Source organism: Pieris brassicae, chromosome 10, assembly GCF_905147105.1.
Source record: "Pieris brassicae chromosome 10, ilPieBrab1.1, whole genome shotgun sequence".
Lineage (NCBI taxonomy): Eukaryota > Metazoa > Arthropoda > Insecta > Lepidoptera > Pieridae > Pieris > Pieris brassicae.
The window spans coordinates 15,280,474-15,568,831 of record NC_059674.1 but is presented as its reverse complement, the minus strand read 5'-3'; the positions used below and the strand labels follow the sequence as shown (position 1 = coordinate 15,568,831).

General features: G+C 32.7%; 25 protein-coding genes across 43 annotated transcripts; 10 read left to right on the top strand and 15 right to left on the bottom strand.

Annotated features, from left to right (window-relative positions):
• Window positions 1-8,160: 8,160 nt before the first annotated feature.
• Window positions 8,161-11,471, top strand: LOC123715393 (ankyrin repeat domain-containing protein 27-like). Its single transcript, XM_045670384.1, has one exon. It carries the CDS (start codon window positions 8,668-8,670, stop codon window positions 11,437-11,439), a length of 2,772 nt encoding a protein of 923 aa, XP_045526340.1. The 5' UTR covers window positions 8,161-8,667; the 3' UTR covers window positions 11,440-11,471.
• A 359-nt stretch (window positions 11,472-11,830) lies between these two features.
• Window positions 11,831-31,453, bottom strand: LOC123715138 (serine/threonine-protein kinase/endoribonuclease IRE1). The gene is made up of 14 exons (XM_045669995.1): window positions 31,102-31,453; window positions 30,908-31,025; window positions 27,995-28,246; window positions 27,147-27,341; window positions 23,836-24,076; window positions 22,482-23,025; window positions 19,688-19,869; window positions 18,840-18,989; window positions 18,024-18,163; window positions 16,797-16,987; window positions 15,928-16,061; window positions 15,580-15,727; window positions 15,119-15,304; window positions 11,831-14,199 (listed from the first exon to the last, which is right to left on the bottom strand). The coding sequence occupies exons 1-14, from the start codon at window positions 31,174-31,176 to the stop codon at window positions 13,756-13,758; spliced, it is 3,000 nt and encodes a 999-aa protein (XP_045525951.1). The 5' UTR covers window positions 31,177-31,453; the 3' UTR covers window positions 11,831-13,755.
• A 147-nt stretch (window positions 31,454-31,600) lies between these two features.
• Window positions 31,601-52,661, top strand: LOC123715013 (testis-expressed protein 2). 2 transcript variants are annotated; one of them, XM_045669782.1, is made up of 21 exons: window positions 31,601-31,852; window positions 32,171-32,608; window positions 32,700-32,806; window positions 32,972-33,110; window positions 33,349-33,866; window positions 34,202-34,289; window positions 36,290-36,443; window positions 39,393-39,596; window positions 39,721-39,788; window positions 39,999-40,162; window positions 41,724-41,845; window positions 42,611-42,767; window positions 43,163-43,282; window positions 43,890-43,988; window positions 44,484-44,642; window positions 45,152-45,341; window positions 45,713-45,813; window positions 46,321-46,445; window positions 47,594-47,681; window positions 48,329-48,468; window positions 49,910-52,661. In XM_045669782.1, the coding sequence occupies exons 1-21, from the start codon at window positions 31,834-31,836 to the stop codon at window positions 50,097-50,099; spliced, it is 3,390 nt and encodes a 1,129-aa protein (XP_045525738.1). In that variant the 5' UTR covers window positions 31,601-31,833; the 3' UTR covers window positions 50,100-52,661. The 2 variants fall into 2 exon arrangements, with proteins under 2 accessions (XP_045525738.1, XP_045525739.1); XM_045669783.1 differs by lacking the exon at window positions 43,890-43,988 and having other exon boundaries at window positions 31,602-31,852.
• Window positions 52,662-54,144: 1,483 nt separating this feature from the next.
• Window positions 54,145-85,694, bottom strand: LOC123715624 (meteorin-like protein). The gene is made up of 5 exons (XM_045670802.1): window positions 85,454-85,694; window positions 59,214-59,425; window positions 58,738-59,028; window positions 56,050-56,185; window positions 54,145-55,690 (listed from the first exon to the last, which is right to left on the bottom strand). The coding sequence occupies exons 1-5, from the start codon at window positions 85,546-85,548 to the stop codon at window positions 55,453-55,455; spliced, it is 972 nt and encodes a 323-aa protein (XP_045526758.1). The 5' UTR covers window positions 85,549-85,694; the 3' UTR covers window positions 54,145-55,452.
• A 2,772-nt stretch (window positions 85,695-88,466) lies between these two features.
• On the top strand, window positions 88,467-90,747 carry LOC123715006 (transmembrane protein 70 homolog, mitochondrial). The gene is made up of 3 exons (XM_045669764.1): window positions 88,467-88,581; window positions 89,120-90,171; window positions 90,303-90,747. Exons 2-3 carry the CDS (start codon window positions 89,728-89,730, stop codon window positions 90,495-90,497), a joined length of 639 nt encoding a protein of 212 aa, XP_045525720.1. The 5' UTR covers window positions 88,467-88,581; window positions 89,120-89,727; the 3' UTR covers window positions 90,498-90,747.
• Window positions 90,748-91,322: 575 nt separating this feature from the next.
• Window positions 91,323-106,350, bottom strand: LOC123715004 (UNC93-like protein MFSD11). The gene is made up of 8 exons (XM_045669763.1): window positions 105,937-106,350; window positions 100,333-100,502; window positions 95,428-95,604; window positions 94,691-94,862; window positions 93,374-93,482; window positions 92,935-93,060; window positions 92,169-92,473; window positions 91,323-91,803 (listed from the first exon to the last, which is right to left on the bottom strand). The coding sequence occupies exons 1-8, from the start codon at window positions 106,021-106,023 to the stop codon at window positions 91,588-91,590; spliced, it is 1,362 nt and encodes a 453-aa protein (XP_045525719.1). The 5' UTR covers window positions 106,024-106,350; the 3' UTR covers window positions 91,323-91,587.
• A 297-nt stretch (window positions 106,351-106,647) lies between these two features.
• Window positions 106,648-113,564, top strand: LOC123714951 (rho GTPase-activating protein 44-like). The gene is made up of 6 exons (XM_045669652.1): window positions 106,648-106,995; window positions 107,211-107,461; window positions 107,547-107,722; window positions 109,650-109,893; window positions 110,789-110,938; window positions 111,087-113,564. Exons 1-6 carry the CDS (start codon window positions 106,943-106,945, stop codon window positions 112,823-112,825), a joined length of 2,613 nt encoding a protein of 870 aa, XP_045525608.1. The 5' UTR covers window positions 106,648-106,942; the 3' UTR covers window positions 112,826-113,564.
• Window position 113,565: 1 nt separating this feature from the next.
• LOC123714952 (tyrosine--tRNA ligase, mitochondrial) lies at window positions 113,566-116,798 on the bottom strand. Of its 2 annotated transcripts, none has more exons than XM_045669654.1 (8): window positions 116,547-116,798; window positions 116,326-116,473; window positions 116,075-116,250; window positions 115,777-115,993; window positions 115,614-115,692; window positions 114,513-114,788; window positions 114,049-114,237; window positions 113,566-113,745 (listed from the first exon to the last, which is right to left on the bottom strand). In XM_045669654.1, exons 1-8 carry the CDS (start codon window positions 116,678-116,680, stop codon window positions 113,582-113,584), a joined length of 1,383 nt encoding a protein of 460 aa, XP_045525610.1. In that variant the 5' UTR covers window positions 116,681-116,798; the 3' UTR covers window positions 113,566-113,581. The 2 variants fall into 2 exon arrangements, with proteins under 2 accessions (XP_045525610.1, XP_045525611.1); XM_045669655.1 differs by lacking the exon at window positions 113,566-113,745 and adding an exon at window positions 113,826-113,899.
• A 1,785-nt stretch (window positions 116,799-118,583) lies between these two features.
• Window positions 118,584-122,203, bottom strand: LOC123715472 (phosphoribosyl pyrophosphate synthase-associated protein 2). The gene is made up of 7 exons (XM_045670487.1): window positions 121,900-122,203; window positions 121,678-121,782; window positions 121,486-121,605; window positions 120,707-120,995; window positions 120,078-120,247; window positions 119,894-119,999; window positions 118,584-119,716 (listed from the first exon to the last, which is right to left on the bottom strand). Exons 1-7 carry the CDS (start codon window positions 121,917-121,919, stop codon window positions 119,411-119,413), a joined length of 1,116 nt encoding a protein of 371 aa, XP_045526443.1. The 5' UTR covers window positions 121,920-122,203; the 3' UTR covers window positions 118,584-119,410.
• A 663-nt stretch (window positions 122,204-122,866) lies between these two features.
• On the top strand, window positions 122,867-133,815 carry LOC123715014 (lysophospholipid acyltransferase 6). The gene is made up of 10 exons (XM_045669784.1): window positions 122,867-123,287; window positions 123,506-123,645; window positions 124,414-124,491; window positions 124,805-124,896; window positions 125,717-125,958; window positions 126,681-126,813; window positions 128,330-128,550; window positions 130,112-130,312; window positions 130,957-131,108; window positions 131,799-133,815. Exons 1-10 carry the CDS (start codon window positions 123,204-123,206, stop codon window positions 131,950-131,952), a joined length of 1,497 nt encoding a protein of 498 aa, XP_045525740.1. The 5' UTR covers window positions 122,867-123,203; the 3' UTR covers window positions 131,953-133,815.
• A 34-nt stretch (window positions 133,816-133,849) lies between these two features.
• On the bottom strand, window positions 133,850-134,971 carry LOC123715015. Its single transcript, XM_045669785.1, has 3 exons — window positions 134,539-134,971; window positions 134,217-134,432; window positions 133,850-134,073 (listed from the first exon to the last, which is right to left on the bottom strand). The coding sequence occupies exons 1-3, from the start codon at window positions 134,813-134,815 to the stop codon at window positions 133,943-133,945; spliced, it is 624 nt and encodes a 207-aa protein (XP_045525741.1). The 5' UTR covers window positions 134,816-134,971; the 3' UTR covers window positions 133,850-133,942.
• Window positions 134,972-135,408: 437 nt separating this feature from the next.
• On the top strand, window positions 135,409-137,587 carry LOC123714818 (DCN1-like protein 3). Of its 2 annotated transcripts, none has more exons than XM_045669372.1 (3): window positions 135,409-135,613; window positions 135,713-135,931; window positions 136,070-137,587. In XM_045669372.1, the coding sequence occupies exons 2-3, from the start codon at window positions 135,859-135,861 to the stop codon at window positions 136,984-136,986; spliced, it is 990 nt and encodes a 329-aa protein (XP_045525328.1). In that variant the 5' UTR covers window positions 135,409-135,613; window positions 135,713-135,858; the 3' UTR covers window positions 136,987-137,587. The 2 variants fall into 2 exon arrangements, with proteins under 2 accessions (XP_045525328.1, XP_045525329.1); XM_045669373.1 differs by having other exon boundaries at window positions 135,698-135,931.
• Window positions 137,588-137,630: 43 nt separating this feature from the next.
• LOC123714817 (eukaryotic peptide chain release factor GTP-binding subunit ERF3A) lies at window positions 137,631-146,904 on the bottom strand. Of its 2 annotated transcripts, none has more exons than XM_045669370.1 (12): window positions 146,549-146,904; window positions 145,369-145,586; window positions 144,487-144,592; window positions 144,014-144,160; window positions 143,642-143,787; window positions 142,699-142,853; window positions 142,309-142,426; window positions 141,772-141,975; window positions 141,256-141,414; window positions 140,570-140,674; window positions 139,954-140,122; window positions 137,631-139,682 (listed from the first exon to the last, which is right to left on the bottom strand). In XM_045669370.1, exons 1-12 carry the CDS (start codon window positions 146,778-146,780, stop codon window positions 139,639-139,641), a joined length of 1,803 nt encoding a protein of 600 aa, XP_045525326.1. In that variant the 5' UTR covers window positions 146,781-146,904; the 3' UTR covers window positions 137,631-139,638. The 2 variants fall into 2 exon arrangements, with proteins under 2 accessions (XP_045525326.1, XP_045525327.1); XM_045669371.1 differs by having other exon boundaries at window positions 146,720-146,903.
• A 470-nt stretch (window positions 146,905-147,374) lies between these two features.
• LOC123714941 (E3 ubiquitin-protein ligase RBBP6) lies at window positions 147,375-171,378 on the top strand. 3 transcript variants are annotated; one of them, XM_045669635.1, is made up of 18 exons: window positions 147,375-147,863; window positions 147,939-148,170; window positions 148,527-148,638; window positions 148,740-148,867; window positions 149,001-149,167; window positions 149,757-149,847; window positions 151,082-151,179; window positions 151,497-151,541; window positions 152,455-152,592; window positions 154,652-154,689; window positions 154,962-155,033; window positions 156,052-156,104; window positions 156,279-156,386; window positions 156,835-157,194; window positions 157,389-157,478; window positions 162,239-162,421; window positions 163,650-163,715; window positions 168,579-171,378. In XM_045669635.1, exons 1-18 carry the CDS (start codon window positions 147,698-147,700, stop codon window positions 171,211-171,213), a joined length of 4,782 nt encoding a protein of 1,593 aa, XP_045525591.1. In that variant the 5' UTR covers window positions 147,375-147,697; the 3' UTR covers window positions 171,214-171,378. The 3 variants fall into 3 exon arrangements, with proteins under 3 accessions (XP_045525591.1, XP_045525592.1, XP_045525593.1); XM_045669636.1 differs by lacking the exon at window positions 152,455-152,592; XM_045669637.1 differs by lacking the exon at window positions 156,835-157,194.
• A 167-nt stretch (window positions 171,379-171,545) lies between these two features.
• Window positions 171,546-180,940, bottom strand: LOC123715111 (sodium-dependent nutrient amino acid transporter 1-like). Its single transcript, XM_045669940.1, has 13 exons — window positions 180,648-180,940; window positions 176,258-176,522; window positions 175,842-176,058; window positions 174,859-174,902; window positions 174,624-174,771; window positions 174,446-174,524; window positions 174,121-174,224; window positions 173,703-173,895; window positions 173,341-173,517; window positions 173,025-173,124; window positions 172,546-172,725; window positions 172,244-172,338; window positions 171,546-171,783 (listed from the first exon to the last, which is right to left on the bottom strand). The coding sequence occupies exons 1-13, from the start codon at window positions 180,759-180,761 to the stop codon at window positions 171,616-171,618; spliced, it is 1,884 nt and encodes a 627-aa protein (XP_045525896.1). The 5' UTR covers window positions 180,762-180,940; the 3' UTR covers window positions 171,546-171,615.
• Window positions 180,941-194,164: 13,224 nt separating this feature from the next.
• Window positions 194,165-206,540, bottom strand: LOC123715447 (sodium-dependent nutrient amino acid transporter 1-like). 2 transcript variants are annotated; one of them, XM_045670454.1, is made up of 14 exons: window positions 206,407-206,540; window positions 204,179-204,259; window positions 202,694-202,964; window positions 202,243-202,456; window positions 201,680-201,723; window positions 200,903-201,050; window positions 200,409-200,487; window positions 198,713-198,816; window positions 198,226-198,412; window positions 197,908-198,084; window positions 196,989-197,088; window positions 196,255-196,434; window positions 195,901-195,995; window positions 194,165-194,672 (listed from the first exon to the last, which is right to left on the bottom strand). In XM_045670454.1, the coding sequence occupies exons 1-14, from the start codon at window positions 206,407-206,409 to the stop codon at window positions 194,502-194,504; spliced, it is 1,854 nt and encodes a 617-aa protein (XP_045526410.1). In that variant the 5' UTR covers window positions 206,410-206,540; the 3' UTR covers window positions 194,165-194,501. The 2 variants fall into 2 exon arrangements, with proteins under 2 accessions (XP_045526410.1, XP_045526411.1); XM_045670455.1 differs by lacking the exon at window positions 206,407-206,540 and adding an exon at window positions 206,303-206,322.
• A 1,552-nt stretch (window positions 206,541-208,092) lies between these two features.
• On the bottom strand, window positions 208,093-215,492 carry LOC123715789. 2 transcript variants are annotated; one of them, XM_045671091.1, is made up of 12 exons: window positions 215,362-215,492; window positions 214,957-215,283; window positions 214,685-214,890; window positions 213,956-214,606; window positions 213,653-213,821; window positions 212,857-213,020; window positions 212,316-212,469; window positions 211,753-211,904; window positions 211,403-211,459; window positions 210,576-210,660; window positions 210,044-210,159; window positions 208,093-209,295 (listed from the first exon to the last, which is right to left on the bottom strand). In XM_045671091.1, exons 1-12 carry the CDS (start codon window positions 215,471-215,473, stop codon window positions 209,122-209,124), a joined length of 2,367 nt encoding a protein of 788 aa, XP_045527047.1. In that variant the 5' UTR covers window positions 215,474-215,492; the 3' UTR covers window positions 208,093-209,121. The 2 variants fall into 2 exon arrangements, with proteins under 2 accessions (XP_045527047.1, XP_045527048.1); XM_045671092.1 differs by having other exon boundaries at window positions 211,753-211,901.
• A 452-nt stretch (window positions 215,493-215,944) lies between these two features.
• Window positions 215,945-221,764, top strand: LOC123715344 (carboxypeptidase B-like). 2 transcript variants are annotated; one of them, XM_045670314.1, is made up of 8 exons: window positions 215,945-216,097; window positions 216,362-216,591; window positions 216,725-216,830; window positions 217,363-217,571; window positions 219,941-220,098; window positions 220,371-220,490; window positions 221,130-221,268; window positions 221,622-221,764. In XM_045670314.1, exons 1-8 carry the CDS (start codon window positions 215,961-215,963, stop codon window positions 221,729-221,731), a joined length of 1,209 nt encoding a protein of 402 aa, XP_045526270.1. In that variant the 5' UTR covers window positions 215,945-215,960; the 3' UTR covers window positions 221,732-221,764. The 2 variants fall into 2 exon arrangements, with proteins under 2 accessions (XP_045526270.1, XP_045526272.1); XM_045670316.1 differs by lacking the exon at window positions 221,130-221,268 and having other exon boundaries at window positions 221,622-221,724.
• Window positions 221,765-222,024: 260 nt separating this feature from the next.
• Window positions 222,025-230,739, bottom strand: LOC123715249 (thioredoxin domain-containing protein 11). Of its 3 annotated transcripts, none has more exons than XM_045670188.1 (13): window positions 230,593-230,739; window positions 230,257-230,510; window positions 229,741-229,948; window positions 228,898-229,021; window positions 228,597-228,703; window positions 228,040-228,237; window positions 227,168-227,374; window positions 226,031-226,452; window positions 224,815-225,112; window positions 223,980-224,207; window positions 223,621-223,811; window positions 223,322-223,454; window positions 222,025-222,411 (listed from the first exon to the last, which is right to left on the bottom strand). In XM_045670188.1, exons 2-13 carry the CDS (start codon window positions 230,460-230,462, stop codon window positions 222,106-222,108), a joined length of 2,628 nt encoding a protein of 875 aa, XP_045526144.1. In that variant the 5' UTR covers window positions 230,463-230,510; window positions 230,593-230,739; the 3' UTR covers window positions 222,025-222,105. The 3 variants fall into 3 exon arrangements, with proteins under 3 accessions (XP_045526144.1, XP_045526146.1, XP_045526145.1); XM_045670190.1 differs by having other exon boundaries at window positions 230,598-230,718; XM_045670189.1 differs by lacking the exon at window positions 230,593-230,739 and having other exon boundaries at window positions 230,257-230,586.
• Window positions 230,740-231,231: 492 nt separating this feature from the next.
• On the top strand, window positions 231,232-236,378 carry LOC123715372 (nuclear distribution protein nudE homolog 1). 2 transcript variants are annotated; one of them, XM_045670357.1, is made up of 7 exons: window positions 231,232-231,532; window positions 231,616-231,769; window positions 232,038-232,174; window positions 232,408-232,544; window positions 232,908-233,051; window positions 233,279-233,361; window positions 234,381-236,378. In XM_045670357.1, exons 1-7 carry the CDS (start codon window positions 231,459-231,461, stop codon window positions 234,690-234,692), a joined length of 1,041 nt encoding a protein of 346 aa, XP_045526313.1. In that variant the 5' UTR covers window positions 231,232-231,458; the 3' UTR covers window positions 234,693-236,378. The 2 variants fall into 2 exon arrangements, with proteins under 2 accessions (XP_045526313.1, XP_045526314.1); XM_045670358.1 differs by having other exon boundaries at window positions 231,236-231,532; window positions 235,014-236,377.
• A 762-nt stretch (window positions 236,379-237,140) lies between these two features.
• Window positions 237,141-242,527, bottom strand: LOC123715726 (phosphatidylinositol N-acetylglucosaminyltransferase subunit Q). 2 transcript variants are annotated; one of them, XM_045670973.1, is made up of 7 exons: window positions 241,513-242,527; window positions 241,136-241,261; window positions 240,700-240,835; window positions 239,755-239,899; window positions 239,014-239,206; window positions 237,762-237,876; window positions 237,141-237,429 (listed from the first exon to the last, which is right to left on the bottom strand). In XM_045670973.1, the coding sequence occupies exons 1-7, from the start codon at window positions 242,062-242,064 to the stop codon at window positions 237,251-237,253; spliced, it is 1,446 nt and encodes a 481-aa protein (XP_045526929.1). In that variant the 5' UTR covers window positions 242,065-242,527; the 3' UTR covers window positions 237,141-237,250. The 2 variants fall into 2 exon arrangements, with proteins under 2 accessions (XP_045526929.1, XP_045526930.1); XM_045670974.1 differs by having other exon boundaries at window positions 237,143-237,429; window positions 241,782-242,526.
• Window positions 242,528-243,339: 812 nt separating this feature from the next.
• Window positions 243,340-249,384, top strand: LOC123715392 (putative RNA-binding protein Luc7-like 2). Of its 3 annotated transcripts, none has more exons than XM_045670381.1 (8): window positions 243,558-243,589; window positions 243,854-243,948; window positions 244,267-244,348; window positions 245,343-245,441; window positions 245,809-246,027; window positions 246,676-246,888; window positions 247,297-247,514; window positions 248,022-249,384. In XM_045670381.1, the coding sequence occupies exons 3-8, from the start codon at window positions 244,316-244,318 to the stop codon at window positions 248,140-248,142; spliced, it is 903 nt and encodes a 300-aa protein (XP_045526337.1). In that variant the 5' UTR covers window positions 243,558-243,589; window positions 243,854-243,948; window positions 244,267-244,315; the 3' UTR covers window positions 248,143-249,384. The 3 variants fall into 3 exon arrangements, with proteins under 3 accessions (XP_045526336.1, XP_045526337.1, XP_045526338.1); XM_045670382.1 differs by having other exon boundaries at window positions 243,559-243,589; window positions 244,267-244,362; XM_045670380.1 differs by lacking the exon at window positions 244,267-244,348 and having other exon boundaries at window positions 243,340-243,589.
• Window positions 249,385-251,347: 1,963 nt separating this feature from the next.
• On the bottom strand, window positions 251,348-261,960 carry LOC123715194 (protein PHTF2). 2 transcript variants are annotated; one of them, XM_045670102.1, is made up of 15 exons: window positions 261,713-261,960; window positions 261,425-261,571; window positions 261,064-261,209; window positions 260,478-260,686; window positions 259,938-260,077; window positions 259,515-259,661; window positions 258,632-259,202; window positions 257,840-257,954; window positions 257,276-257,392; window positions 256,866-257,041; window positions 256,090-256,226; window positions 255,567-255,795; window positions 254,446-254,541; window positions 253,362-253,604; window positions 251,348-252,075 (listed from the first exon to the last, which is right to left on the bottom strand). In XM_045670102.1, exons 2-15 carry the CDS (start codon window positions 261,442-261,444, stop codon window positions 251,926-251,928), a joined length of 2,496 nt encoding a protein of 831 aa, XP_045526058.1. In that variant the 5' UTR covers window positions 261,445-261,571; window positions 261,713-261,960; the 3' UTR covers window positions 251,348-251,925. The 2 variants fall into 2 exon arrangements, with proteins under 2 accessions (XP_045526058.1, XP_045526059.1); XM_045670103.1 differs by having other exon boundaries at window positions 261,496-261,571.
• Window positions 261,961-263,120: 1,160 nt separating this feature from the next.
• Window positions 263,121-278,471, bottom strand: LOC123715629. 3 transcript variants are annotated; one of them, XM_045670814.1, is made up of 7 exons: window positions 278,336-278,471; window positions 271,795-271,915; window positions 268,461-268,636; window positions 266,533-266,700; window positions 264,853-264,950; window positions 264,622-264,723; window positions 263,121-264,009 (listed from the first exon to the last, which is right to left on the bottom strand). In XM_045670814.1, exons 2-7 carry the CDS (start codon window positions 271,889-271,891, stop codon window positions 263,664-263,666), a joined length of 987 nt encoding a protein of 328 aa, XP_045526770.1. In that variant the 5' UTR covers window positions 271,892-271,915; window positions 278,336-278,471; the 3' UTR covers window positions 263,121-263,663. The 3 variants fall into 3 exon arrangements, with proteins under 3 accessions (XP_045526770.1, XP_045526771.1, XP_045526772.1); XM_045670815.1 differs by lacking the exon at window positions 278,336-278,471 and adding an exon at window positions 274,864-274,983; XM_045670816.1 differs by lacking the exon at window positions 278,336-278,471 and adding an exon at window positions 273,398-273,479.
• LOC123715628 (dynein intermediate chain 3, ciliary-like) lies at window positions 275,733-277,531 on the bottom strand. Its single transcript, XM_045670812.1, has one exon. The coding sequence runs from the start codon at window positions 277,509-277,511 to the stop codon at window positions 275,796-275,798; it is 1,716 nt and encodes a 571-aa protein (XP_045526768.1). The 5' UTR covers window positions 277,512-277,531; the 3' UTR covers window positions 275,733-275,795.
• Window positions 278,472-288,358: the final 9,887 nt, after the last annotated feature.

Below are 288,358 nucleotides of genomic sequence, written 5' to 3'. Positions count from 1 at the left end.
AAATCAAGGGCGTAGAACGGACGAGAACATCTGGTAATAAACTGGTCGCAAGTTGTATTACACAACGTTTGTAAGGAGCTAAAGCCATTACACCATGTTCTACATGACATCTTAAGTAATAAAAATTAATAAAATAAATTAAAAACAAAGATTTGTCTCAGATAGTCACAGATCCTCTATCAGCAGGATGCCTGGTGAAAGAGTAGCACGCACTTACATTATCGTGGGAACAACACGCAAAGTACCTATTGAAGTTACACAAGCCTATTTAGTAAGTTAGGCTGCTGACTTCTTTTGTAGCGGCCTATCAAAAAACTTGCTTTTCGCCTGCACTTCTACCGTTTCGACCAGCTGATGATAACGCCTTTTGTTTTTTATAAGCCATTTGTATGAGGCATAAAAGTTTATATTTTAGAAGGAGAAAAATAATGGGATAACTTCTATTGATACGATTTGCTCTCGTCAACGATAACGTCTAAAGTACAAGTTCAGATAACACTCGGAGTACAAGTTGTCTAAAAGGATACCAGAACAAAATCTTTGCAATATTTTATTTTAACATCAGTACAAATTCAGATCATTATTCAGTACAAATTATCCGCTTAATGCAAAAAGCATTTAATTCACAGTTCATTATAGGAGGAGTGGAATTATATTATTACGGTACAATAATTCGGTCACAATAACTCGTTACGAATGAACAATAATTATCTTATGCAAATATAATATACATTTAACAATATACAAATATGTATTTCCTGAAATCATCAGTTGATTGTTACTACCAATTAGCGAAATGATGAAGGTATAAAGGAATTGCGTAATGCTTAAACTACATATAAAAGCATATTATTTATCCGTTTCAATAAGTGTTAGTTAGCTTTCTGTGCCGACTAACCCGACACAATTTTGTTTAGCCGCGAAACGAGCTTAGAATCTCTGGGTGTATTAATATAATATACTAAGATAGTCTCTAAGAGTACAACCTAATAGTTGACTTTATTCAACTATAACAAGTAAGTACATGGCTATTTAGTAGGTTTTTGACAATATCTAACATAACTATTTCTAATACACAAATATACAAAAAAAACAATGGCGCTACAACATTTTTAGGTCTGAGACTCAGATTTCTGTATCTGTTTCATGATCATTTGTTAATCTAATAGGCAATATCAGCCTTCTGTGCGTTCACCGTTCGAGCGAATGTTAAATGCGTACTTAGAAAGAAAGCCCAATGGTGCACAGCCGGGGATCGAACCGACGACCTCAGGGATGAAAGTCGCATGCTGAATTCACTAAGCCAACACAGCTTTTACACACAACTCTCACACAAATAAACAGTATTTACAATATTCTCACTTGTTCTAACCTACATATTAAGAATAATAATAATTAAACATTTATAAAAAGAAAATTAAAAGAAATTTGAAAAGTTTGGTCCCTGAGGCAGAGTACCTTTAACGTTGGCAACATTTGCTCGCTGACTTGCGATACGTATTCGTTTTATTTGAGCGTTACTATTTGTTGATAGATATGAAGAAGTCAATTTTGAAACAATGTATTGTCACATGCAAATAAGCAGTCGGAAATTAAGAAGCGTTATGGCCCGCATATCTTAGTAGTTATTTCAAACATATATAGCGTAAAATCTATCCCACCCGCCATAAATTCCGAGATGTGTAGACGTAAGTGCTTTGGGAATTTGCACCGCACTGATACAGCGTCTAAATACCACCTTATCGAGCGACAAATTCCGAATTTATGCGCCATTTCTGTAAGAACGTTTTCTTCGTACAATTTATACAAATACCATTGTTTAGATATACCAAAGGAAAGCACTTTTTTGTATTGTTCAATGTGGTATATTTTTGCGTATGTTTTATTAATAAATGGTATGGTGATAATTCAACATTGTAAATATTATCTGTTTCTTTTAAAGGTGTGGATTAAGAAACTGTATTCTTTATATTAATCTGCTTACTTATATTTTCTGTCATATATTTTGTTTATCAATTGTTTTTGGTTTTGGCTTTGTATATTGTCTATGTGGTTTGTTTTATAATATGTACGTTAGTTGTCAGATTACTAATAAATAAATCAATAATTTTTTAACAAAAAAAATTGAGAAAATTGAATGAATTGTTCTGTTTAGTTACGCACATGGAAAGATAAGTCCTGTATCGTTCCGAGTTCATATAATAGACCTTAGGCTAGAGTTTAAAAGAATATTTTTTTGTATGTTAAATACACGATAAAATATATTTACAATTTAACCGATAATCGTTGCGTTGCCTAGATTACATTAATTTGTTAAGCAAAGCAAATGAGTAATCTAAATCGTATTCGTTACGCACCAGGTTTCAACTTGCACTGAGTAATAATGTGACGTAGGGTACACTTACACAAAACAAAACAAATGCTTAAATTAACACCCTAACCTCGTTACTGGGATTCAACACGTCGCTGAAACAAAGTTCTCATCTATTTCATAGACAGCAATTAATGTTTTATCACTTCCGTCAGATCTACGGTATAAATTCAACGGTTGGATTAAAAACCAATCAATTTGAAACCAGACGTAGATCTCGAAGAAATACTTTATATATTATTACTTGGCTTACTGGTTAAAACGTGTAACTCAGCAAAGGAGACGTACGTTCAAATCCCGAGTACCGATACATTTTTCGTTTTTTAAGCACAAATCTTGCTCGTACGGTATAAAACAACGTGAGGAAACCAGCGGGTCTTAGACCCAATAATGGACGAACCCAACAACGACAATAAGACGTACACTTGTACGACAAAAATATAGCAATCATACGGAGACAGAGCCAGAACCCAAAGATCACTGCTAATTCTAAGTTTTATATATAAATGTTATTGGACTTTATGACTGGAATGATAATACCAACAACTCTGAACGTGAAGTGAAAAACTTTACAACGACACGAATACGCTTTTAAGGCATCTGACTCAGTACGCTAAGAGGAATTTAAAACTATTTACTGCAGCTTAAACAACACTGTTTATTTACGGTAGGGAATAGAAATACAGTGCAGCTTCATGAGTGGGTAGATAGACATAAATAAATTATCTGTGCTTTATGCACCACAGGCAAGTGGTGTATTTCAGAAATATACCACTAAAAAACTCCCTTTCGGCTACTCCTGTCTTTGAAGATACTCTCCTTAAAGACATAGCCAGAATCGGAATACCGGGTGTTAATTTAAAGAACGACGTTCAGTTCCGCGGTCATTTAGGAAGGAAAAGCTTAACGACAAGAAGTTTGGCGTACCTACTCACCAAGACTAGGCGAAACTCCACATCGGCCCTCACTTGCAACTGTATAAAGTTCAAATTCGGCTCCACATGGAGTACTGTTCTCAACTATGGGCGGGAGCTCCCCAGTACCAGATGGGAGCTTCTTCAAATTGATCGTATTCAACGAAGAGCGGTTGGAATCGTAGACGAACGACCACTTTCCGAGCTGCTTGATCCCTTGGTGTTGTGTAAAGAAGTGTGGTATCTCTGCTATTCTGAAGCATTTCCTATGGAGAATGTTCAGAGGAATTGTTCAGATTTTGATCTGCAGCTGAGGACTTCGAGGCGGAATACGAAATACCACAAGTACTCCGATGTCCGTAATTCTACAACTCAGCGTTATATACGGCAGTTTTTACTGCGCACCACCGCTATCTAGAACCAGCTGGCAAAGCACTTGCGGTCCCTCGGGCATTGAGAGTGTCCATCATTGGGGTATAACTTAACATTAGGTGAGCCTTGTATAGGTTCTTCTATAAAAAAAATTACCACCGATACCAATAAACTTTCGTCCTTTTAAGTTTAACTCCTAAAATCTACCAGGCGTGACGTCTCTAACACCTATTTGGCTATAAAACATAATATGTTGACTGTTGATCATTTATATTTTCCCGATTTAGTTTCACTTATTAAATAATTTGCTCCATAATTCAATAAAGAGCAAATCTCCATTCAATCGAAATCCCTTCTAAACATCTAATATTTGAAAATCGTCAATCTAATATAAATGTGGAACATTATTTCCAGTGACGAGCACCGTGGGGCGCCGTTCTCCTAATAGCATCCATTCAGACTCGAGTGTCATTCAGGAAAAATCCTACATTGTTGCGAGATGATGCCTAAATATTTACTGTACAATGCCACCCTCTAGAACCACTTAAAATGACAGAATCCATTTGCATTTATGACGCATAGTGTGATGAGGGATGGTGTCGTAATTGCAGCCCCTTAAATCTTCAACTGTTAATAAATTCTAAGGAGCTGATATTACTTTTTAATATAATTGATTGACTTTTCGTTTTAAAGAAGGTTCTAGGGGAAGAAATAGGTAAAAAAGGTGGTCTGGCTCTCGTTATGCATACATTCATTCTCTTAATTTATTCGCTTTTTATAGAACAGGGGGCAAACGGGCAGGAGGCTCACCAGAAGTGATACTGCCGCCCATAGACACTATCAATGCCAGATATGTCTTGCGAGTGCGTTGCCGGACTTTTGGCCTCTTCTGCTGGTTATAAAAAAGATACAAATCTTTTTGTTTATGCTCGGTTGAAGAAATATATTCAAATCCCGTAATCCAGCTCATTTTCTCACCTGGATACCTGTAAATATTTTCCACCAGAACACTTTAAAAGGCCTGTATTATAAAGACGTATGTAACGGAAAAATAAGTGATACTATATAAACTCCCAAACGAATTTAAACAAATATTTTAATGAATATCGTTTCATAAGTTTAAGCGTCCCTCAATTAAATAGAATAAGAATAGATTCAAAAAGGGAACCGTTTAATAAAAACATTTGTAAACACAGGAAACAATGACTCGAACTATAGCAGATAGATAAAAAAAAATATTGTTCAAGTTATAAGTAGATGTGTTTTAAATTATATAGTCATTATACTTATATGTAAATTGCGTGGCGGGTGTAGAAAATTATCGTAACAAAATCTTTAGAAGAATTCCGGTGTCGAATCAAGCTTTTACATTATTTAAATAATTCTTTTTCGCTGTGTAGTCGACGTTTATTAATGGTAACCTGGATTTGATTAGTTTTTACCGAAGGACGGAAAGAACAAAGTATTCGCGAGACTTGTGACATTGTAAATATTCATGAGAGGCGTTGTGACATAACATCAGGTTAGCTCCAGCCTTTAGCCCGTGTTTAAATTTCTCATCTACCGTTTTCATAATAAGTAAGAATAGACGAGAATAAAAAATTAAAACGGCAGACTCCGTAAGAAAAATGTGATTTGAAAGAAATGCAACCCTTTCGTGGCTTGCCTGGGGTACTCGCAAACAATTCCCTTTGGAAATTGTTAATGAACGAAATCATTAGCACTGCTTCATAAAATTCTCTTTAGTTAAAAAATGTATACGATTACAAGCTAGAATTAAATTTAACAGGTGGAAAAATAGTAAGTTTTATAAGGACTCGTTCTCCTTTATGCGAATATAAATCGATTTAATAGTACACTAGTAGACCACACTTTACAGGCATACATAGGCTTATACAGGCTGACATAAAAAATAAAAACAAATACGATTGTATGCAATTTCAATGTAGTTTTCTCAAGATGTCTGATGTCGCAATTTGGGGTGTTACAGTGACGAACTCTGTTAGTGCAATGTTCCTCACCGACATTTTCTGCATTTAGCTATTTAGTACCTACACATCACGTAAATGTTGATATCAGGCTATATGGTGTGTGCTCACCATTTAAATGGTGTGGAAAAATTGGTTTCAGACTTTATAGATATGAATTATTGTCGCTGAAGGCCCCTCGAACTCGTATATTTAGGTAAATGAATGAGACAATCACTAGGAAATGTGCCTAATTACTATAAATCAGCGCTAAGTTTGACTTATTTATCTGTTTATACAAAACTGGACAGACGTTTGGCCACAATCCCACCCGGTGTGGCCTATTGGAGATTCCTGTTCAACTGTCGCTTGAATGAAATTATATCATACCGTCTAAGGAAGAGGACAAGGGTCCAATCCTTTGCTGTATTTATTAAGGGCCTTTGATAAAAAGTGCCAATGCTAGAAAACTATTAAGTCAGTAGTTAAAATAATTATTGGATTGAGGTTACAGAGCAGCGGGGCTTTCGGCATTGTGTTACTGAGTATTGATTAAGGAAGCCTTTGTCAACAGAAAGCTGACACTCAATTTAACTTTTTTAAGTCACAGCGTAGACTATAGAAGGCTATAGAGTTTACACTATAGAAGGCATGAACTACAGTCAAAACCGTTTATGACGACATCGTTTAGAACATACCAGTTAATATAACAATTATGGTTATGTTAACCGGTATGTTGATCTAAACCACAATTAAAGGTCCCGGCGGATAAAAGTATTAGGTTCTTAATAATAACGTCATCGGCTGTTACGACTATCGGTTTTAACGACCAAATATGAGTAGTCCCATCGATGTCGTATAATAGATTTTGATTGTATAGTATTGTTTGGGCAAATCCAGCTAAGAAATAAACTTTAAACCTTTTTTGAGTAGCTTTAACTAGTTTTAGGAAGCTGAAGTTTTTTTTTATTTGAACAACATTTAAGACAATCATTTCACAGAAAAAAAGACTGCAACATACCTACAACAAAAACACAAAAAACTCGAACACTACCAAAAATCGCGGAACATACATGACGTATTTTCATACACCCCCAGGTGTGAGAAATCTAAAAAAAATTATTGTCAAAAACTCGTGAACATTTAGTATTTGAGTTTTTAGTTTTTCGAAAATTTTCAATATCGACGCTTGACGCGTAAAATATAAAGTTCTTTTTACGCCATTAATCAAACCTTTACAAATAATTAAGTACTTAACAATAAAATCATTTTAATTCAATTATATATATCTATCAAAGAAAACTAAAGCTAAAATAAACTAGTTGACTTGACTTGACTTGGGTGAAGTTTTTTGATGTCCTTAAGATAAATCCAAAAAATTTATAAGCTTTGTGAACAATGAGTATAAAATAGAAGTTTGCTATCGTGTAAACACCAAGATCTTTAATTACGTTGACATTTTTTTAATACACAGTTTCTTCGTTTATAGGCTTGTATAAATTTTTAATGTTTTCTTGAGTATGTCAAGAAAAAACAGTTATAGACAATAGGCTATTATTGTCACAATAATAAACTTATATCTATTTAAGTCATCTTGCAGGTCAAATGCGTCTTGTTCAATACAGATATGTTTTAAGATTTTCATATTATTTGCGTACAATAATATTTTGGAGTGTAAATATTATCCTTAGCGGTCGGAATAACTCAATCGGAAAGTCAGTGGTTTGGCTGGTAGAGGATCCTTCCTTTAGCGTGGAGGAACAGTACAACTTCCTTCCTCCACAAGTATTTATATAAGGAACCAGCGAACTCTGTAGCGCTTAACAATCAATTAATGCCGTATTACACATAAGCTGAACTTTATTTATAAAAAGCACACTACTTTATTAATATAATAATGACAATATATATTATCTACCTTCCAATCCTTTTCAGTTACAGACATTATTCTAAATTTTAACAATCTTGTCGATTCGGAATCTTTATTTAAATACGTTCTATAATTTAAGGAGAGTTGGTATGTTGATTGATTGAATGTTATTTACTTGGTACTTTATTTGTGTAAAAGTCTGCGTAAGATTAAACTAAAGTACAGTTTACTACTTCTTTAAGCAGTGGTGCCAACTTGGGCGATTTCCCCCGTAATTTAAGGGGAAGCAAGATTCAGGGAGTGTTTAGTGGGTAGATGTTGGTTGTTGATGATGGTTGTTTAGGGGGGTTTTTAGGAGACACTTTTTACAAGGACTATTAAAAAACGTATGTTTCCACATAATTTATATAAATCCTCGAATCTAACCAACAAACTAAACCAAATGCAAACTTTTTATAAGTTAAACCCCAAGATCGAAATAACAGCTGAACGTTTAGAAAAGTACAAAATAATTTGGAAAGCGGTAAAAAATACATGCCAAGAAAAGTTAAATAACTAAACTTAAAGAAAGAAAAGAAGAAATATTATCATTAATACGTATTATTATGTTATTAATTTAATATATGTATAAAATTGTATATGTGTACAACAGCTATTTTATACTTACCACTTGAATGTATAAATTTTAATTTATTTATCAAAGCAAGTGTACAATAAATTTTTTAGGTGTATTCGAAGTTGGTCATAGGGTGAATATTTTGTAAGAGTTGGCATCACTGTCGTTAAGTCCTATTAACTAAAACCGTACATTAAAGTTAAGTATAAGTAACAAGTAGTAAATTTTTCACCGAGGAGTATATTATATAAAATACATGTTGTTAACTGTGAACTGTGGCCAACTTCACTTCGAAGTCGTCGTATTTTAATCAAAATAATTATTATTAAACATAAGATTGTCGAGAGTAAGCGAACTTTAGAAGTAAAAACAAAATCATTCGACCTAAACACTTGCATAATATTAATTCATAATTGTAATGACAAAATAATGGTTGCTATATTAAACTGGTTTTCTTGCATTTAAATTAATATAATTAGTGTCACACGTTGATAATATCCAATATACAACTCGGATAAAAATTATTCGTAAAAAAAAGTTTAAAGAATATTTGTGAAATGGAAGGTGGATATGATGAAATTATATCAGACAACCCATTTTTTGTGGCTTTTAAAACGGAATATTTGGAGCTATTTCAACATTGCATCACTGAATCATGGATAGTTTGTGTGCCCCGCGTAGGAAGCCTAAATACTCGTGCGTTTACCATTGAGGACTACTGTGCCCATGTCTTAGTGCCTAGTGATGAATTACCAGAAACACACTATACCACCCTTACTGAAAAACAGGTAACTATTGCTAATAAAGTAATCACACTTGACATTACCAAAGGACTACCTCTTCAAAGTCATATCCTGTTTGAAGAAACATTCTATACAGAAGATTTTATAAAATATAAAGTGTGGTGTATAGAAGCCCCATTGGAACCAACTTCTAATGTTGGAGATAATGATGTCACAAAAGAAAATCTGTGCTCTATTAATGACTGCATTGATTTACTATGGACGCAAGCCGCTGGCCGTCAGGTATTGGACCAAATAGATTTAACTGTCCAAATATTTATTAAAAAACACCCTACACTTCCTGTTGCTATAGGTAATTTAAAGGATGCTGTTAGTGAGCTTTATACACAATGTCTTCAAGTTGCATTGCAGAATAAGCGTTTAAGAGATAAATCTAAAACATCTAAACATATACTGGAGAACATTAAGTTAGCTGTTGAGTGTTACATGCAACAACTATTATTTGATTACATTTTCAAGCCTATATGTACCAGTTGCTCATATGAAGATTCACATCTTAATAAAAAAATAAGGAATATGTGTGACATACAGCTGAGAGATCTTGATATCAAAAAAGAACTATATCATGCTGTACCTAAAGCAAAGCAAATTCTTTCTAAAATTGACTCATATAATACAGTGTTGGAGAAAGTTCTATGTTTAAAACAAGCATTGAATGCCATTAATAAAGGTGATTGTAGCACCGATGCAACCTTATTAACTGCTGATGACTTATTACCAGTTTTTGTATTTCTTTTAATTAAATCTGGTTTACCTAACTGGTACAGTCAACTGACCTACATGAAGGACTTTAGATTTAGTGGTATTGGCAAAGGTGATGGTGACGAAAGTATATTTCTCATAACTACTCTAGAAGCTGTCATAGAACACATACAATCAGGAGCATTAGCAGGTCCTCCTGATCCCGAATCATATTATTATGAAAGCAATCCCTCTGAAGACAGTATGAGCTCTTGTAATCAAAGACGAAGCAGCATGACAGAATCTACCTCAACCTGTGAAACAACTAGCCGTGAAGAAACTTTGGAGTATGTGTTTGATTTAATCAAAGCTAATCACACGGAACAGGTACAGTCATTGTTAGAAAAAAATAGAATACATTTAAATAATATGCATGATAATGAAAAGAGTGCCTTCAAGTTACCATTATACGAAAATGAAGTTGATGATGATGATGATGACAGTGATGTTGAAATATTCCAAAAATTATGTCATCCACTTTGTAATTGTAAAAAATGTTGCCAAAAGTTATCTAAAAATCTTTTAAAAACATCTCCCACTATAAATTCCAGAGACAGCCATGGTCTTACTCCATTACATGTAGCCTCTATTCATGGTAAAGCAGCAATTGTTGAAAGTTTAATTGATATGGGAGCTGAGCTAAATGCTACAGACCTAAATGAATGTTCACCATTGCATTATTCGGCTTCAAGAGGTCATCAAAATGCACTGTTGCTCCTTTTACATTCTGGTGCTGATATCAACAAGGCTAATATTGATAAGAATAGCCCACTGCATGTAGCAGTTAACAATGGCCATTTAAATTGTGTCAAAGCTCTTATCTACTTTGCAGAACATGGAAGAAAGCAGATAAATATAAATTGTTGTAATGTAAATGGAAATACTCCATTACATTTGGCTGCAAAATGGGGTTATGAAGGCATTGCTAAGTTACTAATAGAAAATGGTGCAGAACCATCATTGCAAAATCGCAATGGGAAATCTGCATTTGACTTGGCTCATAATTTAAAAATTTTGCAGCTTCTAAAATCCAGTACTCCTAATTTATATGAATATATCCATATTACGAGTTTGGATATTAAGAAGCTGAATTTAAAGTATGTTAATGCTGTTTCACAAAAGTTACAAAGTTTAAAACTAAAAAGTAATGACCGCAACAATGCGTCTAAAACAGTTGACAATCTTAAACGCATTGAAAGAATTCTGCAGGCCATTTCATATGGTGATATTAAGTTGGCATGTTTTTACATGAATATTAATTATGAAAACTTTATAAATATTACAAGTGAAATTAAAGAATCTCTTTGTCACCCTTTATGTGAATGCCCTAATTGTAAGGGAATAATCCAGTCAAGTTTATCTGATTTTGATGTAAACTTTTGTGATTCAAATGGTTACACACCTTTACATTTTGCAGCCCGGTATGGCCTTGATGAATTATGTAAAATTCTTATCTTAAATAGGGCAAATATCAACATCAAAAACAAGAAAGGGCAGACACCCTTACATTTAGCTGCTATACATAATAAAACTGTGGCACTTCATTATCTGTTGGACAATGGTGCAAATATAAATGTGTTTGATCTCTCTGGTAATACTGCACTGCATGATGCCTGTGCGATGGGAAATATAGGAGCCACAAAGACATTGCTAAGCTTCCAACCTGACTTAACAATGACCAATGCCTCGGAGAAGACACCATTAGATGTTGCAAAACAAAAAGTCCACTTAACCATTATAGATTTAATTGAAAAGTATCTAAATAAAACATCAATTTATAAATAATCAAAAGCATTTCTTATTGTTATAAAAAACTATTATTATTTTTTTTAATAATTTAAATTTTTGCATTCCAGCGTGTTTAAAATTTAGTGTTTGTTACTTTAGAAGTGGGCATGGTTTTTATATAATCAATGTAATGATATTATTGCGTATTGTAATGTATAAAGCAATATAATTTAAGTAAGCACCAAAGTTTATTTATGAATCTTGTTTTGTTACTTATATATTTGCACAAAAGTTGATTTTCTGCAATGTGCCATACGGGACCAAGTTTAAATTTTTGAGACTGATTGTACTTTTTAATTTACTACTTGACAAAATTCTTGCCTTGCAATATTTTTTATAACTGCATTAAATAAAATAATTTTTAAATAATATAATATTTTATTGACATTAAACCTTTCTGTAAGTTCTTGTGATGATACAATATAAAACTTATTATAAATGTATATAATACGACATTAGGCAATAGGTGTGTTACGTTTTTTTAATTTGCTTTTTTAAATAAAGAAAACCTATTTAAAGACTACCACATACAGAAATGTACTTAGAAGTGATAAATAAATAGATTTAGTTTCAAAAATATTTATCTTTTTTATGAACTCTAGATTTACAGTACTACCATAATACTTGAATCGAGTTGAATAGCACATTAGTTAATTAAAAACACGTTCGTGTTTACCAATTGCGATTGTTAAATCATTCCGCATTCATGTCAATGTTAAAGAAAGCGGCAAATTTTTCATATATTACTTTCGCGTGATTTAGAATTATGAATTGAAATTCTTTTTTATGCGTACAATAATGATGCAATCTATTTAACGAAAATACATTTGTCTGTTGAGCAATTTGTTTGCATGTAAATGTCCTTAAATGTTACATACTGCTATAATGCTCCTCTTTACACTTAAACCTAATATAAAACTTGTTAGAGAAACTTTTTTACCTAAAAAACTTTCAGTCACTTCACACAACATCATATATAACAAACATTTTCAACATAATAAAATATAATTTGTGTACTCTTCACTTAGCTAAAATATATTACGATTTCATTTAATAATAATCTTATATATAGGAATAATAAATATTTTAAAAATCCTAAAATGCATACAATAAAAATAGTCAATTGCACGAAAAAGCGTTACCTTCGAGAATATGGTTATATGAGCGCATTAGTATTAAATTGACTAGCTGTTCACTGTCAAATGTCACTGGTATAATGTTATATAAATACATCTTAAAGCAAGCTAAATTAATTTTGAAAATTAACACCAGTATATTAAAAACTATTAATTTAGTAAAGCTTACTTTTACATGTGATTAAAATATTCATCCGGCTCGAAGGACCATAAAAATTCAGTTTCTGAAGATTTGCCAGGAGTAATCTCACTTTTAATTAAAGTAATAGTTGCTTCTTCGTATCAAATTTACCTATATTATGATGAACAACTATTTTATGAATAAGGGAGTGCAGCAAATGTGAGCGTATAACGTTAAGGCAATAAAGTGCATATATTCGATTGTGAATTGATTCGAAATTGCGATTTTGGTAAAACTTATGTTAATTAAAAAAATTTAAATTTTGCTAGCGTTGCTATGTTTACTAAGAATTCTTAACAAATGGCTTATGTCAAGTTTCATAATTGTCTTAATTATGATACCAGTAATTGGTCCCATTATCCAAAGTTATCAATTTCATTAGAAATCTATACTATCAAAGTACGTTAAAAATTTACATATCATACATATGTTTAAGTTTCGCTACGATATGGGCGTACACCACTTCTATTTGTTCATAAATTAATAATGAAACAAAATGGTTACAAGAACACTATTACTTTTGTGTGAAAATCTAATGTTTTAGTTCAATATAACTTTTCCACTTCGCATTCAATCAAAATATATATTTTGTCTTTTATATGCTATAAGAATATTACGTGCCTAAAATTTTTGTTCACAAATTTTTAAATTATAGTAGTTTTTTAGAATTCGAAACAGGTTATTTAATCTTAGACTAAATGTACCGTAAAAATCGGCATTACATTTTCCCTTGACTAATTACTTTTCATTTTACGTAAGTACTAATTACATATTTTTATTCATCACGTTCTGACTAATGCCCGGACTCCAATACTAGTTGTCATAGACTTTATAAACAATAAAATGTATAGAAAATCCACGGCTTAACCCGGGCAAACCTTAGTAATGATTTGGTACCTTATAATCGAAAACTTATAATTAGCTTTGTTAATCAATTATTTAGTTTTTTTTTGTAAAATCTAATACCAACATTGCGCATATTTAAAATATTTAACACTAACTTTGTGGTGGCAAGCTCCACACGGGCATATCATGTTTCTTCTCTTTCTTTCTATAATGCCTATCTCTTAATCTCACATCGTCCTGTCTCGCTCTATCCTCACTTCTCCAGTCCACTCTCCTTTTAGGTGATTCTCTTTTGAATCTTCTCTCTGGGTCGTTCTCTTCGTAGTATACTTTGCTTTTAACAAATAGGTCATTTTGGGCGTGATCAGAGAATTCTTCCGTCGCGTCAATAAGTTCTGTGACGTCATCTCTGTTGAATGTGAAGGTTTGTGTGAAGTAGCCGAGCATTATGTCTTCGTGACGGTATTGCTGCATTTGAAGAAATACGTGAGGTAGGAGAAGTGGAAACCTTTGCAACCAGTAAGTTACAAAACCGTCCGGTACCTTGCCAAGGCTGTTCCGAACGTCGGGTTCCAGCTCTCGGTAGTGGTGTTTCTGAGAAAGAAAGTTGAAGTTAGGTTGTATTTGAGGAATTAATTTTATTGAACTAGAAAAGCTGCAGTAAAGATACAGGCTGATAAGACGCGTTTGACTTTTAAATTGTCTTCTTGTGAAATTATATGAAAGGATATTTTTGTAACTTTTGTAAGAGAGAATTTTTTTTTTTTTGTTTTTTTAATGAGTCGCCCTTAAATAAGTTGGATCATCTATATCGCAATAGAAAAACAATTGGTTATTTTTACCACATATTTTTTTTTAGGGAGAAAAAGATCCTACGGGACGCCCAAAAAGGGCAATCGTGCTTTTGAGGGAGGAGTAAATGTTTGGTAGTTATAATCCAAAATATCCTGACACCCACCATCTTTTATAATTTTTGATGTTAAGATTTTTTTTTTCAGTTATATTATTGTTTAAGATTTGTTTGTTCAGGTTTTTGTAAATATCCTTTACACATTTATTGTATTTTATATAAGCAATGGAATTTTTTTTCATGATATTTAGGTTCATATATTTAAACGGGCAGAAGGCTCACCTACTGTTAAGTGATACCGCCACCCATGGACACTCACATTGCCAGAAGGCTCGCAAGTACGTTGCCGGCCTTTCAAGAATTGGTACGCTTTTCTCTCGACCCTAAGTCCAATCGGTTCGGAAATACTTCATAGGGCAGCTGGTTCCACAGTGGTGGTGCGTGGCAAAAACTGCCTTAGAAAACGCTCAGTTGTGGAATGGACATCGAGGTGATACGGATGGTATGTTGCCTTGACGTCCGATAATGAAACTCAGCTGCAGGTGTTAATCCGAACAACTCTGTACACTCTTTATGGTAAATGCGGTAGAAGATGCAGAGAGACCCCAAATCTTTGTGACTGGTCGTCGTCGTTGAATACGGTCAAGGGTAAGGAGCTGGTACCTTATTCCGTATAGCCCTAAGTAGATGTGCGACACGGTCGCCCCGATAAGTCCGTCTCGCTCTCAGGTCATTAGCAACGATCGAGCATACATGTCCACGCCAGTCGCCTCTCAGCACTCTTCGACTGCCCAACTCTAATGGGTGATCTGCGCCTGAATTGCAGCTTTCTACATGGTCGCTTACGTCCTGAAACATATCAATGGTTCAATGAATCGTTAACTATTAAACACTGTTTAACAGAAATGTCAACAGACAGTCACAGATTGCTGTGTTGTTAATCTTAGTTTGTTTAATAAAATAACAATAATATTAGGATTTTAGATGTAAAAAAACATTTTTAGTTATTCACAAAATTATCAGATTTTTATGAATCATTTTGGAGAATTTCATGCAAATACATTTGAAGATACGTCTGTATATATATCAGTCTTTATTTATGGTCCTTCGAACCGGAATATTACCTGTAAAAAGTTAAGTATACTCTGCTTGCCCCAAAATATGGGATACTTAAGCACAGTTTCACATGGAGGCCGCGCGGCTGCCTTAGCCGATATCATTGCTCGAATCAATATTTTTGTTAACACTACTTCTTCTTCAGGTAATAGTTTACTGCAAAAAAAAACTTATTGTTTATGCCTCAACTTTGAGTTGTGTTCATAATTAACTACTTCGTGCCGATTTTGTAAATGTATAATTCTAAGTTATAATTTTTTGAATAAATAATTTAATAAGGTAATTATCAATTTTTAAGTCGAATATTCAAGTTTTAAAAAATTCCAAAAATAACTGATAAAAATCAATAAACTTACTCTAAAGTATCTAAATTATAATCTCCAGTCAGTATGTTCGCCTGTCTTCTCAAGACATCGCCAAATGGATGCTGTCCCTTTGATAACACGTAATAAAACACACAACCCAGTGAAAACATATCTACCGAAGTTGTCTGAAACCATAAACATATTTTAATTTTAAAGTCGTGTTGATAATATGTGACATAGAACTTATAGCTACTACTAGTCTAGACACATTAGACATGTTGCACTCACTCATTTACGCACATGCATACACACACTTATACATTAGGGTAAGAATTTGTTACAAACAGTAAAACAAAGTCAAAATAGTAATTAAAAAAAAAGAATTTATTACTTATTAAAGTATATATAACTTTCCTATGGAAGTTCCTTTCCTTTTCCTATTTTCAGGAAAAAAATACCCTTAACACAGGATTTTTTTAAATGAAAATGGCTTTCAAATGATACTTCTAATGAATAAACACATTTTTATTTAAAATCTTCGTAAAATATATATATATTGTAAAATTATAATAATTATAATCGCAGAAAGGAATAATCTTGACGTTCGTTTACATGTTTACAAGCATGGTACGTCATCGCCGCCATCTTGTCCAGTAAAACGTATGGAGAGGCTCATTAAAATTATGAATTTATGGAGCATAACAGAACTAAAACTTACAATTTGTGTAGGTTCTATAATCAATAATAAATAGTCTGAAATGTTTTTTTTAAATCATGTCAATTAGCATATAATGCATAAAATTTAATAAGCTAGCGCGTATTAAATTATTTGTTGGTGTTTGCAAATAAAAACAAGTTTTTTTTAATTAAGCTACATTTTGATAACCGCCATATTTGTTTTTAAAGTATTTTAAACATACCGTTCTTTCGCCATTAATCATTTCCGGGGCGATCCATCCATCCGTACCTGTTACTCCAGAACGCCTTGAGAAACTCACGCGACCAATATTTAGTTTTTTAGATAAACCAAAATCGGATATCATGGCTCTAACTTCGCCAGATCCAGTCGGCATCGAGAGTAATACGTTGTGTGGTTTAATATCTCTGTGAACTGTAAACACGAATTAGTCAATATCAATTTGACACTATTTGACAGCTGTCAGACGATGACAAGACTAATTACGTTATACGGAGCGTCATTTTCAAAAATATTCCGACGTAACTATGGTAAACCTTTAATTAGGCACCGGAATCGGAAAGAAATAAAAAGAGAAACAAAAGTTTTGACGAGGGATCAAAAATCTTGGAGCAGTTCTGTTGTTAATATGTCCACCATAAATCAATCGGTATACTTAGTCTTTCACAAGCAGTTTCAATTAAATCTTAATTGAAACTGCTCTCTCATCGGCCATTTATTTAGCTTTTAGAATATATTATTTATATATATATATATATTAAACCGAATTTCTATTAAACAAGCAATATAGTAGGGTCCTCATATACTGTTAGTGGTGGACACACACTGTCAGTAGACTTCATAGTGGTATAGTTTATATATATATTAGGTTCTTACATATGAAATTGGCGTTTTGTCGTACTGGCCACTTTGACCTCAAATACCTCCTCTTTGGTTAGGAATTCCAAATTCAAATTTGTACAGCTATTTACTCATGTATTTGTGCTTCGATGACCGTCATTCATTTGTTTTTTTCTGTTTGCGTCACTCATTTTACAAAATGGAAAACTTAAAGTATCGCATTATTTGCGAGTACGAGGGAAAAAATTTAACTCTGATGGGGCAGTCCAAATCGCCTTCACAGATTTTATTGATTCCCGTCCGACTGTTTTTTTTAGTAAAGGGATCAATGAACTACCTATAAGATGGCAAAAGTGCATAGAAAACAATGGTTCATACTTTGATTAATTAAATATATTATATTTAAAAATGTTCGACTTTTTGTTCCTCCCATACAAAACGCCAATTTCATATGTAAAGACCTAATATATATATATATATATATATAGTATAAGTATTGGTAGGCTCTTTTCTAGAGGGAAGTATAGTATTGGTTACAAAATATCATAGCAACTGGATGTTTATTGTATTTTTTTACTAGAATAACACGTTTTTTTAATTCATGTATTACCTATATCCATGGAATGTAAATGAGACAGGCCCAATGCTGCTTGCCTCAATACTTCAACAGCGTCAATTTTACAATCAAAACTCAGTTTATTCTCAACGTAGTCCTGTAAAGTGGCCGAGCACAGCTCCAAAGCTATATATCTGAAATAAAATAATGACTAACATTGAGGCCCGTATTCTAGAAGAAAATAAATCTAGTTTCAAGATTCTATCGATTCCACATAGTGGTACTGGTTAGGTTCCACATAGCGGTGGGGTGCGGAAAAACTAAAAAAATCTGTTGTAAAAAAAATATGTTTTCCTTTACGGTTAAAACTGATTTGCGTAAAAAGACAAAGTGAATTCGTGTTCAAACGCACTTTTTCACAGTCGAGTCTCAAAACTCGTGATTACTCCAGAATAAAGAACTTTTAAACAGTTCAATTTTGTGTGTTAAACTATTTGAATAAAGCCCAATGTTTGTGTACGATTTTAATTTTCGTTTTCGGACCATATCTACAAAACTAATAGCGCTACAACCTTTTTAGGTCTGGACCTCAGATTTCTGTATATATTTAATGACCATTTATCAATCTAATAGGCAAGTAGTTGAACAGCCTTCTGTGCCTGACCCACACCCCCTGATTTCCTCACGATGTTTTCCTTCACTGTTCAAACGAATCTTGCATGCGCACATTGAAATTACAGTACATTGGTGCACAGGCGGGGATCGAACCAACGACTGGGGCTGAAAGTCGCACGTTGAAGTGACTAGGCCAACACTGCTGATACAAATATGAAGAACCTTAACCAATTTGCGTGAATATAAAAAAAATACCTGAATTGTTTATCCCGTTCCGTACAATAATAGCGTACAACGTGCGCGTGCGCATCGGATTCTCTCAAAAGTGCCACCTCGCGATCGGCAAACGTAAAACATTCCGGGAGAAGCCTTTTCACCGCAACAGCACGTTTGTCGAACGTGCCTCTGCAATTTAACAAACAATATTTATAAACACTTTTTTGCATTAGAACTAAATAATAATACTAATAATAAAAAAGGAGATGTTAAGGACATCACTAGAAAACTGGACGAATGTTGCTCAAGGCAAAGAGAAATCAAAAGGAGGCTTTTACCCTAAAACGGGCCATACAAAAACTAGAACACTAACAAAACTAACACTAACCCAACTAATACTGAAGAATAAGAAGTGTAAACTAATCAATTATTGTATGTAATAATTAATAACGGTGTAATAATAATAACTAACAATAAACTTTTAATAAAATCACAGTGAAACGTGCTTCAATGGCATGAATTCATTATCAAAATAAGTCGTCAATTTATTAAATATCAAATGTCAATTGTCAATCTAATAGGCAAGTAGGTGATCAGACTTCTGTGCTTGACACACACCGTCGACTTGTTTAGCTCTAAGGCAAGCCGGTTTCCTCACGTTGATTTCCTTCACCCTTCGAGCGAATGTTAAAAGCGCACATATACAGAGCTTACTGGTGCATCGGGGGGGATCGAACCTAAGACGTCAGGGATGAGATACGCACGCTGAAGCTACTAAGACACTGTCCTATATAAAAAATTGTTTATTTTTTTACAAACTACATATAAATATTAAATATCATAGATAAAATTTAGTACAATAAATTAATTTCTGTTGAATCCCTTACCTGTAAACAAAAGTGCCTTCACAACCTTTACCCAAAACCTGATCCGTATAGAAACAAATTTTCCCGATTTGTACGAGTCCATCACCTAACTCCAACAACTGACCAGTCACTTCGCCTTGGGATGACGTAGATGTGTTAGAACTACGTGATCCACCTTGGGATAACTGTTGAAATTCTCGGGCCTAAAAAAATTTGTTAGTAAATTCAAATGGCCTAGAACATTTCAAATAACCTAGGGGTGATCGACTATCAATGGCTCTGATCAGTGCCGAATAACTTTTGAAAAAATTGAGATTTTGATCCACGCGATCCCAAGCGACATTATTTTATTTCATTTTACTTATTAAGAAGATTTACAGATTATAACTAAACTATTTAATTGTGCATCTGTACTAATAAAACATCTTCACATACAAACAAAAAATTGTGGATGTGTACAAACAAAATCATTTGAATCCAGGCTAACTGTTACAAATAAAATAATAAAAAAGAAAAAAATAGTTTCTCTAAAACCTTTTAAGATCTGGGCCTTAGATTTATGTATCTGTTTCAAAATAATTTGTAAATCTAATAGGCAAGTAGGTAATCACGCGCCGTCGACTTTTTGGTCTAAGGCGCTTGCCTGCCTTAAAGGAAACCCAAGCGGGTGTTTGTGTTTTTCCCTGCACCGTTCGAGCGAATGTTAAATGTGTACATAGAAAAAAGTCTAATTGCGCACAGCCGAGGCTCGAACCTACGACCTCAGAGATGAGAGTCGCAAGCTGAAGGCACTAGCCTAACACTGCTCTCAAATCAAACATTAAACATATGATACAATATTTATTTCACTAAAGAATTGAAAGAGCAGAGATTTCCTTGCTTGCGACACTTGAATCCATTACACTAACTACGTATATTCAAAGAACTATATCGGATAATTTAGTGATATACATAAGTTACCGCAGATACAGACAAGCCGAGGATATAAGATTCTGATAATTATCGGTAAAAACATTTCAAGACAAACGCGAATTTATTTATAATATCACTTTTTCCAATCTTCTATCAATCCTAAGAAATACCTCCAATATTCAGCATTTGTCAAAGTCAAAATCATTTATTCATAGGTAACACAATGTACACTTATGAACGTCAAAAAATATATAATGCTTCTAATTTTACATTGGCTGGCAGTTCTCAAATCAAGGGCGTAGAACGGAAGAGAAGAACTGTCAATAAACTCTCCGCCACTCTTTTTAATCGCCAAGTTTTTTATTTTACACAACGTTTGTAAGGTGCTACAACCATTAAACCATGTTACACATGACATCTTAAGTAACAAATAACACTAAAATAAATTAGAAACAAAGATTTGTCTCAGATTGTCAAAGATCCTCTATCAGCAGGATGCTTGGTGAAAGAGTAGCACGCACTTAGATTATCGTGGGAACAACACGCAAATACGTAGTCGAAATAACTAACATCACCGCATACACGAATTCAAATCCGACCAGTCACCCCACAAGTTGCACCCGTTCACGAGTATGACGCATGGCCATCGGCCCTCTCGCCATATTTTAGAGAGAGAGAGAGAGACAACCCGATGGCTCCGCCACAAGCCGCCACATGCCGTCACATGATCCTTGAAATGTGAACTCGGCTCCATAAGAAAATTTACACATACATTTGTGGAACTACGGTCATAGGAATGAAAGACAGTACGATACTGGGTTTTGCTTGTTTGTGATTGGTCAAACGGATTGATCGTTTTGTGCCTGATATTGGATTATTAATGAAGCTTTGCAACACAAATACCTATGGGGTTATAAATTCATAATAAAGGCGATGTGACATAACAACTACGTACTGGGCATAAAACAACGTTGTATTCATTTTATTATATAACAGACAAGCGGGCAGGCCGCCGCCCATGCAAACTCTTAATTCCAGAGGGCTAGACTAAGTCGAATTAGGTCATAAAAAATCATACGATAGGTATGTGAAACTAAATAGATTCGATTGTAGATCTTATTATAAACTACAAGTTCAAGGGCACCGCGTCAATAACAAGGTTGACAATTGCCGATAATTTAATAAAAGTTTATTTACCTCAGTGTATTTTATTTGCTCAAATAATTTAGTATTCAACACGGGCTAGGAACACAAAATCTTTGCTAGTAGTAAAAAAGGTGTGACGTCACACGAGGCAACTCAATCCAGAGCTTACGAAACACGGCTTTGCACCAGTGGACTTTTTAAGAGAACTAGTATGTCCAAAAAGTAAATAGACAGAAAATTGTATGCCCCGTAAGTGGATAGCTGGACATCGAACATGATCAAAATGTTTTAATAGTTAATTAGCATACACACACATTAGCCACATTATATACAGACTGTGTAATCAACATTAAACAAACGTACACGACCTACAGCTTTTTAAAATACCATACTGATAAAAATGTGCTTGTTTTTAGTCAGCGTGTTCATAAAAATGTTACGTGTTTGACATATAAACCTTACCGTTATTGTACATTTACGATAAACATTACATAAATGGTATAAATAGTAAGAGAAAATTTATAACAGCTTCTGTAAAATTCCAAAGCCAAAGGAAAAAATTGCCTCGAACTGCTAAACGTAGCAGAAAAAATCTGCTCACCGATACCAATACATGAATATAGTATTAAAAATATAATCGTGAGGCCTAGATTTCTAGTTAAAAAAATATCTGTGACCACAGAGCACCTTAATCCAGATATATTTTTTTAATTTATACGAGCCACTTAATCTATATGCCAAAAACAAAAGAACGTACCTGCAGCCTCAAATACCAAAACATCGTAACCACCAATCCCATAAGCACAATCAACGCCACCTTCAAAGCCTTATTCTCCTGCTGATTCACCCAAATATACACTTGCTTATACCATAAATCCGGTCTCAGGCTAAACTCCGTAAACAATTCCTCCGTTTGCACCGACACAGATATCGAATTCGATTTTAAATTCGTCTCATTTTCGTCTTGTTCCCTTTGAACCTGGCCATTTATAAGCTTCATACCATTGGATTCTTGTTTCAAATTTGAATTTGGAAGCTGTGGCAGCCACGATGTTGTCAACTCCGGCACTTTATAGTGTCCTAGTAACAAGTAGGGCGGGGTTACGTGTAGATTTATGTCATTAAGTTGGTAGTGCACGTTTTTGTAGGGCTCATACGCATGTTCTGTAGATTGTATTGCCGTCGGGCCTTCGAGTAATAAGGGTCGAGAGTGTCCGGTTGATATTGTTACTGTGTTTTTGTCTACTAGTGATGAAAGGGCGTATAAGCCGTGGTTGTGTTCGCCTATGTAGAGAGTGGGGCTGGAAAGAATTAAACCTTAATAAGAATTCCACATGAGTTTGCATAAATTAAATGTTCTAAGGAGATATATTAGCGCTATTAGGCAAGAGGTTTTTCTTTCTTTACATTCTTTGCCTGACACACGATCGACTTTTTTGGATCTAAGGCTTCTTTACTCACAATTTTTTCCTTTACCGTACGTGCATCGTGCGTGCCGAGGTTTGAACCCACGACCTCATCAGCGATCCCATAAATAATTTCAACTAAGTTTTAAATCGTATAACATATATAGACGCGACTTTATTACATTATTTACATAACTGGACGTTCGAAAATTTATTTTCATTAAAAACCGATCTATTATAATGTGTAGAACCATTATGTATGTGTGTGTGTGTCCCGTAAACGAAACACAATTATAATTAATTTTAAGAACATTAAAAACAATATAACGATTACATGACAAGTAATTAATACCTCACAGGCTCACATAAAAAAAATAATTTACATGAAATTAAATTGGTTCTATGTAAAAACTTATATACCATGTTACGGTAAGCGATAGAAAATATAGAATACAACGGAAACAATTACATACAAGGTTACATAGAAAATATATGATATACTGCCCGTATTATATAACATAGATTGATACCAATAAACGAAATGAAACAATTTTATTTAGGGGCAGCACCCATTCCACCAGTGACCACTAGGTTAAAACTTAAAACCCACCATATAAGTTGAAAATTATAGCCTATATAAAACTATATGAAACCTCCTTTAAACTAATGTAAATTCTACATTTAGAAGGGAATAAATCAACTTACTACAATTCGATATTCGAATTCTTAATTCCCTGCCCATTTCTCAAAGTTGTCGCATCTTCCATTATATGATCCAGAGTGTCATCACCAATCGAGTTGAAAGGCACAGAAATAAGTCCATCTCTGTCTAACAAGTACGCAGCGACCACGGGCGTCTCGAAATTGTGAGACCACACAAGATCGCCAGATTTACGCGCGAACGACATTATACGACCATTTGATGTGGATGTAAAATGAATTATACCTGGAAGTAATCGTTTGATATATTAAAAAATCTATAATATAAGTATAGTCAAGACAAGTGGATCGTTAAAAAAGAAGATAGAGGTGTCATATATTAATCAAGCCAAGGAATAATTTTAAACAATAATAGTAATGCCTTATATGTAATAATTGTACACAAAACGACCTTCGCCTTTAATCGAAAGTTAAAAGACCAAATATATAAAAAGAAAAATGTAATTAACATTAAAACACAGCCAATAGCCGATTATATATTATAATATATAAGCAGATATGAACTCCTACATTATGTACGAACGGGTTCACCATATGTATCATGAACGATGTCAGAAAACGTTTATATATTTCGTGTAACAAGGGTCAAACGGGCAGGCGGCTCATCTGATGTTAAGCTATACCAGCACACCCACGGACACTCGCATTGCCTGAAGTGCTCGCAAGTGCGTTGCCGTCCCTTTAAGATCAGTACGCTGTTTTCTTGACTTGAAGTCTAATTGGTTCAAAAATACTTTATTTATAGTATTAACCTAGATTAGGTTGTTATTTAGACTAATAATAAATCAATACAACAGTTAAATTATAGCCGTGCACACTTGGGACCGAGTACAGCTGACGTTGTAATCGATATTGATAAATACCTGTGGTTGCTAATTCCTGTTTACCGTCATATGCAACCATTTACTCATGAATACTTATTTTTGATTCCTCTTTATTATATTTATTGAAGAACGAAGATAACTGTTTGATCCACATAGCTAGTTAGTATAAAACCGAGCTTCGCTGTATCAGATATTATTTAACGAAAAATGCGAACGTAATATTAAGACTACATATAAATTGTCTTTTGAGAATGGAAAACCATATTTTATCTATAGTACCAATTTGATAGATCACATTTTAATAGATAAATTTGACAATTGACTACATTGTAACGAATTCTGGAACAAAAATTGGTGCATTATGTTTATAATCAGTAAAAGTAAATCATAAATTTACCTTCTATTGTCATTATTAAAATATGAAATTAAATTTTTTAAAATTAATAAATTTTGCAGATCTATCTTCAGAAAAATAAATAACATACATACCCGCCCTTACAGGATTAAGTCATTGGTGAGGTGTCAACCTAAATCATACGAACTACAAGGTTGGGCCTACTACAGCTCCTTTTACACTCCGAAGAGTTTCCAAATATATCCTCAAGCACGCGCTTGAGTGGCAAACTTGCAGTCGTACAGTTGCAGAACAAAGAGAGCCTGAAAGACTTGGATAAAAGACCGAACGCGATGGACTTTGGTCCACCTCTACCTTGCCTAGGGACACTAAGTAGGACACCGTGGCTTATTTAGGTACGTAATCAAAACATTGGCCTAATGGTGTTGAGTTTTGTGATTAAATAATATTTTAATGTTATTAACATTCTACAAGAAAGTTTGTCTAAAAACTGATCAGTTTTGGAGTTTCCACAGTTACCAAAAACATGAAAACCCAGCCTGATATCAGTAGTCCATATTTATTAAGAACATGTGGAATCCCGCGTGATAAGCCCATATTAACTCGCCATATCACTTAGCGATAAGCCGGTACGTAAATTCAATACATTCCAACAAAACAAAATAATGAATATGAACTCCAATCCAAAAAGTGGATATACGGTCTTAAAATGTATTCAATTTTACTTTAACCACATGAGATTATCTTCAGTATGGAAGTATAATGCGATACGCTTGTTAAGGTAGATACAATACAATACATATGTAAACGTTTAATACCTACCTACTCCTTATCAATAACAATTCCTATACTAATTAGTTAAATGCCTTACATTACACTAAATTTTAAAAACAATGTCGAGTGCTATTTTTCACATCCACGCCACAATCCTATGTAGATTGCGTTTTAATTATTGCGAATTTGCAGGCATAAGATAATGCCATAATAATTTAACAGTATTTTAAATAAGCGAAATTAGCAGCAAAACCTTCAGGCAGCTATTACACGAAACTCTTCTAAACAGATCTCTATCTGCAGTAAACAACGCTTTGAGGACATTTAATTTTTCTATAATTAATAAGGGCCTTTACAGCTTAGCCCGGTCTGTCTCCTGCGGGACTCGGACCTCGGGTCGGCCCGTAGCAGTGTGGTCAATCGCCTAAAGGGCAGGACGGAAGCCCACTGGAGTGAGCGAAGTACGAAGGAACCGTGAGCCTTTCACGTCTTCCCCGTGAAGGCGGTCTTTTAGCCGAATCTGTTTTTGACCAATATTAATTGCCTCTCGGGTGGCCTTTAATTTATTGTTAGCTAAGGTGATTGGATCGATTGCAAAGATATATATTAAATTTTTAAATTGCATATTTGATTTTATATTTGTACATCTTAATCCAGTATATTGTCGTTTATTTTTATTGTATTTTGTTGTGCACACTTGTCATGTATGCATGTATTGTGTAATATTTTGTTACAGGACGCACTCGACCGGTACAAAGAACCTGATCGAAAATTCGTACGAAATTGTTCACATTAATTTTAGATCGACAAGACTTTGTTTACTAACAATAAGATATTTTTACATCAAGAATTAAATTCACCATAATTAGCACAATATTTACATTACGTGCCTAACTATAGCTTAGAGGGATTTGTAGCTTTTTTCGAAACGTGACTATAGGACCAACTTAATTGGTATACACCTCGCCAAAATTCATTGACGTAACCTAGTATTGGCATAATATATAATTCATTTTCTACAATTCGATATTATTTCTGAAGATGGAACTGCACAATTGTTTTTTTTTTAAATTCCGATTACATCTTTATTTAATGACAATAGACGGTAAATTTGATTTACTTTTAATTCTAACCATAATAATCTAAAAATTCTATTCTAGAGTTCGTTACAATGTTGTCAATTGTCAAATTCATCTATCAAAATGTGATCTTTCAAATTGGCCGTACTATACTAATTTTGTTTTCCATTCTCAAAAGAAAATTTATAAGCATTCCTGATATTGCATCGCGCTATAAAGCATACTTGACACATGAAAAATGCGTTTGATATAATAAATACTTACCATAATCGTTGAGCATCTCTTTGGCCATATCATGCGAAGTGTAATCGAAAAATGTGACATTCCACTTGTGATTTTCATTCTTGGAATCATGCATCAGTATGTTATACTCCGTACGAGCAACGTAAACACCTTTTTTCTTATCCAATTGGCAGGTATTGTCTTCATCGCTTTTGAATATTTTCGTGTTCTCGAAACCTATGGTTTTTACGTCATTTTTCATTTTATTACTTTATGAACGTTTTATCCGTTAATATTTTGACAAGTTCTTTTGTTTCTAGTTGTTTTTATCGGTTGAAAATATATAAAAGGAGTAATCTAATTAGACAGTTATATGAATATGTTAAAATTAAATTTTAATTAACTATAGTGATCATAGTGATTCAGACCAATCTCAAAACAGTGATAGGGACAATTACAGGCCATTGTCTCCTCAATAAACATCTCTTTGTCCTAGGCGCGACAGACAGCCCCTTGTGTAGAGGCTGTTTCAGCGCAGTAGTCCTGGCATGCGAGGCTGTGGCTAAATAACGTACAAAAATCCTCGGAATAGTGAGGTCGCTCCGTGAAGCCTGTGAAGTGCCCAAGAGACTTTTGTGCTTCTGGAAGGAGCTACGGTGGCTAAGATAGCTAGGACTTAACGCACAAATGACCAATTATGAGTTTAAATGCGGGAAATACCATAGGGTTCAGAAACTTAGCGCCGAGTCCAACTCCTGTACGTCAAAAATGTATTCGATTTTGACCTAAGGTATTCATAGTTTGCAAGTCTAGGGTTACATATATATTATATACGTATATTACCGCCACCGTCCTCAGTTAAAAATTACTATGAAAAATATCGTTCTTACCCGAAATATGCTCTCTGGACCCAGTCAAAGGATCAAGCATAAACCAGGTATCGCTCTTTTTGCCTGTGTACAAAATCCCATCGGTAGAACGACACGGCGCATTGGCTACCAGCTCTGGTATGGTGAAGGGCAACTTTTTTAACATCTGCTTGTCCCCCGTTGGCCCATACATATATAAGGAACCATGACGAGGATCAGGCAGAAATTGGGGCATCAAATTAGCATGTTGATTAGGCACTTTCACCACAGGTTCTGTAAAAAATAAGGTCACCTAGTTTAATGTGTCGCTAAAAAACGATAAAAGAACATCGTTAATAATGGAGTTTTTTGACGGATTTCTTTTATATCTAGATAAGGTAACAATAATATTGTTCTGCGTACTAATGATATAGTGAAATTATTTACTTCAGTTAGTATAACATTTTTTATTTACACTTCGTTACCTTACATATTATGTACATATAAAAACATGTTACATAAATTATTATTAAACGGTCTACGGGCGGCCTTATCTCAAAATACAATTTCTTCTGGACAACCCTAAAAAAAATAAGAAACAGCGAGTGAGTGTTAAGCACAAGAAGTATACACTGTATATGTGATTATTATATTTTTTTTAGATTTTAGTTAAGTTTTAGTTTGTATTTCTAACGTCCCATGTAATTTTCTTTGTTAATTTTGACGCACTTCTTGTAATTTACGGTCATTTGTTGGTTTCTTCTTTTAGGGTTGCCTGGAAGAAATAGCTGTTAGCGATAAGACGGCCTGTTGCCTAATGAATAACTTATGTAACCTGTTTTTATATGTATATGTAAGGTAAGGAAGTGTTAATAAATAAATATGTTGTACTAAGTGAAGTAAGGAATTTCACCATATCAGCTGCTTTAGATCGTATATACGTATGCTTGCCTATGCACAAAGTGCCCTTCCAACATAATTTATCTATTTCGTTATATTTACCATATCCAAAACCGTTAATTTTTTTGAATATAATGTTCGTGTCAATGTTTAATTTTGTTGCTACAATGTGCACATATAAAGTTACTTTTATCATCAAATAATGAGATTCAGACCTTATCGTAACAAATAACTGTAGTTAAAACAACTATATTGACGTATACAATAATTATTCCGAGCCATCAATTACATGACATTCACGCCGTGTTACATTTCACTTATTTTTTTTTACATGACCTTTTCCATTAGTATACCATCTAGCGATATTAATTATCGAACTCTTTTACATAATTCTAGTAATACTTCTTTTGTTTTTAAAACCGTATAAAAATAAAAAGGACAAAATAATAAATCAAACTACGTTAACAGGGCGCATCGAAATCTGTCTTCAAATCATAGAAAAACCCGACACTTAATAGAAATAAGAATTCAATCGAAACTTTTATCGAAACATGTATTATTTGTATTGTAAAGTCCATTTATTTAGAAAAAGGGGCACGAGATTCACCTGATGTTAAGTGATACCACCGCTCATGGACACTCACACAGCCAGAAGGCTCGTAACTGCGTTGCCGGCCTTTTAGGAATTGGTACGCCCTATCTTGAGTCTAATAACCTACGTGGCATATATCTAGTTACATAATTATTGATTAATTAAATAATAATTATTTTAGATATTAAAAAAATATTTAAAGTTGGCCCTGAGGTTCGAATTAGTGCTATGGACCAATGGATTTGGCTTTTTAAGTACCGAATTAACTTACATCTATGGTAAATACGGTAAATCGTGAAAAAAAAAACACATGCAATCTAAGGCCAATAGATGGTTGTACCGCCACTGGATGATTATAACAAAGATGTTTGCTGCCACGTTTCTTTGGCCAATTTACTAAACATTTATTAAACGCAACGTGTCGGTTATTATTTATCTTTGAAAGCACATGTTTCCAAAGCATTGAGATATTTCCAAACTAGTAATTATACCGAAGCAATCCATACGCCTATAACCAAATGGCCGATGCGTTGATAACAGGCGTCGCAATCAACTTTTTTAGATATGCATATTTTTAATGTTCTTATGATCAACATTGTATGTTATGTTTGCGATTCTATATTAAATTATTAATACATGTAATCTTTAACTGATAAACAAAATATATATGATTTTATATATTAAATAGACTATTTATTATTAATTATAAATTACACCCAGTGTAATAAGTGGCAAGAGGTATATATTTATTAATTGTTTACAAGCTCAAACATTCTCTAAATTTTATTAAATAATGGCAACCTCGGAGTAAAGATAAATTCATACACAAAAGAAAACATGTAAAAAAAGCAATAGGAATAAAATTAAATTAACGCTTTACTCAATTCAAGGCTAGTTTAGAGAGTAGTACACCAAATGCGTAGTTATAAATTTTAATATTGTCCATTTTTTTTGTTTATCATCTGTACTCATGAATCATAAATAGCTCATTCATTTATAAGCAATATGAGAACTTCATGTAGTATTAAATAATTCAGATAATATTATATACTAATTATCTTTCATAAGTGTGTGCCTTCTAAAATTAGGCCATAAATAATCCTTAATTTATAAGATTAACAATTATCATATAAATAGTATCTACCTGATTAGGCATAATAATTTTTTTATCAATTCCTTTTCTAGAAGTGGACTCATTCATGAAAGACATATAATGATTAACAAAATTATTTTTAATTTATAGTAAATTACATATAACCTAAATTTTCAAAATATGATATATTCTAACTGATTGGAATTTTTTTAGACTAAAACTGAGCTAATTATTGATACTTTTTAATGTTTTATTAAATATTTGGTAAAAGTCAACAAAAATTAGACTTTAAATATTAATGTAATATTATAAATATCAATTTAACTCGTAAAGCATTGCTGCAGCAAGCTGATTACTAAAATAGACATACCATCTTTCAGTTTCCATATAACATTCCCGGAGACTGGCTCCACTGCTACCATTCCACCCCCAAGTGTAGCAAACAACAGGGGCCGGTCATCCAAAGTCCTTGATAACTCAGTACTTTCCTAAGAAATAATATGATTGTTAATCACCTTGCACTTTACACAATATTATTATTATTTACACTACTATGTATCTCACCTTATTATCACTGCTTACAATACCATCTTGTCCATAACAACCACATAAAAACAATAATATCAGTAATAACTTCATACTTGCATACAATTTTTCTCATTTCTTCATTACTATCATACGTTATTTATACCGAATGTAAACAAAGGCCATTCGAATTCATCAAACGCAGCAATTTTAATGTTAAAAGAATAATCGCGAAAACGTTTCGACCAAAATATTGAAGGTGATCGGTGATGGCGTGCGACAGCCGACAACTGCGACTTGCTTACAACCTACGGATTACAATTTACCTTACGAGATTAAATTAGACAATAGACATTGACAACACCTTTTGATATTTTCATTTATTTTATGGAACCTTGAATTAATTGTAAACTTATTATGCTCTTACTCTTTGACTTAATTACATATTTATTTAAAATAGTAAAAGTTAAAACTATAATATATATATGGTCGATGATTCATACCTTCTTTAGTGACAGTGACTATTATTCGGCTGACAACTACCATACATTTTTTAGAACTTGACACGACTGTGAAATGTGAATTTTCAGTTTTCACTAATATTTAGTGTGATATTGTGTTTGTAATCTGATGAATAACGATGCTCGCGTTCGTTTGATAAATGGTGGAATTTATCCGTTGAAGTAAAAGTAAATTAAATCACTCGATTAATTTTCTATTATTCTTTACAAATACTATTCGTCTTATCTTTTCTAAAATGCAGTTTTAAATATGGACTTTTCTGGCCCAGGTGAGTACTCAATTAGTTTAAATTGTATACTTATTTATCATTGAAAAACATTTTTTGCGCCTGTTTAAGCCTATGCTAAAATACATATTTTTATCTCATATTTATATTTAATAGTTCGTCTAACTAATATACTAAAATAAAGATTGCTAACGTCCAGCACAAGTACGATTTAATATTTTTATTAATTGGCCTTCTTAAATTTCAGGATTCCTTTGTCTTTCAAATATTTTTTGACTTGACTCTTTGTTTTCAACTTGTATAATTGTAATGTTATATTTTCAACCAGCTGCCGCTTTTAAGAATATATATTTATTGTAGGTAAATCCCCGAATTCTGCGTTATCGTTCAGATATAATGCAAACAATGAAGAGCTTGAAGAATTGTATCAAGCTTGTGAATCCGAAAATGCATTACCACAAGGAGATCAACCATCAAAAAGTGAAACTGCAAGCCCTAAGAAAACAGAAAAGTCGTCATCTATTATAGATAAATATTTTAAATCTATTAGATCTGAGAAATCCAATGAAAAAGTTGAAGATGTTAAGTCTGACCCAAAACCAACTGAAGAGAGCAAAAGTTCTACTCCTAAAGAAATTACTTCCTCACCTATGAAAGAATATTTAAATCGTCTTGGTAAAAGAAGCACCTCTGAGAGTTCAGATATAAAAGAACCTAATGAAACATGGAAGATATTCCATGATTTTAAATTTAAGATTGCTCAAGCTGTAGAGGATATGAAAACCAAATCTGTGGAAGGTATGTTTACACTTTTTTAAGAGTAATCTTAAACACATACTCAATACTTTTAATGGGATACTTTACATAATTTCTATTAATATTATTTTAGAGACAAAAGAAAAGTCTTTACCAAGGGACAATTCTACATCAGATTCTGAGGAAAATTCTACTACCAAAGACTTAGACCAACAAAGTATTGGGGATACTGATAATCAGGTAATTAACATTTTAAAAGTTTATGATAGAAATAAAAACATAACAAACACTTAAATGTTTGTTTAATTAAATTAGGAAAATTGTTAAATTGATTAAGAGATTCTTAGAAATATACAAATTTAAAATTTATCAACATGAAAGCAAAATATTTAATACCATTAACAGGTGTCCTCACTTGATAGCAGTATACAGAATTTGTCCGAGATGACTCAACCAATCACCGCCAAAGTTATTGAGCAAGAAAATCGTGAAAATAACACTAAGAACCATTCAGACTCTAGTGATGACACACAAAAGAATCTAAGTATGTATAATCTAATAACAATATTTATCGAAAAGTGTTAATTAGATACACTGTTTTTGTCTTTTGCACTAACATGAAAGGTATTGCAAATAAATTAGGTCTGTAATAGTACAACCTATCTGCTTTCGATTCTTGACTATATAGCATAGTGAAGAATTTGGTAAGAACCAAATGTTCCTGATATAACATAAACTACATAGAACCTTGTACATGTTTCATCAAAACCACATACTTTCAGGGTTAAGTGAAACAGATGTAACTAAGGATATTTTGAATGATAACAGCATTGAAGTTGAATCTGGTATAGAGGCTCTTGAGGATACAATAGACGCATTTGGCGATGTTAACACTGTTGATAGTCCATTGAGTAGACCTGTTGACATGAAAATTAACCCAGCAACGCCAATTTCCACTCCAGCCAATTTTGGCCTGCCGCCAAGTAAAAGCAACTTATCAAAACCGGAATCACACAAAACGTCTAAGAGCTACATTTTTAATTTCACAATGTATTTTTTAACTATTTTAGTAGTTATTAATTATTTATTGTTTCCTAATTGTAATGTGTGGAATGGATTTTTATTGGGGCTGTGGTTTTTCTGTTTTGTGAGTAATGTCAAACAGTGGGTGCTAGATACATACTTTAGTGATTGGGAGCCGAGTAGTAGAAACTTTTTCCAATTGAAGAGAAGCAGTACCATACCAATAGCCTACACTATTCCGTCTGTGAAAGAGCATACACCGTTGAAAAAGTATGAGGTACGTTCATTTAGTTTATGATGTGGTAATTTACTAGGCTATTTGTTTTACAATAAAAAGATCCCATTTTCCTTGCTATCAATGAATGTTGTACATGGCTGGTTTTTATTGCTTAATTTTTTAAAATTTGTATTTTGTACTAATAATGCCTCAAAGTACTAATAATTATTTCATGATTTTAAACACACATTTACATAGAAAATTACGTAGATAAAATGTTAGTTTTAATGACCTAAGTGTGTGACTCATTAAAATTCATCAAACAAATAACGCATTTATTTCTATAACATAAAGTTTATAATTGTATTCATTACCAATTAATTACTTGTCCACAGGGCTGGATAAATCACTATAGATTTCCTGATTACGACCCCTTTACCTACCACATAAATAAAACAACAACTGCCTTTGTGAAACTCGAGGGTAAGTTCTTAAAAATGTTATATATTACATTAAAAAAAAAAACAAAAACAAATGAAGGCGATCTGAAAAGAAAAATAAAAGTAGGCTATGGTAGTATTATGTTATGTGGGTCACGGGACGAAGAATACAAGCTAGTAAGAATTAAATTCAATCACTACTTTTTAATGTGTTATGTGTAATTAATCGTGTGTAAATAATTTAATAGACATTTTATACATGATCAGCTGACCCGACAGACGTTCTGTCTTAACTATGCTGCTATTAATTGGTTCATAACAATAATATTAAAAAACTTGTCTCGATTTCAACTTTATTTGTCGATCGACAGATATGTAAAATTAATATTGTCGTTAAGATTTCTTACTAAATACTGAACAGAGCAAAACGAAGTAGAGAAATTGTTCCATTCACGCGCGATGCCATGACCAAGGGAAATAGAGATTATTTCTTATAAATATTTCAACGAGTAATACTTTCCATAAAAAATATATATTTTCTGCTTGGATTAATTCGTCCCCGTGCGTATTATAGTTCAGCTTCACTATGTAATTAGATATTGTTTTTACTAATTACATTAAAACTAAGAAATGCGTTAAGCTCTACATATGTGCTGTTCGTTAATGCGGCAGTGTCTATTGATTTTAAAAAACGTATTTTATAGGCATTAATATTACCTTGATGGATTAATATTATGTTAAGTGGATTATCTTAAAATTATAACTTCCATATAAAATGTATTCCCGGTTATTCATAAAAACTAAATCTGTAATTGCATTTCTAAGAAGCCCTTACGTCTCTGTCAAATTGTACTTACGCTGTGATGAAAAGATACAAATTAGTACTTTTAGTTATTTTTTTATGAAAAAGGGAAATGTTCAAGAAATTAATAATAGTGATATTATTTAGGTAAATGTGTATTTTTTTTATTTGTTCAGTCGCTTTATTAATAATATCGATTCTCTTTAAGATACATGGAACCACTAAACTAGTTCTTATGTCCACTTGAATTTGTTTGACCTTGCGTAATGGGCAAACTATTGAGATTGTGTGGAACCACACCTCGCTTTGGACGATTCGCGCACCTAGCGCATTTATCTAATATTATCACACCTGTTGAAGATAAAAATAATTTTCAATATGTCTACAGACTTGCCTGTTATCTACAAATATAGCCTCTCCCTGGTAAATATAATAAACCAGAAGCGCCCCAATAGACTTTGCATATCATTGATAAGTTTTAGCCTCTAATACCTATTAAATAGAATATATAATGATTTTACAAAAGTTACTTAATTATCGAGATGCTTTTGAAATAGGCTGAAATTTAAATAGGTTATAGCTTTGTATATATATCTGATTTAATGACTTATGCATATGCAAGACGAAAACTAGTTTCGAACTTAGACCTGTTTTTTATACGATCATTTGCGAGCTGTTATTAGTATAACAATTTCATGATAGAAGTAGTTTCCATCATGGAATTGGAAGATTGGAAGGGCTAATGACATTCGCCCTAATTTATGTATAATTTAACAGATTAAATATATATACATATATAGAATGATTGATAAATCAAGCAGCACGCTTATTCGGAATTATTGTTTTCTACAATTGCAATTTTAGAATCGATTTCTTAACATGAATTATCTAATGGATCAAGTTGTTATAACTATTCATTTACTGCGATTCGGGTCGATTTAACGGCGGACCTACTGGTCTCCGACTACTAGCCTGCCTCTGGTAAGCTTCCCCTTCCCGCCTTTACCGCCAGGTCTACGCCCATGCACTCACCCATGTCGATGGGACTATAATGTTGGGTTGGGCTACCAATTTCGGAAATCAGACTCTCCATTAACCCTCCTTGTCAGTTTTAGGATTTTACGTGTTACGTTAATTATTTTAGCAAATAATTCACGAAAATTTATCCTTTGCTCTCGTTTCCAAAACCGTAAAGGTTCCTTTCAATAATTTCATCGAATAATATGTAGTGTAAATTTCAGGATGCAACCTAAGAATATCGTATACGCGTACAAAAATTGCGAAGAGAGCACTGTGGGATGAGAAAATCGACAAAGTTAATTTCTATCAGCACAGACTATATAACCTTACCGGTGCTCGAGTCATTCTCTTACCAAATGGACTTGTTAAACGGCGGTAAGTAGATTACATTATTATTTACTTTGACTATTGGTTCAATTACGATACGAAATTAACACTAAACAATAAATCATACCATTGTACAATTTTTACACTCGATAGAAAATAATTTTATTATAATACATGTAAATATGCTGGTCATTATCACAATAGTCTTAAGTGTGCGCAATGCAATCTTCGTGGAAGTTCGAGCCGGTGGCATGGTCGAAGTTTCAAATGGCATGTATATTTAAATCTCATTACTACTAAACAAAATAATTGAAAACATTGTTATTTAATATTTGTTTGTAAATTTCTTAATATAAATCTGTAATAATAAATAATGGCAGACAGTTATTAAAATATATAGTGGACATTGATCACTCAAGTTCTTGATAATGATTAAAATAATTTGTTATTAATTGCTTTACGTCATATCTTTTATACGCAGATGTTAATCTTAGTCTTTTTATAAAATTTAATTATCTATGTTTATTAAGCTCCCAATTGAGGTACGGGGGAAACATGAAGTTTCGACCCGGATTTTATTATTTTTTCACCGGAAATCCACATAGAGTGGCAATAGCTATGGTGACGACAAACGTAAAAAATATTTTGCGGCCTTTTTTGGTTACCTTAGTTATGAGTTTAACGTCGTCATAGACTTAATGACAGACATATATCGAATTTAATTTAATCTGCTTAATTATTTTTTATATTAATGTATACGTTCATAACCAAATACAAAACTAATTAACAATAGCAGTATTCAGGTTAATTAACTCCATTTTAACTAGCGTTATGAATAGGTTAATTATTAAATATGAACATTTAAGTTTTTATCAATTTATATAAATAGTAAAATTTTCAACAACTTTTCGAGGTTCCAGTATTTGTAATCCGTTTACTTCCATACTAAATAAAACAAAATTGTTTAGGTGAAATATTTAATTATTTAGGTAGTAATAGTACTCGTAAGTATATAATAGCACAAATTACAATTATATATAATAAACAAAAAACCCTATTTATCGAGTTATAATATATATTTATGTATTTCTATATAATATAAACTTTAATTATAATATCAATAATGCTTGTCATATTTATGATGACTAAAAGTAATAAAAATTTCAGTCTTATTTGCGCGACACATTTTATATTTGCTATAAAGAACGCAAAACGTCAGTTTTAATTCCAAAATATCATTGTTATAGCACAGTACACATTTAAACTGTGCAGTTCAAGTTAAAACACTTGAGAAAGCTTTGTCAAAACTCGGTCGGTGACCTTCGCTCAAAGGTAAACGAGAACAATTCGTGCAATGACCCAACGGTTCACGTTTCATAGGGAAATACATAGTAAATTATTTGTCCTTCCCACGACATATAATAATTAATAAAATCAGTCTAACCGGCATTTTGTACACCATACCAAATATAATTCCGGTCTCAAAGTACTTTAATGTTAATGAAGACTTACCTTTTATAAATGTTTCAAGACACTTTGAAACGCGCTTGATTAGGTTATGAAATATTGACTAGAACATTGTTGCCAGTTCTTTTCGTCCGTTCTACGCCCTCGTTTTGGATTGATTTTTTATTGACAAATTACCGACACGACTTAAATATCAGTTAATTACTGTTGATATTTTTTACCAAATAATTTGGAAGTCGTTTTTTTCTATATTATGTCATTATTCGTATAAGGCGTTGAAAATGGCGCCTTAATTCAACGACATAAAGACGTAAGTCTAATCTCAAAATAAAATTGATCCCCGTGATAATTTAGTATTTTGATTATATTTACGTTATCACAACTTGATATCAAGTTATTGGCTAATTTGAAGGATATACGGAAGTCTATTTAATAAGTGTGTGAAATTAATTAAATAAAGATTCCCACAAATCGCGACTTTATTAACACATATAAAGTAGAAAATTTTATCCTAAAACGTTCTACAAAATATATACATTATATTAAACAAATTATACAAGGTAAAACCCGAAATATATGCATTATATTAAACAAATTATACAAGGTAAAACCCGATCGAATTTGAAGAATAATATGGTTTTATTTAAATATATAAATTCGTTTATGTTAAAATTATAATCATGTTTTCATAATGAACGCGCTAGAATTACAAATATTGTAGGACTAAGAAGCACTTAATTGAAACATGGCACTTGTATGGTACCTTGGTCAACGGGATCCTTCAAATAATAGAGGCTATTATTTTAAATCTATATTTTATCATCTAATTAATTAAATGTTAAATGCTAATGTGCTTATGAGAGAGTGCCTACATCTGGCTATACTCTCGGGACGTAACTAATTGCAAAGCTTATATAACTAAGAAAACATGGTCTTCCATCCGTATAACACTCGAAACAGAACTAATATAAGCGTACGACCAACCAGGCTCAAGAAGATAAACCACTTCTTATATGGAAATTGTATTCATTTTTACAACAAACTCCCAAGCGGAATTAGAGAATTTACTGATAAAATTCAAAGCCCTCGTTAAACGTAAATTAATCAATAAAGCTTTTTATAAATTTGACGAATATTTAAACGTCCACGTGAATGAATCAAATCAATCCCAATGATTTGCCCTATTTCAAACAACTTGTATGACTCAAAATTTAACGGTTACAGAGAGTGGCAGAGTTTCTTGCCCGCTCTACGCACTTGACTTGCGAACTGCGTAGTAAATGTAAATTTTGAGACTATTTAACATCTTTTCTGTTGAGGCTCTTAAGTGTATTTGTTTATCTATATGAATAATGTTATTTTGAGTTTGAAAGCCTCAGCAAACTGTACGGCCTTTGTTCGTACAAAGCTTTGAAAAAAAAATGATCCATTACATTAATAATTACTAGTAAATTACTAGAAATATCTATGAGAACTTTAATCTTTTAAATGTCTATGTATACGTAGCTCAGTTTTGTGTATCATTTAAAGGCAATGGAGCAAAAAATACCCCATATGTATAATACTGAACGAGAAAGAAAAAATTCAAGTGTTGGAGAAAGAGAATTCAATAGAGAAGAAAGTAGCTGATATGGACAAGAAGAGTAAAGAAGCGACGTTAGAGACTGAAAGTGCAGAGACAAATACAAGCCCGGAGAGGAAGAAAAAGTTTGTTTGGAGGAGAAGAGAAAAGAGGTAAGTTCTGGTACATTCAATTTAGTTTGATTATATGTACTTGGTTTTCGATGTAAATCTAACTGATCAAGTCAAGGAAGTTAAAAAGAATTTTGTTCAATGATTAATTGTTTATATTTCACAGTATTTCGCACGAAAGCGAACCAGGACGGGAAGGTCTCAGGCATAGATTAGTCCGGAAAATGCATAGAGGTAAATTGTATACAATATTTGTTCTGTTAAATAGTGATATATATCTGTTTAGAATGCTTATCACAGCAACAGACGCAAACATTGATCTTATTGGCGGCTATGGGCTCTTTTGTTCTTCAGCTAGAAAAAGCAAATATCCATTTTAGGTGACGCACTTGCATTAATTAGTGCGTGTTTCGGGTATGTTTAGAATGTTTTTCTTTTCTTTAGATAAAAAGACGGATAGCGTATCAACCATAACAGATCCAGAGACAAGTGAAAAGCTGGACGATGGTGAAGAACAAACGACTAAATCCATCGCCAGTACAAGGGAGGATGATGATGAAATAGATGATAACGAATTGTCCAAAATCAAGGACTTACTTGAAGAAACGGTAAATAAATGCATTCATTTTTATATCAACATAAAAGTATATCTCTTTATAAAAAGCGATGGAAGAGCAGAAGTACTTGACAAGGAATGACATTGTAAGGGTTTTTAGCGTCGACAAAATACTCCTTGCTGCAAAAGTTACATACTGTATATACCTAGTCTAGCCATAAGTTCTGTTACAAATGAAAATGCCTTTTTTTAATGAAGTAATGTTATATAATTAAAACTTCCATATTTATTAAAGTCTCACAAAAAAACATTCTATTCGAAATGGCCACGATTAGCTTTTATACAAGCCATTTATCTGTTTGGCCACGAATCTATAGATTTACGCACTGTTTCTAAGGGAAATTTCGCCTTGAAAAGATTCTTTAAGAGACTCAATGTTTCCGTGTCCATTAAAGCATGCCCATGCATGGCATTTTAGATGCCTAGATGAGGGCCACTCTTCATCTCGTATAAAGTCCGGAACGTTTGTTTCAAGCCAGGCTTGGTTAATTTGTGCCTTGTGACCAGGTTCAGAATCCTGCTGTATACTTTTAACAAGTGTATTGCTGAGAGGTTTCACAACATGATCCAAGACCTTGATACACTTTGGCTGAAGTTTTCACTCTTTTTTCACAAGTATGTAGTTTTGTGACTCCTTGATAAGACACGCTTCAGCAAACCATCACTAAGGCAGGATGATTACCACGTTCCCGATTACCATCTTCCCGACCACTTGTGCAGCTTCTTTAGAACTGTAAGCGTACACTCTATCATTTTGCTTAGTGTTCAATCGTAAAAAATGTTTTCATCGTTTAAGAGGATATTTCTGCACTTTTCACCGTATCGCGACAATAAGCGTTTTGATTGATCCACACTATTTAATTGTAAAGATTGATTTAGGGCAAGTCCTGGGCTTGGTATAATACGCGACAGAGTCCTAGCGGGAATCTTAATTTCTCGCAATAAGTGTCTGGAATATGACCGACGGCTCCATACCCACTTTGTGCAAGGCGATCACTACAATCCTATTTTCTTTTCCCATTCCTTATTATAAGCACGAAAAAATATGTGGAATGGCGGAAAATGGATAGTACTGTTTATATAACAGTATTTATGGCCAGACTAGTTATATATAACAAATTCTTTGATCATTTACAATTTTAATTAAAAAAAAAAAATATTTTATTATAAATTATAAAAGTAGATTACATTGAAACTTGATTGTATGTTTCTTCTCCTAGAAATAAACTTCCTCTTTCTCTTCGGGCTTGTATTTATCTCCGCATCTTCAGTCTCTAACGTCTCTTTTTTACTGTTCTTCTCCAATTATGCTCTTTTCTTCTCTATTGAATTCTCTTTCTCCAACACATGTATTTTTTTTTTGAGTATTATGCATGTGGGGTATATTTTGCTCCATTGCCTTTAAATTAGATACATGCTTAAACTACATATTCAACGGTATTTTAAAGATAAAAGTGCTTATAGATTCCTTGTATTGTGCTGCATAATATTAGTAATAATTCCATTTCCATGCCAAGGCATTTATTCTCTCAGATTTTCGTTATTTTTCACAGGAGTCGGATCCCGTAGCGGAAGGTACAACGGAAGGAGAATGGAGTGTGCACGTGAAACAATCGAAGGACAAACATTCACATCTCTATCTTTTTGCTAGGACGGGTCGAGACAAACATGAGTGGTGAGAATAATTTCCTATTAAAAAATCCATAAACTACTAGGCATATTCTATATTCTTGCGTTAATTCCTGGACTTTCATAGAAAATTATAGAGCAGTTTTGACCTATTGACTTCAGCGTGCGACCCTCTCACTGAGGTTGGTGTCAAGCACATGAGGCTGATCACCTAATTGCCTATTAGATTGATCACGAAACAGATATTGAAATTTGAGGTTCAGACCTAAAAAGGTTGTAGCGATACTGATTATTTTTTAATTATACAAAATTCCAATTGAGCTGCGAATTTACTTTGTTAAATTAAAAGTTGATTCGGACCTCTTCAAAAGAATTTCACGACCAACAATGTCGTGTCATAATTTTGTAGTTAATCGTGTACCAACCATAAAAAAAACACATTTTGTTAGATATACATATCGGAAATAAGTGAATTTTGTTCTGTTATCTTTGGAATGCCATAAGCAATAGACACAAAATTCTAACAGGGATTAACTGATTTACAAAGCTTGTCTAAGCCCCTGTACTTTCCTGGGTGTACCTATGTCTATTGTATTATACAAGAGATAGGGGAGGGAGGGAGTTGCGTACCCGTAGGTACCCGCATTACAAATATTTTCAAAGATTATATTTGTTAGTAGATTTACAGATACGATCCAAATCGGTAATTTTACTAGTACGGTGTATACAAACCTGTGTAGATGATCTTATTAAAAAAAAATTACCGTCGAGAACTTAATATATATGTGGTCTAACTAAAACTGTGTTTCAGGTATCGCCGTTTCATGATATCGATAAGCGAAGCGAGCGCGTCAGCGGATACGTCATCCAACGAAGACAAATCTACGAGTGAGCCCCAAGAAGGAAAAGAGGGGATTGAATTAGCGGTTTATAAGCTTAGCGAAAAAGATACCGTTGCGTTTGGCAAGGTATTATTTTTCAATAAAGTATTTGAATAAAACATTTTTAACATAATTTCAATGTGAAATAATCTTAATGTTTTGCAAAATTCGGAGGATTTTTTGATAATACAAAGAAAATTCTGTGTGTCGCTACGCTTTCTATAATACCTAACTTCTAAATCTACTATAAAATATCACTCAATGTTGTGTACATTACACACGATTTGAAATGAAACTATTCTTCAAACAAAAATTCTTCCTCCGTATTCATACCATCCATTTCGTTTATAAATAAAATTAAAAAATCTTTAAAAATTCCACTGAAAGTTTTAGAAAAAGAAATATTGCTGTTGGAGCAAACAATGCTATATTTTATTTGCCTAAATATTATATATAATATTATAATTATAATTTTATTACAGACTAAAACGAACGACTCTACATCAGATGTAATAAATATAACATCAGCCATACATCCTTTACCCGTCAGCTTAGATTCATATGAGAAGACATTTTGGCCATATATTATAAAAATTATGCAGGTGAGATTGGAGTCATTTTTTTAGCTTATATTCAATAACATCTGAAAGGATTTCAGGATTTTTTTTTAATATCTTTTTTAGCTTAAAAGTTATAATTATTTTTAATCAATTAATTAATCTACTTACGTATATTTCACTGATAAGAGGAGAAACAGAGAAGCGTCTAAATGTGATCAGACAGAGATGTTGTTTTGCTGGTAATATTTTTTCTGCTTAACAAAAAAAAACTGCTATTTTATTGTATTTTTATTTTACATATTTTTTTTTAACATTTACGTTTATCAAATTGTCATGCATTTTAGTTGAAATAATTTGTAACATAGACCATAGATTATGCATGATGTGGTAAACTTTAACTTTCACTAAGCATATAAGGTTGATTTGAGCTCTCTTAAAAACTTCTCAATATTGCGACACCCGTTGTTGTTTAAAGACCTTCAAAGCCTCATACCTGACATTTCAGTGTCTAATTGATCTTGCGAGGTGATCAGTAGTGCTTAAATAATTTTACTATAATTCGAACTTAGAGCTTATGTTATACGCAACATCAAAAATAGGTTCTATGACGTAATATATACACACTCTATTAACTAATTTATTATCATAGACGCATGAAGTTATCACGAAACAAACCTCAGATGTCGGCGTCATGTGTCAATTAGAGCCTTCGCCCCACGAGCGGAATAAAAAAAAGAAGAGAAAGGATGTTAGCGGTTTTATTTTGTTTTAGTTCTGTGACGTACGCTTTTGTTTACGTGTGGGACGTGTACGTTTGGGTTGTACGCAAAAATCTCATTTGATAATTAATATGTAACACCAACTAATTCAAATAATATTGAAATTTAATTGTATTCATCCATTTTCGCTTATTGTATATATCAAATATCGAGTGTGGGTGTCTCTTTTTTGGACTTTGATATTTTCTTTACCAAGACTTTGACAAACTAATTAACGATTTACTTGAAAAATATTTTATCAATTTAATCGGGTTAATTGAGATTTAGAGTTTATGTGTTGGGCATATTTATGTTGCTTTTACAAGTTTTTAAAGCTTTATTCTTTATACTGTATTTAATGTAGTTTTAATGTTTAAATATTATATAGTAGTTCAATCTTTAGATGTATGAATAACAGTACTTTAAACGATCTTAACAATATTATTATCCGCTGTAATATTAAAAACCTATTTTTACTTTTTCAGTCCCAGCAGTCAACATCTGATTGCGAGTGCCGAACGCTTCCTGCGGAAGTGACATGGGTGAACACGGTGCTTGCTCGCATCATGTACGATATGATGCGAGATCCCGTACTCATTGCGAGGCTGCAGAACAAGATACAAAGGAAGTTGAATACGCTTAAGGTAGGTTTTACAAGGATGTGTAATATGAGCTAGGTCCGTTAGTCTTTAACTGGAATGTTATTAAGAAAACAGTTTTTAAACGGATTGAAGCTATGTATTAATATTGTAAACTTATAATTATTTACATAATTTTAAATTTAAATTTTTCCGACGTTTCGCAGTGTGCGTGGTCACGGTGGCTTCAATCCGTTTAAAAAGTGTTTTCTTAATGTGTAAAAGCTATGTTAATAAAAGACGATACTATGGAATGGTATTTTTATAATTTAAATTAATACATTTTTTATTATATTCTTGTATAAATACGATTAGGATAGCTTACGGAAATTAAATTAATTTAAAACTCAATGTGAAATTTTGAACTCTCCTGCATTTAAAAGTTTTTTTTTTATATTTAAGATGTTATGTATTGTGTAATTTTAATAGTTGTGGCGATAGTAAAAATGACATACATACATATTTTTTGCTGCAAATATAGAAGCATCATTTCATGTACGTCATTTCTTTTCCAGTTGCCATCATTCATGTCACCGCTCCTAGTGACAAAATTGTCTCTGTCGGGCGCGTGTCCGTTAGTCTGTGGCGTCCAACCGCCCTCTTGTGACGCACGTGGCGTGTGGCTCGACGCACACTTGCGGTACGATGGCGGTGCGTACATCGCCATACTTACGCAAATCAACCTTATGAAGCTGAAAGAGAAAAGTGAGTGTTGCATCGTATTGTGAAGATATTGTTCTGGGTTTTGGAGTGTGTGAGTGGGACGGCATGTAGTATACCTTTTTCGCTCTTGTGTGCCTTTTAACGACTGAAGATAATTTATACGTAAAAACATTTGAGGAGTTTTCGGCATGTATAAATACGGATTTTTTTAAAATATTATGTAAGTTAACATAATATAAGTTAACATAAAAAAACTACTACTACTACTAATGCGCTGTCTCTACGTCCCAAAAAGTGTCTTGGCCTCAAAAAACGAGGAACTACCAGAATTCTCTGTCCTATGCCATCAGAATTGAGAAACAACCTCCTATTTGTTTTAATAAAACTTAATGTTAAAAGTATTCATTTTTCAGATATGACATTAGAAGAGCAATTGATGGAAACTCAAGAGGCGGTTGTCGAAAGAGAGCTGAGTGCGTCACCCACTCTACGTGCTACTAGCCCTGAGCTACGGGTAAATTCATTTATTCAAACTAACTTGTAACAGCAAATGTTCCTCTGAAGAAAATTTTTATCAGTTTTAACTATACAAATGATAAATATTAAGCGTCTGTTTCACACCAAATAGCTATGCAACACATACATTATTTGGAAGATAAAAGATAACTCATAACTTTTGATGGACTTTGTGACGAATAGCGCTATTCGACAGTCTTAAAACGCAACAAGTATTTATCCTACCAATAAGTAATAAATAGCTTGTTTAGAACTTATCCGTACATTGTGAAACAGACCCAAAAAGTTTTACTTTAAATAAATATGCTCATATTGTATTGTCTTTGGTTAACATAGCTTTGTCACATTCAATGCTTGTATATGTGTGTCAAAGGGATGGCAAGTTCTTTCTCTTTTAATACCGAAGCTACATGTCTGGAAGAGATAAATCTGCCAAACATCGAACTTAGTTGGTTTCAGATAGTACCTAGGACTATATTAATGTTAAACCTAGTGTCATTTACAGAAACGAAAACCAGCGATTTACGATTCGGAAGTGGAGGACTCGGCCGAGTCTTCGAGTGACGACGAAACCCCACCCGTACAGCCAGTCGACAGTGCTGAAAATATCGTCTTGACAGATACGGCACCGTAAGTAAATTAAAATAAAAATCCTTCCTTCGGTATTGTTCCCTTGGAGCTTTGGTCCGTTAGTTTCGAGTGGAGTAATAAAAGACTAGTTGGCGCTTGATTTTAACTGGTACTCCCTATTGTTCGAAGAATGTTTTTTTTTTATTGTTGCTATCTTTTATAATATCACTAGCTGACCCGGCAGACTTCGTACTGCCTCAATCGATAGATAAAAGACCTAAACTTTTGTATAAACATTGACTCTAGACAGCGTTTGTATGGGAAATAGAAAAGGGCTGTTTTTAGGGTTTTCCCGGAAATTATTCGATTTTTCTCGAGTTTTAAAGCTTCCCTAGACCTCCACGAACATTTCAAGACTAAGATAAGATAAATCCGTTCAGCCATTCTCGAGTTTTAGTAAGGCTAACGAACAGCAATTAATATATATATATATATATATATATATATATATATATGTATGTATGTATATATAGATAATAATCTAAGAGTATCAGAATACCAAAAAGTCACTAAGGGGGTTTAACCTTGGTGCTTAAAGGGCTATAACACTACAATTTCCTTTACGTATAAACAAATCTATAGAGTTAAAAGAAAACAAATATCGCAATACAGCAGAGAAATGTTGCCAGCATTAGAGGTACACTGGTACCAAATTTGTGCATTTACAATAATTTGTGTATTTTTTTTAATTATTTTAAAGCCACAAATATTTCCATATGGGGTTGAAATTTTGGTATTTTGTACATAGTACCCTAAATTAGAAGGTAATTTCTTACTCGACTGTATCTGTAATGCAAGTCGTAGAACAATAAAAACTTCTTGTAGCTTTTCTAATGTGATGCACCTACTTGCTGTATTTATCAATTTCTTCCCAATGGTAACTGACATAAAAAAATACCTGAGTTCCTGAGATCGATCCCCAGCTGTGCACCAATGTACTTTTCATGTGCGCATTTATCATTCGTAAGAACGTGCCTGTCGTGAACGAGTCGACGGCCTGAGTCAGGCACAGGAGGCTGACCACCTACTTGCCTATTAGATTAACAAATGATCATGAAACAGTTACAGAAATCTGAGGCCCAGGCCTAAAAAAGGTTATAGCGGCATTGATTTTTCTTTACTTTATCGACATAATTTTTGATTTTCAGAACTGTTTATGCAACAGAAGGAGGTTCGTCAAAAAAGAAATTCCTCAGAATAGTTGACAAAATAGCTACAAACAAATATTTCCAACAGGTAAGTTTTTTTTAATATCTTATTAATACTGTATATACTTAATCTCAAATCGGAGTTCATTAGTTTTTAATTTAGTTCATTAACTGAATACAACAAAAACCGAAGTAGGGAGCTATCTTTTAACATGTAATTTTTGAAATGAAACATTTTTATCGGCGTTGGAAAAAAACGTCACATTTTTCGGTTACGCGTTACGCGCCATATTTTTCTTGTCACTACCACGGTTGATTCAAAGCCATTAATAACAAAAATATATAATAACGATAACAATGGTAGTAATAATTCTATTACAATTAATGAAATTCTGTAATAATCTTAGTAATTATAAGGTAAAATGAAATAATTGTATTATATGTATTCATGTGTATGACAATATAAGCCTTTTGTTCAACTTTATCAAATTTAACTTTTTTTAATCAATTTCTGTAAAATTGCATATAGTAGATCATTTTTCGAAAAATAAGGTCATAAATAAGTTTCACTTCTTACGTGTGTACACTAGTACACTTTTTTTTAATATTTCCAGTTTAATTTATATGTAATGACGTCACATTAATGTCCAATGAAGATTATTCTTTGTCCATAAATAAATGTTTCACTATAATAAAGTACGTGAACCTCAAGTAATACAAGATTTTTATTTTCAGGTAACTGACTACAAGTACGTGAAGCGAGCTATGGAAGGTCTATCGAACACTGACATAAAGCTTCAGCTGGAAGTGAGCGGGCTCGAAGGTCGTTTGGCTGTGAACCTTCCACCACCACCGCACGATCGGATATGGATCGGGTATTTTTTATTATAATTAAAAATATATATATAAATAACTCCGTGACCCAAATTAGTTTTATAAAATTCTTTGGTTAGCATAGCTTTTACACATTGAAAGAAAACAATTTTTTAACCGGATTAAAGCTATTTGTATTATTATAAACTTATAATGTAAGTAAATAATTTAGTTAGTAGTTTTTCATGAATTCAAAATTCAATTTTTTTTTAAATACATTACCCACATATTGTCTTTGCTGGAAAACGAAATGCATTTTCAAGGATTCCTACAAAAGAAATATACGTTTATATACTATTATTTTTGAGAGCTTTACTTACTTTTGCTGACAAGAGGAGGGGGGGGGGGGGGAAAAATTGCAGTAAATCTTTTGTAATACTTGAATGGCCCCTAATCTAAATATTAATCATTTGCCTCAAACTAAATGTTCGAGCAGTTAAAAAAAAATATTTATAATTTCGATATAATTAGAAGTATTTGTTCGTTACAACAATTGGTATTAAAAATTCTACCATATTTATAGTTTAAGAATGCTACCTACGAACCATGACTGATTTTTGGTATTTTATAGACTGAAATACCTTATTGCTTGTACTTTCTCTATTTTAATTTGTTTTAATTATCGCCAGTGTATGTATATATTACTAGCTGACCTGACAAACGTCATTTTGCCATGTATATTATTTTCACGAAACATTTTTATTTTTTTTATTTTAATAAAAATAACTATCTGCTACAATAAAAAACAGAGGTTAATCGTAGTGGGGTGACAATTAAGGGTTGTATGTCATTTTGTATGCTGTATCAAAAAAAAATGCAACAAATAATTACACACGAGAAACAAACATTGTGACATGAGAATTTTATATATACAGAGATATTATACTGGGTTTCAGTAATAAAGGCTTAATAATAATAAAAACTAACATATTTCACGTGTTGAGGTAGAACCAACTCTAAAGACCTCTGCAAAGGCTGAAGTGTTCAGTGAGCGCTATTACGATTTGAGTATCGAAATGTCATACCAACTTCTGCAACAAATTTCTGACAGTTCTCAAATCAAGGGTTTTTTTAATCGTCAAGATTTTTGTTTTACAAAATGTTTGTAAGGAGCTGCAACCATTACACATGACATCTTAAGTAATTAATAATAAAAAAACAAAGATTTGTCCTCTGTCAGCAGTAGGCATGGTCAAATAGGATAAACTCACATTATCGTGGGAACGACACGCAAATAATTCAAACCCGACCAGTCACCACAAGTAGCACCCGTTCACGAGTATGACGCATGGCCAGTCATCGGCCCACTGTTTTGCCTATCGTTAAACTTTTAGTTAACATTAACTAAAGCTAGATTAATTACTATTTGTGAATATTTATGAGTTTCCGAACCTGTATGTTGCTGTGGATTTAATTTAAATAAAAATTTTCATTCGCTTTCAGGTTCCGTACAAATCCCCAACTGGTATTAAAGGCCCGACCAGCGTTCGGCGCTAGATCACTTCGGTTTACTCACATAACTAACTGGATTGAACAAAAACTAACTAAGGAGTTCGAGAAAGTACTAGTTCTACCCAATATGGAGGATTTTATTATAGACGTCATGACGCCAACGCCTGTTGACTTCGAATGAGGTCGATAGTTTTTGCTATTTGGTAGAGATTATTTTAAATTTTTTGAAGTTTTGTGTGTCATGCTCAACCACAATTTTATTGGTTTGTAGTTATAGCTATAATAAAATAATCTAGGCTTTTACACGACGTTATTGTTACGAGTCGTAAATATTATAGAACCGGGGCTATATACGTTTAGTGTGTCGTGTTACAAAATATATAATATATGTTTTATTTACGAGAGTATGTATTGATTTAGTTGTTGTCTATGGTGTATCAAAACGTTTTTCTTAATGCATTTGCGCAACTGTATTTGATATTTATTTAATTGTATATAGTATTAGATATGTCACTGTAAAATTGTAAATAATGTCACATAATTCGTGTGATTCTTACAACTTATTTTTCGATAGTTTCATGTTGTTTAAAAAAATCTCTTAAAGCCAATAAGAATGTGTTTTCGATCGCAATTGTTTTCAAATATCGCTAGGTATTTATAGTTGTATAGTGACAGATGCATGTAAAGAACCATATCTACATAGAGATTATATTTATTATATTCGACTAGAGATATAGATTAAAATTCATATTTATGGGAAAACGAAAGTATAACTCACTCATTATCAAAAGTATATGACCCGATTCGAGCTTCTCCATTTTATCGACAATAATTCCAAATTTATATCTATATAATAAAATGTCAAAAAACTTTTCTAGAAATTCAAGGAGATAAAATTTTTAATGAACTTCAAGTTATTATTCAAACATTTTTAAGTAGAAATATTCTAAATTTTACAGAATCTAAAGATACTTACATTTATCAATGGACTAATCATTTTTTATTAGTTGTAGTAAGAGACTAAATCGAGAACATTACGTTATTTTCACCTAATAAACAGCTGATAATTCTAGTTATGAGTTCAATGACCTTTTGAGGTGAATGACCCCAACTTTGCATTAATTTTTAAAAAGATTGTACACTATTTCTGTAGCAAGTTATAAAAGGGCCTATAAACGGGCTACACTTTTAATCAAATATGTGGCTACATTATTGTCGACTATGTCCCGAATATACAAAAACATTTCTGTAACAGTATATGGCTCTTTATTTTTTGTTTGCACGGTCTACATACATGGCATAGTACCTATGCGTTTTAAAATCAAATTCAAAACAAAAATTACTGAGAAAGATATGGATTGGACCTTATTTCAATAGGCGTGATGCAATAGGTATTTTAAGTCTCGAAATAAGACTCGCTGAACAATTATTTAACACGCATTTCAAACAATGACCAAATGAATATTGACCATGATACATAGAATGGGTACTAAGATGAGAAAAGCTATAAAAGAGTAGCATGAAAAAGGGACGCAATTAGCTCGTAAAGCGAGACAGCAATAATATGGCTCAGAAATATTGCAGTATTTTCGATTGCAAAGCGATTGTTCCGGCCATACGGCTGAGATACTAAACATTCCGGACATAAATAAAATATTTGTCAATATGTATATCCCGCCATACTAAAAATATTGCCTTATATTGCATAGTCTAGCCGTAAACGCTGGCTGTTGCTACCAGGCACACCCTTGCAGCTATACATTTTCGAGAAAAAATGGCCCGTCTAGAAGCCCTTATAGTAGAACATTTGTCGTGCAATTGGTGTTTGATATTTTTGAATTTTAAATTCAAATATTTTAATTAAGCAGTATTGTTTTAAAAAAACATAATTATTCATTCAATTTCTGGTCGCACAATAAAGTATTTTCGGCCAAAATTTACTTTTTTTTAAACATAACTAATGAAAAAAATTCTAACGTATATACTTGTGCGAAATTGTTATTGAAAGGCTGACTGATTGTTGCTTATAAGCTGTCACATCGAATTTATAAGTTTTTGTTAATGCGGCATGAATACCAATTAATCAACACCTTATCTACAGAGCACGTAGAAACTAAGGTGCAAGTTTCCTTTGCCACGAAATAGTTGATTTAATTACGTAAATTTTATAAGGCACATACTTATAAATATAGTTAACGGCTCAGCTAATGCCACCTGGTTTGTGAGGATCAAATTACACTTGCACACGCCGAAAAAATGGGCCTAATTGGTTCCTTAGTCGTTTTTAGTTGTCTTTCGCATTTGATGCCGAGCCCTTAACTCTAGACCTACGCGCCTTGATATTTGTAATTTAACGATGTTATACGCCCATTATAATTGTTCAAATTTGCCTAAATTTTGTTTTATATACACTATATTTGTTCGTATCGCCCGATTTTTGTACTAACTGCAATACATTTGTAATGTTAAATCTATAAATTTGTTTTCAAACGAGCCAAAATATTCCGATCCATTGTAATTTATGAGTGACGTTTTGTAAGAATATTTTGGAACTCGAAAGATGATTTTACGTTTTTTTATGCTGTGAAGTTATCTATTTCGTAGTTATAACTATAATGAAATTTTTATGTAAATATTTGAAATTATAAGTGTTTATGTGATATTATGTATAGTTAAGAGTTAAACCGTGCCGAATAGTTTTTCTATGTGGTATCAGTTGTGATTATTTTCAATAAATAAAAAGCTATATTGAAATTGTTTATTATTGTTCCTTTAAATATAACGTAACTGTCATTGTACAAAAAAACCGAAACGATTGCAAAAGCAAATTAATTACGAGAAAATAAATAAAATATGGTCTTTGTACTATTTGGACAGAAACTCTTCAACGTATAACTGTAAGGGGCTGTTTCACAATGTACGGATAAGTTCCAAATAAGCTAAATAGCAATAAATATTGTTACGAAGACGGGTCGTTTTCAGGAAGCTGAAACCTTTTTTCAGTCGGTTTCAGAACATGTGTAGTCGAGTGGTGCAGTTTTCAGGAGACCCGTTTTCAGGCCTAGGTATTCCCCTTTGATGAAGGAATATTCTAGACTAAACTTTCTAGGTGTGAGACAAGGACGAAATGATACGAGAGAGAGAGAGAAGATCAGAACTTTCTCGAAACTAGACGAGCACTCTAGAACGCCGTACGACAAGGACGGAGCAACGTGCGAAAGAGACAAAGAGTGCGGACGTTCTAGAATTGTGCAATCGCTACTCAGTAGCAAGCCCGCCTAGAAAGTTCTCGAATATTGTTTAGAATTATTCCCAGGGATATATAAGCGAGCCGAAACGCGACTAGTCGCCTTTAGTTTTGAATGCGATAACAAGAGCGAAACACCGAAGCGATAAAGTGCGAATAAAGTGAATACAAGTGATAAAGTACAGTGTGAAGAGTGCATAAGTGAAGTAATTAGTGATTGTTTTGTGTGTGTAATTAGTGCATCTCTGCAATCAATTTGTGCTCATAAATTCCTCATTGATTTTTCAAGAAATAAACCCTTGAAGAAATCTACGGCATTTTCTATCCGATCCCCTAGCTCGTAACAATATTGCTTATTGGTAGGATAAACACTTGTTGCGTTTCACGACTGTCGAATAGCGCTATTCGTCACATAAAGTCCATCATAAGTTATGAGTGTACAGCTTGCTGACTAGTGGACTGTGAAATGTGTGTTTAATCTTTATACGTATTAAATGTCAGGAGTATCTGTATTGTATATGTAATGTATGTATGAGCAAGCTGCACTAGATAACTAAATATATGAAAGTGTGAGGTGTAAGAACCTAACAACCCTCCAGATCCCCAAGCCCTACATATGTATCCACACATAAATAGTGAATATATAAATAAGTACGGGATGTCTGCACCAAGAGACCTAAGGTAACAGACGGAGCCCTACGAGTAGGATCAAAGGTTCGAGGTGGTGGGATTATCTCAAAGCAATCGGGCAGGCTCCACGATAATTAAGGGCTTGAAGTAGTCCTTACCACTTTGAGAGGAAGCGAGAAATGAACACGACAGAGCAATATTCAAATCTGATTTATTGTTCAAAGACAATATCTTAAATACTACTTACACCTATTGATATTGATCAATATTCGAATAGAATATAACAAAATTACTCTTCAGCTAATAATATTTATAACACCCGTGAGCCATGTCAGCAGATGGTCAATGTTCAAATGATAGCTGAACAATGAGTTATCTTTTATCTTCCAAATAGTTTATGTGTTGCACAGCTATTTGGTACATTGTGAAACAGACCCTTACTATATTTATTTATAGCCGCGCCACACTACTAAAAACAGAAAAGAAGGATGTTACAAGTTATAAAGTATATAAGTGATTTATTTTTCTAACCTTTGAAATGAAACAATAAAATATGTTTACTTTTTATTTTTAACGTCTCGTACTATGATAATTATATTAAATGTACAACATCGTATTTACAATAGGCACTTGGAAATATACATCTATATCACATCAAAATTATGTAACTAACACATTTTTATAAAACATATAGGTACAAATATATTATATAATATATAAGATTCTAAATATTTATATTTTATAAGTTCTGCTTGGAAGCACAAAATTTACATTCAGTATACGAGTTTCGCATACATTTCGTGACCCTATAAATGCTTCTGTTTTTAAAATTTACTACATTTCATAAATATAACTCTGTAATGTAATATTAAAATACGCAGATATACTTTTGTCTATTTTCCACCACGCTGTTCCGAATAGATTATGGAGCAACCTTCGCAGTCATACTTTTAGTAGACAAACGTAATAGAATATAGAAACGATATCTTTTGTATGGAAATCTAGAATAGCGTTTACTGGTGTACGTATCTAACGACTTGTATTTTTATTTTTCTTTAACAATACAACTATAGGAAGATATTTCAAACGTTGGGTTTACAATTAATATAAAAATACATGTACAATATATACATATTGAGATCAATCTTAAAAATAAATCTTACATTTGGCACTGTGGACCACATTTCTTTACAAATATTTACAATTGCATTTTACAAGCTAGTTTATGGCAAGCGGGTACTAATATAGTGTTGATTAACTCTGAGATAAATTTTTCCCACTTATCTAACAAAATACATTTTCAATATTGCAACGATCCAATCAAATGTAACACAGTTGGTCGCACATTGCATAAGATTTTTCAGACGTATAAAAACTCAGTCAACGAAATTATGGTTGAAGATAAGAGTTTTTTAAATTCTATTACTAACATTTAGATCGAGTTGGTTATATTACGTATGAAACATTCCTCTTAGGTTACCGTAGTATCTTGGACTTGAAAATTCAACATTTGTCCATTAACTCAAGCATTTAAGGTCAAAAATTTCGTATTGGAAGCTCTTAGACGTCTGTATTATGTATGTAGCGATACATTAATATTTTGAAACCTTTAACATGGCAACCCCACGGTGTTACCATCCTAAAACTGTACCAAAACCTAATGCTGCAACAAACAGTGCGCGGTACCTTCTGCGTTTCGTCTCTTCGCCAATTCTTTCCATTCGTGTGCTCTCGGCGCGCAGACCAAATGATATCTCCCGAGAGCTCTTCTAGCCATTATAAGGAATTCTCCAGAACCGGCGCCGGCTTCGCAACGTGAAGCGATGTGAACGTGTGCGTGAAGGCTTCGGGGGTGTCGCCTACGACCGGTGCCTATTGTATTGTCGATTTCATATCTGAAAAAAAATAAAAAAAATTTAAGCTAAGGTAATAAAAAAGGCCGGTACAAAATTTTATGGAAATTGGTTATGGAGTCAATCGTTCGAAATACGAAATGTAATTTTTTTAATATATAAATACATATTGTTATAGTTTCCTAGTTCATTTTTGAATTATTGCTATTAGATATTCTAAATAAACGTACTATCGTCTGAACCAACAGGTTCAAATAATTTGTAAAATCGTCTTATCGGTGTTTATATGTTTATTTAATTGGTAATTTAAAAAATAATAGTTATATTAAACAACGTACGTAGAGTTAATATTTTAATGCACATTTTCTTCTTCCTTTCATGCAATATAGTAAAGCTCTTACCTGAAGTACTGATTCTCCTCTTCGCTAGGATCAGTTGCAGCAGCCGTAGCACGAATCAAGTTGGTCAATCGCAGAGTCAGTTGTGTCGTATCCAAATCTTCACGCTGCTCACTACCAACTATTATACCTTTCGACACTGTGGACAAAAATATCTAAACTTAATGAAGTTCCAAAATCCGAGGCGTGAGGAGTGACAAATCCGTGGATTCATTGATACATATTTCGCCAGGATCGAACCTTTTGGTGACCCTCCTTTGAGTAACAAAATGACGCAACGAAGGCATTAGTTTATTTAGTCCATACAAGTAGATTTGTATTCCGGAAACAGATTCCTGTATATGAATCAAATCTAAAGATCATATAAACCAGAAAAATTATAAACCAGAGCCGCAAGATTTCACTTTTATCTGTAACACAAACAACTCATGTTCAACTTTACCATTATTAATAAAGATACATACATTTAATTCATTATTCTATTTTTCTATTTGGTTTTAGCTTATATCCTAACTTTTCTTAGCAAACTTGTATATCTCGTATATATCGCCCTGCGCAAGATTGTTGTTATATAACATATACCGTTAGACATTTTAATCTCGCTTAAGTGCCATTTACATATATGGTAAATATTTATTTGGAGCACGGCTTTTTTACATTAATCTACATCTAAGTATAGATAATTACATAATGGAATTCGCAAATGTTATGTCACATGACACCTCAATAATGAAACAACAAATCTAAAATCTAAACCGTTTTTTACTATATATAAAATCTGCCTCCATAGAAGTATGGAAGGACCTTAAAAAAGAAAATGGAGTAAGGGAAGCAGTACATTTTAAAATATTGTAATATACAGAAAACTAATTAATTCGTTATAATAGATAAATAAATAAAAACGTAAAACTCTTCCAAAATAAATGCCTGATTAAGCATCAAAGACAAGTATTTCTCCTTGGCTGACATCGATAAAGTTAATTACAGTAAGAGCGGACTTTTTGTTATTAGATTCTTGTCAATTATAGAGAACCTCCTTAAATCTCTTGATAAAAACTGTACAATGGAGCATATACCGAGCAATTAATTAAAAGCTATGTAACCGCACTTTCTACTATTTTCACTTATGAAGATTAATAGTACTGTATTTAAAGTAATTAGTCGATGTGTAAATGAAAAGAGAATGTAGACATGTAATCTTATTGCCGATTAACAAATATTTGAATTCAATTATAGCAAATAATGGACTGGTCCATAAGGAAAGAGAAACAAGGGCAGCCCAAAAAGGCGATGCGCCGACGCAATCGAAAGCGTAAAATTTTTATGACGATGATAAAAAATAAAATAGGGTGGAAAAAGTTGGAGAAGATCTTCTCCCGAACAGGGACTTCATCTTATAGTAGTAAACATTTTATTTATATCTATTTTTGTTATAATGATCACGTGCCTGTCCCAGCGAGACAGTAATCTATATTTCTAATTTGCGTTGAAACTTGGAACCCTATCACAATAAATTACGCTTCGCTAAGAATGTTCGCTGGATATGAGTAGTATACTAACACGCACTTTGAAAACACTCACAGCTACTTAACATCAACGTATTTCCAATTACTGGACCACGCTTCACTAATCTTGAAATATGATTGTCACCACGCTGACGTCATCCGAATTCCAGACCCACAAAAACTAAAACCACTTTATTGAGAGCCATTGTTCTTTTTTGTGTATGAATAAGCAACTTCTAGCTTTGCAACACTTTTGTTTGAAGATAAGTGTACCTGGAGGCGGTCGATAATTACGGGAGAGGCTTTTAGCCTAACTAGACACGTTATCTTTATATCTCAACAGCATTGTATCAAACATTCGTAACAAAAAAAGAGTAATGAAAATAACTCATGATACTTTAAAAACTTTAAAACATTATTAATTATCAAATGTATATGTCAACTAATCCTCTAATTAACGTCTCTTGATTTTAAAATTCGAATCAACGAAATCGTTGTTCTGATGTCGTGCTGTTAGATCAATAATTATTACGTAGGATGACATAGAGAAATTTCTGTGATCCATGCTAGAGGCGGCTAATAACGACCGTTGGCCGCCCACGGCTCGACACGACACCATTATATTCTATCACAAAAGAAATAAAAAATCTCCCCACTGCGTCACGTGCCTTTCTACTCGTTTCTCCGGTACCGAGGTAAAATGTGGACGAGCTTCCGTAGCGCCTTCAGGGGCTTGTATAACCGTTAAAGCAGAAATAATACCTTTATATGATACGTAAGTAGATGCTATTATGGTACGCGAATTGAAAATAATGATGGGTCTACTTCTTATACGCAAAATAAGCGCGGACATTTAACAGTCCAAAGGTATTTTTAAATAACACAATATGAAGTGAAATTCTTTTAAAAGTTGATAAAAGGCGGTAGGAATTTTGATTATGGCGACAAATTGCGGGGCAAAAGGCTCGTTACAAGGTTATTACATTGTGGAACCGCTACTGGTTTGTCATTACAGGGTGACTTTTATTTTTAAGGGCGTAACTGAGAAACTAAATCCGTTATAACACCGCAGAAATAGTGACACCACCATAATTTGTAGTAAATGTATAATTTTCTAAACTTTACACTTGATTGGTTTGCACGTTATAATGTAAATTGTACTTTTTTTTATAAAAAGTAAACTTACCGAGATCACTAGTGCAGAATGCGAGCTCTAATTCTGACTCCGAGCAAGGTCTGCATTCAGCCGTTGCAGGGTCATAGTGTCTTCTCACTAACGACCTGGCTTCATACTTGAACATGGCCAGTCTCCTCTTAGTACCCTCCTCAGGTTCTGCTTCTACGTACAAAGCAGCGCGACCTCGCCTGCTTCGGAAGCATCGAAGTTCGCGAGGGTCGCCGTCATCAGGTGCGTAAAGAGGTATAAGTCGCTTTGCACCTTCCACGAAAATGCGAGCCGGAAACCGCTCTGCAACATCTGAATTTTTTTATTTAAAATTAGTCTGTGACATGAATTGTCGAAGGTCTTGACAGATTTGTTTCTAAATCTACTCAAACTAGACAGACAAAAAAATTCATACCGTAAAAATTACTTTAAATTATGACAACTCTTCGGGGCATTGTTCAACGCGAATTCGTCATTTTCGTTAATGTGATATTTACCGGTATCATTAAGCTGCAATGAATGAAATAAGTCCGGAGGGTCCGGTCGCCTTATGACTCTTATGCAGACCCTGAAGTCCTTTTCATCAGCTGGTAGAGGAGGGCGGAACAGTAACCGCAGAGCTCCTCGAGGGTATAGCCAAGATACTGTGCCTTCTCGACACCTCAGGTAGACAGGAGTCACACCCCTCTCGGCAGTAACACTCAACCCGCTGGAACAAGAGAGAATAAATTATTCATATATTTATTAGTATTTATACAATTTACACTATAAAACTAATGTTCCGCGTGCTTTCAAAAGCACATAATCAGTAATGCGTTGATAAGTTTTTGTTCAAGACTCATGCACAACAAAGAATCTAATGACTGTGGATATTACCTACGTAATCTCGAAATACAATCCTTCTTCGAAAGTCATACAAAAACTAAAAACACATTAGCGTTAAACAACAAACATGATCCCGACATAGCGAAGTTTTTGTCTCATAATAAATGATTCGATGAATAATAATTGATGATATAACTGACAACATTCATTTATCACAATACCTAAATCGAATTTAAAATCACGACCTAGTCGAGTTTAATTAATGTAATGCATGTACAACACTGTAATGAACGGCTATTTCATATAAAATTACATTATCTAGATGGAAAGTGTGTGGTCGAGGTTGCGGCACGCGATCGAAGTGTCATTTCTGGTCACTATCTCGAGAAATGCCCCCATAAACAAGCCTGGAGCCAATTGTAAGCGTATCTTGCATCTGCGGCACGTGGGCTGAATTTCTGGAGTAGCACCTACGCGCAACCCACGACTTTAAATTATAAAACCAAGATATATGGTTATACATACGATTTATACCGCGACAGTAATAAAAAGACGACTTATGTAAAACTCATTGTTGTGGCCGAGTTCGAACTTTATTAGCGGGTTATGTTCCCTTGTCCGCTACGAAACGATTTATTTTGTATTGTCAGAGTTTTATTGCGTCCAAAACGAAAGTGGCTCTAAATCTTTTTAAAACTCCGAGATGGATTTATTCAATGTTAAAGCTAGCAAATATGAGTAATGTTATCTTAAGGGAACGTTCACAAGAACCCATAAACGACGTTCATGACGACTCAATAAGCCTTTGACAAATGACGATCACACTTATAAAAACTCCAAGTTACTCAATATAAAATTTAGAGCATCATAACATGTTTGAAAAACATTTCAAAGTACCAATAGTATATGTGTTACTTTGGTTTTAGCTATCGTAGCTTAATACGAAGCTTTTAGTCAAATCCTTTAATATGTAGAGTTATTTATAAAACGTCACATCCTTAAACCTCGATGTCATCGCGGGGCTTCCTTAATCCACCCTAATGGGCCGTATGGCTAATACAAAAACCGGTTGGAGACGGTCTCAGTGAGGCCCTGGTTCCGTATTATCTTGCACGAGATAAGATAAAAGCATGGATGATTCGTCACAGATTTTATGAACGTAAAAAATACTTTTGTGTCTGTATTAATTTAACTAAAGCATATCTCGCAGAACTTATGAGCGTGCAAAATGGAAAATGTAATATGTATTAAGTATATTTTAAAATGAAAATAATGAATCTTAGTTCAAAATAGTATTGTCAAAGATTACCTACAGCGATACTATTCAAATATATACAAAAATGTTCTAAATATGTCTACGTATATACACAAATGAAATTTATTTCATAATTTCTAGTACCATAACTGTCATTTCAATTTCTCCTAACATAAATCTACCTCACCCTCGAGTTATAAGATATTGCACGTAAAAATAATATTCTGGTTGAAAAGAATAGTCAAGTGGTTTTGTGTGGGCAGGTTGGTGCACACGTGTAGGATTGACAGGGGTGAACAACCCCTTAGATTGAAAAATAAAGAACGTTTATATTTAAATACCTCATCAATTGAGAGTTGATGGCTGATACGCTTTGACCCATTATTATAACGAATATTTATGTTTTAGATTGACGTCGCCATTTTTAAAACTTGAGTCATTTGTCCAGCATATTCCTGGTAGCACCTACTTTAAGATATTAACTTCTCACCCAAAAAACAATTTAATTGAATTCTCATTGTCCGAGATAGCACGCATTTTTCTTAACGTATTGGATCCGCGTGCTTTAATAGAATTGAAAAAAAATATAGTAATTAAATTGCTCATTCGATGACGTACGCCTATTGACGTCCGAATTAACTAAAATTATTCGCATTCTTAAATTTACGTAAGCAAATGTTTCTCGTAAAAGTTTTTTGGGTTGGCCGTGCCTGTTTGTCGCGCCTAAACGTTATCGGCGCGCGCTAAAACAAATATACAAAAAACAAATGTTAAAACCACAGTTTTTCTACGCTTTCAATATAAAAAATATCAAGGGTGGCGTGGCTTGTTGCACGTTTGGAACGCGTTGTCCCGCAAATCAATGTTATAAGATTAGTAATCGTTGTGTATAATACGTATTTATTTTGTTTATACGTGAAGTGTTATGGTTTCTTATATAAGGAATTTCTAGTGAACGTTTTTATGTGGTGTTATTAAAATAAAAGTATTTGAGGTTAAAGATCTTTTGATTGGTCTCTAAGACAAAAGTTAACTTGTTAATCATCAGGGTTTTTATTCAATTAAAAGTTTCCTAAAAGACGACAACCGCGTGAACTAAAAGTTTATAACTAGGTTTAACATCTCATCTATTATCTTCAATAAAAAAGCAAACCTAAATACAATATATGATGATAAAATATGAAAAGACAAAATCTTATCTCAATAATGTTAAAACCTGTATCGAGGTCATTGAACAACAATAGCCTGGCATCAAATATTTCCAATTTATAAACATTAGTCGAGAAAAAAATAAATAATTTGTGGCCATTACGCACAAATGGTGGCGCTCCGATATTCGACTAAAAGGTACTAATGCTGTCTTAATGTATCACGGAGTGTTGGTCAATAAAACCGTAAATATCTTAACGATAATTTATTACGATTTATATTTGATGTTTTTAGAAAACATTTTCTAATTAGAAGTCGTTTTAAAAAGTTATTTTTCTGCTAAGCAGTTGGCTACATAGTTCTGTCACATATTCGTATAAGTCAATAGTACATGAGGATAGAAGTTGAGTTCTAAAGTTGTTTATGTAAAAAATATGTTTGCTAATGAAAAATTCGATTTAATTTCGACGCACGCGTTTATACGACTGTTAAAGATAAGCTTCTGAGAATTGTCATGTGTGTGATAATTAACAACTTTACCACATTTTAGCTCAAAGGCAACAAAAACTTTTAACGCTTCATTGTATAGGTGTTTTAGAGTTATACAGTTTTATAAGCAATTATTTTTAATAGCTTATTTGAAATTAAAAATTTGAAATGAAGACCGGGTGATGCCATATGGAAAGTGGTAATTTAAAATGTGTTTAATATATAAAGGTTTTATTTATTTATTTTTAAACTCTGTACATACTTAATTTATGTACATTATAATAGTCACTTTATAATTCCACTTTTAGTTTATTTTAGTCAAAAACCCATTATGCAAATGGAGGTCATGTCTAACTTAATCACAATAAATATCCTTTTGTATTTTTGATATTTGCATAAAGAATCAATTTGTGTTGCGTCCGTTTATAAATTCAAGACAAATTTTGTTTAAATGTCAAAATATAACGGTTTTTCTCGGGTGATTCTAGATTCTGAGATTAGACACATACTATATTAGTTTGATCACACATCAAACAATCAGTCTGTCAAAGACAACTAAACCACAAGTATGTCACAGAGTAAATGCAATTAGACAGAAAGAATCAAAGACTAGACTAGTATTAATCATAAATTATGACAAAAATCGCGGTCTTTTATAGTTCAAAATATAATTAGAATTAGAATTATTTTGACAAGGTACTTCCGTATTTTGGTACATGAAGCAAAATATATTATTGCTTTTTTATCATGTAATTGGCAGGTATTTATATCATACGATGTTTCCTATAAAATTGTATAAATCATAAGTTGAACTGTCCACTTTACAATAAAAAAACAGTAAATCCATTGTTTTCGTCATTATACGAAATTCAAGATGCTATCACTGTATATAGCGTAGTTAAGAAAGTTCGTTAAAACACATAGCCTTATCATACGTAACAAGACAATAAAATAAATCTGTATCTTTTCTACGAAGACTTTTATTTATTCTTGTCCAAAAACTGGAGAGATAACAATGACGAGTGCATTCAACCTTATATCACAGTTAGGGTTGTGTTAATAATATCATAGTTACATACACGGACACAATCCGTTATTAAATCTACATTTTTATGCATCAAATTCCTGAAACCCCAAAGTTTAATGATTTATTTGTTGTCTTTAATTAGATTTTTTGATTGTCTTTAATTGTATCTGTGGGACAACCGATGCCTATGCCCGCTATAACGCGAAACACGTGGACAAAAAATAATTAAAATAATTAATATTTTTCATAGTACAGTTTTTTAAATGGTCAGCCCTAGTTTGAAGTGACACAAGCATTGTTGCAACCCACGTCTTCTATTCTGGACCAGAAGCAATAAACATAATGTACGCCTATATAAAATCAGCTTACAAACCAAGAATTGAGAATAAAAATACTCGATACCACGGTGGTCGCTTTTTATATGGTAATTTGATAAATAAATTCAGTTGCCACACAAGTTTCTATTTTAATACTGTATTAATATAGTTCACCTAGGACCGGACTGAGTGGGTTACGTACGGCTCCAAGATAAAATGTATAAGCTATGTACAGGATAAAATCTATCGCAATAATGCAATACCAGTTTCAACACCAAAGGATTTATTCTCTATCAAGCAAAACCTACACTTATTTTTGTGGGCTGTGAGCGTGAGCCTTGAGAGATGCAACCAAAAAATAAGCAGACAATAAATGCGATTACAACAAAATTAAGAGTAAAATAACTAGTGACATTTGCTTTTTTAGTTGGGTAAAACTTGATTCAGCGATGTGTACATTTATATTATAAAGAGGAAATGTTAAATTGTTTGTTTACATTTCCAAGTACAGGACTGATTTGAAAAAAGTATTTGAAGAATTATATTATACGTTATCCCTCATGAACAAAGGCTATGGAATATTTTCAAAAAACTTAGGGTATGAAATTACGAAAGTGTAACCTAAGGTGTGAAAAAGTCTAATGAAAATTACTAAATAGCGTACGCTGCGGACACCATTGACAGTAGAGGAAAGTGATATTCTACACTTTTATAAAAGACATAAATACCTAAAAAAACGAAAAGTCTATTTACCGAGAAAAGCTTTAAGCTATTCGACCGAATTAAAACGGGTGGAACCGCAAAGCATAGCTAGTTATTTATAAAGAAGTTCAATTTATACTAAGTGTCAACGCATGTACAAGGATTTCCTCAAACAATGGTTGTAATGTTAAGACAATGGGCGCTATGCGCACGTGCGTGCTATTGTATGCGCATATATGGCGTTTATAAGGTCATGTATCATTTGTAGAACCAACTTAATTAATATTAAAGTAAATTTTGAGTACAATTTAAGTGGAATGTGGAAATAACCACTTGGTAAAACGCATGCCATATTTAAAATTTTGGATAATGTACTATTGTGGATAACATACTATTTCTATTTGCATTTAATTACAATCTTGTTCTAGTCCAATCTAGATAGGTATCATATATATGTGTATTTAAGTAAAACAGCACATTGCCTATAGTAATACTAGTCAAGTAAATAAATAGCATCAATATTTTACGTCTCACTATTTCTCGTTTCAATAAACTCACATAAAATTTATCGGACGTATAAAGTAACCGAGAGAACGGGGCTTTAGTTACTAGAGAATTATTTACACTGAATTTGAGGACATTATTATGCAGAATGTAAATAATAAAACCTGAAGATAAGTGACAATTAATTCAGTCCAAGTAACTAATATAATTATCGCAAAATGCAAAATGCATTATTATAAATATCTAGTGATACCTAGGTAATATATGTTTTATTGGAGTGCACAGTGGTACTATAACGTGTTTCGAGCGATTCTTGATTGTATAATGGCTTTAACTCGTGCCCAGATTGCGTGGGCGACCCTCTGTCATCGTCTTGAACGAGCTTATATTGTTCAAATCACGGCTATCATTGGAGACACTTAGCGGGTTTTTATAATAAACGATAAGTAAACTCAGCAGCTATCACTTAGCTTAATAAACTGTTTTGCCGGGAATCATAGGCCGAATCAGCCGTAGTTGTATAAATGTAAGTAGTATCACATAGTTACATTATCTATATTATGAAATAATTTACGTAAATAAAGTAATCCTACAACATATATTAACATAATAAAAGCCATTACTAACCTTAAAATATACTAAAATATATTACAAAATAAAATATATTCGTAAAAATATATTATAAAATGTTTTCCTATTTTTCTCAAGTTCTGAAATAAATAATTTCAGTTCAGAATATAAATATAAATACCTGTAACGAACGTGACTAATAAAATGTAATTGACTTAATAGCGACTACCGCAGGATTATAATGGTTTGCACCTGCCATGAGGCATAGACTTCCGCCTCTGTTAAGATACCTAACTACCTTTTTGGTTCAAAATTAATTGTAATCATTAGGAATTGAATATTAGGTGGTTAGGTTAGTCATAGGGCTTTGTATTAGCTCAACATTATAAGCGACTACAAACCCCATTACACTACACTACATTGGCTGGAGCACCTTTAGCGCATGCGTCAAAATCCGGTGGTCAAGGAGACTTAGCTAGTGGTAGGAGACCAGTAGGCTGGTCTAGGTTCCACTGGAGCAACAGTGGAGAAGCACCTGCTGCAACTGAAAGCCAGCAATTGGCGGGAGCCTCCCAACAAAAGCGCTGTAATATTTTCATTTTGGGGGCCTTTTTGGGTCACAGCGCCAGCAGAGTATGTAAGAAATGGGTGGGTGGTTGATATATAACCTACGAGAGGTTCCCCACAGATCTTCATCCAAGCATAAAATAATTCTCCATTTATCACTTCGTCACACCAGTTAGTGATGATAGTTGAGTAAATCCTTTTTTGAGGGTAGAACCGAGGTTCAATGAGATTAAGATGAGATTAATAAGGTTAACGTCCTCTTTGTGTCCTTATCTCCATTAAAAGGAGTTACATCACGCTTAAAATCAAGTGCGTCAATGAAAGTCCCATCATAAATATAAAAAGTCGTAAAATATTTTTTCACACCCGTAATAAGATTGAGCACATGCGCAGACGTCACTGACGGCGCCAGTTAGCATGTGGTGACCATGGAGCCGTCAAACAAAGTATTAAATGATATTTTGTTTAAACTTAGGAGCGTCTTATAAGGTATTTATTGATATTCAAATTACATAGGACTTGAATCCGTCAGCCGACTCAGAAAGCCGTCAGAATTACTAATTAGAAAAATCTAAGGAATTTCTAACATGCTCTTCTTAGGAACTAGAGTCGTATTTTTCTTTCTTATCCTACCTGTAGTTATATAATAGGTATAGTATCATAAGTTTCAGTAGCTTACTGGGCTTCATCAAAATATCCAAACATGTGTGGTAGGAAAACAGTTGACTGAATACATATGTATGTAATATCTCCCAAATTACAGAAGGTCCTCGACGCTTTTCTATGTAACTTCAGCGTGACTTTATATAGAATGTAAAGCATTACACGAAAAGAAGTACAGAAATTGCAACAAAATGGTGGAATTATTCTTGAAAGCTGCTAGTTACCGTAAGGCAGCAATTTAAGAATATTTGAGTAATTAGGAGTGTCGCATAATGCACTTTCATAATTACACAACCTCGGTGATAAAACGTCTTACATGCTCAACTAATAACACATTCTTCTGCACAAAGCTAGTTAACTCATACCTAAAATGCCTTTTATTAAGAATATTTGTGCGCATATTAAAAATGTACTTTTTTACTCAAATTACAGCGCTTTAAAAACCACATAATAACACGCATTTTTTTTTTGCAACAGACTATGAATAACAGTCCGTCTTAACTACTAAATAGTTCTCATTACATTTAGTGCTTAATTCCAAATTGCAATGTACCTTCGTGCAGACGTACCTATAAACAAAAATTAAAATTGTATAAGTTCTTTAACTCGTGGTTAGAGTTACGTAGATTGTTTATATATTGTTTCAGTTCAATATTAGATAAGATGTGTTTTACATTTTCTATATAAATATTTTAATTTAAAGCTTGCGAAAACATTTCACCAATAACATAGGAAAGTTTGGTACGATAAAGTTATTTGCGCAGACATTTGGCAAAATAAGACGTCTAATGAGCCTGGGAAATTGGAATGATAACAAAAAAAAACATGATAGGAGATAGCGATGATGCTTTCACGATATCACGCAACGTGGGAATGTGGATAAATTTATAGGAGCCCGAAGGCCATAAATTTTTTGATAAATTTTTTCGCACGAACGTTATGCAAATATATTTAATAAACGTAATACCGTGAGATTCTAGTATAAACCTACGTCAGCACGCTTAATTTAAATAGTTCAACAAACAACGTTAATATGAACTAATAGATCACATAGCCTTCGTTTTAATTATACTAATATTATCCAACAAGGATACATTTAGCACTTAAATTTAGTTCTAAGTTCTTTACTAACTCAAAACCTTCCCGATTTATTTTTGTCAACGAGAGGTTTATTTTTATTTTCCTTATAGTCAAAGATAGAGATAAATACAGAATGTTTGTAAATATGTGAACCTATTCAGTTTATGATATGACCTGACAGTATTCACAATATTTAACATGTCAATATTCCGTCAATATGTCAAACATCTCACCTTATACCTGATAAGATTGCGTGTGAATTGACACACTAAAACTTTATTAAAAAAAACCTTACTCTGAGGAACTAAAGGGAAATTTACAGCTATGGTACTGCTAAAAATGTTTCCAAAAATATTTATTCCAATAATTAATTTACACGATACTAATCATAATGTTTGAAGGTTTACGATTGGGCTATAGGATACAAGACGTGAAAAACTAAGTTTTAAGTCCTTTGCATAATCTGTTACACAATGTTTAAATTAAGGATACGGTTTTATATAATGAAATCTCATCAACATATAAAAATATTATAAACTCTGTAAGTGTATTACGTTAATAAAAAAAAGTATTTAAATATCAATGCATATTCAGTACCAACCTTGTTTAAGACCAGTGTAACATAAATTAGATTTGCTTTGAATATAGTTCACCTTGTATAAACAACTTTCATTACGATAACGAATATAAACAGTCGTATTAGTTTATGCAGTAGATATTATCAAACATAGGTATTAAATAACGCTTAATATACAGTATGCATATTTATACAACTATACTTGTTATGACGGAAGTTTATATTAAGAAATTTGTTAGGCTAAATAAAGTCTATGCTAGGCTAAAAAAACCAAGATTTATTCTATAAAATTCAGTTATAATTAGTTTACATGCGACTTCAATGGAACCTTTAATAATTTTGTTTAAATAGACTATGAAAAAAAACTCTATTGAAGTTAAACACAAAAGAGCACCACACAACAACCCCAAGTCTTCATTAACCGCTGCCTTCGTCAAATCCTTGAAATATTCTGGCCCGAGAGAATCTCCAATCATCAGCTATGGGAGCTATGCAATGAGGCGCCAATTGACAGGTCTATAACGCTGTAAGTATCATGGGTGGGCGAAACGTGGGTCAAACGCTTCGGAGAGATCCAAGTTACATTGCCAAGCAAGCCCTCGACTGGAATCCTCAAGGCAAAAGGAAACGTGGCCGTCCAAAACAAACCTGGCAACAAAGCATCATTGGAGAGGCGAAGGAAGCTGGAATGACGTGGAGTGAAGTTAAGAAAGCTGCCCAGGAGGAGCTGCTGGTTTTATACGCTGGATGCCCCTTGGACCACTTGGGGGAGATAGGACTTTAAGTCAAGTAATCAAAGTAAAAAACAACTTGCTATAATTTATAATATAAAAACTCAAAGAATGAAGTTACATAATGAATAACTCCCTAACCAAATCGAAGGTAATTAATATTGTTTATCGAACCCAGATTTTTGTATAACAAAACGGCAGTATAAATAAACAAAAGTTTACAACTGAATCCCGCATGTTCACACGACTTACGCATGCGTGAGAAAGAATAGTGCGGTTTGTGAACTGAATATTAACTATTTCACTTGTAATTTCATTGGCCTACATTTGTATATTCTCAGGCCAGGGTTTGGAACATATGACATTATGTAGATAGAACCTATACCTTTTTTGTATTTTATTTTATCCTGTAGTAGAAGAAAGACAATGTAATAGACTGGCAATCTTCACATAAATATTAATATACCGAAAATTCGAGTTGTGATGGCGACACTGACAAGCAGAAATTAATATCATTTAATCTAAGGAAAAATTCATTCATTTCAATCTAGAGTAAATAAGATTTTATAAATATCATATGTCGGATCCAAATCATGAAATCTTTAATAGGTATCGGTAGATAGTATTCAAACAAATCAGTATTTATAGTGTTCAGCCATAATCAATATCACACACTACTTGCTACTAGATTTTCAGCAACAAATTCTTGATGAAAGAGTAGGGGAAAGGAGAGGCATAACTACACAACAAAAACACGACAAAAAATGGTATTTTTTATAAACTTTACAAAGACAAAAACTTGTGTCTATTGAATTTCCTATTAAAGTTCTCCTTGTCCTTAATAGCAAGTAACCAGGTATGTGATGCACAAGTTCGGACATGAACCTGTGCATCGCATTGTTCATGTCAACTTGTTTCCATATTGTTTGCATTTATGGGTCTAAAAAATTTGCATTCAAATACACACATATTTCTTGTCAACTAATTACTATAGATATATGCAATGTGAAATCTAAAAATAAAGCAAATTTCAAAACCAATGAACGAAATACTGAAACTATCTGAATTAATTCCATAAATAAAGTGTTCGGTATACCATCAGCACATATTGTATAGTTGAAATATAATTAATACGTTTTCGCTTATAAAAGACATCAACGCAACTCACTATTTATAAGTTATAACATTGCTAACAAGTTTTTAATCCGTTGAAACAACGGTTCATATTGTAGGTGGATTATACTTAATTAAATTTAATGCGGCTTTAGTGAAACGGTCATAACTCACGGCCTTTCTAATCTCAACAAAAACTGTCACGTTTAAAGGTTGAGTGAAATAACAAGAATTTTATTTTCTTTTTGCTTAATTAAAATAAATGTATTAGTTAAGGTGTAAACTAAGATATGCTTTCGACAGAAAATATTTAGTAATTAATTTTGCTATTATTGTGTTAAAAACTTAATTCTAATGCAATATAAATGTCCTTCATAAATAATTTAAAGCTCTTTATAAAATATATATTTGTACGCAATCTATAATTTTCCAGCATTTTAGTAATTCATACCATATATTCAGTTCACTTATACCTTGATTTAGTCTTGTTAGAAGCCGCGAGCAACTCTAATATAGACTATATCCAGGTTTAATGAACCAGAGCTTACAAAGCATTCACCATTGCCATGTCGAAGTAAAAGTTACCGGCCGCTACAACAATAGCTGTGTTGCCGGCGGACTTGGCCATTCTAACTACATATACATATAACAATCTAAATTGCGCAAATCGGCCCAAAGAAAGTTGATACTGGCTAAAACATTTTTAAAAGACAATTTCTTGATATTATCTTCGTTGGTAAAAAAACTGAATAATAAGTCTTTCATGGATTTGTCGAAAAAAAAACATAGTCTTCCATCAAAATTTATGCATGGGTATGATTAATATTTTTATTTATTTATGAATAAACTTCATGTCATTTTTTCTGGCAACCTTAATTTGCCGTATGTTTTCTTAAATTGCCCTTTATCAGTATCAACTTTCATTGGCCAGACTATACACGTTATATTTTCCGCATTGAGGTTGCGTGCCGCGTGCCCCGCGGCTACTGACAATTTATAGCGCACTGGAACCACGAGACACGAGTACTTATTTAACGGATCTCTGAAACCTGCGCCGGCGGCTATCGCGAATGCAGATAAAAAAACCTCGCCTTTATTGGACAAAATTGTCCTCAGTAATTATCGGAATATTTATTTTGCATTTGGAATGGGCTACGATTTAAATGTAACCAAATTCGTTATTTAAATGCTGTCTATATTGGGAGATTGTTTTTGCCGAGGTCGATTTGAATAGTATTATAGAGGTGTCCAGTGTCGAGCAATACCTTACATAGCACGTGCGGTTGTATCGAATGACCTGGCAATGCAATGACGAATACGTTGCTTAACGACTTCACATTAAGTTCCAGCTTATAAAAACTATTTTCTTGAGAGTATGTTGTTCCATACAAACATAACAACCAACAAAATAATGGTTTAGTATAAAACAAACAACTTGATTAAGGCTTAAATGTTTATTACTATCAAAACTTGATATTCAGCTCTCCCCCCCCCCCCCCTCCTCTTGTCTTCAAAAGAAAGCAAGGTTCTCTAAATTGTTTGTAAGTACGAATTCTCGAAAATGCATTTCGTTTTCAAGCATAGACAAAGTGTAGGTAATATGTGTAAAAAAGTAAATAATTACTGTTGACGTAATCACCAATTAAGAAAATCAAAGAACTCCCCCTAGAGAGCTTATGTAATACTTGAATATAGCCCCATAGGGAAAAAATGCAACGTCTGACTAAGTGTACGGGAATTTAGTGTGCACATAATCTATTTGATTAATTAAGCCCCTTTATAGTTACTGCGTTATTATATAGTCTGTGGTCTATACAAGGAGTACAAGTAGGCCGTACTCCAGGGCAGACTGCTTTGTGCTTCAGGTTACCGGCCTCGGCACGCGCCAAGTTACAATCTGATTTATGAACTACTTTGCTCACGACGACTGTTTAAAACATATTCTATCCATATTAAGCCTTAGTTCTAATTTACTACTCCTTATTAGAATACTAATCAATTTTTGAGTGAATATATTGCTTTTTTTAAAATAAAGTGAAGTTTTTTTTGTTTTTAAGTATATTTTTTAAATGTGAACATACATTCTACATACTTGTGTTCTACTTATCATCCACCTGTCGTTACTATATACATTGTACTTATTATGAATCGCAGTTTTGGAAATAGATGTTGCATTATATGTTATCAAACAACTTACGAATAAAAATAACGTTTAATGAATTTAATAATTTTAAAAGAAATATTTGAACAAACACTTTAAATTGATATCTCGCTGTTAGTAATAATTCAGACATGTAATGGCCATGCCTACAATCTTAGAAGACAATTGATCTTTCTGACCTCCATCCACAATATATGATTGTCTTCACGATGATGGCTGCGTCAACACTTGTCTAAAATTGTCTTAGAAAAATACATTACTAAAAACTAAAACGATACCTAAATTGTACATTAAAATCATTCTTCTATGTGATTTGTGAAGCTTTCAAATTGTTATCTGACTCACTTGGTATCTAAAAAGTCAAATGTTGATGAATGTTAAACGATTCTCCGTGATAGCAAAAGAAATCTTTCTTAGAATTGAATGCAAAATCGTCCTATTTTTCTTGAGCTTTATTCGCGCTCGATATGGAAAAGACACCAATTAGAGTTTTGCGAATACCGAAGCTCTTAAATCAAAGATGACGTTTGATCATCGAATATGGTACGAAAAAACATTCATTCGAAGTCACCGGTGTGTCATATAATAGCGGCTCATTAGTGAATATTCTTTGAAATTTAAAGTGGTCACTAATGTATAGATTGGGAGAGCTATTTAAGAAATATATATATATATATATATATATATATTTATTATTATAATTTACATAATTACATCGAGAAAGAGACTGAAACAAATTACAATTTACTTTTATTCTATTTATAATTGCACTCTGCTTAATTAATAATACAATGAAAGAAAACAATTTTTTTACCGGATTAAAGCTATTTGTATTATTATAAACTTATAATTATATTATTAACTTATGTAATACAATATTAGGATTTTTGGTCGTAAGTTGTCAGATATTTTTTTATGAATATTTTTCGATTATTAGAACATTTTTCGCAATAATATTGTATCTACAAAAAGTAACTATTTATATGGAATATAAATACGATTCTTAAAACGTAAAATCCCAGCACTCAGGATGATTATAATTGTAGAAATAAAGACCCGAATGGAACACACGAAAGCTATAATTTTTTATTGCATCTAAAATATTACCATATCATTTCTCATTTGTAAATGTCAATATTGAAATACAATAGCGTCATATAATATAATTTATATACAATAATATATCTGGTTTATGAATATATTTTCCATTATTGCTCTGGCAATTTAAAATTTATGACTCGTCGTCAAAACCCGTCACGAATTGGCTAGTTTGAAAGTATTGATATGTTCGAAATTCGAATTGGTGTTACACTGTGCATGTCCTTGTGACATTTGAAGAATGTGTATTATATTTCAGTGGAACGGTAATGACCGCAGCCTAACCAGTATAAATATTTATTATTGCTTTCTATTACATCGAAGATAACCTTTGGTTCTTCAATAAAGTCTTTATGTTAAATTGCTAAAACGAAAATATCGTGTCGCAAAAGTTTTGGTACTTTTTACAAAATACTTATCCATCATTAACATAAGTTCTATAGAATAAAACCATTATTTTTTGCGAAACAAATTTTACCGATTACATTTTGTAAATATATTACATTATATTATATAAATCAGCTGAACATAACAATATTAAAATTCACAGTGAATGTAAAAATGAATTGACATTTCAACAACTTTTTAGATATGCACACTTAGTTTTCGTAAAGAAAAGCCTGTTAGAGCTTTCAAAAACGAAATGTAATTTGACCCGTTGTAGCAAAATTCTTGATACTATAATGTTTTTGTCTTGTTTAATGTATCTTTTGTTCGTATCACGTACTTGGCGATAAGTTATAAACCCAAACAGTCTTTTGTTTGCCTTCGCCGTATCAAATCTGCACCGTCCTATTCAAATATTTGGTTATAAGAAAATCGATACCGTATATATAAGTATCAAAAAGTCGCCACTCATAATATTTATTTAGTTATATTGTTATAGCTCCGAAATTTATGACAGTGATTTTTATCTTATCTCTGCTATGCTATTTTTAATCAGTATTATGAAGAGAAATTAATTTTATTAATGAGTTTTTATATAAGCGTTGTACCCACTTTAATAGTTTTTCGTGTACCAACATGAAACTAACACAAAAACTTAAACAACCTCATTGGACTCTTTTTACTAACTTTCCTTTGAAATTGTGTTTGTGCTGTTAGAATGAGAGATATTTCATCTCAGAAACATAAACACTGTGCTACCTAATTTACGAAAATTTTAATTTCAGAAAACATTTGAAATATTACGAAGACCAGACCAGACCTAATAATGGCCATATAGGTATGTAGATCAAGGTAGAAAGGTTACGTCTACGAGACAACTGTATGTCATATCCCTATAATTAAAGGCATACAGTGGGCTATTACCTGTTGACATTTCTAGCTACTTGGAATGTGTATTGTGTATTTAAGTGTGGCTTCGTGTCAAACATATTGGTGCGGGCAGTGATACTTAGATTTACCTGTTTACACTATTCATTAGCTCGTCCCGCCTACACGATACGTAAGAAATATATACATAACTAGCTGTGCTCCGTTCACCACTGATTCGGTCATAACACGATGTTCTATAGCATTTTCTCGGTAAATAAACTTTTAAATGCAAAAAGAATATTTTTTTGTTACACGTAACGTGTCGCGTTTTTTTTTGGAAATATTGATGTCTTCTATAAAACTGAAGGACATAACTTTGCTGTATTGAGAATAGTTTCACCCGTAGACGATATAGGAATCTTCATTAACCTTTTTCACACTTTACGTTACACTTTCGTAATTTCATACAGAACTGTGAATCAATTTTTCCTGTAATTTTAGAGCCTATTAAATGCAAACCAACCATAAAAAATTCCTCATTATCAGTATGAATAATTTCCGTTTTATTTGAATATGGCTAAAAGATTATTAAAATGTTGTTACTTCAAAGAATTTTTACTCGTCAGATGGGTATAAGCATTTCTTTGTTCGAACAATGATGGCGTACTATGTATGAGCGAATTCATTTTTTGCAAAGGATACGTGCCCAAACACTCGGGTAATGTAATTTTGACTTTAATTAAGACATTACACGCACCGTAATGACAAGTTATTTTTAATTGTAATTTTAACGATTGTCCAGTGTAGTGGCCAAGCGTGTCTCGTGACCACGCGTTCAATGCACCGGCACATTTTAAAATAACGTTTTTAACTGTAGCTTGTAAGACAAAAATCGACAACGTGTATAAAACTGATCACCCAAATCGATAAATATGTAAAAAATAAATATTCGAGCATTCGGGGCTTCATACGACAATCTTATTCACAATTATTTCGTGTATTACATATATAATTCCATGATTAACAAAAAACTGTCCTCGCAAGCAACACGCAACGCCAACTTTCTCTTGGAGAACTACAATCAAGTCACGTGGGACCCGTAATCGTCCAAAATCACCTAAGAGCCGGTCGTGAACAATATCCGTTCTTAATGACAGCTGTCATTAATCGACGATATTATTTATCTAGGATTTTACCCTATCGTACGATCGACACGTTGATATAAAAATATTATAGTTTTATAATTAGAGTTATAATTAAATCTTCAAGTTTAATGCTAGACCTTTTTGTTTATGAAGTCTGTTAACCTAATTGTTTATAAAGACAAATGAATACCCAAATATCTGCCCTATCAGCCATAGATTTACTTATTTATTTATTTACAAATAATTTATACCGTATATACATAAACAAAAAAATGATAGAATTGGCAAAAATGTGGTATATTGATGATCTAGTCACTAGGACAGAAAAAAGGAAGTAATAGTTTAATACACACCAAACCACGCCCGAGTAAAATGCACTCTTGAGGGCGCAGCTTTTCAAATATACACAAGAAATAACTTTACATATTATCTACCCGATATGTATCGAAGGTGCGAACTTTAGGGGTAAGTATACATGAGGCGTGAACGCTAAATCGCGGCTCAAATACGGAGGTGTGAAAAGCCTGTGATCGTTTTATTTTAAACTGACCGGTTCTTAAAAGCTACTAAATCTTAAGTGTGATTTATGCTTTATTACTATTATATCACAACTTTCCTTAATGCCACACTTTCGGCTTGCATCAGCTTTAAAATATTTAAAAATTTAAATTAAGAATAAACGTATAAACAACTTGTTGTACTTATGTTATCTTCTGGAATAAATATTACCTATTAATATTCAATACCATACTTTTCCGTGCATACAAATCTTGACAGTTAAGTAGCGTCTATTAACACTTAATGCAATGATAACTAAACGTATGCTCTGATATTATCTTAATAGAAATTTTTAAATGCTTCTTTAGTATTGCTATTATGTCATAAAATAAACTGTATAATCTTTAAATTTAATAAGAAAATTTTGCAGTAAACAAGATCGTTATAAACATTTATAATCCTTGATTGTTTATAGTAATAAAACTAATGTAAGAAGATGGTGGAGGGTATTAAAAATTTTACTCCGCAAGAACAAGATGATGCGAAAAATAAAATCAAGAAACTAATTATTATTTTTACCTTTGATATTTTCATATGGCAATTATTAAGTTTAAATATTACTATTAGTATCGGAACGTATCTGGGCGCAAAGAGGAAGCGCATGTCCAAATGGAAAACTTTCAAGAAAAGAGCGTACAAATTCTTAAAAGGCCGGCAACGCACTCCCGAGGCCTCTGGCATTGAGAGTGTCCATGGGCGGCGGTATCACTTAATATCAGGAGAGCCTACTACCCGTTTGCCTCCTGTTCTATAAAAAAAAAGAAATAAAACCCCCAAACAACGCTTGCGCATCTAACGAACCTTTCCAACTTACGTACACGGAACTACAGAAACTGTTCATAAACCATAAAAAAACTGATCATTAAACCATAACTAAAGAGATAATATAGATGGTATCTGTGTTCAGAAGCTATAACATCTTAATTTGGGGCAAGTTGCAAAATTATTAAGCAGTGAATCCTTCCAGAATATATCAAATATCAGCGTGTGTCGATATTTCATTACACGGCGGACACAACTGTGCCCACTCAATTTGGACCACAGGAAGAGATTAAAAGTTACTGGACTGGCTAAACATTGTCAGGAAGACATTATGAGACCATAATTATCCATTGTTTAGCAAAGGTCTAAAAATATTTCTTTTGTAAGATAGTAATAATGTTTTCCAATGAATTTTGCCTTATTGCCTTTGGTATTGGTTTCGCCCCGCGAATATTGGAGTTTTCGGGAATTTAGTGCATTCATTAAAAACTTTCTATTTTTGACTAATTAATTTTATTTAAATTCGATATCAGTTCTATTAAAAAAACGGATTAAGATAACGAAGCTGCTAAAAATTATCGTAGTTTTTTAGTTAATTGGCTCGTTATGCAAACTGTATGTTGTTTTATGTGGCTGTCTCAGATGGATCAACGCATTTATAATCTAAATTTATCGTTTAAAATCTTCAACGGTCAATATAACCTCGAAAACTTGTATCTGTTTACCTTTATGGCATTCTGTAGTCTTGATAACGCATGGAAATATGAACCTAAACCGGACATGGTGATCGTCATAACGCATATACCGCCATTTATACTGTACTCTTTATGAATGGATAATGACAATGTTCCGAGGAGTTGGTTTAATATCTGCAGTTAAGTTTTATCATCGGACATCCATCCTCTCGTGTCACAACTAAGCGTTATTTAAGGCACTGAAGTATATCCGAACCAATTCGAGTTGGGGTCTTTCAAGAAAACAGCGCACCAATTATTAAAAGGCCGGCAACGCACTCGCGAGCCCTCTGTTATTGAGAGTATCCTTGGGCGGTATAATGTGCGGCTGGTTTATTTAAAAAAAAATAATGGTATACTTAATACTACAGATTTAAGAATATAAATCAAAATTATTCAAAGACAAACTATGAGTATTAAAAAAAACAGTATTGAAGACTCGAATTAAAGAATCGGGAAAGTTTTGAAAGTGAGAGTCCCGACAAAAGGGATGAAGCTAAGGCGACGTAGACGAAAAAAGGTTATATGATACGCTTAGGTATTTCAAAGGGACGATTCGCTTTTTATACTCCTAATTTGAGCTTCGAACATCCATAGTACAAACACATAGAGAGTGAACCTCTGAAGAAATTGCATATTTTATTTTTTACTTGCCAAGATTGCGAGCCTTTAAATGGCTGAGCGGGCCCTCGGGCGAGTGCCATTTGCAATCGGTTATGGAACGACCCGCTCTTTTTGCATTATAATCGGTCGTCTCCAGACCACTAAGTCCTTTTTTAACATATCCCGATAAGCGATTGTGAAAGAGGTTTTATATTAAAAAATGTTGATCCAACGGTTCGTACTCAGAAACTAATAGTGTAAGTAATTATGGCGGTAATATAGCCGGAGTATATCGGGTCCTTTTGTTTGCTTATTGATCGCTTTTGCCTCTAGACGTATGATGGATGACAAGAAGGCAATCAAGCCGGCGGTTTGTGCATCGGACGATGCGCTGGCGCATCAAGTTACACTCATGCCTCATTAGTGATGCATATTAAGTAAATAATGTGAAGGAAAATATATAAGATTTATGTCTTACTAAGAAATGTATGATATAAATCAGCATATTTATGCCTTTTGAGCATTTTTTTTTACTTGATTCAAACAATAGACATTTTTAACTTATTAATTCACAGCATGGTTCCGGAAAGGGTTGGTGCCTACAAACTATTAATATAGATTTTGTTGAATTAATAACAGTGACGAACAGATTGAGGCGCATTAAAATGCAGCTCGTGCGACCGCCTGCGCCCGCGCATCTAATAACCGCTTAGACCTTATACATTATTCAACGAGTCCCCCTTATCTGGCATACCAAATTTTTCGCCGAAATCTCTATTTTAGAAAATTTCTACCTCTCTTATACACTTTGCTAATATTCATTTTTTTATTTCAAACTGAGCAGGTTATTTATTATAGGGACTTGCGTTGCGTTTACAAACACTAATATTATAAAGAGGAAAGATTGGTATTTATTGTATGTTTGTAACGAATAATCTCAAATTCTTTCGGACTAATTTCAAAAATACATTCACTGTTAGAAAACAATCTCTGAGTAACATATGGTATATCTATTTTCAATACAACACACTATACACTGAAATTATAAATTGCGTTATAAAATTTATAGTGAAGTCATAGAATGTAAGCATTAATTACGGGCCAGTGGCCCACCTCAATCCACTGTAATTAGCACCGATATAACGATAGCCGTCTCCGAGAACGAATTGAAAAAATAAACACCCAATACACAAAGAACGCCTTCATCTGACCTGCCGATACAATGCCGTCCTACATTTACTGTTAATTGCTGACGTTTCATTCAAAGAATCTTTAACTATTTCAACTTTCATATATTAAAATATACAACCTTTTTGGTTCTGGGCTTCAGATTTCTATATCTGTTTCATGATCATTTGTTAATCTAATAGGCAAGTCTGTGATCAGCCGTGTGTGTCTGAGGCACGCCGTCGACTTGGGTCTAAGGCAAGCCGGTTTCCTAACGATGATTGCTTTACCGTTGGAGCGAATGTTAAATGCGCACATAGAAAGAAAGTGCATTGGTGCACAGCCGGGGATCGAACCTACGACCTCATGGATGAGAGTCGCACCCTAAATTCAATAGACCAACACTGCTCCTTCATATATTAGGCTCATAAATTTAAGTCGTACAATTCAATAGCTTCTTATGTAATTACCGATAGAAATGTTTGTACGTGTTGCGACGGTAAATTGTCCAATGTTTTACTTTCAAAACTATTACAATATCGTGATCGATGCAAATAAAGCTCTTTCAATCCCCTTAATTAAGAAGTAGGTCAAAATCGTTACTATTAATCAACGACAAAAAAGTCATAAATTACATGTGTCGGGTTGGTACATATTACATTCTTGTTTTAAGTGAATCATGTGTTTATGTATTGAGTTACCCCTTTCTGTTGACTAGACATTTAATCTTTGATTACGCTTCAAGTACATAATAAAAATACTTGCAGTCATAAGATACGTACGGTAATAACTATTTCGAGTACCTTGGGAATATTTTCATGCATGGGAGACATATGAACTTAATTATACATATATGTACTAATATTATAAAGAGGATAGTATTTACTTTTTGTTTGTATTGAATAGGCTCCGGAACTACAGGACCGATTTGAAAAAATCTAGAATACAACCTGATGAACTAAATATAAAAGTTCTGAATAAATTAACGATATTCGTAGTAACAAGATGTGAAAAAGATCAATAAGTATCGCTGTATCGCGTACGCTGCGATAACTATTGACAATAGAGCGAAGTCATGTACTACAATTTTAAAGAAGCCATCAGTATTTAGAAAAAAAATCGTCTCTTTACCGAGAAAAGCTTTAGGCTTTAGAACTTACGACCGAATAATTGCGGGTGGAACCTTAGTGCACAGCTAGTATTTTATAAAAGGCATTCGTCGAACAACGCAAAAGGTGATCTATTTGAAGTTTTAAGTATGCACACACAATCCAATGTTTGATCTTAAAGACCAATTCTAAAGACTGCAGTATACATATAAGTATATTACGGCAGATTCAACAAGCTCAATAGACTGAGGCAAGCGTCTCAACGGAACACGTGTCGTTGATTGGCCCCAATTGGCGAACGAATAAAAACAATCGTTGCTTAAAAATAACCGTGATTTCATACAACATGTGATGAATGTTTTCAGTTAGAGGAACCGGAGCGTGGTGTTCCCAGGCTCATCCCATGTGAAATGTCCTGACGCCACGATCCCATCGCCGAATCGGTATGATGATAGTGAAAACATATGGTGAATGAGGAAATTCTTCCGGCAGATACTAGGTATAGAAAGAATTGTATATTATGAATATCCTAGTGATAATGACATCCTTATTTGCGGTTTTGTATGTAGGTCACTCTAAAATATTAATCGCAAAAAATTCTCATGGCATATTTTTATCTTTTAATTGCCGCATGACGTTATGCGTACACCACTTCCGTTGTAAGTTTCGATAAAGATGATAGTAAAAAATTAATTGCACACGCAAATTAACTTTAAATTTGGAAATAATAGCTTTGAATACGTTATCAAAACTATTGAGCTATTCATCAATCAAATTCTAATTTTAAACGCGGCACGAGAAGAAACGTTTTTATAACACAGGCGATTTATAAAAAAACATATCATTTATCAAATAAAAGGGCTAGTCATGATGTCAATTGTCAACATTCATCGCGTCGTCTATTATCTATTGGAGGCCATTGCATAGACCTATTGTTGAGTCGGGACTAATGCACTTTCTTATATCGGCGCCAAGAGATTTAATACTTTTCAAACAAATTCTCTTTACCATTTTTTCACACTGCGCATATCGCTTCGTCTTACGCATTTATAATGAGTAAAGCATTTACATGCAAATGTCACTTTATTTTAATGAAATATTCTATAACCAAATCAACTACTATAGGTATTACATTTTTTTATAGAAAGCGGTTCTAATAGTTGTTTTATATAGATATTCTGCGAGCCATAGAACTCAATTGGAAAGCGGAATAATATTTAGACAAATTATTCCGCTTTACGTGATATATTTTTTTATTTATAAATGTTCGAATATTAAAATTTAAGAACAATCGTATTTTGCGGTACGGTATCATTTGTTCTAGGAAACATTAACAAGAAATAACTGTTCCTGCTTAAGCAACATCCGTTTACATAATAAAACTAACTAGAAAAGTGCAAATGCTCGTATACTTATCCATCACTCCTTATTTAGGTGAGACCAGTTTGTATAAATATGTTAAGAGTCACCATTACTAAACAGATACGCAGAGCCATCCTTCTATGGAATCATTACGATAACGCATGACTATGCGCAGATTTACTAGCAGGAATGTATATGAGCCAAGGACCTTACAACACCGCTTTTTTAAATAAGAAAGCTTCATAAGCACAACGTTCATACATAAGTTTATTAACCCGAGGGCTTTATAAAAAAGCTATACTGAAGGCACTAAAACGCACAACGCGAACACTAAATATTTCTGGCACAGATTATGAATATTAGACTAACAGATTCTTGTCACGAGTACCATAAATAAATAGTTCCTTTATGTATAAAGTTTGTAATGAAATTGTTTCTTGACCTTATTGGTGCTCACACACCTCTGGGATTCCTATTATAACTGTTACGTGATTTGTGTGCCTACCGACCCTAAACAATTATTGTTTTGTAGGTAATCGAAGCCTGCATACGTATTTTTATTTAGTATTAAGAAACGATTTATTAGACGAACGACCTTCTACGGACTGGGTGATTGGCAGGAGAGGATAAAAGAAAAGAAGTCTGTGGACAATTTAGGCTTATCAATCAGTGAATGCATGTCGTGCGAACGCGTTATAATAGGAGGATATTATAATAAACAGCTCCCCTCCGTATCCCTCCCTAATAAATATTAATGTATGAACTTGAAGTCCCACAATGCATTGAGGATGATGCTGGTACATTGACACTCGATTTGTTTTTTTACCTCGATTTTATCTTTGAATATATTTCGTTAGCGATTTGCTTGAGTTCATCACAAAATCACAAGATGAAATTTTACTTTTACATATACATTAACTTTACCGCAAATAAAGTTTTAGTTTTTGTCTATTGTAAATAAAAAATATTTAGATCCACAAACGACTTAGCGGGAACTTTTACTTCCGTATGTCAAAAGCGAATACGTTTTTGACAAGCCTGAGAGTAACCAATAGTACTCGGAATCATATTTAAACTCACAAAGCTCAAACAATTGATACAATAAATATATGCTTTTGTGTATTATATAATTTGTGTAGTATATATGTATATTTTTTACCTCGATTTTATCTTTGAATATATTTCGTTAGCGATTTGCTTGAGTTCGTCACAAAATCACAACATTAAATTTAACTTTTACATATACAATAACTTTACCGCAAATAAAGTTTTAGTTTTTCTCTATCGTAGTTAAAAAATATTTAGATTCACAAACGACTTAGCGGGAACTATTACTTCCGTATGTCAAAAGCGTATACGTTTTTGACAAGCCTAAGAGTAACCAATAGTACTAGGAATCATAGTTAAACTCACAAAGCTCAAACAATTGATACAATAAATGTATTGAATTAAACAATGGTTGCACCCCAAAAAGGGTCATGTGAGGGTGGACGTAACATTTTTCCCACGGGTTTCCCTACCCCACTGGGAAATACTTGTTGATTTTGTTACGCATTCACCCCTATTTAACATTTCCGGAGAGTATTAGATAATTACTTTTATTATAATGACAAACATGACGTCATAAAGATGAGCTCGAAGACTGCAGAACTATTATAAGGAAAAGTTTTTTATATTTTCTCAATATATTATGAATGCAAATGTGTATAGGGAGTAGATTGAGCTAAAATAATAACACACATTTTAATACAACACACATACAAGTATAACGTATATAACAATAGTCGTTTTGAAAAGTATTGTTATGTTGTTATTGCGATTATTAATTTAGGCATTCGCTGATTAGAAATAGTTTTTTTGTAAAATGCCAATAATGTTATCTACTATATATAAAGCACGTTTACAGGCTGACAAGAGAACGAATGTTACTATTGAGACGATAAGTTCTACATCTAACAGATTCTAGGATTCATTTATTTCGAAATAAAATTGAAATCTAGTCTTAAACGTAGTAGCAATTTTTACCTATATCGTTGTAACTCAACTACATTGTACTAACTCATGCGTATATATCATGTCTCTTAATATTAGTAAATCTGTAGTAATATTATAAAGATGAAAGTTTGTAACGAAAACTCAAAACCTAGTAAATTTTGATTTTTTATTACAAGTTTACCATTACTCAGGGAGAGTAAAATCGGTTATAATCAAAAAGATTAAGAAAGTGTCGAGCCGCACGAAGCCATGAGGGCTTAATTATATAAAAACTGTCAGACGCAACATTGTTAAAACATCGACACGAACATTACTTTCATTCTGAATTCGATTAGCCCACTTTGTGCAAATTGAATATTCAGTCATAGAATGTCAATGAGGCAAAAAACTATTGGTGAAAATAAAACCACATCAATTTAATGCCAATTTTGATCACGCAGACAGGCATTAGCAAATTGCAGCGAGAATGACTTGTATCGCCTGAGGTCGGGATCGTAATGGAAATTCTTGAAATCATTTCGAATTTTACGGCGACTTTAAATATGGTAATCAAAAGTTTATTTTTGAAAACTTTAATTGGAATTCTACATTTAAATTATTAATTTTACAAAATTACCGGTCTGATCTTTTTTCTAGCTGCCAAATGAATAGGTATTTCTAATTGTTAAATACGGCACAAACATAAAATAGTCGTAGTCGAATAAAACAATAATAAATAATTCCTAAACTACGATTGTATTCTTAATATTATGTATTTTGTAACAAAACAATGTTACATGTGGTTATGCTAAAGACTCCAGGTAGTAAACAATTCTTAAAAGGGTTTAAATTTCTTTAGTCTATTAAGAAGGATTAACTCTTAAAATATTTAATAAAGCATAATTCGATAGCTTTAGCTTCCACCTTCAACAAACACAAGAACAATACAAAGCCGTCACCCAAAACCAGATTAATGTTTTTAATACTCTTGATTGAATGTTTAAAGTTCCTATAATCCTTTTTTATTTAGTTCAGAACAGCATAAGTAGGTCTTACCTTGATATTTTTTATTAAATAATCCGACTAGAATATTTTAGAAACAGGCCATCAACAATAAAAACAATACAACAATTTTTTATATGGCAAAATATTATTATATTTTATTAAACAAAGGCGATTCGTCAGTAAATAATTAGATAAAAAATAATTTAATTTTTTTTAAATGGATAAGAACTTACCTTCCACTCCAATCACACTGGTCACCAATACTTCCCGCCTCCGCAAATTTCGTAAGAACCAAAACAAGAGTCCAAAATATTGTTTGAATATCCATTTTGATAAATTTCGAAATCTAAATCCTAATTGCTTAAATCCCGCCCACGTAAATATCACATCACTATATTATTATTGTCAAAACATACAAAGTAAAAGTTTTTCTAATAGTGGCCGCGTCAAAAATTGAGCGAACGTCACACCAGCCACGATATATACGGAAAACTAACATAGAATGGACGAATCCTATAGTTTAAAGTAAAAAATGAAATAAACTATCTCAGTTTCGTAGGAGCGAAAGAGACAGATTGTATTCAAGAAGTGTAGAAAAAGTATAACACGACATTGCTTACTCTCTCTTATCAACCAATAGTAATTGTTCAAAAAGGACTTTTATTTCTTATTCAACAAGGTTAATTTTGCTTCAAATGCTTTTAAATTGTAATTTAAGCTTTACTAAATGGCGGGAAAGATTTGTAAAGCTCTTTCGTTTATAATATGGGCTGACTGTTAACGCGAGATAAAGCCAAAAGCTTTGCATTTTCAATATCTAAATCGAGTTTAATGAGCTATCAATAAGCTTTCATTATGTGCGCTTACCGGTAATTAGCATAATTTGAGGCTTCCAAATCTTTGGTTTTGCCAGTCAACGAGCACGTCTTTAAAAAGGCGATTGAAATAAAAATACAATTATTATTTCAGAGATAAAATTGTTAAGCATGATAGCCAAAAATAATTAAGCACCGACCCATACTTTTTTAACCGTGACTCCGCATTTTTTTTAACATCGCTAAATAGCTTACGACCTTTTGGTCAAAGCTTACGCTTCTTATGCTAGTAATTTTGTATAAATGATGGTATTTTTTGCAGTTTTCTTATAATGGCTTGTTTAATGCTGTATCATTATATTCCATTTATTTTTACAAAGGATAGTAATTAATTTAGGTGCTTAAGAATGTAGTAAATATGAATTATATTGTTAGAAAATTGCAGATTATAATAATCTATATTATAAAGTTTTCTTCTTCGAAGTTATCATTACTAAAGGTCATAGCAACTTACTACTTACTATGACTTGCTGCTATCACTGCTCTATCCTCCGCTTTATAAGGGATGCTGAGACCCATAATTCTCTTCTCTAAGTCTAGATATAATCTGTCAAAAGGGTAGGCGATCGGCCACAACTTCTCCTGCCTACCATTTCGCTTACTTGCTCGACTCTGGTAAACAGTTCCGCCGTTCTCGTTTCGTTTCGTTTCATACAACGTGCGATCTGCGAACTGAGGTTGCTGATTTTGTTTTTTCCATTCTTCTCTACAAATATAGTATTTTATTTATTGACTACAACATATTTTGTAAAATGTATAAGATACAAAATATAAGAGAAGTGCTAGCTTAGTGGCTTCAGCGTGCGACTATCATCCCTGAAGGCGTCGGTTCCTTCCCCGGCTGTGCACCAATGGAGTCTCTATTTATGTGCGCATTAGCGTGAAGAAACCGAGTTGCCTTAGATCCAAAATGGAGGACACAGGACACAGGAGGCTGATTACATGCTTGCGTATTAGATTGATAGACATCATGAAACAGATACAGTAATCTGAAGCCCAGGCCTAACAAGACTTTAGCGCCTCTGTTATGATATACCAAATAAATAAAGTTACTAGGTATAATAAGTATTTTATGTAGTACAAAGTTAAGACTAAGTTTAGACCTGTAGAATAATAAGAATAACATAATTTACGCCATTAGATATATGAAATTTTTAAGTATAAAGTCCTTTTGTAAGTGGATTCATCGTGCAATGCTTGCTCTGAGATAACTAAATCAATAGAGCATGTTTGTTCGCCGGATAGATAACCGCTTTGTCGCCGACTTTGCTTGTATAAGCCCTGATTCGCTCCTTATCTTTCATTTGACCCGTGTCTAAGAATTTCATTCTTGTACCGTACCCCTTTATATAATACTTATATATTTGCTACTTAACGCTAGTTTAACGAGGTAATCAAATAATTAAACGCGAACATAATCTACATAATTTGGCGTTGCAACTACAGCTAAAGATTTAGTCTATGTATTTCCATCTATCATAACATATTAATTAATACAATAATCAAAACAAACGGCGATCATATGACCCGATCCTGGTGGAGATTGTGGGGCACAAGTCGTACAGGAAATTAGAGGAGAGGCGTTTCAGAAGTGGAACTCGACGGGCTGGAGCAACGACAACCAAAAAACCAATCCCCTTTTTGGTTACCATCTCGAGAACCGAAAACATAGGACGGAAGTGATTAATAAAAATTCGGAAATACGGAAATCCATTTCCATACAGTTTTTATCCGTCGATATTAATTACTAGTTACAACATAGGTATAGGGAGATATCGAAAATATTATTGCTTAAGCTAAAGAAGAAATACGTAATTATTAAATTTTCTATCACTACGAACTTTTAAGTCACAGGCATGCGTGATATATTAATAGGTAATAGAAGGTCTGCTCCATTTTTAGGCCGTGTAGCGTAATTGTCTCTTCAGATTCAGAAGCGAAACTAAGCATTAAGACTGACTTCTGTACAAAAAAAACGTTTACATACGCGAGCCATAGTTCAAGCAGTCTTGTTTCTGAATTTACCCTTACAGCCTTCCTCCAGTGATTGAACTCGAAAAGTGTTATTTCACAAAAAAAATTTTTTTTATATTTATGTACTTCTAGGAAAAGGAAGTTTTTGTGTACTCTATACTCGTAATTTCAGTTTATTTAATAACCTTCATTTCAAGATGTGGCTTGATGGTGATATGTCATGTCTAAATAATTAAAGAAAGTGATCAGGGAAAGACGCAAAACAAAACACAACTTGTGTCCCCTTACGTCATTGTTTGACGTCGTACTATTCATCGGAAATGACAAAGCTATGTGTATGAAGAAAAAATGTAAACTATTGGAACAATGGTTAGAAGTATAAAAACGGGTAATGCGATAGTTTGGTATTATTCTAATGATGTCAACTTGGGCTGTGATGATGGTGACAATTAATATTATTTTGGCTTACGAGCCATCTTCTATATCAAAGTGTCTTTGGCACAATAATTCATGTGAGTATTTATATTTTTAAGGGCAAGAGATACGAATATTCTAAAATGTCCTCATAATTCCATTATAATACTAATATGTAATAATTAGCAAGCATTCCCCTCAAGGGTTCTAATAGAACATTTTTTTTTTAAATCAAACAGACATAACTTTCCGCTTTATAATATTAATACAGATGAAGATAAATTATGTTTACACTCTTAGTTTGCGCGATTATTCATTTCAGGGTATGAATAAGTTACTATTAGCTAGTATGACTTATTAATTACCTATAAAATAAATAAGTAACTGATCGAAACGTCACATTATAGTTGTGTATTCAGGGCATCGATCTGTCGAGTGTTTTCTATTTAACTGAAGTATGAAGAGCCCTCAGACAATATACCATTAAATCAATTTAAAAAATGCATTTGGTACCAAATGATTGCTGTTAGATGCTCAAGTCTTTTCTAGGTTTTTTTTCATTTAGAGTACCTGCCGCGACGCATCCAAAATAATATATAACGTCTAAACCAATTAACGTTCTTTTTCTCTTCCTAGGTGTTGAAAATTGCCCAGAACATATGATGAAAAGAGTAAGTAACTGCACTGAATCTTTCTGGCCCGCACAGAAAACATGTAAGGATCCCGAAGAAATTCTCGTTGGGACAATGTGCGGATTTTCAAGGTGCGACTGTCCAGAACCAATGGTACTCGATACAGAAACAGGATACTGCTATGACGTAGATAACTGCCCAACAAAACATGGATTGGAAAAATAAATGTTACATTGAATAATTATAAGTTTATAGCAAGTTTGTGATAATAAAATTATTTAGAAATAACTATCTACAAAAAGCCTACAACGTTGCTTTAATGACAAATCCGATCCCGGTCCGGCCGAGTTTCAGTACCACGACTTATTTCAATTAGCGTTCCAGATAATTAGGTTCATAGACAATAGCATTATTTTAAACTTTACTGTATCTATAGTTACGGGCTGGCACTTGGCAGTTGTCAAATGATTATATCCTCTACCAAGTGTCAATGTCTTGCAAGGGTTTTGAGTAAATATTAAAGATCAAAATAGTTTCATAACCTAATATCAGGCTAACTTATTAAAACTTCCTTTATGATCAAAATAATAAATTTATCATTCGTTTAAAAAAATGTTGCGTGTGTTTTCAAAAAGCATTATTTTACAAAACCAATGTCGCTTATCTCAAAGATTAATACGAGAATTGGATGTAATAAAATGTGTACCAGTTCAAAATTGTTTTTCAAGACATTTTGCTAGTAAAGTGCAGGAAGATGTAAAATTTGAACGGATTTATTACGGTACCTTGACGCCACAAATTCGAGCTGTAAAGGTTTTTTCATTGTGTTCAAGTATAGCTGGTCTTATTGCTCAACCCATTTTAATCAAGGAGGCTTCAACAATCGGAAGCACTTCGTTATTAGTAGCTTTATGTTCTGTAGTGGGTTTCTTCACATTTGTTACTCCAATATTACTTCACATCATTACAAAGAAGTATGTCACAGAAATCCATTATGACGCAGACAAATCTTTATATAAAGCTACAACATACAGTTTTTTTCTAGTACCAAAAAAGGTAAGTTTCTCTATCAACATCAAAATTGAATATGTATTAATAAAAAAAGCAGTTTATTTTTTGAAGCTGAATATATTTTTAATAAATATTAAATATTTTAATGCAAAAATTACTAGATAATTTGTTTTTAGGTGGATTTCACACCAGATGATGTAGTAGTACCGGACATCCCCGGAATGTTCACAACAATGTTTGCTAAGGGCAAACCTTTATTTATTGAAGCCCGGCATTTCAATGACCCCCTAGATTACGCTAAGATCATGGGCTATGATAAACCATTAGACTTTAAACTAGGAGAAATGGATGACAGTGAAACTAAAAAGTAGATAATCTATTAGATTTAGGTATTAGAATATATTTTTTGTTTTTGCTTTTACATCTATCAATAATATAAGGTATAAAAGAAAAGAAGCATTTTCGTTCTTAAACACTTAATATTAGACTTAAGACTAACAGGTAAATGACCATATATTCTTTTTAATTTTAATAAAAAAAATGATTTACTAAAACCCCATATCTAATAGAATTTTCAAATTAAAATGCTTAACTGTTGGGAATCCCAATTTATAATTTAAAAAATACACAAAATTGTTTAATTGTTTTTATTAATATAATTATTTTATATACTTAAATTTAATAGGACCTTTTATTCTTTTGTTTGCGTGTAGTTTGAAAAGAAGAGTGAAATTTTAAGTCAGTTGTGTTTAGGAAAATATAGCAAATAACTTGACTAGATAAATTAAATAATGTCCATTTTACTTTAAAAAATTAAACTGGAATGATCTGCCTATTTTAAATTTTTTTATCTATACATCACATTAAATTCTTATATTACATACAACACTTAAAACATTATGTAAAATTTTTAATCTATTATTTAAAATAAAGCTGTTAGTAATTTCTATGTTCTACATAGATTAATTACCATCAATTACCTTATTTACATTAAAATTAGATGTTAATAATATCAATTAAATAGCTAATTTTATAATACTTTCCAAAAATATTATTCTAGCCTTCTCTTATTAGTGCCATTGTTAATTCATATTATGGAGGATGTTGCAACATTACTTACAATTAAACAATAGCAAATACTATTCTAATTTCTTGCTCCTGAAAAGGTTTCAAATGATTTCCAATAAAGTGTAATGGTATTCCTACAACTATATTCATTGGAACAACTTCATTACTACAACTACATACATATAATACAGTACAAAATTTTAGTGTCATTTAAGTATCTTACAAAAATTTACAGTCAATATCACTAAAACAAATTTTACTAAAAAGCTCTTGATTTTTAATTAACATTTTTTTAATGCTTAAAATCATTATGGAAAGTCAATATTCCTAAAGGTAACACGATTCAACAATGGTGACTGGACACCTCACCTTACTTATCTGATCTTTTCAAATTCAGTCATAGTGCAACGCATTTTCAGCCAAAGAATGAGTGACAGGTGACAATTTGTCATCGACATTGTCAACGGCTAGACGACTTCTGGCTCTGTCAGACCATTCTACTCGGCAAAAGGCTGCAGTACCAATAGACGCTAAAACTGCTAGTACACCTAATTGGACGGAAAGCAGGGCCTTGGATGAGTAGAAGAAACAAGCTGCTGCAGCTAAGGACTGGAACATAATAATTTCGTGTTAGAATATACATATTAAAAATTACAATAATAAAAATCTATCAACGACATCAACACATGCTTATACGGTGGAAATATTATGAGGAAACCAGCAACTCTTCAATTTAAAAATGGTGTATCAGACACAGAAGGCTAATCGCATATTTGCATATAATAAAGTAAACAAAAAACGTGTGTAGATAAAATAAATTATTAATTTTATTAGAATTTTTTGTCTATTATTCCTATTTTTAAACACGAGTCAAGTCAACCTAGCATTTTTAAATATTTGACAGCTAAAATGCTCAAGTGAGGTTTAGTAATCAGTAGTTAAATCTCAAATTACGAAGTAAATAAATAATTTACCTGAGTGAACTTGAACAGCGCAAACGCTGAGGTACTATTGTCAGAGTATTTCCCGCCCAATATGGAATAAATCTGAGTATTGTAGCAGGCATCCCCGAAACCAAGAAGGAAACTGCACAACATGGCCAAGTATGACGAAGGTGTTATATAAGAGGTGTCCATTGTGTCACCGAATGGAGCTACATTGGGCAAATTGATGAATATGAGGAAGAAACTTGTCATGTGGATGAAATAACCCATGATCACGATTGGGTCCCGGCCCCAACGAGTTGTTTTGTTGCCTAGGATACCGAAGAGGGCGCCACCTGTAATCAAATTATTTTTGAAATAAGAATTAAATAGTTTTTAACCTGTCTGAAAGTTCTCATAGATATGAAATTCATTTTAAATCGATTGAGTTTTTAGTCTGAGTCTAGGTCGACAAATTTACATCCATGGCTTAGTTTCATGTAACCTTTAAAATAATGATTTTGAACTATGTGGTGTTTGAATCCCAAAAATAATTATTTCCCTTTATATATAGTCACAAACGTTTTTATCTAAAAAAAGTTTAAATTTGTATTTGAAAATGCTAGAAATGAAAAAAATATCAGTGAAACAAATACAAAAATGTATCTGCTAAATATAGGATAGTATTAAGAATCGTTTCCTAATAATAATAAAAAAAATAAGTTCAATCTTTAACTAGTTGAAGAATTTACTTCCTGACCAGAAATTTATTTAGGTGTTTTCCTATTATTCTTAAAATAGGTATTGTTATTCTTACCAAGAACTTCTCCCATTCCAATGAATACTCCAGAGAGACCCACGAGTTGCTTAACATTTTCGCCCATAGCCAATGTAAACCCAATACTAGGACTGTACACTCCACTGAAGAAGGATAACTCAACACCTGAAAATAAATGCCAAGAAATTTTTAAATAGTCAAAGACTAGAATTTAGCTAAACATGTAGTATGTTTTTTTATTAGGATTGAATAAAAGTTAGCAAACAAGCATGACCGCCCTGTGCTTTGCCACAGGAACACAAATAAAAACCATCTTTCAAAAAATCTGAATACTTTTATAGAATAATTCTTAATAGACACTATGTAACTATCAAAACTGACTAGATAAAAGGAGACTCCGTAACAAATTTCGGACTGGTAAAATAATACTTCCGTGCCATCCACAGATCAATAAAACTCCAGTTGATATTAAACCTACCGGTATAAATAAAAGCGGCACTCAAGAAAATCATATCACGCGTGCAGAACAACTTTATAGCGCCTTTGAAGGCATCCAAAGGACCTTCCGGCTCGGCCACGATTTCGCACTGCAACATAAAATACAATATTAATTGCCATATTAAACCGATGAGAACACCGTGTCACCCTTGACCGGTTTCGGCTTTTATGGTAACGCAACTAATAACTGAATTTCAATCAAAGATTACAATGGGTCACAGGATATTTCCATACATTTAAATCCGAAGCATGTTCTTATACGTCATGAAAAGGTTAATTTCTTTACATCGGTCATAAGGTCAACTACACAACAAATATTTAATAGCTATATTGATAAAATAAATAGTTCTCTCAGTTGATACAAGTTTATACTTCTCTACAATTTTGTCTATGCTTATTACGGTATAGGGTTTATTAAGCCCTATAGTTTTTACTAGTAATGTCACTTTTCAACCAAGCGTAAATACTATTTGACAAACAGAGACAAAAGAGTACCTACTTAATTTAAAAACGTGAAATTAGACTTGTTTAGTTATTATAAGGAGATGTCAAAAACGTATTACATTTGACAACCGCATTAAAACTTAGTACGCAATGCGTACTTAATGAAGTATCGACTCCTAACACCCTTACACCGAAATGTTAATAACTATATAAATTGAACTTATGCATACATAGAGAATTAATTTATACCCCGGACATAGTTAAAAGGCATAAACATCTATCACAGAAACAAATAAAACAATTTGTTTGCATTACCTACATCTTACTTAAAAGTAAATATATTCATTAAGATACAGAATAAATAAAGTCAACATAATTATTTTCCTTAAGGATGTTGGACACGATGTTTCCGGAAGTACTCGTGATATTTTCTTCATTTCCTTAAGTAATAAAAATATGATTTGTCAATTTGACCTGGCGTTTTAGAGAAAGTTTCGAAAGCCTTTTTATACATTTAACGTTAAATAAACGACTTGCATAACTTAGAGCGAGGATAATGTTAAGCTCAAGACCGGAGGCATTGGAGGCCTACTGTGGACACCCACTGCCGCATCCAGGGGTCATAGGACAAGTCAAGTATAAATACACGTAAGAAATCTATTCATTTCTGTATATAGAAACAGTTCTATTCCGTCGACTCATTTTTTCATAGATATTGTATGTAATTATTTATTTGTATAACGCCTAGTAACAGAATTCCGAAAACTGATCTATCAATTTTTAATAAAACATACTATAAATAAAGGTATAAATTGCAATATATGTTAAAAGATTTTGCAATTAAATTATTCACCTTGACATCGTCAATAGCCGGAGCCCGTCGTGTCGGCCTCAAAAGCAGCAGGAAAACAATACCGACAGCAGACACAGCTGTTAATGCACCAAACACCACGTTACGGGTCTCAAGATCTATATGAGTTTTCCCTTGGAACTTTATGAATACGAAGAGGTTACCAAAGAACAAACTGAAAAAAGAAAAATACAATTTTAAAAGAGGTCCTACTTTATATTACACCTATTTAGACTACGGTAATTCCAATGGACAGATGATATTAGACTAATTTATTTCCACAGGATCCCTCAAAGTGTGGGTAATTTATTTCAAGTTAGTAGTAAAACAATTAATGAAGTTATAAATAGCCACGCTCTTTATTTTTCATACAAAATAGGCTTATAATAGAACACGAAAGTGTCGAAATGTGTGGTTCTTTCTTAGAGCCGGTTTACACGGCATTGAGTTAAATGTTTCGAGACCGTAGGCCGTAGCCCTCTAGTTCCTGTTTCGAACTATGCAAAACCTTATCGATTTTTCAAGCTACATTAACAATGATCCAGTTTATAAACCACGAAGTATATATGTAGAATTGTATTTGCGAAGTAATGGCCAAATTATTTTTCCAAAATAAGTGAGTACGACAAAAAAAAGGTAAATCTTTCTGGGTCAGAGGAATGTTTAAGATTTTAAAAAATATTCAAACAGTTTTGATCATGGCCCTCCTGAAAATCTATAAATAACATGTTTGACTTTACCTGCATTGTAACATAGCCCAGAAAACCCCGGAATTTCTGGATATGGTGTCAGCATCACTGTTGAGTGTGAGGTAGTTACCCTGGCCGGTCCAAATGGCGGCTGCTCCTGCGCCGATTAAGACGCTCGCCACATAGAGTAACCATGTTCGAGGAAACAGGAATGTTATTATGAAGAATCTGTAATAAAGTTAATACAGTATTATTAATAAAAAAAATTGTTAACAGTAAATAAATTTTCAAAAAAAAATTATGAAAAACTGAAATTGAAATTCCAAATAAATTTTCGAATAGTCTAATTAACAATCATATTTTCCTGTGAAACAGTCCTGTAAATCGATAGACTAATAGCAGCTCTTATTAAAAAATTCTATTTCGTTTTATATAAAGTCAAATTTTTGTTTCATATTGTTATGTATTTCTCAAACAAACGAGTTATTTATGTTGCATTTAATATGATAATTAAGTTTAATTATTGTCTAAATAGACTATAATCATAAAATTCAGGTATGTAAAGTAAGTAGAGTTACAGAAGTTGTTGATACAAAGACGGAATGCAAAAAAAAAATCGTTTTAATATTTGCAAACTCGTAACTCCTAAAATCGAGACTGAAGATACTTCGAAACTTGACTATAGGTAAATACTGTTAATATTTTATTATTCTCTATAGTATATCTATAGTAAATGTAAAAAACAAAGACCTGAGGACATAGGTACACAAATAAAGCAACCCTCACGTATAGCATTCTATATTTATTTATTTGGTTACAAAACAGATAATAAATAAAATACAATAAATAAAAGTTAAGTTAAAACATAAAATAGACACATTGGATGTATCCACAAAAAGTTTCACTACTAAAAAATGTGATACAGAGCAAAGTAAAAAAAAACAAAATGTGACAGCACAAAATTTATAAAACCGGACAACGACAAACATACACAGACGATACAAGGTATATGACGTTAACAGTTGTTTTAAATTATTTTTAAATAAAGCAGTAGAGGAGTGCGAAAAAGGGTCAATGTTATTGACAGAATCTAAAGCAGAACACGTCCTGTGAAGAGGCTCTCGGAACCCAATGTTGGTTCTGGCACGGACATTGAATGTTGTGAGTTCAAGAAGATCTTAACAAGTTATTTCAAGTACGTATATTTCTCTTACAGTAACAAAATCTATCAAATTATGCCTAGTAGTAGGTAATAAAGATAGCAAACGTTTCATTAATTATTTCTAGTTTATAGACAAGTAAGCGATCAGACTTCTGCATAACACACACATAGAGTCGCACGCTGAAGTCACTAGGACATACCTTTTGTTTTCAATATTCAATAGGTACATATATGTTTCTTTAATGAAAGGGAATAAATACTATTGTTGAATCATAAGTTATAACCATTATCAGTTTCTATATTTAAAATACTAGTAGTAATTATTACGATACATTATTACTTGAAAAGTGAAACTTTGGTCATGGTAAGGTCTTTACACATTTCGTAGCAAATGCAACTGGTCTATAATTAATATCAAACTAGTAGGTACGAGCTATAATAACCTATAAAATGTTATAGTCACTTGCGTAACTCCGATACCTGTTGTACATGACTGCAATGCAGTAGACTTAAAATTTCATAGACTTATAAATAATGAGTGAACGAGCTAAGAAGTCGGGAATCTGATATTATTCTTAAATGAATACAAGTTTGCAAAAAAGGATCATTCATACATTGGTTTGTCGATGGTAAAAATTTTAAAAAAAATGTAATTTCCATAGACAAGAACACATTTTCTGTGTCATTTATAATTGACGGATATTACAAAGTTCACGACGGACAAAAACATTTAATTTGCCACAAAAATACCTTAAACTACTAAATGACGACTAAATACGGTCAAAATATTTAGCTTGCTTACACGTAGCTGCACCTATTAAACCAACAAAAAGTACAAATCCTTGATAGAGTGAATGTGAAACTGGAGCGTAATTGTTATTCTATGAGTTAATTTATTCGTTAATAAATAATTATTGATATGACATTCTAGACTGAGGGCGCCAACTTAACTTCTAATTTTAATACTTTACAATAAGCTTATATTTTAAACATTCTTTGGAACCAAAGGCTGTTGGTCTGATGATTCAACGTGCGACGGGGTCGTAGGTTCGATACCCGGCTTTCGAGCATCAATGTCTTTCGAGACTTTCTGCCTATGCGCGCATTAAAGACACGCTCGTACCGTGTAGGAAAACATCGTGAGAAAACTGACTTAAAACCAAAAAGTGTGGAGTGTGTCAGGCACAGAAGGTTGATCACCCACTTGCCTATTAGAAATGTTCAAAAGATAGAAAAACCTGAGGCCCTTGACCTAAAACGTTGTAGCACCATTGGTATATTGGATCCAAACGCGTCGCCAGAAGGAATCTTACTTGGGGATAATGAAGTAGGTAGTCTAATGGTGAATATTTGAATGTTATTTTAATTGTTTCGTGTCTAGTATGAACCCCTTTTGGGGAGAGACCTTAACTTTCTTTATGGATATGTCTTCAGCCCATCGCATTTATGGTCTTCCTTCATCGTTACATACAAATATTTCCCTTAATAATATTACTTGAATTGTATTCTTGACTTGATTTTCACAGAACTTACAGACTTAATTCGTGACACTTTCGTAATTTACACTTAGTCTTAATAACTGATACGGCACAAAATTGTTTTAAATTCTAGTGAAAAAAGCTATATATAATCACACGAAAAATATAAACAAAATTCCATAAATTTGGTTTAGTTAAGAAATTGTTTTATCTAATAAATATTATATAAGTTAAAAACAAATAGTGTATGTCTCAAGTAGAATGTAAATATATGCAACTATTATATAAATATGTCTATTATATAACTTTCTCATTCATTTTGTTTTTTAACAGCAGAAACTATTAACATGCATTTAATCACTTTTAAAACACGTTAAATTTTTTGCTGTAATCATAATTATTAATTAGTCAAGAAAAAAGATATTAATTTGTTTGTCACAAGAATACTTATGTTGAAATGTATTAATACATTGTTACGGCGCTTTATGGACTGTATCAACTAAAAAACGGGAGAAAAGTTTAGTTAAGCATAAATAATGTAAAATTGTGAAAGCTGAAAAAGTGTGCTGTATGTAATGTTAAGAACTCTGATGAATAAGACAATATTATAAAGAATCAGATTTACATTTGTGAATCTTATTGTTATGAGAATTTCACTAACCCGTAACCAATATGCTTATTCTGCAACCAGAACGTTTTGGTACCTTCAAATTTTATAGAAAATCTAATGTCAAACATTATGCCTAATATGACCCACTAAGATCGGGTACCACTTTTCAATAAACGTTATCCGTGACCACGTTATCGCTATTTTAAATGTCACTTAACTCAAGTGCCTAATGAATATGAAGTAGTTTCCAGAAACCAAAGGCCAACCATCTTCCAATGCCAAATTAGATGTTGTTGCCGTCAAACGGAAATGAAAATACTAAATGTGATTTACCGTCTCAAAGATTGTAAAAAGTAGCTCAAAAAATTTGATAATGTAAACGCTACGATAAACATTCTATGTTTACAGTTGCAAGTATAAAATCAAACTTCATTGATTATCAAATGCACAAACCGGTTTAAGACCAACAATACTCGACCAAAGCCTAACTTCCTAATTAAACTTACTAAGCAAATAAAGTTATTATAAATCCTTAATTCTTTGGTTGTTTCAGTCTCTCCTATTCGAATTTTTAATAGTTTATTTACCGTGTAACACCCTACTACTATATATATACTGCTATACTGTAAACAAAAGACTACGCTGCGACCGAATTAACAAGGGTGAACTGTGTAGTAGGTGTCAAAATTACAATATTATTAAAAAAAGGTTATTTCACAATGTAAAATATGTGATAAAAACAAAGCCTTGTTAAGAATTCAGAACAAAATCGATAGATTTATGCAGCGATTCGCCTTGGTTGCTCAACGGTAAACAGCCCACGTGTTTCGCGACGCAATGTTACTATACATCTACACGTATGTATATAATACAGAAATAATAGTATTAAGAAACGAAATTAAATTAATACTGTATACCTGAGAGATAAAAAGTGTTAACAGTTTTATAATTTTTATTCTGTAAAATAAAGATTGTTGAATTCTAACCCGGTAAGGTATCTATATATATATATATATATATATATAAATAATAGGTCAGGTGCTAATATTTTATATTTTCTCTAACTAATAATATTTTTGTATAGCGTACACTGTGGCTTGTCGCGTTCACTTGTTTTTGTTGTTGTTACGAGACACATGACCAGTAGTTACAATATTGCTAGTGAAAGTCTGCTATTGCAATGTGATAATTTTGAGCCTGTGCTTAAAAGTGTTTTGTGTTCCTTATATACACATTCTCTAACTTAATATTTTTTTGTAATAATAATATTATAAATACTAACTAATTGTAGTATTTAACAAGGATATTTATCTCTACGATATATTATTACGACACGTGTATAACTGTCAGCTTTATGTTCTATCGCTAACCGACGAAGGTCATGATAAACAGTTTATCAAATCCTAAGAGCGGTTATAATTTAAATTGCATATGATGATTTTAATGAAAGCTTTTATACAAAACTTTACTTAGGTTAAACGTACATGAAATTCATATCAAATTACTGCAAAAGCGGCAATGCTAAAAGTTTCCAACATCTATAATTACGAATAACGTAATCTATGTTTGTGACATATATTCTTATAATAACTATAAATGATTGCTCCTTACCCCCTAAAATTTTTCGTTCAGGAGGTCATCATAGATTTTTTAAGGAGGGGTCTGCCTAGTTTATTTGAATTCGCAAAACAGTTCGTCATACTTACAAATAAGTCACAGCTCCTATAAGCATTGCCCCTCTGGGCCCAGTTATTGTGATCACGGAAGGTGCCATCCAGTTACAAACAGCGAGGGTCGCGTAGATGATGGCCAAGGACGTGTATCCATCGGCTGTAAACGTGCTGTCATCTTGCCTTATGCTGTCCAGAATCGTTTTCTGAGAATAAATATACAAATGTAGTAAACATAGATACCATTACCTAGCCTAGACAAATATCTATTCTAATTTAATAACAAAAAAACGTTATCGTCTATTGAACTACGATCTTATAATCTGCTAGTGGACCCGACAGACGTTGACCTGCATGATATTTCAAGCGATTAGGATATTAAACAAAGTATGAAAGTACCGACTGCAGTGCTATCAACCCCATCCAGTGAGCCACCCAAACGCATGCAAAAATATCATTCAAATCGGTACAGCAGTTCAAGAGGAGTTCAGTGACATACTCACGTATGTAATTATACATAAAAAGGTTGTACTATAATATTAATTACTACATTTAGCATACATTACATTACATAGAAGTTTCCCTTTATGTATATTTATACTAATGTTTGTATGTATGCTTCTAAATATAGAACTAGTTTACGAAATATAGATAAGGGCAATCGATTTTAAATCGTCTTTTTATTGATCTAAACTAATGTAAAATGGTTCAGTTCACAACGTGCTCTACACGAGCTTTAATTGATAAAAATAAATGGAACGGCTTTCAATATATTTTTAGTATTTTATCGCAACACTATAAGCGAAAAAGATAATAAGAATCTTGACCGTGTGAAATGTCAATGTCTTGCTGTATCATAAAGTTTCGGACGTGACATCGATTAACTCCATTTAAAGTTATATTTCTGTTTTATATTATACTAAAACCCAATACGTAATAAATTATTTATATAAAAATCCAATGACACCAAAACCGTAATGGGCCTCGGTTTCAGATTTCTGCATTTGCCTTGATAATTTATAAGAAAACTATCAGCCATCTGTGTCTAACTCACGTTAATTTTGTGTCTATAATACATATGAATGTAGTAGGAACAAGTGTTTCACTGATGCAATGGTTGAAAAGCATAAAATGCTATAGTTCCCAATGTAACGAATGTAAGTTCCAAATTACTTTGTATTGTATTTATTTCTTTAAGAAATTTGTTGAAAAATAGGTTACGAATTCCAATTTAAAAAAAAGAATATCGTACACATCTAAAATATTTTTATTGATATACTTAATCATTGTGGGCGGGAATAAATTACATAAATGAATGACCGAAAAAGGGCAAAACTTTCATTTCGCATCAAGGCGATGGAATAACCAGAATTGCAAAACTTTCAAAAATAACACTTTAAATTATTTTGTATTAAATTTGTGTGTTCCAGATGTCCTGGCTTCAATTACCGGTGGAATAATATATTTTTTTAGTTGGAGTCGGGCTTCTACATCACATTCTACCTTTTCCAATACTATTTGTAATATGTCCTCATAGTGATTTTTTATTATTTAATGGAATATAAACCAACTTTTGTCTTGCTTAGGTCATGATAGGCTAGGGTTACCACTATCGTTTTAGATTCCCATTAAAGAGTAATTATTTAGAATTTTACTTACCCTGAAGGTACACCTAATTTATTAACAAAATCGGAATACAGACATGAACATTTTTTTAAACTTTCGCAACAGTTTGACAATGTTCATAAATATGCATTTGAAGTTATAAAATTATATTTGGTCATAATTAAATGTCGAAGTTTACGTTGTGACCTAAAAGCCCACCCACGAGGTACACTGAAATGACTGACTTACGACATAATACAATATTTTTACGACATTATTACAAATTAGCTAATAAATCCACTATAAATTTATTTATGGGTGTATAAATAATACAAACAGCAAAACATACAATAATCTCTATAGGTTAACAACGTCCGTCAGAGTTCTTCTGGCCGAGCATCGATTGGAGAACTAACTTGAAGTAAATATAACAGTTGAGCCCTTTTTTTATATCCTACATTAACTTGCATATCTTTCAATTACTACAAAAAATATACATTCCATTTAAATGCAATGGCAGTGTTTTCGAGACCTCATGAGTCAACCATGCAGCAGCACCTGCAGCAGCTAGCACAATGAGGTAAATAACTTAATGTTTATTTTTCTGTTTACAATGATTTATTATTTAAAAATAAGCTGTGATGGTTTGTATACCGCCGAAAGGAATGTACATTATTAGCGAGTTAAGGGCAGAACTGACTCCCAAAACACATGTGGCCAATGAATATTTTTATGTGGAGTCTATTATCAAATAGTATTAACATGAAAGGTTTTCAAAAGACATCCTAAAGTATGTCGTTAATATATTGTTACTGAAGACGAAGCAATCGATTTTCCTCTGTGGAAATACATTGCAATTTTCTCGTCAACACGTGATTGCATTTACTCACTCAAAGTGCATTATTTTCTAGGTATATAATTTCTTTGTGCATTTATTTGTTCATAGTAAATATTTATTTGTTCAACATAAATCATACCTAAAAATTGGCACCGTATTGAACTGTAACGAATATGTTAAACTTATGGTGGTATAAATATATGGTATAACAGTAAATCTTACGCAACTTTAAAATATATTAGAAGTTTTTATAATTCACAGGAGTTTAAGTTTTTAAATCACGATTATTAAACATTATTTTTAGGGATAACTTTATACACCAGTGTAGTTGGACGAATTAAGTTTTAATTAATTAAGTTAATAATAAACTTTAAATTAATTATCTATAAGATTAAGCCTCCTAGGTTCTAATTCTACTATTTCCAGTATGTGTATGCTAACAAATAAATTTGTCAATTGACCCTTTCCACTTTCCCACAGATTCGCAAAATATTTTTATAATTAGATGAGTTAAGTTTTCATGTATTTTGTTACTTAATATTAGTTCGAACAAATCATGCTGTGTTTGCCTCTTAAAAAATGTGGGTACTACTTATTAATTTTCTTTCTTTCTAGATGCGCGACTATTGTAAAGGCCTTATTATAAATAATACTAATTAGATAAATATACCAAAACAAAATTTAATTGCGAGTCAATTACTGCGCTGATAACAATGTCATCTTCATGACATGTTATTGAATAGCAGGCCCTGGGTGCTATCACGTCAATTAAATCAGCTTGACCTACATCCAGAATTGAGAATCCTTCATATTATCGAGTGAAATAACACGATAAGATCCAATGATTTCTATCACTTAAATTTTCCGATAACCCAAGGATTACATAAATGACTGTGTCTCAACAAGTACAGAAGACAACAACCCTAGGCAAGTAAAGAATTAACGATAAAACAAATAGAAAAAAGATAATGCGATATCTATATTGCTGAAGTTCATTAAACTTGAAACAGAAACACATTGTATTACAGTATGAATTATTTAAATAAATTGTATACAAAATATATCTTTGAAATATCACACTATTGTTACTTAAAAAATAATGCGTTTGTTGTTGCCAAGTCTAGGAAATACTAGTAACCGTTGATCTCAAATCATATTTAAAATTTCAAACGAATGTTTACAACTTATTACTAGTATGAAAACTAATTTTTATGTTAATCGTGAGATTAAGAATTCGATACGCTTTCCTATTCCTTTGTTCTCATGCAGAAAGATAAATTATGTAATTATTCAGTAAACGATGTGAATAGTAAGTAATATACAAGCAAAGACATTTAAATATATATAGAAATTGTACATGCATTTGTAATTAAGAAAGCAATATTGTATCTATTGCAGCAAAGTACACTGTAAGGCATTATTGATTGTATTTTCCTGATTATAACGGAAGATATTAGAATGCCGGAAACGATTTCTCTTTTATCTTTGCCATGGATTTTATTTGATAGCCATTTTCCTTCTACTAAAGTTTATTTATTTCATATATTCTTCGTTAATTAACCCACACTTCGTATGAGAAAAAGCTTCAACCAACGTTTAACGTAGTTGAATTGAAATCAGGCCGTATTTTAGTCAAATAATATGTATATGCGGGATAGAACAGATTTGAAACTCTTAGATAAACATATTTGATAGATCTAGCATACTATGTTAACCCTAAAACTGGCCCGAATAGGCCTTCACCTAAATACCAAGTAATGTCTCAATCATACCCCTTTATCGTATACAAAACCTTGAAAGTAATCTCAAGAATAAGACGCATATTGCTCTTATGTAAAAGTTCAAAAAACAAAATATGTATACTATTATATTTGGGTTATACAAGCGTGTCGATAATCTCAAATAAAGCTTACATAATAAGCACGGTACAAACCCGTTTTGATCAGACTTTCCTACCTATATATAATACATAATATTATTGGTCCACTAATCACTTTGGATTTCGCGATAATATTGCGCTTTCAATTGTAACAAAACATAACATTTATAATTACTCTTGAAGTCGTTTCTTTGGACTTCTAGTTGAATTGCGTGCGACGTAAAATGCGACTTTCCATATAATCGCGGCTCTTTCCCGTTGAGACTAGGTATAATTATTTGCTTAGTATATTAATATGATCCTAATAACGATTTTGTTAAGGGGAATATTACATATGTATATTGGTTAGAAAATACATATGACTGTACAGAAAAACGGTAGACAATTTAGAAAATTTTATACTAAACGGTTGCCACTTCAACTAGTATTTAGTAGTACTAGCTTTGAAAATAAGATAAATGAGGTAAAGCTTGTACAATCCCTTGAAAGAGAAGATTTCAATTGTTTATTCGCTGTATATACTCGAGAAGAAAAAGTTAATAAATTTGTAAATATACCAACAAATGCGGGCGGCGTCGTTGTGTATGTTACGCACGTCGCGTGGAGTACACACCTCCAAGTGACGGCCTTTGTGGAATGTCGACCTTTATTTTTTTACCTACGTAAACAGTATGGAAGGAGGCTTGTTTCTGGTTTATGGTTCGTTATTGTAAATTAGTTAATTATTGTTCTAGATTGTTTTGTAACTAGCCAACTATATGATTTAGGAACTTTAACTTAATCTGTTTCTGTAAAATGAAAAAAAATTCAAACTTAAATGCAAATGTATCTCTATCATTCATAGATCAAATATATATTTAATTTTATCCATAGATGTTAAGTACATAATCTAAAAATATATATGTTTATATGCAATACTGGGTAATATATATATATAGCATAGTAATATATATATATATATATATATATATATCTTACCCTTTACATAGGTATTAAAACAAATTATATGTTATGAATATTTTAAAGACTCAGTACTCTATAAATATATTAAGGCCAATTAATATACCCTACACTATATGTATGATACTATAATATTGCTTACTTACTGAAGGTTAATTGTGAAAGTATAAGTCAGTAAGTATATTGTAGTAATAGTTAAAAATTAATGTTTATTTGAATGTAGGACATCCTTATAGAAAATTGGTGAAAATAATTGGAGGGTATATGTTTAAGTAAAAACTTTGTACATATTTGAATATGTAAATTTGTAACTACAATAAAAGTTCTAAGACCTAAAGTACATAATATGTTTACATACCTCAATGTTTCCCATAGTTTGAAATGCAGTAAAAACGAACATAAATCCGAACCCAAGTAAAATAACATTCATAAATTTTCTCTCCATCGTGAAAGATTTTCAATTGGATTTAATATGTGAAAAATAAACACTGTCTTCTTTCTATTATATGCGTGAGTATTGAAGGTGATTAGTTTATAATGAAGAGAAAAAAAACAATAATAAAAGAACAAAAAGATATTACACTGTTGAACGAAACGCGTACGCTTTTATAATAAATAGTTTGGGTTGCATTCTCCAAAATACTAAACGAACTCCCTCCTCAAATCCACAACCAAAGTAAATAAAGATATTTGATTCGCCAAATTAGTATTATACTGGCTTTACATAAAAGCTATATTTGTTTGGATCAATGACAGTAACGTTAAATCATCACTTATTGGATGCCATTACTATTTTGTAAATATGATCTTACATCAAAGTCAAAGTGACATAGACAGCTGAAATCTACATTCGTAGCTACGAATCTAGCTAGATAAAGAAGTCACAGATTGCTAATGTAATTGTAAAAAAAACTAAATATGTCTTTTCTTATTATTGGGAGAAAATGTCGTAAACGGAAAGATATCTTTTAACCCAAATCCTTATAGAGATCATAAACAGATGTGGATCAAAATCATATAATGTAGTTTTTAAAACTTTTGACTCTGTCACATCTCTTTATGTCTGTGTCTGTGACATTTATTTTTCTGAATCATTTATAATTTACTGAATTCGGCAGTATTTGAACGATTTCTTATAAATTTTTGGTCTAAAAAGTGTTGTGATTTTAAATTTATGTGAATATTGAAATGTAGTGCCTTATTGGATAAACTAAAGTATGATAGCTGTGCTAAGAATGTGAAGATGATCTCATTGGCGTGCTGACATTAGTTACGTTCTTTTCGGCGATATCTTGATTTTATTGTGGTGATCTTAGTCCAATGACCTTCTAAAGTGGGAAGAAAACTGTATCAAATTTAAGAAAATGAAGAAACAGTTCTACAGAGTAAAACAGCTAGCCGACCAAACGTTTTCGAGGTATTTATCTTGTTTGATAAGATTTCCATTTCTTTACAGCTACGAAATTTGCATACAGTTATGTTGATGATATTTGTATATTAAAAAAGTATAGATGAAACGGTAAATATTGATAACGCAAAATGAAGATACATAAATCATAATTTAATATCTTTGTTTCCCTGTTTTATTGACTGTTCTGAAAAATATATGCAATATGTATATTATATCTTCAGATCAGGCAAAGGTGAGATCTTGCCAGATGAACTACAAACAGCAGACAGAAAAGTAGAGCACCTTAGAAATGCATTACAATTGCTTAGCAAGAGGTTGTCAACGGGAGCTGGAAATACTCAGGGTCAAGACCCTGCAGCTCGAGAAAAAAGGCTGAAAAAACTTCCAGAATACCTATTAGGCTTGTCAATGTGTGAAGCGAGCAACTATGATGATGACGATAGTATCCTTAAATATATTTTGTACGAATGTGGTAAGTGGTTTGTAATAGGATCAGCAAAGTTAATTGTTTCAAGTTTATTATGAGAATTTAAATAGAATATTTTCTAATTACACAGGAAAAACTGAGAAATTTCTTGCAAATGAAATTGCTGAGCATGAGTTAAAAGTTGAACAATTAGTATGTGCACCACTTACAACAATTAGTGAAACAGATTTGCCTGCTATCATGAAGGCAAAAAAGCAACTAAGCCGTCTTATGAATGAGAAAGAATCAGCAGCAAGCAGATATAATGTAAGTTTTATTAATTATGGCTATATATATTTCGAATAAGTTAATTTAGATATAAAAGATCACTAAATTATGTATTCTGACATAAATGAACATCACCAATCGTATATAATTAAATCCATGACTGTGGTATGATTGCAATGTCTGCAATATGCTCCGTAGTTATCTAAACTGCAACATCAAAACAACATAATTATTATTGTTAATTGTAACTTCATATTAATATCTATTAATTAAACTGATTATAGATATTGTTTATTAAATTAGACATTATTGAGATTGAACTAGAATTACAACTTTTCTACTAGTCATTCTTCACTAAGGGTGAACAGTTACATGTGGCATTTAGTAATGATTTGTATAAGTTTACTGTATATCCAAATGGCAGCATCAAACACTCTTTTGCTGCCCTATGCTTTCTAATCAGTAGATAACTAATTGGACCTTATATTTCATAGGAGGTTTTTACTAACTTTTAATACATTATATTCCTTGAAAAATAAATTAGTGTATTACTAAATATAGCTTGTATATATATCATATTTTTAAATATCAGTATGCTGCTAGATATAAAGATATCAAGGAAAAACCAAAGCCACTGCTAAGTGATTTTACTTATTATAAATATTTATTTTGGATAACAATTCTGTACACAAAGAAACTAGTCATATAATAACACATAATTAGTTTATTTGTCAAGTCCTTGTCATATTAATTGCCTTTGTTATAATAGTGAAAGAAATAAAAATATTTATTTGATGCTTCATATGTAATCTGTTCAAATATTATATAACACTATTATAGTACCTCTTATCTAATCCAATGACTTGCTGATAGTATATTCTTTATAAATAAAGTTAAAAATCAAAATGTTTATATATTTTAAGCCATTATTTTGGGTATACCTTATTAAAATAACTATATTAAATTATCAATTTAAACAAAAATTTACCTTAAAGTAATGTCAGATATGAGAAACATTGTTTATAATGCTCATTGAAGAATAAAAAATTCATTTAAATAAATTCTGTCTTGCTTGACACATAGATTATTTATTATACAAACAATTACTTGGTACTATTATCAGTATCATTATTATTAGTACAACCTGCTACAAACCTTTTTGCAAATTTTGTTGTATTAAGTCTTGACAGACAGAAATTAGAGACTGTCACACCACCATCACTCCTTAAAATTCACAATTATATAATATGTCAAAATCTAATACAGTTCTGACATACTGGACTCTCAATCTTCCTCAATACTAAGGATCTACTGTCTTAGTTGTAAATAATGCTAGATAATTGAAACATTTGAATTATTCAGACTAAAATTACATGCTACATCGGAATATTTACAAAAAATATGTATATATGTCACAGTCAACTAGCTTAATCAGCCATTCAATTAGCCGTTTATCTAGCGGCCTGAAAGATGTTCACGCAGTTGATCAAACAACTAGGCAAATGACTTGGATCAATGAAGTTTCATTACTTGTTAGTCCGTTGAATGTTAATTTAAATTTAATTCCACTTCCTGCCACTCTCAAATTCGAAACGAAACTCTTCAAACTGTCAACATGGCCTGGGAAAACCACAACCTTGATGGTGTTCTCCAACAAGTACAATGAAAGAGTGTAGTTACAATAATAATGTGAATTTGACTTAAGCAATTTAATTTTAAAAGAAATATATTTTGAGTCATATGTTTTATCTTTTATATTTCTGCCAAATAATGACTGTATCGAACGAATGGCCCAAGCATTAGCCAGCCAGTTTATTAAATGTTGTGACAAACGCTGAATATCTTTCAGGCCGTTAGTTAAAAGGCTAGGCTGTTCATTGAACGGCTAATTGGGCTAGTTAGCTGCGACATATATATATATATATATATATATATATATATCATATGATATGCTAAATATTTTTAGCACCTCGAGCGTCAAAAAGAAGAGAATCCAACTAAGTTAAGTGCCGCTAAAGAGGAATACGAAGATGCGGGTAACAAAGTGGAGGCAGCAAGGGATGCATTAGCTGCTGATATGTTTGCGCTGGTCGCGAAGGAAGCGCAGCTGGCGCACACTCTCCTTCAGTATGTGAAGTTACAGAGAGCTTACCATGAATCGGCGCTGCATTCATTGCAGGATACCGTCCCGGAACTTGAAAGATTTATAAGTAAGTAGGAAATAATATTTGCTTCTCGTTTTGACGTTACTTTATCCTCAATCAATAAAACTTAGTTGCATGATCCATACTAATGAAATAGACTGTGGTTTCTTACGTTTGATATTTAACATAGAAGTCTTTAGTCCTCAGAGTACAAAAAACTTCAAACTAAAAATAAATGTTAGTGTTTTATATTATTTAATGAAAGTTATTGAATACTACTCCAGTCATTTCAATTGTAAAAATATAATTTACGTAATGAAGTTGAGTGCAAGTAGTGATTAATACGAACACCTAAATTAATAAGAACGTTCTTGGTACCATTTAATTGAGCAAGTTAATCCTGCGTGAGACAATAAATCATTTACACGCACTTTAGGAAGTTTTATTGCTTGTGCCCATTTACAAGAGTTATTGCATTCAATTCTCAACCTTACAGTTGTAACTTTGAATGTTGTCTCTGGTTTTATTAGCCTATGAATGGATTTCATGTTATATGGTTGTACGGTTCCTGGATCAGTGGACATGTTTTAAATAATAAACAAATTATTATGTACACTATTTATTATTAACCCGCGTTAGGATATAATTTTTTTTTATTGCTATATGAAAATGTTGAAGAGAGTGCCTATGGCTTGGCTCGTAGAATGGTATAATATTACATTTTATTGACCTGTATGCAAAGAATTATTGTGTGTGACAATCTGATTTTGCCGAATCAATGCTGTCATTTGTTCCCTCAGGAATTTGTCTCAGGTCGTCAACGGTGTAGGCGTTTGTTACATCATAGCTAGCCCAAATAAGGAAATATTTTACATTCTCAAACGTAATGGATACTTGCATTTTTTTTACCAATGTGTCGATTAGTTTTAGAATATGCAATTTTTATGTAATACTTTTTTAGATGACAGTTCGGTGAAGCCAGTATTTGGGTACCCACTGGAAGAGCATTTGCGCGTGACTAGTCGCACTATCGCCTTTCCAATAGAGATTTGTGTTTGCACATTACACGAGCTGGCGCTTAATGAAGAAGGGCTTTTTAGGATTGCTGGTGGTACGTTTTATTTAAGAAAAATCTAATATTTACAGTAACACATTTCGCGGGTTAGAGGGACCGAGCTGTGTATCTATCAAAATGACACATTCTTAGCAATTTAGATGCATATTAAAAAAAGTTTCAAATATAATTAATTATTTTACAGGTACTTCAAAAGTAAGACGCATGAAGTTATCCTTAGACGCTGGTTTATTTAATGTCCCACTACCATCAGATTATAAAGATATGCACGTCGTAGCTTCTGTGCTTAAATCTTATCTCAGGGAGTTACCGGAACCCCTATTAACATTCAGGCTCTACGAAAACTTTATTATCGCATCACGACAACCAACGGAACAAGCCCGACTCAATTCCCTTTGGGAAGCGATACACTTACTTCCAGATGCAAACTTCCAAAATCTTCGCTATCTAATTAAGTTTTTATCCGCCTTGACACAAAATCAAAGCACAAACAAAATGACTCCCTCAAATTTGGCCATTGTCATAGCTCCCAATCTTCTTTGGGCCGTGGACGAGAGTACCTTCGATATGAACATCACTACGGCTGTCAATTGCGTCGTTGAACTTCTGATCAAGCATGCCGACTGGTTCTTTAAAGACGATATCAACTTTTTCATTTCTTTTACCAAAGAACACCTACTCCCATATCAATGCTCTGATCAAGACTACGGATTTACGTCAAACTTTGGACAGGGCTACAACCAAACCGCTGCTCTTAATCAGGAACAGTCGAATGGAGATTTCAATAGCATGAGCAAGTCCCTATTCGATTATAATCATCAAGCGTCCAACAAATCTACGGTGGACGGTCCCGGCCGACACTCTCGCAGTAACAGTCACGACACTAGTTTAATTTTACTGGAAAACGACATTAAAAAAGCACAATCGAACAGTTCTTTGTCTGATCAATCTAGTCCACCGCATGGAAGTCCTAAACCAATAATGAGGCGGAAAAATAAGCCTCTCGCCCCTGTGCCTCCTAACTTCACTCCAGACAAGAAAAAAGCTGAAGCACAAACGCAAGTCACAGAAACTAAGGAGCTCACCGTAACAAAAGAAAATGAAAAACCTGCTAAACCACCGAGGCCGGTTATATCAGAAACTGGAAAAGTTATCACTGGCGTACAAACTATAAACAGGTCGACGTACCGACAAAGTAAGGCTTTGAAAGAGGAAGCATCACGCAGCGGAAGCAGAGAGAACCTGACAGATACTCGTCGACAAAGCTTTGAGTTCGAAAAAGAGAAGTTTGACTTCAAAAACGATAAAGACACGCTAGTAGTCAAGAATATGACTGCACAAACGGGGGTAGTAGGGAGAATGAAAATCATCGGCGATATAAGTGGGCCGGCATCCCTGGGAGCAGAGAAAGACAAACCTGTCAGAATTCAAATTCCTAAACCCACGGGCCAACCACCACCTCGGCCGGTTGCAGCACCCAGGACTATAGTCCCCGCGCCAGAGACAGAAGACGTCCAACTACGTCATAAGCCAGCGGTACCAGAGCGGCCAGCTACTCTACGCCCACAAAGCTTCCGTGGCCAAAGGTCGTCTCTCGCAGAGGGAACGGAGGTGGCACCCACAGTATTAGAACGTACGCACATTTACACAGTGGACAAACAACATCCGACGGTGATTCAAGTGGGTGGAAATGAAGAGGAGCCACGTGCAACCGTACAAAGGACGCACAGTTCCGGCGGCAAGGATGCCGAATTGGACGAACCAAAACTGACTAACGCCAGTAGGCAACTCTCGCAGTCGGATGGCAGTATTACAGACGGGCCAAAGTCTCCGAAAGCACAGTCTAACCGCCCCCCTCGGCCCATGGTTCCTGCCCCTCCACCGCCGGTCGTCCCCCCGCAAAACGAGAGCACAGACCTCTAGTCCAGCATTTATATTAACGTAAATACCATTAGTTTTACGACATTGACAATTATTCATCAAGTTTTAGGCCTCGGTTCCATAAGTCATAAGTTAAGTCGAGGTGCTCGTGAGCGATTTTAAAGGCCTTATGTATTCGCAGTTTAATGATAGTTTACATCACCATCTTAAGATGGAATTATTTACGAGACTGATGCCCTCTATTTTTACATCTTTCGTAAAGATTTAAAAGTACAGCTATACATTTCTTTGCGAATAATTTATTTTTGTATCGGAAGTCGTTTTATATGATGATTGTAGTGTACTAAAATTATATCATCTAATGCTATTGTCGGTTAGAGTGACTCAGGTTATTATTGAAGTTATTGCAATATAGACGATAACTCGTCCATTTAGTTAGCGTGGGTTGGGTTCGAGAAACATATCACAAAAAACGTCAATTGATTTTATGTATTGGTCTAAATAGATATGCTTATGTACTATATAGATTATGTTGCAATTTTTTTTGTGATATTAGAGATTGGAGTGAATGTCCTCACGGCGGGCGCACAAACAATGTTGTATTATTTACGCCATATTTTTATATTGTGACTACAGTTCATTAGTTTTGGCCGCGCTGTTTTGACTCGTAATGGCTATATGTTATGTAGTATTTACGAAGTTCTTTATGTGATATGCATTTTATTAATATATACTGCAAGTATAGCTTCTGTTGTAAGTATAATAAAATCACAAAATTTGATAACACGTTTTATTTATTTAATTTATCCATTTAACAATGTAGTGGTTTCGTTTTCCAACTCGAAGTAAAGAGAGCTGGTTTGGCAGAATATGAACTGACTCAGTTATAACTTCCTGTATGTTTTTAATCTTTTGGTGATTTATGTAAAAACCTCCCGCTTGAATAATTCTCATGGCATCAGCTGTCAAAATATAGACAAATTAATAAGTTGATTAATATAACATAAAGCTATGCAATTAGCTATTAACAGATATTTATATTTTAGTTAAGTTAGATATCACTACCTTGGGTTTGTTAGCCCTTGTATACTCATAACCGTCACACAGGCGTTTTATCTAAAACATGCATTGAAAAACTTAAGGCAAGTATGTTATAAATTTTTTGTATCAAAGCGAAACAATTATGTTATGAAATCTAACCTATTTTGGATTATAATATAGATTTTTATTTAGTTTTTAAAAATTACTTTAGAAATAATACATACCCTCAGTTGCAAAACACTTGGCTTTCAAACCAAGTTCAAGAACAGTGATCCCAGGAGACAGAAGTAATTGGGTGACGGGAGCCCCTTCAAATACTTGTTCTAATTCTATAGAGCTCAATGTTATTAGAGATTTAACATTTTTGCTGTGTATAGCTTCTGTTGCTATTCGCGCCTTCTTCAGCCCCTCCTCTGTTATCAAAGTTTAGAAAATGTAATTTACAGGTATCATTAATATTAATTATTTTATTTAACAGCAATTTAATTATGCAAAAAATGTATGTAGTCTTACTGTGTCTTATAAGCAGATATTTGTTTACTACCTTCGACGTCAGACCGGTAAATGTAATATATTAAAGTTTCCTATGTTTTTTTTTTAATATTAGGTGTTTAATAATTTCTATAAAATATTTTTTATTATTTTCTAGTTGCCAGCGTTGGCTTGTAAACACTAAAAAATAACTAACCTCCGTGAACTAAAACTGTCAGCTGATCAGCTAAGCATTGTTGTGGATACCTATCCTCAGGATGGTTTTTATGCTTAAACATTATATCCTTAATTTCACCTAAACTGTAGAAAGTAAATAATTTTAATAACTTTTCCACTTCAGAGTCTTTGGTCCTAATAAAAAACTGGTAAAGACTATATGGGCTTGTTTTGTTTGGATCCAACCATATTGCATTACCCGCTGATTTTCCAAATTTATCCCCCTCTTCTGTTGTTACTAGTGGTAATGTTAAACCTAAAAATAAATATTTTACACTCATATTTATAATATTTTTAAATTAATTTTAATTAACTTGTAACACCAGTATATGAGTGAAATGAGTTGCATATGTAGGCAGTGTCCACCCAAGTATGTAAGTGTATGGTCTTAACTTTATGCCAGTTAACACTGAAAATGTTTAGAACTGGCCTGTTCAGAATCATTGCTAATGAAAACTTTTTTTGGATTCCAATTGTAGAACTCTTTGGTAACCTCATGTAGTATATTGCATTCATTTGTGAATTGGCGGCAAATCTAAAACTCTTGTTACACGTGACAATGACTTACGCGAGATTTAGGTCAGTGATTTATTATGAATTTCGTTGTGGCCTTACTCAACAACAAAGCTATGATAGGCTGCGATTAGCATTTCTTACTGAAGCCCCATCTCGTGCCACTATTTACAATCGGTTTACCGAGTTTAAGCGTGGACGAAGCAATCTTAATGATGATCCTCGTGAGGGACGTCTTTTAACAGCGACTACTGAGGATAACATCAGTGCTGTGTGACGCCTGATAGACGAAGATAAGAGAGTGACTTATCTGGGCCTTGGGCCCACTGCTTTTCTCAGTGGTTCCATAGATTACGACAATGAACAATGAAGAGATGAACAGAGATTACTTTGAAAAACAATATAAGTATTGGCAACTTTGTACATTAAACAGATTCAAAATTCCATGTTGGATACTTTAGATAGCAGAAGCCCAGGCCTTCCTTAATAAATAACTCTAGTTCCTCCTGATCAAAACATTATATTGTTTATATTTTTAATATTTTATTATTGTTGCATAAGTACTCACCATATACACTTTGCTTTGTTATTCTACTGATCAGTTCATGGCCAGCACTAATATTACCCATTTGATCACTACCACCAATCTGAAATGAAATTTATGAATAATTTTATTAAATCCTAGTTAATCTCTTTATTACAATTTTAAATATTTGGAGCTATAAAATTACCTGAAATTTACAATTAAACTCCTTTAATAAATTTAGCCAGTCATATGCTTGGAAAATTTGGTAAGAAAATTCAGTAAAACTCATTCCGACTTCTGAATTTATTCTACTTTGAACACTTTGTTTTAACAGCATTGTACCCATTCGGAAATTTCTTCCTATTTCACTGACAAACTGTATTGAATTAATCTCTCTATACCAAGTTTCATTATTGACAATTCTAAAAAATGCATATTTATTTTAATTCACAAATCCCTTTAAATAACAACATATTTTAAATAACTTCATACATTTAACACACTTTATGGGCTTTAGCTTTCTTTCATCTGACCAAATATATTTTTTGTGATTTTCAAACACCTCATCCAGGTTGTTTTTAAGGCCATTTATATTTTCTTGAATTATGTTTCTCTGCAGTGCCAAACGATCTGTATTCTTGCCACTGGGATCTCCAATGTATCCAGTAGCTCCTCCTAGCTAAAATATAAACTATTTTTTATAATTTAAGTAGAAACAAACAAAGAGCACATTGACTTGCAAAATAATACCTACCAAAGCAATAGGATTATGTCCTCCTCTCTGCCAATGTAATAAGTTTACTATCACAAGAAGGTTCCCAATATGCAAACTATTAGCAGTAGGATCAAAACCTGCATATACACACTGTGGTGACTTATTCAGTAGAGTTACTATTTCTGATCTAAAAGAAACAATCACGGTTACTTGAAAATTGATATTTTTTATATATAAGTTAAAAATTAAAAGTAACTCACGCTGCAGTGTTTGGAAATATATCTTGAAACATTCCACGATCACTAAGCTTTAATATATTTCTATTTGAGGTGTACCTATAGAAATTTTTACAAAAATATGTTTTATGAACACCAATAATACTTTTCACCAACATTTCTGTTTCGGTTTGAGTTTATAGATATGTAATACAAATAATATAATTATAGCAAATAAAATTTATGGTTTTTCCTATGCCTACAACATATGTAATTACTATTTTATTTTATTTTTAAGTACTATTACTTAGAGAAGAAAAAAAAGACTATTCTTTTTTTTCTTTCAATTTTATTCTTATTTCTAACCCCAAACCGAATATCGGTTAGACAGCGATCAAAGTCATCTGTCAAGCATCAAGCTGTTGCTCAGCTTTGAAACTAATTATTATAGTCGGTTTTCATCCCTTCTTTTTCTTACTACCCCTTATAGAAAATACTTAAATACTACTAATGGGCATAAAAAGCATATGATGAGCTTTCTGTACTAAAGATGTTATAATTTTTTGTGATTAGAAGAATAATACATTTATAGCAGTGTTCAAAAATGCTAAGCTACTTATGCTTTTTTTTGTGCACTGTACGGTTCCTGGGTCATCGGGGTGCACTAAATAATAGAAGATTTTTGGTTTACTCTATACTAACCACTCGCAATATAAAATATGAGCTAAATAATGAAGTGCTAATTGCTATGTATTCAATTGAACAGTCAAAGAGAGGGCCTACGTCTGACTATGCTCTCGGGGTGTAACTCCGACGATTTAGGAAATCTTCACTCTTATAAGTGATCAAAATGTACAGCCATGGCACGTACATGCACTGCAGGGCAAGTTACAAAAATATTAGATTGTGCTCGAGTAGGTAGCGAAATCTTTAGATTTGACACGATTTATGGACTTAACGGACATCCATATGAGTGGTAAAATCAAATAAAATTGAACCACTATATTGACCAGTACAAAAAAGTTTATTGACCTTAGCTTAGTTACTCCTGATACAGCATTAATTTTTTAACCGAAAAAAATATCTTAACTCGAAATCATAATGACACGCACATAGCACTATCCGTCAAATTGACAACACTGCCAACCAACACAAATAATTTAGGGGAATTCCCTAGGCATAACTTTTGAATTTATCTCAACTGAGTTGTCATGAATAAAGTGAGGTTGCAATCTGTCATATTCTGGAAATGGGAGGAATTTCATAAAGTTCAGTTAAATCGAGATTTCTGGTATGGATTCGAGGCCCCACTGAGCTTGAGGGCCCTTGCACTGCCCCGTCTAGCCCCTAGGTAGCTACGCCGCTGATGTTAATAAAGTATATATCTGAATTAAATAAAGTTTATATTTCAATTAAATAAAATTTATATCTCAATTTAATAAAGTCTATATCTCATGTTAAGTGATGAGCCTGAGCTTACGCTGAGCATTAAAGAGGCCCTGGTAGCAGCTAAATTATTGGAAAAAAATACTTCCTTTATCACCAAGATGCCTCCATATCACAAGATATAAATAAAATAAGTAAAAAATACAACAAAATTACTGGTACAGCAAAAGATGTCATACAACAATAGCAGACTAAATGCAATAGCATTCAAATAAGATTCTTTTTATTACTAACATTAGTCTGAAATAAACTATTTCTTTTTCTAATTTTTATTCCCTTCATAACGTCAACTCTCGTATAACGCCATGAAATGCAGAGTCCCTTCAGTGTCGTTACAGTGTATAAAGAGGTTACACTATATCAAAAAGATAGTTTTATATAATATTAATTATTATAAACCGATACAAATGTAACATCTTGATAATTGTCTGTAATCTATTGTGACAAACAACAAAATTTGTAAAGTAAAAAATAAAGCATTGAGTGCTATTAGAAGTGACTATTATGAAAAAATAATCTAAGAGATATAAATCTTGTTAAACCATGTATATAAAAATATAGAAAAAAATCTGTAGTCAAATAAAATTAAGATTAGCCACGAAAATATTTATTAAAAAAGAATATAATAATAACAGAACAATATACATTTTGTGGCACTAACTAATCAATTCACTTATATTTAAACTAACTATCACTTTATTATGGAAAAAGGTATCTATGCAATAATAAAAGCTTTGGATTTTTTTTAAATAACAGCTTTAAGATTCATTAGACTTACTCAAGTCACTGTAATATAATTTCTTGTCAATCTATAATTTTACATGAATTTACATGCACAGAAAACTATGGACTCAATTACAATACAATGAACTCTAACATAACAACATTTTATTACCCAATATACTAATTTGTAACAATTATAATATTTTGCGTTAATAGTTAAACATAGAACATAGCAAATGTGAATAAATGGTGTCTTAATCTATCAAATACTATAAAAATATACTTATATACTACACTATAATACATTTCCCACATAAGTTGCTGCTTTAAAGACATTAAAACACCCAGTTAAGATTCAAAATGTGATGACTAATTCCTAAATCCATTTACCACACGATAGAAGGCTGATGGTAACTAAAGTTAAGTTTTTTGTTGGGTGGAAATTCAATACAAATATTGCTATGTCAATTTATGGCTTGAAGAAGACTATGATAACTAGTAATTGAATATACTATACATACCGCCTGAGTAAATTTCTAGATAATATTTTTAATCAAAATCCAGCAAGGCTTTTGTATTAAGCACTTTATAATCATAGGTTTATTTATAAGATAAGTTGATATTTTAACTATTACTCACAGTAACAACGTATGAAAATTCTATTGTTTCGATCTCAAGTGAAATGTTCTATTAACATTTTTCCTCCACCCAAAAGAAATTTTAACCACATTGCTATATATTTAATCTTCTAGTGTGACATTTTTGAATAGATATGACATAGATTCTTTGTTGTGAATGCGTCTTATTGCCTCACTAAGCAGAACAGATATGTCTATAGTTTTAATTTTCTTACATTGCATCTTCTGTAACTCATGTGGAACTGTATTGGTAACAACAACTTCATCTATGGGAGAATCTTCAATTAAGCGAGGTGCATCAGATGAAAGCAAGCCGTGGGTTGCCAAGACATATATTTTGTAAGCACCACATTCCTTCAATACCTCTGCAGCTGCGACAAATGATTGCACATCATCTATCATGTCATCCTGAAAGAAAATAGACTTCTAAAGTGTTACATTGAAAACATGTAATTATCCTGCAGATACTATGGTTCTGTAATATTGTTAAAAATTACATGAGTTTTTGTTCACTTAATGAAAGAAACAATTGAATTAAAAATGTAACAGCTGTATGCCGAGTTAACAAGTGTCTGAAATACTCACAACCATGATGGCAATCCTGCCACCGACATCCCCTACAACATTGATTGGTGGCTTCTCTTTAGCTGGGTGTACAGGTACTCCTACTGGCACATCCATTGTACGAGATCTGTTAACATTACATGTTCACATTTTATCCTCCAAAATATTGCAGGTATGACCTAGGAAATTACTTGTTCTATTTCACCTTGGTAAGCATGGTGGTGAATATCTTCCATCTACTTCATCACTGTCCGCTTCCTTCTGTTCTCCATGTATGACAGCAATGGCAAGTCGCAATCTTTCTGAATATGATGTTGCTTTCTTTGCCGAACCAGGGTTCCGTGCCACAATAACTGAGTTACGATAATCTGGAATCTATGTAGAACTTAAATTAGTAGATTTATTACTAGGTGCAGGCTACGTAACAATAAAGAACTATCACCAATGATAGAAGAAAATATTTTAATGGAACAATTAAAATGAGACCATTTTCAAGGATGTCATTAATAAAGATGTAAATTTTCTCAAAAAGCACACAAGCAAATTAAAAGTGTTATTCAGCAAGGTAGTATGTATACACACTCATTAGGAGGTAAGGTAGTATGTATATATACTCATAGGTATGGTTTTTATATACAGAGTATAAAGATTTTGTTAATTAATACATTTTATTTTTGTCATATTATGATTCATTTCTACAATATTGCATCAAGTTTAATAGAAGTTTTTAAACACTATTATATGAGTGAAATGAACCGTGACTTTAAAATACCAAATGAATTATGTTACCAGGGTTGTTGTATTAAATGATATTAGTTACATTTGTCAACTTACACTTTCCTGAATATACTGTAGCAAAAATGGTGATGCACGCAAATTGTCAACTGGGCAATCAAAGAAACCCTGAATTTCCTTTTGGTGTAAGTCCATAGTAATAATATGTGTCAGACCAGATTTACACATCATTTTAGCTAAAAGTTTTGTGACAATGCAACCACGTTTCCTCATTTTACATTGCTTGCTGTATGGAAGGTATGGGATGACCCCTACAATGGAACGAGCCGATGAAGTCTTACATGCGTAAGCCATTATCAATAGTTCCATAATGTTGTTATTCACATCCCTGAAAATGACATAAAGGTATCCCAATAATTCCATGCACTATATTTGGTGACTGAGTTGCAATAATTTATATTGTAATTATTTCAATTAGTAAGGAGCCATGATTTCATCTTCCTTCTAACTGTGCATTGTGCTTTCAGAAGATATACATATTAAAAATGAAACCAACAAGTTGTCAACTACAAAGAAACATTTTACTACATCATAACCTCCACATACTAATTACGCCATTTATAACATGCTTATAGGCAACTATGCAAAAAGTACATAAAATCCAACAGGAATACATGCATAACACTTCCAATACTCTATGAATATTTATGAAAATGTAAGGCTGAGTTTAACAACATATCTATATAACTTTTAAAAATTTTAATGTTATATTAATAATTGTATACAAATGAATGTAATTGACATCCCTTGACACTAGATGTTTGCATGATTGTGGGCTTTCCAATTTAATTAAAGTAAAGACATATGTGAATACGTACTTAGTACCAGTTTGAACTATATAAATATTTTTCCCACGAATAGAATCAGCAATTTCTACAATTGTTTCCCTGTTTGTCTTGTGGAAAACGGAGCAACCTCCCTTACGTACGCCGAGACGACTGTAAAGTTTGATGTTTGGTTAAAGTACAAATCAAGGACTATTTAATTATCAGTAACTACAATAATTTTACTTGGCAATTTGTTCAGCCAGTTCCGGGTGTGAATTCCCACTTAAAATAACGATGTCAGATGTTGAATGTGTCTCCATATTGCACGACTGAGGTCGATTCGTAAACCTGTAAGTTTAATTAGAGAGGACGTATGAACATAGTGATAAGGTTATGAGTTACGGTTTGCATTAGCTTTGAAAATATAAGACGAAACACTTAAGAAGAGCAAGAAAAACAATAAACCTGGTTTTGTTGAGTAACATAATAACCTGATGACGGTCCTTTGAAAATGAACAGCAAACCAATTAGAATTTCACGCAAGAATAAAGATTATTTGGTGCTTGTAGGTAATCTTATTGGATGATATAAACTCTGAAACTGAAAATACAAAAATACTCTTTATATTTTACAATCGTACAATCCTTACGGCAAATTTACTGTAAAACAATTGTCAGTTGCACATTCCGCAAAATAATTAATACAATTCTTTCATGAATTCTCAATTCTAAAATGTGTTGACAATTGATTCAACCATTTATCATAATATTAACTGACAACTGAGACATTGGCATTATTGAATTTGACACACGCGTTCTTGTCGTACTTTAAATTGTTGTGCTCTAAAGCACTTTATGTATTAGGGATGCACGTCTTTGGCGTCCCATATAGAACAAATTATTACTGCGCGCTTCAACGCGGAAGTACGAAAAATCAACATTGTGTTATGCCTAACTACTCTGGCAATGAAGAGGATACATACATACATAATAATACTGAATTTTACAGAGTTTTGCAACAAACACTAAGAAGTATCCTTACACGTGGTGTGAAAATTTAAATCTATCGCTCCAACTTGAGGAGTGATGTGGATGTGAAACGTGACTTTCCACGTTCCACAAAATCCACCACCTAAGTGAATCCAAGTCTGTTAACCGGTGGCTGAGACAGATCCTGGGAAATCTTGTAGCCACCAGATTTTTCATCGCAAGTTGAGATGGCTCAACCACATCCCGTAACAGACACTAAATTATCTCACAAGGGAAAGGAAACGTGGCCACCCTAAACAATCCTGGCAACGCTCAGATCTGATCGTTTGATACTCGATACGCATACGTACGTACGTATACGTACACATATCATACACTTATTCTCCCTAGTCTGTGCATACATCTACGTCCTGCATGTGTACATCTCTAAAAAAGTCTAATCATAAAAATATTTTGATTTCTGGTTTTACTTTTGCTATGTGTTGTCTTATGTGTTGGTTGCCCTAATTTTGTTTTAGATTTATTCTGTATGAATACAATATTGCTCAAATTTAGATCATCTACTTCCTAGCGATTGTCATCTAGTTACTTATCGCCTCAACTTCTACTTAAACGGAATATAAACTATCACAATTGAAGAACCGTTTAGAAAAAAATTGGTTTTATGAAAGCATTTCTTTTTTCTATGTAAAGTTTTAAATTGGATGTCGAATGTGTGATACATTACTTAAGAACAAGTGTCTTTAAGTGCTAACGTATGCCTTATTGAGATTTGTCACGATGTCTTCTTCGTTCACCGATTACTACGATGGTAGCAAAATATTCACTTTTTTCTCCAATAGGATTGGTCTTCCAATTGACCTAGTAAGTACCAGTTAATTCATATACAATAGTGAAATAAATTGAAGTCAAGAAATTGTAGTTCTTATTTTTATTACAAAGTTTAGTTATGTTTTTAATTATTAGTGAATTACATTTTTTATTACATAGATGCTTATATTATTGTATGAAATAGAAAGTAAAGCTCTTTTATATTTGGTAAAAGCATCAAAAGCACTATTCATTTAATTTTTTTTCATTAGGTTAATTTTTTGATCGCACAAATAGCTGCACTTTGCCTGGCCCGACTTTTTCGAAAACCATTAAGAGTTGCTTCTCCAGAATTTCGTCATGTGGTATGCCTTGTTATAGGTTTGCTTATGGGATATTTCTGCTTTGGAAAGTAAGTTTGCACAATACACAAATACTTTAATTTTGCTTTGAAAATGCATTAAAAGCTTGCTTACTCTATAGAAAATATAAATAAAATTTAGTGATTTTCTTTGTGTGTGACTGCTATTTTAAAAAAATGCTTTAAGAGCCATATGATAATACAAGTTTCTTTTGTAACATATGCATTACATGCTCAGTGTTTAAAGAATATATACATGTGTAACATATAATAAAAATCTAAAATTTATATAGTTAAGAAAAATATATATATAGTATATCTCAAGAATAAAAATCATTTTATCTGGTAAATTTTAATCAAAATTCAAAACCTTTGGATATGTTTGGTATATACAAAAACCTTCTAAAGGTTTCTAATAAACAGATAACTGGTAAAAATTAAATATTTATTAACTATTATATGAATATGAATTAAAGATTGTTTAATAGATAGCATAGTATGTATTATGTTTTGTATTTACATATCTCATTGTTTCAAGTGCTTTGCAATACTCAAGTTCAGTTAGATTTAGGTATATTATGTCGGTTATAGTTGTTTTATTCAAATGTGTAGTTTGGAATAACACAATGCTTGGTTGACCCTTTTAGTCAACCTTTCATTTATAGAAGAGTATGCGAATGGCAACATTATAATATAACATTACAATAGGTTATTTTCTGCCAATAAAAGTAATATATCCTGACACCAGTGAACTGGTTCATCCTAGAATTAATTGGGCTGAAATTGGTATTGGTTGGTAACATATATGTTTTATTACAGACAAGCAATTCACTTATCAGTGCTTCCAATGATAACATATGTTCTTCTGAAAATATTTCCACAACATATAATAGGAAAGTATGTATATTATTATTATTTCATATAAAAGTTCTCACTGGGAACCAAAGCACCAAAATATGTCAGGCAGGCATATTGTTTCATTGATAATTTTTAGGTTTCGTGGTTAGCAGCCTTTTGTGCAAAATAAGAAAGAATGCGATTGAATCTTTGTAGATAATATAGTACTAATCAAGCTAAAACTTATTACTTATGATCATGTTTCTGATGTAATATAGACTATATTGTATATATGTATCATTAATTCGAACAAGATGAAAACATATTCTATTTATAGAATTCCTGTTTGATTTATAATGTAATTTTTTTTCAGTATTGTTTTAGCTGTGTCTATGGTTTATCTTTCGTGCATACATTTACATCGGCAAATTTATCATACTGCGGATTACACTCTTGATATAACAGGTAAGTCTTGATTAATTTACTAAATGTTAACATTTGATTCGTTTAATAATAAAATCTATATTGGTCCTGTTACTCGTACCCGTTACCGCATTTTGATTGCATTATCAAAGACTCTTAGTCTTATCTTAATGAAGCATGAAATTATGTTTGTGCTTTTCGAATCGCAGATCAAAATACTACTATATAAGTGTAATTATCTATTTTCACATTATTAACCTAGGTTTCAATGTTAATAGCAATGAGCGAGCGACCAAACCTTGAGATCGTTTGCTCGAACCTCCTGTGTATTTTTTTACTGATGTATTTTTCTATTGGTTAAGGAAATCGACTGAGATGGGGATAAGGTTCAAAATCGAGACTTAATGTGAATTATGACTTCTATGTCAAAATCCAGCAGCTTTTTGACGTGCCGTAGTGATACTTTGGAACTTAACTTAAAACCCAGAAATCTATTTAAAAATGGATTTTCTTTCTATGTGCGCATTTAACATACGCTCGAAGGGTGAAGGAAAACATCGTGAGGAAACCGGCTTGCCTTAGACCCAAAAAGTCCACGGCGTGCGTCAGGCACAGAAGGCTGATCACCTACTTGCCTACCTAGTTTAAAATTATCATGAAACAGATACAGAAATCTGAGGCCAAGACCTAAAAAGGTTGTAGTGCCATTGATTTATTTTATTTTAATAAAAGTTGCACCCCTTTGTCTTTGATAATTACTATTCCATATTATTGTTTCTGAAAGAATATTTATAACTCATATAAATGACATACCTACTTCGTCGGCCCAAATCAAATCATCTATATGTAATGTTTCCTGTAGGACCCTTGATGGTAATAACTCAAAGGGTGACGTCACTGGCGTATTCACTGCAAGATAATTTAATAAGGAAAGAAATTAATGCGAACTCTACAGGAAATCTGAATGATAAGAATATAATTGACAAGGTACCGTCGCCGTTGGAATACTTTGCGTATACATTGGCGTTTCAGACACTTATGTGCGGACCTGTTGTGTTTTATCCCGATTATATCAGCTTTATTGAGTGTGTTCGAGATGATGCGGTAAGTTTTGTTGTTTTATTGCCTTTAATATATAGCATTTTTCAGTTTTGCTTCTTGGGTCCGATTTCTGTCGAAACAATAAGTTAATGGAGTAGAATTTTTTTTTCTCAATGTTTATTATTATTTAATAATAAAAATTGCGTCTGGTAGAATTAACGAATAGTGTTCAGAACCCGGCGTTATTATATGTTATATAGAATGTATACCAATTGCATTGTTGTTATTGCGTTATAATTAATGCAATATAAGTAACCATCGAGAAATTGTATGGTATGTTGACTAAAATATAAGGTTTTATATTACCTATAAAATTTATATTGTGTCACGTAGCGCTTGCGGCACGTGAGTAGCCCCGTGAGTTATAATGTTCAGCAAATACGGGGAATATAATTGTATACATACTTGCAGTGAAATGCATAATACATATTCGGTCAGAAATTGAATATTAATGCAATTTGCATAACGTCAAATGTATATTTAAATGTTTATGCAAATATAGTTAAGTATATAGTTGAAAATTTTCTTATTATAAAAAAATAATTGAAACAATTTACGTTAAAACTCTCGAGTCATTTAAGATATATTAGCCTAAACCCGTTTGAAGATCTATTTGTTAAATTTTGAAGATAAAGAAGATACATATTTGTATTTCAGAATACATTTTACTTACAGAAAGGTCATGAATGATGAATAATGATAACAAGAATCACATTTTTTTTAAGATGGCAAAGGATAAAGTGGGTGAGAGCGAGCCTTCGCCAAGACGCGCAGTGATATACAAAGTAGCTGGATCTGTGGCCGCTGCTCTGCTCTACTTGTCTCTGGCAAAGAAATACCCAATAAAAGCTTTAGAAGGTAAATTTGATTCATATATCACGACTCTTAATAGTTTGGTATCTCTATCTAAAGGTCTTTACAGTTGTCCAGTTCTAACACAGCGTAAACACAATTTATAAGAAAGAGACAGATGAATATTTTTCTTTAATAAGGTAAATGCTATATTGTTGTGTTTGACAGTTATTTAGACAGTTTCACACCATCCAAAATTAATAATAATTAATAAGTCTCGATAATTTAAATAAATATGTAATTTTAAATTCAAAAACACATTTTTTTTATTATTGCCTAAATAATTACGTAAGCTAATTTAACTATCAAAATTTAAGTTACATTGATTGTTTCATAATTTAAATATATTATGAGTTTCTGTTATGAAGCATGTAACTATTAACCCAGATTCGTAAGCGGTCTATTTATAAATACTATTTTGAATAATAACTAGTTCTACCAGTTTAAGACATTTGTAAACAATATCGAACGATATTTTAAATACGCATTAAGGAACTTTTGAATTTATTAAGGATTATATATATCTGTATTTTGGTTTATCTTCTTGCACTTTGTTTGGGCGTAACTGAGTGGGTGATAATGAAAGACGAAACATAGGAGATTTCCGTTTGATTGGGATTGGGCATGAACGTCTCTTGTCCAACATGCGACATAGTGCGTCATTCCTTTTGTACAATTAAAATCAAACGCAACGTTTCGTCTTTTGTTTTACCCGTCAGGGACATTTTTCATAACAATTATAGTATCCAGACTTTTTGTACGTTAGCCTCGAAATCAGTAGTACGGCTGCTCGCGCTTTTGTATGGAAATAGGTATTCATATAGTTCTAATGCTGACAGTAGAAAACAACTTTGTATTATATCTAAACCTTTCTCTTGAGTCTAAAGACGTCACCGTATGTACCGTTGCGTAGATAAAAGAATTAAGCGTGTATGGGAAGGGATTTTGTTTCTCAGGCAAAGTTCTTCCATTGCTTATTTAACAGGCCAGTGACCTTCGACAAAGGTGATCGTGGCAGGTAGCACTCGCGGTTAAAAATCACTAAAAATACTTAGAACAAACATTTAAACATTAACTAAAATACATCATTTTTGTTACCATATTTAAATCTTTATATTTTTATATACATCAGACTCAATATTAAATTTAAACCACTTTAACTTAAAGTAAAAATAGTTCCTCATTCAGTTTTTATACCAACGAACTTGAAAAAAATAGAATGTATTATTGTTATTCCTAGGATTGATGGTGTATATATATATATATATATGTGTAATCATCAATTCGATTGTCGACAAGGACTGGAAGCATGTTTTCAGTTTCTCCTACATTACCCTAAACATTCGTTATTTAATCAGTTACTATACGACTTTTCAACACTAGACATATACATAACCTCCCCGAAACTCTTTCTAAAAATGCTATCTTAGTACACTAATAATCTGGAGAGAGATATATTTTTGGATCAGTATAAAAGTAAATATCTTAACGTGTCCAGATTTGACTTGAAATTCTATTCCAGGTCTAGTAGACCCAACATCAGAAGTTTCCCGTTCTTGGTCAGCCGTTTACCTACTCTGGTATGCGTACCTATCAACATTAGTCGTAAGATGCAAGTATTACCACGCTTGGCTGCTTTCTGAAGCAATTTGTAATAACTCTGGCATGGGTTTCAACGGTTATGACAATGATGGTACGCCGAAATGGGATAAAATGTCTAATATTGACGTTTTTGGATTTGAGGTAAGTATTTTATATTGTTATTGTTGAAATATTTTTCGAAGAATCGGTTAAGACTATTGAATACACTAAATCGAAGTAGCAATTCTGAACCAATTCGACTTGGAGTCCTTAAAGAAAATAACGTACCAATTATTAAAAGGCTGGCAAGGCAATTGCGTTTTCTGGCAATGTAAGTGTCTATGGGCGGCGGTATCACTTAACATAAGGCGAGCCTCCTGCCCATTTGAACCCGTTATTTAAAAAAAAAACAGCAATGATTTATTGCACAATTTATATTGTTTTAATTTTTTATAGAGTATAACAGTTTTTCTGTGTTCGTGAATAGTAATGTTTATTAGTTTCGTCGACTCAGTGACTATAAGTATGACGTAAGGTTATAAGATATTTACTAAGTATGATTGTCATGTATGTCAAAAACGTACTGATTTATGGTATTTACAGCAACGGACGAATGTGATAGAGCACAACGAACTTCATAGGAGGCAAATACTGCCCTGTTAGGTATTTTCACTTTTTTGCATATTTGGTAGGATGGCAACACTCCCGTCGTCACTCGTCTACAAATCAACACAGAATTATCTTTGCATTTTCTTACTCAAAACACATGTTAAAGTTTGTCATATCTGCAATTATTATCTGCTAAGGTTAAGAGTCATAACAAAACGAGTACTAAGCCTTAAAGTCGTTTCTGTCTTACTTACTAAGCATAAAGGTATATGCAAAAAATGTGTAGATCAGACTTTCATCTTTAGTAGTTTGCGTATTTCGGAACGCACTTAGATCTTATGGCAACATTGATTTTCTTTCACATTTTTTGGCGGTTTGCATTTACGTTGCGTGCCTTTTAAACAAGCTTGCAGCGATTTTACCATAGATGATTTAGATTGATTTGTTGTATTGCCATAATTGTTGCTTTATTTATTTAATAAGTAAATAAATTTATTGCGCATCATTAACTCATAATACTGTTTTGTTAGCCGTTTAGGTAATGAAAATTTATCAGATCTGGGTTCTATTTGCTCTCACTACTATTTATGTAGTATGATGGAGGTTCTAAAAGCGCAAAATGTGTCCTAAAAACTAACTTTCGGGCATAAGAAATAAATTGTTGAATATGTTAATTGAATGATACAACAGGAAAAAGTCCGAACTACAGTTTTTATATACTTATTTTGATATAGCAAGGTGCAATACTAATAATGCGTAAGAATAGAACTCATTTTCAGTGACATAAGTTAAATCGCAATCGCACCTTAACCAAAGGTTGACATTCACCGAAACACGTTTTTAACTCTGATGTAAATTTAAAGTTAATGACGTAAAACAAAAATTTACTAACGAAGAAATGATAACAAATAGACAGTAATGTATAAAATATAGTTTCATTTATTGCTTGATAGAGCGTGACAGCCTACTTTTTTTACTAGTTCAATTACTCACTATATTGCATAACGTATCTGATAGGTATGCATTCGTTAGCGTGGAAAGTACTTACTTCCTTACCTAAGGCTACAATAAATTAAATATTCACAAAAACACTTGACCGTCTGCTTTCTTTCAGTTTGCCCAAAACATGCGTGTGGCAATAGCCAGTTGGAACAAAAATACGAACGCGTGGTTACGTACAGTCGCTTACGAAAGAGGTGGCGCCGCCTGGCGAACGGCTCGCGTATACTCGCTGTCCGCGGTATGGCACGGCTTCCATCCGGGTTATTATATGACATTTTTCGCAGGGGGACTCTTTACTGAAGCTGCTAAAAAGGTAATACACTGAAGTAGGTGTCTCATTATTGTAATTAAATAATTCAGCTTAACCGGTCATACAATCTTAACTATATAGGATTTTATTGGTGTGTATTATAGATTAAAAATACGTAAAATTACAGTAGTACCACGGACCGTGAGTCACGATCAAAATAAGGTAATAAAGTAATTTGATGTTGTTAGATTTAACAATAACATAACTTATTACTGGGCAGTAATCGCCACGCAATACTAAGCAACCGTGAGTAAGCAAAATGTACCCACTTGCCTCGTACAGATACCGGCAAACTTTTTACATTAAACAAGGGGGTAGGTGTCAAGTTTGCGCATCGTACATAGCGCGGGACGTCAACACATTTAGCAATCACGCGATCGACACATCACTCCCCCCCTCCCAGCGATGCCTAAACATCGCTTCTGCGCAAGCAAGGAAATTGGTTCAAGATGTTTGCCGGTATCTGTACTATCAGTAATAAGTTATGTTATTGTTAAATCTAACAACGTCAAATTCCTTATTTATATTATTTTGACAACTGAAAGAAGCTAAACAAGAATAACTAGATAAAGCGTTTAAAACTAGTGATCTAGAATGTAAGTTTTTGTTTCTAAATGTAGATATTGTAGCAATGTTTTATTTTATAGGTCCGAGCTTTTGCCAGACCGCTGTTCTTAAACAGCGCTATTAGCAAGTTATTCTATGACTCGCTGACGTTTCTCACGACACGTGTAGCGATGACATATGCCACTGTCCCTTTTGTACTGTTGCATCTGTCGCCGAGTCTCGCATTCTATGGGTAAAGTTTTGTAATATTATGAGTACATTTCTTTATGATCTGTAGACATAAGACAGATAAACGTTTTCAAATAAGCATTAACAAAAGAATGTATCTTTAGAAGTATTTTATAAACTTTACAACAGTTTATAAAAATTGGTTTTATAAAGACATTAATTAGTTATTAGACGTTAATTATTAAACAAATGGTGATCTTAAATTTTGATATTTTTCTATGCATTTGTTTATTGGACTTCGAACCTAGCTTCTTCGAGCTCAACGCTACCCTAAGTCATTTTCCTCGTTTTATATTCTTCTAGTATAGTACATTTTATAAAACCATTTATCTTGGTGTAAAATATTAGTTGAGATAGTATTATATACTTCAGATTTAAACAAATCAGTTTATTATTATGATTGTATTATCGAAATGTGCGCATATAATATTTGCTTGGAAAGGGTGAAGGAAAACATCGTCAGGAATACCTCAATATAGTCGATGTCGTTTGTCAGGCATTGGCATTGACAATAGATCATGAAACGGATACAGTGATCTGAGGCCCAACCTAAAACGGTAATAAGCGCCACTGGTTTTTTAAATGTTTTTATTATAGAGATGTGTTCGCCCATTACAACAGTTATTCTTTTTTCATAAGAGAAATATTGCTTGTTTGAATAATTTCCATATAATTAAGATTTTTTTGTTTTTAGGCGTCTATATTATTCGCTACACTTCTTAGCTCTGGGAGCTATGTTGTTGCCAAAATCGAGACATGCCATCGCTTCACAAACGGAAACGCGTAAGTCGAACAGTAAAAGTATCGAAACCAATGGTGAAGCTAACGGGAAATTAAAAATATCCTAAATACAAGATTTAAGTTTTAATAGGGTCACACGGATCTTGATCTTATTTCGTTACAAAAGAAATTTAATCTGATTACAATAACCGTTGAATTTTTTATACCTATGTATATGTTACAAAATCTTTACATATTATGTCAATAGTAATGTTGTCCAAATGTAAACCGTGACTTATGTTTGGGCAAAACATTTTTTGTATTTTTTAGCTTTTACAAAATGACATGAAAAGGACCAAAATTTGTCATTGTTTTAAGCAAGTTTATTTTTCAGTGCAGATTGCCATCGACCTCATATTTATAATAAGCTGAAAAGTTTGTTATTTTGGTTAATATAATTCCAGAAACTACTGGTAGTAATTTAAGTTTTTTTCTGATTTTCCTTTTAATAAAATTTTTGGTAAAAGGTGTTGACATAAAATTTGCCATAAAGATAAGTTTAAAAATAATATTTTTATCGGTTTTACCAATGGAATAACTACTTTTCTTTAATGATGTCGCATATACATTATATAACCTTATATTGCACAAAAATCTACCTCCAACCAATAGTATTGATATATATATATATATAACAAGATATTATTTTTATTCAGTGTTAAATGTTGTTAATTTAACGAATTGCGAAGGTCAGTTGGAAGATTACTGTTAATTATTACGGAGGTTATTCACGTTGGTAATAAAATATTGTTTTTGCTGGGTTAAATTATTTTTAATTTTTATTTACATATTTGCCGTATTTGTTATATTAAGTATTCATACTCACCAGAATTAAAAAATACTGTGGCAGGTACGATTTACATATAGTTATTGGTTACATTATTATAAAATTATTTTATGTGTATAAGTGTTTTTAAAATGCAACATATCAATATATTTTGACTGAGAAGACTAAATGACTTGTAAGCATTAAATAATGTGTTTAGTGTCAAATATGTATTTTAGAAATACCGACAACAGTCTATTAAGCATAGATTAGTGTTTCTACGCTCTGTATAAGATAAATATGAATGGATTATTTGACCAATATTTGAATTTATATTAAATAAGCTGTCGACTTAAAAATAACGTTTGTTGCCATAGTAGAAAAATTACATATATTATATGTCGCTACTTATTTAGTTCTTACAAAAACATGTTTATGTTTCAATACTGGTTGAAGTTGCAGTATGTATTTAATAGCATTATAATTTAAACACTAAGTTAGGAATGTAATTTTAATGAAAGTATTTACAAAGTCCATGAATTATACTTACTACAGTATTAGTTATTATGAATTAATACAATATATAAAAAAATATTATTAATATGTCTACAATAATGATAATTTTAATGTTTTTTGTCACCTATACATTGCTGGTATAACAGAATACTAATAATAATTATTCTCAATTTTTGTAATCCTGTACTGTGACAAAATAAAGGAATTACGTGTTACAATATGATGAAATAAATCCACAATTGCCAGTTATTGTAAACACAATATTTTAAAAATCACAAGAAGTTTAAATGATTGAATGCATTACATTTAGATAGAACAGTGAGTTTATGAATGGCACTTGAGTAAAACATTGCCATTTGCTAATTGTCTTATAATTTGTAAATAATCCCAACTAGTTTTATCTACTTGTATACATCAAAATTAGTTCCAATAACAGTTAACATACTAATTTGATTAACCAGCGTTAAAACCTATAAAATAAATAAAAAGTTTACGATTGAAAGCCAGTCATGTGCCAATTGTACCTATAATGTTTAGGACATCTCATAAACATCTATATAGATCACCATTAATTAAAAAAAGAAATAAGAGGAAGTATTTACTAATAGTTGTTACATTTATAAAGTTTCCAATAAATATTTATTTTATTGTTTTGTGTTTTATTAAACCTTTTATAAAATATAGTTAAAAGGCATAACATATTGTAGTTTACATAGCTATAAGAATAGAAGTAAATACATGTTTCATATTTATTACATTAAAGATCATAATCCAGATTATTTTTTATGTTTTTTCATATATACAAAACCTTGTCTTATATATGCCAATACTCCAGGCACATTATTTGTGTGTTCCAAAATTCTCACCACATACTTATTATTCTTCAGTGTTGGGTTAATTTCTTGCACTAAAATAGAACCAGCATTTAAATTATATTTAGAATTTTTATAAGGGATATGGGGGAGGGGAGATATAAGAATATTTTGAAGATGCAATATTTGAAATTCATTTTCCATTTAAAATATATATACATTCTAAAAAAATACATACATGAATATTTTCCTGTTTGTGTATTTCGTAATAGCCTTATGGAATACTTCTCAGAATCTCTTTTTGATTGAGTGAAAAACTGTATAAATATTACTTGTTGATCTATCTGTTTTGATTCTATAGTGTAATAAAAATTAAGGAAATTTTTATAACACCTTCGAGCCATCAATAAGGATTCATGGGTTTCCTTGATTTGATTTGTGATAAGTTTATGATCTGTAAATAAAGGAACAAAAAACATTAACAATTACACTTATAACTTGAGATACTGTAAAATTTGTATTTCTATATTATCTATCGCTGCTAAAGAAATGTATTCTACCTTGTTTAAAACTTTCATATTCATTTTGCTTTTGAGATAATTTTTCGAGATTTTCATCGATTTCTTTTTTTAAATTCTTGTTTAATTGATGTAGTATATCTAATTCTTCTTCTAACGTATTTGCAGAATTTGGACGGTATGCGGGTTTTTGTAAAATACAACGATTATCAAACAGATTTAGTATATCCTGTGTATAATTTAAAACACTGGTCTTAAATATTCCATACATTTTTTCTTCTAATTTATCGAAATCGAGGAATTCTTCTGTAGCATGCATTGTTTAGAGTTCTTTCAAACAACGCAATAGGTTAGGATTAAAAGATTTGAGATTATGAATAAAATATATCTTTAAAATTAATTTAACTCACGAAGCACTCACACCTCAATCAATAACACAATTTGAAATAACGGCAATCCAAACATAAATATCACAGACTATTAAGACTAAACCAAAATCCTTAGACTAGGAAGACTATCCAAAATCCAAGGTCTCCACCAAAAGCTAAGATAATGTGTTTTAGGTAATATGACCCCTGCGTGATCAACACAGATACGTAAAATTTCTTTGATAAGTTTATTTTTTAATTAAATAGTCACCCCTGTTTTAGCAAAAATAATCTGTATGGCGTGGCTGGTACTATATGCCGAAAAAAAAATTAATAACTAAATTTTTGTAACATAGAGTATTAATAGATATTGCTTATTTTTTTATGGAATTTGAATACCCTCTTGATATGGCCATATCACGGGAGCCCACGCAATGGCTTATCTATATGTGATTTATCTAACGGCCTATGTTCACACTCAGTACTGACAGCTGACAACATTTGCCTGACTTTTGCTTAATAATAAAATGTAAATTTTTATCTGTCATAGAAATTACTAATAAAACCCCTCGAATTTTGATTTCATTTTCAATTCTAACGTAATGAAACTTGAATTATATATCATAGAATCATTAAAATAATTATTCAGTCCGCAAGAAGAAAAATGTTTACAAAGAAATAATTTTTATGAATATGTGTTTTTTTTATGTGACTGATCTTTCTCGTGCAAACGAGACTCACTAAAGATGGTACCTATTTATATTATTGTAAACTATTAATTTTCAATGACCATATGCATCTAATTTAACTGCTGATTTGTACAATAATTACAGTACACTGTTTTACAGCTCTTCGTTAAAACTTTTATGCTGCTAATTACCAAGTGGATTGTAAATCATTATGTTGCATAGTGAATCTATCAAAGCAAGTACAAAGACTGTTGGGATTCAACATAGTATTCAACAACGTTCATTTATTAATTACGGTTAATCAAATGGGCCATTGTCTTAGCTGTTTTTATAACCAGACAAATGCCGATGTTGTAACATCGCCAAATACGGAGAATGGTAAGAAACATAGATGTAAATTAAGCATTAATTATAAATTTAGATAAAAAATAAATTGATAGGTGCAACTGTGAATATCATATAAAAACTGTCTGCAGGTATGTCTGTGAATATATTCAATAAATCTTAATATTTCAGATATAGCAGAAAATATTGCAAGTAACGAAACACCAAATTTAATGACATCTGAATTTCCTCAAGAAGAACCATTGTTACAGAATAATGAAAACCATATAAATTTGTATAAACCCAAATCATTCCCAGCACAAAATACAAACAGAGTATGTTCAGCTTCTGAAAATTCAGCAGATGTACATGACATACAGAAAACATATAGTCATTCAGAAAAAAGTAAAGCATTTTACCATAACATAATTCCTTCCATTCCACGAACAATGTCATCATTGGGGTCAAGTGAGTTTAAGGTGTCTGAGACTAAGATCAACCAGTTATTTGATCAGTATAAAGATTCTTTAGAAGATGCTATTCTGGCAGAAGGGATTGAAAATTTATGCAATGACTTACAATTAGACCCTGACAATTTTAAAATCTTAGTTCTGGCTTGGAAGTTGAATGCTAGTCAGATGTGTAGGTTTACAAGAGCTGAATTTATACAAGGTTTAAAGAGTATGAAAACTGACTCTGTTAAAGGTATACAACTAAAATTGAGTGAAATATCAAACAATTTGAAAAGTGACTCTGAACAGTTTAAGGATTTGTATAGATTTACTTTTAAATTTGGTCTCGATGTCAGTACTGGTCAAAGAATTCTTCCTTCTGATATTGCTATTTTGTTATGGCGCTTAGTCTTTACAAATAATGAGCCTTCATTATTGGAGAAATGGTTAAGTTACTTAGAGAAGAATCCTCATATACGAGGCATTCCCAAGGACACTTGGTACATGTTTTTAAATTTCTGTGAGTTTATTGGAGATGATCTTAGCAGCTATGATGACACTGAAGCGTGGCCAAGCTTATTTGACGATTTTGTGGAATTTGAAAATGATCAAATGAATCAGAATGTTTCAAAAACTAATATAATTATTCAGGACTGAATTCCTATATTTGCCAAATTTTTAGATGTTGTAAGTACTTAAATATAATAAGACTGAAAATAATTACATTGGAAGGTCTTAATATAAAACCACTCTCTATTTACTGACAGCAGAGCCAGTTCAAGAATGTTGTAAATAATAGTATCTACTTGTGAAAAATAATTATATAGCTTTATAATAAGTACCTAATATAACATTCCATTATTGGAATTAGCTGAAATTTGTAAATATTCTGCCAATCACACAAGATTGCTTTAAAGAAACAATGTTTATTAATATGTACATATTATGTATTTTTTTTATCGCATCACAGTTAAACATACTTCAAAAATGCCTGACTTGCATAATATATTTTATTTTAAAGGTACCTGTCTTTCATTATCAAGCTGCTATTAATTTTTTATAAATGAATATACTGTTAGTGCTTGTTGGGAACATTTTATATTGCTATATTTATCCCTATTAGTATGAAGTAATAGACAGGCTATTTTATTATGAAGTTTAATTTCAACATTGCTGTACAAATCTTTTGACAAGTACCATCTCTGCCAAGCACTTGTCTAAAATAAAAATAATACTAGAATTAAATAAATTATGCATTTCTTTTAACTACCAGGTAAATTAAATAAAAAAGAAACAAAAAATGGAGCAGTTTTAATAAAATTTTATTAAATTTAAACAAAATATTATAAGTATGCAAATGTTCGTGCAGAGTCGTGCGGCGAATGTGGCACCCATTAAGATAAAGGCACTTTTGGCGCCTCATATACTTCTTTATGCAGGTCTGTCGCCCGACCTTTTCAGGCCCCAGAATACTTACATTCGCCAGCACGATTATTACCACTAACATACATAAAATACCGATAATAATTATTATACATCGCCCTAAATAAAACTGATTATGTTAAAAAAGCTGAACATTAAAAAAGAAAATATATATTCAACAACTGGAAGGTCAAACCGACACAAAGACTCATCTCCCAAATCAGTATATAATAAGTACTCTTGTGTTTGTACCGACATTAATACTTTAGAAAGTCAATTTAATGAGGATAAAACCTGAGAGCTAAGTTATACCAGACATAGTGGGTTAAGGATATAACTCTGATAATGAGTTTAGAGCAATCCAAAGAATTAATTTCATGGAAATTATAAAATACGAAAGAAATACATTGGAATCAATAAATTATTCATATTTTAATAACTATGTATTACCAAAACTATGTATTGCATATTCCTACAAGTAATGTGTATATAGAAAAATATACAAACCATTATATTTAATTTTATACATGCAGTGTTGCAAAATGAATTGAAAAGTTATACAAATATGATATCTCTATTTATGTAAAGCACACAATAGATATATCATTACATAGTAATATTTTTAAAAATTAAGTTGGGATACTCAAACTCTGAATTGGGAGCAAGAGGTTAGCATAAAATTATCATAACAGATAACACAACAAACACTTCTGGTAAAAATTAAAATGTCCTAAAATTATACATATTTTCAGCAAAATGAAATCTGACAAAGCAAAAGCAAACAATGTTTAAGAATGTGTCAAACTGCTTTATTACACTAGTAAGCCGTTGATCATCCGCAGTACCACATCTGGAGTAATTCTGCGTGCTCTTATTATTTCATGTAGCGAAGAATCAAATTAAACTATCATAATTTTAAGAGAACGACATTACAATAATATACACATCCTTACTTTACAAACCCACATCGGCTTTCATATCGGACTTTGACGTATAAAAATATCAACTTCTGCTTTATACTCTGCGGGTACACATGAAATAAGAGCACTTAGAACGCTATCACGTTAAACTGTAGAAAACGGAACACCACATATATGGAATAAATTTAACAATTCGTATTTATTTAGTTGGTGTCATTAAAGCGCACTAATTAGCAGGTTTTATGTATAAATGTCAGTAAAATGGTTCCATACAAACTATGCTAATGAAGAACTCCACACTTTGTTTATATTACAAGGTCAGATATAGCAACATTTAGATATTTCTCATAAGATTCATATGAATTTCGATTAAGAAATAGCTAATGATGACGAACCACCCGTTATGGAACGAAGCGTAAAAACATTTATCCATCAAACACTGTTATTGATTTACTTGAGGTTATAGCAACCTTTAACTTCTGTTCACAACATTTTTATGAATCCAATTTTCGATGTTTCAAGTATAAATATTAATGTCAAATATCAGCTTATCCAATATTTTAAATAATCTACCAAACATTCAACACTGTAATATAAACATTAATAATAAATATATATATATGTAAATATCCATGGCCCAAATAGGAACAGAATTTAATGTTGCTCAAGTAATAATTTCACCAACTCTCCTTAAACGTTTAGGGGTTATTTATAAAATGAATAGTTAATGGGATAAATTTGCTTATTATGATCTGGAAGTTATTTATTTTTACGAAATTTTGGTGTTGACGTTGTATGGCAGTGGATATGAATGATTTGTGTGAAACTAGCTTTTCTATGAATCCGAAATCTGTTATGCTCTCACATGGATCCCAAAGTTGAGGATTACATATTATATAGTTGCATTCTCTGATATATAAGATATTGAAAGCCTAACCTAACTAAATTACAAATTGTAGTGCCAATTTTATTCAACCACTTTGAGAACTTTGCCGATTGCAATTGTTTTATCTGAAAAAACAAACAAAATATGATTAGTCTAAAGAAGAGGTAATTAAAATATAGCTTCTGTGTATAGGTAGCAAATCAAATAAGCAGACATACATTGTGGGTTAGAGGAGTTTAGTCACAGACAATTGTTTACTAAGGAAATGCTTTAAAAAAATCTCTAGAGTGGAACCTCTCAAAACTTCTATATGGTTGAATCTCTTGTTATACTAACTAGATCAAACTCATTATTTTAAAATAAAGGGTACAGGCATTAAATTATAAAAATACATACTTTCATCTCTTAATGTGAACCTGCCCATCTGCGCAAATTTTTTAAAGGGCTCGAGGCAAATGATGCCGGCACACTCTATCCTCATGATGGCCACTTGGTCCTGCTTAACAAAGCGTGGCCGCGTCTTTGACTTATCACCGGTTTTCTTATCAACTAGACATATCAGTGCCTGGAATTTACATAAGTTATATCAGTTTTAATAAATTTTGATAAATGGCATGTTTTTGCATTATAACAGTGAAAGAATATTTGAAATCAGCCAAGTAGTATTTTCACACAAACCTACAAATGGTTCCACATATTATAGTATTAGTATAGATAAAGTCCAATATGTACTTTATGGTATATGACATATACCTAATTCATAATATAACTACATATGTATATTTACACTGGTATTTGGTGTTCTTACAATGGTTCTTTGTATGTATTTAAAAATTTCTAATAATTTACGAGTTGAGCTGTTACAATCAAAACAAGTGACCTACTAATTATGTTGATTATAAATGTCATGTTTGGCATTCTATTAAAAAAATTAGAAAAATCCTTTAAAATACTAATACACTAACTAATTTGAAAAGATGCTTATCGATAAAGAGCTATTTAAATTATTTACCTTTACAGTGACTTCTTCGGCAGCACAATGTATGTGCATAACGGCTGAGTATCCCGCACAAATAATGGACTTGTGTTCCAAAATTACTACTTGAGCATCAAATACCTGCAAAAAAAGTCTAAATGTAGGTATGTTTATAGTGAAGTTTTGGTTTGTCCTTTGATTTTTGTTTTAATAATATATATATTTTTTTAATAAAATAGGGGGCAAACGGGCAGGAGGCTCACCTGATGTTAAGTGATACCGCCGCCCATGGACACTCTCAATGCCAGAGGGCTCGCGAGTGCGTTGCCGGCCTTTTAAGAATTTGTACGCTCTTTACTTTTAAAATTAATAGAATTCCTGATCTTCATGACTGATCCTTTTTCTGTTCTTTCCTCGTTCTAACCTCCAAACAAGGATCTTGGAAATACTTTTGCTACAATCAACTATGTGTGACTAAAATTGCTAGTTAATTTCATTGATATAGATGCTGGATATTTACTTTGGTCCACACCAGTCACACCCGGGATATGAAACTGATACTAAGATCTGTTGTCTACGCCGATGAGGAAACTCAATGCACTAGTAACATGGCAATATAAAGGTTTGGCTATTATAGTTTGTAACTATAATTATATCCTACATATACTTTTTGATGACTGCTCAGCCCCCAGCTTATTGAAGTATCAAGACAGTATACTTACTTTACCAGTAGTAATAGGATCAATAGTATCACAAAGTACAAAACCAGGTGACACATCTTCTTCTTCAATTCCTTTAAGCTTAACTTTCACATTTTCACCAGGACCGATTGATGTCACTTCAATATCATCAGACCATAGTTGATCTACAGTCACGTGAACCTTAAAAAATGTATGAATATATGTTACATAAAATATATAAATAAGTCTTTATTTTATTATTTGTAGTGGCCAATTTGTGTATAGACTATTTAGTTTTGATGCTTTTCTTTTGGCTAAAAATAACTTCCATTAAGGCACAGGTATGATAACAATATTAATGGTGGTATGCATTCATAATATTTTTATCAACAGCCTTTGATGAGCCACGACACTGAAGGGAGTATATTTGTGTTTTCTCATTAGCATACTCTTAAATAGATGAATCAGGCATATTGTTTAAAAAACTTTATTTTATGTTACAAAAAAAAATGGTGTATGTTGAATATTATATAATATATAGGGAAAGTGTAAACATACCCTGTTAGGCATTAAAAATAATAAGCTTCCCTTGCGGGTAGTGCCAGCCTCAACTTTGCCCATGAGCACTGTTCCCATATCCTTATATTTGTCAACCACTGGCATTATAAATGGGCCGTCCATCTTTCTGTTGAGAGAAGGCAACTCATCAATGAGTTGAATGAAGGACGGACCACGGTACCATGGACATACTTCCTCTGACACCTGAAAAACGTTATAGATACATATAAAAAGACATATTTTGTAATTATACGTATAAAATATTTCTTAAATTATGATGTTAAAGTATTATTCTGTCCATGTTTTTGAGCCAACTACAACACAGTATCTTTTTAAATAGATATGCTGTTAAGTGAATTACTTTACATTAGTAATAAAAGTATAGTAATTATTACTAAGTATAGTACTTTGCCAGGAAAAGAAATATTTTTAAATTTATTAAGCACATATTGGACTTGTCGAGAATAGGAAAATAGGTATAGCAGAAAGGAAATTAGAAACATCAAATGGAAAAAATGAGATTATATCATATCTTACTCTTTCCAATAATCCTTGCCCAGTCTGCCCAGAAACTGGCAGGAAGGATAAGTCTTTAGCTGGATTAAATCCTAGTTTTTTCAGATATGGCATAATTTTGTCTCTGCATTCATTGTATCTGGAAAGAAATACTGCTTCATCAAATATTTGAAAATTTATGAAAAATTGGGTCTAAATTGATTATCACATATCGTAACTAGGATTGATGATGATCCATAAATGTTTTGGAATAGTTTGACCAGATTCAACTAATGTTTTACTTGGATAAGGTAGTAAATTTACCTGTATTTATAAAAAAAAATTATTTATATTTTATTAAACTGTTATAGATATGTTTTTCAAGTAAGTCAGGATCCAATCCAAAAACAAATTAAATGAATGGAATATTACCTTTTTTCTTCCCAGTTGACAGTGGGATCATCCATTTTATTAACAAGTGCTACTAAATGCTTCACGCCAGCCGTTTTCGCTAACATGGCATGCTCTCTCGTTTGTCCCCCTCTGTCGAATCCCGTTTCGAATTCACCTTTTCTCGCCGAAATTACCTTAGTATAAAATTTCATTCAATGTCTTGTGTTTGTTATTATTTTTATTTTCAGAAATAAATATGTACCAAAAAATTACTCATAATTACTATGGTAGGCTTACATTTTTTATGTTGGTCTAGTAGCATATCTACAATACAACAAACCAATAATGAGTTGGTGTAAAGGCATCATGAACCCCACCTGTGCGCTTATGAATTCCATGTATGCAATCATTTTATCAAAACACAACTGGAATGTCTTAAAGGGTTTTATATATATAACCCTATGTATTTATAAGTATCCAATTCTGCTTAGATGATTAACAGTCATTATCATATATAATAAGTATAAGATTTCACCAATTTTGTTAACTTTTAACTTCTCTTCAAATAGCCAATAATACATATAAAATGAATTCCAATAAACAATTACATGGAATGCTGCATTTAGTAAATATATTGGAATATCTTAAAGCTACTATGTAATTATGTCCAGATATTTGAATTTATTGTTTATATATACTGTATATGTCTAGCAAGGTAAGGTTAGGTTAGGTTGATTGATCATCCTTTGTTGACATAAATTATTATGGAAGATTTTGTAATATGGAATGCTGCATATTACATATTAAAAATTATAAAGACTAAAGGATCATGCCCTTATTAAATTTATATAATTTTTAAGTAGATATGATTCTCCCATAATATTCACTCTTGAATTATGTATATAAAAAATAAGAAATGAAACATTTAATGTTACCATGATTTTGAATATGTGAATAATTACATAGATAAGATAATACTCACAAGAACAGCAAGGTCGGCCTGAGCAGCACCACCAATCATGTTGGGAACGAAACTTTTGTGTCCTGGCGCATCCAGGATAGTGAAATGCTTTCTGTCAGTCTCAAAGTACGCCCTTCCCACTTCCACCGTTTTTCCCTTGTCACGTTCTAGTATGAACATTATTAATTTTATTGTATTTCTACATAATGGAAAATACACTTTTATTACAATCATTACCAGTTCTGTCATCACCATCACCAATGGACTGACTGAGTGTCAGTCCATTTTACATGGCCATAATATTGCAATTATTTTATTTTATAATTAATATTATTAAACAGTGGGATTTAATATGAGATAAATTTATACATCAGGAAAATAAAAATTATATACCTTCTTGGTTAGTATCAAGTGCCCATGACAAGTACCATGATTCTCTAGATTTCTCTCTGGCCTCACGCTCATATTTTTCTAATGTTCTCTTATCCACCATTCCAGTCAATGACATGATTTGCCCACCAATTGTAGATTTACCAGCATCTATGTGACAAATATTAATATTGCCTTAGTTATAAATATTAGGAGAGTTTTAAATATTCTCATTCTCATACATGTAATTGAAACAGATTGATTGTAAGAGAGTTATGGTGAGATGTAATTGAAGGTTGTTTTTTGATTTAAATAATAAATACAATACTGTGAACTAAACAGACCAAAGACAGACAATACAGCAAAAAGGTTTGTTTGTAATACCTTAAACCATATATTCAATTTAAAATAGCAAAGGTGGCTAAGCAAAATATCTTAAAAATTAACTAAAATGTGTTAAGGCAATAAATAAAAATTAACCAACATCAAGCACTCACCTACATGTCCAATAAATACAACGTTTACATGTTCCTTTTTGCTTCGCGTGTCCTCCACCCGTGGAGGTTTTTTCTTAGGAACTTTCTTTGCCAATTCACCATCCTCCTAAAACAAGTACCAATATAGTACATTTTTTTTTTATAAAAAAATTACTATTTAAAATATTATCTATCTTTATATTCATTATTCGCGTCTAAAAGGCATGATAGTAGTCATTTTTTATGTAAACAAACTCATACTTAACAGCAAGGACATGGATGTTTTAAGAAGTGATATATAAAATTGACATAGTCACATGTGCTAACAATAAACTATAATATAAATATGGATCTTGTAGCTTTATTTAAAAAACTTTGATAGTTGTTGATAGAAGCATTGGCAAATATTAACAATTCACAAATATGTGGTAAACAAGAGACAAAAAATGTGTTGCAGACTAATACATGTTTCGAAACATGTTTTTGTTGTTAATATGGTTAGTTTTGTTTTGTAGATGAGTCAATAGGAATTTCAAGTAAAATCAAGATTAGCAACAAATAAAGTTCAATGTGTAGCAGTGTTAATATTTGAAAGGTTTGTAAGCTTCTTGCTATAATATATAAAGATAAGTAAATAATCTTTCAAGAATTGAGTTTGGACTTTAGATACTACATGTGTTCCATATATGCGCATTTTGCTGTATTTTGTAGCAAATAGCAGTAAATGTCTTTAATTATTACAAAGGTAAGATTTTTCGACATGACATGACACTTTAACAAGCTAGCAATGAAGTCTAGTTTATACCAACACTATATAATTCCATATGCACAAATAGCATCAACACTCCAACTGTAGGGGATTCAAAAAAGATATAAACTCATGCTTATTAGAGGAATTATCACCTGTGGTTCAGTTTCCTCTTCATCTGCTTCATTGTTGTCTTCCGTAAGCAGTGCATTGTCTGCTTCATTTTCCCAGCTGTCAGCAGTTGGTGAGCTGTCGTCTGGTGGAACTTCAGGGACAGGAGCCACTGCTGTGGCGGGTGGAACAGGAGGAGGCTCTTCAACACGTGGTGATGCTGAGGCTGCGACATTGTCACCATTATCACCTTCACCACACCCTGAAAATTTAATTAATTTAAAAATTAATATTAGGTATAAAGTTAATGGACCAGATGGAGTGTATCCCATTAAATAAATTTACATAAAACACCTTAAAGAAATATATTTCAAATTTATTATGTTTATGACTGAAGAGTTTCCACTTCATAGTTTGAACCCGCAATATAAAGTCAAATATTAAATTACTTCACACATAAACTAAGGCAAACATTTTTTTAAACCAAATGTAAATGGATTTACAATCAATTATAATATACATTTTGTTTTATACAATATGAGGGAAAAGTGTACATTTAATATGGGCCATGATTAAAAACTATTTAAAAAACATGCATAAAGTTAGCAGCTACAAGCTCTAGGAAATCTAGATAAAAGGTATTATGACTATACTTGCAAGACCTGTACAACACTAATACTACAAGCTTCAATGAACACACATTTTATATTAATTAAAATCACAGGGGCTAATCATTAGTCATTATTTGTTGTTGTACTTTTATTTGCATTAACATTATCTACTTTAACTTCCGCTTTGAGACTTTTTAAAAAAAAAATTTAGTTTTAAAATCAACTGACATTAAAATAACTTTAAATTGCAAACCGGGTACTATATATGCAAGGTACAAGTATGATAAAGGTTCAATATACTATGCAACAATGTGTAGTCTAGATTTAACTTCACCATTAATTTTAGTCTCCATCATCTCAATGTAAGACTTCATTTATTTTCGTAATCAATAAGAGAAAGTTTAAGAATGTAATAGTAGTCACGCCGCGTGTCTCGACATAACCCGTTAGAACTGGATTCGGCAAAAAAAAAGTCATCACACGCAAGTTAAATAGAAAACGTATTTTTTAATATTCCAACTTTAACCTTAAAGGCTAATACATAACAGAATGGAAAAAGATATAAATTCAATGCAAATAAAATCCAGGTATTACAAATAATGACATGACATACCATTCATGACCGGACTTCCTTCAGAGCTCGTAGGACTACTTTCAGATTTTTGTGACTTTGTTGGTGATTCATCCTGAGAGGCTTTAGTACAAAAAGAAGGCACGAATTCCACGGCATTTACGTTCAACGTGGAAAATGTTTTCGGAGACAACTCATTAGAATCATTTGCACCTTTTTCACCCACAACTTCAGCTTGATTTTCCCATGAGTCCGGAGCACCGTTATTGGACATTTTGAAAAGCAATGCAGTCTAATATTTTGTGTCTTCTGCTTTACTACCTATTTTAATAATAATTCGCGTTCTTTTGTCGATAGATCCGCGTGTGTCTTTATCTCACACACCGGAAGTACATGGCAATTTGCCAAATAAGTTATGTTAAGTGAAATATTTTTTGCAATCCTATATTCATAGGAAATAATTATAAAAAAATTTAAGATAATTATTTTTGGGTCTAATTAATACAATTTAATTTTTTAAATCATTTGTTTAATGTGAAAAAAATATAAGTTGCATTAGATTAAAATGACTACATCCGGTACATTGCCATGTACGACTCAACACTTTTGCCTAAATCATTGTCTGAAGCTAAATAATATTACTATACTAGTTTTACAATTAAATTATATTTTATCTAAAGTACTGACTGATTAATTAAATATTTTTTTTTATAAAAACAATTGAATATCAACTCTTTTAAATATAACTTTTGACTAGCAACATAAACAATAAATGTCAAAGTATATGCCAATTGTCAACCACCATAAGTTGTCTGACGGTAAAACGTCAATCGTCATCTAATCTCATACTTTTTGTTAAAATTCGCATCATGGCCGCTTGGCGTTCATTAATTGACAAAACTTTTCATGTAATTTTCAAATCTCAATGAAAAATGGAAAATATGAATTTACTGCTATAAGTGCATTGTATTCTTATAATTTATTACTTATGTAATATACATTTAAATAGTATTACAACAAAGATATTTTATAATATATAGGTAGAGATAAAACCGGTGTTAAACAGTTATTTTATTTGTGTGGTTATATTTTTTATGAGTGTGACTTCTATAATAAATCTGTGTATGAAAATCGTAAAGGCGACAGTGTCATGTTAGATAAAGTAACCTTATACTATTGTTATAAACAGATATGTCTGTGCATTATAAATTTAAAAGTGCGTTGGATTACGATACAGTAACCTTTGATGGCCTACATATATCAGTAGGGGACTTAAAAGCTGCTATATCGCAGCAAAAGCGTATCGGAAAAACTTCTGATTTTGACCTTCAGATAACGAATGCTCAGACCAAAGAAGGTATGATACACAATTGATTTATTACATGATATAAATTTAAGGTTAACATATATTATAATATGTTTGTTCTTTTAGTGTATGTGGATGATGGTACATTAATTCCCAAAAATACATCTTTACTGGTGGCCAGAGTTCCTTTAGCTCAACAGCCAAAGAAACAGTGGGACAATAATAACAGTCAAGGAGCACCTGTAAAAGATGTCTCTGTTAATAAAGGGGTGGCAGATCTGTCTCGCATGGAGGGCAGTGAGCAGGACAAGATTAATGCTATGATTACCCAATCAACTTTTGATTACGACCCAAGCAAGTGAGTAGTCTGTTACTTAAAAAATTACTATAAGGTTCATATATTTATTATATGCAATACCAAACACTCTAAACAAGCTATATATATAAAGCATGTTAACTTTACTTAGCTTGCTTATTTATGGCATTTAGTCCTGAGGCAGTAGGATAAATTCCCATCAAAAGTATTATTGTTAAACAGCTGATACCTTCCCTTGAAAGTTAAAATAAAACTATGTATAATAATAATTTAAATAGGTTTAAAAATATTTTGGAAAATTTGAATTTATATTATCATACGCAAAAATCGTATAAGTTATAAATTAATATAGATTAAATATGTCGCTATTGATTATAATAAAAAAGAATTTATTTTAGTTACCAAAAGATACGTGGTCAAAATCAAAGAGGTGCAGTTCCAAGTAACTATATATGTTTCAAATGTCAGAATAGAGGCCATTGGATTAAAGATTGTCCAGTAGCTAATTCTGTAAGTATTTTTTTTACAATTAATGTTTTAAATGGTTTGTGTTTATTTTATCATTATATTTTAACAATAGTGCCTACTGCAGTTAATCAATTTGTTTTTAGAGTGACCCAATAGAAATAAGAAGAAGTTCAGGGATACCTCGCAGTTTTATGGTTCCTGTTGATGGTCCAAAAGCTCCTGGAGCCATGATGACTCCAAGTGGAACATTTGCAGTTCCTGCTGTAGACCGGTGAGTTAAATAGGTGAAATAAGAATAATGATAAATATTTTGCATATGAATTTTAGTTTTGTACTTCAATAACAAGAATGCATATAACACCAAGAAATGTAACTAGATATTAATTATTGACTGGTATTTTCAGTGAGGCCTACTTAGCATCAGAAAGTGCAATTGGGCCTGAAACATTGCCCAACACCCCAGCGGCCCCTGAACCAACTATTCCTGATGAGTTGATATGTAGCTTGTGCAGGGACCTTCTTACAGATGCAGTCATGATACCATGCTGTGGAAACTCATTTTGTGATGAATGTAAGTATAACTTTGAAGCTATGATTTAAAACAGTTTTTGTCAATGCAACGGAAACAGCCTCTCTAGTCTTTATATATTTTTATTTATACATTTAGTTTCACAAAATTACAAATATAAATTAAGTTAAATAGGTAAACTTTTCATAAATGAAGGGTTTTATCTATAATGAGCAATATTGACATAATGGTTTAGTTTTTGACTCAATTTCCGAGGTAGTTTTATTAATAAAATTAATATTGGCATGATGAAGCTAAATTTTGGGAGGAAACCAGCAGGTCTTACGTCAGTTCGAATTTGTATCTCAAGGTACAGCCATGTCTTGGGAGCTATCAAATATGTCAAACTTGCAACTAGATTTAAGTTTGATGACATTTTAGAATGTGGCTAGATAACATTGTCTGGTGCAGAAGGGGTAAGGTTGTTTGACGTTTTGTTTTAATGAGGCTAAAACAAAACCATTCCACAAATGCTATCTAAGAACTATACTGGGTAGCGCAACTGAATAATTATTATGAATATATATTTTTGTCTTATTCATATCTAATAATATTGTTATTCTTCTTTGTCATGTTAATAAATTGCTTCAAGGTATACGTGGAGCTTTGTTGGAGTCTGAAGACCATGAATGTCCAGATTGTCGTGAAAAGGAGATAGCACCTACTACTTTAATTCCCAATAGGTAAGTTTAGTATATGATCAATAATATTCTCTGTAGTATTATACAGTGTAAACTCCATGTAACGTCAAAATCAATTGGCTTTGGTTGGTTTAGCTTGTCTTCCATACAATGATACATTTTACATAGCATTACACCCACTCTTAATAACAACAACAATTGAGTAATAGTAATAACTACAGCTGCGTTCTTTTGTTTACAAATTAGGATTGCTTACACGTGTAGACTGTTGTTGACCATGACTAATACTTATTAGTCTACTACTACTTAGTAGTCATTGATTATCTATACGTATTTCCTTTCTCCATGTAACAACAATTCTTAATTTTCTGAACACCATTAAAATGTCTCTTCAGTGTCGTAAATAGTATTTTATAATAATTAAAGTATTAAACAATCACACAGAGAAGACCATGACTAATACTTATTAGTCTACTACTACTTAGTAGTCATTGATTATCTATACGTTTTTCCTTTCTCCATATAACAACAATTCTTAATTTTCTGAACACCATTAAAATGTCTCTTCAGTGTCGTAAATAGTATTTTATAATAATTAAAGTATTAAACAATCATACAGAGAAGACCATGACTAATACTTATTAGTCTACTACTACTTAGTAGTCATTGATTATCTATACGTATTTCCTTTCTCCATGTAACAACAATTCTTAATTTTCTGAACACCATTAAAATGTCTCTTCAGTGTCGTAAATAGTATTTTATAATAATTAAAGTATTAAACAATCACACAGAGAAGACCATGACTAATACTTATTAGTCTACTACTACTTAGTAGTCATTGATTATCTATACGTTTTTCCTTTCTCCATGTAACAACAATTCTTAATTTTCTGAACACCATTAAAATGTCTCTTCAGTGTCGTAAATAGTATTTTATAATAATTAAAGTATTAAACAATCACACAGAGAAGAGCTGATTTAGTTTTTCTTTATTCACAAATTGTCTTTACAGAAGAAATGTTTTTTATGTTTTCTTATTTAAGCAAACTTTGCATGCCTTTAATCTTAATGAAAAAGTATCCTGAAACAGATACATAAATGTGAGGCTTACCGCCTGGTTCTAGAGCGACTGGTTTTTGATAATAATACAGATAATGCAATAACATAACGCAAGTTGCACAGGGTGAGAAATAAAATATTAAAAATATTTATATATATATTTTTTCTGAATATATTGCTGTTGTTTATTGATAAAAAAATCTATATTTAACAGGTTTTTGAGGAACTCTGTATCGTCGTTCCGTAATCAGACAGGGTATAGTCGACGAGCACCGCATCGCCCGTCAGCGGCTCAGCCAGCGCAACAGAAAGGTAAAACTATTTCTAATTATTAAATCTTAATAAATACATTATGAAATAATGAAAGGTTTTCAGAATTATTTTTTAAATTATATTAATTTGAAATTGTAAAAAGATTATGGAGATTTACTTTGTCTAGAGTGTGTTCCCCGTTTGTGTCTTAAAATATATAGAAAATGGTGATAAATGTTGTAAACATATTCATGCTAATTTAATTGTATATACATATTTTGTTTTTCAGTTTTGAGAATTAGAAAATTTCTTTGTTTTACCTAAAGATTATTTGTTATCTATGGAAACTTAACGTAATTTTATGTGTTTTCTTCCAGAACAAGCTCCAGCACCTTCAGCTTCACCAAAGAATTCAGCAAATGGTGAATATACTTTTTTTTTTAAATAAATTTTAATATTTTACAATTTGTCTTTCTAAACTATGTTTTATATTTACATAGCATGGCGTGTTAAGATTCCAATCATTACACAAATAACCTCCTAAATATAGTAATAATTGTTCAGTGTGTCATTTGTAACTAATTGTGTGATTTTAATAAAAAATGGACTGAGCAATCTCCAGTCAATGTCAAAGCAACAGATAGAGTTAAAAATGTATATAAATAATAAATGACTATATACAATCGGTACCATATGAAATATCATGGCATAAACAAGACATTCATCACATAATCATTCATAAAAACAAGTATAAGAGAGAAAGTATACTTTCGTTAAACGAGTGCAGTTACCAGTGTTTTAGAATTTGGAACCCACGCCCCACAGGGGGCAATTTGATTGTTAAGGGGGCTATTCGAAAGTTATTTCGAATTTACTTACCGTGTATCGTTAGTTTCATATGTGAACAATGAAATTCTTTAATATTAGACTTAGTTTTCTAATAAGTAACGATTATGCATTTGTTCATGATGGTTATTACACGAGTGTTAATAATTGTGATTATATGTACTGACGTTTATATGTACTGACATCTCTATAATATAAGACTACGACTGGACAAGGCTTCAAACATACATCTTCACTCTACTGCAATGCCCATAGATTCATAGACATTTATAAATTGCCGTATTTTATACACATTTACTTTAACAGTTTAATTTCTACCTCCATACTATAAAATACACTAACTGTGGTGTATTTTTTTTGTAGTAAAAAAAAAATATTTCCTATTTCTATATTTTCTATAATATGTTAATACAGAAATTAAACTAAGAACATAATATAAAGATAACTAGCTTAGTCCATGTGTGTTGAGTGGTTTAACATGTGTGTCAGACGCGGTAGAGGAAAGGGGCGGGAGAAGGGATGAATCCGACGGTTCCGTGGACGACAACATTACGGTGACAGTGCCACCGGCGCACACGCAGGGCCCCGCCCCTCCACGCCCACGATACGAACATCGATCACGATACGGTATAAATGATTAACCTTGCATGCATACATCACACGCTTGCATGTTATGCTCAAAATCTTTTCAATTTCAATGCAGTCACGATACGGCCTTTAATGCATGGACTTGATGTTTGCAATGAGCCATTTGACAGTATGAGGAAATTAATGTTATGTAGTAAAGTAATAGTGAGTCGACCATTAATCACAAAATGGATAATTGAAAATATTGATTTTTATACAAAAGTCATGTGACACGAAACTGTTACAGTTATATCGACTATGGTAAATTATGCCAGTAGATAATATTTATTTGTCTGCTTATTGCTAACTGTCTTAGAGTTTTCGATCTACAAATAGGATTGTATTTGTGTAATTTAAGAATGATAATTAACACGTAAAAACTTGATGTTTGTTTACGTGTTTACTGGCATGGTTCGTCATGAGTGCGACGCCATTGCCGGGTTTCACAAGTTATGAAAGATACATTTGAATAGATAACACAAATTCTATAGTAATTTGAAATTATTTCAATAAAGTATACTTAAAATCTTGCTAGTATTGCCTGTTATGGTTTAAGGTATCTTAAATTGAGATATAAAAAAATCCTTAGTTTAGTAAATTGGGAAATTATTTTTACAGCTATTGTGTGTAGGAACACTGTCCTTATTTAGTCAAAAATCTTTATTCTTCTCTCATATGATATGTAATATTAGCTATTTATAAGATAACATTTATGTATTAAAGCCTTAGCAGTAACAGAATTAAATAACAATTTGTGTAGGTCCTATAGTGACTAATAAATAATCGAAAATTGTTTAAAATTTTGTTTGTCAAATAGCCCATTGTTCTTAATGTTTGCATATACATTTCTATTTAAGCTTAGAAGTAGTTAATTGTGATTCGAATATTACACTTATATTTTTTTATGTAATTTAACTTACAAACAAATCTTATCAAAGATATTTACAAAAAAAGAGAAAGGTTGTTCTGAATATTTACGAATGTCACGCAAACTGTTTTATTTTGTACTTCGGAACTCTTTCTATATAAAGGTAATAAAATTTTCTATTAAATCGAAATATAATACTATAGAAGGTCATGGCAAGTTATATTACTTGATGACACAATATTACGTGAGCAATATAGCTAAAATTTTTTAAACTTCACACCGCATCAGTTTAAGAAATTACTTGGCTTGGGTGGGTTACAATTAAACTATGGGCTTGTTGGAGTTTCATTCTTTAACTAAAAATGTGTAAAAAAATTAATCAGTAGAAACAGTTCATGTTTGCTAATGCAGCTATATTAGTTTTTTTTTAAATCTAGTAGCTTCATAACTTAATTTTATATTGTGTTATTTTTGTATAAGTTTGTTTATGTGACCTTTATGTATAAATCCGCGTAAATTTGTTAGAGAAATGTTTGTGTAATCTACCTATATTAAAGCTAATGTAGATTATCCTAAGCTTGTCAACTCCTAGTAGTAATAATAAACATATGGAGATCGGATTGGTGTTTATATATATTACATAATTATTTAAAACACTTGTTGCTACCAGATTGTCTTAAATATAAATCATATTTTATCTTAAAATTAATACCATTTATTTATTCGAATATAAATAGGTATAGGAGCATAAATTAAGCACTGTATAAAACTGAAACAAATCCTTTGTTTTATTATTTTTATAAATTGCATGTGCTGTATTATCATTTGCAGGCTTCTTACAAGCCTCAAATTTTAATTTGCTTATAAAATAAGAAATTCTACGGGCGTGAGAATGTAAAACACGTGACAGAAATCGGAACGCTGGATTCGGTTGTGATTAGTCAAACGGAAGTAATTCGATTACGACATGACGTTTCATGACGCGCGTCAATGCGTATCCAACTAGTGATGCTGTTGACCAATCACAACCGAACGCAGCGCACAATAGTCGTTTCGTTTTCGTGAAATTATATTCACGTGACCGAACATTCTTAACTACGTTTATCATTAATAATTTAAAAAAAAAATTGGAATATTTAGTATCGTAATCCTTAGAAAGCCATCTTTAATGATGAATATTTATTGTTTCAGGACCACCTAAAACCCTGAAAATTGAAATACCTCCCAATGTAAGTATTTAATAGTAAAGCCAGAATTATTTCTACATGTTTCAACTTGAAATTTTTCTTTAAGTAATGCATTTTACCAATCGGTTCGAATTTCCTAGATTAAAGATACGAATTTTCTTAATACACACACACACAATACAATGTTGGTATTGTATATTTTTTTTCGTTTTAAATGCAGAGAAATGTGAAATTAAGTATTTAAAGCTAAATTGTAAAACTATAGAATGTATTCAAATTTTATATAATTTAAATCGAGTCATTATTTTTAATAGAGGTCAAAGGATGAGCAAAGGTCTAGCACACCTACGATTGACGAGAGAAGGGATCCGAATATACCGCCACAGGTAACATATATTCTATACTTAACAGCGGCCTAATCTTTTAATTCGAAAGTTATTTAATTGTTTCCTCTTTATAAGGTAAGAACGTATAACTGTTATAAAGAGGAATATTATGATTGAACGCGCTAGCTTTAGAGCTACTGCTTCATATTGGTTTTTAGTTGAAAATCTTTTCATTGAGAAAGGCTTTATAAATAATATTATCAAGCGGGAATAACCTGGAACTTGCTAAATACTGCAAAGACGCGAAAAGTATTAAAATGAATTTGCACGGATAAATGAACGCTGGGGAAACCACGAGTACCGAAGTACAGATGACTATATATAATATTCCTTTTGCTTTGTTGTTCTTTATTGTCATCATTATATGTTTGAAATGTAGTGTTATTTAGCAATTAGCCCGACAAGTAATAATAATCCGAAGGTCTCGGCCTTAGATTGTATCCGTTTATTTGATAATTTTTATTTTATAGAAAAGTAGGTTCTGATTTAAGATCTTCACTGTATGAGCAAGTGCTTACATGTAGAATTCATACGACGTCAGGGATGAGACTAGGGCATGACTGCTCGTGATTCTCATCATTTTTAAAGATTATGATTATCTTTGTGTGTACGTTGCCATATTAAAAATAACTAGAACCTATATTGCAGTATATTTCAGAATCGTAAATCTTTGAAGATTACGAATGTGCTGATGTTTTTCACCATAACAATATAAGATTTCTAAGTACAAATTTTCATTCGATGAAGCGAGCCCAGGTATTCTGTCGTGTTGGAATGTGAGTGTGAAATGGAATGAAATAGTAGGACAGACACACATTTGGGTTCTATAATATCTACTAGCCTGGAAAACATTATGAAGAATTAAAATTTGTATTTACAAAAGATAGAGTTTAAAAAGTATGATTCGTTATAACCATATTGTGTTAGGTTATTTTTTAATCTGGCAACCTTAGTTATCAAGTCTTAACCCTGTCTAATCCCTGATGTTTCCTTCGTTAAAAAAATAATTTCTTTGCAGGGAGTGTACAATCGTGGACCTATACCTTTTATACCACCACAGCCTCATTACGGGTAAATATTACATGACTATGTTATTTTTATTGTAATTAAAACGTTTTGGGTGTTTTTATCGCTGTTTCCTAAGGATATTTTCCGACTTGGTATAAAGTTTTTGATCAGTAAAATTTATAAGTTAAAACAAAATGTGCGTATGAATTTTTCATGATTAGCTTTTAATCTCGTTAGCGCGCCACCTCCTTACGGCAGACCAATGGGAAGGCCATATCCAGAACGATTCCCGCATCACGACCCCTATCAACCTCCACCGCCAGGAATCAAAGATTCTCCAAATGGGTAAGTGTTATATATATAAATTTAAAATTTTCTAAAATGTTATTTTTTAAAGCGAAAAAAGTTTATAGTCGGTGAAATATTATTTTTATAAAAAAAAAACATATTTGATACTAGTATTGATTTTGAAAGAGAATTGTATGTAATTTCTCTTTGAGTTTAAGGTTCTTTTGTCTCGATCGATCTTGTAACTTTTGTTTTAGTCTCGATTTTGTGATTTAACACCATTAATATAAATAGTCATTGAACGACTTCCTGAGAAAGTTAATATCAAGGGTTTAGATTTTTTATTTGCTTTTTAATAAAAAGTTTGGTGTCTCCAATTATAGAATCAAGCTGAAAGAAATTTTAATTGCATTTGAGTGGGGTCGATACATCTACATTGACTGTTAAATTTCCATGCAAAGTACGTGGCAAGTACTCGTATTAATAGTGTCGTGTATTGGTGCAGGCGCAGCGAGGACCCGCTGGAGGCGTTCAATAGAATGATCCGCGAGAAGGAGATGCGGGCGAAAAGGAGGGAAGAGGAGCGGCGTCGAGTGAAATCGGGTTCGCGGAGCCTTTCGCGGTCGCCTCGCCTCCAGCGGCTGTCGCGTTCCCCCCGCCCCTTACGAGGATCTCGGTCCCCACGTCTGCCGCGTGCGTCTCGATCTCCCCGACCCCCGCGTGGGTCCCCTTCACCGCGCCCCCTACGGGTATCCCGCTCCCCCCGGCCCCTTCGGGACTCCCGATCGCCACGCCCTCCGCGGGGATCACGGTCCCCTCGCGCCCGCCCTCGTAGCCGTGGCTCCAGTCGCCTAAGATATTCTAGGTTCGTTACATTGTATTTCGCATTGCGCTCTCTAATTTGGCATGGTTATGGTTTATAGGGCTGCTATTGAGGTAGATGTTGGCTCACTGCTTCCATTTTTAGTATGCATGTCCAGTCAAATAAGCTCGCACATCTATTTCCTTTTATTTATTTATCCAAATTAAATTGTTTTAAATTGTAAATTTTTATTTCAGATCGCGATCACTATCGCGTGGGCGCTTGCGCCGCTCTCCGTGGTCGCCGCGTAGAAGACGTTCACGGGACAGATCTGTGTCGTTGTCGCGGTATGTAATTTTGATACTTGCAACGTATCTTCCCAAATTTAAAAAATATAAATTAAGAAGCAAAGATCTCTCTCTCGTTGAATATAGTTTAAAGTAACGTAACTAAATTAATAATTGTTGAAAAATTTTAATTCCTTGCATAATACAGCTGTCGTAAACCGCTATCCGTTTTGAAAATATGTATATGATATATATTTTAAAGCAGTGTTGGCCTAGTGGCTTCAGCATGCGACTCTCATCCCTGAGGTCGTAGGTTCTAACCCCGGCTGTGCACCAATGGATTTTCTTTCTATTAACATTAGCTCGAACGGTTAAGGAAAACATCGTGAGGAAACCGGCTTGCCTTGGACCCAAAAAGTCGACGGCGTGCGTCAGGCACAGAAGGCTGTCTATTCGATTAACAAATGATCATGAAACAGATACAGAATCTGAGGCCCAGACCTAAAAAGGTTGTAGCGCCATTGATTGATTTATTTTTTAAATTATATTGTTAGCTTTTTAATTATATAAACACTGCTCATTTTAGTTAAAGAAATATAATCAAGCTATTTAAGGTAAGAGCGCATGTGTCACAGTTGTTCAGTCTACTTACTCTGTGCTTTTATGGAACTGACGTCATAATCAGCCCGGAGGGGATCGTGTCGAAGTAGGGAAAAGGATATAAAAACAAGCTGAACTTGCGCACCCGGGTTAATCACTAAAATTTTAAAGTGAATATTGAATCAGTGAAGAAAAGTGTAACAATATATACCTAGTCCAGCCATAAGTTCTGTTAAAAATGAATTTCTGAAAAAAAAAATTTTTTTTAATGAAGCAATATAGTATTAAAATGTATACCTATATATATTACTATACATATTTCTTAGTCGACCAGTAATGGCCACCTTTGGCTTTTATACAAGGCTTGGCTTGGCTTGTGGCCAAACAGATTAAATAATAATTTGAAGTATCAAGGGTTGAGGTCTGGGCTAGATGAGGGCCAGTCTCTTATAAACTCCGGAAGCCAACGTCAAGCCCAGCTTGGGTGATTCCAGCCTTGTGACCATGTGCAGAATCCTGCGGTATATATTTAAGAAGTGTATTGCTTAGAGGTTTCACAACATGATTCAGGTCTGTATCTTGATACACTTTGGCTGACGTTTTCACTCCTTTTTCACGAAAAATGTAGTTTTGTGACTCCTTGATAAGTCCCACCAAACCCCCTCTGACACAGGATTATGACCAGGTTGCACCTTTCCGACCACTTGGGCAGTTTCTTTAGAACTGTGAGCGTACACTTTATCATGTTGCTTATTGTATTGCATCAATCGTGAAAATGTTTTCATCGGTAAGGAGGATAATTCTGTGCTTTTCACCTACGTGTCGCGATGGAAGGCATTTTGATTGATCCACTCTATTTAACTGTAAAGATTGATTTAGGTCTATCGACGATAAGCACCGAGCTTCAGGTCTTGTTTTATAATACGCGACCTTCATTTCTCGCGATAAAATACTCGTATTCGTAATTGCAACACTCGTCTGGTTTCAAAAATGCTAGAGCTTCTGATGAGACGGTTTCCTGTGGCTCCTTATCAAAACTCTGCTGCTGCAGCTCAGGAAGACATCCGAAGTCAGAAGGAGACGATTTTTCAAGTCTTGGAGGCAGTCGGCTAGAGGCAGGCAGAGGCCTATATCAACGGAAAGTTTATTTCGAGATTCTGCAGCCTCCTCTGACAATTATCCGATTGTAATTGCAGTTTCTATGACCAAAGCCTCATGACATACATTTGTATTGGTGTCTAAAGGACTTTAAACTATCGCGGAATAAATTGATCCGATTATTTGGGCATTTCGTAATTTCGGTTAGATTTTCCTCGAGAAAATCCAGGTTTTTTTGCATATATTTTTCACTTTACACTAGTTTATTATGCTAAGCATATCCTCTCTTAATATAGTCAACGAGGACTCAACACTGGGACCTTCCAACAAAAGATAACCATTGTTTTTATTACAGAATTGAAAATACTTGTTATTTTTATTCTAAAAACCTCATTGAATTAAAATTCCAATAAAATACGGAGGCGGAAAGTGGCGGAAGGTTTTTTTCATGATAATGTAAGTAGAAGGTTCATAGAACATCCTCAAATGAAAAATACAGCTCAACTCCATTTAACTGATACTCAAATGAACTCTACAAACTTATTTTAATTCAAAAATGGTCAAAGTTTCATGAATGAAAAACTGGTTCTAAAAGTGTAGTTATGATTTAAAAACCATGTACATACTGCCTGAAGGTTCCATGGATTTTTTGGCACTAAACTCAACAGCACAAAACTTCACAGTGATTAAGGGAGCTTTCCAGTGAGACAGCCCGAAAAATCGCTGTTTTTCGCGATTTTTTTTAGAGATACATTTATTTATTAATTAATATCTATAAAAATTATGAAACAATTGTTCCAGAAAATGCACTTGGATGTGGTGTCCACGTTGGGGGTCACAATTTTGATTTGAAACAAAAAACACAAAAAGATATATAATTGGCTTTCGTGCTATGGAGGCTTTTTTTGTTGCAAAAATGGCGCCGGTTTGAACAAAAAGTATCGATTTTAGCATTTTTTTTTACAATAAATAGGCAAAATTGCGCGCTCCAAGTTGGACACCGTTTTGAAAAATTCTGTTTCGAGAAAAACGCGTTCAAAGTTTCAAGTGAGGAAATTTTAGGTAAATCGTTTACTTACGGTCAATCAGCGATGCCAGGTCCATACAATATCCCTTCTGCTTCTTCAAGAAGATCGTGCTCAATGGATTGTTCAGTCCGACGAGCTGTACTCGCCTCTTTGCTATCCAGGGACGACCGGCTGTTTGCTTGGATGATGCGCTTACTTAGCGGCGAAATCTGCGGCGCTCGGCCCTATCGTGCATACCATCGTCTCCAATTTTTTTTAAAATTGGGTCGTAACCTTTATTGCAAGGTGCACACAGCACACTGCGTAGCGATTTCTACTATCTGCTTGCCGCAGAATACGTGCTTTGGGGCTAGCTGCCACACACAGTGATTGAAGCTCTCGTTATTGTTTTGAGTGTTCGCGCCCGTATATCGTATATAAAAGATCCTCCGTTGTTAGATCATCGTAAATCGGCTTTGAAACTTGTTGTACGTCTTCGTCGAGTGCTGGTGGATGGGTGTACTCCTCTCCTGTGGCCTCGGCCTTGCGCCATTCACACCACGAATCTTCTTCAATCAATACTCATGCTGAGTATTGCCCTCCGGGAGAACCGAAAACCAAAAAGAACTCCAAAATCACATTTGACACACTATACGTTTGATCGATTCGGACTTCAAACTCTGGACTCTTTTTCAAGATTTTTGCTGCCGAAGTGCTCGCAAACGTTAGATCCGTTTCGATATCGTGTCGATTTGTTCCCTTGAAACCTGCGGATCTTTTTCGTTCATTTCGCGGATGTCCGCTTCTCGATCCTTTTCTATCCTGCCACGCACATTTCTCTTCTCTTGCAAGTAGCAGGTAGGAACGAGGCTATAGAAATAACGGTCGCACGGGCAGACTGCCGACGCGGCAGCTGTAGTGCTCCGTTGCCTTCCTCAAGAAATGCTGTACAGTAACCGAAATAATCTGAATTTTGGCATGAAAATAGGGAATATTCGGATGAGTGTATACTATTCGATAAAGCAAGTTTTTGAACATAATGTTACAAAATTGAAAAAAATAGTATTTATGGGCAGACTAGTTATATATGACAGATAAAATTTATTATGAAATTTATAATGTATGATAATTTTTTTGGATGTGCTGGGATATTATGATCTTCGGATCTTATTACCGCCTGCGGGTTTATCTCAAAAATATTTATTTAAAGAAAAATCTAGATTTCTTTAATTGATTTTTGAATTTGTAATATGGACACCGGAATGAGTTGGACCCAAAAAGTCGACGATGTCTGTCAGGATGGCTAATCTGCTTTCGCTATATATTCGAAAAAAATATCACGAAACATAAATGAAAAGAAATCTGGGCCCAAGGCCAAGGGTTATAGCGACACTAGCTTTTATATTTGTTATTTTTAATCAACGCGAGCGCTGTCTCACGCTTTCACTGGCTTCTACAATTAAATATTATACTGTAGACCGATTTCGACCTGGAATTGTATAGATTGTGTATATTGTGGGTTGTGTTGAATTAAAAATATTATCTAATTAATCGGCATACCGCAGTATATATTCTTTTTTTGGACGTCTTGAATGGTCTTTTTAGAACATCGTTTTTTACTGTTTCTTGGTCCTGATCCTTAGCGTCTATGTTTATTTTTGTGATGTTTTCACGGCCTACATGGCCTACTGGCCACACATATTCGTGATTTCTGTTTGAGCAGTGTGCAACTGCTGCAGTCCGAGAACTGACTTTCGGTTGATATTGACGCACATTTTGCATTGTTTTCGCGGCATTTATATGCAGAGACAATAAATAAATATACTATAAATAAAAAGTCATTATCGCTCATGAGAAATTCCATCTATGCAACCATGACAAAACGACAAACAATATAAGAAGAATGCAGATTTCGTTGTATTTAACTAAATTGTAAATTTTTTTTACTGTAAAAATAACATTTTTCAACCAAAAACAACATCACCGCTTCACGACAATAACAGGTATAAAAAATACACGAATACAAACATACGTCGAATTGTTTACCTCCTTAAGACTTTTTTGATGTCGGTTATAAAGGACAGAAAATGGATTGAACATTAATATACATTTCAGGTCTCCGTCTCCCCGCCGTCGCATCCGCTCTCCGCTGCGCTATCGGTCGGCGCTGCGCTCTCCTGTTGGACGCTCACCACTCCGCTCAGTGGTGCGTACTCCACTGCGCTCGCCGCTCCGCTCGCCGCCACGCTCCCCGCCTCGAGGTGCTGCTCGTTCGCCAAGGCAGATGTCGCCACATAGGTATTTATCCTTATCAAATTAGATATAGGTCAGAAGCGACTATGCTCCGCTAATCACATTGCTATTTTCAAAGCTTGTAACCCACAGAGTAGAACAGTGTTGCCCTAGTGGCTTCAACGTGTGACTCTCATCCCTGGGGTGTCTGTCTATGTGTGCACTTAACACTCGTTCGTTCATTAAAGGAAAATATCGTGAGGAAACCGGCATGCCTTAGACGCAAAAAGTCGACAGTGTATGTCAGGCACAGAAGGTGCCTACTTGCCTTCTAGCCCATACAAACTCTTAGAGTATAAAGGTTTAGAATTTGTGTAATTTTAATTATTGCTCTAGCATTTACTCCGCTGTATATGTAACTCTTGTAAAAAGTACTTATGTATCGCATTCCAAAGAACCGATCTCCTGGTCTACAATTATTCAATTTACATACGATTACGAACAATTGAATCGCTTATGCTGTTTAGTAAAATAGTTTTCTGTCCACGCAAATACGGATTTTATTATAACGCTTACGCTTACGAGTGCATTTGAATTTCTTAAGTAAATTTAGTATTGACCTTGTTCGCGTTAGCGATCTACATTGTTATATCATTGTGTTCAGCTTAATTCATTATCGTTACTTTCGTGCTATCTCTCTCTCTGTCCAAAGCCCAATTCTTGACGAAATAATTTCTTCAAAATCCCCCTTTGTTTGAAGTAACGAATCTTAGGTCATAAATCTCGCAACTCTTAAAATAGATGTTATCACCGAGATAATAAGCATTTTGTGTTCAATGACAGTCAGTAATATTCAACTCTGTCGAACGCTTGTCTAGGTTATAAATTTATTGATTATTGAATTAATTCCTGATAGAGACAAATCCAATCCAATATGTAATTGACATACGGACGCACATATTTAGTATTTTTTTATTTCATTCTATTTATCGGTCATCCGATTTGCACCTTAACTTTAATATCTAAATACAGGTGCACTATAGTATATATAGACACAGACCCAGTTACAGACTATCACAGATAGAGACTATCACTTAATAAGCAACATTAAGGTATTTCGAACACCGGAAACGATACATTCTAATTAGTTTAGGTCAAATAAGTTCCAGAAACCTTAACAAAAAATATTTGACGATAACGTGAGAGTGAGAGAGAAGTATCAAGTCTCTCATTTTAAAATATTTTAGTCTATTGTGGTACGAATTCTAGTCCTAAATATAAAATTTCCTTACAGATTCACGGGTGTTTACGACGAACTGTTGTCGCCGCCGCGTCGTAGTGAGCCATCCTTCGGAGGCAGGTACGATATCAGTTTAAATTGCGCATTTCGGATTGAACCTGTCTTTATCAGTGAAAGCGGACGTCGCGATTCAATCGTTTTAACCTGTTTTGGTATTAGGTATAAGTGTTTTTTGAAGAATATTCTTGCTGAGTTGCTGAGAAGATCCCTTCGTAGTTTGTACGAGATAAAGAAGATTTCCCAATGGCGTGGTTTACATACAAATGCGATAGTAAATAATGTTTAGTTAAATAAAGTCTGTTATTTGATAATGTAACGATGATACTATACTGTGTAAACGAGTTTAAATGAGAGTAAATGCATTTTCAATACAGATCATATGATTTCACAATATCGCAAACTATCCTGAAGGACAGCCATAAATGCAAGCCCAGCCCATGGACATCGATTTTATAAGCGTTGCTGACAATTGAGAGATTTGTATAACGTAAAAAAGACGGCAATAAAATTACCTTGCGTTTACTAAGACGTTCTAAAGAAAGTTCGTAACATATAATACATATATATCTCTTTATGTTTTAATAACAAATTAAACAAATGTGTGCGTAAGCTGCCAGCTACTGCTTTGAGCTTTTAGTTCGATCTTCATAACGGACGCCATTGTTTAATCTTACTGAAGTGAAAAAAGCTTGACGCCATCAGGACGACGGTTCGTGATTCCGATATCGCCCGACATGAAGGAGCGTTTACTCGCTTTGTTACACGATTTTCCTATGGCATATTTTTATAGAATAGATCTATTACTAGTCGAATTGTGATATTAATACATATATAGTTTTTAGTATGAAGTTTTTTTCTTATGTACAATTATATTTTATTTAGTAGTCAAATACATCATGTTTTAAATGGAATTCTCGATAATTATTTAAATAAGTATAAATAATATAATAAATTAAATTGGTCCAAGCATTGAAGTAAACATTTATTATGTATTTATTTTATTTAGCTAATATGTATTTTAAGTTTTTTTTTTTAAGCGAGTCTTGATCAAGCTCTAGCTTACTTTTGAACTTGCCTACAAACCATTTTCCAGTACTATATGGATTTGTAAAAGTTAATAGGTTTTATAGGATTTCTTGAAGATGAATAACGACAAATGTTAGATATGAAGCCCAATTTTACGTAGTGTGCTGTTAAACAACATATCAATATATTCGTTATTTAGTCGTTAGTACTTGTTATTTTTTTTTAAATAAAAATATGTTTGTAAGTAAATTTTTCAAATTTGAAAACTTCAACTATTATTATTATAAATTGTACTATCTCTACCATATTCTGACACTGATACGAGTTTATCTGATTTATGAATGTTTTCGCAAGAAATAATTTAATAACGTGTAATTAATCATTTTAGAAAGTCAAAAGTTAGCAAACGGATTTTTTAAACGATTTTGTTAATAGAAAGCAAGTTTATTCTATGAAAATGTAAACACAAAACAGATATACATATACCGATAGTGTCTACGTTGTTAAAAAAATTTTCACTTTCACAAACATTTTATTGTGTACAATTTTAGCTTATAATGAAACAATTTAAAAGTGTAAGTTAAGTTTTCTTATTGTGTAATTATTGTCGCCTATTAAAAGTTCTTTTATTTTCGCAATAAGTATTATTTTTAATTTAAAAAGACTGAAGTGCTGTGATAAACAAATAGTATTTAGTTAATGCCACTTAGTAATGTTTATGCCACAAATTATTTGCAAAGTGAATCTCGAACGAATCTAATTAATCTACGGTTTGTATGTTTTCATAATTGTTTCTCCGCGTAATTAAAATTTAACCCATTTTTTAATTATTACGAGTCTTTCGAATGCTTTATTATTATTTAAGAACATGTAATGTATTAGCTACATTGTAATCTAGATATATAATTTTTAACGATTCAATTCGATGCACTTGCACAATGACGTTATACACGTACAATATACATTATTGCTTGCTTAGGGGTTGAGCGCCTACTAGCTCCCATTACTGTCGAAATCAATATGGTTACGTGTAGGTATATACTTGCCTAAATGGCAAACAAACAAATAATTTAGCATTAAGTTCCGGTGGGACTAAATAACTACTGAAACATTTTTGTCTTCATTATATATTTCTATTATTACGCCTGATGTATCGATACGAGTAAATACTGTTTATATATTTTTCTACCGAAGACTAAATTTTCTTTATGTAATTGTTATCTTATATATTAGTATAAAGTTATTAAAAAAAATATTAGTTTCATTTATCCACATTGTGGTGATACTTTTGCTACTCTTACTATTGGAGAATTATGAATTTAATTATGTAAGACAATAAAGCGTTGTATTTACGGTACATATTTGTGAAAGGATTTTTCTCTTATTTTGAGCTATATAATGCTAAGAAATATACAAAAATTGTCACCGATATATAGGCTAAAGATATGAAAATTTTGTTGATTAGTATAAGTTAAATAACATAGGATAGATTGAGAATAATTATGAAAAGTTCTTACTCTTTCAGTAACCTAATTTTTTTTATGTCATTCGAGGTCAGCTATTATGACCTTGAATGATTATGACACATTTTATTATTGACATTGTTATTTCAAATGAAAATATAATGTTTGTAGGTACATGATGGAGTATATTTTATTTTTATATTTAATGTATTGGTGAGTAATATTTATTCACTGTAATCATAGTAAACTTATGTATTTTTTTAATGTTTTTATTGTTGTGATAATCATTCATTTTTATTTATTGTTTAATATATGATAAAATATTTATTAGATGGTAAGTTGTCTATTCACGTGTTGTTGTATTGTCGTAATATCATAACGGGAATTTGCAAATGCGTAAAGGAGATTGACTACTCTATAATTTTATATATACATCATAAAATTTTAATTCATGAAATATACTAACATATTACAATGAAAATAGTAATTTGTCAACAAGGCTTGTAAAAATGCCCTCATAATCCTTTTCAAATGTTAAAACAGTAATTGTAGGAATCAAAGGTTTGCAATTTAGAAATGTATTAACAGTACAAGGGTCATATTCAAAAACAATGTAAGACACGGTTTCTTAGAAATCTTTATGATCATCTTTTACGAAGCTATTTCCAGTTAAAACTCCGACGCTACTTTATTGGCCTTGTTTATTTATATAAAGCTCATAACTTAATAAATAAATTTCTCTTTCTATGTTTTCTTACGGTTAATAGTAATAAACGTATGTATGTACCAACTAGCTTATCCTTTGCTACTTACGTGTCGCTCTTACAACTATATTTCTAACATTAATGATAATATTGATATGTTTTATAAGTCTTCCTATTTATCGTAATCTTGTTTATGATAATCTTAATAAGGTTTAAGTTTTAAAAAAGTTATTTTGCTTTACTTTTATTATTACGTTTTAGCTTGTATTTTCTAATATAATTTATCTGTAATTATAAACATTCTAGTATTTGTATGCATTCTTTAAGAACTCTATAAATAGAGGAAGTATAAAGAATAAAGGTTGAACTGAGAATTACATTTGAAATGTTTTCCTTTACTAGAGTTTTTTTTGTGAGAGTGTAAAGTCCGTCTCCAGTTGTTTTGTTTTCATTGTTGAATTTGAACGAAGTTTAATTAAATTTTGGTGATCTGAATGAATATGTCTTAAATGTTCATATGTAAACTATTCTAGGTTACGGCGTATGAAAGAGAAGTAGGAAAAAATTGTCTATACTGTCATGACGTAAAATGTACATGGTGATGCATGTATCTCTATAAAAATTTGAATTAAAGTCAAATATGATGTTTAATGATGTCAATGAGTGTGAACTGTAGTCGTATCACATTAAAATAAATTTGAAACGTTTGCAAACTACGGAGATACGGACATAAATTTATTTATGAAAGTTGGCATGATTGTATATTTGCCAAAGCATGATTTTTATGCTAATTCGATTGTGATGATTCAAATATAAATACATGTAAACTAAACGAGAGCCGTATTTAAATTGTGAAACTTTACTTACAATTAATGAAATTACATTTGGGGCAAGTTGTTTTGTATATGCGTTGTTATGCGTCCAGTCGCTGCTAATATTTCACTTAGTGGTATAAATATTTTAAAAATTGTTAAAGGGAAGTGAAGGCAGAGTTGCCTGCTTGTGAGCTGTGACGGATTATCTAATTAATTACTCATTGTTGAAAGCTTCCTTTACTTCGACGTCTTTAAAGTATAAGGTGATGATTATTTTAATGTCAAAGTTGACATTCATATGTACAAGTTCATTATAGAGTAGTATGTAATTGTTTTACCAATGTCTTCATATTAGACTGTAATGCAATGTTTAAATTTTTTTTGTGTTTTGATTTTTCAATGTACCTTACTGTAATAAAACATTGTTTTTAATAATTGGTTTTAATGAAACCTCTAATTTATAGATTTTTTTAGGTTTTGCAAGGATTCAACTGTAAAGAGGCGGTTTAGTGGCAGATAGATTTTATTATTATTACTTTTCTAGCCATGATCTCAAAAGCGAATAAGTACGGACTAGAACAATGTGCTATTTTCAATCTGAAATATTTAAATTAGTCAGAAATATTTTTTTTCATAATTGCACTAATTGTTGAAGGATTTAATTAGCTTAAAGCCCAATCAGTACAGCAGACATGACCTGTAACAAATTGGTTACGAGTATTGTAGTATTGAGTAAATAGTTTAATTTAAAGAATTTAATTATGTAAGTTTACTTTCATGAAATTTAGATGACACTTTTCAAATTGTTTTATCGAATTCCGCTATTTATTGATGAATGTCAGGTTCGGTTCGCAATAGTTTTACTAAGGTAATATTTTCTTGTATTTATACTAACATGTTACATATTTTTTGCAGATATGGTCCTAGGAACAATGTTGGCCCCACGTTCCCGCCACTTGGGGCTAAACCAGTTCCGCTCATGGGTCTTAATCTCCAGCCTCAGCCCGAAGTTCCTCCTCCAGGTTACCGAGGCCGTTTTGATCCATCATTCGACGACATCCCACCCGGGGTAGATCCACCGGTACCAGGATTCGAGCCACCACCTTTCGAAAAAGCACCATTTGGTCCACCTGGTACAGAACGCGATAGGCTACCGCCATCAAACTTTCGAGAACCTTATCGTCCTCCGGCGTACGCTGATGGTACAGGAAGTTACAGAGATGCTCCTGTAGCTCCAATATCAAATGATGCTCCACCACTACATCTCGATCACCCACGTTACAGAGATAACTTTAGAGGGGGTGCCCCGTATCGAGATGGTGGTCCTTTACCGTACAGGGATGGACAGCCTTACAGGGATCAAGGTGTGGCTCATCGCGATGCCAACTATAGAGGTGGACCATCACAATTTCGTGAAACTTCTTTCAGAAGTGTACCGTATCGAGATGGAAATTATAGGGATAATATTCCGCCCAATTTCCGTGAAAGTAGTCTAACTTTTAGACCTCCTAGTGCTGATCCAAGGGAACAAATTCCACCCTTCCATGATCCTAACTATCGTGAAGGATTTAGAGATGATACCAGTAGAGATGGAAGACAAGCCATTCGTTCTAATAATTCGTCTCGTAGGACTGGCTCTAGGCGTGAAAAGGATAGATCTAGAGAAAGATATCCCGATGGTCGCGAAATACCCGAGAGAACAGAAAGACCGCGGGCCAACGAAAAAAGTCGGGAATCCCGTGATGAACGTGTACGTGACTATGATCGAACAAGAGACATTGATAAAGATCGTCATGAGCATGGCTCTCAAGAAAACAAAGGTCGCTCTCGAGATGTACGTGAAAAACATCGCAGCGAGTCTAGAGGTCGTTCTCGTGAACGAGAAAGCAAAAGAGATAGAAAAGAAGACAGAGGTCGGGACAAATCACCTCCTGAAAAAAGTAAAGACCATAAAGACAAAGATAAAAAAGTGAAAGACCGAAAAAAGAAAAAGCGTGAGAAAGAAAAAGAAAGAGAGATAGAAAAGAAGAAAAAACGTGACAAGAAGGAAAAGAAGGAAAAAGAAAATAAAAAAGACGATGATGGAGAACAAAAAGAAATACAAATTACTGAACACAATAAAGTGGAAGAAATCAAAGGAGACGCAGAGAAAAAAGAAAGCAAACTAGTACAACCTTCGTCTGACGAAAATGAAAATGTTCAAAAGCTTGTAGAAAATATTAAAGTTGACTTGTATGGAGACGAAACAGCTGCAGTTGTAGATAAAGAAATTACTGAGAGTTATGTAAAATCAGAAACAGGTGACAATAATGAGGAAGTGAAAGAATCCGATACTGCTAATAAGGAAGAACCTTTTGATGGCATTGAGCTACAACCGGCTGCTGATGAATTGACAGTTGATATGGAAATTCCCTCCAGTAATAATAAAGAGGTGTTGGCTCCATTGCCGGAGCTATCAAAGTGGGAAGTGGATGATGACAACCAAGAAAAGTCGAAGGAACCTGGTGAAATAACTTCTCCCGATGAAAAATCTGATTCCAAAAAAGTTACATCTGAAGTAATTAAACGGGCGGAAAAAGCTATATTCGCAAAGGCTATAAATTCGTTGCGCCCAATAGAAATAAAGAAGATTAGTAGTGACCGCGTTAAGTTATATGGGGATGACCAACCAAAACCTACGTTAAATAATATTCAAATAACTGTACCAGTAACTGAACTAGAAAGAAAAACTTTAGAATCCAGTGACAAACAAAGTAGAAATTCTAAAACACCACCCCCTCGAATATCAGTGAAAGACAGATTAGGTGGAAAAGTTGAAAATGTTCATAAAGGAAGAGAACCTCGTGTGGTTCATAGCACCGTTGAACGTGTTAAATCAAGATCTAAAACTCCTTCTATTCGCAGGGTTACGTTGGAAAAAGAGCGAAGTAGAAAATCAGAAACTCGAAACATTGGGTCCAAAGATCGCAATACGGACAGGCGAGTCAAAACAGATAATATAAAAGGAGAAAATTATCACGATAAAAAGAAAGAAAAATTACACGGAGATAGAAAAGTTAACGACGAAAAACTTGGCCGTAGCAAAATAAATGATAACTCTGAATTCAATTCGACCAACGATAAAGAACGGAAAAAGTCGACGCTAGACGAAGCACACTTTGAGCCGGATTATGATGAAAATGTCGAATCTGAAACCGACACCAAAGAAGAGTCTAGCAAGAAAAGAGAACGTTCTGCGTCCCCAGGCCCAACACCGACAAAGAAACCCAAGATTGAGAATGAAACAATTAAACTAGATCTAACTAACGTTAGAAAGAGACCAGATACAGATACCGCATCTTCAAGCTCTGATGATTCATCGTCATCCTCTTCGTCAGATGGTCGTAAACGAAAGAAGAAAAAGAAGCGAACTAAGAAGAAGAAGAAACGTGCAGCAAGCGATAGTGAAAGTGAGTCTGATTCTAGTTCTGAGGACCATAAGAAAAAAAAGAAAAAACGTAAACATAAGAAAAAGTCAAGCAAGAAAAAGAAAAAATCAAAGCATAAGTAATGTTTAATCTAACAAATTATAACTAAACGCAATGTCAATTGCGTCGCTTTTAGTATCGGGTAACTTAAGACTTGGTTGAATATTTTAAAGTCAAACTAATATTATGTATGTATTTGTGTTGTAGTCATATGTTTAACTAATAAATGATGAATACATCTTACTTAGAAGTAATTAATTTTTTATTTATAGCCGTAACAATACTTGTAGTAGAGTTAACTTTGACTAATTCTTGATCTTTAAAAGTGAATTTGGAGTAATAGAGAACTAAGAACTAATTCTTTGATACAACCATGAATAAACAGGATTTCCGTATTCAATAAACACAGTTAAAATCAGATTTATTTTTATTAATAGAAGTAAATTACAATTAACTTAAATAATTTAGAAGTTTTTAATTATAAACTATCTTTGGTATCCACGGAAAAGTATTATAAAGATATGTTGGATCCATCCTTTTCTTTGCATTTGTCGGTTGTGTTTCGCATTTGCACGGAATTCTTGCCATTCTTTCCGCTTTTGAATATCCACTGGTCCATAGGTTGGTTTCTTTCGGAACGCCGTTTTTACAGTCTGAAAAAATATGTGGTCACATTATTTTATGACTCGTTACTGAGAACGCGACTTTCGGCCCTGAATCCTGGCAATGCACAAAGTTATTAATGTGCGTAATACATTTTTGAAAACTTATAATCACACAGTGATGAAAAACCTTTTAAGCAAACCGTCAAAGAAAATTGGCGGCGTGCCAGTAATGTGATAAGAGTGATCCTATAATGAAACAACAAAGAAACATGATACGGAAATCTAAAGCCAAGAACTTTTTTGTGTTATTTCGGTTCAGCAATTTAGATTCATTATTTATTGTATATTCATTTTGACAGTTTCATTGGTCTTCATTGGTAAGAATGTAAAGGGAAAGACGAAATGATCATTCAGTTGAAATACAGATATGTATCTGCTTCGATGTTTTTGCCCATAGACAACTAAATCGTCATGTTTTATTCTTATCGTATGTTATTATTTTGCTCACCTCGACTATGCTTTTTGATCTGTATTTCCATAAGGCAGCTATAATGAAAATGGGAACCATCGCTATACCGAAATATTGGAGGCAGTTTCCAGCAACTGAAAATTACAAAATAGTGTTTCTGAAACGGGCTAAAGTCTCGTCATTTCTTAAGCAAAATAGCATGAGTGATGACCTTCTTGCTGTATTTTACAATAATTAGTATATTACGAATAATAATAATACGGATAGCTTTATCGACATCTCGTAAACGTATAACTAATATTGAACCCAGGCGTAAGTCACCAAAGTATTAGTTTACTTACTATAAGCAGCTTCAGGGTAGTCATATGTGCCCCCAAATTTGAGTCTTTCTGTGGTGATCATTGCGTAAAAGAACACTACAATCATTAAAACTGGGGTGATGATGCTCCAACATATCCTCCAGTAGAAAGAGCAGGTTCTTCCTAACATAAACTGAATGTCTATCGTCAAATTCTCTAAACCTGTAACAGAAAGATATATGTATTGGTATTATAGGAATTCAAGAAAATGACATACAATTTTGTTATAGTTAACTGCACAACTTTGTCTCATTTTGCTTCAACAAAAATAACATATCATAACAATATTTGAAGATTTTTAGTCACAGTTCTATCACCTGAATAGAATATGCATCAATTTGTCGTGTATTCTTAAAGTCCCATAATTCCCTAATAATGCTTTTATCCAGCTTTTTGAGTCAAGTAATCTCTTGTTCTGTGCCAATACCCGAAAAAAATCAATTACTTAAATGATTGATTACCGTAAATCCAGAATACTCCAATAGTCTCAGCAATAGCGGAAAAGAGTCTCATGAACGTTCCTCCATAGAAATCAACTAATTCAAGTATGTATTGACCTCCCTGAAAATAGTTTTGAAAGACATTATTATTATTATCTAATATAAATAATTGTAGTAGAAGCTATATCTTAATTATATAGGTCAATATATAACAATAAATTGATTTAAAATTTCAATATTGTAATTTACATTCAATTGAAAAAAAAAATAGAAGGAGTTTTCCGAATATCAAATGGCGGAGCTCATAGATCTTTTACCTAACGCGAGTTAGACTTACCGGCGTGACGTAGACCAGTCCAATCAGGAACGCTACCACGCAAACTGAGGCAGACATCAGTGTAGTAGGAACTGAAGGGAATGCATCCAGAAGTACTGTGTTGATCATAGAAAGCAGAGCCACACCAGATCCTACACCCAATACAGCCATCATCAAGAAGAATAATACCGCAAATAGCTGAAAAGGAAGTATTGATATCATTTTCACCTTCTTAGGTCCAATCCTTCATGGAATTTAGTTATGCGAGATGCGAAGAGGTATAGACAATGGGTATATGCTCTATAGTTCGTAGGTTTAAATGACGCTTTACATTAAAATATGCATTATGACTTTTTAATATATAAAATCATTTTTTGACAAACCTGTGGTACAATAGGTGACTTGGCAATAGCATCTGGATATGATATAAAGGCCAAACTTGTACCTCCCGTTCCAATGACCTGACTAACATCATCGTAATTTAATTCATAAGCGAGATTTCCAAGAACACCAAATATCGTGAAGCCTGATAGTAAACTAGTGAATGTGTCCAGAGTTGTGACTATCATTGCATCCCTGAAAAAATTATAGGCATCTTCAGATTCGTTTTTATCTCTAAACATTCATGCGCGTTCCCCCACGACGCAGAATCTATATCATTAAAATATCTCAACGATAATATAATCAATTATATCTTATCTTATATATAATACATTATAATTATATCTATGATGCATATTAAATTTAAAATATTAATGCATTCTAATCGTAACAGCATTTTGAAATAAACATGATAAGAACCTGTAAACATTTTGATCGAAATTGTTGTATGATGAAAACATCAGAAGAGCTCCAGAGCATACTGACAACGAGAAAAATACTTGGGTCACAGCCGCATACCACACCTGAAATTAAAAAAAGAATAGTTCATTCTCTAGAAGAATAATTAACTATATTTATTATTTAAATATATTTTATTGTAATGTATTTGGTCATTCACGTAGTTTTGGATAATTATACACATAATAATTAAAAAAATATTGTTACTGTAAGGCCTATATTATGAAGTCTGTTAATTATACGTATTTGTTAATTATAATATAAGGTAAGTACAATAGCTTTGTACCTTAATTTCCAATATTTTACTCCATTCAGGTGTGATAAAAAACAATATCCCATTAACAGCCCCAGGTAAAGTTACGGCTCTGGAAATAAAAATAAACTATAGCATTACAAAGATAAATCACTCCACAATTATATATAACTTACAAAACATTCAAGTATGTATTGCATAATAAACTTACCGCACAAGCAGTATGATCATGATGACATAAGGAAACAGAGCAAGGAAGTAGGAGGCTTTGCCCGTACTCTTTATTCCACGGGCAACGATAATGAAAATAATAAGCCATGACGCCAGGAGACATAGTGTCAAATCCCACAGCGGAAGACCTAAGGACAAATATTTCACATTAAGTATTCTTTCATAAAAACAATATTAATAATTCAACTAATGTATTTTAAATAAAAATATCTTACCAATCCCATTATCTATTCCCTTAGATTGACGTAATACCACTTTCCTAGAAACATAAAATTTATTACTTTACGAGTTATTGAACAGTGTTCTATGTTCATGTACGGTGAACATCGTGAGGAAATATTCCTGTCAAGCACGAAAGGCCCTTTAACCTACTTTGATTTGAAAATAAAAATAAAGCTGATACAGAAATCTGAGGCTCAGGCCTAAAAGGTTGTAACGCTATTAGGTTTTTAAATTAAATTTACGAAATGGCGAAGTCAGTAGGTACAGTACAAGGTAAAAAAACAAACGTGTCTGTACATGTACACATGTTAAAAGTTACAACGAAACAAGATAAAAATCTTTCGTCTTGTTCTATGTTTGTAGAAAAAACGACACTAACAATAGAATAGCTGACTTTAGGGTGTCGGTTATTTGTGACGTCGTGAACGCGCATTGTAAAACTTTACTCTCATCATTATTCCCTGACGCGCCAAAAGAAGTATAACTTCAATAAGGTTTTACTTATTTATTAAAACATATGGAGTATATATTATTTGAAGTACTTCTTTATCTTTTTCGGTCAACTGATATTAACGCTGTCATAAAAAATAAACATATAATTCAACAGTTTCTTATTACTGATTTAGTTTACTGACGCGTAATATCTAAACAACGCCGTAGCATAGTTGTACGCGGTCCTTGCGCTATAATCGCTGAAACCACAATACAAAAAGCCAAAAGTCATATTCATTATTGATATACCATTTTACGTAAGGCAGATAAATACCAAATAAATAAACGTAGATCTACAGATCGGAGGCTGTATCCTACTGGACGCTACTGGTATGCATAAAATTTATATTATTTATCTCATATCATTATTATTTGCGATATTTTATGTGATATTTATCATTACATATGATATGTTAATTCTCTGGTATCTTATAATAATGATAATTAATAAAATATTATATCTAGAAGATAATTTAAAACTCACGTGAAATATAATTCTGCGCTACTTGTGGCATTTCCTTGTATTTGCGAGGCGTTGACAGATTGTCCTGAAGGTACACAGTTATCCCAAGACGGATCACAAAGTGCCCACGGAAGGGTCGAACTAAAGCTCATCGCTAAGTAATAAAGACAGAGGGCAATAATGGATACATAGTAGGAAACTATATACGCTCCACCTATGGCCTGTGCATATCCAGTCCCTGAAATGATAAATATGGATTGAGGCACTTACAAATTATTTACGTTTTTAAGAACTAAGTTCTTTATTTAAAATAAGTCGTAATTACGAGTCGTAGATGTATAAAATAAATATGACAGTGCGCATTGTTAAGGTATTTTGTCATATTCTGATCTCGTTTTTTAATAAAGGAATAAAATGAATGTCAGTAAAAAGCTCACCTTTCAGGGCTGGTGACAAAGACCACACTTTTATACTGTTGCTGTTACTAAACTGTCCCAGTGCTAACTCGAGGAAATACATAGGTTTTCCCACTACTATCAGTACAATAATATATGGTATGAGAAAAGCCCCACCACCATTCTGGTATGCAACAAAAGGGAATCTCCATACATTTCCTAATCCTACTGAGGTTGCAATGCAGGACATTAAAAATTCCAGTTGATTGTCCCATTTTGGTCTTTTGTTTATTCTTTCATATTTTAACTGAAACAAAAAGTTTAAGTCTTTATTATAAACATAGTGTTTATGCCACACAAAGCATCTTCTAGACATGTATGATTATTTATTAGTGTAACCAAATATAACAATCAAATATACAGTATTTACATTTTATTGGTCTCTGTGGCAGTGTTTTTAACGCTGGATTTATTTTACCAGTCTCAGGGTCGCGGTATTATCTACAAGGCGCTGACTTAACTTTTTAATTAGCGCCTGTGCACTTGAACCCCACGACCCAAGAGTCCTTACTCCAAAGGGGAAAAAATCGAAGTTGGAGGAAAGACTCTTATATTTGAGCATTTTATTATTCTCGGATTTAGTTGTAGATACAAGTATGAGCGCAAGAGAAAAGATGCACGGACGTGCTGTAAACAAGAATATTAATGTAGATGTAGTTTTAATATTTTTTTAAAATTCTTCTGCGTGGGAAAAGAACTATGTTTTATTGAAAAAGTCGTCTACGGAACCTTTCAAGCACAACGATTTACATTACTAAGAACTTACTATATTAAGAACTAGTTGCTTTCTTTTTATAATATATTTTTGTTATTATTTTTATACCATTTTATAATGCTCGTGTTTGTGAATAGAGTTCGTCAAATTGTGATTCAGATCTATAAACAAAATATTACGTGTTCAGCAGAACTATATATGATTAAAATTTATTTGTCGTTATCAAAATCTGAGATTCATTATGAGGTAGTCAGGAATTAAATTATAATAAAGCGTTATTAACTATTTCTTTTAAAATCTTTAAATTGCTTTTCAGATTAGCTTAGCTCTAAATTTATTTCTTTACTTACTAACAGTGTTCGAATATATCATATAGAAATAACATTGAGAGAAACTGAATTTTGGTATGCAGTAAGTGATGAGGCTAAATGAGCGAGACACTTGACAATTGCTGTACTAGAAGGGCAGTACTCTACAAATTAGAAAACAGGCTGTGTTTTTATATTTTAAATATTATATTTGCATTGATAAAAATAGTAATAATACTATATTATAATTGGTCTAACTATAATTCGGAGAAAAGCCAACTTCTGTGAAACATGTATAATAATCCCTCAATTTAATAATAAATCGAATGATCCGTTTAATCCTTTGATATTATATCTTGGAATTACACTCTATTATTCTACACTATTCACGAAGCCTAACCTAATAAAGATAATAAATACCTTTTAAACATAGTAATAAAAAAGCAGATATCTTTTTGACAAGTTGCTTGCTTTATCATTAGTATCAATAATGTCACGCGTCGTTGGTTCTACGACTCAGATTGTGGTTATATTTAAAGCTTATGCAGATTTTTATGTGATAGCGAGACGAATAGTGCTAGAAGTGGCTATCCTATGGTCGTACTACCACGAGTCATGCCCTACTGGGCCCTGCTGCTTACTCTGTAACACTCGTAGTAGCGACAACCGACCCTGACGTTTTTGTATTGTACTACTGCGCATGTGACAATTTTTGTTGGCATATTTAAGAAATTATAAAGTAGATTTCACTGACTGCACCTCAATTTGTTTGCTATTATACATGATTTGTTATGTTTGCCAAAATGGCAGAGCTACGTAGATACTTTGTTATGGATCCTGCAAAACGTCTTATACTGAATAAATTGAATTACCAATGCTGAGTAAAATGTCAAAGTTAGTTAGATAGAATAGACTTTATCTCAAGAAGGCCAAACCCTATAGACAATATTTTATTGCTGACCAAAGTAATCCTGATCCTGATTTATTGATAAATTAAGAACATAACTATGGTTTATCTATATAAAGCGTAATTATCAATTTACGTAAGAAATTTTGGAAAATTCCATGATTCGATTGTATCAATGAACTTGCAAGGGTATTAAGGTCAATAATAATTCAACTATCATTATCGTTTTCATTACATATTACCACAGTATGATTATTTAATGCATTTATCATATTGTTACGAAGACGGGTTGACTGCCATGTTTCTAGATTTTTCCACTAGTTAGAGAACTTTTCAGCAGGCTGTAATATGATTTCTGACCGTTTCAGGAGAGGGTCAATCACATATTAGAAAATTGTAATTTCCATAATGTTACCCTAGTTTTCAGGAAGCTGAAACCTTTTTTCAGTCGGTTTCAGAGCATGTGTAGTAGAGTGGTGCAGTTTTCAGGAGACCCGTTTTCAAGCGTTTTCAGGCCTAGGTATATTCTAGACCAAACTTTCTAGGTGTGAGACAAGGACGAAATGATACGAGAGAGAGAGAGAAGATCAGAACTTTCTCGAAACTAGACTGAGCACTCTAGAACGCCGTACGACAAGGACAGAGCAACGTGCGAAAGAGACAAAGAGTGCGGACGTTCTAGAATTGCGCAATCGCTACTTAGTAGCAAGCCCGCCTAGAAAGTTCTGGAATATTGTTTAGAATTATTCCCAGGGATATATAAGCGAGCCGAAACGCGACTAGGCCTTTAGTTTGGAATGCGATAACAAGAGCGAAACACCGAAGCGATAAAGTGCGAACAAAGTGATTACAAGTGATAAAGTACTGTGTGAAGTGTGTATAAGTGAAGTAATAAGTGATTGTTTTTGTGTGTTATTAGTGCATCTCTGCGATTAATTTGTGCCCATAAATTCCTCATTGATTTTTCAAGAAATAAACCTTTGAATAAATCTACGGCATTTTCTATCCGATCCCCTAGCTCGTAACAATATTATACCAAAAAATATTGTTCTCTATTTGGAAAACAAACAATGAATGGTGTATTTTTTCATCTCGCCGTAAACATTAAGATTTAGTAATATTAAGTCAATTTATATTTACTAATAATTATATAAGAAAAAAAGGCCGTATTTATTATTTAACCAGTAAAATATTGCTTACAATAACATGAAAGTACCGAAGTACAATAATAGCTTTTTATTTATTTTAAAGAAATAACGATATTCAATACCATATAAGTATAATGAAGAGAAATTACATAGTTGAATTAATTACGAATTTCATTAGATTAAAGAAAAAAATTGAAATAAGGCATGATAATTGGTTTACTATCTCTCTGTAAATATTCGGTACAGCTAACACTACAAACTAAAATACAATAGATTAAAACACGAAAAATTAATCGAGATTACTTAAAAAAATATATATATATCTCAGATAGTTGACCAACATATATAATTTATATCACATAATTGAATTTGTGTTGGATAGTCGAGGAAGTGTTCAGCACGATTCAATAGAGGTGGAGCATCAATGATAAAAGTATCAAAGAGCTTTCGTTGCGGTTATAGTTACGCAAACATTATAGGTATATGACAGTATAATTTGTCTCAAATAAAAAAAATTATGTCTTTGTTATAAGCAACATTTTACTTTAGTTATCAAATTTGTCTTAAAAAATAATGCAATAAATGTGATAACATTCTTTAAATAACGTTTTTATGCGTACAAGTATTTAAAATTAAATTAAATTTTCTCTGACCGTATTTAAGATTTAAGCGCGCGCATTTATAAGATGCACGATCTTAAATTAACTCGTGTGAAAGCGCAGGTAACAGCTATTAGTGAAAAGTTCATAAGGCAATTTGATTAATTATTACTTTTAAGTCTCGGAAAACAATTAATTAAATTAAATATTGAAGAATATATTAATAAATATTTTTTCTATATTTGTAATAAAAAATTTTGACAGTTATCAGCTTTCCGAAAAACAGTTAAGAAATTTGACACTAAAATCACAACATTATATTAATTTCCCACCCGCGCGTATTTGCAGCTTTCTAATTTAAAATTATTAATTTACCATTGCCAAGATAAAATATTTTGTGATTTTATTAACGTTTAATGATAATGAATTCTTTCATAATACCATAATTTTATTATAATACCGACCGCATAGACTATAAATTTAATTTTCACAATAAACTAAAGAACTAGAACAGAAATATCGTATGAAATTTCATATAGAAGCGATTAAGATTTTTTATTACGTGATATTTGTAATAGTACCTAAATAATATATATATTATAGAGATATATATATAGAACTACTTAAAAGTTCTTATACAAATATATAGAAAAGAAGTCGCTAACGATTTTTAAAGATCAATTAAGCTTTCTTACCCTTAACTTTTTGTCCAACTCCGATTCTTTTGTATGGCTCACAGTCTCAGGGCTAGGATCAAATCCTTTATTATGTTGTGCCCCATTTTCTACAGAACTTGGATCTGAACTCATGTTTTATGTCATAAACATAAAATTATTCGCATTAGTGAACCGTAACACTCACGCGCACGTTTTGATCACGATTAAGCGCTTTAAAAGAAACGAGAAGTGATATATATCTCGACGATATTATCAAAATATTAAATTATTCCTATCGTTATTAAAAAAAACTAGTGATGTGTACTAGACATATTTAGTCGGAAATTAATGTACAAGTTTCCACTTTCAACTGAACACATTTTGAAAACTGTCTTAATATATATCTACTGTTATTTTAGTTGTAATAATGATACTGCATTAGCACAATAAATAATGAAAGCTTAATGAATAATATCTTGTCACAAAAAATAAAGACTCTCGGGTATACAAGTGCAATGACTCAGAATCAGATTTAAATTGGCGTCTCGTAGATAGGTGCCCTAAGAACTGGTGCTCTCCGGCAGCATTTGACGCAACACAGCCATAGGTATTCTGGCACAGGAACCAAACTTTTAAAATTTATCTTGTTATTTGTATATATATGTTTATGAAATTTCAATTTTCGTACCAATTTTGATTATTGAATTCTAGTTGAAATATCACACAATATATTACACAGTATCGTGCGTTGTATTTATTTATATTTTTTAATCATATCTAGTTGCAATTAGAATTATTAATAAATTAATTAACAAAAATTTCCATTTGTATACACAATATGGAAAAATTTGTATTTACATATGTATAACTTGCTAAACAGTTTTTTTTTTTATTTTTTTTTTTAAAAATTACATTTCTACCAGTAGAACAAGCTGTTGTTATAGAATTATTTTTAATAACAATCTGTATTGAGATTTGGTGTTCGCTTATAACTGTTTATTGAATTGGATTGTGAAGGAAGTAATCTGGTAATTACAAGCTAAAATAAAATCAAACTAAACCAATAAACAATAAATACTTTACTTTTATTTCAATATTATACTTCCTATGAAAAAAACAATATTATATAAATTCCTCGATAAAAAACATCTCTAGATTTTATCTAATTTGGTTATTATTTAATTATGAAGATAATTACTGAACGAAAATTAGTTTTATTGCAACACCTAAGTTTGATCTAGTTTTTACGAGTTGTTAACAAAAACGATTTGACGCTTTTGTATTCCGCGAAACAATGTATGGTCTGTCTGATGTCAAGCGAACTTGGGCCATGCATTTGTTTCACCAGTCAGTCGCTGAAGCCCATTTTGACCAGAACACCTTTCTTTGGGCCAGCTTGCGATATAATATTATAATTACCACGAAGGAAAAAATACCATTATCAAAAACAAAGACACACTTTCGCATTTATATTATTGGTAAGGATATTGTTGTTATTGGAGAAAAGATTCAATGAAATTTCAAATCAAACCGCTTAGTATATTTAAACTAAAAGATCTCATTTCATGATTTTATTGAACTTGATATCTATGTTGATTTATTTTACAGTATACAAATATAATTTTATTTGCCGCTTTTGGTAATATATAAATAGATAAAAGGAGTCAATTAATAATAACAATGGTTGAAAATATTATAGAAAAAAAATCTTGAACATATAATTTTTGCTACAGTTATGAAAATTGGCGTTTTGTTAACCTCCAATATATCCTCTTTGCTTAGGTAATTCCCAATTCAATTTTTGACAGCTATTTACTTGAGACTTTTTTGTTTGTTTTTATTGTATTTCCATCACTCTATTTATAAAATGGAACACATCGCGTTATTTACGCGTACACCCTGACACCAGTTCTGCAATAACGGCTCGAAGGATTAATTATGTGAATGGTGGCGGTGTCGCCAAAGATAGCACAGTATGTTTTTAGTTCCAACGTTTTCGTTCTGGAAATTTCGACCTGCATAATAAGCCCCGTGGACCAAGGTAGATAACGAAGAATTGAAGGCTATTGTGGCAGCGGATCCATCGCAAACTACATTTGAATTAGCTGCATGCTGCGGTGTCAGTGATAAAACTGTATTAATCCACTTGAAGCAAATTTGGAAGGTGAAAAGCTTGAATAGTAGGTACCTCACAAACGCGCGTCGATTGCAAACCATGATGGAAAAGCTAGCTGCTAAATAAGGCTGGTCAATCACTCTAGGCCACTGATGCTTCACGACAAGGCTAGACCACACACTACACACCAGACTGCTACTACATTATAGGAGTGTTTAAGACATCCTAAAGAGAATGCACCTAAAGCTAGCAAAATTTATGATATGAACTCCACGTCTTCTATCACCCGCTTTCCACCGCAATGCAACGGTCGCGAATCTATACACATATCAGTACACAGGCCTGAGTGGGTGTGTAGTATATACGTACAATACAATTGGATAAATTAGTTACTATTTTATATAATTGATTGAATTCCTCTTTATGAGTTCTCCGTCTACAGCTAACGAGTCCCATAAGGAAGTGATTTCAAGTTTGGGCATGAGTGCTTAAATTTTCATATCCTTTCGAATGGTGTATTGTCTTTAATAAATGGTCATCTAATAGCGGGAACCGTGGTTTTTACTATGCATTCGTTCTGCAATTCACAATCATCGTAACGGATCTTAGTACTAGGGTAAATATTTAAACCATACCCAGTGATTCTTATATATTCCAGCCGTCATCGCCGGTTTTGCTTCGCATTATATAGGTTTCTGCTCTAAGATGGCGTCAACCTTAAACCGATCGTTTTCTCCTAATATAACCGATAGGAGCAGGTTTAAGAAGGCATAGGAAAGAAGACGACAGCATCATTAAATATTAGGTAGCCAAGTTACTGGTAGACAAATTAATGAATGCTGGTGGAGCTTCACAAAAAAATAATTGTCATACATTACTCTCAATCTAAAAAAAGATTTTCAGAGCTTGACGTTGATCTCTAAAGTGCCTACTTCGGAAAGAAAGAAAAATGAAGCGAATAATAAGTATCTATTTTACATATTTCATTTGGGTATTAACAGGGCCGTGGCTTTGCGGTTGTCTATTATGTGATGGAAACAGAGAATCGGCACTTATTCATGTTTAGATGACGTAACCATTTGTGGCAACACAAAAGACGAACAGAGCGATAACCTTCCAAAATTTATGAGGGCTGTAAACCACTTTGACTTATCACGAAATGCCTGTTGAATACTGAACGTATCAATGGTATATCTGTTATCTACAATAACACTATTAAACCAGACGTAGAAAGCTTTAAATTGGTAAATCTAGTATACCAACTAATACTAGATTTACCGATTCAATTCCAGAAAATGTTCCATCTCTTAATAGGACTCTAGAATTTTTGCACACTATTCAAGATGGATTTTTTTATCAACCCCCTTTTATGCGTCAAAACCTTTCTACAATCATAAAAATCAAAAATTTCCTTCCAAAACTTAAAGAAGAGATTGCAAAAGCTTCTTTCATTGCCATACATATGAGAATGTCACAGTCTAGACAGATCCATCTAAAAATTCGCTTGCTTCTTCCCAGACTCAGAATGGTGTACCGATTAGCAACCGCTGACCATTCTGATTTTCAAGTTCTTTATCAAATTTCAAATAGTCATCAATTCAAACATAAGAGACAGCTATAGTTGAATCACTTCGCAAGTATCGGCATTTCAATTTAATTACTGTCTAAAAATCTGTATTTTATGTTTTGTGCAACATTCTAGCAACATTAAAAATGAAGAAAATAATAGGCAGCTATAAATTTGATATACTTTAAAAACCGGGAAAAGAGAATTGGGCTGCTGACATTTTGACAAAGAGTATACACGGCGTTATACGTTATAAATAATTTGATTAAGTTACATGAAGATTTATTAGGAAAATTAATTAATCACTGGGTACCGCTTTAATATTTACCCTACGATGCGTACGATGATTGTGAATTGGAGAACGTAAGCAGCGTTAAAACCACGGTCCCCGCTATTAGATGACCATTTATTAAAGACAAAAAGGTTAAGAAAATTCAAGCACTCAGTCCCAAGCGCAAACTTGAAATCACTTCCTTATGGGACTCGTTAGCTGTAGACGGAGAACTCATAAAGAGGAATTCAATCAATTATGTAAAATAGTAACTAATTTATCCAATTGTATTGTACGTATATGCTACACACCCACTCAGGCCTGTGTACTGATATGTGTATAGATTTGCGACCATTGTATTGCGGTGGAAAGCGGGTGATAGAAGACGTGGAGTTGATATCATAGATTTTGCTAGCTTTAGGTGCATTCTTAATAACATTTTTCACAAGGCGCTAAAATATTATAGTATGATAACGTAGATGCTTTAGTTTAAAAAAAATATGGATGTGGTTTGGTTTGGTTCCTTTATCTTTCCTATATCTTATATGTTAGCGCATAGTGGGTACTACTATTTAATCAACATTTAATTGTAATTAGCATAAAATACTAAATATTTTATAGTTAAATTAAATTATCAGTCACTTAATACTACTTAATATATTAATATAAAAATAAAACATCTTTTCTCTTAAATGCAATAGTGATTTCGGCTGCATTCGGAGCGTTCATGTTCAAAATATTAATATTTTTGTTTTCCCAAATGATCAAATATGTATTATATATAAAATATTATTTCGTACGATTAGTCATATTGTGGGAAATGTCTTTAAATCATTACTCGCGTAATTATTATCGCCAAATTAAATCTTCAACATTAAGTATGTGTTATCAAATAAGCTTGTTGAAAAATTCATGATAATTTTCATTACCTTGTTTTTGTGATCCATCGAGGCTTTTGGGTATTAAAATCTAACCAAACGTGTGTATAAATTGAGGCAGTCTTGGGGAATCCCTTTACACATAATAATATACGACATTAAAAATAAAACAATATTGTATCTTGTTTACAACGAAATAATAACAATGATGGAAATATAGCAATATAATAATACACAAATCTATCTTATATTTATTTTCAAAAGTCCCATGCCAAGTTATTTGCACTTTTAATTGAGGCAAACATTCAATAATTGCGTTAAAAAAAATTCAATTCCGTTATTCGTGCGCTGAAAACTGGTATAGTTAGCCATAAAAAAAATGTTGGTATAGTTGGACACTTATGTGTAGAACTTTATACAAGAGAATACAGGCATTATATCTGAATTAAATTTGTTTCATGATTAATAAATTCCAAAGTTTCGATGTCAAACCTATCAAATTCTATGAATTTATGATTTGGCACAGATCTTACCTTTAATGCATAACTGCCATTATACTTAGCTAAAGTTAATAAAACCTAGAAACAATACTTTTTGGCATTTTTAGATGTAAGTTATAATAAAAAAAAACTCTCAAATTTGACCCCGCTTTATACGGGAATCCGTCACACGTAAACCTTGAAAAATAATCGTTATTAATTAATTAATATACATAAACGTCATGAATCATTATAGATTATTGATGAAACAGCAATAAATTCCGTGCAGTACTTTTTAAATTTATCGTGAAATGACAGACAGATAGACGCGGCGTAGGAATTCTTTTTAGATAATATAAATATACAACATAATATAAACATATTATGCTGTCGTTGACTTTTTTGAATGCGTTATAATGGTCTTAGTTTCTTGAACAAAATTATATTAGGTCCTTACATATGAAATTGGCGTTTTGTATGGGAGGAACAAAAAGTCGAATATTTTTAATATAATATATTTAATTAATCAAAGTATGAACCATTGTTTTCTATGCACTTTTGCCATCTCATAGGTAGTCCATTGATCCCTTTACTAAAAAAACCAGTCGGACGGGAACCAATAAAATCTGTGAAGGCGATTTGAACTGCCCCATCAGAGTTAAATTTTTTCCCTTGCAAGAAGTTGTCCAAATTTCGAAAAAAATGGTAATCTGTTGGAGCAAGGTCCGGGAAGTACGGAGGATGTCTTAGACATTCCAATTGAAGCTCTTCTAATTTGGTAGCCGTCTGTTGTGCAGTGTGTGGTCTAGCGTTGTCGTGAAGTAGCAGTGGCGTGGAGCGATTGACCAACCTAGAGTGTTTAGCCGCTAGCTTTTCCATCATGGTTTGCAATTGCTGACAATAGACATAAGCCGTAATAGTCTGGCCAGATTTGAGAAAACTGCAATGAACAATACCGGCACTAGTCCACCAAACGCTTATAAGTAACTTTTTTGGCGTTAATTTTCGATTGGGGCAGGATTTGGCTGGCTGGCCAGGATTCAACCATTGCCCTGAGCGCTTCCAATTATCGTAAAGAATCCATTTTTCATCACAGGTAATGATTCGGTTTAAAATACCTTCATTATTGTGCCGGTTCAGTAATGTAACGCAGCAGTCAACGCGCGTTTGCCGGTTTGCTTCAGTCAATTCGTGAGATACCCACCTTTCAAGCTTTTTAATCTTCTCAATTTGCTTCAAGTGAATTAAAACAGTTTTATCACTAACACCGCAGCCTGCAGCTTACTCGGACGTGGTTTGCGATGGATCCGTTTCCACAATATCCTTCAATACTTCATTATCAACTTGGGTCTCAGGCCGTCCACGGGGCTTGTTCTGCAGGTCGACATTTCCAGAACGAAAACGTTGGAACCAGAAACGAACTGTGTTTTCTTTTGCAACATGGACGCCATACACATCATTCACCCTTTGAGTCGTTTCCGCAGCACTAGTGCCACGGCGGAACTCGTACTCGTAAATAATGCGATACTTTAAGTTTTCCATTTTGTAAAATGAGTGACGCAAACAGAAAAAAAACAAATGAATGACGGTCATCGAAGCACAAATACATGAGTAAATAGCTGTATAAATTTGAATTTGAAATTCCTAACCAAAGAGGAGGTATTTGAGGTCAAAGTGGCCAGTACGACAAAACGCCAATTTCATATGTAAGGACCTAATATATCTCTCATGGTTGAGACAACGTTCGTAATAATCGTAAAAAAAATTATGATGGGAACGTAATTTTTCTGGAAGAATTAACCCTCTTTTATCCATTAAAACCTTTCTATAATCAGGAAAAACAAATTTCCTTCCAAAACTTAAGTGGTTGCAAAGGTTCTATTATTGCCATACATATGAGAATGTCACAGTACAGACAGATCCATCTATAAATGCGCTTGCTTCTTCTCTGACTTAGAATTGTCTACGATTAGCAACCGGCTTTTCACGTTGATATACTTTTAAAATCGGAAGAAGAGAATAGGGCTACTGACATTTTGTCAAAGAGTATACAGATTCCAGCAAACATTTTGAACAAATGCCCTGCCAGCGCAGAAGCGATTTTTAGGTATCAATGAGAAGGCGGGAGAGTGACGCGCGCTCGCGTAATTGGTAAAAATCAGTTGACGTTTGTGTCCCGCGCTGCGTTCACGTTCATTTGCCTCCTAAGTACACTGGCGTGCATGAAAAGTGTTCATGTGCTAGATTTAGTTACCCACCAATTTGTTATTTATGCTGACGATGATAGTGATTCCAAGGATGATGATGATGATGACAAACACAGTGATGATAATGAGCATCATGATAACTCCATCTCCCCTGAACCTAGACCAAGCACTAGCTCTGCTAATGGAAGGAATATCTTTTTTAGATGATGATTAAATTATTTAAATATTTTTTTCACAATCATTATTAATAACATTTGAAATTTATCACGAGCTTTGCGGTGAAGGAAAACACCGTGAGGAAATCTGCACCAACCTGTAAAGCAATTCAACGGTGCGTGTGAAGTTCCGAATTCGTACTGGGCTCGCTTGGGAACTATGGCCCAAGCCCTCTTGTTGGGCTGGGCACAAGTAGTGGGACATATATAGGGACATATATTTTTCCTGGTATGGCTTGAATCGGACTTGGCCGGTTTTTATTTCTTGTTATCATATTTTAGATGGTAGTAAAAATAACATTTAACAACTCACAATAATATCTGCTATACACTAACAATCTACAAAAATTTAAACTAAGTATTCTTAAAAGTTATCTACGTAAAAAGTATTCTACAGTTAAATAAAATAGTTAGACACTTTTTTTGCTTGTATGTATACGATGTGCAAACCCATCCCCACTCCCTTTTTTAATCCTCAAGAAGATTGCCGGTATCTGTACTCGGCGTTATTCATTATTAATAATCAGAATAAGTTACATGAAGATTTATGCCGCCCAGGAATATATACTAAGAAATATTAAACTTAGCTAAAGTTAATAAAACTAAGAATCAATACTTTTTGGCATTTTTAGATGTAAGTTACGAGACCAGTAAACGTTGAAAAAACAAACATTATTAATTAATTAATATACATAAACCTCATGAATCATTATAGATTATTGGTGCAACAGCAATAAATTCCGTGTAATATTTTTTTTTAATTTATCGTGAAATTACAGACGCGGCGTAGGATTTCTTTTTAGATAATATAAACATACGTGGGTAACACTGAAAAGATTTAGAACCGGCCAGTTAGTTACTTTTTAAAATTTAAATTTTAGAAATCTTTAGCAACCTAATGTAGTATAATGCATTCATTTGTTTGTTAAACGTAAATATGAACCTAACGCGAGAAAAATTACGGTCAATAATTTATTACGACTTTCGTTGTGGGCCTACTCAACAACAAAGCTGCGATTAGCATTTCTTAATGAAGCCCCATCTCGTGCCACTATTTACAATTGGTTTAATGATGATGATCCGCGTGAGTCGGGATGTCCTTTAACAGCGACTACTGAAGATAACATCAGTGCTGTGCGACGCATGATAGAGGAAGATAAGAGAGTGACCTATCAGCAGGTACGGGCAAGCCTAGGTATTGGTATGAGTAAGTTCAAAAAATGTTACACGAACATTTAGGCGTCAGGAAGCTTTGTACCAGATGGATTCCCCATTCTTTAACCGACGACCAGAAACACCTTCGCATGGACTGATGTCGCAAAAAGTTTGATAAGTTCAACGATGACTCAAATGCTATATTTGATATCGTCACATGTGATGAAAGCTGGATATATTGCTACGAACCCGAAACCAAAAGACAATCAGCTCAGTGGGCGTTCCTTTCGAGGACTGGCCAAAAGGAAGAAGTCAAGGAAAAAAGATGATTGCCTCATTTTTTGTTCGGAATGGAAATTTCGCGACAGCTGGGCTAGAAGATGGAAGGACAGTTACTGCAGACTGGTATGTCAAGCGCTGTTTGTCTGTTGTCTTGGAAAAAATTCGACAGCAGCGACCTCGAAGCAGGATCCTCCTTCACCACGACAATGCTTCAGCGCACTATTCACTATATTGGCAACTTTCTACATTAAGTCATTTTTCATTTTCTAAACATTTTCAGTGTTACCGAGGTATTATGCTGTCGCTGACTTCTTTGTATGGATTATAAAGGGTCTTAGTTTCTGGAACTCAATTATATATCTCTCATCGTTAAGGCAGCGTTCGTAATAAACGTTAATTTTATTTTTTCGGCTTAATTAATATTAGGTCCTTACATATGAAATTGGCGTTTTGTCGTACTGGCCACTTTGACCTCAAATACCTCCTCTTTGGTTAGGAATTTCAAATTCAAATTTATACAGCTATTTACTCATGTATTTGTGCTTCGATGACCGTCATTCATTTGTTTTTTTTCTTCTGTTTTTTTCTGTTTGTGTCACTTATTTTACAAAATGGAAAACTTAAAGTATCGCATTATTTACGAGTACGAGTTCCGCCGTGGCACTAGTGCTGCGGAAACGACTCGAAGGGTGAATGATGTGTATGGCGGTCATGTTGCAAAAGAAAACACAGGTCGTTTTTGGTTCCAACGTCTTCGTTCTGGAAATTTCAACCTGCAGAACATGCCCCGTGGACGGCCTGAGACCCAAGTTGATAATGTAGTATTGAAGGCTATTGTGGAAGCGGATCCATCGCAAACCACGTCCAAGTTAGCTGCAGGCTGCGGTGTTAGTGATAAAACTGTTTTAATTCACTTGAAGCAAATTGGGAAGATTCAAAAGTTTGAAAGGTGGTTACCTCACGAATTGACTGAAGCAAACCAGCAAACGCGCGTCGACTGCTGCCTTACATTACTGAACCGGCACATTAATGAAGGTATTTTAAACCGAATCATTACCTGTGATGAAAAATGTATTCTTTACGATAATCGGAAGCGCTCAGCGCAATGGTTGGATCCTGGCCAGCCAGCCAAATCCTGCCCCAAGCGAAAATTAACCCCAAAAAAGTTACTTGTAAGCGTTTGGTGGCCTAGTGCCGGTATTGTTCATTGCAGTTTTCTCAAATCTGGCCAGACTATTACGGCTGATGTCTATTGTCAGCAATTGCAAACCATGATGGAAAAGCTAGCGGCTAAACACCCTAGGCTGGTCAATCGCTCCACGCCACTGCTACTTCACGACAACGCTAGACCACACACTGCACAACAGACGGCTACCAAATTAGAAGAGCTTCAATTGGAATGCCTAAGACATACTCCGTACTCCTCCGACCTTGCTCCAACAGATTACCAATTTTTTCGAAATTTGGACAACTTCTTGCAAGGGAAAAAATTTAACTCTGATGGGGCAGTCCAAATCGCCTTCACAGATTTTATTGATTCCCGTCCGACTGGTTTTTTTAGTAAAGGGATCAATGAACTACCTATGAGATGCCAAAAGTGCATAGAAAACAATGGTTCATACTTTGATTAATTAAATATATTATATTTAAAAATATTCGACTTTTTGTTCCTCCCATACAAAACGCCAATTTCATATGTAAGGACCTAATATATAGGCACTATATATCATATATATAATATATGACACAAATTATACGTAAAACCTTACAAACTTTAGCTCTTTATAATATAAGTATTAGATAAATATTTCTTTCTATTATTCCAAATTCTACTAAAGTTCCATATTTTTTAATCATAACAAAAGTGTTTTATTATCAGGGCATTTCCAACGATAAAGTTAATGCTTGGTCACTTATAAATTCGTAAACTTTATCGGTACTAATGAGACTTTTATCTCATTGATTTTAATCGCATTAATTTCCTTTGATATATTTTTAAGGTAGCTATCGTATCATTCACGGATACGAGGAAATATTTGATAAGCGTGGCAATACAATGTGTATATAAGGGATGGGCGGACGATAATGTAGCATAAAGTATTAGATTATTTATGACTGTTACCTATATTACTAGGACTTACCTAAATTATATATAGTTAGGTCAATAGAAAATTTAAAAACATTTAATTGCGTTATGATCATGGTTTTACAAGCGAATTACTGCGACGTGGCCTTGACGTGATTCCTTGTTCGTTTTTAACCATAAAGTATCAACGCCAATATTTTATTCGTTAATGTAGATTAATAGATCCTGGTCATGTATGAACAAGGTGACGATACTTTTTAATGTTTCATCAGACATTTCAGGTAATATTAGAAAAAAATATCAGATTTCAAAAATGTGCTTTGAATATTCATTATCTTTCTTAATACAGAAGATACAAGGGCTGATCAATAGATAGGGATAATACGATACAATTACCTTGCAACGAACAAAAACTAAATTATGGCTGGCGTAGCCCAGATATTAGATATAATAATAAAAATAACAAAGGCAATCGTTTCTCTTTTGTTTTTTTTTTAATGATTAAATTGAAGTTCGTGTCGTAATAGCACAGATATTTCTCTGCTAGAATTCTTTACTATGGTGCAGGTAAATCAAGACTTAAGCGACATTAGGTTAATGCGAGAAAAAATTGACTTAACGACGACCTCCACACGGGCCGCCCTACATGGGTAGTGACTGAACGAATGATTAAGGTTGAAACCATTGTCTTGGTGGACTGACCTAGTATTTGTTTTATAGCAGAAGAAATAAAGCTCTTTATAAGAATTTTCCATAATACAACCATTTGGGTATGAAAAAAGTGTCAGTACACTAATTGTCCAGAATGTTTTTTGACGGGCAAAAACGATCAACTGAGAATTTCACAAATCTGTTTAGGTTTGTTACAACAAGATTTTGCCTTTTTTTTGTCAATTCATAACTAACATATCATCACTATTATAAATCGGAAACGCAAAAATAGTCCATTAATTAGAAGAGAGCGTCATCTCACAATCCGAAGAAATTTAAGGCCATTCCATCAGCCATTAAGATCACTGCCTGTTTTTCTGGGATAGCCAAGGTGTGGTATTGATCCAATCCCTTAAACATTGAGCCCCTATTACCAGGACTTTGTACTTTGTACAGAACCAATAACAAAGTTGCGTGTGGAAATACGCAAACTACTAGATTATTTTAAAGATATAGGTATAGGTTTAGAAAAAAGATATACAAAGTTTATAAACCTATAACCTGAACGTAAAAAATAGGATTCAACAAAAGATAATAACGTCATACTCATATTCTTTTTTTAACAACCCTCCCTAGTACTAGCCTACTGTTAAATAATATTTCAGGAATCGAGTTTCGGATAAATACATGAAAATATTTCACAATTTTAAATTTATAATCTTTTACGTGATTCAAAGATTTCAAACTTATTCCAAGGTGCTTTAGCCGATAACGATAACATTCATTATACCTATAGAACATTAGGATCCTTTATCTTGTTCGCAGATGTATCCACTGTTATATTATGTATACAATGTAATTTAATATGCTAAGTCACATTCTGTGGTTTGAATTAATTTCTTAGAATGTAATAATCGCCAAATTGAATATGAAGTATTAGGTAAGTGCTATGAAGTAATCTTATTTTATATATTCTGTGACGAAATTTATTATATTTATCATAATGTCTGTAAGTGTAAATAAGTAATGGTTACTTGCACGATAATTATCGTAAATTGGATAACTACGTGTTATCATTATTACTTTTATCCTTTCCTTATCTCGTTCAAATCGCAATTAATTTTAGTCATCTTTAGTTTATCCCTATGTTGGGTGTTAATGTAAAGGATTCTTGGGGATCACTTGAGCTCTACTACGCCTACGCCTCCTGTTCTCCAATACTTTGTGTTTGTAGAATTTAGTAATAAGAAAATTTACATTCACAATTAAAGCGCGAACAGACTAGGTGAAGATTATAAGGCTACATAAAGCTATTATTTTGATTCATCAATAAAATATTTTTTTAAGTACTTACTAAAAGTTTAATGATAAATAACTTTTAATTATAGATCTGGTCCTTTTGATTAACAAAGAAATATTTTAAAAGATATTGACAAATAATTATTTAATGGTCTTTTTTAGGATTGATATCTTAGCCGACTGATTAAAGTCAGCTTGTATGTAGTTAAAACATCTTAAGAATTTTCCTCTACAGGGCATAAGGGCATAAAATTAAGCCCCAATAAAAATAAAAACATATTCACCTTAAATAAATTTCTTTTTTAATGTAAATATTTACACAGCTTTATATAAACTTAGTATATAACATTTTGTCTTAAGCCTATTAAACTTACGTGTACGGTTTATAAAAAATAGATTACTATTATACAAAATCCTGATCATACAAATGTGTAGTGATAAACTTTTAATTTAATGTCAAACACTTCATAAAAATAATATAATTTTTAATGAAAAATTACTTTAAATTTGATTACAAAATCTGAATTGATTAAAAACTACTCACTTGTCCCGTACCTACAAGTAGGCACTATGATGTCAGAATCACTATGAGATCAGAATGCAAAACTTCATAAGATCAGAAGCAACCTTTTAAATAAAAAGATTGATCCGGGACCCTCCTTCATAATAATTAAATAATTGAAAATTTCATGACCTCTTGTAGCCTCCCCATAAACTCAGCCACAAGTGTTTTAGTCTTGAAGTATTTTGTAGTAGTCTTGCGTCCTTAGCGTCATTTTTAAATGCTTGCCATTCCCGATGTAAAGCTGCGCCTCTTGGTCCCCAAGTATTTTTTGGGCCGAATGCCTTCTTTAAAGTCTAAAATATATTTACATTATTAATAAATCGAAAACTTGGTCATACTGAAAAACAAAAAATATGTTTACACAAATCGATGATATCGTTTTTATATAAAGCCTCTATTTTTTTAGTAGATACTATATCTACTGTGGGCTTTATTGTAGATAGAAGTAGGAAGTGATATACGACTCTTTACTCTACTGCTTCGGGTTTTCACATAGACAAAGTTAAATCGGCTTTCAAGAGCCGGCAAATTGAACATGATGACGAATAGACAGTGCTTAAGTAGAGATTTTGTTTTGGTTTTTTATAGAACAGGCCCTAAAAAAAAGGCTTACATGATGTTAAGTTAGTGTTAAGACCGCGGACATGGACAACAATTCAAATAACACTTCGCTGAATACGGTCAAGTGGAAAAAGCTGATAATAGGGAGTTCCTGCCCAGAAGTGAGTACTATCCATGTAGAACCAACAGCGCTATCAATTGCATAGCAATGAGTGTTGAAACAAGACGGTTATCAGGAGGAGGATATATAGGAGCTGGCCGTTGATAATGATTTCCACTATTTGGGAGAACAAGGAGGTTAAAGCTATCGGACGATAGTTGGACGGGTCGGAGTAATCGCCTTTTTTAGGGATCAGGTGTATTAAAACGATCTTCCAGCACTACACGACAGTGACGAGCGAGTACAAGGATCGTAGAAGGCCCATTAATCCGGTTCGAGGGCGTATTTTCCGGTACAACTCCGGCCAACTTAGGAGCACTTAATTGTGCTGATGAATGTCATCAGACCCGCAATGAATGTACAAAGAGAAGATCTTCTTTCAGAAGAGAGTCTTTATAGACAGAACGTTTCCAGAATATTGGTATTAAACAATCACACCACCGTCATGAAAGACCTACCCTCATGATCGGTGGTATCAGATCTGAGCCAGTCGGCATGGTGGGCGTTAAAGTCAGTGGACAGGACCTTTTCGTGTAGCAAATGTTGGATGCACGCGTTGAATCGAGGATGGTATCTCTTCTCTCTATTTCTGAAGTTCTGCCCCGGTCGTCACTACCCCTTTAGCTAATGCCCGAAAGGATCACCATGACACTGCCTCTAAGAAGAGGGTGAACTGATTGCACTGATCAAATAACCTCTGTCACAGATTATATCACCGATGGGCGTGTTTATATAATATGATTGTGTGGTGTGTAGTTATATGTTGGTTGGATTACGTGTCCAAAAATCAGGAAACTAACCGTAATGAAGTCACCAGTGTTGTACTTCAACATGGTGATACCCATAAAACCTAGTACGAAGAATATCCCTGCAGCCAGCAACAAGTAGCCAGCAACTGAAACAAAAACATAGAAATTAACAAACAGTTGGGAATGGTATACACTCTAGATTATATAATTCAAAATCACGCAGTCAGGTTTCACAATGAAACAAACTAATTATTAGTAAATTATTTTGATCGATTTACACACAAAGAAGATGTATCGAAGTATGCTTTTTATGTCACACGATGCACCGAACAGGTAAGCGCGTAAACAATGCTTACAATTTTTTTTTATTAACTTAAAATTAGGGTAACTTAATTTATTCCTCACCATGAGCCGGTGTAGTATAGTAATAAAATCCGCCAAAGACGAGTGCTTCAACTGTTACAAGAGCGTATATGAAGACAACGATCATAACGGCTGGTGTGATGAAACCCCAACAGAAACGCCAGTATATTGAAGATCTCATACCTGACATAAACTCTATATCCAGGCAGAGGTTTTCTAAACCTGAAAAAGCAATTGTTTATAGTTTTATACATATGTGACTATAGACAGTATTCTGACAAACTGAAATCCTAATTCATTCTTTAATGTTATCCAGAACTAAAAATTGGTATTAAAAAAATGGAAACGCCTATTTTATTACATTTTTAATTCTTAGTGTCATTCAGTCATTTAAACATATTTTCGTTTAAACATATTAATTTCATGTCACTAAACTCATATTACTTTTTGAAGTTTAAAACTATTTTATTTAAATTTTAATATTAAAATATGAAAAGTGTGAAATAATTGCACATGCAAACAGATTAGTGTCAATTACGTTACAATATTGCGTCAGAAACGACATTGAAGATAAAACTGACAGGTGATCTATTAATTTGGCCCTAAAGTAATAAAAACGCCTTGGAAATTTACAGATTACCGAAAATTTTTGCTCAAAATATTTATCTAATATGAAGATGATGTTGTAACCTCTAAGGTTACAACTAAAAACTTTGCTGTTGTTTTAAAAAAGCACACACATATATACATATATGTGTGCTTTTTTATATTATTACCGTATATCCAAAATACGCCGACAGCTTCCACAATACCACAGAAAAGGATCAAGAACGTGCCACCGTAATGATCCACTAGTTCCAAAAGGAACTGACCACCCTGAAATCAAACTCGAATTAAACATCGTCCTTTTTTCCCTAAAGGCATTGATTTTATCAATTGCAACCGATTTGCTATTATAATTTTGGCAGGTTATAGATAAAACAAATAAACACTATTTAAAAGTTCTTATATTTTTTTGGCAAGTATATTATATATTTGCCCAAATAATGTAATGATATAATTTAAACAAAAACAATAAAATAGTATAAAAGTGAAATAACAATAGACAATATGGTCACAAATGGTTTTATTCTCGAGATTGTAGACATTAGTTGCGTGTCTCTATCGCGTTTATTACGCGAGATTTTAAATATTTCATTGAAGACTTTGTTATTAAAAGGTAATTTACAGACAAAATTAACAATTTACTGATTATATTTAAATATAAAAATCGCTTTCCTTAATAAAAGAGCATTTATGTTTATTACGATCTTCAATTGATGTACGCAGCACTGACACGCCACGTGATTTCTCTGATTTTATATCGATATAGTTTATAATTGTGTACAGCAACCGTGTTTAAGAAAAAAAGGAGAACGTGGCCCTCTCGAAACATCGCCCTCTTATCTAGGGGCTTCAATTACCATTATATACCGCCATTTGAGCTACAAGTTCGGACATTTTCCAGATCCTTAGAAACTCATAACGCAGCCTCAGTCATCCGGGTTTGTAGCAATTAACTTATTTAAGGGAAAGTCTGTTTAAGAAACTGACTGAAAGCGACACGGACTTTAAGACTCTTTTTCGACGTATCTCAATTGATTTTGCAATACTGGCCTCGCTCCTCTGAACTACATATTATGGAACTTTACTTACAGGAGTTGTATAAATAAGGCCGACTGCGAAACCACCAGTGCACGATATAGCCGACATATAGACAACGGGTACACGCGGAAAGGCGTCCATCAATAACGTATTAACAACTGATAGCAGAGCTACGGCTGAGCCCACTCCAAGAACGGTCATCATAAGGAAAAATAGTATCGAAAATAACTGAAAATAAAATTAACGTTGAGAAAAAAATATAATTTTTAACGAAAGTTATGTTATATAATGGCGCTACAACCTATTTAGGTATGGGCTTCAGATTTTTGCATCTATTAATGTGTATCATACTAGTATCATTAATATTACCTGAGGCTGAAATGTCTTGGTAATAGCATCAGGATAAGAGACGAATGCGAGACCAGTACCTCCAGAACCGATAACTTCGCCAACATCTTTATCAAGGACGTAAGCCAAGTTGCCCAGAATACCGAAAATTGTAATTCCTGACAGTAGGCTTGTAAACGTATCTAACGTTGTCACTATCATGGCATCCCTAAAAATAAACCCGGTTAATAAATAAATAGGTAAATAATGTAATAATTAATAACTAACACAACAAATTTTATTTCATTTCAGATCTTCGTAAATACATTCCATGTTACTTTTTATTTTAAAATTATATAATATTTTATACCCTAACTCTTAAATAGGCTCTCTAAGTTAAGAAAATAAACTGTATAATAAATACTGCTTGCTTGCCTGCTTTTAGCCTAATAAAATGTTTTCTTTACTTTATTTGTGTTTGTTCTTTTACAATAAATCTCCTACGTCTAATAATTCCTCCGCTACTGACCTGTATACATTTTGTCTGAAGTTGTTATAAGATGAGAACATAATGATGGTTCCAGTGCATACGGAGAGTGAAAAGAAGACTTGAGTTACGGCGGCATACCATACCTGAAAATGGATTGCAATACATTTAAATGAACTCTGTAACATAAACGAGAATGTTACAAGAATAACTACGTTACGAGTCTGCTTTTCAGCCATCGTGGTGAGTGAATGTTGTCCTCAGTCGTGGTTAGCGAAACTGCCTTAGTAACCAGATATTTTAATATTTGACATTATGATTAATTAAAATCAATTAGCGCCATCTATTGGCGCGAATATGGTTTTTTACAAAAAAATTGAATTGTATCCCTAGTGTGTGAGTTGTTATGTTATGTCGCGGTATGTTATCTAAGACATAATAAAACCTTCTGTTCTTCTTCTAAAAAATAGTTTCTGATTCAGCCGTAAAATTTAAAAAAATACTTAAAAATTTATTAGTCAGAAAAAAAATCTTATTTATTTTATTTATTTATAGTTTGTTACCATAATATACATAATTAAACGAACAAAAAACAAAAGGAAGTAGGTTACATAAGTTATTAGGCAACAGGCGGCCTTATTGCTAACAAGCGATTTCTTCCAGGCAATCCTAATAAGGGAGAATAAAAAAAAACATCTACACCTAAATAAAATGAAATCCAAAGAAAAAATAAATAATAATAATATGTGCAAACAGACATGTAAAAGCTCTGCCTTAGGTTAATTGACTCGCAATTAATATATATAAGTAGGAGCTAATTACGAGGCAGAAGAAAAGTGATCAAAAAGAAGATTTTTAAATAAATTTAGAGACTGAGTCGTCTGATATCAACTGGTAAGGAATTCCAAAGTAGGATACTTTGCACAGTGAAGGAGGAGTGATAGAAATCAGTTTTATGAATAGGAGTTTCAAGAATTAGATTATCTAAGGAACGCAAATCAAAATTACCGCCAGAGAGGAACTTAAACAAAATTTTAAGTAACTAGGAGTTTTAGGAGTAAAAAGAACATTATAGAGATGTTGTTAAATGTGCATCTTACTTTATTTTAATAATAAAATTGTAGAAAATAAACAGGAAATAATATGACGATCCGACTACATTTTCTTATTAGAATGAATCGTATTGTGCATTACTTTCAAAGCGAGATGTTTATATTGTATGATTACTACTTAAACAATTCTACATAACAAGATCACGCCTCGTCGCCTATATTTTATGTAAATATCTAATATATTGTGTTAATATGTTTTAGTCTTTATTTATGTTTTATATTTATTAGATATGTATGTTCCACGTCTGAATCTGTGTTCACTGTTATAAGCCATCTATTAAAATATCTTTTACTATATTCAAATTAAAATTTCATTAATGTTATGACATTTAATACCTAATTAGTTAGCGACTAACTTAAGAAAACAACAGAGGAAGTTATTATATAGTTTCTGATTATATCTTAATAAGTTTATTTAAATATATTACAATTAAAGTAAACGTCTTAGTCTTTATGATTGACTCTAAACACGGGAATATAAATACGTCCGTGTTTGTGGAAACTCTAATTCCATGGGATTGGTACATTATCATCATTCAATTATATTCTATGTGCTAGCGTTGAATAACAAACATTTACACTATCATACGAAGTAAGATTTAGTACTTATAGATATAGATTCTCACCTTGAGTTCTAAAATTTTATCCCATTGCGGTGTTATAAAGAACAGAATTCCGTCGCCTGCTCCAGGTAGTATAACAGTGCTGAAAATTGAATTGAATATTTATTTATATGATTATTTATGATGTGGAATGAGATCCTAGGTAGCCTGTATGTATAATAATACAAAAAAGGTTTCAAAAATATTCATTATAAAAGTTCAGACTTGTTACTACTGTTGAGACTACTTATTTCAAGTATGTCGCGATTCTAGAATTTACCATTCCATGAAGTGACAGGATTCTTCAAAAGTCAACGTAAATTATATTTGGCCGTATTCATTATTGGTCAGTTATGCGGTTGAAGTTGAGATAATAATATTTTTACGTCCAAAAAGAAAACACATGATTGCTAATTGCATGATGATAGTTCTACTATAGGAACTGTGTGTGTGAGACTCATTTTTCAGTGGTATTTAAAACGGTTTTCAAAGAAAATATATTATAATTATGTACTTACGTTATCATCAAAATGATCATAACAACGTAGGGAAACAACGCCAGAAAGTACGCAGCTTTTCCAGAGCTTTTCACTCCTCTTGATACGATAAGGAAAATAATAAACCAAGATGCTAGCAGACATAAGACCAGATACCAAATCGGCATACCTGTAATTAATCGTAAAGATATACATAAAAGATCAAATCATAGATTAGAATGAATATTGAATAGTGTTTTATAATGTTATTACGTAAATCATTTTTTTATTTATTTATTTTACAAAATCAATCTAAATCATGGTATAATACATTAGAAAAGCACTGTGGTTTATATTAATGTATCCGTGTCAGGATCGCACATTTACATATAAAAATAATGCTTTAACTTGTTTAATAAAATATTTTGTATTTTTTTAATGGAAACTCGCTGTTGGTCTTAAGGGCCTTTACAGCTCAGCTCGAGCTGTTTTGGCGAGCGTAGTTCGGCCAGGTTTAATAACATAGGTAAACGCTACGCTAATAAACTAAGTAGTTCACTTATTAGCCGCGATAGTTAATATTTTAACGTTTTCACACCTAACACGTTGTTTGCTTAAAAGTACAGAGCCGAACATGCATTACGGCTCGGGTCTGTACGTCATGCTCTACTCGTTTTTTTCATGTCAAGTAAATTAAACTAGTGCCATTATTTAGTTTATAAGAATATGGGTAGGTAGGTTTACATTATATACGACTCAACGTTATCACATGAATGATAGTAATTAAACTTTTTACATTAAAGTTTTACAAGTTCTTACCAATTCCATTATCAATGTCGTCGCTTCTTTGCAAAACAGTTTTTCTGTAACGGAAAATATTTTTTTAGATATAATATCAATAATAGACTTATCGCAATTAATTACTATTATTGTAAAGATTAGATTGTATGTAATCAACCGCATCTGGCTCCTCAACCTTTGTTGTAGATTTTCACACGCTACCAGTGTTCACTTAAAGGCTAAAAGGTTTCTTCAATTTATTTTAGCGGTTATAGCCCTTATAGACGGGGTATGTAGTAAGATACAGTTTTGTATTTGTTTCATTCTTTAGACGAGAAGGTAAGATATGTTGTTAATATAGACAGAATAATTCCGTGCACATCCAGGATTCGAAGGCGTTGCGTAGGGTTGGTAAGATTCAGTTAATAGGCACAAGTCTGAAGAAAACTATTGGTTTTGCATGATGCAAGAGTGGGCTAGAGCTGTCAAGACCGCGCGAGCCATCACTCCCGTATTTCAACACTACGTTCATAAAATCTAAGTGTAACACTCGCCCTAAGCTAGAATAAATCATCAGCGTGGCTATTACATGTTTTACTTACACAAAATACAATTCAGCACTGCTTGTTCCATTTTCGGTGGTATTGAGATTTTCAGTTTGTCCCGAAGGAACACAGTTATCCCACTCTGGCTGGCAAACAGCCCAAGGTAATGTTGACGTGAAACTCATTGACAGGTAATACAAGCAAAGCCCTATGATAAGTACATAGTATGATAGAATGCAACTAGATCCAAGTGCCTGCGCATATCCAGTACCTGTAATTTAGAATATTTTATACAGAACTAAATACACTCTATTCGAGTAGGAGTCAAGTAGAATTATTAGGCAAACATTCGTTATTCTGCTATAACTTTTGTAAAGCATTCTCTATTATTACTTAGAACACATCGAATAACTTTGGCCTGTTTATGCCATCTAGATAGAACTACCAAACAATTAAGCTAAATCAGAATCTATATTTAGTGTATTAAACATAATGAATGGAACAATACCTTTCATTGCCGGTGACAACGACCAAACTTTAACAGAGTTTCTGGAGCTGAATTGCCCCAAAACACACTCCAAATAGTACATAGGTTTTCCAATAAGAAGGAGGACAATAATATAAGGTATCAGGAAAGCTCCACCTCCATTTTGGTAAGCGATAAAGGGGAAACGCCAAACGTTGCCAAGTCCCACGGAGGTGGCAATGCAGGACATGAGGAACTCGATTTGGTTTCCCCAAGCTGCCCGCTCGGGTTCAGCGTCTTCAACGTCCTTAACCTGGCACAATAAATATGTAATTTACTAAATTAAGTTTCTAATCCTAAGTAAACCCATTATACCATTTTTGACCCGTATTCATTGCTGCACACATATATACATATATAATTAAAGATTTATATTTTGTACAACTGTATCTTGGATTAAACTGAAAATGTATTGGACCGATAACAACAATTCTTTTACATTAATTTCTAAATAAAATATGCTATATTTTGTTTCCAAATTTAAAGAGAGTTTCTCTAAGTTGAGAGGAGTAGTTCGAGGTCAAGAGGAAAAGCCTGTGTCAACAGTGAATTTAAGGCGTGCATCCTATCCTATCCTATCGTATATTGGAGGAGTTTATTCGTCAGTAATTGCTTTTGATTGATTTGGTTGATCTCTGAAGAATATTTTTTCTTAATATTTGCTTAACTACACTTTAAGCTTTGTATAAATTGAACAAGTTTGATAGGTTGTATAAACATAGATGTTTTATATCTACTACGCATATCTTTCTGTTATAATACCTTGAAAAGAAATAGATATTGTTAACCTCGATTAGGTATTATTAAAATGATATTGAATTATGAACATTCTTAAAAAACGTTATCGTATCTTTATGTTTTCTATACATTAAAATGTGATCTACGTATAATTTTAAAATTCCGGCTGAATTTGCCACGGTTCAATTATTCATTCATCCCCTTTTATTTTGATGGCAAGGGGGAGGTTTTTTACGTCTCCGTATAGATACTCCGAAATCAAATGGAGCAAAAATCTGGCAAAACTTAAACTGAATTGTTTGAAGTAACCGAAGCTGGAGTAATGCTGAAACATTGTGGGTATGGTTTTAAACTTTCGTCAGATCAGGTAAATAAGAACTATTTATACTTAAAAGGCCACGCTTAATGATCTTGATTAAATTAATGTTTTGTTCACACGTTTATAATCGTTGGGATAAAAGACAAAACGAAAACAATTTTATAAATTTCATTGTATAGGATTCACAACCTCACGTAATTAAAAATATTAGTCATGTTTATTTATTAACAAAATGACTCGAAACTAATAAGGACTACAAACATAGTTTTCAGAATAGTTTCAGTGGGGTATTCTTTACTCTTTAACGTTACCTTTAGCCAAGGCAAATCTTTAAAAAAACTGGTAGGAAGGAAACTTTATACGACTGTATGAAATAATAGAGGTAAAATTTTAAAAATTGTTGGCTTTACCTTATCTTGTTCGTTTTTGGCTGGGTCACTTCCTGCTTTGCTAAAGCCACCATTATCAAATCCAACCTTATTCGATTCCATCTGAAAAATATTTTTTTTTATTAACCTCAGTATGTGTTTCGGTTTTTTTAGACTTTTGTGGGAAAAAATATAATAAAAATCAATAACTTTTAGCATTATGCCAGAATTTTAAATTAAAAACGACTATACGAATCAAACACATAACCCATTAACCCAATTTCGTCTTTTGGTTCCTATTTTTTATTGAAAATTTAATACTATCTGCATAAACATTTATCATATTCTTTTAATATAAATAGAACTTTCTTAATAGAATTGTGTCAGGCTCAACTCAAAACCGCGTATTTTAATTTTCGTTATTTCTGTTTCTTGCTGAATTTCTCTGTTACGCTATACTGAAAAGAGTCCTGAACGCATAAATATTACAAGAACGAATATTACAAGATTATAAAACTTGTAAACCAGTTATAAATTTAACAATCTAGGAATGTGATTTGTTTTATGATGCCCTCTTTAGAATTATGATAACCCTATAATAAAGACAGTATGGCTCGTCGTACGCCGTTCGTAGACAAACGTAAAAAAATTTTTTTGTAGAGTTGGAACTGCTTCGAGGATAACTGATACTATTAAGGCGTTATACAATTTCAATCGAATCTATTTTCCAAAATATATATTAACGATATCTTACGATATAAAACTACCAATGGACCCGACAGACGTTGTTTTGAAATTTTGATACTCATATCACAATTATTTTGATTAGAAGAAAAGATAAATTGTAATATTATTGAATTTTATAAATTAAATATTAAGATATAAAATTAGCAGGTATTGCCTACACTTGTTTTTCATTGCCACATGATAAAACATACAATTACATAGTAAAATAAAAGGTTATCAGAAATTTCCGAACTAAAACCTATCATAGATAACAAAAATCAGCATTTACATAATTTTAAATTACGGTAATTTAATTCTAACATGAGGCTTTGGTCTACTAATTTTCTTTGAATATTTAATATGTATTCTTGACTAGACTTAACTAAATATTTATTATTGAAATTAATTAACGTGAAATATACAAAACTATCAAAACACATTCATACATAATGTATGAATTTGTTTGTGTAAATTAACCTCTATTAAATTATTAAATATATATTTTTTTTTAATCTAAGAGGGATCTCTTAGCGCATGCGTCGAAAATCCTCAAATCTAATCTACATATGTTTATTATACAAAATCCATTATTATCAAAAATTTTACTTTAATATTTTTATCCCCGATAAGCAAATAACATTACTACCTAACAATGTCATTTATTACAACCTTATCAGATATAAAAAATAATTTATTTTGACCGGCTGTATATATACTTCTGTGTGTGTGTTTGTAATTATACTCCTTCTAAACGGCTGGACTGATTTTGTTATATTTTTGTGTTTATTCAAGTGCATTCGAGAATGGTTTAGATGTGTCACTAGTTGATTTTTTTAAGTTTGAATTTGTATTTAAAATGCGTGTTCAGGACGTGTCTGGTTAGTTGGTAGTTTTATTGTTTAAAATCTAGTCTGCCGTAAAATCCATGTTATATATTTGAACATTTTTTCGATAGAGAACGTCTTACGTCTTAATAGTATCGTTTAATTATATTAACGTTTGTCTACGAACGGCGTAGCACGAGGTAGCGAGAACCCTAACCGAGCCTCCTTTCCAAAAAAACAGCTGGCCACCTGCCATACTGTTTAAATGATATGTCAATCAATATTGTCCTTATTATACGGTTATCCTTTTGAAGCTGCTTTGCTGCTCCTTGGAAACGTTTTTTTTTATGAATCTAAAATATTCCGTATTTGTTAACTCATTGCATTCAATAATTACATTTCTAAAGGTACAATGAAGGCTTTATCGTAACGTTAAACACTAATTATTCTATGACACGGCTTGGTTTAGCATTATGTGGCTCGGATATTCCGTGACATTAAATGTAACAAGTATATAAAATTCAACAGTCACTCTTATTTATTCCAAGAAGGTATTCGGAAATCGGAAATATGTCAAACTTTTATATTAAAAGCATAATATAAACTGGCTACTTACTCACACAATATCACACACTTAACTAACGGAGCTAGACTAAAGCTACTAATTCCTGAACGAATTTTAATTTAGAAAACATATAACAATTAGCACCATTATCTTACCATTTATTTTCTACGTATCACTATCTATATATTTGTGTATGGCCGTTGAAGGTACGACACACTAAATGAAAGCGTTATATTTTGTTCTTATATAATTAGGCTTCAGTTATCTATATGCGACGGAGCATATCGTCATGCCTACATGGTAAGGGAAAGACATCCTATGAGAAATTACCGTACCACTACACAACACACTACTATACTTTGAGCGTAATACACTCGCGAGCCAATTGTCTTGTATGTAACTAAGGAAGGTCGTTACTGAACATCAAAAAAGCCGGCGTCTTTTGACATTAAATAACTTAACATTTGCCTTGTATTGTAACACTATAGTGAGTAACATGGCTTAGTAAATAACGTGTAAATTGGAAGAAAATTATATTTTTGAAATCGCGCTCTAATTAATATAACTTGGATACAGTATCAATGGGGTTTTTCCTGTTAGAGAATATATTTAATACACGACTATTAAGTCTATGTTTTTTAAAATGTAGTAAAACTTATTTTATATTTAGCGTTCTAACAATAAACATTTGTGGATTATATGGATAGGATTGATGAGAAATATATTAAATGAAAGTTTCAGTTTCACGCCCCTAATATACCTATATAAATAACATTGAATTGCAATATATGTTGCAAAGCTCTAAACTCAAAGACGGCTGGACCAATTTGAGCAGTTATTTTTAATTTTTTCCTTAAGCTCCGAGGCTAAGTAAAAAAATTAAATTGGGGCAAAAAGAAGTTCGCGGGGGCAACCCCGCGAACTATTAACGCGAATATAGACTACATCGCCTGGAAAGAAACTACTCTTAGCATCATCCATCTACATCTTATATTTTTCTCCGATTGTGTGTAATTATAAAGTTATCTTTGACATATTATTATTATGATCTATTTACCTTGTTTTAACGATGTAGTCTATATATCGAAATAAAGGCTATGGCGTACAGGAACAGTGAGACATGAGGAAACTAAAATGATTTCGATTTTTTAATTACGCTAGTAGGTCGTGTAAACCAAAGACTACTGATGCCGTATGTTGTTACGTTTCCTTGAAAATAACGTTCGTTAATCGCAAGTTCTAGGTATTTGTGATCATTTATTTCAAAGAAAAGATATATAGAAGGACTAAACACGATATCATTGTGATAAACATAATTAAAAAGTGGCATAAATTAATCTCGATTTATTAATTAAGGTAGAAAATTGTATAATTGATATATCGACATCTAATAAAAATATGGAGGTCTCATTAATAGTAGCATAGAAATAAATTGTCTTTGGTAGGTTGACAGTTGGTTAGCGCCTTTAGTATTTATGACGTCTTGCCAGTGATGTCAACTTTTCCCTCCTAAATTTAGGGGGAATCAAGATGTCTTTGGGGGTTTTTAGGGAGGAACATTTAGTAAATAGGATCTTTAGTGGATACTTTATAAAATATTTTGTTTTCTTAAAACACGCACGATTCTATACAAATTTTATTTAGCCTAGAAGCCAATCAACAAACTAAGAAAAAGCTATAATTTTCCAAGTTCAAAATTTTCTAATTTATACTACTTGAATGTATTTTTGAAATTACCTCTCGAACAGAGTCTTTCTTGTAATTACATTATGTAATAAAAAAGCAGATCTGAATAATTCCTTTATTTACACAAAAACTAAAGTGATAAAAAACAAGGGGCTATAACTATATACATTGCTATTAAGTGCATATAAATAATCGGTCTTAATGCGTCATTTAAGGAAAACGTTGACACTCACGTTTATAGTTAGAAATTTGATTAATGCAATTAATCTAAAATTGCCCTAATTCATCAAAGCCCAGACGAAGAAACTTGTAGTTTTGACAGATAATGTTACCTTTTTTTATTCCAACCCTGAAATAAATGGTTGTATGGGTTTTTCAAAAAAAACGTACTGTCGGGTGATCTCGGGTCTAGAATTTAAGGAACATTATCATTTGAATTTGTATCGGCTCGGCAATTGGCTACAATTTTAATGCAGTAAACAAAACGTGGGTGCCTAAAGGATACAGTACATTAGCGTACTCATACTGGCGTCTTGTGAGTAATCACCACACCTTTCGTCCAAACAAGTCATAATATTCAATCGATATCCTATCTGTTAACAGTGACAAATTGTCTGAATATTATCATATTTAATATTTCCTACATTGCTCAGTTGAAATTAAACGGCTAAAATTGTTTGAATGATTTTCAGAGACGAATATAATTAGTCGGGCTTTATTTATGGTAGCAGTGTATTTGCAACTTTGACGACAAAAGCACCTTCAATATAGAGAAAGTTTATCATTAGTAAATAGGCGTTCAAATTTAGAACAATAGTTTTTCGTTACAATAGTCTTTGTGGTTTGAATTGTGATGAATGAGTTTATATCAATAGTAATTTAATTTACTTTTAAGTTATTAATGGATTGAAGCGAATAATGAGAGTTTACAACGTTTTCAAAACCTGTATTAACATCAACCATGATTTTAACAAAGTATTAAACGCTGTCGTAAAATATATGTGCTGAATATTTGACAAACTTTAGTTTGACGCGTGACTGATGATTTCGGAGTCGTAATTTATGTAACTGTTAATGTATTTTTAACTCAGACAGCATTACATAAGATGGGCATCGCCGTCATCTAAATCAAAAATCCACAAATAAATATACTTTCACTGTCGTAGTGAAATCACAATTGCATCCTAACTTTTACACAAAAAAATTACGAAATTTATACATAAAACAAGGAATGTTTCTGATGTAGGTTGCAATTTAACTGCCTTTGACCGACTTAATGTGACTGGTGGTGGTCCCAAGGGTCCAGTGCTCTGAAGCAAAAGAGTGTCTACAGCTGCAAATCCTTCATGAACGACGCGCTGCAAAAGAAATAAAATCTATAATCTATAACTAAAGCAGAATAAAAAGGAAATAACGTTAATGTTCTAGTCCCCCGGCTCGCCTCTGGTAAATAATAATATCTCCGATGTAACCGGGGCGTATAAATGAGTTTATGACTACTTTATGTACAACTTTTTAGAAAGAAACATACATATATATACATGTATACATGTAAATACAACTCGTCCCCAGAAAAATAAACTCAAATACACTAAAAGGTTTATTTTTTAGTTTGTTAAAAACCTTGCAAAAAGGCCCGTCAGCCGTACCGTCATGTGTGAAAGAAAACATCGCGAAAACAAAAGTCGGAACAGAAAGACGTCAAAAGTATACTGAAACAGACTGAATGGTTGTATCTGGCCCATGGCTTATTGGCAGTTTATACTATACGTGTATAATTAGAAAAAATTGCAGTCGTATTATTAGAGAGAATAAGAAAATCATGACCTCTCGCTTCGTAATATAATTTATTGCCTATATATAATACATTTTATTAGAAAGGTAATGTAATAAGAGATAAATAAAAAAGTTTATGACATAATAAATTTACTTATCTATGTATTGTATGTGCTGCTTTGCAAACTGGATCTATGTAACCAAAAGGCGAAATAACATCGCTTTTTAATTCAGAAATTTAACAATTATAATCCACTTTTAACAATTATATAGAAATGTTTCTTTCTACTCGTATCAGTTCTGGCAATACAGGACTACATAATTAGTTACCTCAGTTAAAATCTTCGAATTATACGAGTCGCTGGGTCGAAATATCATGATTGTATAGGTATTGTCTATACCTAAGTGGCCATCCACCCAGTCTTCTATGCCACCAGCATAAAGCGCTGAAAATTTTGTCATTGTAAACGTAATCTTTAAATAAACTAAACAGTTTTACTCCTTAAAATAAAGTCCACATTCGTCCTAATTGTTAAGTGCAATAAACGATATGGCAATTAGATAACGGGAAATATTTGTATTTATGACAATAACATCAATAAGTTTATACCAGTTTATACTACCCATTTATAGTAGGCCATTTATCCGTCTTTTATACACACCGCAATCTCAATATTTATTTTTATTTATACGAAATAATATTATTAATATAAAAATATATATATAGGATAAAATAAGAATGTGTTTGGTTGAGGTCAGATTTAAGCTTTATTATTGCAAACAAAAGCTTCAGTCTCTTTATGTGTAAATGGTTTCTACCTCTCGTTATAAAAGTCTGAAAAATTGTATGTGTTTAACTCACGTAAAAATTCAGATGTTTGTCCTGCAGCATATGGTCGACCACTAATACTGAAGGCAGCAGATGCTGCAATAGACGCTCGCTGTCTCTATGTGCCGAAAAATAAATAGAATTTGTTATTATAATTTAGTACAATTATTTCAATAACCAGTCTTAAACTTTATAACTAAGTCCTGAGATTCATAATAAAAACATGTCTTAGAGAGAGAGACGGAGGCGCTGGCTTTTTGAAATCCGAAATCCTTCGATCGGGTGTGGCATAAAGCGCTTCTCTCGAAGCTTTCAACCAACCAACCTATGTGCTCCATCGCTCAGGGCAAACGGAGCATCGAGGTCGTCGATGTTAAGACCTTAAACGTGTGAACGCTGGGAGAACTGGACACCCGTTAAGACGCCATACCCGAGGAGAACTGTAAAAGCCGTGAACGCTGGGCAACAAGGCTGTGTCCTATCCCCGTTCACACACGGCACGTGTATTTCCGAAACAATTCGACTTAGGGCCCTTCAATAAAAGAGCGTACTAATCCTTAAAAAGCCGAAAACGCACTTACGAGCCTTCTGCCAATGTCAATATGTCCATAACACTTAACATCAATTAAGGACTCTTACTCTGTCAATCTTAGATAACGCTGTAAAAAGAGCTTTTTGTCCTATAGAATTAATACTTTTTCTTCGTTTTCCTCAAAAATCACTTTCACTCACGTGATGACGCTATTAGATATGTATAAGATAAGATACCTGGTTTCATAGGTATTTATGAACTTCTGTTTATCTAAAGACGGAAAATTTGGGATCAACAAGCGTTAAAATAATATTACATAAAAACTTACGTAAACATGATCAAATGCTCTTCTTTTCCGTGTGTGAGAATATGGATACATTATACCCTGTAAAAATTGTCGGCCAGTTACTGAGTAGTTCTTTAAAGTTTTATGTAGACTATGAAATAATACGTAAAACGACTCAGTGGCCATATTGATTTCAAGCACTATTATTATTTCAATTAGTAAAGCGCTTAATAGTTAACTGTTCTATCATATAACTACTTAATAAAACAAACGTTGAAATCTGTTTTAGTTGATTTAACCTACCAAATAAATTTAAAGACGTTTGGCCATGTCGTCACCTATGTATGTACGTAACACATTTTTTTTGTTAAACTGCTATATAAATTGCTTACCAGAACGTTCCCTTCCTTGAAAGCTATAAAGGTGTAAAGTGGAGTTTTCTGTTCATGGAGGAAGTTAGTAAGCGCGCGAGTTTCGGCTTCGCTAAGCTGTCTAGAACCCGCGTATAACTGACCACATGGGTGTTCTGAACGTAGCTCCTCTGCTAAAAATTTTGATATTTCGCATCAGCTTATTAAGCTGTGTTTCCCTACATAATAATAATGGATTGGTCCTACGAAAGATTTGGAGCGAGGTACAAGCTCAAAACTGATGGAGGCTCACTGTGGTCTCTGCCCCATTCCAGTAGTTATAAGAGCATTAAGCCATTGTTCCTAACGTAACAAGATTTATGCAAATTAAAAAGTTGTTGTTGCAATTGAGTTCAGTTGTTGAATTGTAAAATAAGCTATGAAAAGAAAAAAACTCAATTAAGACTTAGTATGATTTGAGAACTGCACTATGAGAGCCCGTACCTAACGCAACTACGATTCAAAAGTCCGCCCTACGGTCCGACACAGGTCCACTCGTGTCGTTGACGTAGGACATACTTCGAAATTAAAATAATCTGACTTACGTGGGATCCACTGATATTCGAAATTTCTATCAAGGTTGACGCCATAGCAGGGCTGAATAGTACACATGACCCCGTATAATTCACACGCTTCGCAGGTGTCACGGCCCTTGCACGAGTCCCAAGTTTGGCGTAGATTCTTTGTCCATTCCCGTCGCTGTGTTATTTAAAATTCACAAATTAGATACATAAAAATCAGTTAATATACGAAATTTACTTCAATACACACAACGCATTTGTTATTGGCGTGAAAAATACGCGGGAACCGCTTCATAATTATTATCAACTATCTTTCACGTAGCCTTTACCCAAAAGGGATGGTCCCCTTGCATCTGCAACTGCAGAACACAAAGAAATGGAAATAACTAACGGAGACTAAAAGTATAACAAAACTAAAACCTATTTAGTTTGTAATTTATGTGGCTTTATTATTTATTATTATTATATCCCTCACGTGGACCACCAACATTTGGTTTTAATCATTATATTGTCAATAACGACTTTAGATATACATACAATCGCTACAACTATATATTTCACTTACACGGGGAAACGTCATTGAGTAGTCGTATCCATCTGGATTAAATACTGGAATAATCCAGAACCGATACTTTACTAGAAGATCTGAGTGAGCATCAGTACGCTCAATTAATTGATATAACACATACATAGCTGCTGCCACCGCGTGGTGGTCTCTCCCTTGAATACCTAAAAAAAAAGGGAATTGTCAAATATTCAATTCCAGCCTCATCCTACCAAATTGTATTTAGAGGTATTTTGCCTTCGATCGATTAGGTTTTTAGAAAACAAAAGAGCATAAGATCTCTTAGAAGATTATATTAGTTTGTAGAAATTGTACAGAAAACTGTAAGTATCGAATATTAATTTTAGTCAAATAAAACTAATGTAAAAAAAAAATCATAAATATGTTAATAACAATGGTGATGTTATAGATATAAACTTCTTAGATATAAACTAATACATGGCTAGATATATTTATCTTATCATATTAAATTAAAATTTGTCGGAAATTTACTAATAGGATTTATTACTAATAAAAATAATCCAGTGGTGCTAAAATCTTAAATGGGTATTGATCTTTAACATTTGGTTTTTATATATGTATATTTTTATAGAAGTGTACGACACAAGCCACCGATTTTTGAGGTTTAAAACTGCTTATTTCTTTGAGAGTTCAATACCAGAAATCACTAGGGACATGCGTCTTAAGTTTGATATAAACAAGAAAAATAAGAAATGAAAGTTCTCGAAAGGATAACTAGATTACTAAGAAACGGGAACATCTCTTTTTTGATTCGGTTGTAAATAAAAATACATACCCGCAACAATCATGACAGTTTGCTTCGCTGACATAATTTGTCCACTACTAGGGTCGTCCACGATCATCATATAAATGGGATTTTCCATTACAGTAAAATTTCCATTTGTTACATCAACCCATTTTGCAACAGGACTCTCTTCCGCCCATTGCTTTAATTGAGTTGTTATCTGAAGTATAAGAGTATCAACATATGAATAATAAAATCTATGACATATTTTCAGCCAATGTTGTAAAGATGTGGACTATCTTAAGTGTGGGCCACAAGACTAGAAGTATGTGATTGTAATTTAAGATACTTAACCTCATAAAGTGTGCGGGGTGAACTGAATGATAGGTGTCGCAGTTTTAAAAGATTACACACTCTTTTTGTATTATTTTCCACTACTCTTGCAAAAGTTGTCGCCTTTAATGACACTTCTTCAGTATTTCTTGTTGTCAATGTTCCTGTTGTTGTTCCTTTTTGTACGTCATCTTCGTCATGATAAACCATTTTTTCCGTTGTATTATCGTATTCTTCTAAATCAGAAGAAAGTTCGATAGTGGTTTCAGTAGTATCAGGTTCTTTACTTTTCTCAGAGCTGTCTTCGTATGTATCAGAAAATCCATGATAAACTTTTCTAGTTGTGACATCGGTATCATCATCATACATCATTAAGTTATTGTAGAACTCGTCCGTATCTTTTTCTGTAGTTTTCTTTTCCTCGTATGTTCTTCTATATGTGTCATCTACATTAGATTTGGTTTGAACTAAATCATCATTTTCGTCTATAAAAGTAATCATCGTAGATGTATCATTTGGAAATGTCGAAGTACGCGTAGGTGAAAATACAAAAGGTTTCCGTTTGTTGTCAGCTAAACCTAATATATTGAGAAAATCCGGAGTCCTCTCTGGTGTAATGTAGTCCAACAATTGCGTTGTACGTGAAGGTCGTACAGAAGTCTTATATATTACCTAAAAGAAATCAAAAATCAGTTTTCTACTTAACTGTTGCCGGTATCACATAGAACTGTTAGGTATTGTGTAACTTACGAATTTTTCAACAGTACGTGGAGTTAGAGGTCCAAAAGTAGTCTTTTGGGTGAACAGGATTGGAGCGATAGGTGCGTATTGTGAAAGATATTCAGTATTGGTTCTAGGAATAAATTTTGGACCGGAGGGAGGGCTCTCATCTCGAAGCCCATGTCGATCTCCAGTAAATTTTATAATTGGCCCAATATGTTGTTCACCTTTCCTAACTTCAAAAATCATTGATTATCTTATGAAATAAACAGAACATTACAAATAACCGGTTTTATACTTACCTTTACTTTTAGGTTTAATCGGAGGAATAACACCTGTTGTTGCAGGAGCGAAGACCATATCGTCATATCGAGTAATTTTTGATGTTGTGGGAGGTATAAAACGTGTGTATTCGTCAGATAAGGGGGTTGTGATTGGTACTGCTGTAGGTAGAAGTGTAGCACCAACTATTATCTTTTCTTCTATTTTTCTATTGGGTTTAATGTTTACCGCTACGATTTGTTTTGTCTGCGGCGTTGTAACATCATCCTCCAAAACTTTCACAATGAATTCTTGGGTTGTTGCACGCCACCGTGTGTATTCAGGCAGTGCACGTTTTCGACGAAAAACTGATAAAAATTAAAAACTTATATTAAAGAAGATCGTATCGAATCGTAAAAATTATATGTATATAAGCCTATTCTTACAAGAAAGGTTACACAAAGTACATTCTTCATCCTCAGTAGAATTCCCCTTGTCGGAACTAACAAAGTTTATGTGATTAAATGATAATACTAATAGAAAAACACTAAAATACATATTAAGAAATATATGTTGTTGTTTATCATAGTTTGACATAACATAATGCTATGATGACAGTTTTTAAAAAGAAGAATTGAGTCGATTGCCAGAGTTAGACTTTACTCGCGACATTTTTTAAATATAGACTGGTAGAGTCTGTGCAGCAAGAGAACCATGGTGGGATTTGAGTTCGCAGCAGTGCAAAATTATTGTTTTTGTTATGTTGATAATATTTGAGTATAATGATGATTGATGATTATGTAAAATTATAAGTATATAATTTTTGTGGATAAATGACATACGTATTACAATTAAGTTATCGCATTTTTTTCTTCTTGTTTATGGCTTTTATTTATGCCAACTGGGCACAAGGTACTTCGCCAGTGTCGTGTAGATGGAGAAGACACATTATCGCATTATCACTAAAACGACTCTTCTTCTACGTTTCAGTAATTTATGACGTATAGAAGATTGTGTCAGAATTATGTCATTAAATTTAGAATAAATGACAATTGTTTTTGATTTTATTTTACACTATAAAATATTCAAAATGTTACTGCAAATGAAAGTGTATATGATTTCAGCATTGTATTTCTTTGGAATATTGTTTATATTACTTTTTCCGCCTAGAAATTTTGAGCAGTATGTTTAAATATTTTTATATCCCCTCTAACACGTTTCTTTCTATAATGTTGCTAAATATGTCTAAATGCGATTCTTGTTTTAAATACCGGATAAAGGAAGTTACTAGTAGAATAGAAATGTATAGAATACTAATTAACTTTATCAAAAATGTAAACGGGCTATTTGTATCACTTTTAATCTATGTGTTTATATGTTCGAACTATAAATATGTATACCTAAAGTATGAAATGGTCTCAGGGTAAACTTCTTCAAATATTTTAGATCTGGCGCTAAAATGAGAAACGTTCGTAGTACGGGCAGTTCTTTGAAATATATAGAGTATTTTGACGAAAAGAACATAATAGAAGTCACAAATCGAATGGGTCTTGAAGATCCAGAAATGGTTCATGTTGTTCACTTGTCCCCTCGCACTGTACACAACAATACCATCGTAGCTTTGGAACTCCGCAGTGATACGCACAGTAGAAAACCAGGGATACTAGTTATCGGCAGTAAGACTTTTTTTTTATTGCACACTTTATATTACGCCCACATTTTTACCTACCCATTCAGCTAAAGCTATACTGCCTACAACTTATTTTGCCTACTACAATAAGAGATCACACATTGTTTTGATAATTACAGCACTAAATGGCATGGCATGGGGTGCTCCAAACTCCATCATAGAACTAGCTGAAAAGTTGCTTTATGATGCAAATTATCAAACACCATTCTTCAACGACTATGATTGGTAATTTCTTTTAGTTTTTTATCTACTAGGATATCTACTGCTCCAACTTGAAAGTACTGCTCATACAACATGTAATATGTATATGATCGTATGACTTAATTTAATTCCCATGTTACGATTTGTACATTGAATTAGTTTTTAATGGATAGGTTTATAGAAATACAACCAGTAGCGCTACAACCTTTTTTATGCCTGAGTCTCAGATTTCTAAAGTATCTTTTTCGTGATCACTCTCTCATTTTTCAAGAGGCAAGTAGGTTATCACCCTTCTGTGTCGCATACCGTGAACGTTTTAGGTTAAAGCATGCCGATTTCCTTGCAATATCGAGATATTGCGTCCATATACGAGCGAGTGTTAAATGCGCACATAGAAGTCCATTGGTGCACAACCAGTTATCGAAACTACCACCTTTGGGATGAGAGTTGCAAGCTGAAGCCACTAGTCCAACACTGTTCAGTTAATAGAACGTTCGAAATTATGATTAAAACAACATTTTGTGACGTCATAGTTCAATTATAAAATAACATTCAGGTACCTCATTCCACTCGTCAATCCCGATGCTCTAAATTTCACGAAATCTCTTCAGTCTTTCTCAACAATAAACCACATGGTATGGGCTCGCAATATGACGGCCAGAAACAATACCAAACCTTCAGAATGGTATAAGAATGTTGATTCTGATACCCGAGAGAAATGCTTTGGTACAAATATTAATAGGAACTTCGCATATCATTGGCAAGGTAAACTATTTTATTTATTTATTAATAATAAGTAGATAATCACTTTAATGGAAACAAAAGTTGGATGTAAATTTTAAATTAAGAGTATTTTATGTATAGAACTCAATTTTAGGTAATAATTTATAGTATAATAATGTAAAGTTAGTATAGTAAATAATGTAAATGTTTAATAAATTAATAATTAAGTAATGATACATACACAGACACAAATGAGCTACCCTATTTGGTTGTCTTATATATATTTATTTATATAAATAACGTATTGTTAACGTTGCAACCCATTGTAATTATAATTGTGGTGGCCTGATGACCTGTAACAAAAGTACTCTTACCTTTAGCAGGCATCAGTCTCACACAAATAAGTATTTCCCTCAGTAAAGGTAAAACAATTATTAATGTATAATAATAAATAACTGTAACTTGTTTAGGTATGATGTAGTTGTGAGAAAAATAAATAAAGATGATTATTATAGAACTAATAATAATATATAAAGACAGGAAAACGGTAGGCTTCGAACGTTAGTAATTCAATATTAAGGAGATCACACAAAAAAAGACGACATAAAAAAAATTATAACGAAAAAAAGATACATTACCTACCTAGTAGGTTCAGACTAATAAAATTAGTTGACTAGACAGACCCTACCCAATTATTTTATATAAATTTTCTCTTCACTGAGACATCATTAAACATTACAATATAGTCTAATAAGTAATTAGAGTCTAACCTAATCTACTAAAAAGGATATTAACATAAGAAAGTGTCCAATAAGACTACTTACTATTAAGTGGAAGACATTATTTTTTCACTAACCATTGATTAGCACTTAAAACTAACATGCAGTACACTAATTCAAATGGTTTTGTCCTTTTAAATCTTCTGACTAGCCATGTGGTGTCAAGAAGTTATAATCTTGGCATTTGTGGGCTCCAGCAATCTTTTTTGTTATTCTGGCGAAGTCCTTTACATTCAGGCTACTATGGAGTTCATCATTGCGAATGTAACATTGACTATTCCCATAAGCACATTGTTTTAAGAGTCGATGGATTATTTGTATGTAGTTCTTACTCGTACAAACCCACAGCTGGCAACCATAAGTCCATAGAAGCGTCTGGACTTATTTGTAGATTAAAAATTTATTTGGTACTGATAACATATATGTATTTCGTGGACCTTCCATCGGAGGTTCGTATCTAGGTACTTAGCTGAATTTTGGAACGGCACTATGACCTTATTTTGTGGGTAAATTCTATATGAACTGATTTAGACTTATCCACATTTGTTAGGTGCTTTGCAGTAAATTTTACACACCTCGGATTGGAGCTGTATTTCTGTGTGTGCCTGGAACCTCTTACATTTGTAAAATCGATTTAGACAGTTTCAATGGCTGAACTTCAATTTTGCAGCCAAATATGGTTTTGATTCAACAGATGATTCATAAGTAAATTTTTTGTATGTTTTCCTATTGGTGATATAAAAGAATAAACATATTAAATGGCTCATTATTCCGGCTGACGGCTGCATCTAAAATTTTAAATCATGGATGGTTACCCTTTCTGGCTTACAAATTTTTTGACAGTCCTCTTATTGGCTTGTTTTCAAATTAGTACCATGAGGCATCTTCACAAAACATCTAAAAAAAGTAAGCAATTCACTTCAAATTCAAATGAGTTACTTTTAAGGCTTTTCTTTAGCTACTTTAGTTGTATTAGTAACTTCTTTGAAGGGGTTTAGTTTTCTTTTATTTATGGTTTTTTCACATTCATTCCGTTGAATTGATTCAGTGACTGCCTCTGTTGTAACTCCCTTTATGACGACATCGTTTAGAACAACATACCAATTATATAAGCCAAAATCAAAAGTCCCGACGGGTAAAAGTATTAAGTACTTAATAACAACGTCATCGGCTGTTACGACCAATTATATTAGTCCCTTTTATGTAGATATAACAGATTTTGACTGTATATGAATTCAATACATTTTTTTCTTTTGCTAGCTTGCTTATGTTCTAATATTATTCATGTGCATGTAAAATAATGTTATTATGATTTACGAGTCATATGTTATATATAAAGGGTTTCCTACATCAAGAATTCACTCCGATATAGGTATTTATTTTTGGGAAACAAATCTGTAAACGAAACTTACCATACCCATTATATTTATTAATTTAAATTTCAAAACAGAGATGGAAGAGATAGAACCACAAACAAAATTATCGTTATTTCGTTCGGTCTTGCGATTAAAATCCGACTTAACTTATGAACCTAGACTCATCAACATCTCTAGTGCATTGTTTTAAGAAAGCTCCTGGTAGACCGACTGGAATAAGTAATTTTTTACATATTATATCAATTTAAACTTTCAGATGATGTTCACAAAACTCCAGAAAATTGTTCCCAGTACTATCCTGGACCAAAACCATTCTCAGCACCCGAGTCCCAAGCTCTCCAAAGATACATTCACAAGCTCGGAGACGCTATTAATTTTGCTATTCACGTTGAAGGAAGTTTTGTCCCAAAAAAGGTCTTTATTTTTAATTAAGTCAAATATTTATATAAAATTTTTCATCACATAGATTACATCGCTTCGTACTCAATATTTTCAGTATAGCTTTTTAAAACCCTACATAACAGACTACGAAAATATTTCGAATAAAGAAAAACATTCTATATAAAAGGGCTTGAGGCGAAAACCTGAACCTGAAAACCTTTTGCGTTCTCCTTTTCTTAATGTTCCTTACATAAATATTTATTTTTTTAAATAAAATTATTATTAATTATATGTATGTTTCCAAGGAATACATTTTATATCCCTGGCAATACACGCTAAGACAACCAAGTAATGGGAGGACCCTGCAGGCAATTGGTGAATACGCGGCACGTCAAGCAAGATTACCAGATGGTCGGCTTTACGAGGTGCGTCAGAGTAATTTGTATAAATAGTATTTCATTTCTTCAGGCCTTTTGCAAACAGGCCCGTTTTCAACAATTATTCGCAATATTAAGACTTATACGCATACAATACTGTCTTGATAGTTGCGTACCTGTATTTAAGAAACTCAAAATTTTATCTCTTCCCTGCATTTATATTTTAGAAATGTCCTTATTCGTGCACAGAAACATTCATATTTTTATGTCGAAGTAAGAAGTAGACATGGCGAGAAATTGGTTGTGCCAAAATTCAATCTGGCACTATTTAGGAAAAATACCTTTTGTATGGCAATTAAGGTGTACAATAATTTACCAAAATAATTTAAAGATCTTTCGACTAGAATCTTTAAATTTATTTGCGTCAGACACTGTAGTTGATATAATTTTTTATGTACGATTCAAATAATCCAATTACCAATATCCAATTCATATGAGTATAAAAGTAATATAGTATATTTTATAATGTAAAATGTAAAATTGCACGAATTTGCACGCCATTGTGTCTGACAGAACATGCGAACTTACCATTGTACCAGCTTACACATTTTTGTACCATATTCTTGCAATAAATTATTATTATTACTTGGAATTTAGCGTAAGCAACTCATCATACTAATCTTTTAGGTTCATCAGAACAGTAACGATGGTCGTGTTGCTGGTTCTCTTACCGATTACATTTCCGGTGTTTTGGGAACTGAATTAGTTTTTCTTGTCAAGCCTTATCACCCTAAGTATCCCAATATTTCTGATACGTCCATATTAGGTAATATTCCAGACATGTAGAGGTGAGGTGTAATTATATGTACCAGGTAGTCTTTTAGTGAAACCTTCAAAGATATTTTTATTTTTGACATTCGAGCAATTTGATGATATGCAAGTTATCTATATCTTTCAAGGTAAAATTTTGGAACACAAATATTTAAAGGTGTTCCAATAGGTTTAAAATGAATGGAAAAATTAATATAAATAGTAGTAGTAGTATTACTATTATAGTGGTAAGTCAAAAATATTATTTTTAGGGTTCACGACCAGTAAAGGTGACTCTATAACCTTCCTTGTGACCAATAAATGATTTGTGATTGTTTATTTTTTTTTATTAATTTGACACATTTTCAGAAACATACGTGAAGAAAACGATAACAGCCTTGCTGAGTTTAGTTCGAGGATGGCGGAGTAGCACCAAACAAAATACACTTTCATTCTTTGGAAAAGACGTGGAGTTCTAAAAATGTTTGAACAATCTAAGTTAATAAACGTAATATTTATATCCGGCTTTAAATACTTAGAAATAAATTCAACTCATTAACGGTATTAGTAAGGTCATTTCTTGAAGGTTCCTAATTCAAATTGGCAATTGGTTTGCCTAAACTAAATATCGTGAGCAAACCTGCATGTCAACGTCAATGTCAATCAACGACATTATGTCAAGCACAGACCGTTGATACCAACGCTCATATAAGGTTGCGTTTAGAATTTTCATTTTTTAAGTAAATTCCTATTAATGTAAATAAATCCTTAATAAGCGTTTCATAACATTTTAATTTAATAAATAACAATATAATTACATACGGAATAAATATTTACAGCTTATTTGTTAATATCATCTAATTATTGGTGAAAGTGAACCATTTTTTCTTAATATTGAAGATAGATCTATGTACCAATTTGTAGATAGATCGTCAAATGACTTTAAAGCAAAATTTCTTTTACAATTATTCTCTTTGAGATCACTTGTATGTAATAAAGATAAAAATAAATAAACTTGGTTAAGATTTTGTAGTCTTTTAAGTAGGGATTTTCTTAACTCCTCGATTTGGCTTTGCCGCCAATATTTTAAGTTTCTACCAATTATAGATACAACATTCTCCCTCATATCCTTTAAGCATGCTTTCTTCTCTGTGATGGCCTGCAAAAATATAAATTGCTATATTGCCGCTTTTAGGTTCGGCTGCAGCGATTCGGTGCCGGTCCACGGGGTCTGTCTGAGTTATTAAACGCAAGCTGTTACTTCCTTATAGTGCAAGTCTGTTTATATATGTATGTACTATATTTACTATATTTATTTATTATCCCTTGGTTACATTAAGAGTGCATAGAAAAAAAGTGTTGCATAGAAAACAGGTAAGCAGCAATCTTTTCCAGGTAACCTCAGCAAGGAAAAAGTCCAAGAAAAAATAAAATTACAAGTAACAATGAAAAATAATACAATTACAAAGTTAAAATCAGAATTTAGCATATTTTGGTAGTTTTTAAACTGTAAATGTACTTAATTTTATTGAGACCTTTTTTTTGTTCTTAGTTTAAAAACTTATTATTATTAAACAACAACTGCAACCTTTTAAAATCTATCCCTTTCGGTCAAATTATATATACACTGTCATGAAAAGAGACGGGTAAGTATCGTTATTACGACGACGACGATATTTTTTTTAAATTGATAAATAGTTACCTTATACACTAAAAACTATTTTGTCCTAAACAATTAGTTATCTGATGATTTGATCAATATATTATATCTTAATTATCTTAAGATAACGGTAAAATTTTCATGGAAATATATGTAAATTTTAATCCTCTCTTGATCAGATATAATAGTGATCGCGATTAGGTAATTGAAGTAATATTAATCTTATGCGTACACATTAAACAACTTATCTAATATCTGGCTACCGTCATGGTCGCCCTTCAACTGTAAAGATATAACACACATCTAACAAATTAATTTCCAAATACTACCTACGGTTGCTTATTATTTAATCATAATTGTTTTTGAAGCTAAACCGAGTTGCGTTAGGAACGGTAATAATAATACAAACCCGAATTCGTGCGCACAAAGCGAGACGCACACGTAAATGCAACGGAGTAGGAAGCGCACGTAAAGACAAAGCCACAAGTCCACTTGATGAGATTCGCGCGTCGCGTGGATAGGCGCGGCTGTCCTCGCCGTTACTGAAAAGATTTAGCATCATCAAACTTAGCTACTATTGTTTTAACCTAGCGTTTTTGTAAAAAAATAGCTTTCCGCCTTTTCGACTAAGCCATAGTTGGTAAAAAATTAAATTGTATTAAAATTACCAACTCAATTGAAAAAACCTGATTAACTATATAATCATACCGATGTGGTGAAAAGACTAGAATTGTTGGATATGCGCTGGGTGTGTAATGCCACGGTAAGTCATGCCTTAACGCATCTATGCGCGCCGCTTGAGTCCGCACCCCGCATTCGTTCAAAAGACGAGCCGCTTCAGAAAGCGCTCTTGTTGTATGACCACTACAGGCCCCTCCGCAAACCGCCACTAGTGTCAGCTAGAAATAATAATTTAATATATTTCAGTAAGTTTACACTATACATAACCGAGTAGTATGCACAACAAATATAATAAATTCACATGCTAATCTTTTCAAGTGTCTTCAAATTCGTTATCATTCTTACGTAACTAAAAACGAAGGAAACAAGCAAAGTTAAACGCTTACCACTCCAGGCATTCGAATAGTCCTTCTAAAAGTCCTTGTTGTTAGATTAATAATATCGAAATCTTTTTCTTTAGGTGCAGAGCCGTTTGAGCCAAAATAGTGCGTATGCGCGGCATCCTCAACGTGCGTGCGCAGCGTACGCTTCAGTTGTTTCTGAGTGAAGTTAGCTATGAAATCTCGCACGGACTTCGCGTTGTACTCTCCCGACAATACATATTGGGTCTCGTGCTATGAAAATGCTAAACTATAAATCTTACACGTCCGAACAAATTCAACCCTTTACAATAGTTTTGTAATGTATTCGTATACGTCAATACGATGTCAATTTATTATTACAATGTCAGCATGCACAGCCAGGGTTCGAATTCACGACTTTAGGGATGAGAGTAGCCACTAGGCCAGTGTTTCACAGCACACACGGCCTTTGTTAAAGGGGGCTATTAGAACATTTATTAAAATTATTTCGAATTTCAGTTTTTTATCAACGCTTAAAAATATATTTACTGTCTTTCGTTAAAAATGTTTTAGGAATTTCTTTAAAATTATGTATAATATAGAGGGGCCATTTTAGAAAGGCGAAGGTGGTTCACGGAACAAAAATGTTTCGGAAACACTGCACTAGGCTATCAATTCTATGCTCCAAGTAAACTATAATCATTTAAATAAATGCACAATAAAATAAATATAATATTAAAATATCTTCAGAAGTAACTGTTACAAAACTAGTAAATGTTATAGAAAGATTTTGGACAAGCCGCTATATATGATTTCTTATAGAAAATTTAAACAGGAAAATTCAATCGCTGTGATAATAATTGTAAAACCTACTAGATACCTTGCTATCTAATATGACAACTGAAGTCATATCTTTCTTATTCTTCAAGTCAATGCCGAGAGCTTCAGCAAAGTGATAGTTCCTCAAACTGTCCACTGCTAGAATGTTCATAGTGAGGTTTGTTTGACACGCCAAGCCGTGTATGTGAGTGATATTTCCATCCACCTTTCCCGGGGTCACTGCTCGGTATAGTTTATTTGCGAATCGCAATACGTTACATGCATGCTTTACGTTCTCTTGTACTAAATTTTCAGGTGATAGAGGATCGTCTTCCGAAGGAAGGATTGTCATCTCGATTCTATAAAGTTTTTTCAACACATATTAATATCCGATTACATACGAATTATTTCATATAGCTCATGCTTACGTCAATGTAAATCATCTAGAATAAAAGAAGCAGACGGAAATTCGTAGTCGAACTAAACTTAAAATTTCCATGAAGTTAAATTAAAACCACATACATAAAACAAAAAATACAAATCACAAATAAAATCCATTGTCCTAATCATTGGAAGATCTATTCCGTGGCTTATGAGGAGACGGAACTTAACGCCGGTTTGTTGTCATCCTCGAAAAAAAGTCAAAACAATAATTATAAATGCAGCAAATACAATGCAAAATATTTTGACTACTTCGATAGTTAAGTAGTAAGTTACCAATAACCCCGTATATGATAATTCTGAATACCTCAGTAGATATTCAGTACACTACAACTCTACAACCTGACCAGCACACAAGGAGAAAGGCAAGAACCTCGGGCTAGTTTTTTTTCTTTTTTGATGGTTTTAAGTTATTTGCAATGCTTATATTAGTTAAATTAAATTAAATAACTGGAGCAAATTATTTTTAATTCCAAGCTTCCTTATCTTCTAGGTATTCCGATATTTTATAATTAGCTTTCCTACAGAGCTTCTTTTTTATAATTTTCTTAAATTTATTATTTGACAAGTTTACGAGATCAATTGGTCGTTTATTATAGGAGCGCACAGTTTGACCTATGAATGATTTATTAACTTTATGGAGCCTAGCCTACTCAATAATTCATCAATTAAAAGTTCAATTGCTTTTATAATGCTTTCAATACTAACATTAACTTTAAGAATTTCTGACGAGTCAACAAAGCTTTCCAAATACATTCACTAAATATTCTAGAACAAAATAATCTTAGACAATTAAAAATAAATGAAACATGCTAAAACAATTTAGCCTTACTTACTCCTCCTGTTCTTCTTCGAAGTGCTCCTCAAACCTCAAACACTGCTCATAATTTTCATAATTGTTCTCAGCGGTTAATGACTCCAATCCACAGGCTTGTATGAAATCATTTGGCATTAACTCATTAGCACTTCCTATTATCTTCGAAACCGCCAAACCTTGCTTTATCATATTAATAGCACTGTTTTTCCGATTCTTCTCGGTCACATTGTTCCAAGGATACTTATTGTTGTGCGAAACTACTTTCTTGTATTTTGAATGTAACTTTTTTGTCGGTTTAAATTTGTGTTCTTGACAGAATTTTAGGAAATTCTTCTGCTGATATAGGAGTCTTTGAATCTGTTGCAATTTCATCAGTGCCATTGTCCATTGGTTTGTTTCGTTGTTTTTGCAATTGTAATATTCCATGGCTACTTCCCGCATCTAACGGGAAATTATTTATTAGACGCAAAGGAAAGTGTGGTTTAAGGAAATTGTCTTTAGTGGTATTTTGATGACATAGAAGCAATATTTTATATATAACATTTCCCGATATGTTCTATTATAAAATTATTATTATTCGAGTTCCGACGAGTCTAGAGTTTGTATTGTTTTTCTTTTGCATTGTTTTTTAATAGACAATTCCACGATCACGTGGAACAAAGATTCTACCATATGGGCTATAGACACCAAACAAGCATTTGTTTTATTGAAATATTTCCTAGCGCGTTCGGTTGTGCTTGAAAATATATTGATAATTAACGTTATTAACCTCGGTAGGGACACCACATATCATAATTACTTGAATTAGAAAATTAATGCCATCAAAAACATATCTTATAAAGTCTCGCAACTCAGTTCTTCAGCCGTGAAAACTTGTAATACCAAGTCGGTCTTACTACCCTACTTAAGAGACAGAAGGTAAGTTATTACTGATTGTTAATTAGCTAATCTAATAACATCATATAGTGACCATATCAATATTAAAAAAGCTTTTATGTTTTAAAAAAATCACTCATTCCTAGATAATTTAATCAAATGGGGAGACTACCACGCACCACGGGAATTATAGTGAGTGCATAAATTTCATTGGTTATTTTCCCTTTATCAAATTTTCTCAGTTCTGACAGTAAGTTAGTAAGAAAATAAAAAATCTTACCAATGCATATGAAGGTAACTGTTCGTAGAGTGGATTCATAGGCGTAAACAATATCAACATTGGACTGCCATCAGCGAATCGTTCGAAGTTGAAACCTTTTTTCCACATTGGAATAATTCTGGAGACCGGTTGCACGAAATTTTCCAATATCCATGGAACAAGGGATGACTCGTTCCAGGCTTGATTTTCACCATCAGGTGTGTAGTCCTAAAACGAGAAAGAAGTTGTTAATTCAAGCTATAATTTCCTTTATTTTTTTTGTATCAAATAAAAAGTAGTATCAGGTAAAAGTCTCTTTCTCTAGTCTAGTTCTCTTTCTTCTTTAATACCACTGCGGAGGAAGGATGGTGTACCGTTTCACGAACCTAAAGGAAGGATCTTCGACCTGTCTAACCAATGAATGGACCGAAGGACCCTAAGCTTAGGTTGAGAAGTTGTACATATCCTTAGCGGCCGGAATAACTTCATTATAGCGTTTAAGGGTATGACGTCATCAGTGATTTTAGCCGCAGCAAGGTCACTACACCCTGCTAACTATATATAGGACGAATACGACAAATTTCGTATGATAGATACGTATTTCTATTTAATTTGCATCTACAACTGGATTCTGTTATCTAAACACTATTTTTCTATATACCAGTTATTATATATTGTTATGTTATCTACCAGAATGATAATCATAATTTATCCAATGGAAGTCTCATAAGCCAATAAAGAAGTAGCCCTGCATCTATTTCATTGATATTTAAACGCTAGTAATCTTAATAACCAGCTTAATATTTACCAGGAATCGAACCTACGAACTACGAGATACACACGGTGTTTGCTGGAATGAATATTCTTAATTTAACCAGTAAAATAAATTATACCTTAGTGTCATTCCATAGCATAAACCTAGCATTTGGAACACTATCAATTCCTAGATCCACAGCTAGTTCTGTAGAAGTGACAACCGCAAAGCATACTTCACCGATTGTGTCAAACTCTTTAGTTTTTATTGCTGTATTATACCAAATGTTATAATATTTCGATGTGTATGAAACAGGTGTATAACCAACAGCCACAGCCTAAAAAAGAAAATTAATGTTAAAAATGAAATAATTTATTTAATAAAATAAAACTAAAATAATCGGTCCAGAACAATACTCCTATAACCTGTAAAAATATATGCAAAATACAATTATTCACAAGTTCGGTATGTGCTACAGATCCTGAGAGAGAGTTGCTGAGGAAATTAGATAAGTGTTTACAACCTCAACTAAAAAAAAACATAGAAGTTAATGATGTACAATATATTACAATATAACTAGGTTGTAACTTAAACTTGGTATGTGGACATTGTTACATAATAAATTGTAACCCGCTAAAGATTTTGCATTACATTGTAGGTATATGTGTCGAGAATTAGTAAAGATAATATACTCACATCACACATGGAAAGCAAATTAACCAAATCTTCTGTAGATGAAACCCTTTCTAATGGTTTCATTATTAATTCTAAAAAGTTCACCATGCTTTCTGCATTTCTTGGCCCTGAAAAATATTCGTAAAAGCATATTAATATCATTTATTCCAAAACTATATTCCATATATGGTATGTGAAATCCTTCTGATTATTAATGTATCAGCTAACAATATAAGGACTGCAGACTGATTTTGTATTTATAATTATAATAATCATAATTTTGTATGTTATCTTTGAATATGCATGTGTATGCAAAACATACCTTTATATAATATGCCCCTTGACGTTACAGTGTACACCATTAATATTGGCCATGATGGAATTTTATTATGCTGCAATCTACACTCACTGCCTGGATTCCAACAGTTTATAGCACTAAAGTGAACCTAAAAGTAATAAGGTTAAGTATTAGAAGTATTACTGGAAATAAGCTATGTGCATTATGGTTTCCCAAAGTATGACAAGTAAAGGCATTTATACATCTTTACTTGTCCATGCTAAAGACATAGAATGCTTAATTTTATATACTCTTATAGACCTAAGATACTGCAGTGCAGTTAGGATATGGAATTCACTTCCCGTCCCTATCCTCTTAGCTCCTTCTCTATCTTCCTTTAAATTTCTTCTGTACAAACATTACCTGTCCACATTGTATCCCTAACTTTCTTACTAACTACTAACCAACGTGAGACTTATCTTAAATTATCATGATTTATGTGTGTTGTTACTTTTTAATGTATCATCTTTTTAGTTTGTTTTTTTGCACTTCTATCCTATCTTATGTAATTTAATACATTTTTTTTTCTTTTCTCACAGTGGTTGCCTGGATGAGATCGCTCGAAAGCAATAAGGCCGCCAGTTGCCCTTCTTTTGATATAACTATGTTCAATTTTATTTTTAACATTGTAATGTAGCAAAGTGTTAATAATAAATACTCTTTAGTCCTGTTTTATAAATTTTGTATTAATACCACTACATTATCCAAAGAGTTGGTTTGGTTTGTGGACTCAGTTTCCACACTTAAACACTCAGTAGGTCTGTTGTACGTTAATTATCCAAAGAGTTTAAAACAGAATAAAAAGAAACTAAAAATAAAGTATCTTACTCTGTCATTTAATACACTAGCTGCTGCTTCAAACTCCCCTCGGACATACTGTGACTCTGCATCCCAAGGAGCATAGTACATTACAAATGATATATCTTCCTTATTAATTAATGCTAAAGCATTACTTAATTGGCCTTTATACCAATCTTTTACTAAATTTGTATTAAAAAATCTCACAGCATGTGGAACTTTAGATGTACTTGCTGGTCTAAAAAAAGGATTTTAAATGTTATGTGGAATAATTAATAAAAGAATAATAATAATGCAATTAACCTTTGATTTATTCAATTGGAATATTGAATGATGTACCAATACCTTCTATATGTATTTATTGATATTCATTATAAAATATGACATGGTATATAATGTTTAGGCATGAACCTCAAGTGACTACATAATTTAAAAAATAAATGTGTCAAAAAACATTTTATTTAGTTATAGTTTTCGATCAAGTTATTTTTGGAAAAATATTTTTTTACATACTTTATATTTGATAAATAACTAGGACAAACTCACATATTATACAAAGCTCCATAGGTAGTAACAGCTATTGCTAAACAAAATATTGTTTCCTTGATAAGCATGTTCAAAGATAAGTTGTTATTGTTTTGTTTTGCCACTGGTGAACTATCACCGGAATCTTGTTCATCGCTAGTAACACTCTGTTCTGTTTCTAATGACGTGCCCCTAGAAATATCCTCAGTGTCCACCGTTGGAAACATTACACGTCATTCGTATAGTTATTCCGAATCACTTATCAATATGCATAGCTACAGAAAAATATTCAAAAGTGTAAATATTCGTCAAAATATCAAATAAGAATCAAAATCGTCTTACAATGTAAAATACTACCGTACAAAGCTCTACATTTGTAAGAAAAATAAAAGGAACTATTTATTTACGTCATTAAAAATTACAGTTCCAATTACATCCTTATTATTTGCAAATGTAAAACACAGATGTAATTTGTAAAAGGTTCTTTCAAATTCAAAAATCCAATTTTTCTGACAATTTCGAATGGTTGAAAGACATATGAAACTGAAGTTTAAGAAATGTCAGTTGTTATATTTTTTAAATAAATTTCATGTACGAGTGTTGTATTAAGTTATTAGACGTAAATTTCAACCGTTAAAATGGAAACCTAATCTGTGCCGAAAGGGAATTGTCGAGGTGGTTATATAAACTATCGGCTGGTCTATTGATTATTATTTTCTACGAGTTGCTTTTTGCTAATGCATAATTGCATATGAGGGTAAAATTATCACAAGTAGTCACTCCTATCGCCTCTTAACAGGAATACGTCTAATTACGAATATATAATTAGTTCGAAGAAACGTCGCGCTGCGTCGATTCCATTACCGCACAGACTTTCAGACTCAAACTCTATACTTTGAATACGCTTTGGTGTCAACTTACGTCTGTTATATTATAACATTAAACCATAGCATTATGACTAAAAGGTCTATGTTACCATAAAATTAAAAAAAAAAACAATCTCGTAGAATCTGTCGTACTGTAATCTATAGTGCGAATGTTGTTTCCTATTTTGCGTTGCATTTTGTGAAAATTATATTATTAAATAAACGAAGTTCGCTCTAATTAGGACTTGTTACCAGTTAGAGATAAGAATTTTCAAACCATTATTTTCTAATTGATTTTCTGTTTGCATTGTACGATCTCAAACAAACTACCAATAATTCAGTGACTAACAAATAGTCATGGATTCTACACAGAAATTAGATCCTAATTCAATGGAATATTGGAAAGAACAGGCATCTAATTTTGAACGGAAGTGAGTACACGATAGATACAATATTGATTAGAATATTGTGATTGAATAAAACATAACTCCTTATTATCTGTATTATTATTTAGAGCTAATGAACTACAACAGGAATTGGATGAGTATACAGAAAATTCTGCTCAACTCGAAAGAGAATTGGAAGCCTCCCTAGTACAAGTAGAAAAACAGAACAGAGATCTGGAACACCAAAACCAAAGGCTTAAAATGGAAATAGAACAACTTAGGGTAAGTAAATAACTGAACATATAATATTGTTCTTGTTGAGTTCAAGGATTTTAATGCAGTTAAGTAGTTGATCATGAAACATTATATAATTAGTGCAATTTTTGTTTCAAACACACTGTTCTGAACCTTATATATAATAGACTAGCGTTTGTGGTGTTTAACATTTAGAGCATTTACACAAATAACATATTTGGTGGTTTTTGTAAGTTGACTAGAATCATAAACAATGAAATAGTTTAATAATTATTTCCCTTTATTTCTTCTTCAGAATAAACTAGATAGAAGTCAACATGAGACAAATGCCTTGGAAAATGAGTTACAAGCATTAAAAAAAGAAAAGGAAAAACAAGCTATTTATGTAAGAGAAATAGAACAAAAAAATGATGATTTAGAAAGAGGACAAAGGTATAATAATTTTAACTAACTTTAGAAAATTGTGGGAATGTGATTTTAGATAATATATAAAAAGATTATTAATATTATATTGCAGTTATTTGTTAATGATTACAGATTTATTGAACATTGTCCTGTTGTTGGTTTTGGAGTTTAAACAGTTAACTATTTAAGTAATAATATGTCATTGATATGTAAAATTAGTAAGTGAACAATTTATGCTTTATAGTTGAAACTTTTCACAGAGTCATATCAGAATCAGTAGCATGTATAGAACAACTCTTAAATCAAGCATATGAACGAAATGCAGTATTGGAAAGTGAGGTGGATGAAATTGAGAATCTCAGAATTAAATTGCAACGTGCAAATGATGAAGCAAGAGGTTGTTTAGTTTTTTAGATGTTGTCGTCTTGTTCGTGATTAACTTGGGTCTGGACCGGGGCCTATTTATTTTTGGCATTCTTTGTTCTAAGTGGTTATTCAAAATGGATTCAAAAGATGATAGAAACTTCTTTAATAGATAAAATTTACATACCTTTAGTTTTTTGTTTCTTTCAGTCTGGTGTATTAATGCATTTAACTGAGCTTAATTCCAAGAAGAATCCAAAGTTTTTTTCAAAGAAACAATAATTGGACAAATTTAGGATTTCATAACATCAATCTCTAGTTACTTAACTGACACAAACATGTTAATTCATTTTTTTATATCTTCATTATTTTTAAACATTTTGTTTGACATTTCTAGATCTTAAACAAGAATTAAAAGTAGTAGAGAAAATACCTACACCAAAGAAAGAAGATAGTGCACCAGAGGTGTGCAATGGCCACACTACTGCCCGAACTCAAGTTGAAATTGAGACACAAACATCAATAGCATCTCCCCAAAGAAGTGAGCTTTTCTCATTTATAAACTTAATGCTAGCAGATTTAGTTCAACATAAATCATGCATATGTAAAAAATATAAAATAATTTACAACATATTGGATACTTCCATGTAAACAACAAACCCCTTACATTCCCATGGCTTTTGTAATCTATCAATCTCTATGTATATCCTCTGTGACTTTAAAATATCGTAGTTCTTGTGAAAGAATTAAATAATATTAATTTAATAGGGGAAATAAATGGAAATGCAATGACTCCATCATCTAGAGTGTCAGCTATAAACCTGGTGGGCGATCTTCTTCGGAAAGTGGGGGTGAGTAGTAGTAAAGCTTTGGCAGTATTTTGCACTCTTATCATTTTAGCAATTTGGGTATTCATTTTTGGAAGGCATAGCGCTATTGGTGTTTGTCTTAGTTAATTTTTACAGTATTTAGTATTATTATTTAAAAATAATATTTTTTATGATTTCAATTTAAATGACTTCACTGTCCTTGTTGAGTTGATACTACTTAATGTGATATTCCAATGTGCTTCAAATTATTTTGTTTTATTTTAAGTATTGTTATTTGTTAATTTGATTTATATTGTGTATTTGTAATATTTTTTATTTATTGTCGTATGCTTTTTATATATAAGTTAATGGTAAATATTTACTTTATTTCCCTTTATTATTTTTTTGTATATTTAAAATAGAAATATGGATATAGATTTACAGTATCTAGAACAACTAGGGGTTATTACGATGGTAACGTAAAGCAAACAGGGTGCTAATTTCACTGCGCCATATTGATTTTTGCGCTTTATTGTCACGTCATTGTTAATAATTATGTATTTCTTATATATCTACTCGATTGTAATTTTATATATGTATTTATTGAACTATGTTACTGTATTTTGAAAACAAAAGTAGCATTTTGAAATGTAAATATTTCCAAATCTTATTTGCAAATCACAAACGAAACGTGATGGTGACCGAATAGCGAAACATTTTTCTTTAGAACCATTAGTTTGTCATGTCTTTAAACTTTCTGATTGTTATGATTGAACATGATTACTTAATACACTAATTAAATAATTACATGTTCAATAAAGTTTTTGTTTATACCACTAATGTAAATATTCCATTTTAAATTTTAGTCTATATGATTAAAATCACTGTTTTTTTTACGAATAATTATTACAAGTATTCGACATGTATACTGTTGCTTTTGTTTTCAGCGTCATGTATTATATAACAGCTTATCCGTAAAACGTGTAACTCGTAGTTTAGCTGAGCTAATTTTAATTTGCATGGTTGTGTACATTGTAGTGCATGGTATTTATTGCTTGCAGCTTGAGAGGTTTCTTTGCCGCGAATGTGGTAAGGTCAAATGCGCGTGTATCACCGAGCAAAGTTCTCCACCTCACGAGTTCGTTGATCAAAAGGAATCAGAAAATTCAATTGATTCAGTTGAATTCCGAAAACCGGAGTTGAAACTGGCCATAGAGACCAGACAAAGGTGCTCTGATCAACCATTTCAAAGGTCCATACAAAACGAGGCGAAGCTACGAAGATCCTTCATAGTGCGGTCCAGAGAGGGACTAGAACATTTCTTGAACTTAAAGAAAGGCCAAGAGAAAGAAAAAACGAATTTACAGTTTTGATAGCTTTATTTTTAGATATGTATTGTACAAATGGTGCTCGTTAGATATTAATTCCGCATAAGAGGGTAGTTGTGAAAATGAATTACCGAAACCTATGTATTTTATTCTTCTAGTTAAACGAACATATGTTAACCTAAAGTATACTATAGTGTAAACCAGGAATTGATTTTTAAATGTATTTTAACTTACTATGTACATCATAATTTCGTGTATTTTGTATTTATATAAGTATTGTAAATGTAGAGTAGACGTTGAGGTGGAGGCTTTGCACCTAACTTCATTACTAATAACATCATTCATATGTAATTTTCTTCATTGTAGGCTTTGGAATCAAAGTTAGCATCGTGTCGTGGTACGGTTAGACCTAAAGAGCATTCGCCAAACTCAGCTTCGGAAGTGAATAAGGACTACAGGTGTGTACTCAAGAACTAAGACTTGCCTATCTCCCGGTTTTTTTTTGTTTTATAGTATCATACTATATATGAAAGCTTTGTACTGTGATCGTAATCACATTTTCTTACTATTATCTGTGATGATAATATAAGTTATTTTCGGCCTACCCACCGTTGACAGCCACGCTTTGCTTTGTGACGTCACGACCATCACAATAAAGGCAAGTCGATATCATACCTAAGGGCAGACAATTTTCGATAGTCTATCGTTCAGATATGTGTAGGAATATTGTATATTTTTTATCGGAGGTTTTATGTAAATAACATAGCACTATGAAATTGTTAGCACTAATAAAGTTTACGATGTGATCGATAGTTCCAATAGTTTTACGGGAAATGGTAGGTTCGGTACAGGTATTTTCAAAATTGAATAACAAATATTAAAAAAAAAATCCATTCATAATAACATCCATCAAATATTGACTTAGGTTACAATTCGTTTCAAAGTAGGATTTTTAAACTTTGGTCATAAGTTATTGCGAGTTTTTAGTAAAATAACTTTTCTATGATTAAAATAAATTTAGAATTTATAAGAAGAGATTGTACTAAAATTAATTTACGAGCATCGACAGTAACCAACCGTTATTCGTAAAATGTATATAGGGACGGAAATTAGTAGATGGTAGTTTCTTTTTTAAATGCAATCATTATAAATGGTTATCTTAATAGATTTACTTTCGTCTTATCAAAAATTCAGAAATGCTCAACGTTCTTGATAATCTTACAGGTTTTTTTTTGTGACTAACATCAGTGAATACTAAATGAATTAACATAATCGTTTTTACATTCCTAATAGCATGGATTAAGTAATTTCTTGCCTTAGACAATATATAACATGTACAAATTACTGCATTCGATACGGCAGCCATTTATATAGAAGTGATCTGAATTCTACTAGGCTTAGTCAAATAATTATATTCTGTTATGTATATCGATTCTTAAGTGCTATTAGTTCTTATTAAAAGTCGGTAACTACTAGTTTCGTGGTTGATTGAAACGTGTTTCTAATGAATTTTACGATGATTTGGATAATTGATGTGGTCAAACATTTTAATTCCTATGTCGAAAATTGTATGTTAATTTTCACTACTGTTAGTTTGTAATAACCCAGTCGAATGCGAATAGTAATTATTAGCATTTATATTCACGTGTGGTGACAACACAATTTATATTTTTGTGCGGAAATAATATCAAAGTATAATAAATAAGTTCTGGCGAATGTGTTTTATTTTATTAAACATATGTATCATCCCTTTTATACTGTTTTTTCGAATTTTGTGGATAATAAAATGCGTAATGTGTGTTAAAACTCGATCGAGTTTCGTATACACTATTACGATACGTTCCTTTTTACGTAGAAAAGGTAAATTTAAATATTTTCAGTAATTTTTTAACCATTCTGTGTATTTTACAATAATAACAATACTTTATATGTCTAAAGGCTGATTTACGTTTGCTACTTTTTAATACCTTTTTAGCATTCTTTTTCCAAGAAATCTAAAAAAACACGCATTTCGCAAATGTGAGTGTGCTATGCTATAAGGCACGCTAAAAAATCTGACTGACCGTCAGATTTTTATCGTTATCTGTGGTTTTAAAAAAGTGCGGTTATTAAAATGGCGTCGCAAGTGAAGTGGACACGGGATCTGACAACTAAATTGTTATCAGAATACGAAAAACATGCCTGCTTATGGGATTCGTGAAGTGAAACTTATAAAAACAAAATTCTTAGAGATAATGCATATGCAGACATTGAAAAAACTAAACATAAATATAAATGATGTGAAACCAACTAAACTAAACTAATTAGAGATTCCATATTTTCTACTTGCGATGCGAGTGCTTTCGTCGCTTTTGAGACAACTTGTGATGAAAATAGCATAGCAAATGTATATCGGCATCTTCATTCACCTCTTTAGCACCTCTTTAGTTTAGCATGCTAAAAAAACCATGCTAATTAGCACGGAATTTATAGCAAATGTAAATCAGCCTTAATACTATGTCTAAATTTATCAAAGTCGATTGAGAAATTATACCAAGTTTGAAATAACATTTTTTTTTATTCAATCAAAATGTCTCCAATAAAATAACTCATTTATATTATATTCATATAATTTGCTTTCCCGTAAACACGCTTGATATAATATTAGTCCATTCCACATCCTTCGGTATTTCAACTGGAGTCTTAAAATAGTTCATGAGCTTTTTCAACGGTTTATTAAAAAGTTTAATTTTTAGCATCAAATGCGACTCGATACTCTCCTGTTCTTCAATATATATTTCTCCTGAAACATGTATTTAAACCAATTCAATTTTCGATGCTTTAGAATAAATACTGGATAAGGAAGATTTATACAATTATTCCAATTATTATTTAGTTAAAAGCAATTCAATTAAAAGAGAATTTTTAATACTGTTTTATAATAGAGGGTGGGAAACGAGCCTCAAAGCCGAGCATGAAATTCAGTCTGTAGCCTTTGAGGCTCTATTTTTAAATAGATCGTATCTCCTAGGGAAGATCTACATCGGGAGTCGATTCCACAGCAAAAGAAAATGCTCAGTGAAGTGGACCGAGGAAGACATGAGCATCATAATCATTATATAAGATTTTAATTACCTGCCAATTTAGGTGAGCGTGTTATCCATAACATAATAACATATAACGGTAGTGTTTGCACGAAGTGGATCAGTCTAGCCAAGACATACTGTGCTAATATTGTTAGCACGCGAAACTATAACGAATAATGTTATACAATTAATGTTTTTTAAATAACGATACATGTTATAATAAAAAATGTATTAACCCTAAAATTAACGAGGAATTAATTGTTTCACTATATATAAGTTAGTGGTAGTAGAAACTGACTTAAATTACGTTATAAGTCCTTTCAGAGATTACCATCTTGGCCTCCTCGATTTCCTTCCTTGTTGGTGTTCATACACGTTACATGGGTCAAACACTAGACCAATTCAAATATAAAAATACTTTCGGAAATTTTAAGCGTGCTATTCTCAATCTGTGATCGTTCAAAGCGCGGGTAGAGCACCAATCGAATTCACTTTCTAGGCACGTAGACAATAGTTCGTTCGTTATAAGAAAAAAATATTGTGAGGATACCGGCATGATGTAGATGCAAATTGACAGACTAAGAATACTTACTTGCCTTTAAAATAAATTAAACAGTTACAGTGGGACCAGACCACTCTTTGATAAACTTTGAAAAAGACAAAATAATATTTTTTTTTGTAACTAACGAACGGCTTCGTTTGCCCCTTCAGGAGCGTTCAAGTATTACGTAACGAATTTGGGGGTCCTCCTGTAAAACGTTACGATGCGGTGCGGGGATTGAATTACGCGCTTTTGTTAATATTATTTTCCACTTTCCAGCACTTTACACCACATAATGGTAAGATTTAGGTATAAAGAGTCATTGGAGTTGGCCACGTCACGTTTTACTATTGGATACAGAAACTTTACGGCGCGTTTCATTTTTAGATATTTGATTTTATCGCAGATAGACATATGACGAGGCATATATATAAAGCTAGCCTAGATATGGTGTTTTTTGTAGGCATTATCAAGCTTTACAACATTTCTCTAGAACTCAATCATATCTCATGGTGAAAGCAACTTTCGTAAAAAACGTTTTCTTTCGGCCGATTATTCTCCGATGTCTGCAAATCCGATTATCTTGAGAAAGTATTTTTTTAATGTTTATCTTATAGGTTATAACAATAAACAGCTTTCTATTGGTAAAATAATTTTCTAAATCAGAGTAGATCTAGAGATTACTACAACGATTTTTGTTAGCGACTTGATATAATATCACAATATGACGTGTCTATTGGTGAAATGCCTATTTACTTACCATTGTAAAAACTATGTAGTACATAAGCGTTGTAGGTAGCAATAGTAATAATATAGTAAATGCTACGGTTCCCACAAATAGCTCCTGATTCGTGTATTCACATGAATCTATGCAATTTCTTAATGGATTGTACTTTCGTCCAACAAATAACCGAAGCATAGCAGTGAGGCCTGATATTTGTATGTTGAATAGTCTGAAAATAAATAAATTTTATAAACCTATTTTTATACGCTTCTATGAGAAATCTAATAAACACTTAAAACTAAGTTTTGCCACTGAGCAGTGTTGGCCTGGCTGCAGCGTTTCTTCTCTCATCCCTGAGGTCGTGGGTTCGAATGACCGCTATGCACCAATGGACCTTCTGTCTATGACGCTCATTTAATCCTCGCTCATAGAGTGACGGAAATTGTGAGGAAGCATGCCTTAAAAGTCGAGGGCGTGTGTCAGGCATAGAAGGCTGATCAACTACTTGCCTATTAAGAAAATAATCACGAAAAATGAATACAGAGACACAGACACAATCGGACAGGAGCCTCACCTGATCTTAAATGATAACCCCTAACTTACACTCCCGGAAGTGGAAGTGTACTGCATGAAGGACCCTAATAAGTCGAAGATTGGTTCGAAACCACCAGCACATCTTAGAACCCAAAATTGACTTGCCTATCAAAAAATTATCATTGAAACACAAAAATCTGAGGCCAAGACCAATGATTGTAGTTTCATTTTTGGTTTATTTACCTTGCTGCATAAACATAAATGCAATATGAATGAAATGTTGTTACACACAACATATCTGATATAATAGCAGCTTGGAACGTCAGTCCAAAGTAACCCAAGTATTGATAAATATGCAATATTAAATCCAATCGTTCACTTGATACATCTGCAATTTCATTACGCTTCATGATATAAACTTAACTCTCAGTATTCAACTTATACTAAGTGGCAATGAACATTTTTAGAATTGGCCAGATGGCAATGAAAACATTTGAATTTCGAATATAGAACTCTTTGATTATGTAATGCAATGTTATCAAGTTATATTGTAGCAACAATTTAAAAATATTTGAAACGAGAAGTTTTTTGGTTGTTCACAGTGGTTCCAGTGAATGCTATTAGCATTGTATAGAGAGGAGAGACAACTTCGAAAAGTCAATAAAAGTACCTAATGGCAACTTCTACATTAGTTTTTTAAAATATTTGTAGCTTATAAAAGGCACACATTTTTTTTTAGTTTTAGGGTAAATTAAGACTTTGATTTGAGATGTAAATTGGAGATTTCATCATATTTTTTAACTGAGTCTGGATATTACTTCTTTATATTTATAACTTCCGAAAAATAAATTCTCGAGTAAGCGGTACGAAATTTAATTTGTAATTCCTAACCAAAGAGGAGATATTTGAGGACAAAGTGGCCAGTACGACAAAATGTCAATTTCATATGTAAGGACCTAATATATTATATTTGTTTTTTTCTTATTAACATTAATTTTTCATTACTAACATAACATTTATAAACAACCGTGCAGGCCAAGAAAGGAAAAAAAAACATTTATAAACATAGCATAATCATACCATACTGTAAACATATTTTAAATTGAAATATTGACAATGGTTCTCTTTTATGTTCCAACACTTCAATATTACAGTGAAATGCTTTATTAATATCATAAAACTACTCACCCAAAAACAACCACCATAACTCTACATGGTATGAGAAATATTTACCCAGCATTTTATTAAATGCATTATTCAACTTTAAGCCTGCTGGAGCTCCCATTAGCCATTTTAGTAGTGAATACATAGAGTTTACCAATTTCTGTAAAACTTAATTATATCATTATTTATTACCTATATTAGACATAATGATACTTAAAGTGAAACCTAACTTGAAGTACTACTATCATTTATTAACTTGAAGATATACTATTTGATTTACACCTAATACAACTACATTCCAACTAATATTATTTTTAAGAATAGGTAATGCCAATTTTTAATAGTTATTGTATCTATATCTTATAATTTAAGGAAAATTTTGCTGAGATTATACTGCTGTATTTACATTCTTGTTATAATTAAATTAATAACACTATAAATTAAAGGTAAAACCGCCTACCTCTAAAATTCCAAGTAAGAGTACACCAATTTCTTTCCTATCATAAAATAATATTTCCAAGATGTAATAACCCAAAATTATATCAATTACTAATGCTAGAATATAATTTCCTTGTTTTATTGATATCTGTAATTTAGAAATGTATGTTACAATTTGTGCATTAGTGTTATATATACTCACAGCTTGGCTAGATTATGTGTGGTGGTTTAGACATCAAATGACTTGTTGGAGAATTCTAAAAACTAGGTATTTTTGTGCAAGCTTTTAATGGTCTACATTACACACAATAACATATACAGTTATTTACAGCTAATGTAAAAAACCATTTTAATAAGAATTAACTGGCAATTATTTCATAAAATAATATATACACTTACTTTTTCCTTTTTTCTCAATGTATTTATTAACCAATTTAATAAATTAATACAGTTAAAAATATGTTGAATAAACATTGAAGAAGAAAACATATTTGGTATTTTAAATTTAGGTACATACTCAGCAATATTTTGAGGTTGATTGCTTTTTTTATCAACTAATTCTCTTACATACATAAGTTCTTTGCACGATATATCTAATGTTTCTGAATTAACAACTTTGTTAATATCATAACATATAAAAATAAACTTGCAATCTTTAATTACTTTACCATTTAAGACTAATTCAGTGACCCTAGGATTAACAGAATCATATAAACAAATCTTATTTTTAATGTTTTTGTTAATTAATTGTGATGGTTCATTACTGAAATAGCCAAAGATAGTGGTGTCATCATCAACTGATATTTTCTCATCTAGATTGTGCTGCAATTCACAACTCTCTGTGAAATAAATATTAGAATGGCACTTGTCGTCTTGGGTAATATAACCTTTTAATAATGTTTCCTTGCCTTTCTGAGGCAAGTTAGGAATAAGAACTTTAAAATATTCCATTTTTGAAGGAAACAATGTTTGTAAACAATTCAACAACCTCAAACGAGTATCAATGATTTATTGAACCTTCTCTAGGCCTTAAAATATTCTTCTGTTTAAAATATATTAAATCAGTGTTACATTTCATATCAGGTATTTGGAAAACAATTTATATTGACATATTAATTATTATCTTTATAAAATATTCTCAAATAAGGATTCGAGAAGATTGAATACTCGCATCTCACGCGTGATCAGTGATGACTGACGAATGACTACTGGTCACTGACGACAGGCACATCTTGGCGCACATTGTTGACATCTTGTCTTATAATGTAACCAAATAAAGTGGTCATAGTTACTGACTTTACGAGGGAGTTACTATTAACAAAAGTTGTAGAAACCATGAAATTTAAATTTATGTCAAATATTTCTTCTACGATATAGTTAGTTTTTTCGTTCACATTTTACAGAAGTCAAGTCGTAGAGTAGAGCAGCTAGGTATTTACTTTTTAAGTGATTTCCATGGCCAAGTTCTATGTCAATCTATGGTATCGTATGGCTTAAAATTAGAAATAAAGTATAGGACAAAAATATTTACAACATATGCAGAAAATGCATGGAAATCACATTCATGTTATCAGTACCTAAAGCATACTGAGGAGACTGAAACAGATGCAAACTCAAACGCACGCAAATGACAAACTCTTCTAATTCTTGCTGAGTGGTGTTAAATGTGTGTGGCTAGACCACAAAGTTTACGTTAGTGTTAAACTTTAGTCACGTTCTCTTAATTTGTTCATTCTCAGTTATTGTCAGATAGTAGATCCTGTAATTCTTACAATGCCAGCATACACACATCATCTTTTTGTCAAATCATAGTTTTTCAGCTACGTCTTAACTACTCATATGACATAACGAAAAATCAAATAAAAATCAGGTTGTAGTCGGAAGACATATTACTATTTCTTTCTTTTTTTAATGTAATCTTTTTATTCATCAAAACTCAGTCGGAAATAATATCGGATATTACATAATATATAAAAACTCTTTTCCCCAACTATTGGAAAATATGCGTTTATTATAAATTAAAAATATTTAAATAATAGTATAGTACAACTGTAAAAAAATCATGAACTTCTGTAACTTATAATTCTTAATAAAGTAAATAACATCTTTTATTATATTATATATTAGGCGGAAATAAGCTTTTTTTCGTACACGAAACGCATTTTATTATGTATCTGTAATTTTAGTTCTTATTTATAATCTATGTATCTACAAGGAAGACCGCGATGTGTGGAGCGCCATTTTGCTTGGTTGGCTAATGCTTCTGCTTACGAGAGACCAAAATTAATTGAAACTTGCAGCAGCAAAGAAAATCTTTTTTTAATACAATATTCATAATGATCTAAATATAAGAGTGTGTGGTTAATTTTCAGTGTTAATTAAGTTGTATATTTTAGAGGAAACAATTTAACCACCATGTCTGCTCACGAGCAAATGAGGGCAATGTTGGATCAATTAATGGGAACATCGCGCAATGGTTTGTAATTCTTACATGAACCCTTTTACAGACTTTAAGAAATAATATTAAAGAACCTAGACTAAATCGCATCATTTGAAGGACCTATAAGTTTAGGAATTATAAGGGTTTCGAAAATCTATATTTAAGACCAAGAAGAAATATGTTACATTAGTTAGTTGAAACTACCCATTAGTTGAAATGCTCCACATTCAATATCAAAACATTTCACTATTATTAAAAATGAAACTTACAATTGTTCTTATTTGATTGCTATTATTTCAGGGGAAACTGACAAACATGGTGTGAAGTTCTATGATGATTCTGTATGCAAATCGTTTTTACTTCAATGCTGCCCACACGAAATTTTATCATCAACGGTGAGATAATTTTTCATAATAAGTAGTGGGTTTTTGGGGTGTTCAAATTTAATCCTTTTTGTTTTCGTATATATATATTTGACATTCAATATAAGCGTCACAATAAATTATAGCTGTTAAGGGTTTTCAAGAAATCAAAAATGAAATTAGGTTTTCATAGAACATGCATACATTAGGATTTTATTTAAAGTGTTTAAGAAATAAAATGGTCTTAATATGTGCAATTCATTAACAACCACCTTTTGCATAACAATGCTATAGTCCCTCAATTTCTTTTCATTAGAGTGGCTTGTAACTATGGTGAAATATGCTTTTCAGAAAATGCCCAACACTAGTCTTTATTGCTCATCACAATACAGTTTAACAGATGAGGGATAAATTGTATGAGTTAGGCTGTTCTGTAAGTACCAAGATGTACGTATAAAAACATTTCTAGTTAGCTGATTGTATTCATACTGCTATGCAGGTTTAATTTAATGGAACACTACGCTTAAATTTAAATTTTTAATTTGTCCTTCGGTTTCTATTGCTGCTGTGGTGAGTACATTGTTAAAATCATAAAAAATTAAAGTCGGGGAGGAAATTGCTGATTCAAATTCACCATTGGGTATGTACTGTGCTGTTTACGAGGCTAGAGTTAAACATAAATAAAAGTGTGCATGAAGAGAAAATTATAACTTTCTTAATATCTTTATTACACGAGCAAACTTATTTACATGCCCTATGAATAAAATTAGAAAAATCTCCTAAAAACTCTTTGTTGGTCTTCTTCACATGTTTTTAGCATTTTATTCTAAATAATAAATATAAAAGCCTAATATAACTAGTATAGGTATTACCTTATTAGGTACTTTCAGTTCCATATTCTAACCATTTTTCTATTTATCTATTGTTGGGTCCACATAGGTAGTTAAGAAATTAACGAGGTTGTTTTGCTGAGTTTTGTAAGTATAAAATATAACTAAGTGCCGCTGATAACCATATAGAGGATTTGCTGTGTTGGTGAATTTTGTATGTATTTTTAAATTTATTAGCGTCAATAGGGGTTTGATGTTTTATATTTCTTATAGGTACTACTGGTTATTATATTCTATGGGTTTTCAACATTCTTTATAGGCAGGTGTCATACAGTTTTATAGAACAAAATTGTAGTACATTTCTTATTATAATTATTAAGACATGTACATTGTTGATTATTTTGTTTAAATTATATAAGATACATTTATCATTATATGAATGAAATGTGGTGTGATGGAAAAAAGATGTACTCAAATATTTAAATAAGAAATTACTTTTACAGAGTAATTTCACAATATTACAATTTTGGTTATTTTATGTTATCCTTGATTGTTATATGACTTTCTTCTTGTTATCCATAATGATTTAAATTACAGCGCATGGACTTAGGTGAGTGTCCAAAAATACATGACTTGGCTCTCCGTGCCGACTATGAGCTTGCCTCCAAAACCAAAGACTACTACTATGATATTGATGTGAGTATATTTTGATAAATGTTATTATATTTTTTATTGATTATCTTATGTGATGGTGTTTTTATAACACCAGTTATAAAACACCACACCCTACTAAATTATTGATATAATCTCAATCTTACAAAATGAATTAAAATAATAGTATTCTAAAATAAACAGGAAATATTGCACCATTTTAGAGCGAATTGTATTACATATATATTTGTTTTTTAAAATAGCCCCTGATTGCCTTAAATTCAAAGTGAAACTTTGGTAAGCATATTTTTGCTTGAAATTTTTTAATATGTTTTTATAATATCGTGCATTAAATGTCTTATACATCACTTTTGTATTGTCTGTAGTCTAATGATCACATGATTTTCTATAGGCCACAGAACATTTAGAGGCTTTCATACAAGACTGTGACCGTCGTACGACGGCAGCGAAACAACGTTTAGCTGAAACACAAGAGGAGTTGTCAGCAGAGGTGACTGAAAAGGCCAATTCGGTTCATGAATTGGCTGAGCAGATTGGTCAGAAGTTGGCCAGGGCTGAAGCTCTTGGAGAGGAGGGAATGGTTGAAGAAAGTGTCAAATTAATGGGAGAGGTAGGTTTTCATATATATTTAGTTCCAGGTTATAGTAGTTAATATTAGAAGTGGTTTCTAAATGGTGCTTTCATCTACACTAATATTTTAAGAGGAACAATTTGATTTATTTGTTTGTTGGCATAAGCTCCACAACTACTGGAGAGTTTTGAATTATTTAGTCTCCATTAGAATCCTTGTTTATCCCAGATGAACATAGCCTGTAGTCTCAAAATGAGAAAAAAAATACCAATAATTTGTCGAAATCGATGTCGTACGCTGCGGAAATTATTCACAATAAAGTAATGTACTACAGACAAATATCGATATCTACGTAAAACTTTTGCACGCTCACTTTCTTTTGCTAGCGAACTGTGGAATCGACTCCCGGTGGGGGTCTTCCCTGAGAGATACAACCCCCAACTGTTCAATTTTAGAGTGTACTCCTTCCTCCAAAGGTCGGCAACGCAACCACTAAAATTGGTGGCCATGGGCTGCGATGAATGCCCTTTTTGAGCATAACGTAGGCTCGTTTGTCCCCTTATTATAGATAAAAAAAACATGAATCATGCGTTCGTATTATGTAATAAATGATGATGAAAATTAATATTTAACATATGAATAAGTTTGAGAAAAAGAAGTTTTTATATTTGTAAAAATCTTCAACAGATCGACGAGTTACGTAAACGCAAGGCAGTAGCCGAGCAAGAGTACCGCAATTCGATGCCCGCGTCCTCCTACCAACAACAGAAGTTGCGTGTGTGCGAAGTGTGCTCCGCGTATCTTGGTATCCATGACAACGACCGACGACTCGCCGACCATTTTGGAGGCAAATTGCATCTGGGATTTATTACCATTCGGGAGAAGCTCGCAGAGTTAAAAGTGAGTTCTTATTAGAGAGTTGATATCTTAAAGAAAAATATCTCCCAAAAATAGGATGGTGTTATTCATATTTTTCTTACCGCATACATTTCTATTTAAAAATTTAACTAAAGTCGTCAATAGTAGAAAAACATGAATATAAGTTTTAAATTCAAACTGAGTACTATAACAAATATATATATATATTATCATATCAGAATAAAAGTACTAGATATGGTAATAATATTTTTTTAAAATCATTATTATATATCATATTATAAGTACTTACTATATTAATGTTAATTTAACTAAAAAGGCTAAATGGTAAATAGCATCCCAATCCCATTTTATATGCTTTGTTTTTTAGTAGATAAAATTTACACTTTATTTATATAATTGCTAAACATTACAACGATATTGTTTTAATAGAAAACGGTGGAAAAGCGTCGCGAAGACCGTGGAGCGGAGCGTGAGCGTAGTAGCGGCGGGCGAAGACATTACGTCGGAGGGAGGGAGCTCGATCGACGTGCGCGTAGACATAGGGAGGTGCCTCGGGAGAGGAAGGATGAGCGTGAACGCACTGACCGTGAACGCGGAGAACGTGAGCGTGATCGTGGGCGTGACCGCGAAAGAGAGCGAGAGAAGAAGTAATTATTGCATTTTATTAGCTTTAAAATTTGGGACATACAAACAAACAGGCATACATAGGCATAGGGTGGAGTAAATTATTATTAAGAAATATTTGTCTCGTGTTGAATGGATATAATGTTTTAATTGCGTACCCTTCCAAGATCGAAATATCGGAATATTGCAAGTATTTATAAATAATTATTTTATATGTATGTTTTATTATAAAAGGTGTATCTTGTTTGTTTAAAATTAAGAGTAACTGATATATAAAAATCTGAAGAAAACACTTCTTAAACCGATTGAAGCTATGTATTATTATTATAAACTGATAATTATTTACATAATTTTAAATTTTCCGACGTTTCGCGTGCTTTACAGCGTGCGTGGTCACGGTGACTGAAGACAAAAGGTGTTGAATGTCAAAAGTATCACAGCTGTAGTGAAACTAATATATAGTAATAATTTTTTAATGTGTAAAAGCCAGGTTAACAAAAGACAATACTATATAACAATCTTAATTTCAGACGCTCCAGATCTCGCAGCAAGACCAGACGCGAATCGCGAGAGAAATCTCGCGGTCGTGATCGAGACGCGCGTCGCAGTCGCTCGTATCGCTCTACTTCACGCGAAAGGCGGAGGGAATAAACTACATACATAGGTCTATTTCAACAATTATTTAAGTTGCTCCATTTAGTGGTAACAGAAATACAGTGTAGACTCTATATAGAGTTGCCGTTGTAGGGTAAAAAATGTTACATGTAAGCGCAGGGTGGAACAACCAAAGTCGAGTAAAGGTGTTAAGGAGTTTGACGGTACATAGAGTTTGCACTGTAACTGTATAACAGTTTTAATTTTATTTTGTAGCTGACTTTTTAAACAATGATGGCATGAAGAGCTTTATGGTTTTTATCACAGTGCGCAAATACCCTAAATTGACAAATGACCCTGTATTTGGCTTAAACAGCTTATTTGATCATTTTTAAACGCTTTAGTGAGAATAAATACTAGTTACAGCTATTCTACACTAGGAATAAGCTCTTAAAATACTAAGGCAAATGGTTCATATATCATTCATCATCATATATCACACGCTTGTACTTTAGTGTAATAGAATATTACATAGATATCTTTTTATTTTGCCTCCTATAGAAATGTTTCATACATTTTATTTAAGAGCTAATAAGTTTATAATTACTTTTCTTCTATTAAATCTTGCTTAATTTAAAGTACTGCGTTGATTTGTCTCTCTACCATGTTTAACAAAGTGTCACTAATAAAACGTGGGCATATATTTGTATGAAACATTTTAAAGCGTCTTTAGCACAAAACAAATGGTTTAGACTAATGTCACACGTATTAAGGCGTTAATACTTTGTCAAACTAATTAAAATAAGAATAAGGTACTAAGTGATAGCCAACCCGAAGACCAGGGGCAGAACTTGAATAAAGTTTATTCTCAATGAAACATATTAGAAGACTGTTGAATTTGATTTTCATTGTATATTTCAATCTACCTTAAATGATATTAATTTGTTAATATTATTTTTGGTAAAGCGTGAATATATATATATATATATTTCGAGGATTTCGAGTACTGAATATATGTATTTAATATAATTTGTTCCAATAGAAAAAATATACTATTTATAACTGAACTTCTCATCTTTAAAACATTTTAAGTTACCTTTATAAAATTAAACCTGTTCTAAGAGTTGTTTAATATATGATTTTACTTTTGTAAATTCTGCACATTAGTATGCATGTAACCCATTTTTATAATTTCATTTCTGATATTGCCATCACAATTTTGTGACGCGAGGTAAGCCAGTCTGTTACTGTTAATTAGTTTATGATATCTTTGTGTTAAAATAAAGTTATAAAAATACATATTTGTGTTTACTATATATACCTCAGAATATCTTTCTAAAATGAATCATCATTGAGAGACCTCATTCTTTTAATTTGACTTGATTGTTACTGATTGGCCTCCGAACCGAAAAACTCTATCCCTCCGTGTTTGAACTCACCTTTCGTTAATTGCTAACTATCAGCTGCAGCAGGCCTTCCACTTTGTTCATACAGCGGTACCTAGACTGAGCTATTGGTCGCCGACCACTAGGCTAGCTGAGGTAAGCTTCCATGCGTTCAAGGTGCTACAGCCCACATAGTGGAAGGGCCTTGTATTCGCCTATAATGGAACTCTCCTATTACCGCATTTCATACCTCCTTGTCAGCTCCACAATTTTACGCAATAAATAACCACCACCAGTATCTTCTGCTCCTCTTTCACGGTTAGCTTCCTAGCTTCTGCTTCACTGCATTTCATGATATTTTGTCATGTTTACGGAAATTTAGCAGATGCTTTATAGGTAGTCCCTACCTAAAAGTCATTTGGCAGATTATTATTGTATTGTCTCACTAGTAAAGTGCGTACGCGTACGTTAGGTACGTATATTGTGTAGCGAGACTTGATCGAGATTTTGCAAATGAATTTTACGTTGGCATTTCATACTTAATAAAAATCATGGTTATTGCACTTCCCGTGAAATACCACGAAAAGCTGTGCCATGGGCAACCATGTAAAGCCATGCCGCGTTGATTTCAGTAAATACATAGTATAATACTAGTAGTAGGTAATAGTAGAATTATAAGATATATAAAAGATGACGGGTTTTTGCATATCAACTCCGGGAAATAAATACAGATAAAATTACATACTGGCGACTTTAGAAGTTTTAAAAAGGTACTATTGCATCACATAAAAGATTTTTGCTTAACTTTTACCCTTTTTAAATCGATAATCCGTTCGTATTGGACTACGCGTAGTGCCTTTGTCGATAATCCAACACATTTTAAAAAAATAAGTACGTAGTTACCCAAGAGATTTATTATTTCAGTGTACTTGTGGGCAAATGGTCGTCCACATTAAGGAAATTTTCGTAAATCTATGACTCCACGTCACGGATGGCAAAATAAAACTTCAGTTTGCATTTTATGCTACGTTTAATTCATTTTAAGAACTAACTATGGCAAAGATACACTATAACCATTCCAAACCATAACATGTTCAACCCAGAGATTCTTAATAAAATTACTTAAATATTGTAATATGATTTACTATGCATAGTTCGGGTTTATTGACGTATATATACAAAAAAATTATAAAACAATATATTTGCTGAAAGTTCCTTTCGATTAAACAGCTCTATATTAGCTAAATAATTCTGCTATCAATCAACAGCCGAAATATGTTTAAGTAAACTATTAAGTAGGAAAATGTATAAGGTACTATTATGTCTTGTACATATAATTCACTCAATAATTGTGATATAATATTATGCATTTAAAACATTGCATTTCGATCTTATAAATTCTGTGTACCTTTCTTCAAAGTTTGGTTACTACTGTAACACATAATCTTTATATATGTACACGAAATTATTATTATCTATTAGAATAGATATATATTCTGACAAGTTCTTTTAGAATAGGCATATATCGTAGAATATAGTAACATTAGCACCCATATAAAATAATTTGATAAGTACAGTAAAAGTGATATATAAATGAGATTAACGCAACATTGAGATCAAACTTAAAACAAGATTTGAATGGTACAGGCATTGTAGGCGTATTTATAAAGTATAAAAAAAAGAAAATCCGGCTTGAAGGACCAAAACTTTGTTATATACACATAGCCTCATATGAATACTTCCACTACCGTTCTAACTACAAAATGCTACATTCCAAATAACTTGGACGCAATTGAACTATTACAACTACATATTTAAAATATTAATGTGGCACTACGAGTCAAGTTTTTTATATTAACACCATTGATAATATAAGAAAGATGAAGGTTTAAAAATAGTACATGTTTCACACACACAAAAAATATCGCTTTCGGGGCAAAATGTAAAATTAGCAAAACGCACTCCTGCTAATTCTGAATAGATATATAATATGTCCAATGGAGGTCTGTCGAAACATTAACATTTTGACACTCAAATGACGTTTAAGTGTATACGGGCTTACTTCTTATGGTCATAACTTACTATTTTTTCTGATATTTCATGAAGTTTAACCTGGAGCACTAAGGTCCATAACCTAAAACGTATTTAAAGTAACAAGTCTTGAGCGCTGTCAAATATGTCAAACAGAAAAAATGGTTTGACAGGATCCGAAACTAGAAAGTTTGATGGACGTTCTAGATTTCGGTACTAAGACGCAGTCTAAAACGGTTTGACAGATTGACAGTTGACATTACATTTATTGAGGTGTTGACCATGATTCGCGTTTTAGATTATTGACTGTGATTTTTAAAATGAAAAGCACTATTATTAGGCCCGTATCATAAAATTTTATATTATTAATATTCTGGCAATGTTTGACGTTTACGTATATCTTGAAATAAAGTATGTATTTGTATTATTTAATTTTGATTTTATGAAGTTTCAGCTTAAAACCTAACATTTCAGAGAGAACTCCTGATAATGCCGATAGAATCACTACCTTCGTTATTGTGTATAAATAGTGGTTCGCGCAGATTCCAGATATTTTGTATGGAGAGTCTAGTTCCTGAAAAAAATGGCAGCATATTTATAATGTAGAATTGAATTAACAATGCATGTTCCTTAAAAAGTAATAACAAATCTTACCACCCATCAGATATAAAATAACTACCTTATCATTTATTTTTCTAGCCATATAAAATTATTAATAAAAAATATTGCATCTGTAGCAGTTTCACAGACTAGAAGGAAAAAATTAGTAATATAACATATTGTTACGAAGACGGGTCGACTGCATGTTTCTAGATTTTTCCACTAGTTAGAGAACTTTTCAGCAGGCTGTAATATGATTTCTGACCGTTTCAGGAGAGGGTCAATCACATATGAGAAAATTGTAATTTTCATAATGTTACCCTAGTTTTCAGGAAGCTGAAACCTTTTTTCAGTCGGTTTCAGAACATGTGTAGTCGAGTGGTGCAGTTTTCAGGCGTTTTCAGGCCTAGTTATACCCCTTTGATGAAGGAATATTCTAGACCGAACTTTCTAGGTGTGAGACAAGGACGAAATGATACGAGAGAGAGAGAGAGAAGATCAGAACTTTCTCGAAACTAGACGAGCACTCTAGAACGCCGTACGACAAGGACGGAGCAACGTGCGAAAGAGACAAAGAGTGCGAACGTTCTAGAATTGTGCAATCGCTACTCAGTAGCAAGCCCGCCTAGAAAGTTCTCGAATATTGTTTAGAATTATTCCCAGGGATATATAAGCGTGCCGAAACGCGACTAGTCGCCTTTAGTTTTGAATGCGATTACACGAGAGAAACACCGAAGCGATAAAGTGTGAATATAAGTGATAAAGTACTGTGTGAAGTGTGCATAAGTGAAGTATTTAGTGACTGTGTTTTTGTGTGTTATAAGTGCATCTCTGCTATTAATTTGTGCCCATAAATTCCTCATTTGATTTACCAATAAATAAACCCTTGAAGAAATCCACGGCATTTTCTATCCGATCCCCTAGCTCGTAACAATATAGTAAATTTAATAATACATACAGGTGTACGAAAAGTGAGTATATATTTTTCCTTTTACTACAAAATTTATTTTATATTTTGAGCCAAATTTCCATATTTTAAACGAATTACATGTTTTTTTATAAGAAAACAACACAAATAAAAAAGGCAACCTTAGACGAATCCTAAAAAAATCCATTTATAAGAAAACTAATTTGATCAATTTAATTGTAGCAGTACTTTTTCTTTACTTCTAAAAACTAAACCGTTTATGAAAAAAAAATATTTGTTTAGGAAATACTGATCATACAAAATCGAGTTTCAGTAAACAAGTTTCTACTTACTTTTAGCAAATCCGCGGCCAATTTAAGCACATTATTTGCCACCGTTAGTTGTTCTTTACTCTCTGGTCTCTGCTCTATGGCTAAATGTAGGTTTATCTGTTCTGTCAAAATCGCTGACAGGCAACCCCGGTACTTCTTATTGACATTACTGCCAAGTGTCAAAAGTCGCAATAAATACACTCCAAGGCATCCACTCCAAACCATTGCTTCCAGGAGCCAACCTCTCTCTAGAGTCACTGAATCCTGGAATATTAAGAGTTTATTTATTATTATTTACGTCACATATTTATCCCTAAACAGTATGTATTGTAGTTTTGTGATATGTTTGCGTTCATATCTGGTTTTTTAAATTCTTTTAATAATCTAAGGCAGGGGCGAACGGTCAATAAATATCGTGATCCTTGATCCAATATTTATTGAGGTGTAATATATCTTGAGCATATTGACATAAAATTTTGACATAGATTTTTAGTGATCCATCAATAACAATATCAAAATTAAAGCAGATGTTTCAATAACAGCTTGGCTACTAGAAGCTGGCGACAGAATACTTGTGAAACTCAACCCTTTAAACGATCTCCCTGTAGCAAAATATCGTAGTGACTGATAATTTTTCTCTCGCAGTTATGGAATTTGTCATGTTATATGTGAAGAAAACATATTTAATAATCAAAAACAATATAATTCATACGAATGTAATTTTTGTAATCTTCAGCGTCCGAAAATTTGATTTTATTCAATAAATTCAAATGTGTATATTTGTCGCGCTTTTTTTGACATCCATGATTTACTCAACGACGTTTTTCTATGATTTACACACATCGAATGCCAAAAATATGGCAATACAAGGCTTTCTATTTTCGTCCATTACTACGAAACACGTTTACTCCGAAGAACGATCTTCAGACTTCTGACAATATTCAAGTCAATATCTATTGAAAGTGTAGTACGACCACTTCATTCAATATATACTAAGACAGGTATCTTAATATTGGATCGCGATATTTATTGACCGTTTGACCCCTCCCCTGCCTTAAACCTTGTGTACTTTCACAAGGTCAAATGTTATATGAAAAATAATTACCCTTAATAATTGTGCGCTTACGCAGGCCAATAGAGTGAGTGTTATAACGAAAGCTGCTGAAACTATAACGTCCACTGACCTTTGTGGACCACGTCGCTGTAAATAAGCATGTTATGAGATATTTTTAATTATTTTATTGTATTTAATTTAGACAAATGTCATTTTTTATGATTCGAAAATTTGTAGGGCAAATTTCATAAACACAGACTACAAAACTGCACTTCCAAGTCCCGTATAACTGTAACCACCTTCGTGTATCTGACATATGAACTAGAATGTAAAAGTATTAAAGGCTTAAAGTTTAACTAGAAAACAGTCATATTTTAGCATCATAAATACAAAACGCGTCTTAGAGAAAAATGATCCAATCCATCAAATTTTTATTTAAATGTTTACGCATTTTTCCCCACTTGCTACATTTTAATTTGTACCTTATCTAGTAAACTCAAACTCAAAATAAACTTATTCATATAGAAAAACAAGTAGATTTATGAACGTCATCAGAAAAGATGTTGAAATTGATTCTAAATTTACATTTACTACCTAGTAAAGGGCTTTGAGCAGGCAAGAGGTACTGGCAAGAAATTCTCCGTCACTCTTTATAACCTTTTGAGTTTAGAGTCATACGAATTGTTTGAACTGGAGAAAATCAATTCCAAGGATTATTCATGTAAATATTCGTAAAATTTCCAAAAAATCTTATTTCTTAATTCACGTTTAACGAGAGTTTTGAATTTATTCAGTGATAATACTGTAATTCCTCTCTTTAATTCTTGGGCTAGGTTCTTTTAGTTAGTTGTAAAAACGAATACAATTTCCATATAAGGAGTCTGGAGCTTAGTTAGTCGTACGCTTAGATTAGTTCGCTTTCGAGTATATTACTGGTGAAAGACACAATTTGTTTTAAAATAGCTTATAATTTTTGTACATACAACAAGGATTCAAGAATATATTGACCAAATAGTCTCATAATATTTACTTTAATATCATCTGGATATGGTCCAGATAAGTACGCCAAGGCCTACTCAACATGACATCTCCTTCCAGTTGCCTTATATATACTTGATAACCGCTTATCATCACAATATATCTATAAAATAGACTTTATAAATTAAACATACCCGTAAATAAGACCTGGTCGAGAGCCATGTTTTGATATTCCTAACTGTGTTCAAACGGAAGTGTGGTAACTCCGACTTCCGGGCGCGCCTAGCGGATGTCAAATGTGAAAACAGTTTTGCGTATAGAAAACGTTGTTTGTACGCGCGCTCTGCTACCGCCAACAGAAAGAAGACAAGTCCACTAAGAGTGAACCGGAGAACGCAGGACAGGACGTTTGTTGATATTTCCCTGAAAATTAAGGAATATTGAACATTTAACATTATCATTAAATTTCTGATTTACTGAAGATTTTTTTTTCGTCCATCTCTTTTCTCCGAGATTATTTTCTTGAATAAGCAGTTGCCTTCAGAGAGCTTTCCTTTGGATGGATGACGTTTGACACACGGCAGTAATGTCAAAAAGGACATAAATAGCCTGTCTCGACTAAACAGATAAACATATGGCCATAGAGCAGAGACCAAAGACCAAAGCCTGTATCGAAAAAATACTTTGATGGAATTGTATGTCGCACGTTATAATTACCAAAAGCTGTCTCCAAAAGCACCATTAAAAGCGTTGAGCGGTGATCCTTGAGTATAGTTTCCAACAATGGAGGAAAAGCTTAATAAAGACAGCGATTGGAGTTCTTCTTCTGTCCGTGTATCCTGTTCTATTGCCATCTAAAATGATATTTACCATTATAGTGCATTAAGAATTGAAATTCAAACGAAGGTTGCTATACATCAAATAAATCACGAAAGCTTTAAAAACTTGCCATATGTGAAAATTACATCCATTCTTTGCCAAACTCTGACCTACACTTTATAGATTGGGTAGTCAACACAAAAAATATTATATGTTTGTTTATAGAAGCAAACGGGCAGGAGGCTTATGTGATGTTAAGTGAAACTGCGGCCCATGGACACTCAGCCTCGGAGGGCTCGCAAGTGCGTTGCCGGCCTTTTAAGAATTGGTATGGTCTTTCTTAACGGACTCGTCGTTCAGAAGTCGAATTGGTTCAGAAATACTTTATTGGGCAGCTTAGCTCACTACATATAGTGGCGGTGCGCGGCAAAAACTGCCTTAAAAACGCTCAGTTGTGCAGAGTTACTATACGAACGAAGGATTTTCATATAAAAATATTGTTTCTATTAAATTACCTTAACTTGTCTATTACATATAAGCTTAAAACAAACATAAGATCGAAAAGATTAACTTTTATAAACGAATGTTTAAGTTTGAAGCGAATTGTTTTTAAAATAAACCATTGAATATTGAGAAAAAAGCCGTTAATATATTTTTAAAACACTTTTTTTTACCTGTATAAGCCGCATAACCGGCGAGTTAAACGCGACAATAGCGGCCATAATAAATCCAGAGTAGAGACACCCGTCCACCATAGCTCGTTCTGCTCGCGCTACCACGTACCAACTTATATCTACCGCCGATAACTCTGCCCTTAGAGTTGATCCACGTTCCCACATTGTACATTTCACTGAAAGTCAGACAAATTAATAAGGGGCTTATAAACGAACTCTTTGTCATAATTAGTTTCGTCACTTTGCAAATACATACTTATACATTCATAATTACCACCACAAGAATTTGCGTGTTCGCACATGTACTATTATCTAAAAATACCCAAAAATCTATATCAGGGAAAAAGTCTTGTTAAACTTGCTTTAATTGATTTTAATCACCCACTGCGTGATATAAAATATGTGGGTACCTGTGTCACTAGATGGATCTAGTATTGCAAAAGGATCCCACGAGCTATCAGCTGTGTAATGGAAACCGACACCTGGATGTCCAGCCTCCGATTGAGACCCGTAACTACTTTCTTCGCCTAAAAAAAAAAACAAACAATTTGACTATGGAATTAAAATTGTATGGAGATTTTTGATAATCACGATTAATATAACTTATATCTAATTTTTAAATACGGCTTAAAACTTGGCAGGATTCGTAGGGTCTAATAAGTTCCGTTTCATTATCATATATCTAAATGACTAATTTGGAGGTATTTTTTTATCCAAGTCCTTACGGTGAAGTGGCTGGCAGGTGAATGTAATAGACCTTATCTAGTTTAGGGAGTAGTCCTACTTATAGGGAAACGTTGTGTATGCCTATTTTCAGTACAAATATCTATTATAAATAAATCATTTATATAATAACGGCTGCGGTTAAAATAAATAGCTGTTTTAACTACGTTAGATAATCAAGCCAAGTATTATGCAAAATAAAAATTCTAAGACGAAATAGATTCCAAAAATGGAAAACTAAAGTGTCTTACTGTTTGTAATTTGGCCCACCCAATCAGACATGGTATGGTGCGAAGGCAGAGCGATTGATGGGGCGGAAGCAGAACATTCCCCATCTGATGATGATGACTGGTAATTTTCTATTTTCTGAACAAACCACTCAAGTCAATTACAAAAAAATATGAAATCTATAATAATGTTCGATATAATATTAGAATCTTTGGAAATATTATATTTGTCAACCTTTGATATTTATAACCGAATTTGATATAAAAAGTTATCAATCTAGTTTTTTTGATGACGTGGATTTTCAGCTCGATTTTTTAAAGAATTAGTTCAATAATTTAAAGCCTAGATTACCTCCTTGTAAAATTTAATAATCAAAAACTGTGGGTGAATCACCTAAACCAAACAAAACAAACCAAAATAGTATCAAAATCAGTATTCGTAATATCACGCAACATTGTTTTCAAAATATTTCCAGTAAACAAAACATATAATATTTATAAAAGTCGTAATATGATAGATTTCGTTTGTCGATTGAAATTCCACTCCACCTTTTTTATTCACGGATCAAGAATATTCGTCAAATATACATTAAAACATATTCCAAAGATATATAAATGTTTAAGACGAATGCAAAATCTCAGAAGTGCAGAATTTAATGCAGTTATATGAAACTACATACAAAAATTTAACACAAACGTATTTTCACACATCTACCTGAAAAGTCTTGATCAAGTCCCGTATGTACCTATTACATTAAAAAGTGTAAAAGAAAATAAATAGGCAAGATGTTAAACATCATTTTTATTCTTCATTACCTTTTTATCTTTCATTCTTGTAAACTTTTCGTCACTAGACATCGCTATTTTATCTTTGGACCAGGATTTTCTAAATCGCACACTCACTCTCTTCCCAGCATTAGGACTACTCGTGACTGCATTATCAGAATCTGGATCAATTGATTTCTCTTCTAAATGTTTACCTTTATCACTATCATTAACAAGATTATTTAAATCTTTCTTTGTTACAGGTTCCTGTTTCTCTTCAATAACTTTTTTAACTTTTTGGTTTTCTGGTTTATCACCTTCACTAGAATTATAACCGTTAAGGCTTTCAAAGCCGTCATCCCCATCAGCAAATGTTGGTCTTGGCTCGTTTTGTTGATTTTGGCGAATATTAAATATTTCTAAGTATTTCCTTGTTAGTATGTTCGGTTTATAAGATGTGCTGGGGCTGGCGACAACGGGTTGATTAAGAGGAACTGTTGGGTCACGTTTCTTCCATGCCATATAGTCTTCATCGTCAGAATCTTTAGCTTTCTTTGGTAATTTATCTTTAATCACAGGTAGGAGATCATTTGGACTGTCTTTTGTTTCTTTTCTTCTCTTTCTGAAAATTAATACCTTGGTAGAGAGTTTAATGTTACAAAATCAAACAAAGTAATTCAAGATGGAATACTCATCCTCATTTTCTGTATCACCAAAAAATTATCACTAAGATGCTAGACACATAGAAGAATAAGATAATCATAATTGTTATAACATTTTTATTGAAATTATTTTGGCTATTTACACAATGCTGCAAATAGTTTTTTTTTTAATTAATAAGAAATTATTTTCATAATTGATTTTTACAAACAATTTGTGTTAAAAAAATCTATCTATGTTAATAAAAAAAATGCAATATTCTATAAAATAATACCTTTGGCCTACATCAGCAATATCAGATCTTGACAAGCGCCGTCGAAATTTGGGTGGTTTGGTGAGAGGAGTTTTACTATGGCTTGACGTGGCTCCACTTTCTGCTGACGCAACACCACTCCCTCCATCACAGTCTGATCGAGATCGTCTTTAATATTAAGAGATAATTTTAAAGTATATGTATATAAAATATATGTATATTTCCAAACACAAAAAAATACGTATCAAATATAAATAACAAATCATACAAAGTTTGAAATATAAATTAAACATTACTTTTTTTAAAATGCGATTCATATAGAATCTTAACTCTAATAAATATAATAATCATAGATCATGCTTACTTTGATGTTTTTTACTGCTTCAAACAACTAGCCTTAAGTTAATATTTAACTAATCTTTTTCTAAAATTGTATACAAATACCTAAAATATCGCGGTAATTTTCTTCTGTAAGTTGACCTCGGTCGAACTCTTGCTAATTCCATCTCTGTTGTGCACACTATTTGTGAATGTACCATACTAAGTACTACCATCAAAACCATTGGCACTATCCAGCAATTGGACTGAAATAATAATAATAATTTCCTTGAAAGAAAACAATTTTTAACCAGATTAAATCTGTATTTAATTTTTTACTACATTATAAACTTATAATTATTTTACATAATTTTAAATTTAAAATTTTCCGACGTTTCGCGTGCTTTATAATACAATAATTTTCTTGTCAGGTAGTGCAATTTTTTTTATGAATTGTTAATTAAAAGGAATTTAGTATGATAACATATTTTCTTACATGCTGTGGTTATTATTAAAGTGGTCTTTAGTTTTCTGTTAATATGTGTGGTAATTTGTTATGTTATAAGTAATGCATATTGCTCTATTATAGACATGTTGAATCCATTATAGAAAATATGTATAATGATTGTCTACCATAAAATAAATAGCAGCACTTCACATACTTACATCTAACTCAACAGAAGCTGGTGCAATAAAGTTTAATATTATATTGACAACTTGGAGGAACCATAAAGAGAGGAGAAATTTTGCACATGCAGGTGAGGTCTGTTGAGCCCACCATTGATATAGGGCTGGCAAGAATACAAGTCGAACCAGTGCAAACCATACAACACGTCTCATACCAAGAGTAGGCTTTGCTTTGGGAAATGATGAGCCTGTAAAAAATAACTTGGTAATATCTATTAATTAAGTTTAATTACTGAACATATTTTATATAATTATGTAATATATATATAATTGCATTTTAATGTGTAATGGCACAGGTGGAATAATATTGTAATTTAATTAGTTTTTGATTAAAGAATATAAAATTGTAATAGTTTTATTATATTTTTTTAACCTATTCCTCACTTTGGTTTTCTTAATTAAATCTTAGAATATTTCAGAAAAATTATACCAACCATGTATTATAAATATTTTAATTTGAAACTTTACAAATTTTATTAATATTATCTTTCAAGAATAATATGTTAGGTACACATTGCGTAAACACAGTACTAAGTTACTATAATGCATTATATTTATAACTCACCTCTAACTAAATCAACATCTATTAAATAAGATCGTGCATGTGATGAAGAATCTATTATGCGGCGGCGGTAGGTACCTCTCATCAGCAACTGCTCTACCATAGTCTCCCATTCTTCTTTGTCATAAGAACTTATTTTCTTCTGATACCTAATGAAATTAATAATATTTTAAGTTTTGACTTACTTAGATATTTAATTACAATTATTTAATAATAGTAGAGATTTTTTTTAAATTCCTTTGTATTAAATGGTGTTAATTACGGTGGGATCTTAGTTAGATTCAGCACATTGTTAATTACCAATTACATATTGTCTCAATAAGTCTGCTTCATATCTTCATAGTTTATAATTAAATATGCTTACCAAGCTGCAAGTTGCTTCATGACTATTTTCAACACATTAAGAATAATCACTTACAATAAATACAAGCTCACTTTTATTTCTTTAACATATTTATCACAGGCCAAGGCTTTTGAAACTATCACTCTAGCGACAGAAGTATTATTCCAACTGTAAGTAGATATTTAAAACATGAATCAGATATTTGGGACACACTTTAAAATTAAATTGATAGAGTAGTATATAAAGCAGTTGCTACTAAGGTAACAATCTGCTATCCCTTTATTATGTTCACCAACATACGATGCTCACCGGTTAATTGAGTCTGAGTTAAGCTTCAAAAGGTAAAAACTATAAGAATTAATTGTTTACAGTTACATTGGAAGAATAAGTATTCTGTATCATTGCTATATTTTTTATCAGACGCTTGAATTTTTTTCTTATGTGATACTTAGTCAGGCTTAATGAATCAATTATGTGAACATTAATAGTACAGGTTTCTATTTTCTAATATGCAATCATTTCTTTTGTTTGCAAAGACAAATTGTTAATTGGGCTAGGAAATGACAAACATCGATATTTGACAATATTGTCCCTGCGAGTAAATTGTCAAAATCATTAGGTATCTTCTTATCGCAGGTAATAAAATATAGTCTATACACTACGTTATTTACGTTATTTTTGGGAAGTAAGTATTTTGTAGAAAAAGCGCGGGAAACTTCGTTCACGGTAGACGTATTTTTCATGGTGCTGAAAGTTTCATTTAATTGTACTAGTTAAAACGCTGAGGATAAGCTGGTAGTTTTAATTTTTGTATTATATGTAATCTTTATATATATTTGTGTATAGTGGTATCGTGTAGTCGGTAAGTTATTTTAAATCTTGTAAATATTGTATGAACGAGCCCCCCGATCTAGGTCGGGATAGCCATGTTACTCTGAATCTTCCTGTGGGATCAAATGCTGGTTCACAAGATGACCTGGACAAAATGGATTGTTCGGTAACTCATCTCAGACAGGTGAAGGAAGTCGCAAACGAACTCGTTATTTGTGCCTTTGTCGGCAGTGTACATTAATTAAGAAAAAGAAAGGTAGTGGTTCTAGCGGTAATTTTTGTCAGTGCGAAAGATTATGCAATATAGAAAATGAGTCAATTAATCAAAAAGGTTACTTCTAAACCTATATCGCAATCCATGTCATCTCCATACTCGCAAAATAATAATAATTCACATAACACATCCTCTCAACCATCAACATCTTACACTGAAAATTCAAATATCTCTCAAGACTTTAACGCGGGAAATTCAAATAACACCAAAGCTACAGTAACCATTACAAATTCCCGTTCGTTTGACCGTACTGAATATGTTCCTACTGATGTTTCACCTTATTTAATATATGTTCAACGTATACAAAGTTCACCTGAAGGCGGAACCGTTCTTATAACATTTGGCAATTTTTTTAAAGCAGAACAAATTTAGGAAACATAATATATAATTTTTAAAGTTGTTGTTGGGTGTGTAATAGCTGGTTAATTGTAACTCTAATATTTACTCCTTCGTAACCGCTTTTTGTGACACATTAATTATTCGTATCTTCGAAGATTGCTTGTTTAGTAGATTTATAAATAATGTTAAGGAACTTGTGAAAAAAAGGACAATGTACATATCGTGGTTTATTATTTTTTTCTATACTACTAATTATAATTAATACTTCATTGTAAATAACAAATTTCAATTTTATTAATAAACAGGTACTAATTGCTTCAAAATGAATAAAATATTAAACTAAATACGTATTACGTCATATTATGTATATACATAGGAAACCAAACGTAACAGATAGGTAAAGGATGATTTGTCACTTCAGAATATTGATTTCATAGTTTTATCTTTATGCCTAAAATATGTATGGGCTTGTTGATAATTTTTTCATTTTACTGTGACTAGTAGATTTTCCCAATTGTAGCCTTTCTTTTTTTCTCACCACGAGTATCTATTTGATAATATTTTACCTACATTTTTAAAAAGAAGTAATAACTTATCTTTGTACTTTTAATATATTTTAGAGTTTTAATTTATACATAGATAATTTGCATTGTTTCCATTTTGAAACTTTATTAAATTCCTTTACTTTTCTATAGTTAAAAGGTTATTACATTATTAGATTCATATTTATTATTTATTAAATAAAGGTTACCAATAAGTTTCCGATAACATAAAATCTTAAATATATTAACAAATGTATCTTAATCTAGACTCTAACTACAACTCTGTGGTAAGTTCGTCTTGGGGTCGTCTGGTCATCTCAAATAACTCGTCTTCTAGCCAAACACTTTCTCTCCTTACAATTGGTCGCCTCTCCCAGGGATCTGTGAGTACTATGGACTCTGATTCTATTTGGGAGTAGCTTGGTGGTCTTCCGCTCCATGGGTTTTCCTTATCTAAAATATGACTATCATAGGATGTAGGGGAGTATGAGGGGGGTTTGAAGGTAGAGAATGATTGAGTGGTGTCATCTGACCTTTGGCTCGGTGGGGACGACAAGTTCACGAGTTCTGTTTGTTGACATGACTGATTAATACCGAGACGACTGTAGCGTTTGAGTATTCTGAAGAAAAAAAAAAATATTTTTTTATTATAAATGTGCTCTGTATGTTTATATGCTCTACGGTATAAATTTTTACAGCTCTGTGATGAGATGATATAAGAAACATTATTAAAAAAAAATGCATGATTCGCCTTTTGAAATTTGCGCCAAAACGTTAGCGAGCTCGACACCGTTATTCTCGAAATAGACTTTTTGAATTCCTAATTCACCTAATAAATTATTTACTCTTATGCTTGTTAAAACTTGCACTTAAATATACGAATGTGACATGACCTTTCCAGACCTAGATTACTCACGAAGCACATGTTAAGCTCTTATCTTTATTTCTCAAGAGCACTTGCGTTTAAGTGAACGCTTGAATTATAAAGAGATAAAAATTTATAGGCTGTAAGAATGAGAGGAGAAGATTATTTTTAGACTTAAAGAGCATCATCAGCCACAATGTCATAGGTTTTGTTTTTTTATGTATCACAGGGCTAACGCCTGATGTTAATATAATGTTAATCACCGCCTATGGACACTCAACGCCAGAGAGGGCGCGAGTGCCTTGCCGGCCTAAATAAGTATAAGTATAGTAATAAATTGGGGTACAAGAATAAATGAAATAGTTACCGATCAGCCCAGCTCGCAAGTCGAGACCATTCTTCAGGCACCACAGGAATCTGCTGTTTGTTCAGCAGTATTAGTAGCTTTGCCAGATCACTCAAGACACAGCTGAAAAGTTGGGTTTATAAGTTTTTATATAAACATAGTGTATACTTACTATGAAATCTTAATTTAAAGCTAAATGCGAATTTAGACACAGGTATTAACTAAAAATTCTCTTTATAAAGAAATATTTACCTATAAGCCATTGCTGCATCATTATTCCCCAACTGGTAGAGCTCTCGCACCTGGTGCCTCGTGTGGTTGAGTATAGCTAGCAGAGTGTATGCGTGAGGCTAAAAAATTTTCTTATATTATTACTTTGTGCCTATGATATGATACGGTGACTATACAAAAAAAATTGAACATCATCAAATCAAAAGGAGGGCAACTGGCGGCCTTATCGCTTACAAGCGATCTCTTCCAGGCAACCACTGTGAGTAAAGAAAAGAATAAAAATGTATTAAATTACATAAGATAGGCAAGTAGTGCAAAAATACATGTTATACACATGAGATTAAGACAAAACTAAACAGGAACAAAAAAAACGAACTAAACTAAACTAAAAAGATGATACATTAAAAATAGAATGTAAAAACACACATAAATCACGATAATTTAAGATAAGTCTCACGTCAGTTAGTAGTTAGTAAGAAAGTTAGGGATACGATGTGGACAGGTAATGTTTGTACAGAAGAAATTTAAAGGAAGATAGAGAAGGAGCTAAGCGAATAGGGACGGGAAGTGAATTCCATGGCCTAACTGTAGGGACCTTAATGAGGTGGGATTTCAAGGGTATAGTTTTCGAAAGAGCGTAAGCTTTAGTTATAAATATTTTTTTACGGTATTGCGATTTACGAACCCAATACGTTATATATTCTATACGTTAATCACGTAGCGTAAGAAGCGTGTTATTATATTTGAGGCATACATTATGACTGTTATTTATGAGCCTTCTTGAACAACAAAACGCACGCACGCCTTCTTGTTTAGAAATCAATGTAACTAATATCTTTATTAATCACACCACACACATTTGCAAACACCGAACCGGTTTGTAGAAAGTGATTTTCTTCTAATTGAAAGCGACATGATATTCATATCTGTCAGCAACGTGCCGTGAAGCAAGCACGGTGAATTAATGGCGAACAAAAAGATGGCGCTTTTTATCACAATGGATGAAAAACATTTTTGGCGTAGCGTATTTAAACTGTTCCTTTGATTAAAGAATGCTTTTATAAAATAAATATAGTTTATGAGAGTATATAGAAACTATATTTTAATGGAACACCGCAATTCCTTTCAAACACAGCACAGTTGCCGCATTTTGTAAGTTTTGAACATTTTGCCGATTTACAAAATTATGAATCTGCGAACAGAGATTATAAATAAAATGCATGTATATGACAACATCTTACTCAGCATCAACTACGTCTTTAATAGTTAGTCTGTTAGGAATAGAGATGCCAATTAAAATAACGCTTTTTCGCTTACTTGAGGTTTTATCTACGCTACCGATAACGTTACGTTGTAATTGGGAGTGTTTTGGCGTGTTGTTTACATCCACACTCGTCGAGTAGGCTTTGATTTCACGCGCCTACACTTCCTAACCTCGTTTCGTTACACGCTATAAAGACCGAGTAATGGCTTAATTGTTACGCAGGCTTAAAATCATTATACATTACAATAGTGTAATAATAAAATAACTATATTTCCTCACTATCCCATTCGGACCCAATTATCGTTTGACGGGAATTTATATCTGAAACTCGGATTTATACGTATACTGCTTTGCGAACTAATCCATAATGGTCTTTATTATTTTGCTCTGCACTATTCATCTTTATCATATTCATATTTATAATTTTATGAACTTACTCGTAAACAGTCCAGCTGTTTGTGAAATTCTCTTAGTTGCGCGTCGTCATCGTGATTCGGTTGAGGTAGAGGGTGCGCGTGCGGCCTTTTCTTGCAACGTGCGTAGGCAGCCCCCACAGCTACCAAAATTATACAGGCAGCTACTCCGCACGCGCCGCCAATTAATATCTGTAGAATGATATCTTTGAATTAAACGTTCATAACATGTAGAACCTGCCAAAACCCTTCTCTTGACAAGATGGCGCCACAGGTGATGTAAATAAGTACGAACAGGTGATGTAAATATGTACGAAAACAAACGTCAAGTTTTTTACATGTATTAGCATTCTGAAATTACATAAACACACATCAATATATAGAGACAGGCAAAGACATACTATTTACAAGCATGCTAGACTAATTTCTGATAGTTTTGTTAAATTACTGACAAATATTTTTAATTATGGATTTTTTCATAAAGTTATTTTACTCTATAACATCTTTAAAGGCTTTGTTTTATACAGATTAATCATAATAACACTTTATTTTTCATACTATCTAATAGCATATTGTAATTCTAAAGAGATACAACTTGGTACTTCTGAGTTTGTTTCTTGGTAATCCTGTCTGGAACTAGAGTACCGACTTGTATTATGGTCTTGCAGACATTGTTTCTGAGTGTAATAGTAACATATTTACTAATAATAAACGCTTGTGTTCACAGCGGCGCATTTACACATTTTCAAGGTATAGTCTGTGAAGTTTTTGCTGCCTCTACCTTACAATTGTCATATCCTAGATTTTCCTATGAGTCCTATGAGTTTTGAGCACAAAATTATACACAAACCATCCAGTTCGCAGCCTCTACCCAGGAATAATATATAAATGTCGATACGGGAAGAGGGAAAAGCACTTTCTGTAATTTCACTTTTTTTACACATAGAAAGTTGAGGACGCATAGATCGATTACTGGTTGGGAGGCGGCGAACTAGCCTTATTCTAGAATATTGAAGTTGTAGTGTAGCAACACCGAATGTGCAATGACAAGGTAAAGTGGAAGTCATCGGCTAAATTTATTGCAGACTTCTATCTAAAAAAACAGAAACCCTTCATGCAGAAATCTTTTTGATTACTATCGAGTAGAAAATAAAATCAGTTCCCTTATTTGCCGCCCTAGGCCCGCCTACTCAGCCTGCTGGTAAATCCGCCACTGTGTGATCACGTTTCCACGCAAACAAAGTAACAGCTAAAATATCAAAGAAGTCGTTCAACCAAAATTCGCAAAACTGATTCTGTAATACGAAAGCGTACCAAACTCATTTACCTATATTACAGTATTGAAACCGAATTATGCAAAAGGAATTCGTAATTCAAATTACAGTGAGGTTAATCTTGTAATGTTGCTTCATTAAAAGCGCATCAAAGCGACGACTGTGTTTACGAGATGAGTTTGTTTGTTCATAGGCGTTGTGACCTACTTCCTAGCTATAAATATCTGGTTTTATAGAATTTCCATACACGGATTGTATTTAAACAGCTGTTTTTATTGACATGCCATATGATAGTTTGCACAATATTACAATCCTTGAGCTTGCTTTGTATATATTTTTTTGTTTAAGTCACCAGTATTTTTTTTATTATTGTCCCTTTCACTGTTGACATGTTTTAATTGCTTTGCTTTGTTCCATTAGCTTTGTCTTAATAACTTTCACTGCATATTTGCACTTCTTGCGTTCATCTAATAAATATTTTTTTTAAAGAAATCGGTCGAAAGCGATAAGGCAGCCAGTTGCCGTCATTTTTATTTAATTATTTTAATTGTACTATATATCTGTATACTTGCAACGAAGTCGTAATAGATATATAAATAAATATGTACATCTATGCGATCTACCTTCACTTCTGTAAATGATATTATACATATTTTCATGGTTCGAAGTAATACTTACTTCGTGATACACATGCCCTGGGTAGCAGACTCTGCCCATGAGCTGGTCATCGTGTGCCCAAGATTCCCGAGTCCCTGATGGACACTCGTGGGAGCACGAGCCTCCTGGCCATATAAGAAGACGCGCACATTTAATGCATCCGTCAGCTGAGCATCTAACGCATTCGGAACCGCATCCTGAAATGATAATGTTGTATTACAGAAATATTTTATAATTTTTGTCTTCAGTTCATTAGGTTGAAATTAAATACAATTGGCTATGTAAAGGGAATCGTGGCTTAGTAGTTTAAGACGATGGATGTCTAATAAATAATATAGTTCAAAATAACAACTTATCTCAAAAAACTGATAAAGAAATGCCAATCAAAAAAGGGAAATCGTGGCTTAGTAGTTTAAGACGATGGATGTCTAATAAAAAATATAGTTCAAAATAACAACTTATCTCAAAAAACTGATAAAGAAATGCCAATAAAAAACTTTAAAAAGCATTTTTTTAATTCTGTTTATCTAAAGTGGAGTTCGTTTTAATTTAAGAAATTTTCCTTAAGGTAATTCACATAACAAGTGTAAAAAGTTTATTTTTCTTAAGCCTCCTAAAGTTGAAAAGTTTCTCACGGAAAAGGGAAGTGCTTGTTTAATGAGTAGAAACGTAGAAGTATTACATTAATAACCTCTTACATAATGGACGCTAACTACTTCTGGTTAGATATTCTAATGATATGTTTGTCTACAACAGTGTTGGCCTAGTGGATTGAGCACTCCACACTCAACTAACAGTGACAGCAACGGACTACACGCAAATTAATCACATTATTTACTCAAATCGTTTCTTTGTTTCTAGTAGTTGTGCAAGAGACAAATTACAGTTTTGCTCCAAAACGTATAAGGGGTGAGAGGGATGTTTTTTTTCTAAAAAACATTCGGCGTGAATATTGGTATTAAATATAGAACAAAGCACCCCCGTTAAACACAGGAGTCCCGTTTCATCTTGGTTAACACACGATTAAATCCGAACAAACCATAAACAATCATGATATTCTCGTATCTCTGACGCCACGGTTATTACGCTTTAGCTTAGATTTGATATAAAATCATAACATCACAGCGTAACATTAAATAATGAAGCCTATAAACGTATTAAGTGACGTTTACACGGCATAATAAACCCGTGAAATAAACAATTTTTGCAGCAGATGTCTATGTCCTTTACCATTCTCTATTGCGTATTGAATATTCAACATCTCAATACTTTCCAAAGGGAAAGCGAACGCGATTAGTAAGTCACTGTCAAATTAACGGGACTATGCAATCACAGAGCCAACTGTAATCTCAATATGCTAACCGTTCAATGTTATATCAATGAAACGAAAGTAACGTTAGTATATTTTGCATCGTAAAAGATGTGCGAACAATACGACAAGCAGCAAAGACAATCACAAGTAACAATAATGTATAAAGATATTTATGCTTTTACGATTTAAATTTGCTATATTTTAACTTAGAGCACGGTTGGCCTAGTGGCTTCAGCGTGCGACTCTCATCTCTGAGGTCGTAGGTTCGATCCCCGGCTATGGACCAATGGATTTTCTTTCTATATGCGCATTTAAATTTCGCTCGAACGGTGAAGGAAAACATCGTGAGGAAACCGACTTGCCTTAGACCCAAAAAGTCGACGGCGTGCGTTAGACACAAAAGCCTGATCACCTACTTGCCTATTCGATTTATAAATGATAATGAAACAGATACAGAAATCTGAGGCCCAGACTTAAACAGGCTGTAGCGCCATTGATTATTATTATATTTTATACTTAGTGTAGTTTATTTTTAAGAGCAGTGTTTACTTAGCTTCAGGGTGCTACTTTCATATCTGAGGTTATAGACTGGACATTCTGTATATTTGCGCATTTAGCACTTGCACGTACGGTGAAGGAAAACATCGTGAGCAAATCGGCATATCTTAGATCCATGACGTCGACGGCGTGACACAGAACGCTTATCACCAACTTGAATATTAGAGAAACAGAGAAGATAGAGGCCCAGTGCAACTAGGTTTAGCCAATCTCCGCTCCTACTAGGTTTAGCCAATCTCCGCTCCTACTAGGTTTAGCCAATCTCCGCTAGAGTTGACTAGTAGACACTGCTCTAGCAGTATGAGTATTAATAATACAGTGAGAGAGATGTAGAAAGATATCTTTTTTCACTGTATAACTGTCATGAGAGATTAATAAGTGTTTATTTCTATTACAAATAAGTCTACATTTTTGAATAAACTGTGGTTACGCTTTTATGAATACGGCGATGTGGTAAGCATTCCGTTATTATATCTGGTGAAAAATATTCGTCACGTTTTTCACTTCTACCAACAAATATTTACATAAAATTAAAATTGGTCATTTCGTAATACAGCCTTCGTTATGTCTAACATTAGGTACAATTGCTAGGTGGAACATTAACATTTTCTTACTAAGTCCCAGATGTGACGTATAATTCCACCACTTGAATCAATAATAAATTGTAACAATCTTACATTAAACACTACTGAAACATTTAAATCTTATCTCATCACAGAAATAACGTTTCTTTTGTTACTTACAAACTTAATAAAATATTATTTTTAAAACACGCTCTTTTAATAATAGACAAAAATTCAAAAGTGAATGCATACATAATCTAGGTATCTAATCTTTGACTGTATTACGCAATTAACCTTTACGTATTCTATGTTATTAATGTAATTACTCTAGTGGGCAGTATGACTTAATATAAGACGTATTTGCAATAAAACCTGCATAATACCTTATATAAAACCTCACATTATGCTTTTATTTACACAAGATTATGTTTAGAATTGGATTCTGTTGCGATATACTAGTATATCGTACGAGTCTAGCTTTCACAATTAAGCGTTTATTTTTGCCGCGCATTACAACTAGCTACTACTGAAGTATTTCCGAACCAATTCTAATTATGATCCTTCAAGGCAAGAGCGTACCAATTCTAAAAAACCATCTCCGGCACCGCCGAGCTCTATGGGCGGCGAATGGAGTCTCCTGCCTACTTGTTTTATGTGAATAAAAAAAAGTACTTAAAGTACTAAAGCTAAAATATTTTTAATCTGTGCCTTTCCAGTAAAAAAAAACAACCCACTTGATCATACGGTGTGTAAGATGCGCCTGAAGTTTCCTAATAAAGGTACTTCATAAAAATGGTGCAACCTTCTTGTACTTATGCTGTGCTCACGTTTAATATATGCCTTCGGGAACCATGTGTCTTATAATCTGTTAAGATGCCTTATAAAAATAAAAATTATCTACTATAATATATAACTCACTCACGTGTGTCGTTTAGAGGCGGCGGCGCGTCGGCCGGCCGCAGTTGCGCATGGGCCGCCTCCGCCGTCAACAACGCGAGTGCCACCAGCAAGTGGCTCATCGCATCGTGCCCATAGCGGCGTTACTGGAAGAATAATTACCATACATATTTTCCTTATTCATGTTTTGTGAGGTTGCTCTGTTACATTATAATGCCTATAATTAATATATAAATAGAGTGTATATAAACAAAAAAAATGTATCGCAAAACTGAAAGTATATAGCGACACAACAAGTAGTTTCACAGTCAACATCTCAAGGCCATCGAAAAAGGCATCTCTCAAGCATAAACATTCAGTTGACAAACGTCAGTCACAATGCGGTTAGGGTTTGGCGAGGATTACATCCGTCAGAGGCGTGAAGTGGGTCACCAGACAAACCTCAGGCTCGTCACTTATAACTGTAAGGACGGGTTTACAAATTAGCCTCTATTAACATTCTATAACTAAACAGTAGAGACATTTCGTCATTGTTACTACCAAGGACTGGCGAATACATTGAACTTTGTCGCTTTGAAATGTGTGTTTAGACGCTGTTATTTGTCACGTATTATGAAAATAGTTTGACATTCTGGGGAAAACACTTTTTAATAAATGATTACGAAGCCTTATTTTGCAATTTTTTTAATTTATTGGTACTGGTAGTACTCGCTTTTTTATATATTGCTCGTTTTTTTACAATTATTCAAATACAAATTAATTTAAAAAATGTATTCAACTACTTACAAACAAACCGATTAAATTTTGAAAACAAACCAAAAAGTAAGATTAAGTGTGACGAATTTTAATATTATTACGGTAACATAAAAACTTTTGTATGTAAAATATCACTATGAAGTTCTTAACGAGTTTTAATACGTCAGTACAAATTGTTTAATGTTCCACATTCTTTTCTTTGTGAGCGAACGTGACATTCATTGACATTATACAACGCGCGGTATTCACGATTATGGCATTATAAAATCGTTTTGCATTGTCTCGATTGCTAAAATTATGTAGAGTAGACATAAGATGTTCCGTTACAACTTAGACACATATATGTGTATCAGCCTTATGTCATAAAAACAAAACAATTGCGGCCTTATTATAAACGTAAATACCAAGTTACTAAGGTAACGATCCTTTATCAAAAAATTATTTGATCAAGTTTTATAATAGATGTTTAATTTTTTTTAACATACGCCAAACGAGCAAACTGTTCACCTAACAAGGGCAGTCATGGACACCCATTTTAGTGGGTGCGTTGCCGGACTTTGAAACAGTATTTCGCTCTTTTTAAACAATTTGAGTTCGTATCTCCCAGGGATGACCCCCACAGGTATTCCACACTTTGCTAGTTCTTGTCTCTAATATGCATATAAATTATAGATTTACATAATGAATTCCATAAATAAAGGTCTACGCCAAATAACAAGGAATTATGTAAAAAAAAAAATATTACAATAATACGATTACCTATGTTTTTTATATATTTTCTACATAATTCCTCGACTATGTTGTCATCGGAGTTATTGAATAATTTACTTATTTTACCTAATTCTTTTAACAACTTTTTGGACGACACTTACAGCAAATTCCAGAAAGATGCCTCTTAACCTTTTGTTGAATATTATTTCCTTTAAATTCGTTTCCCTTTAGTCCCATACCTGGTGTTATACCTGTCGTATCCAAACATTTGACAGTCGGTCAGAATATGTAACAGCTCTTCAGCTGTATTGCTACAAGGACAATCACACTTTGTCTAACCCTGAACCGACAAAAATCCACCGTGACATACGATTCCCTATTTATAGCACAAAAGACTTTTTGTGTCTAATATAAATTACGTCTAATAATCTAATACGTCAAATAATTAATTACATATAAGATTTATTTATAGTAAATTGTTTATTTACTATAAATAAATCTTGATTTAAACTACACGATTTACGAATTAAAACTAAATTATTATATATATATATATATATATATATATATATATATATATATATATATATAGTATATAGTGTATTTATAGTCTGCTAAATTAGATTTTAATCGCAAACGTAAGAGAGCTCGAGTTAAATAGTGCTTTGTCCCTTTTATTTACTTGTACTAACACAAGAGCGGTAACGACAACACGACTTAGTACGTTTGTGAATAAAAGGATTGCTGTTTAGGTGTTATAAGGTCTTGAAAAACTAGGTCTGCGTGTTAGACATTAACCTACTTAAGAAAACCAGTAGCGCATTCCGAACTGATTGCGTTGACAAGAATTAATTTAATTGTTGTTAAGCATTTTAATTATCTTAGTTTTATATAATTGATATTAACTCGTATAAATATACTAGAACGGAATGTATAAATTGTCTAGATTAGCATATATATTTGTATATTTTTTATTTATATATAGTATATAACACTGTTTGTGATTCGCCTCTTTTTCTAGGTTTAGGCTTAAGGCTTACTTTATTAATCCTGGCTTATTTGTTCCCTATATTTAAGAACACCATTTTAGATAATTAATATTCATTATAATTAACTAATTTCAGATTGAATATTACACGAACGTGTAGTAAGTAATAAGGACTAATGTATTTTAATGATATAGAAATACTCTCAGGATATTATACTTATATAAAGTTAATAAACGTTAAAAACAGTCTTGTAAAGTTGCTTTAAACTATAATGTATTTGGTCGTGTCATATTGTACGCATATAGGAAGTTTCGTTCAACTACGCTTTACGCCGGTGAAAGTTGAGGCTGACGCACTTTTGTTCACAAACTCGTTGTTATAATAAGCCGGTACGTCAAGAAGTCCAAACTAGCGTTTGTGGAACTATGATGAATAATGTTACCCCTTAAAACAGTTCTGTATCATATCTCAAATCTGTATTTTAAACCAAAGCTTGTCAAGATGCTGCCGATCAAGTCAAGAAGCTTCTAGAGCTTTCGAAATATAGATATTTTAAATACAGTAGGTATCTACATAGTATAATTTTGACATGTCATAAATTATAGAGTATATAGCAATCACCATCGCAAATTATTTACATTTAAGCATTAAATGATTTTAGAAGGGGTTTACAACACACTCCGGCGTTTTACTACGCTTTGTGCGCTGTTAAGTATTTGTAGTTTACGATACAGCTGTGTATTTCACGGCCATTGCACTTACGTCTCTTTTCTAATTTGACGGTTTACGGCATTTTTAATTCGATTAACGGCGAAATTATAGCTAACAGGGCTATATTACGTTATAACGAATTGCTTCATTATTGACTGTTTTTTTAATATATTATAATATTAAGTACGCGTCTTAGAAAGGACTGAAATCTTAAAAAAATATTTTTACACACATATGTTACGTTCTGTATTATAACTAAAGTAGTTCATTGTGGTTATATTTTTTATTTAAATGTCGCACGCGCTACTACTAAGCAAAACAGATATGGCCGTAATTGTGCCTTATGGTTCTAGTAAATAGGTTTTCCCTGAGCCGTAATGCAATCATGAGCAGCCTTGTCAAAGTAGCTGCAATTTCCCTCGATTCTTCGATGACAATGCCATTGTTTACTTTGTACACGTGTTTACGTGTTTTTGTGTAAGAGAAATCGTTCAAACCCCTCAACCGGATATATTCCGGGCCACATGCGGGTTTCTTAGCTGTTACGTGTCTACATATTAATAGGTTATACATTGACTTTCACTTGAGTAGTTAAAGTAGAATACACTTCCGTCCGCGTTTTAGCCAGTTAATTATATATAGGTTAGTTACGGCAATAGAATGACCAAACCACTTCCATTTTTCGACAACCACTCTGCTTTTTTGTATTATCAATGTAATTTTTATACTGTTTTATATTGCGACAGTAGGTCACACAATATCATTAAACATTGCGGTAGTAAACAACGATGACATGTTGGTTAATATAGTTTTTTTCTATGTATTAAATGTAAATGAAAAATACAGTAATAATAATTAATCATACGACTTTGCTTGTAGACAAAAATTCATCTATACTATTTAATTCATCGTTAACCATTTTGAAATAATCTTCTTCTGTGGATATTAAAGCGTCATCATCATCATCTTCAATATCCATGTGCGTAGCGTCCTCAATTTTATGCTTTACACGTATTTCTTTAACTCTATTACCTAATATATGTTCACGACGCGTTTCACGGTCATAAATTTGATGAACTAATTGCTTATCCTGGCTGTTGGGAAGGATCATATTTTCGGAAAGGTGAAGGATGTGTATTGAACCCTGATTATCTCCAACAGCAATAGATTCGCCTGATGGGTGTGGTGTTACACGAGTTAGGCCGTGCTTCGATACTTTAAGCGTTGCAATAGGTGCATGATGTTTTCTCAGTAAATCCCAATAGTGGAACACCCCACCTTCACAGATCGCCATATAACTAGAATATCTTAAAGGAGCCCAAGCAACATCAGTTACCTGGTAACGATATGGGCGTGTGACTATAATTGGCGCCGTGCGAACTTCTTCACTCCAAATACGGACGTTCCAATCTCCGCAAGTTATAAACATACGTAGCGTACAAGGACTTCGGTGAACGGCTCTCACTGCACCTACATGAGCGTTCCAATAAGATGTCAAAATTTCCGAGTGGCTTCTCCCCATACGATTTGCATTAATTACTAAGCCAGATTCCGTTCCTGTTAAAAACTTTGTAGGTAAGCCCCGATCGAATTCAAGACTGCTAACACCTTCAGTATTGGAATAACTCGGTTCAACGTTAGGTCCTTGTCGAATTGACATAAAGAGCTGATCAATAGGCTTAGAAATGTATCTTACATCCCACCAAAGACACTGACCATCTGGAGATCCAGAGAAAAATTCTGTATTTGTACGCGAATGTGTGTAAAGGAGACCAGTGATTGGCCCACGATGAGAATTATATACAGAAGATTTAGAAACGGCATTTTGACTACCCCGACTGTCAAAGATATTTACTGTACCGTTTTGAAGACCCGTAATCAATATGTCGGGCTGATCGGGAGAACATACTAATCGCCAGCAAGTAGTTTCTGGGAAAAACTCATATAATGGAGTTGTTTGTTTATTTATATCCCATATATAGCAAGTAGTTGGTAGCATCATATCTTTTGAGTAATCTTGATAACTGTAAGATGTAACAAGTTTAGGTGTATTTTCATCTGTCCAAACAATGCAAGATACAGGCCGTTGATATGGCTCTGTAAATACATTTGCAATTTGAACGTTGCATTTTTCGACTGGCGCTTGAGGGTTCATTGTAGCAAAGTACGTTTGGTACATGTCGATTGCGTTATTTTGATCAATACAATGTTCCAGTTGTGGCTTTAGGCTTAGTATTGCACGAACATACCCGTCCTCGTGTTGAACACGCCGTCTGTGCCGATCTAGGTGATCTTCATTGTAAAGATGGACATCACGGGGCCAACCGCCTTCAATATGATTTATGCCCTGGTCGTGCATTACCAATTGTTTTGTGTTTGCTTCGTGTTCAGATTGCGGCATTGTTGCTTGTATTTCTCGGTGAACAGGATTGCGAAGTACATACTGTTTCTGCTCCTCGATATTGGGGTTAATAGAGTCTATTAGGTGCGCAGGTACGTCTTGAAACAATGGTTGTCTACCGAGGTTTTTGCGAAGTTTTGTATAAGCATAGGTTGATCTAACGTAGCTTTTCATTTCGTTATTCGTTGTTTCTAAGTAACCTTTCGTGTCTTTGGTGACGTTTGAATAATAAATTTTGTAAAACACGCAGGCCATGGTAATGGTGCCAGAATTTAATGGGTAACTGATTTGATTAATTAAAAACGTCTTAAATGAGATGATCTGTATTACATTTAAGTTATATAATTAAAAAAACTAGAACACCGAGTTACGTATAACGAACATCTAGTAATTTTGTAATTCCTTTCATAACGAGACTTGCAAAAATGTATTTAGTGGATGCATAACGAAGATAATAGCACCATTAAGGGTAATAAGTATGTGTGCAATGCGATATAAGAAAATATAAAAATTCCGCAAACGTGTAAGATATATAAAAGTCCAGGAAATATCGCAATGTGTGATTGGAATTATTAAGCATTAAGAAATCTTATTGTCCACATTGTTAGCATAATATTATGCGTAAGAGTTTGAAAGCTTTGTTTTGATGTCGCAATGTGTTTGTTTCTTTTACTTAGATATGCTTAACACAACTCTGACCCAGCATTTTATGGATTCGGTCGGTGTACCTCAAAGGTATTGTGTTCCCAAATATTTAAAATTGCTATAGAAATACACTAAATCCTTACTAAGATTAAATGCTCTTAAATTCTCTTTAACAATATTTTAATATAATATTTTTTTCAAAACAATGTAATGACGCATAATTACGACACGTTTACTTGTTTGGTTCTTTTGATTCAAAAAGACCGTATTTTATAATAGAATGTAGCTTTGAATATAAAAAAAAATATCAATTAGTCAAGCACTTCTTACATAAATTTAAAAAAATAACTCACAGAATTAACAAACGCAATCCAATTGTTTAATAACACAAAACCACATTTTCCCTAAACACTTGAACACAGTTTTTGTACACTTTCTAATAAAACGTGCGCGTACGCAGACACGACCGTCCGTTTCGTGGATAGCGCGTGACTGGTAGTAAGTTGTAGCTTAGTTTATCGTTGAACAAAGTACTTAGGGACTGGTTTCGAGTTCCTCACGATTACGCTACTTTTCTATGAGGGTCGTGCTAGTTTCCATTTCTTTAGCTGACCCTTTACGGCTAGCAATAGTTCCTGTTCGAACGCGGTCTGATAATCTATAGTTTTATCACAGTTATTGTGCTAAAAGTGTTTCTGTTGATTTAGTTTTTATAGGTACCTCGTATATGGTTTTGTATCAGAGTAATGATTACTTGAGTATCCAATGAATTACATTAGACTATTTTTAGATTTAGAGTTTAACAGGAAATATCAATTATAAAATGACTAGCTAAACCCTGTAATTTGAAAAAAAAACACACTTAATTTTTTCGTGGCTTGTTCCAACACTTAATTCAAATCGACCCAGTTGTCACGGAGTTATTTCAAGTTCAAATAAATTGTATTCCTATAATGGAAAACTTTGTTAAGAACTTACTTACATATCAGCCTATGTAAGTCTTTTGTGATTTTTCAATAGGCAATAATAAGCAAAAATGTTTCCCAAATACGAAAATGATTCTTTTAAATGGCGCTGCCGTGTCTATGTAATAAACAATTTGCAAAACAACATCGCATTCTAGGAACACGGATCAAGTTCTTCGAACTTGTGCACAATAGGTGTTCCTTATCGAAATTAAACAATGAGTACTCAATACAATATGTACCTGTTTTAATTACGATTTAAAAACTGTATATCGCAATTGTAATTAATTAGGCACTGGATTTATTGAATACGGGTTCGATTCGTGGGAATGCAATCCTGGTTGAATGGGTTTTTGTGCTAAAAGTGTTTAGAGTATTGAGTTTCTGCCTCTTCCCAAAAATAGGCAGAAATTCTTACGAGAGAATAACACAAATTATTTTATATTATTCTTCCGACCTCGATTTAAACTTACTGAACCTTCAATGTCCTCCCCGGCCTTTGGGGCCAGTGATGTTATTCCATTGCTATTTTTAGCTCAAAATGTACATGGCTACTAAGTATCATTCATGACCAGTGCGAGGTTGGACTCTCTAAAATTGATTATAAACGCAATTCCCAAGAATAAAGTGAAGACGCTCACCAGAAACCTGGTCGGAGATCGTGTACTAAAATTAAATATACTATTATTTGAATATTTAAAAAAATATATAGTCTGAAGAAAAACACCAAAGAGTTGGCGTAGATACAGTTAAAGCCGCATAAATTCCGTTGTGGCCTTCCTCCATAAATGGTGTATCGAATACAAAAGACAAACAAACTCCGAATAGAGAACACCTTATTCTTTTAAAGCGGTAAAGTTATCATTGAAAAAGACACATAAATCTGTCCGCTCCATGCCCTATTAGGTTTTTACAGAACTTCAGCTTTTGACCACTTAAGATATGAAGATAAAAACCAGATTTGTATCCGTTTTATGGGGTACGTGACTCGCCATGTGTTATTAAGGATTTAATTAAAAATTGCGTTTGAGTGGCGAGTTAACAGGGCTAATTGGTCATTAGACGGTTGTTAGGTCAAATTACCCATGGCCCCTATATTGCCAATAAACGTAAGGTCAGTGTCTTAAAAGCTGTATGACCAGACGGTCAGAATAAGACTATTCTAAAGATAATATAAAAAAATGAAATTACAGTAAATAGTCAAGATGTTCGTGTGTGTGTGGTGTTCTGTGCCCCATTGGAGTTTTTTTCTTTGTGCGCATTTTACATTAGAACGGTGATGGAAACCACCTTGCATTAGACCCATAAAAAAGTCAACGGCGTGTGTCATGCACAAAAAGCTGATCACCTACGTGCTTATTAGACTTACAAATGATTATGAAACAGATACAGAAATTTGAGAGCCAGACTTAAAACGGTTGTAGTAACACTGAGTTTTATTAAATTAAATGTACTTTTATAACGAAGAAAAAGATTTTGCGTAAAATTTACACATTTGTATGTGCTAGGAAGCACCGAATTAAATGATCGTAAAATCACGCTCGTATGTTGCTGTAATAAGCAATGGAAATCCTACAATTGTAGTGACAAAATTGCGGTATGCATTCTTTTTTGTCTTGTATAAATAGTCAATTACGAGTAGATATTCCTCTTAGAGGACCATGAATGTAAACAGAAGCAATGATGTTGACGATACCAATTGACTATGTGAAACAAAAGACAAAACAGTGTCGCATTTCGCTTGATTGTGATTGGTCAAACGGAAAGATTGTCGTGCGTTCATGACGAGAGATCCTGTTACAAAGGGATATTCGACATTTCGTCTTTGGTTTGGAAATAATTTCGTTTCGTTTCGTTGTTTACTGTAACGCAGTTCACCAAGGTTGAAGTCAGGGCATCTATCTTACGAATCAAATAGCTTGTCTTTGTACTTTTAAATATCTTAACGATATAAAAGAACCGATAATGTATAAACAAAGGCTGTTATACTGCATTTCATCGATCAGTTTGAAGAAATTATTGTATTCTTTGGAGACAATGAACAATGGAGTTTGCCGACGAACCAATGAAATGATTATCACACTTTGTTTGTGCATAACTATAGGTTAGATATTTGTTTTAGTCCCGAAACCCCACAACGGGGCACATGGCACATTTCTGCATCTATCTCAAGCAAGTGCTTTATATACCAAATGAATAATGTACTCACAGGAGATAATGTGTATAAAAAGATTTATTCATATTTTAAGTCTACGATATTAGAGTTGTATTTAAATATACTTTATAAAGTTACTTAGTATTCTATTTAACACATCCGAGGAGAGTCAACGAAGCATTGTCAATTGACCTTGTGTTAGGTGCCACCCTTCCTAATTGGTCCTTTGTAGGCTGCATCAATCCAATCACACGTACGTTCCCAATTTATATTCCATTTACGATGGCTCCTATTGTGTAATACTTATACAAACCTATATACGAGTACAGTATAAAATGATAAGTTCCATGTTCCATGTTTAAACACGTTTTGATTTTTTATGTCCAAGAAGATTTTATACCGTGATTATATTTTGTTCTAGTACGAATATATACAACTTAAACTTAGTAATCTCTTAACAACGCTCTTAATACTTTCAGGAATAAAAAGGTGCAAATGTAGTTCGTTTGGTAAAGTGACTACGTAAGAGTTTTAAACAAACCCTAATGGTTATGAGGTATATGCATTTATGTCTGGATTGCGGGTAAAACCCCTATGCTTAGAAAGCAAATGATGATACAGCATACGTTTCTGGATTGTCCGCAGTGGTATGGTACGCTACGTCATAATATTTGTTCTGTGATGGGCAATAAAATCTTGCTTTGCTTTGTGTTGTCCAAAAATGGTCCAGCACTGACGAGGTGTAAAATGCATCTATCTGTGAGCAAGTAATGCTACAGAAGGACACAGCAGAACAAGAGAGACGACGACGGATGACGAATCCTAGGGATGATGACGAAGGAGAAGTTATGCCCATCTCCAACCGCCCATGTAGTCCCGGTAGCATGCGAGAGCGACCCCGACCCCTCTGTGACGAGGATTTGTAGGAACTATTATTATAATTATCAATAGAAGCAGCCAATAGTTTCAATACCAGTTACTGATCGGCCTCTTCTTATGCCTAACACTTGTCGTAATTTTTTGGGACTAAAACATGTTTGCCTGATGGTAGAAAAATGCATTAGTGGTAGCTGTAGCTGTGATTCTGAGGTAGCTGCGATTCATAAGCACGAACTCTGGGTTGAGAGTCGTACATAAACATTGTTCTTATACCTAACGTATACTGGTAATAAATCAATTATACTGATTAAAGAATCCATAAGAGTCTGTTGTTTTGAGTATAGACGAATTCGAACTAAAAATAAAAGTTACGTAATCCTCTTGTAAATCTGTATCACTGAATAAGAACTAGTATTAAGCTTAACAAAGATGTTTTTGTTTGAGCGTCTTTTGTTTTCCTGTGAAAAGGGAAAGTTATGTAGAAATGTAGATCATGTTTCAAGTGTAAATAGAAAATGAAACTTTGAAGATATGAATTTCTAGGAAGTCGGTTATATGTTATGGTAATTGCTCTGATTTATGATTATCTCATGCTAGATAGTGGAGGTGCTGAAGTATGTGAAATGAAACCTAAATGTATCAATATCAATTTTAAATGAATTTAAAAATTATATCTAAATGAATGCCAGGTTCTACAGTTGTTACTAATTCTTTTTTGGCAAAAGGGATACTTTTCTTTAATAAAATCCCAGGATCTCTGCCTTTTAATTAATTTCAGAAATGTATTAAAGCCAAGCTGTGTAAAAAGACTTACTATAGAGTTCACGATAATCTAGTTGATAAAAGGGCCTAGGACTAGTGCTAGACTAGTCCCAGTGCTTATTAGAGGCTACTTCTAATAAATTTGCGATATTTATTTTTCAATAACTGTTTTTGCCATGTTGTATGATGATTTGCTTTTTTAAAAGAGTACCGAGTTTTTTACTCCGGCTTTTCCCCTCGGCCTCTGTCTTCTTTGCCGATGAGCAGGTTAGTATGCAGTAGCTCTGCGATACAAATTTATTGACGTGGAATAAGTGATATCTGTATCTTATATAAACATAACAAACATATTTTATTTTTATTTTACAGTCGAATTATTTACACAAAGAACTCGAGAAATGTTCCTACCTAAAGTTATTTAAAATATTTTTTTGAACTTAGCGTCGTGTAATTAAACAAAACATTTTTCTCGTGCCATGAAATCAAACTCTTTTCATACTCGTTATAAAATACGGAACATTTGATTCACCTTACTTTTTGTGACGAGACTAGAAAAACATTACATCTATTTTTCATAAGATAGCTTAACCTTGTTTTTTTAAAGTAAGAAATTACACAGCTTCTGTGTTACTTTCGCGCAATTTAATACTTTTATTGCTATGACATGCTTTTGTTTTTTATTTAGACACAGCACAAGCGTTCTATTTTTGTTTATTTGTCAATTCTTAATTTATTTAGCTTTATTTTAGTCATGAGATACGTGACGACAAAGCAACATTTTTCTTTAATTTTAAGTAGTTTGTATAATTGTGCTTTTGTAAATAGACATCTGGCACAGAACAAGACACGAATCACAAAACTGACAGCCAACCTCTACGGGTACCAAAACAAAATAGACATATATTTTATAGAACAGTGGTTAAAAGATCACTTATTACATATTCATAGTTGTTACAGCGTCGTTGGCCTGTCGAATATCGACACCGAATCTTTAAAACGAAACATTTTGAGTAGGAAACAGGAAGTTTCCGCCTATTTACGTAAAAGACTATCGAACGAACGAACGAACCATATATGAAATCTCTATTTTTTATAAGTAAATGGAAAAGAATTGAAATGATTACGCAATGTTAAAACACGATTCAAGTTATTCTACTGTTAATTAATAACGACTAAGTCGACCTAAGCGACGACTTTAAAATGTATCTAATTACTTAAACAAATGTGTGTCCAGTTACAACTGGAAAAGTTATTTTTTTAAATAATCCTCGTATTTATAAGTTTATTCAACAATAGTTTGAGCCGGTTTTAAATTTTACAACTTTAATTTTTGGAACAAAAGCTAAATTCTCGTGTGAAGTTAACTTTCAGTTAAAAGTGACCGCTATAAACTATGTACAGCATGTGCAATCAAGTATTAAACCATCAGACTGCATCAGCTATATTGAATGAGAATTTGCGTTTCAAAATTGCATTTAGAATTCTATTTTCTGCATTATGTTTATGCCTTTTAATTAATTGTGAATATGTGACAGATTTCATAATGTATTTGAGTTTTTCTGGCCAGGAAACAAAATATATGTAGTCTTGTTGATGTCCTTTCAATGGTGCGTGGGCTATTAAAATTACTTAATTGCAGTGTTGGCCCAGTGGCTTCAGCGAGTAGCCCTCATCCCTAAGGTAGTACATTCGATTCCCGTGTGTGCAGCAATGGACGTTCTATGTGCGCATTTAACATTCGCTCCAAGAAAACATCGTGAGGAAACCAGCTTGTCTTAGACACAAAAATTCGACGGCGTGTGTCAGGCAAATGCTGATCACATTCTTGCCTATTAAATTGGTAAATTACAGAAATCAGAGGCGCTGACAAACCCAGGCAAAAATATTGAAATAAATTTACCTAGTTTTTGAGTTTTAACTTTAAAAATACAAATGTCTCTTGATAATGTTTGTATAGACAAAACTCAAACAACACAATGGACACATCTGAATAATAAATATATTCATAATAACAAAACTGATTTTGCTTGTTTATTTAATACGCTTTCATGCGTAAGCGGCTACGAGTAGGCCAAATTTAGTGTCAGTTGTTTTCGCGAGTACATTTGAATAAAACTTTAACGTAAATGAATCCCTCATAAATGAGGGAGCTATGTAAATAAAGTACTACATCAGCGTTTGTTAAAAGTAATTTGCTGGATATAAAATATAGTTGTCTGTTACTAATATTATGGTATGCTCCTTTGATCACGCTTTATCAAACTGAAATGAGAAAAGTTGTGTTAGCAATAATAATGTATTGTGTTTTTGGGCTTGCTTTCATTAGTGATTGTTCATTGAATTTTTGTATAAACAAATTCAAAACTTTTTGTATTCTGACATGGTATTTACGCTCATACAACTCCAGACATCCTATAAACTAAAGTTCAAACAATGTATAACGAGATAGACGCGTTGAAAATGTTCTCTATAAAATCACCAAAATATGTTTTAATCTCAAACGGCCTTTCAACGGTTTAAAATATTTGGCATTTACAGATGCCATTTTTATAGCAGTTTCAGCAATAATTTCCCATGATTCAAGATTTATGTGTTGGTCTGCGCACTTAACCCTGTAATGTATTAGCGATCCGTGAATTTTATTGTTTCCCGAGGCACCGCTTTGTTCAAATTTGTTCGTATTTGTTCTATCGCTCTGCTGGACTTGTTAACTTATTCGTCTTGTAGATAGTTTCATGCTCGATGTAATGTTTATACTGGTGACGACTAATGTGTTTAAAAGTTAAAAGAAATCACAATTGATATAGAAGAACATCAGTGATTTTTTTAAACCACGTCAGCTTGTTCGTAACGAGTGCATTGCGTATAAATGACGAGAGGCAGTATGTAACGAAAATGGGAATCGCATCATAATCTAGCTTTATCATTGATACATTCAAAGAAGAGCAGTTTGAATCGTCGACAACCAGTCTTTTAGACTTTCCGTGAGGCACTCTTAGCGTTGCGTGTTCCATGTTCAGAGGAGTTGTTCAGATTAATATTAGCAGAGTTTCAACATCGGACGTGGAGGCAGAATATAAAATTCCACTCCTTCCACGTCATTCCACAACTGAGCGTTTTTTTTTACTGATTTTGCCGCGTTCCACCTTTATGTAGAACCAGCTGCCCACTGAAGTATTTCCTAATCAATTCCACTTAGGTTCGTTCAAGAAAATAGCGTACCAAGCCTTGGCCGCCAACGCAGTCGCGAGCCCTCTGGCATTGAGAGTGTTATCACTAAACATCAGATGAGCCTCCGTTCCGTTTGCTCCCTTATTAAAAAAAATCAAAAGGTGCTACTCTGTCACTAACTGGCCGGCTCAAAGACACCAATGGCGAGTCGAGAAGTTGTATATCTTCTTAGCGCTTGGAACTATGTTAGTGCGTTTCTGGCTCCGACGTCAAGGCAGTTACTGTTGCTGTAGAATGTAGATTGTATATGCCGCTACAAAATCCTTAATTAGACTTCCAAATTTACCCACCTTGGTGAGTGCCTTTTTAGGATTGGTGGAGACGTATTGGTTTTTTCTAATCGTTGCTACGATAAAGACGTTCGTGATATAATATTAGGTCCTTACATATGAAATTGGCGTTTTGTATGGGAGGAACAAAAATCCGAATATTTTTAAATATAATATATTTAATTAATCAAAGTATGAACCATTCTTTTCTATGCACTTTCACCATCTCATAGGTAGTTGATGATTGATCTCTTTACTAAAAAAAACAGTCGGGCGGGAATCAATAAAATCTGTGAAGGCGATTTGGACTGCCCCATCAGAGTTAAATTTTTTCCCTTGCAAGAAGTTGTCCAAATTTCGAAAAAAAATGGTAATCTGTTTTAGCAAGGTCCGGGGAGTACGGAGGATGTCTTAGACATTCCAATTGCAGCTCTTCTAATTTGGTAGCCGTCTGTTGTGCAGTGTGTGGTGTAGCGTTGTCGCGAAGTAGCAGTGGCGTGGAGCGATTGACCAGCCTAGGTTGTTTAGCCGCTAGCTTTTCCATCATGGTTTGCAATTCCTGACAATAGACATCAGCCGTAATAGTCTGGCCAGATTTGAGAAAACTACAATGAACAATACCGGCACTAGTCCACCAAACGCTTACAAGTAACTTTTTTGGGGTTAATTTTCGCTTGGAGCAAGATTTGGCTGGCTGGCCAGGATCCAACCATTGCGCTGAGCGCTTCCGATTATCATAAAGAATCCATTTTTCATCACAGGTAATGATTCGGTTTAAAATACCTTCATTATTGTGCCGGTTCAGTAATGTAACGCATCAGTCGACGCACGTTTGCCGGTTTGCTTCAGTCAATTCGTGAGGTACCCACCTTTCAAGCTTTTCAATCTTCCCAATTTGATTCAAGTGAATTAAAACAGTTTTAACACTAACACCGCAGCCTGCAGCTAACTCGGACGTGGTTTGCGATGGATCCGCTTCCACAATAGCCTTCAATACTTCATTATCAACTTGGGTCTCAGGCCGTCCACGGGGCTTGTTCTGCAGGTCGGAATTCCCAGAACGAAAACGTTGGAACCAAAGACGAACTGTGTTTTCTTTTGCAACATGGCCGCCATACACATCATTCACCCTTCATTTCAGTCATTTCCGCAGCACTAGTGCCACGGCGGAACTCGTACTCGTAAATAATGCGATACTTTAAGTTTTCCATTTTGTAAAATGAGTGACGCAAAAAGAAAAAAACAAATAAATGACGGTCATCGAAGCAAAAATACATGAGTAAATAGCTGTACAAATTTGAATTTGAAATTCCTAACCAAAGAGGAGGTATTTGAGGTCAAAGTGGCTAGTACGACAAAACGCCAATTTCATATGTAAGGACCTAATATAAAGACAATATACCTAGTGTTTATTTTAAATGTAAATTACATGAAATATAGTGAATTGCATACTGAAACTTATATTGTTCATTACCGCTTATGTACAAAGTCAGAGTTTTAGTACTCATTAGTTCTTGCTATCTCTGATGAGGTAAATCAGCCGGAAGCCGCTCTAATTCTACTGCGTTTACGAACTTTAAAATTACGATATAAATTTAGTGTAGCAAATGTTTTATTTGTGTTACATTTTGATGATCCAATTCGTGCCTTAGAGTTTTTTTTGTACATATAAATATGATTTATATAAATAAGAAATAACTATAGGTATATTATTTACGTAAGTAGTAACATTTTTTACCGACTAAAACGCGAAAAAGTTTCACAATTAACTATAAGTTTATTGAATGTCTCTTCACGTATACCGGTTAGGCGGTATGAAATAATTATTCATAATAATTGTAAAATACTTATAATTAAATTCGCTTTAATACCGTTTTGCATTTAATATTTAAATAAACTGCGCGATGGAGTATATTGCGTAATATTTACATATTAAAACAGACATAACACGTATATAATAGGGATCCTGTATTTCAGCAGAACCTTTAAACTTGCCCACACATGGCATGGCACATAATGTTTACATTTTCAATGCCCTAATAAACAATAACAACCTATTTTCTTGATCAATAATACCTGTGTAAAATTTAATCGCTCGGCTGTAAACACTTTAAG

Coding starts and splice junctions, on each gene's coding strand:
- LOC123715138 (XM_045669995.1), bottom strand. CDS start 31,176: ATGAAGTTATTACTGATATTATTGTTTTTATGTGGTTGTTATGGACAA. Junction 27,342..27,994: donor GTCCAGAGAGCATATTTCGG/GTAAGAACGATA, acceptor TAAAAACCATAG/GTTTCGAGAACACGAAAATA. Junction 16,062..16,796: donor TGATTAATGGCGAAAGAACG/GTATGTTTAAAA, acceptor TTATGGTTTCAG/ACAACTTCGGTAGATATGTT.
- LOC123715014 (XM_045669784.1), top strand. CDS start 123,204: ATGTCTTCTTCGTTCACCGATTACTACGATGGTAGCAAAATATTCACT. Junction 124,492..124,804: donor CCACAACATATAATAGGAAA/GTATGTATATTA, acceptor ATTTTTTTTCAG/TATTGTTTTAGCTGTGTCTA. Junction 125,959..126,680: donor AGTGTGTTCGAGATGATGCG/GTAAGTTTTGTT, acceptor ATTTTTTTTAAG/ATGGCAAAGGATAAAGTGGG.
- LOC123715393 (XM_045670384.1), top strand. CDS start 8,668: ATGGAAGGTGGATATGATGAAATTATATCAGACAACCCATTTTTTGTG.
- LOC123715111 (XM_045669940.1), bottom strand. CDS start 180,761: ATGAGTTCAGATCCAAGTTCTGTAGAAAATGGGGCACAACATAATAAA. Junction 173,518..173,702: donor AGTCACCTATTGTACCACAG/GTTTGTCAAAAA, acceptor CTTCCTTTTCAG/CTATTTGCGGTATTATTCTT. Junction 173,125..173,340: donor GACTGGTCTACGTCACGCCG/GTAAGTCTAACT, acceptor AACTATTTTCAG/GGAGGTCAATACATACTTGA.
- LOC123715624 (XM_045670802.1), bottom strand. CDS start 85,548: ATGGATATTCAAACAATATTTTGGACTCTTGTTTTGGTTCTTACGAAA. Junction 59,426..85,453: donor CAGTGTGATTGGAGTGGAAG/GTAAGTTCTTAT, acceptor CTCTTGTTCCAG/CGGGTTGAGTGTTACTGCCG. Junction 56,186..58,737: donor ATTCTGCACTAGTGATCTCG/GTAAGTTTACTT, acceptor TTTTGTCCACAG/TGTCGAAAGGTATAATAGTT.
- LOC123715344 (XM_045670314.1), top strand. CDS start 215,961: ATGACAATTGTTTTTGATTTTATTTTACACTATAAAATATTCAAAATG. Junction 216,592..216,724: donor AGGGATACTAGTTATCGGCA/GTAAGACTTTTT, acceptor TGATAATTACAG/CACTAAATGGCATGGCATGG. Junction 220,099..220,370: donor GAAGTTTTGTCCCAAAAAAG/GTCTTTATTTTT, acceptor TATGTTTCCAAG/GAATACATTTTATATCCCTG.
- LOC123714952 (XM_045669654.1), bottom strand. CDS start 116,680: ATGTTGGTGAAAAGTATTATTGGTGTTCATAAAACATATTTTTGTAAA. Junction 115,994..116,074: donor AGAAAGCTAAAGCCCATAAA/GTGTGTTAAATG, acceptor TGCATTTTTTAG/AATTGTCAATAATGAAACTT. Junction 115,693..115,776: donor AGTTTAATTGTAAATTTCAG/GTAATTTTATAG, acceptor ATTTCATTTCAG/ATTGGTGGTAGTGATCAAAT.
- LOC123714941 (XM_045669635.1), top strand. CDS start 147,698: ATGTCTGTGCATTATAAATTTAAAAGTGCGTTGGATTACGATACAGTA. Junction 154,690..154,961: donor AAATTGAAATACCTCCCAAT/GTAAGTATTTAA, acceptor TATTTTTAATAG/AGGTCAAAGGATGAGCAAAG. Junction 156,387..156,834: donor ATCAAAGATTCTCCAAATGG/GTAAGTGTTATA, acceptor GTATTGGTGCAG/GCGCAGCGAGGACCCGCTGG.
- LOC123715789 (XM_045671091.1), bottom strand. CDS start 215,473: ATGTATTTTAGTGTTTTTCTATTAGTATTATCATTTAATCACATAAAC. Junction 214,891..214,956: donor GATTAAACCTAAAAGTAAAG/GTAAGTATAAAA, acceptor TGATTTTTGAAG/TTAGGAAAGGTGAACAACAT. Junction 210,661..211,402: donor GAGCATTTGATCATGTTTAC/GTAAGTTTTTAT, acceptor TTCGGCACATAG/AGACAGCGAGCGTCTATTGC.
- LOC123715194 (XM_045670102.1), bottom strand. CDS start 261,444: ATGAAGCAACTTGCAGCTTG. Junction 257,042..257,275: donor AGATCCATCTAGTGACACAG/GTACCCACATAT, acceptor TCTGACTTTCAG/TGAAATGTACAATGTGGGAA. Junction 253,605..254,445: donor TAAGCGCACAATTATTAAGG/GTAATTATTTTT, acceptor TTAATATTCCAG/GATTCAGTGACTCTAGAGAG.
- LOC123715015 (XM_045669785.1), bottom strand. CDS start 134,815: ATGCATGCTACAGAAGAATTCCTCGATTTCGATAAATTAGAAGAAAAA. Junction 134,433..134,538: donor ATATGAAAGTTTTAAACAAG/GTAGAATACATT, acceptor CTTTATTTACAG/ATCATAAACTTATCACAAAT. Junction 134,074..134,216: donor ACAAACAGGAAAATATTCAT/GTATGTATTTTT, acceptor GTTCTATTTTAG/TGCAAGAAATTAACCCAACA.
- LOC123715447 (XM_045670454.1), bottom strand. Junction 201,051..201,679: donor CGACATTGATAATGGAATTG/GTAAGAACTTGT, acceptor GATTAATTACAG/GTATGCCGATTTGGTATCTG. Junction 200,488..200,902: donor ATGATCATTTTGATGATAAC/GTAAGTACATAA, acceptor TTCAATTTTCAG/CACTGTTATACTACCTGGAG.
- LOC123715629 (XM_045670814.1), bottom strand. CDS start 271,891: ATGAGCCACTTGCTGGTGGCACTCGCGTTGTTGACGGCGGAGGCGGCC. Junction 268,637..271,794: donor GCCGCCTCTAAACGACACAC/GTGAGTGAGTTA, acceptor TTATCATTTCAG/GATGCGGTTCCGAATGCGTT. Junction 264,724..264,852: donor GATGCAGCAATGGCTTATAG/GTAAATATTTCT, acceptor CCAACTTTTCAG/CTGTGTCTTGAGTGATCTGG.
- LOC123714817 (XM_045669370.1), bottom strand. CDS start 146,780: ATGTCCAATAACGGTGCTCCGGACTCATGGGAAAATCAAGCTGAAGTT. Junction 140,123..140,569: donor CCGAAGAAGTCACTGTAAAG/GTAAATAATTTA, acceptor TGTAAATTCCAG/GCACTGATATGTCTAGTTGA. Junction 139,683..139,953: donor GTTCACATTAAGAGATGAAA/GTATGTATTTTT, acceptor TTGTTTTTTCAG/ATAAAACAATTGCAATCGGC.
- LOC123715006 (XM_045669764.1), top strand. CDS start 89,728: ATGTTGCGTGTGTTTTCAAAAAGCATTATTTTACAAAACCAATGTCGC. Junction 90,172..90,302: donor TTTTTCTAGTACCAAAAAAG/GTAAGTTTCTCT, acceptor ATTTGTTTTTAG/GTGGATTTCACACCAGATGA.
- LOC123714818 (XM_045669372.1), top strand. CDS start 135,859: ATGGGCCATTGTCTTAGCTGTTTTTATAACCAGACAAATGCCGATGTT. Junction 135,932..136,069: donor ATCGCCAAATACGGAGAATG/GTAAGAAACATA, acceptor TTAATATTTCAG/ATATAGCAGAAAATATTGCA.
- LOC123715628 (XM_045670812.1), bottom strand. CDS start 277,511: ATGAAAAGCTACGTTAGATCAACCTATGCTTATACAAAACTTCGCAAA.
- LOC123714951 (XM_045669652.1), top strand. CDS start 106,943: ATGAAGAAACAGTTCTACAGAGTAAAACAGCTAGCCGACCAAACGTTT. Junction 106,996..107,210: donor GCCGACCAAACGTTTTCGAG/GTATTTATCTTG, acceptor TTATATCTTCAG/ATCAGGCAAAGGTGAGATCT. Junction 109,894..110,788: donor GGAACTTGAAAGATTTATAA/GTAAGTAGGAAA, acceptor ATACTTTTTTAG/ATGACAGTTCGGTGAAGCCA.
- LOC123715726 (XM_045670973.1), bottom strand. CDS start 242,064: ATGGAATATTTTAAAGTTCTTATTCCTAACTTGCCTCAGAAAGGCAAG. Junction 241,262..241,512: donor CATTGAGAAAAAAGGAAAAA/GTAAGTGTATAT, acceptor TCTAAATTACAG/ATATCAATAAAACAAGGAAA. Junction 239,900..240,699: donor GTTATGGTGGTTGTTTTTGG/GTGAGTAGTTTT, acceptor ATGAAATTGCAG/ATGTATCAAGTGAACGATTG.
- LOC123715013 (XM_045669782.1), top strand. Junction 39,597..39,720: donor TGGAGGAGAAGAGAAAAGAG/GTAAGTTCTGGT, acceptor TATATTTCACAG/TATTTCGCACGAAAGCGAAC. Junction 43,989..44,483: donor AAAAAAAGAAGAGAAAGGAT/GTTAGCGGTTTT, acceptor TTACTTTTTCAG/TCCCAGCAGTCAACATCTGA.
- LOC123715249 (XM_045670188.1), bottom strand. CDS start 230,462: ATGTTTCCAACGGTGGACACTGAGGATATTTCTAGGGGCACGTCATTA. Junction 229,949..230,256: donor TATGGAGCTTTGTATAATAT/GTGAGTTTGTCC, acceptor TCCTTTTTTTAG/ACCAGCAAGTACATCTAAAG. Junction 223,455..223,620: donor CTAGTCTTTTCACCACATCG/GTATGATTATAT, acceptor AAATCTTTTCAG/TAACGGCGAGGACAGCCGCG.
- LOC123715392 (XM_045670380.1), top strand. CDS start 243,529: ATGTCTGCTCACGAGCAAATGAGGGCAATGTTGGATCAATTAATGGGA. Junction 245,442..245,808: donor ACTACTACTATGATATTGAT/GTGAGTATATTT, acceptor GATTTTCTATAG/GCCACAGAACATTTAGAGGC. Junction 246,889..247,296: donor AGAAGCTCGCAGAGTTAAAA/GTGAGTTCTTAT, acceptor TTGTTTTAATAG/AAAACGGTGGAAAAGCGTCG.
- LOC123715004 (XM_045669763.1), bottom strand. CDS start 106,023: ATGGAGAGAAAATTTATGAATGTTATTTTACTTGGGTTCGGATTTATG. Junction 95,605..100,332: donor ATAGGAGCTGTGACTTATTT/GTAAGTATGACG, acceptor ACTTTATTACAG/ATTCTTCATAATAACATTCC. Junction 94,863..95,427: donor TGGGCTATGTTACAATGCAG/GTAAAGTCAAAC, acceptor TTCTTTTTTCAG/TTTGTTCTTTGGTAACCTCT.
- LOC123715372 (XM_045670357.1), top strand. CDS start 231,459: ATGGATTCTACACAGAAATTAGATCCTAATTCAATGGAATATTGGAAA. Junction 232,545..232,907: donor TGCAAATGATGAAGCAAGAG/GTTGTTTAGTTT, acceptor TGACATTTCTAG/ATCTTAAACAAGAATTAAAA. Junction 233,052..233,278: donor AATAGCATCTCCCCAAAGAA/GTGAGCTTTTCT, acceptor TTAATTTAATAG/GGGAAATAAATGGAAATGCA.
- LOC123715472 (XM_045670487.1), bottom strand. CDS start 121,919: ATGTTACTCAACAAAACCAG. Junction 121,606..121,677: donor CTGGCTGAACAAATTGCCAA/GTAAAATTATTG, acceptor CAAACTTTACAG/TCGTCTCGGCGTACGTAAGG. Junction 119,717..119,893: donor GCAGGATTGCCATCATGGTT/GTGAGTATTTCA, acceptor ATTTTCTTTCAG/GATGACATGATAGATGATGT.